Source organism: Stenella coeruleoalba (genome assembly GCF_951394435.1).
Source record: "Stenella coeruleoalba genome assembly, chromosome: 6".
NCBI classification, from domain to species: domain Eukaryota; kingdom Metazoa; phylum Chordata; class Mammalia; order Artiodactyla; family Delphinidae; genus Stenella; species Stenella coeruleoalba.
The window spans coordinates 113,773,088-114,061,445 of NC_137151.1; the positions used below are offsets into that span (position 1 = coordinate 113,773,088).

At 42.9% G+C, this 288,358-nt stretch overlaps 3 protein-coding genes across 6 annotated transcripts; 1 reads left to right on the top strand and 2 right to left on the bottom strand.

Moving 5' to 3' along the window:
• Window positions 1-36,634: 36,634 nt before the first annotated feature.
• On the bottom strand, window positions 36,635-83,714 carry WDFY1 (WD repeat and FYVE domain containing 1). 3 transcript variants are annotated; one of them, XM_079924079.1, is made up of 13 exons: window positions 81,364-82,805; window positions 80,958-81,012; window positions 66,885-66,952; window positions 62,164-62,237; window positions 55,353-55,407; window positions 53,704-53,854; window positions 52,005-52,117; window positions 50,053-50,179; window positions 47,798-47,903; window positions 42,247-42,348; window positions 40,572-40,702; window positions 38,934-39,042; window positions 36,635-38,148 (listed from the first exon to the last, which is right to left on the bottom strand). In XM_079924079.1, the coding sequence occupies exons 3-13, from the start codon at window positions 66,889-66,891 to the stop codon at window positions 38,089-38,091; spliced, it is 1,035 nt and encodes a 344-aa protein (XP_079780205.1). In that variant the 5' UTR covers window positions 66,892-66,952; window positions 80,958-81,012; window positions 81,364-82,805; the 3' UTR covers window positions 36,635-38,088. The 3 variants fall into 3 exon arrangements, with proteins under 3 accessions (XP_079780205.1, XP_079780203.1, XP_079780204.1); XM_079924077.1 differs by lacking the exons at window positions 80,958-81,012; window positions 81,364-82,805 and adding an exon at window positions 83,544-83,714; XM_079924078.1 differs by lacking the exons at window positions 80,958-81,012; window positions 81,364-82,805 and adding an exon at window positions 67,605-67,977.
• A 3,270-nt stretch (window positions 83,715-86,984) lies between these two features.
• Window positions 86,985-93,415, top strand: MRPL44 (mitochondrial ribosomal protein L44). The gene is made up of 4 exons (XM_079924080.1): window positions 86,985-87,176; window positions 88,773-89,241; window positions 91,830-92,008; window positions 92,812-93,415. The coding sequence occupies exons 1-4, from the start codon at window positions 86,998-87,000 to the stop codon at window positions 92,981-92,983; spliced, it is 999 nt and encodes a 332-aa protein (XP_079780206.1). The 5' UTR covers window positions 86,985-86,997; the 3' UTR covers window positions 92,984-93,415.
• Window positions 93,416-101,061: 7,646 nt separating this feature from the next.
• SERPINE2 (serpin family E member 2) lies at window positions 101,062-173,466 on the bottom strand. 2 transcript variants are annotated; one of them, XM_079924088.1, is made up of 9 exons: window positions 173,453-173,466; window positions 126,839-127,119; window positions 123,573-123,800; window positions 117,771-117,968; window positions 108,416-108,614; window positions 105,898-105,998; window positions 104,910-104,996; window positions 102,624-102,707; window positions 101,062-101,690 (listed from the first exon to the last, which is right to left on the bottom strand). In XM_079924088.1, exons 2-9 carry the CDS (start codon window positions 127,095-127,097, stop codon window positions 101,653-101,655), a joined length of 1,194 nt encoding a protein of 397 aa, XP_079780214.1. In that variant the 5' UTR covers window positions 127,098-127,119; window positions 173,453-173,466; the 3' UTR covers window positions 101,062-101,652. The 2 variants fall into 2 exon arrangements, with proteins under 2 accessions (XP_079780214.1, XP_079780215.1); XM_079924089.1 differs by lacking the exon at window positions 173,453-173,466 and adding an exon at window positions 172,809-173,011.
• Between the last annotated feature and the right edge of the window lie 114,892 nt (window positions 173,467-288,358).

Below are 288,358 nucleotides of genomic sequence, written 5' to 3' on the forward strand. Positions count from 1 at the left end.
CAATCCTGAAGGTGCCTTTGATTCCAAATCTACTGCCATAAGCAGAAGCCAGGGAGCACAGTGGGGGATGTGGTTCAGATCAGGTGGATCTCTGAGCAGATCGGTGTGATTCTGTGCACAGAGCCCTGGTATGAGGTCAACTCGGATTTATGAGTTTCACTTCTCAGATCACTCTGTAACTACATAGTGACAGAAAGTACAGAGAATTCAGTAAAAGCCACCGTGGAGTCCATAGAGGGGAAGTGGGGTGGGTGAGGTTACAAATCAGGGACATGGGAATAAAGCAAAATGACGACAGTCCATAAACCAGAATATCTAGAAACTGATATTCTAGAAATTGAGGAAAGTAAAGCTACAAGTTTAATAAAATAAAAGAAGCAAAGGCGAAGCCAACTTCAAAGCCAGCCTGTGCAATTCCTCCACGGCAGCACACGTTTGATTGAAGCCCGGCCCTGCTGTTCTTCAGTGCCTTCCTATTAGTGTCTTAGGCAATCAGCATCTCCAGTAATCCCCTCTGCAGTGTTCAGGAATTCACCTCGTCATGGGGAAACTTGTGGTTTGAGGACTTATGTTTTTAGAAAACTTCTTTTCTTTTCAAAACTGGACATTTTTATTCCAAATAAAAGAACCCTATCCAATATGTTTCTAAAGAATATTTTTAGAAAATTTTCAGTTAAAAAATATTATAGGTTCACTGTAGAGTTGGAAAATACAGAAAAGTGTTGTTTTAAAGCCCCACTCTTAATCTTACCATGAAGAAATAACCACTGTTACATTTGGTATATTTCCTTTCAGATTTTCATTCTACAGCACAGAGGAGAGGAGGAAGATTTAGTTTTTAAAACAAAAACTGGAATCCTACCATATGTACTGTTTTATATCTTACTGATTGTTTTTTTGGGGGGGGGCTTTTTTTTTTTGGTAACTGAACAAATATTAATTGAGCGTCTGCTTTGTGCCAAGAACTGTGTTGGCTACTGGGCATAGAACAATGAGAAAAAAAAAAGCATGGTTCCTCTCAAGATGAGTATGCAGTGCTATAGGGAAGATAATTTTTTCTGTAACTAACATACATAAATGTGTAATTATCACAAAGGAGAAAGTGCTATGCAAACATGTAGTAAAAAAATTCCTAGCAAACATCTGTTGTTTGCCTCTCCAGGATCCAGTCTCCCTGCCTCCTGAAATCCCAGTTTAGGTTTGGGGACCCAACACACACATAACGCTTAGCCTTAGGAGTAGCACATGGCCTGACAGTGTCCTGATGGATCAAAGCATTGCTTTCCCATGGTGACGATGACTGGTTCTAAAATAGGCATATGCTTGGAGTCAAGTAACCTAAGCCAACAAGACTAAATTCTGGGACACTTATTGGAATCTCCTTGGAGAAGTACATCCACTCTTCCTCCTAGGTTTGAAGGTGAAGAGGGAAGCTGGAGCCACTGCAGCCGTCTTAGCATGAAAGACGAGCTTCTCTTTGGAACCAGCACCAAAGAAATGTGGCCAAGAGACGAGAAGATAATCAGGTCCTGGTGACACTTTTTGAGTCCTGGATCAAGCCAGAAACTAACTCTGGATTTTGCAGTGACCTGAACTAATTTGGTTGTCACAGTTTGGGTGATTAAGATGATTTGAGGCATAAATGAGACAGGTAAGGTTTCTCTGAGAAAGGGAGGTATAAGGTGAGATCTGAGCAATGAGTAGGAGTTAAGCAGGCCTGAAGCGGGCGGGAGGTGAGGAGACCAGTTGAAGGCAAGAAACACATGCTCGTGCTCAGGAGCCTGGAGCAGATGAAGCTGCAGAACATGGGTCCCAAAACGCTTGAGCGCAGGGACGGGGCAAATCACGCGGGGCCCTGGAGGTTGGATTAAGCATTCAGAATATGAAATCAAGAAGTGGGACACCATTTAAGGCTTACAAGTAAAGAAGTGTCAAATTTGTGTTTTAAAGGTGTTTATTAACAATTTGCTGTGGTGCGGAGAATAGAACTGGTGGCAGACAGGAGAGGATACAGGGTGTCTAAGTGGTCTTTGCGATATTTCAAGTGAAAGATGATACAGTGACTTTGACCAGGATTCTTGTAATGGATTTTTTAAAAATATGTTTATTTATTTATTTGGCTGCATCGGGTTTTAGTTGCGGGATCTTTGTTGCAGCATCTTTGTTGCGGCATGCGGGATCTTTAGTTGCGGCACTCGGACTCCTCTCTAGTTGTGGTGCACAGGCTTAGTTGCCCCGTGGCATGTGGGATCTTAGTTCCCCTGACCAGTATCGAACCTGTGTCCCCTGCATTGGAAGGCAAATTCTTAACCACTGGTTCACCAGGGAAGTCCCTGGATTTTTTTACTTAATGCTATTTTGTGAGAATCTCTCAGTATCAATTTCTAGTTAAAAACAACAACAACAACAACACAGGGACTTCCCCGGTGGCGCAGTGGTTAAGAATCCGCCTGCCAAGGCAGGGGACACGGGTTCGAGCCCTGGTCTGGGAAGATCCCACGAGCCACGGAGCAACTAAGCCCATGCACCACAACTACTGAGCCTGCGCTCTAGAGATGTGGGAATCAATAAGAAACCAGTTTGGGCTTCCCTAGTGGCGCAGTGGTTGAGAGTCCACCTGCCAATGCAGGGGACACGGGTTCGTGCCCCGGTCTGGGAAGATCCCACATGCCGTGGAGCGGCTGGGCCCGTGAGCCATGGCCGCTGAGCCTGCGCGTCCGGAGCCTGTGCTCTGCAACGGAAGAGGCTACAATAGTGAGAGGCCCGCGTACCACAAAAATAAATAAATAAATAAGAAACCAGTTTGGACTTTCCTGGTGGCGCAGTGCTTAAGGATCCACCTGCCAATACAGGGTACACGGGTTCGATCCCTGGTCCGTGCACCACAACTACTGAGCCCGTGTGCCACAACTACTGAAGCCCACGTGCCTAGAGCCCGTGCTCCGCAACAAGAGAAGCCACTGCTCGCCACAACTAGAGAAAGCCCGCGCACAGCAGCGAAGACCCAATGCAGCCAAAAACAACGACAACAACAACAAATACTTAAAGGACATATAAATAGCCTATTCTTGGGCTATGCATATTCTACTTCCTTATAACTGACATATAATGAAATTCCAGGAATCTAAGTCCTTATGACTAAATACTAAGATTGTTTCCACTTGTTATCTTATGAATATTATTCAATACAATGGAAATCTTGTACATAAAATTTTTCTCCAAGCTTCTGGTTACATCAGGATAAATTCATAAAATTCAAATTACTAGTTGAAAGAATAAACCTTTTTGAAGCATCTCTCTCTATATATATATCCAGTTTACACTGGTCTATATTCCCACCAGTAATAAACAACCCACGTAACTCTTGAATTAAGAATAAATTTCGGTATAAACAAAGTTCCAGCTGAATTCAGTTGGAGAAAACTCACAACTCTGCTGGCCTGTCTCAGTTTACATTCCTGCCCACACATTTAAATAGCGTTTAGGGCCAACTGGCAGTCTCCCCACATACCCCAGCCAACTTGCTCCCCTCTGCTGAAGGACTGTTGAAGACCTTCTCTTCGCTCCTCAGACTTCAGCACCTCCTCCCCTTTCCTCCCTCTCAGCTTTTTATTCCACTGAGAAAAGAGAAGCAATCAAAAGACACACTGCTATATTTAAAACAGATAACCAACAAGAACTTGCTGTATAACACAGGGAACTCTGCTCAATATAATAACCTAAATGGGAAAAGAATTTGAAAAAGAAGAGATATATGTATATCTATCACTGAATCAGTTTGCTGTACACCTGAAATTAACACAAAATTGTTAATCAACTATATTCCCATATAAAATAAAAATTAAAAAAACAAAAAAGATCACTTCCCCAGCCTTAAAACACCAGTGTTCCAGCCTTCCCGAATTCTCTTATGTCTCCCCCTTGCTCGTCCCTCCATTACTACCACGGATGGCCTGTCTGGACCTGTCCACTTGGGCACGAAGTACCCCCTGCCCCTCACAGAGGCAAGGAGCCTGTTCTGGAACTGCCCCACTTTTTTTCATCATCACTTCCTCCCATTCTACAAGCCCATCCCCATGCAACATTTAAACATGCGTTAATATCCTCCATCCTTTAAAAACAAGACAAAACTTCCTTTGGCCTCGTGTTCCCTTCTAGCTGCCACCCTATATCTCTTCTCTCCTTTATAATAATGTTAGGGGAACCACTGACTGAAACCGCGCACCCGGGCCAGGCACCATGGTAACCATTTGCATGAGTTATCTTGCGACAGGAGGTCCTGGTAAGGAACGCAGAAGTAACAAGCCACCACCAACCAGAAGAATTCGGAAAAGGTCAAAAGGAGAGAGGAGATCCCATCCAAATGTCCTACCAACTTCCCAGAATCCTTCTCACAGGAATCCATCTTGGCTGAGTGATGCGTACGCCACCAGGAAGGACCCAGAGTCAAAGCGATTGGTCAGAGACAACCCGGAAACTAACCCCATCACCATAAAACCCGAGACTGCGAGCCGCATGGCAGAGCAGTTCTCCTGGGTTCCCTCACCCTCCTGCTCTCCGCCCTGGTGCCCCTTCCCAGTAAAGTCTCTTGCTTTGTCAACACGTGTGTCTCCTCGGACAATTCGTTTCAGAGTGTTAAACAAGAGCCCACTCTCGGGCCCTGGAAGGGGTCCCCCTTCCTACAACAATAAAGACTCAGTTAGCTGTTACTCCCTGTCTTTGCATCCTCTGATCCCACATTCTTTTGAACCCACTCCCATTAGGCTTCTGCCTCCACCACACTGCTTTTATCCAGATCGCCAATGAGCTCACGTTGCCCAACCCCGTGGGTAGCACTCAATCTTCATCTCAGTCCACCCATCAGCCAGGTCTGACCAAACTGCAGGCAACCTCCTCCGGGAAACACTGTCTCCTTGGCCTCCAGAACACCACTCTCTCGGCTCTCCTTCTGCTTCACTGGCCCCGTCCTTCTGCCTTTGCTAACCACCCCTCATCTTCCAATCCTCTAAGCATTGGCCTACCCAGACTCAGTGGACCTCTGTCATCTTCACTCTCACTCCCTAGTTTAGCTGAGATGCGGCATGAGTTAAGATAGTGTTTCAAAGCCACTACTGTGTATTTGGACCAATTTTTTTTTTTTTTTTTGCGGTACGCGGGCCTCTCACTGCTGTGGCCTCTCCCTCCGCGGAGCACAGGCTCCGGACGCGCAGTCTCAGCGGCCATGGCTCACGGGCCCAGCCGCTCTGCGGCATGTGGTATCTTCCCGGACTGCGGCACGAACCCGCGTCCCCTGCATAAGCAGGCGGACTCTCAACCACTGCGCCACCCAGAAAGCCCTAAGTGTACTTTTTGAGATTTGAGAAGAAACTAGTAACCTGGCCAAGAAATTCAGTGTGTGTATGTGACTTAATTCACTGACATGCATGTATGCACAAGCACACATGTGCACACACACACACACACACATCCCCAATAAAGGCAAAATTTCCACAAGAATTCAGTTCCTTTGTGTTAGGGCTTTCATTGATTATTGAAACCAATCACCAGGGAAGGCAATCCACAAACTCTCAAGCTGTTTCCATTTCTATATAAGCTTGTTTCCAACATGATTTTCACGCAGTAGGGATTCATGGAAAGAGGGGTGCAAGCCCTAGAGCCGGAGTTGGGGGGTGCTGGGAAACATCCTTGAGGAAGGTGGGAAAGCCAGATGCTGCAGGTTTACTGTTGAAACCAAGCGGGGCCCTGTGGGGTTCCCAGGCACAGAGGCACTTTTGTTCCCTCTTCCTTGTAGGCAAGACTCCAGCCTCCATGACCTTCCCTGAGTTCCAGAGTTGAACATTTGCTAATCAAGGGAGAAGCAGCTGAGAAACCACCTGAGGCAAGACTAAAGGGAACAGAGAAGCTCATCAAGATTAGGAGACCAACCACCTGAGATGAGATAAAGGGAGTGCAAGCCTGCTCACGCCCTAATCTTGCCGGAGGCCCCACCTTTGAACCATTGTTATAAAAGCCCTCATCAAATCCTCCCGGGTTGCTACGCAGTTTTTCGAGGCCGAAGTCCAGTGTGTCCCCCTTTGCCCAGCAAAGTAATAAAGCTATCCTTTTCTACTTCACCCAAAACTGTCTCTGAGATTTGATTCAGCCCCGGTGTTACCAAAAGAGAGGCCAAGCTTTTGGTAACACTGTCACCCCTACAAGTTCTCAGTGGTGGATACTTTGAGTGGGCTCCTCCCTCTTAGGGGAAAGTCCTAGACTGCCAGGCCCCACTGGTGCCTCCACAAGTTAAGTATGCCGCAAATTGGCTTTAAAAACATAGCTACATGCATATCACCAAGAGTGGGCTGGTCTAACGTCTCTTCTGGACATACTGAAGGATTCGTGCAGACATTGCAAATCCCTGAGAAGGTGAAATTATTAAAGCAAGAGACAAATATCCCTGCAGTTACCTGCATTTCTGCCTTAGAGGTTTAATGGTATCTAACCAGATGTATGTACTAATTAATACTATTCAAATGTTAATTTATCACACTGTAAATGCCAGATTGTCTTTAGAAAAGAAAAAAGGAACAAAGTGTGCCTTTGTGTGTGTGGAGGGTGGGGGGGGGAGTGATTATGCAAAACACTTCCTGATTGAATTCTTAACAGTAATCTCTGGAATCTGCAAATAAATGAGACTTACTGATGTCATCAAACAAGATTTGTCAGGAAATGTACAAGGTCATTCTTTTTTCCTAATCATAATGGTAATCTGGTTAAAGGCTAACTAAAATAAAAATAAATGGAAGGGGAGGAGTCGTCCCTGGGTTTCTCATTTTGTTAATCTGGTCAAATACAAGATACTTCCACAAAGCAGGCGATTGTTATCACTGCCACACCAAAGGAGAAAAGAAAATGGAATGCAGATACACCTTGATATTGGCTGGCAGCTACAATTACCATTAACAATGCAGAATATGTCAGAATAATGGATGCCATGGAAACTGGAGAGCCTTAGAAACAGTTTATTGTGTGAGAGCTGGCCTTTGATTTGATCCTCAGTCATGTTCAGAGACTTGCCTTCCCCATTCTGGGTCTTGGTTTCAAAGGACTGGCATCAGTCCCGCGTGCTGCGCTTTTGTCTGACTTCTGCCACCATGTTCTCACTACTTATATCCACCCCACTTTGAATTCTGAATGCCCAAACAATCAGCATGGTCCGGGAAGTTCTTGTGGCCACTCACAGTACCCAGCGGCGACGCTGATGAGTTACCCAAGACATAGATGTGACGTTTGGGGCCAGATTTATAGCTGGGTAGGAGGGGGCTTCCGTTTGTTCTGAAGCTTCATGCCACTTTGGTTTCATACACTGGCAGTCTCCTGTGAAATATACTGAGCTCCATGGTTGATATTTAAATTTCCCATCAACCAGAGAATCCTTTGCCTTGGTGTTCCTGAGAAGCAACAACTTTTGGTTTTGTAGCATTTAGTCGAACTCCCCATGTAATCCTATGGTCATGTGTAGGCTAAGCACGTGTACAGAGTCACTAGATAAATGTATATGTTGGGCAAGAGACTGAACGTCAAAGCCAGTGATTTCAAAATCCAGGGCAGGGAGTGGGGAGGGCAATGGAAAACAACCAGAATCACCTAGTCCTCAAGTGAGTTGGGACAGGGAAAGAGTGGAGAGCTAACATCGCCCCAAGGTAATGTGTTGGGATTGTCTTATGGGAGGAGAGGAGCTTCTGCAATCAGACGCCCTGAGTGCAAGTCTGGTCTCTCTTCTTACCCGCCATATGAATTTGGGCACCATGTTTAACCTCGCTGTGCCTCAATTTCCTTATCTCATTCTTATGCTTCCTAAGGATGTTAGCAGTATTAAAAAGTCCACACTCAATAATTATAGCTGTTACTACCACTAGTAGTAAATTTGATAAGTATTAACTTTATTTAAAAGCTGCCTCACTGGGCTTCCCTGGTGGCGCAGTGGTTGAGAGTCCGCCTGCCGATGCAGGGGACACGGGTTCGTGCCCTGGTCCAGGAAGATCCCACGTGCCACGGAGCGGCTGGGCCCGTGAGCCATGGCCACTGAGCCTGCGCGTCCGGAACGTGTGCTCCGCAACGGGAGGGGCCACAACAGTGAGAGGCCCGCGTACCGCAAAAAAAAAAAAAGCTGCCTCACTGACCAAAACACCGTTTCCAAAGCATGATGTGCCTTCTTAAAAGCATGTTTCAAAGCACTGGAGAGAGCTACGGGGGATGGCATGGTAGCTCCGTGGGTCCAGCCAGCTCGTCCCCAGCAGTGCAAACCACACTTGACTTTCACATGAAACCCAGGTAATAAGCAGAATAATAATCTGCACACACAAGCAAGACTTTAGCGATCACATGGTCTCAAGGATCTTTAGGGTAAGTGATGTGAATGCCTAGGGGAGACGGCCACCCAAGAAAATGTCAGCTCACTGTCTCCTACATTCAGGAATTTATGAGAGAGTATTTTTCCTCCTTCTGTTGCAAGAGATCAGGTTCTCTGCCTTCTAATTTCCATCCTTATAATATTATGCCATCATAAATACCTGATTACATGTTGGCTTTTTTCTTTTTCTTTTTTTAAAATAATAATAATGAACATTTATTAACTGCTTACTGTGATTCCAGTAGAGAGTTTTAAATGTATTACCTTATTTAATACAATTATCCATTGATATAGGTTGTATGTACTATTTGCATTTTTTTAAACTGAAGTATAGTTGATTTACAATGTTGAGTTAGTTTCTGGTGTACAGAAAAGTGATTCAGTTGTATATATATCTACATAGATATATTCTTTTTCATATTCTTTTCCATTATGGTTTGTTACAGGATAGTGAGTATAGTTCCCTGTGCTCTACAGTAGGACCTTTTTGTTTATCTATTTTATATAGAGTAGTGTGTATCTGTTAATTCCAAACTCCTAATTTATCTCTCCCCCCTTTCCCCTTTGGTAACTGTAAGTTTGTTTTCTATGTCTGTGAGTCTATTTCTGTTCTATAAATAAGTTCATTTGCATCATATTTTACATTCCACATATAAGTGATATCGTGTGATACTTGTCTTTGTCTGACTTACTTCACTTAGTATGATAATCTCTAGGTCCATCCATGTTGCTGCAAATGGCATTATTTCGTTCTTTTTTATGGCTGAGTAGTATTCCATTGTATATATGTACCACATCTTCTTTATCCATTCATCTGTCAATGGACATTTAGGTTGCTTCCATGTCTTGGCTATTGTAAGGAGTGCTTACAATAGGGGTGCATATATCTTTTCGATTTAGAGTTTTCTCCAGATATATGCCCAGCTGTGGGATTGTAGGATCACATGGCAACTCTCTTTTTAGTTTTTTAAGGAACCTCCATTCTCTTTTCCATAGTGGCTGCACCAATTTACGTTCCCACCAACAATATAGGAGGGTTCCTTTTTCTCCACACCTTCTCCAACATTTATTATTTGTAGACTTTTTTTAAAAATAAATTTATTTATTTATTTGTTTTTGGCTGTGGTGGGTCTCCATTGCTGCGCACGGGCTTTCCCTAGTTGCAGCGAGCAGGGGCTACACTTCATTGCAGTGCACAGGCTTCTCACTGCAGTGGCTTCTCTTGTTATGGAGCACAGGCTCTGGGCACGTGGGCTCAGTAGTTGTGGCACACGGGCTTAGTTGCTCCACGGCATGTGGGATCTTCCCAGACCAGAGATCGAACCCGTGTCCCCTGCATGGGCAGGCAGATTCTTAACCACTGTGCCACCAGGGAAGTCCCTATTTGTAGACTTTTTAATGATCACCATTCTGACTGGTATGAGGTGATACCTCATTGTAGTTTCGATTTGCATTTCTCTAATAATTAGCAAAGTTGAGCATCTTTTCATGTGCCTATTGGCCAACTGTATATCTTCTTTGGAGAAGTGTCTATTTAGGTCTTTTGCCTATTTTTTGATTGGGAGGTTTTGCTGTTGTTATTATTGAGTTTTATGAGCTGTTTGTATATTTGTAAATTAAGCCTTTGTCAGTTGCTTGGCTTTTTTCTAATATGGGTCAGTATTCTAAAAACAGTGTTAGGAGGTAACAGATACTGGCTGTTAATTTTATCTTTATTTCAAATATTCTGCCCTTTTGATATAGTATTTTAAGACTTCGGTGAAGCAAATAATTAGCAGGAATTCATTCAACCATGAGGTTTTCTATGCAGGCTCAGCCCCCTCTTTATTTTCTTAAACCACAGACTTTTCCTCTCTGGCTACTCCTTTCCGCTCTTGTCACACTTTTTCCCCTCCTGTTTCCTCCCTAGTCACACATTTTGGAAAGTACTGAGATTGTTCCAGATATTCTGTGTTAAGTTATTATCTCTCTTTTGTAGATAAGAAAACTGAGGCTCAGAATGGTGAAAAACCTGTTAAGATCACCTCACTAGTAAAGCGCAGAGCTGGGGTTCAGATTGGGCAACCTTGGCTCCAAAGTCTAGTATCTTTCCACTAAGTAATCTTTCAGCCCCCAGCCTGTGTTTTATCCAGACCTTGAGCTTTCCTTTATTCTTGTCCTCTTTATTCCCAACTCCAAAACTTCCAGCATTTTTGAGCACAATCCTGAAGAAGGTTTCCTGTTCTGCACACACCGTTCACATCTCCTTCTCAAGCCTGATGTATGGGAGTCCCCACCCTGGACACAGGTCAGGGTCCCACGGATGGGAAGGGCGAACTCAAACACCCATGAGAAAATTCCCGCCATGGGAAGCCATGAGAACTCTGGCCCCGCTCACTAGAGCCAGTGGACCCCAAACGTTGGTGTGCACAGAAATACTGAGGAGGGAACGTGCTAAAGATATATATGCCAGTCCCTCCTGAGAAATGCAGACTCAGGAGATCTGTTCCAGGGCACAGAGTGAGGTAGCTATGGGCTCACATTCTACTACAAGGTTTTGATTTTAGTCCTGGCCTCACCACTTACTAGCTCTGCCACCTTGGACTGACTGCCTAGCTTCTCTGTGCCTCAGTTTCCTCATCTGTAAATGGAGATAACACCAGCATGCAATTCAGTTTTGTTGTGAGAATGAAGCACAATAATAATACCTGAAAAGGGTCTAGCGTGGTACCCGGTACATAGTAAGTGCTTAATAAAAGTTACCTGTTCTTGTTGATACTAAATTTTTGTGAATTTTTTCTTAGGCCAAAACAAAGATCTCACTCGGACTGTGTGCCCCCAAGGCTAGTAGAGGAGCTGGAGTTCTGAGCTTGCCCTCCCTGCCCCTGACACCCACAAGCATTCTTCATCCCCACAGGCAGTTCTTATTCAGTTCAGTTCTGTCTGGAACGCTCTGTCATAAGACATTCTCCCCGAGAGCTGCCTGGGTGGAGAAGCCGGAAGTCAAGGCGGAGACTACCCCGCACTTTCCAGCATAAATGATTAGAGGACTCACAACTTGTGAAGACCCCATAGCCACTTTCCTTATTCACAAGCACTGCTCCATTCACCACCATTTCTTTCTTTTCTAAGCCCAATTCAGAAATTCTGTATTTTGTCCCTACTATGTGCTGGGCACTGAGCTAGCTGTATAAGCACCAGTGGATGCAACAGGCAGTACCCAGTGAATTATAATCTAGTGGAGGGATGGAAAGTAACCAGTACACCAACAAAAACACTGTAATTGGAAATCGTGGTGAATTCTATGATGGATGAAACCAGTGGCCAGGGTATAATGGGGAATCTACTTAGAAGGGGAATAAAGGGAGAGAATGTCTGATGAAGAGACATTTAACCTGAGGGCTGAAAGGGGACCAGCCAGGTAAAGGGGATGGGAGAAGACAGGTGAGGGCTTGGAGGAGCTGGAGGAGGGCAGGTGGGGCTGGAGCACAATGGGGGGCAGAGCAGTTGAAGAAGATCTTGGTCCCAGGTGAAGCAGGCCTCGAGGGCTCTGATAGAGCTAGAATTTTGCTCTTAAAACATCTCTTTCTTTTAGCTTTCTAAACAAAATGGCACCCTAATCTCATTCGTTCCCGTGATTAACAAATTCACGAACAGAATGCTTGCTTCCCACTCCTCTCTCCTCTCTCTGAATCCTTTAAATGGCATCACCTATCTCAACCCTTGGCTATGGGGGTATTTGCTTACCTGAGCTCCCCTAAACAGCACAGGAGATCATTTTTCTTGGAATGTGGTGATTGGGAGTGATCCACATTTTTCACTGCTCCCGATTAGTAATCATTGAGCATTTGCCTAGATAGTTCTCTTGCATTAAACCTACACTCCCAGGCAAAAGGAGAGTGTGAATATTAGCTCAGAGTTTGACTACTGGTAAAATGAAGTTCCCAGAGCAATAAATAACTTTTTCTGTTCCTGCTGGATTTAAAGACTAGATTCTAACAGTCTTATGAGAGTTAGGTGTTAGTACAGCTTTCAAGGAAGACCAGAAGAGTGAGCTAATTTCAAGTCAAGACATGGCAGTAGAGACCCCCTGTGTTCATTTTGAGTAATAGCTGCTACATGAACCTGTTTTTCTCCTGACTTAAGAAAATTAGAGGAGGGAGGGATAAATCAGGAACTTGGGATGAACACACACACACTACTATATATAAGGTAGATGAACGACGGGGACCTACTGTATAGCACAGGGAATTATACCCAATATTCCGTGTTAAACTATATGAGAAAAGAATCTAAAAAAGAATGAATATATGTATATTCTGAATGAATGAATACATATTCATATACAATGAATTCATATACAATGAATACAATACATATACAATGAATATATGTATATAACTGAATCACTTTGCTGTACACCTGAAACTAACACAACATAAATAAAATTAAATTTTTTTTAAAAAGTGAATGGATTCCAATTGCATGCCTTACAGACAGTAAGAATGTAATCAATGTTTACTAAATTGAAATGAATTGATTTGAATACTTGGATAATAAAAAAAAATCACAAAAAAATACCAAAGAGATTTCTCCCTAAATTGTATTAATAAAAATAAGTGACACTTCACATAAAAAAAGAGAAAATTAGAGGAGTTAAGTGGAAAAATGTCCTTTATGTACCAGGGCCATTCTTAGGAACTTTATTTTTTCTATAATTAGTTGCCACCTTTCCAAATAAACAAGTCAGCTCAGATTCAGTGGCACTAAGAAGTAGGGCCACTAATAAACTGTCTTTCAGCCATACTGAGCCGTAAGCGTTACCGTCTGTGAAAATAGTAAGTTTGGTCCATGTACTGTGCAGCGGCCGTTTCAACTCCAAACTCCCGTACGTATATACTGTATGTGATGGGGATTGGAGATGTGGATTCTAGTCTTGCCTTTGCCTTGGGATGGTCAAGTCACTGAGCCTCACCAGGTCTCAGGGTCATGGAGGAACTGGGGGATTGCATCAGTGCTCTCCTAGGCACTTCTCAGCTACTTTAAACTTGTAACCTTCAAAAGTTCCACGCAACTTCCAAGGCTTAAAAGAGTCACCATTGCAACTTGTCCAAATCTATGGCATTCCCCAAGCTTGACTCTCAGACTGGGCGGCTCCCATTACACTGTGGTCTCTGTCCCCAAACGAGAGGACATGATTACAAAAGGCCAGTCAGGAACCAGAGAAGAAAGACTCAGACGTGAAACCCTGGGATGCAACTTGGGCTTTTCAAACACACCCTCATCAAGCAGGGCTGGGAACTGGGTCTGGGATCTGCCCGACACTGTCTTCACCTTGATGATAGTACCCAGCCTCCACCTGCCAGGCAGGAGGGCCCTCTAAGTGCCTAGCACCTAGCAGGCCTCTGAGATGCATTAGTATTCTTTGAATTTCTAATCTTCTGGCCCACTCTGGTGCATCAAAGAAGTTCAAATTGGGCTTCCCTGGTGGCGCAGTGGTTGAGAGTCCACCTGCCGATGCAGGGGACGCGGGTTCGTGCCCTGGTCCGGGAGGATCCCACATGCCACGGAGCGCCTGGGCCCGTGAGCCGTGGCCGCTGAGCCTGTGCATCTGGAGCCTGTGCTCTGCAGTGGGAGAGGCCACAGCGGTGAGGGGCCCGCATACCACAAAAAAAAAAAAAAAAGTTCAAATTTATATCTATAGAATGGAATACTACTCAGCAATAAAATAAGTAAACGAAAGGTTCACTCACTCAGCAGCATAGGTGAATCTCCAAGTCATTATGCTGAGTAAAAGAAGGCATACAGAAAACAGTACACATGGTACAATTCCATTCATATAAAATTCTAGAAAATGAAAACTAATGTATAGTGATGACAGAAAGCAGATCAGCGTTTGGAGACGGAGATGCAAGGGGGATGGATAACAGAGGGGCATGAGGAAGATTTGAGGGTGAGGGCGAGATCCATTACCTTGCCTGTGGTGATAGTTTCATGGGTGTGTACACATGTCAAAACTCACCAAACTGTACACTTCAAAGATGGGCAATTTATTGTATACCAGTCGTACATCAATTAAGTTGTAAAAAAAATGCATTTATTATATAATTTAAAAGCTACTGAAAAATATAAAAAAACAAAAAAAGTTCAGGTTTACTGAGCATTGAATATGTGGCAGGCAGTGTGCAAAACACGTTATATATATTAGCTAATTTAATCTTTGCTACTAGACTCTCTGCAGGTAATTACTCTCCCCCACCTTATAGATAAAGAAATCTTAAGCCAGAGGTTAAATAACTGGTCTGAGACCACACAGCTCCTAAGGGAACTTCCAGTCCAGGCATTCGACTCCACAGTCCATGGTCATGGCCACCGCCCTAACCAAACCCTAACAGCTTTGCAGAGTGGGTGCTCAATGAATACATGTTGAATAAATCAATTTTTTAATTTATAACTCCAAATTCTCTATATTTATTTATTTAAATATTTATTTATTTGGTTGCACTGGGGGCAGGCGGGCTCATTAGTTGAATGAATCAATGTTGAATGACTGTTTGAATGAATCAAAATGGAACTCACTTCAAGATTCAAGATCCCACTGAGGAGTGTTCCTGGACTCCAGATTCTCCTAGTCCCTTCCCTTCCTTTCTGGCCCCTAAGGAACTCTTGGCCAGCAGGTCTATTCCGGGCCCATGGAGAATGTTTCCCCTCCATGAGTACAGAGCACTCTTTGTTACCCTTGGAGAGGCGGCCTCACTCATATCTCTCAATCCTGCTCAATCAGATTCTATGGGTTTTTTTCTTTGATTGGTAATAAGCACCCCTGGGGCTGGGTCAGGGAACAGTTGTGTGAACTGCCCAGTATTGGCATTTTGTTAAAGCACGCTGTGTTCTTTTTAGGCCATGAACCAGGAACTCAGGATGCAATCAGACCACACACCTCAACTGTCCAACCCAAAGTAGGTTTTGCCTCAAGGGGCATAGCCCACGCACGACTCTCCTCTTCTCCATCGACTTCCCCAAAATATATTCAATCTCCACTTCAACACCATCATTTCTAATGAAAGGGAGGGAGAGGAAAGAAACTAATATCTATTATGGATACTAAGCTAGCTACTTTAAACACCTTGTGCTTTACATACGCCATATTATTGTACTCATGCTACAGGTAATGAAAGCAATGAGTGGCCAGGATGTTTGCGTAACTTGTCAGTGTTAACATATCCAATGAGCAACAGCGCTGGAACTCAACCCCAGATAAATCTGGGAGCAAAGTCCATGCACTTTCTACCTCATGCTGTCTTGAAATTCTTTATTAGCACTTCCTGTAGGCTTCCTCTAGGAAGTCAGAATCAACGCTTGGGCAGAAAAACCAGAATTTGAGGAGCATTTCTTCATCTGTAAAATAGGAGTAAAAATAGTTCCTACCACAGAGGGTTTTAAAAAGGATTAAATCAAATAACCCAGATGAAGAATTTAGCACCACATTTGAAAAAGAATAAGCACCACCACTCCACCTCCACCTCCTCTGGACCGCAGGGAACCCACACTGGGCCTCACACAGGAGAAGCAGTAATGCCAGGCCATTTGGAAGATGAAGCAGCAGCATGGTCGTAAAAAATAAAAGGGGGGCAGGGGAGGGGGGGAGTAGAGATGTAACTTTACATCCAGACAGGCTTGGCCTCGAATGAACACAATTTAAAATCAAATGCTGGCAGCAAATATGTTTTGAATAGAGAAATTAGTTAAGCTCTAATTCAGATTTTTAAATGAACTGCCAAAAATCCAACAGAGAAAATGTACAAATGCAAAGAGAAAGCAATGAATAACAAGAACACAGCGTACTGAAGATGTTATGTGCCGTAGGAATTGGGCCTGACCCCGGTGCTAAAATGTAAGCATTGGATTCAAGAACAAAATGCAATACAATATATATTCTGTGCCTTTTTTTTCCGGCATGGAAGAGGCTATTCTTTGAAGGTGGACATTTTCAATTTTATTTATTTGTTTATTTTTTGCGGTACGCGGGCCTTTCACTGTTGTGGCCTCTTCTGTTGTGAAGCAACAGGCTCCGGACGCGCAGGCTCAGCGGTCATGGCTCATGGGCCCAGACGCTCTGCGGCATGTAGGATCTTCCTGGACCGGGGCACGAAGCCGTGTCCCCTGAATCGGCAGGCAGATTCTCAACCACTGCGCCACCAGGGAAGCCCTCAATTTTATTTTTATAAAAATATGGTAAATGGAAAGAAACAGGCTTATTAAATTTTTTTTAAGATTACAGTTAGGGACTTCCCTGATGGTGCAGTGGTTAAGAATCCACTTGCCAATGCAGGGGACACGGGTTCTATCCCTGGTCCGTGTGCCACAACTACTGAGTCCCTGCACCACAACTACTGAGCCTGTTCCCTAGAACCCGTGAGCCACAACTGCTGAAGCCTGCACGCCTAGAGCCCGTGCTCCACAACAACAGAAGCCATCACAATGAGAAGCTCGTGCACCGCAATGAAGAGTAGCCCCAGCTCGCCGCAACTAGAGAAAGCCCACGTGCAGCAACGAAGACCCAACGGAGCCAAAAATAAATAAATAAATAAATTTATAAGATTGCAGTTAGAGGGAACCAGTGTGGGAAAAGCTGTAAATTAAAGCTAAAGAGGTGAGACTACATGGACCTATGCATGTTTTAAAAATCTTTAGTATGCAGTAGCTTCTGCATAACTTCCTACTCACAGTTTTCCCTCTTTTCCCCAGGGAAACACTTTAATAAAGTTGTGTATCTAGATCTGTATCTATATGTCTATCCCCTAGGGATTCTTCACCAACCAATATAACTAGTCCTTCACTAACCATCTTCACGTCCTACTCAATGCTCCCCTCTCAACACAACTAAGGAGTCATCTCCAATTAATTGAAGCTTCCCAGGAAGATGGACTTTTCCTTCTTATTAAACTCTGTGTATCGCCCAAAAGACCCTGGAATTTTAATTAAGGTCCAGATAGATTATAAATAGTCCCTGGACACCAAAATTTCAGCTAACCCTTTCTGTTTTATTCCATCATCGTGTAATATAAAATCCAGCACTCAGAGATTCATGTGTTTTATTTATTGCTATATCCCTAGTGTTTTGCTTCAACCGGTGCCAGAAACCAAATATGTGAAGAGGATATTTGAATGAATGAATGAATGAACAAATACATGAATCAATATTTACCCTCTTTGAAACATTGGTTCTTCGATGCTCTACTTTTTAATTTGACTTTGTTGAAACCACCAGTCGGCTGTAAGTAATAACCCAATATTCTTTCATTTCACCAGATAGATCTAGAAGAATATATTGGACATATTTTTTGTCATTGAATTAACTCTGAGCCCTGTGATGTCAGAAAGAAAAGGCAACTAGGTTTCAAGACTTAAAGCACACACACTTCCTTTTATGTTCCTTTGAATATTTGCTTTCTAGACACTAAGCACAAACACTGAGGCAAACTCTGTAATGGTATTTTATTTTCTGAGCTGTAAATGCTCCTCTGGATCCTGCTGTGACTTGGTTTTGAGACTTAGGCAATAGGTGGAAATAAATCCAGCACTCTGCATTTAATTAGAAGCTTTCACTGCATTCATTAGAACGCAGATAAATAGTTTAAATAGGGAGATTAAAGAGCAATTGAAGGGCTTCCCTGGTGGCCCAGTGGTTGAGAGTCTGCCTGCCGATGCAGGGGACACGGGTTCGTACCCCGGTCCGGGAAGATCCCACGTGCCGCGGAGCGGCTGGGCCCGTGAGCCATGGCCGCTGAGCCTGCGCGTCCGGAGCCTGTGCTCCGCAACGGGAGAGGCCACAACAGTGAGAGGACCGCGTACCGCAAAAACAAACAAACAAACAAACAAAAAAACAAAGCAATTGAAATGATTATAGGAGTACAGAAACAACTTTACTGCTAGGGAGAATTTTCCTAAATGTGCAATTGCATTTTCAACACCATTAGGTACTTAATTGTGTACTATCCTTAATTAATACATTTTAACACATAAGCCATTAGATTGAAAAGCAAAAACTACCCTTGTCTACTGCCTGCTGGAAATCTGAAATCTGAAAACTATTTGGAGGTTTCTCCCTACCCTTTACCAATAAGTTTTGAAAGGTTCAAATTCACATAAGTATAACCTGCTTAATATTTGTAAACAAGGCTTAAAGTTTTTCTAAAGAATCTGTAAAGAATAAAATAGATAAACAACAACAAGGACCTACTATATGGCACACGGAGCCATATTCAGTATCTTGTAATAACTTATAATGGAAAAGAATCTGAAAAAGAATACGTAAATATATATGTATATATACATATATATATATACATATACATATAGATAGATAAAACCAAATCACTTTGCTGTACACCAGAAACTAACACAACATTGTAAATCAACTATACTTTAATAAAAAGTTGTCTGTTTTGAAAAATAAACTTCATATAATATTCAAAAATAAATAAATAAAAATAAAACGAATTTCTAAGGAGCCATGTGAAAGAAATATATATCACATTCCCAGACACCAGCTACAATTTTAACTCTGTTGTATAATTAGGACTTTGACATTTTTTACCTTAATTAAATATGAAGGTTTGAGATAACACTATATTAAAATGTACATTTCTTAATTTTCATTTTACTACTTTTACAAGTTGTGGTTGAAATGAAAAAAAAATCTTCAAGTAATTCATTATAACTCTATCACTGATGTCCAGGTTTTATGAAGACTAACAGGTTTTTTTTGGTGTGAGGAGAGGGAAACACAAAATTGTTTAAAAACCCTCAGCACTCAACCAATAAAAGAATTCATTCAAGAAGCAGTATATATATATATATATATATATATATATATAAAAATGGTTCCGAAGAACCTAGGGGCAGGACAGGAATAAAGACGCAGATGTAGAGAATGGACTTGAGGACACGGGGAGGGGGAAGGGTAATCTGGGACGAAGTGAGAGAGTGGCATGGACATATATACACTACCAAATGTAAAATAGATAGCTAGTGGGAAGCAGCCTCGTAGCACAGGGAGATCAGCTCGGTGCTTTGTGACCACCTAGAGGGGTGGGATAGGGAGGGTGGGAGGGAGATGCAAGAGGGAGGGGATATGGGGATATATGTATATGTATAGCTGATTCACTTTGTTATACAGCAGAAACTAACACAACATTGTAAAGCAATTTTACTCCAATAAAGATGTTAAAAAAAGAAAGAAGCAGGATATAATTTCAAAAGACAAAAACAAATCAATAACCTTCATATACACAATTACCAGTTAGAGGATACAATCGCTGAGAAACCTGCATTTACCCTATCAACAAAAATGAAAGGAAAAAAAAAAAAAAACACTTGGGAATAAATTTAACACAAAATGTGCAAAACCTTAGAGGAGACCAAAATTTTCCTGAAAGGCACAAAGTAGATTTGAACACAAGGAGCACATTCTCTTTTGCACAAGATGACTCAACATCATAAAGATGTCAGTTCTCCCTAACTTAATTCATAAATAACCTATCTCAATAAAAGTACCAAGGCATTGTTTACAGAGCTAGACAAGTAGAAATAAAGTTTATATGGAAAAATAAACATTCAAGGGCAATCAGGAAATATTTTAAAGGAGCTACAAAATAGACTAGCTCTGCTAGACGCTAACACACACTACGAAGCCTTCAGAACTAAAGCACTTTGTGGCAGGAGCAAACAGACCAGTGGAATGGCTTACAAAGTCGAGAGAGAGACCCAAGTCTATTCGGAACTTTATGACAAAGCTTATCTCGAATCACTGACACAAAGATGGATTTTTTAATAAATGGTACTGGTACACTGATTTACCAGAAAAAAATAAAGTCAGGTCCATATGTCACGCCACATGAGAGGAAACTCCACAGGAACCAGGAATCTAACTGTAAAAACAAAAGAAAGGGAGAAAGAGATAGAGAGAGAGAGAGAAAGAGGGAGGAGGGAGGGAGGGAGGAAGGAAGGGGAAGAGAGAGAGCAAGAGATAAAGGAAGAATGAAAGAGAAAAGGAAATCACACAGGACTAAAGAAAACATATGAATTCCTCTTTAACCTGTGTATATGGAAGAGTTTTTCTAACAAGAGACAAAATCAATAAAAGATTGATAACTTTGGCTACATAAATCTTTTAAAAAATTTTATGGCAGGAAAAAAACACCATAAGTCAAAAGACACATGAAAAACTGTGGAGGGACTTCCCTGGGGGTCCAGTGACTGAGTTAGGACTCCATACTTCCACTGCAGGGGCCACATGTTCGATCCCTAGTTGGGGAACTAAGATCCAGCAGGCCACGTACAGGGCCAAAAAAGACAAAAAAAGAAAAACTGGGGAAACATTTCTTGCAACATAGCCACACATAAAGGGCTACTTCCCTAACATAGAAAGAACTTCTCAGAATTGAGAACAAAATGATCAAAATACCTGACTGAAAAATCTCTCTCTCTGTCTGTCTCTCTCTGTGTCTCTCTCTCTCTCTGTGTCTCTCTGTGTCTCTCTCCGTCTCTCTCTCTCTCTCTCTGTCTCTCTCTCTCTCTCTCACACACACACACACACACACACACACACACGCACAAGTTGTTTTTGTTTGCTTTTTGTTTTTTATTGAGGTATAACTGACATCACATAATGTTTTAAATGACCATTAAACATATGTAATGATGTTCAACTTGAGAAATGCAAATTAAAACTGGAGATTCCTCAACTTTTTCGTTAAGGATCGATCATTAAACAGTATGACAACAAACTCTGTTGGCAGGCTGTGGGGAACAGGCTCTCTCATCCATTGTTGTGGGAATGCAAACTGGTTCAACCCTTATGCAGGGTAACTTGGCAACACCTAACAAAACTATATATGTGTTTACCTTTTGATCCAGCAATTCCACTTCTAAGAACTCACATGAAGATACACCTCCAACAATACAAAAATACAGTGCACAAAATAAATCTCTGTGACATTACTGGTAATTGCAACATATTGGAAACCACATGTAATCCGTGCATGGGAGGCATCTAGATAAACTATGGTACAGCTATACTCTGCAGCAGCACAGATGAATGAGAACTTCCGTGAACTGATGTGGGTGGTTCCCAGGATATATTGTTAAATGAAGAAAGCAAAGTGCAAGGGTATGTATAGTACTCTACCTTCATACAACAAAAAAGAGCAAACAAAACACACGTGCATCTGCCTATCGTGCAGAAGGAGCCTAAACCAGGCACTGTCCGATTATTTACCCAGAGATAGTGGGTGGGATGGGAGTGGAGAAGCTAGGAAGGGGCTAGGGGAATGTCACTTCTCTACGTATAGCTCTGGGCACAGTTCTAACATTTGGATCCAGGTTAATGTTTCACATCTGTATTAGTCAGGGTTTCCTAGAGAAACAGAACCAATAGGATGTGTAAATATAGATGGCCCCCAACCTATGATGGTTCGACTTACGATTTTTCAACCTTACCATGCTGTGAAAGTGATACGCATTCAGTAGAAACCATACTTCGAATTTTGAATTTCACTCTTTCCAGGGCTAGCGATACTCAGTTCCATATTCTCTTGTGATGCTGGACAGTGGCAGTGAGATGCGACTCCCAGTCAGGCGATCATGAGAGTGAACAACCCATACATTTAGAACCATTCTGAATCCAACAACCATTCTGTTCTTCATTGTCAGTACAGTATTCAATAAATTACAGGAGATATTCAACACTTTATTATAAAATAGGCTTTGTGTTAGATGATTTTGCCCAACTGTAGGCTAAGGTAAGTGATCTGAGCACGTTTAAGGTAGGCTAGGCTAAGCTATGATGTTTGGTAGGTTAGGTGTATCAAACGCGGTTTTGACTTAGGATTTTTTTTTTTTTTTTTTTTTTTGCGGTATGCGGGCCTCTCACTGTTGTGGGCTCTCCCGTTGCGGAGCACAGGCTCCGGACGCGCAGGCTCAGCGGCCATGGCTCACGGGCCCAGCGGCTCCGTGGCATGTGGGATCTTCCAGGACCGGGGCACAAACCCGCATCCCTTGTATGGGCAGGCGGACTCAACCACTGCGCCACCAGGGAAGCCCGACTTAAGATATTCTTAAGATGGGTTAATTGGGTTGTAACACCATTAAGAGTTGAGGGAGATCTATACAGAGAAAGACATTTATTTTAATAAATTGGCACATACAGTTATGCAGGCTGACAAGTCCCAAACCTCCAGGGTACAGTTTTTGGACCCTATTCCCTCTGGTTAAAGATAAAGAACTGTTAAATACTGGACCAGAATTTAGGAAACAAATTCTTCCTCTTCTCTCTCCTCCCCCCAAGTCCTCCTCCTTTCCCTTCTTCTTTGGAGATATAGATTAGGAATTCTAAAACTATTTCCTGTATGTTCTAGGATTCAACAAGTAAGTAAATATATTATGGGTCATGGGAGACAGGTTTCTCACTGTTGTAGAAGGGAGTCATAAATGCAGAAAGAGTGGGTGGTAGAATGAACCCTGTAGTGTTGGCTTGAAGTTGGAATTATCATTAAGAATGCATGATAGGGAATTCCCTAGTGGACCAGCGATTAGGACTCCATCCTTCTACTGCAGGGAGCACAGGTTCAATCCCTGATTGGGGACCTCAGATCCCGCATGCTGTGTGGCACGGCCAAAAAAAAAAGAAAAGAAAAAGAATGCACGATAGAGGTATAGAATAGATATAGGTGTGTGTAGGTATATATGTATATGTATATGTGTGTGTGTGTGTGTGTGTGTGTGTGTGTGTGTGTGTGTAGACATGTATCTATTTCCTAAACTCTCTCCTTTGAAAAGGCCTAAAATCGGTGATACCCCAGAAGCAGTGAGCCCACCTAAAACCCAGATCTTGCTTCTATATACCATGAAATAAAACAAACTTTGAAGAAATGACAGGCACCAGGGCTGACACAGGGAAAGTGTAAGAAAAGCCTGGAATGTCTTGTGCCAGAAAGTAAGCAAAGAATGACAGTGACATGTTAGGAGGACACAAGAGCCAGCTTGAAAGGACTCCCACGGGAAAAATTAAACGAATTCAAGCAATAAAATAATAATAGTAAAGGATTATAACCTATTGGATAAAATAAGAATCCACTAGTCTACATGGATTGATTGATTTATAAACAAACAAGCAAACAGATGAAGGGAAAGGCAAAGCTTTTTTAAAAAATTTATTTATTTTTTATAGAGCAGGTTCTTATTAGTTATCTATTTTATACATATTACTGTATACATGTCAATCCCAATCTCCCAATTCATCCCACCACCGCCACCACCACCCCTGCCACTTTCCCCCCTTTGTGTCCATACATTTGTTCTCTACATCTGTGTCTCTATTTCTGCCTTGCAAACCGGTTCATCTGTACCATTTTTCTAGATTCCACATATATGCGTTAATATATGATATTTGGTTTTTTTCTTTCTGACTTACTTCACTCTGTATGACAGTCTCTAGGTCCATCCATATCTCTACAAATGACCCAATTTCATTCCTTTTTATGGCTGAGTAATACTCCATTGTATACATGTACCACATCTTCTTTATCCATTCGTCTGTCGATGGGCATTTAGGTTGCTTCCATGACCTGGTTATTGTAAACAGTGCTGCAATGAACATTGGGGTGCATGTGTCTTTTTGAATTACGGTTTTCTCTGGGTAGATGCCCAGTAGTGGGATTGCTGGGTCAAGACAAAGCTTTTCTTAGTAGAAAGCAACTAATAAATGTAGAATAAATGCTGGAATTAAAAAAATCATCAAGCAGTCTTGGTGAGTACCAAGAAAATCATCAAGCAAGAATCACCAATGGATGCTAAACTAGTGGGTGAAAATTTGAAGAGTAATAGGGTGTTCATAGAGTCTCAAAGTATTCATTACATGTGTTACTGAACCAGGTTGGTTTGTCCAAAGCGCCCCGAGCCAAACACTGAGATGCCGAGGGTTGTAGCAGAGAAGGGGTTTCTTCACAAGGCAGCCAAGTGAGGAGATGGGAGAACAATTCTCAAATCGGCCTCCCTGAAGGCGAGGGGCTTGGGACATTTATGGGTAGAGTATAGGGTGGTGGGAGGTGCAGGGGAAGGTGATTTGAGGCAGGAAATAGGTGAGGTAATTGCTGCTCTGCACAGACGTATCTGAGTTACGTGCTCTTCATGGGACGCATGTTCAGAAAATGGTGGCATTAGCTTGATCTGAGGGTGGAGATTTTGACCCTCTGACGTCAAGAGATCAGACTGGACAGCTGCACAGGCCCAGTTTGAGGGTCGGTGGTCCCAACCAGTCTTAGCCAGCTCCAACTGTTACGATAGCAACCCATAGGTCAGAGGTATTATCTATGGCGGTGGGGGGAGTTAGGGAGTCTTGGGATATATTACCGAGACTGTGTGAAGCTTGGAGGGTATACAACTTGCAAAAATAATTAAAGCGAGCTTAGTCAGTGAAGGCAGTTTACAGGATATTATTTATTAAGCGAATTATAGTTTAAGGGATCTAACCGATGACTGCCTTCAGTTTCACATATAGTAAAATATTAAAATTTGGAGAATTTGGGAGGGTCCATGGGAATTCTTGCAACTTTTTGTAAGTCTGAAGTTGTGTCAAAATAAAAAGTTAAGAAAAAAACCGTTGACAGCATTCTCAATTATTGATAATTGAGGACCAAGATAAATTCAACAGTCTTATGCACGTCCTAGATGATTGGAATTTTTAAAAATAATGTTTAAATGCTCACAAATACACCAAGACCATTTGTCTTCTAAAAAAAATTTTATTGAAATATAGTTGATTTGCAATATTGTGTTAGTTTCAGGACTACAGGAAAGTGAATCTTTTTTAGACTCTTTTCCATTATAGGTTATTACAAGATATTGAACTTGGAACTAGGAGCTACTGTATGGTTCCCTGTGCTATACTGTAGGTTGTTGTTGGCTATTGGTTTTGAAGGACTTATTTCTGTAATATATTTTCTATTTTTAAAAAAGATGATTATTGTAAAGACAAACGGCCATTGAAATCTTTTTTACCTGGGGTGAAAGCCACTGTGAAATCATTGAAAACTAGAATTACATTGCTCTTTTCTCTAGTAATCAATTAGCAATACTGTGTCAAAGTAAAGAAAGCTGGGTGTTTTGGGGGGCGGGGGGCAGTGGTCAGTGAGAAGGAAGGAAGGAAGCTTTCATATCTTGAGAGATGTGGTGGTTATGCTTTAGCTTTTAATTCATGAAATTAAAATGGAAACTTTAAACATTTTAGATTAAAATTACATTTTGAGTAAAATGATGTCATAATAGTTTTAAGTCCTGGAGGTAAACTGGAAACCTAATTAAAATCAACATATATATCACTCATAATTATGACTATTAAACAATGTGAATTAATTTCAAAATCAAAATAGAAATTAAAAATGGAAAAATGCATCAAACATACTCTGTAGACATAATAATTCAAAATCTTCTTTTCAAAATTTAATTCTAATGAAAATTGATCCTGTTTTAACTGGGTCTCTTGTAGAGTCTGATAGAAACTTTGACCTTGACTAATTTGGGGGAATATAACAAAGAAACAGAAGGAATTTGAGTATGACAACGTTTATATTTTATGAGAACCTGAGTGTTGGTATTAATCTAAAATTTGCCTCCTGAGTAATATAAATCCTGTCTGTTTATAAACAAAGAGGTGTTTATTTTATTTTGTTTTTTTTTTGTTTTGCGGTACGCGGGCCTCTCACTGTTGTGGCCTCTCCCGTTGCGGAGCACAGGCTCCAGACAAGCAGGCTCAGCGGCCATGGCTCACGGGCCCAGCCGCTCCGCGGCATGTGGGATCTTCCCGGACCGGGGCACGAACCCGTGTCCCCTGCATCGGCAGGCGGACTCTCAACCACTGCGCCACCAGGGAAGCCCGGTGTTTATTTTAATTTACTAAGGCTTAATAAGCTGAATTTTGAATCTGCATAACATATCCTGAGCACACGTCCTATGTGCCAGGAACCATTCTAAACACTTTTACATGAATTAATTGATTTGGCCATAACAACCTCCCAATGATGTAGGCACCATCACAACCTTCTCTTTAGAGATAAGGAAACTAAGGCACAGAGAGGCTAAGTAACTCACCCAAGATCACACAGCCAGTAAGTGATAGCTGGGATTCAAGCCCAGGCATGAAGTCATCAGGGGATGCACTCCTAACCATTGTCCCACACTGCCTCCCCTTCCCAAACAAAGTTAGATGATGCTTGTAAAAGAAAGGGCTATCACCATTAACAATACAAACTAAATTTTTTGAATTTATCAACGGTATTTATCATCAGTCCCAAAGAGGTTATTCTGTATACTCTTTGAAATAAACTATGTGAATTTTCTACTACTGGGACTTGAAATATGAAACACTGTGATCCATTTAACCTTTGCGCATGGTGCCCTAGAGTTCACTGAGATTCACCAATGTTTCCTGACATGTATAAATAAAGTGTTTAAATTAAAACTTGGGGAACTTATGAAGAGAAGACACTAGGCAACTTTTTAGATAAATGAAAGGCCAGCGAAGGGAGAACAATAACCATTTTTCACCAAAAGCAAAAAAACAAAAAAACTTCCATTTCAGCAAGAATGCTGAAGAATGCTGGGCTGGGCTGTTAAGAATGTCCTCACATTCTTTGTAAATCACACAGACAGGTGGTTTTGTAGAGTCCATATGGGAGCGTGTATGGATTAGAGAGTCCTTGGGCATTTGTTTCAATCTAGATTAAAACTTGAAATGAGAAGCAATAGTTCTTAGAAATGGAAGACTCCAGGGACAAAACTCTTTGTTCAATATCTCCTGACTCGAATCCAAATCTCTATTTTGGTTGAATGCTCCCTTCACTAACTCATTCTCATGACAGAGATTTCCTGAGCACCTGCCATGTGCCAGACACAGTCCCAGGTGCTGTGACCAGGGCTGCGTTATGACTTCTGTGGGCCCCAGGCCACTCTTGCCATCATGGCCCCCCGTCCCCATAAAAATATCTTAAATAGTATATTTTATGACTATGTTGGTATAAAGACAAATATAATCCAAGCTAGACTCGTTATTATATATTCATTCTTCTTATCTTCATTTTCTCTTCTGATTTGAGAAGGAATTAAAATAAAACTGCTTTTGTGAGCCTGTAGGCATGATGCTTCCTAAACCTACTGGACAAGCAGGCTGTTTGTGACAAAGAGTTTATATTTTCATTGAGCTTATAGTCTAAGGAGGGAGAGAAATATTAGTCACATTATTCACATTAGTAAATGAACGAAGAGGACAGCTTCACATGATGATAATTGCTAAGAAGATGAGGGTAATGTGACTCAGGTCAGGACTAGGGCGCAGCATGTGAGGCTCCCGGGGCGTAACATTTAAGGAGTCAAAGCCACGCAAGTTATTAATCCTGAGCTTGTAGGACCCTGAGGGTGAGGGTGATTGTGCACCATTTAATGGAACCAGAAAGCGAATGAAGGTGAACAAGCTTCCATTTAATTTCACTTATAAATAAAAGTAAGAAACCAAGATTTAAAAGCCCTGAGGCAGTCTGGAGTGGTTGTCATTCTGCACGCACCCTGCATACCAGATCGCGTGCCACCGTCTATCAATGATAAAGGTATCAGTGGACACTTCACCCTTTTAAAATGGTATATATAAAATAATTAACTACAATGGAAAAGAAAACAAATAAAATGGTATAACTGCGATGACTATTCCACGCTGGGATAATAAGATGTCTGCAGATCCCCTTCTCAAATGGACAAGCTAGGCACCTAACGAAAAGTATCCTGGACTAGTTCCCCAAACCCACACCTCCTGAGGAGCTGAATAGTCCAGCAGGCATGGTATTTATGCAGCAGTAATTCCCCTGCAAGCATTGCCACCGTTCATCAATTCCCTCCTATTAAATATCTCCAAGGAATTACCCGGCGGTCCAGTGGTTAGGACTCTGTGCTTCCACTGCAGGGCGCACGGGTTCCATCCCTGTTCCGGGAACCAAGATCCCACATGCCACCTGGCACGGCCCCAAAATACCCAAACCAAACAAAAAACCATCTCCAAATAACAGAAGTCTAGAAAGAAGTAAAAATGTAGTTTATCAGGCATTCCTAATTCACAGATCATCTGGTACCAAAGTGAATCTAGATGTCAAAAATAAAATGGTGCCAAAGTCAGCATAGCAAAGACACAGAAACTACAGGTAGCTCATGTACCTTCTCTTAGAAACCTTACATACTTAGATACCTATGATTAGGAATTATGTGTTTATTATGAGAAAACTATAGGTAAGACGCAGACCAACCTGGCCTCAACAGTCTTTGGCAGCAATGTGTCCAAGCGATATGAGACAATAAACAGTAAGGACAGGGGCTTCTCTTCGTTGCGGTGCGCAGGCTTCTCATTGCGGTGGCTTCTCTTGTTGTGGAGCACGGGCTCTAGGTGCAAGGGCTTCAGTAGTTGCAGCATGCAGGCTCAGTAGCTGTGGTGCACGGGCTTAGTTTCTCCACGGCGTGTGGGATCTTCCCAAACCAGGGCTCGAACCCGTGTCCCCTGCATTGGCAGGCGGACTCTTAACCACTGAACCAGCAGGGAAGCCCTATCACAATATTGTTAATTGGCTAGACCCCAACATTAAATAAAAAGTTAAAAAAAAAAAGTTTAATGTGGCCAAAAGGGAAATCTCAAAGAAAAATTTGGAGTGGAGGTAGGGCGATGGGCTTGGTGGGTAGGAATGCGGAGGAAATCTGAAGAAAGATAATGAGGATTATGACCCATTAGCTATAGGTAACTAGAGTACTCTTACGAAAAAGAATCCCAATTGTTTCTGAAGAAGCTCGTTGGTACTGTGTTGCCTTGGGTCCACTTCTCTTGCTTGGGTTGGCGGGTGGGGAGGGACGGTGCTCTGTCCTATGGCTCCCAGATGAGGAATTAATGGCTTGTTGTTCGGGTTACTACTGCTGTGTAACAAATCACTCCACAACTTAACAGCTTAAAACAAGCATTTTATTTTGTTCAGTTTGGTGGGTCACGAACTGGGGAAGGGCTCACCTCGGCAGCCCTCACTGGCTCCTCTCCTGCGTGGCAGTTGTCAGCTGGATCTGCAGACATCTGAGAGCTCAGATAGGCTGCCTCCAAGATGCCGCACCCACATGGCTCGCAGATAATGCTGGCTGTCAGACGGAGCTCAGCTCTGCGGCCGACCACAACACCTGGCGGTCTCAGGTGGCTGCTTCCCCGCAGAGAACCAGGTGGAAGCTGTGTGGTATTTCCTTATCTAGCCTCAGACACTGCACGGTGTCACTTCTGGCATAATCTATTGGTGAGTCACTAAGGTTGGCCCAGATTCAAGGGGAGGGTACCTAAATCCCACCACTCAATAGGAGGAGGGTCTAAGCGTTTGCAGAAATATTTTTAAACCATCATACCCATCAAACATGAAGCTGCAGGGCTTCCCTGCTGGCGCAGTGGTTGAGAGTCCGCCTGCCAATGCAGGGGACGCGGGTTCGTGCCCCGGTCCGGGAAGATCCCACATGCCGCGGAGCGGCTGGGCCCGTGAGCCATGGCCGCTGAGCCTGCGCGTCCGGAACCTGTGCTCCGCAACGGGAGAGGCCACAGCAGTGAGAGGCCGGCGAACCGCAAAAAAATACAAAACAAAACATGAAGCTGCAGAGTGTTGTCTTCTGATTAGGTCTTAATGATGATCAGACTCCCAGAACTAGTCCTTGATGTTTTAGAAACATCTCATGTCCCCCGTGTACTTACCTTCTATAACCTCTCTACACTTTTCTCTAACTGCTCCTTCCAGCCTCTGGAAACTGTAAGAGTAGCTTGGAAGGTGAGATAGGATGGGTAGGAATGATGGTGGTGGAGGAACAGGAATTTCACACTGCGGACTCACTCCCTAAGAAAATTCACCTAAGTTCCTTGGCATTTATGCACACAGCACCCAAGCTGTACACATACAGGCGTCATCATTTAAGTGTCTGTGACGTGCCTGATCCCCTGCTCCATGCTGTGTTTGCACAAATTCTCTGTCCCATAGAAGTCAGAGAGAGGAAAACAAGAACTGCATGGTTAGACAGGAGCAAGCAACGAGAACACCGAAGTCAGGGAGATAATGACGGGACAGGTTAGAACTTGGGCTTCTACTGTGAGTGGGGTGGAGTCGTGAGGGTTTTGTGTACGGGAATGACATGATCCGAGCCGTGTTTTTTGTATTTTGTTTTTTTGCGGTACGCGGGCCTCTCACTGTTGTGGCCTCTCCCGTCGCGGAGCACAGGCTCCAGACATGCAGGCCCAGCGCCCACGGCCCACGGGCCCAGCCGCTCCGTGGCATGTGGGATCCTCCTGGACCGGGGCACGAACCCGTGTCCCCTGCATCGGCAGGCGGACTCTCAACCACTGCGCCACCAGGGAAGCCCCCGAGCTGTGTTTTAACAGGTGTGTTGAGAAAAGGCTGTTAGGGGCAGGAGGTGGGAGACTGGTTAGGAGGCCACTGGAACAATGCAGATGACAGGGAACTGGATCACGGTAATAGCAGCTGAATGGTGAAGAGTGGCCGTACTGGGATACATTTTGAAGGTACAGCCAATAGGCTTGTACTGAGGTTTGTGCCTGCAAGCTTGCCTGTCTTTTCAGCACACATTTGCAACCTGGGATTCATCTGATAGATTACAGCTGACATGACTCCTGCAGCAAAAGACATCTGATGCCATGTCAATAAAATACAAGAAATAGGCAAGTACAATAACAACGCAGAAATAAAGTCCCAAGTCACTTGAGCAAAGAATTATTTTTACACAAGTAAATCCAGAAATAAAACAAATTTCTGTTTGACCGTATGCTTTCTCCTCTCCCTTCCTCTTTTTGACACTACACTGGGTTAATTCAACCAGATGTTCCTACTTAATTTTAGAAGTTGCTCTTCAATTAGTTCCTCTAACTACAGGTAACAGCTCAAGGAAGAGCACATGAAACCTTCAACGTATTCAGCCTAATGTGGCATTTTCAAAGGATGAGAAGAAACAAATGTATGACGGGCAATGAGGATACAGATAGAAAGGCTGGTCCCTGCCTTTCAGAGGCTCTCAGGCAAGAACCAGGGCACATGTTAGCAGGCCATCACAATGTATGTATCAAGTCTCCCGTCATGAGTTAAAGCATGTGGTGGGTCCGGAAGAAGAGTTTAACTAAGCCTGCAATTGTTCGAAGATGATTTTCCTTCCTGTGACTTCAGGTATATTGAATTCAACAAATTGTGCAATCATGCAAATTTTGATATCACAGCATTAACTAGAACAATCTACAGCTATTGAAATATCTGGTTACCATTATCTTGTCAAAAGAATATCATATTTATTTAATAAGGGAATGATACTTTGAATTCTGAAATAGTAAAGTCATGTAACTGTTTTGTGACTTTATTAGTTGGGTTTGATTTTGGTGGAGTCTACGGGCTATTGGCTATTCTTAAATGTTGCGGGAATAGATGAAAATCCCCGTTACGAGAGCAGGTTTAAATAAAAGTCCCTTACCAGTGTCCCAGGCTTAACAGCCATACTTTAGAAGAGTGATTCCCAAGTTCTTTCAAATGTATTAGCTTGATCTGGGGACACTGCTACATTCTTTTGCTGTGCATTAATGTTAATCTATTTCAGATAAAAATACAATTTACTTTCTGGAAGGAATTTTTTTTAATAGTTTCAAAATGATGTATAAATAGTAGAGCATCATAAATATCATAAAACACAGATTAAGAATCATTGCTCTTTGGAGTATACGGGAAATGATTGGTTTGTAAGAAACTTGGCGTTATAAATGTCACCACAGAAGCCACCTATCAGTGACACCACTGATTCATGAGTCCAGGGTGAAGGTGAGGGGGTGACAAATAGAATTCTAATGCCCCTCTTGACCTTAAACTCTAGGGTGTGGGAAAACATACCACACATCCCTTGCTAATGGTGTAACAAAATTTCTATTACTTTATCTTTCTCCAGGATCTAAAGTTTCTTCAAATATGAAAGACCCAGATGGGGTACTAGAAAAAGAAGCAGGAGTTTTGAGGTCAGACGGACCAGAGCTTGAATCTTCAGTTTTCCACGTGGGTTTGACCTGGGAAGCTATCTCACAGACTCCATTTCTATGCCACAGATGACAAGACTAAAGTCAAAAAGGTGGTCTCATAGTGTGTTACTCAACTTTTATGGGAAACTATATGTATCAATATGTAATAAACTCCCTAAGGGATGGTTTGTGTGTGCAGTGAAAAGATTTAGAAAGAGATCTAACTATAGTCAAGGAAACTTAGGGACTAAAGAGTGATGGATGGGAAAGGAAGCTATAACTCAAGTACCAGCATTAGCCTCCTGAGGATGTTTTTATAAGTGAGGCAGGTGAAACCTAAAAAGGGAAGGCAGGAAACAACTTGCTGGTCTGTTACCACTTTCCGAGTGAAAAGCGACCAGCTGACTCTCCAGCACCCTCGGCAACAAGCACGTCAGACTGTCGTAACAGCACTGAGGTCACCCAGCCAACCTTTTATCCCCCGCATCCTTGTCCATTGCACAGTCTGCCAGAGGTGACCTGGGTTCTATCTAGACTGTCTTACAGAAACCCGTAAGTCAACAAGCTGGAATTCCATAGATTAAGACACTAAGCTACGCCTGTTTATTGCCTATTCAAAGGAACAAATTCAAGTGTTGAAGTAAGTCACGTGGACTTACGTAACCTCACAGAGTTGGAGACTGGCAGTCCCAGTACACGTTCAGACAGCACAGAGCTAGTGTCCACTGCGACTTTGCAGCAACTAATGATGCTAACAGCGTGCACAATGTTTTGACATGGGCGAACTATCCGTACTACGTCAGGTGGGGAAAAAAGGTAGTCATCCATTAACACTATAAGTGTGTGTTCTATATGTACATGTGCATTTAAAAAAAAACCCTGGAAAGATACACAGCATAAGTTTAACAGTGGTTTCTCTGGGTGGTTGGACTAAGGGGTTTTTTAAAAATCTTTTAAATACTTTTTGGTATTATCTTTTTATTTCCCTTTTCTTTTTATTATAATAAACATATTATTATTATTTTTTTTTCTTTGGCCATGCTACGCACCTTTTGGGATCTTAGTTCCCCAACTAGGAATCGGGCCTGGGCCCCTGGCAGTGAGAGCACCGAGTCTTAACCACTGGACCGCTAGGGAATTCCCAATAAACATATTATCTTGATGATGCGAGAAAATAAAGCTTTAGTGCTTAAAAAAATAAATAAATAAACTGCCATTCTGATCTATAAACCAACCCCTTATCAGTTAAGCTGAGGACTCAGCTGTCCTGGGTCTGAACCACCCTGTGTTTCTTCATAAGACTGAGCTGTTGGCAAGGGACCTAGCACAGGGATCATGGTGTTTCCACGTGGCTCAGGGCACTCAGGGGGCCTGTATATCCTGAGTGATCCGACTCCAGGGCTTCACAAACTTCAAAACAGATCATACCTACTTCCTTTATATAAAACTCTCATTACACGCTAGCACGTTAAGGCAGGCGGTATGAAGAAGGCATGTGCTTTCAAGTCAGACAGACAGTATGTCCTTGGTTTTCTCATTTGTAAGACGGGGAAAACAATGCCTTGCAGAAGTGTTGCCGGGACTGAATAATGCAAAGTCCGCAGAGCACCCCGCACACAGACAGTGCTAAACCACGGTAGCTACTACTGCTGCCCTATGTCCAGATCAAACATAACAAAAGCCAAATTAAGCAACAGAGTAACAAGCAAGGAACACTTTATTGTACGCACATTCTCAAAAAACCCACAAAAACAGAACCCGCAAATAGAAGCAAAGAACAAAGTTTTCTAGCTGTCTGGGACACGCAGGGCACCCTATCTTATAGAAACATAGCTAGTACAAGACAAAATGCACTAATCAACATTGCCCTTTGCTTCCCCGGTCAAAAAAGCCTCTAGAGAAAAACACTTTAAATTGTATTCTAATATAAATTTGTTGCACAATTAAACTTCAGCTTACTCAAAGAGTTACTGTATAGTAAATAGCAGAAAATAGAGTAGGCATTCAATAATCTGCTCACAATTAACAATTAAGCAATAGACACTTGAATAAATATAGCATGTATTACTTGTTAAACGCCACATTTATAATGAGGAGATGGTTAATCATTAATAGTAACGGGTTTCTTACATTTAAGGAGATATCAGGTCCAGTAACGGAAGTAGGACGCAATGTAATGAAAACTGATTTTAGGGCTTCCCTGGTGGCGCAGTGGTTGAGAGTCCGCCTGCCGATGCAGGGGACACGGGTTCGTGCCCCGGTCCGGGAAGATCCCACATGCCGCGGAGCGGCTGGGCCCGTGAGCCATGGCCGCTGAGCCTGTGCGTCCGGAGCCTGTGCTCCGCAACGGGAGAGGCCACACAGTGAGAGGCCCGCGTACCGCAAAAAAAAAAAAAAGAAAACTGATTTTAGAAAATATCTCCTTGGGTCTGAGCCACTATGGTATTTATTCCATACTTAGGCCTGTTTCAACAGTTTAAAAATGTAGGTATTAACAAACTGAATGCTTCAGGGGGAGAACAAAGTGACACCATCTTCTAGAGCAATATGTTTTGTTTATATCCTCTAGGCAGCAGGATAGAACTAGGGCATAGTAAACAGAGATTTACAATGTAATGAATAATCTGTTTCCATCTCATGCTGTAAGGGTACATTCCTATCACCTGCACTAATAAAAAGCAATTTTAGAACATGTTTAGAAAGAAGAGTTGGCAAGTCCTGATCACAAACATACTAGATCTAAACAGAAGGATATTCTCTAACGTTCTGTACTTTGTGATCCCTAATTGCAACTCAGCGTGAGTGTTCAGGAATGGAAAAACCGGTAAACCCTTACTCAAAGAACTGTGTTAAGTGACCCGTTTAAAGAGTAACGCAGTCAAAATAAGGCAATAACTAGAAGTCTAGCTGTACTCTATGTGCCCAGTCGCTAAAATTGTGAAAATAATTGTCACCCACCTTTATAAAAAATATCACCCCATTTGCTACCTAGTGTGTGATAGAGACAAGACAAGCCTGCCATGTGCATTTCAAAAAAAAACTGGTAATAAGCTCTGGTGGAGAAAAAGTACATTGAAACATTCTCCTTTCCCTTTCTGGATACCCTGCTCCAATTCTTCCTCACACAGACCTTTCCTCCTTGACTTAGGTTAACCCCTTAGGAAGCGCTATATCAGCCTTATATTCTCTATGAAACACTGAGTTTTTCATTAAGGATTTTTTAAAATAAAAAAAGTCTCAAAGCTAAGGCATATTCTCAGCAGCTGCGAAACTCTGCTCAGTCTACCACAGGCATCATAAAATCACATTTTACAGAGGTTAAAGGAAAGCAAAACCGCAGTTCGGCACCCTTCAACATGGCAAGGGATCGATCATATTCTATTTTCCTTGCAGGACTTCATAAAATCCCCAGGATGGCACCTTTGAATGAGCTGAACCATTGACTAAACCAAGCTAACATTCAACACTGCCATTCAAGTTACCATCACTCAAACTTTCTTCTGGATTATGTTAGTAACAGACATTAGGCAAAGGGTCTAGTAAAAAGTTTTAAAGAAAACATCTTTTTCAGGTGATATAACACAAAGATTACAAGGAGCAACAAAGTCGACTTCTACTGCAGATCATTCTAGAACATGATGTGCCTGCCTGACCCCCTCTCCTTATTTGTGCCACTTGGCCATTAAGACATCTTAGTTTAACTGCCTGTCTTAAACTATTATTAAAAAAAACTCATACAGAGTGAAGTAAGTCAGAAAGAGAAACACAAATACCGTATGCTAACACATATATATGGAGGAATCTAAAAAAAAAAAAAATGGTTCTGATGAACCTAGGGGCAGGACAGGAATAAAGACGCAGACGTAGAGAATGGACTTGAGGACACGGGGAGGGGGAAGGGTAAGCTGGGACAAAGTGAGAGAGTCGCACTGACATATATACACTATCAAATGTAAAACAGATAGCTAGTGGGAAGCAGCCTCATAGCACAGGGAGATCAGCTCGGTGCTTTGTGACCACCTAGAGGGGTGGGATAGGGAGGGTGGGAGGGAGGCTCAAGAGGGAGGGGATACACGTATATGTACAGCTGATTCACTTTATTATACAGCAGAAACTAACACACCATTGTAAAGCAATTATACTCCAATAAAGATGTTAAAAAAACCATTTTAATTAACAGCTGTTATTTTAAAATATTTAGTCCCTTAGTTATATCATACACAACGATGTTGTCTTGATATGATCCCCCAAAAGCGATGCAGTAGTTTTTTTCAATATCCATTAGTAAGACTAACAAAAATACTTTTGCTATCTATTTTAAAATCTGTCCTTAAAAAAAGTTGACTTCTCTCCACTCACTTCCATAGCCCTAAAGTAACAGATACATGTTTTGCTGTTAAAAACAAATAGATATTTGAATATTAAAAGACAGGCTCCCCATTCCCTACCTCTGCCCCATCCTGGTACTAAGTCGCCAAAAACTTTTAAGATGCCGTTTGATACAACAGATTTTGCTAATTGTTATGAAAGTAATTTACAAGTTAGGAATTACTGTGCAGGACCTGGTTAACAGTTACTGCTCTGGATTACCGATTTCCTTCTATGAAATAAGTTATAACTAAAAGTCAACCTAGTTTAAAAAGCTTTGGAGTCCTTTTCTGAGGTGTCTGTTAAATTGCCACAGTATCACAGGGGCTCATCTTGGAACTGCAAATAGATTGTGTCTTTTAGGAGGACTGGGCTGTTCCATGGAATGGGCTGATCATATCCCACCAGAGTCATGCTGGTAGCTGGGTTTTCCATTAGTCATCACTGACTGCAATCAGAAAAAGTCAGGCGGCTTGTGTGAGTCCCGTGTTAACAGCACCATAGAAACGTCTCGTCCTCAGAGCACATTTGGGGGAAAGGGAAGAGTGCGGGCTGCCTTGGTTAGTATAGAAACTGTACAGCTCACTTAGTGACAATCTGAGAGTTCGCCCACGGCATGCTGGCTGGGACGAGAAACAACTGAAGTGGGCCACACACTAAGAGCAGACGTGGCACTACCTGGAGAGGACAGATATTGTTAAGAGGTTTCTCAGTGACGAGGCGTAGAGAATATTCACAGACTGCCAGCAGATGAGGAGAATCTCTGGGCTCCTAAGTCCCACTGCAGCCCCCAAGGGAGAGAACAAGCCCTCCTCCCCTGACCCCTGCTCTGCCTGCAGAGAAGCATGGGAGCCCCTGCGGGCCCAGCAGGTCTGGGGGGAAGTGTGTTTGTAGTTGGAACTGCCTGAAGAAAGTTCTAGGCTTTAACTCTTCCGTTCAGTATTCTTCCTCCGAAACTCTCGCGTGCTAGATTACTGCTTCAGCACACGTCAGCTCACCACGCCCGAGGACGTCTCGCTGGAGTAACTCCATTCCTTGGGGACCCGCTACATCCCACGGGTAGTTCCACAAAGGCCCCAAAACACACCTTTACATTTTTTTTTTCTTTTTAAAAACGTTGATTTGGTTTTTAGTGGCTGCTGTCCATCCACGTGACAGTGACTGTGGAGCTACAGGGAAGCATCCTGTTTGGTGAAGGCTGCTGCTGGGAAGGTGCAGACCCCGCCCGGCTCCTGGATCAATGTGGAGAAAACCCAGTCGCCAGGCTGCAGCCCACCACGGGCGTCATGTCCCAAATCTGCAAGAGAAGGGGGAGGTCTGGAGACGCGGCACCGGTCACGTGGCCCCCCAGGAGGCGCTGCTGGCGCTGGGAACAGACAGCGGTTACACTCTCAAAGGGGCCAACGTAACTCAGGCTCTTCTTCCCCTACAAAACCTTCTCGAGATTTACACAGCGACGAAACAACGCGGTCAGCTAAAATGTGAAAAAAGCTTATAAGCAGTATCTCTCTCGACACCTGCAAGTTACATCATAATGATGTTTTACTATAAATTTACTTTTATTTTTAATAAAAAGCCCACTGGGGAAAAGCCCTTCTTTTTTTATTATGAAATAAACTATGTCATAGTTTTACAACTCAAGAGTGGTACTAAGGATAAAACACTTACTTTCAGTTTCTGCGTTAGCCACCCAGGGATTTAATAAAAAAGCGTGTGGTTATTTCTTATACGTGGGAAGCCTTCTGCCCAGGATGAAGGGATCAATAGCCAGGGAAGGAGTGATCAGAGAAAGGGGTCAGCTAAGGCCAGGCAGTGGGAGGGAGGACCCTGGGGCTGGCTCAGTGCAGACAGTGACAGAGGTGTGCCAGGCCCTCACTGGCTCACCTGGAGAGACCGACGTGGCCGAGGGACACACCACCAAGGGCGTGGAAACTCACAAACATGCAGTTCGTTTCCAGGTTTCCACGTGGCTATAGGTTGTTCATCAAAAGGCAAGGCGAGCTTGCCAATCAGAAGCGCCTTACGCACATTCATAGCATGACGGTGGAGCAATCTACACTGAGGTGCTAATTGGCAGGTTACCTTCACCACGCGATCGGTCCCACAGGTCACCATCAGGCCCCTAGCAACATCCATGGACATGTGGGAGATGTTATGCTTTCCTTCGTGAAAGGTTGCTAGAGAAGTCCGACTAACAGAGAGAAAAGAGACCATTTAAACTCACCCCACTGTTTCTAGAGCCAAGGGATGAATTTTCTTAGCAACAGAGAGGAAATACGGTAACAGCGTCAAAATTCGCTCCTAAAAATGTGGCTGCAGTTTTGAAAACTATAATTAAAGGATGATGGAAAGCATGATAAGTTGCAAGACTCTTTTATAAAAGATTATCTAAAACTCCCAAAATAACTAAATATTTTTTTCTTCTTTTTTTTTTTAGCGGAAAGGCTGGTACTTTCCTAGACATAAGGACAAGGTACTTTCCTAGACATAAGGACAAGATACATACATGATCTCATACACTGCATGAGATCCCAGGCTGCAGGCTCCCCCGGAACTCTGGTGTGAGAAGCAGCGCTCCTGCGCACGCTGACCCTCACCCTGCTCCAAAGCCCGCAGCAGCCCAGGCCCCATCTCCAGCTCCCTGACCGACACCAGTGGTGCCGCACTAGCGTTCCTACTTGGGCTTCCCCCAAGGTGTGTCCGTCTGCTACTTTCAAAGATGATTCACCGGCTTCCCCGGTGGCACAGTGGTTAAGAATCCGCCTGCCGATGCAGGGGACACGGGTTCGAGCCCTGGTCCGGAAAGATCCCACATGCCACGGAGCAACTAAGCCCGTGCGTCACAACTACTGAGCTGCGTGCTGCAACTACCGAAGCCCGCGCACCTAGAGCCCGTGCTCCGCAACAAGAGAAGCCACCGCAATGAGAAGCCTGCCCACCGCAACGAACAGTAGCCCCCGCTAGCCGCAACTAGCGAAAGCCCGCGCGCAGCAACGAAGACCCAATGCGGCCAAAAATTAATAAAAATGAAAGAAAGGAGCAAAATAAAATGCTGGTTCTGTCCAAATGGATCTGCCTGAGTCAGGACAGAATGGAGGACAGACAGATTTGTCTTACACACAAATAGTTATTTAAGAACAGATTGCTAGGTCAGATTGTTGTGGAAGAGAGAACAGGGGTCTCCGGAGTTTTCCCACAAGTAAAATTTCCATGCGTGTGTGCGCACAGGTGGAAGCCAGGGTGCTTCTGTAGGGTGCCAGTTCAGCCACCCATCAGTGTGCTCACGGCCTTGACCCTCACAGCATCCCGAGTGGTGCGGGGGCTCCCGGCCAGACTGGTCTTAGCAGCATCATTTCTCACAGTGTTTGGGAGAAACTTGTCTTAAGTCATAAAGTTAGGGCAGAATCCTCTCTTTAGAAACTGTTTATGAAAGGGATAAACGAGTGGGCAGGAATACAGGTGATCCTGAACAACACGCTTCCAACGGCGTGGGTCCGCTTATACCCAGAGTTTTTTCAACGGTAAATACCACAGCACTACGTGATCCGCAGAACCGTGGATAGGAAGGGCCAACTCTTTTTATACCCAAGTTACCCACTACGCGGAGGGCTGCACCTCTGACCCTCGCGTTGTTCAAGGGTCAACCATGTATCTGTATCATTTCTCGGGCTCTCCCACTGCAGATGGACACACAAAAAGATAAAGATAAGCAACACTCACTCCTCGTCCTTGATGGAGTCATAGCAGGAATCGCAGACGCGGACCTGGAACTCAAAGCCCATGACAGGGTAGCTGGAGCGCTTGGTGCTGCACTTCCCACAGACAGCCTGCCCACACTTCCTGCAGTGATGCTTCGGGGACCAGGAGGAGGAAAAGGAGGAGTTTACCTTTTGCTTTAATGCCCGTGGCCTCACTTCAGAGTAGGGGAAATGGGATTGGGACAATGTGCCTCGAATTATAATCACCCCCAATTCAATGTATCAATAAACACGCCGAAGGCAGACAATATCAACAGCCGTTGAGGATTTCCAAATATCTTTGCTTTGTTATTGGTTAAATACTAGTTTTTATTCATTCATATTATCTGCCTAGGCGACCATAAACAACATTGCCAAGACCAAGTCCAAGCTCATTCAGGAACCCAAATGGCTAGAGACTTCAGGAGGGAAAAATGTATTCCTATTACAGAGAAAAGTTTTGATATAAAGTTTTACATGTAATTTGCCCTCAATAAGAAACAGATAACCATAATCATGTTGTACTATTTCTTTTAATCTTTCAAACTGTGATTCTGGAAATAAGCACCAAGAACATTCCAAAATAGCCCAGTTATTATTACTAACTTTAACATATATATTTTTTTAAACCACTAAAAGCCTTGCGATCCACACCTTTCCTCTCTCTACCACTAGTTGTTAACTCATAAGATTAAAATTAATTCTTCATGTTTCCTTTGAAGTAGAGACTACTTCACACATCAGTTACCACCAGACATGCGTCACGAAAACTAGGCCAAGGCTGCAATGTGGGTGCTACTTCCGAGCATTAGAATGTTACGAATGCTAAAACAATTCCTGCACTGCCTGCCAGTCTCATACCTGACCTTGCTGTAGAGTAGCTTCATAAGTAAAGTCAAAGAAAGTTTATTAACACACACAAACTTTCCGTCAATCCCTTAGAGAGGTGCAACCAGTAATAAAAGGAATAAAATTGGCATTCTTTTTTCCTTCACCTGCACAAATTCATATTCAATCTGAATGAGCGGCTACCTTCAAGGCTACTGTAGAACTGTTTTTTGTAGAACTTTAGTGTTACGTGACTACCCAGTGGTAACCGCTTCCTTGAAATCTGTAGGCTATTTGGGACATATATCGACAAATTAAAAAAAATAAAAAACAGTACGTACTTGAAACATGCTTAACAGAAATGCTCCAGGTACACTTACGTGGAACAATTTATGAATAATCTAAAATTCCTGGTGTCAGAGTATTCCAGTGGGGGCTAATCTGTTACTTGTTGTCTGTTTGTGCAAGCATTAGGCTTAGACGCCCTAGTTCATTCTGATTTTGTGCTGGGCTAGTACAAACACTGACTTTAACAAGTAATAGTCCTAAACTCAAAACTCTTTCATCTGTTGACGAATGGGCTCCCAGGGTTTTCTGTGCGTCCCGGCTTTTCCAGTGCAGGACAAGCAGTGGCATAGTCTGCTAACAGTCTCACTATTACCCGGGAAGGGCCCTGCTCATGGTCAGTCACACAATGATGGTGACACCACAAGGGTAGGAATCAACAGCATTTACAGGGAAAAGTGCGATTCCAAACAAAATGACAGATTAATCATATAAATAACAAAACACAGAATTAACCCAGTGATGACTCGATGTTGGCTACTCACCTGTCTCAACCCCAGTGTCTTCGTGTCCCACATCTGCTTTATATTCCAGAAAAAGGGCTGCTCACATTTCTGACAAGAATCACTTTCTAACCACTGAGGAGCCTGGGGGAGGAGAAAGTGAAACCCAACATGTGAGCATCTGCCTGTTTACCCTGAGTTGTCAGAAATTAATACAACAGTTCCAGACCTTGGTGGGGTTATCCTTTTTTCAAACTCTTCAATATATTATAGCTGTTGCCACATTCAGTATTATGTTTGTGTTTTGAATCATCTTTATCATTTTTGCCATGTTTTCAGGATTGTTCATTTTTAATCTATCGATAGGAGGGAGTAGTTCATTTTGCATTATGAACTCTTAAGAGTTGTCTTCATACACTTCTGTTTTATGCCCAAAGTTTTTAAAGTTGTTTGATAACTATATCCAGTTGAGCAAAAACCTTTCTTGCAGAACCTGACGAACTACCACTTGGGAAGGCTTGTGGGGTCACAAGGTGACCAACAGGAGATCTTCAGGGCGCGGCATCGTGTCAGACAGATGAGCTGCCCCGCCCCCATTCCCAGCTCCCGGGAGTGGTGCCCGCACAGCCAGCCTGTGGACCCCCATTCGAGCAGTGATCTCTCTGCACTGCTTTTTTTTTTTTTTTTTTTTTTTTTTTTGCGGTACACGGGTCTCTCACTGTTGTGGCCTCTCCCGTCGTGGAGCACAGGCTCCGGACGCGCAGGCTCAGCGCCCATGGCTCGCGGGCCTAGCCGTTCCGTGGCATGTGGGATCTTCCCGGACTGGGGCACGAACCCGCGTCCCCTGCATCGGCAGGCGGACTCCCAACCACTGCGCCACCAGGGAAGCCCTGCACTGCAATTCTTTATGCACATTTCCTCCCCCCAGCCCGTTCGACTAACCTATGAATTATTCACTGGTCTTTTCATCTTTAAATACCTTCAGCCTGTCACAGGGTAGGCGCTCAATGAATTTTTGTTGAAACAGGGCAATTAGGCCTCAAAATGACTTCACTGAGAACTTAGAAAATATTTCTCTAAACAAAACATTACAAGTTGTATTCGATTACAAGATGAACCTGCTAAAAGCCTGTTTAACCTCATCATGTATCGTCATATATGTGCAGTAAAAATAGAAAATACTACTTCCATAAAATTAAACCAAAGGTCACGAAGTAAGAAATAATCTGTTCTTGATCTTGAAAGTTAACACTCAAGAAAAATGTATCTGATAAGAGGAGAGGATGGGAGAACCACAGGAAATGACCTACACTGATCCTTATAAAATATGCAGTGAAGATGGTCAGCTTCACAGAGATTCGAAAGGGGACTTTTGGTGGTTTAAAGAATGCGTTTCCCAACTTCTTTTTTTGTTTCCTATTTCATCAAAACTTTTGGCTTTCCTATTCCTTATTTTAGATAAGGCACTAGAAATATTTCTATATAGGACAGACATTACGAAGGTCTTTCTTTCAGGGGTTGGGGGGTAAGGCACTCACAAACAGAAAGAAGTGGGCTGAGACAGAGGAGAGGTTTCTTTAAATAACTGCGCTAATGTTGGAAATGGGAAGGGAGGACAGAAAGGGTGATAAAGAGATGCACACCTCCGTGAGGAAGAATACTACTTGATGTAGAATTAGTTGTTTCTGTGACCAGGGAAGAGAGAAGGTGGTTTGAAAACACTGCCTGTGAACAATGTTCCTGAAGGAGAAACGGTGATTACAACGACACGACGGGCCCTGCTGCCAACAACGTGGGGACATTAAATCGCAGGGGGAAGGAAAGCAGGGGCCACTGTCTAGTCTTATGTTTGTGACACACGCCAGTGTAACTCCTGCAATACCACCCACGTGAGGAACAGTCACGTGGGACAAGATGAACGCGAAAACGTATTCACGGCAGTGATATTCAAGTATGAGTATACACCGCATAGGGCTGTGAGCATTAAACGAGGCAACATTGGCGAAGTGTTTTGCATAATGCCTGGTATATACAAAGGGTCTTATAAGTCCAGCAGTGTGTGCCCAGGGTTTTATATGCCTTACTTTGCTTAATTTTCAATACAACCTTAGGAGATACAGAGCAACGTTCTCCCCATTTTACAGGCAAAGAAACTGTGGCTCAGAGATTGAAGCGACTGTCCATGGTTGGTTAGTGGGTAGAGCTCCCAGTAGACCCAAGAGTCCAGCCCACAGCCCTGCACTCGTCCACTGCGCTCCACACAGCCTCTGGACATGGTCCTTTTCACCTCTGGACATGGTCCTTTTCACTTCAACATGTCAGGGTCTCCAAACATGTTTCTGGAGTATGACAACCAATGGGGACTGAGTTCCTGCCCTCAGGAAGCATGCTTCTGCCTAAGGGTTAGGAAAGAATATTACTCTGCTGAGCTGGAGGGCAGAGGGGCATGAGCGAAGAAAAAATATGCTTAAAATAATTTGAGATAACAAATGAAAAAATGAACTCAGAAATAAACAGACTTTTTGAAACATATTTTGATATAAGAAATACGCATAACTTTGTTTCTTTTAATAGAATTGTGTTATGGCGTAAGCTATCATGAACCATCCTATTAAATGCTTATTCTCTAAGGAGACAAAGTTTTCTTTTATGCTGAGAAGAGCTGAAGAGAACATTAATCAAGTTTTCTGTTTCACTCTCTTTTCTCCATCTTGTTCCATCTGCTTAATCTGGACAAAGATGATGTAACAAGAATAACCCCAATGCACTGCTGCTGCTAATGGGTGCGCTCATCTACTCTGCACTGATGTATAAAATAGTATCCATTCTGTGATCGACTAGCTCCAAATAAAGTTCTCATTTCAAGAGGATTCATTCTAATTCTTGTTACTTGCTCATTTATGTTTCATGCCTACTTCCAGAAAGGAGTCCCTTTGATTACAATCCGGCAGGGAGGTAGATCTGCTTCCAACCAGCCAGTGTGGTGGCCGACAGCCACTGTAGGCTGCGGACACTCCACAGTCAGTGTTTCCAGGTGACTCAGAAAGAAACTCCAGCAAACACTGTGGGGCTAGAGAATCTGGGATTAATCCTCTAGGCCTGTGCCTAAAGAAGTCCTACAAATTGTCCCAAACCCTAACTCAAGTTCAGAATCTAACGGATCGGAGGCGGCTTACTTTTGCACTAATATTTACTCAGCTGGTAGAAACAAAACAAAACAACAAAAAAACCCTAAAAAATCTACTAAAAATGCTGCATCTTTTTGACATAACTTTCTTTCCCACCAATACTGCCAACCATTGAGACAGAAAAGCTCATAGAGCAAAACGTATTACCAGCTGTGTGCTCGTGATTTGGGGTACTCTTCCATAAGTGACTACAAGGAAAAGAGTGACCCCCACAGGAATGACAGGACTGTCTTTTCTTTCCCTAGAGGCACAAATAAACTCCACACTCACATAACCTTGAAGGTAAGAACTCTGCTTCTACTTTCTACATCTGAAAGAACTTACCAAGGATGAGAATAGTGGATTGAAATCCAAGCGGTTAAACCCTTACAAGAGCCACTAGTAGCATCAGGCCCCAGTGGTCTCCTCCCTCACGATCCAGGGAACACAGAATAAGACTGAAAAACAACAGGCCGAGTCTAGGAAATAGAACAGTATACTAGCTGCCACTGTTGCATGTAACTAGCAGATGATAAATATAAAACGCAGTTCAAATAAATCTTTGCAAAGAAAGTATTACACATTCTGTAATATCGAGCCAATGTTACATATGTTTAATAACAAGTTACTCTAAGCCTTACCAAAAGATCTTTAGAAAATTCTAAAAGGGAAATTAACCAGCAGACATACAATCAAGACTTCCTCTATGACTTGTCTTACAAGGTCACTAAAAAAGTAGCAATCGGTACTTCTCCAGATGACGGACCGCACTTTATCATTTATACGGTAGTCTGTTTCCTTCACTAGATTACAAGCTTCTTGCAGGTATGGATCTATGTGTATAAAGCATGGTAATCATAAAGTCTGGAAGTGAGTAATACTGCTATTTCTTTTTTTTTTTATAAATTTGTTTTTATTTATTTATTATTTTTGGCTGTGTTGGGTCTTCATTGCTATGTGCAGGCTTTCTCTAGTTGCGGCGAGTGGGGTCTACTCTTCGTTGTGGTGCGCGGGTTTCTCATTGCGGTGGCTTCTCTTGTTGTGGAGCACGGGTTCTAGAGCACACGGGCTTCAGTAAATGCGGCGCGTGGGCTCAGTAGTTGTGGCACATGGGCTTAGTTGCTCCACAGCATGTGGGATCTTCCCAGAGCAGGGCTCAAACCCGTGTCCCCTGCATTGGCAGGCAGATTCTTAACCACTGTGCCACCAGGGAAGCCCGCTATTTCTTTTAAATAGACTGAACCCCTTTGATTACGTCCCTAGGGTATACTAAAGATGCGAGTTTATTCAGTGAGAATCAGACTCACAAGTAATTAGAGGCAACACAAAGCAGATGCATGCAGGGGTGGGTGGGAATGCTGCATTCATGCCTGGCGTCCACCACAGAGGTGTGCAGCATACTGACCTACACGCTGCGTAAAGGACGGCACCTGGAACACATCATGTGACATCATGCAATACAGTATGTACTGCAATGCAGTATCATTTATGATGCATATGCACCTAAGTTTCCAGACTTTAGGACCACCCTTTAGATGCTCAATAAATGTTTCTGAAGTTAAACCATAAGTTTTTAACACCCCTCACACTAAAATCTTCTCTGGAATCCAACTCCACTATCTATGTCACAGGTTTTAAACGCCACTTGGAAAAGACAGATAAATACCTGTGCTGGCAGAGATGAGAATGGAAATCCTGCCTGGAAATCATCTGACATCTATAAAAAGCATTCAGAATGCACATATCCTTGACCCAAAGGGTCTATTTTCAGAAATTTGTCTGAAATAAATAATTGAACAATCACACAATGACAAGGTGAAAAATGTTCACTGCAGCATTCTTTAAAATAGAAAAAAAGACAGAGAGATTGCTTAGAGTGTCTGTCTAAAGAATTGGAAGAGACCTTAGAAGTCATCTCATTCAACTATTTCACTTTATGGAAGAAGGAATGGAGACTCAGGGAAATTAAGGCACTTAGAACTCAGGTCTCCTGAAAAGAACACTGTTGACATGGACTCAGTGGAACAGAAGTCAGTGGAAAATAAAAGCAAAGAACAGAGATATATTTTCCCAGAGGAGCTATGCCCCTGGTGCGCGTCTCGGGGACCCCAGGGCAGGTGTGCAACCTCGGAGCGCTTCCCCACAGTCACTCCCCTGCGCATGCCAGACCGTCTCCCGGGTCCTCTCCTTGCCCTTCTCTGTGAAAATCAGCCTAAATGCCCTGGCTGCGTATATCGCTTGTCCCTGTGGAAACTCTCCAATGAGTAGTGAATGCAGTGCAAAGTGACATGCAGGACCCTGTCAGCTGATAACCAGTAAGAGCTGGGACTGCCTGCACCTTGGCTGGCATCTCCGGTCACCGGGTAGAAAACCAAGAGGCAGGCTGTGGGAGCTCTCCTGGTCAGCCCTGCCTTGCCCTCTCTTACCTCCTCTCTGCTAACATCCATGTTCCACACTGCAATTCCGCCGTCTGAGGAACAGGAGACCAGCTGCCTCGTGAGCTGAAGGTAACACAGCGACTGCACCCTGTCACTGCAAACAGCACACACAACAGTTACGTGTCTCAATGTGGAAAACACAGACATCATCTTCATGCAGGCTCAAATCTCTCCCCTCGTTGGAATCAGCCACTGACATTTTATCATTGATGATCTGGATCCCAGTATAAACTTTAATTGGCATTCTATAACTTATTATACAGAATAATAGTTTCTATGAAATAAACACTACTAATCAGTCATTAAGAACTGCAGGTCAGAGTCTCCCACCAGCGGCCGGCAGGCGCCCTATTTGTGGGGAGATGCTAACTCCACGTTTTCCCACACTGCCATCTTGTTTATAGCAATACAATCTCACCTCAAGAAACAAGAAAAATCTCAAATAAACAATCTAACCCTACACTTAAAACAACTAGACAAAGAAGAACAAAGAAAACTCGAAGTCAGTAGAAGGAAAGAAATCATAAAGATCAGAGCAGAAATAAATGAAATAGAAAGGAAGAAAGCAATAGCAAAGATCAATAAAACTAAAAGCTGGTTCTTTGAGAAGATAAGCAAAACTGATAAACCCTTAGCCAGACTCATCAAGAAAAAAAGGGAGAGGACGAAAGCAATAAAATTAGAAATGAAAAAGGAGAAATCACAACTGACACTGCAGAAATGCAAAAGGATAATAAGAGACTACTATAAACAACTATATGCCTATAAAATGACAACCATGAAGAAATGGACAAATTCTTGGAAAGGTACAATTTTCCAAGACTGAACCAGGAAGAATTAGGAAATTTAAACAGACCTATCACAAGTAATGAAATTGAAACTGTAATTAAAAATCTTCCAACAAACAGAAGTCCAGGACCAGATAGCTTCACAGGTGAATTCTATCAAACATTTAGAGACGAGCTAATACCGATCCTTCTCAAACTCTTCCAAAAAACTGCAGAGGCAGAAACACTCCCAAATTCATTCTACGAAGCCACCATCACCCTGATACCAAAACCAGAAAAAGATATCACACACACAAAAATTATAGACCAATATCACTGATGAACACAGATGCAAAAATCCTCAACAAAATACTAGCAAACAGAATCCAACAGCACATTAAAAGGATCATACGCCATGATCAAGTGGGATTTATCCCAGGGATGCAAGGATTCTTTAATATACAGAAATCAATCAATATGATACACCATATGAACAAATTGAAGAAGAAAAACCGTATGATCATCTCAATAGATGCAGAAAAAGCTTCTGACAAAATTCAACACCCATTTATGATAAAAACTCTCCAGAAAATGGGCAGAGAGGGAACCTACCTCAACATAATAAAGGCCATATATGATAAACCCACAGCAAGCATCATTCTCAATGGTGAAAAACTGAAAGCATTTCCACTACGATCAGGAACAAGACAAGGTTGCCCACTCCCACCACTCTTACTCAACATAGTTTTGGAAGTCCTAGCCACAGCAATCAGAGAAGAAAAAGACATAAAAGAAATACAAATTGGAAAAGAAGAAGTAAAACTGTCACTGCTTGCAGATCACATGATACTATACATAGAAAACCCTAAAGATGCCACCAGAAAACTACTAGAACTAATCAGTGAATTTGGTAAGGTTGCAGGATACAAAATTAATGCACAGAAATCTCTTGCATTCCTATAAACCAACAAGGAAAAATCAGAAAGAGAAATTAAGGAAACATTCCGATTTACCATTGCAACAAAACAAAATACCCAGGAATAAACCTGCCTAAGGAGGCGAAAGACTTGTACTCAGAAAACTATAAAACACTGAGGAAAGAAATCAAAGATGACATAAACAGATGGAGAAATATACCATGTCCTTGGATTGGAAGAATCAACATTGTGAAAATGACTATACTACCCAAAGCAATCTACAGATTCAATGCAATTCCCTATCAAACTACCAATGGCACAGTAGTTACTACCAATGGACTAAGGAAGAAGAAAACCCTGGCCTCTATTTTTGCTACAGAACACCAGACACTCAGGCCTCACGGAAAAGCAGTTAGAAGCAGACTGAGAGAGCCCTATCAAACAGGGCTCACTGTCTGCTAAAAGACGGGGTTTGGAGAAAGTAGTCTCAGAATACGAACGCCTCCCCCGACCTGCCCCAGCTCAGATTCTTTCCCCACCCTCACAAACAGTCACGCACTGGTGGCCCTGGAGCAAGAGTGTGCGGCCTTTCCTTCCTCCGATGTCCCACATGATGATGCTGTTGTCAGAGGCTCCTGAGAAGAGTAACCGTTGAATAGGGTCCCACCAGAGGCAGGCGACACTACCTAGGCGTGAGAGAGGGAGGCTAAATGTAATTCTACATCAGGACATACACATCTGAGGCAGAAGACTGAACGAGGACCAGCTGAATCTTTAAGTAAAAATGTATTTTCATTGCACAAAAGGGCGTTCAACACTTTATCACGAGTCACAGAGAAGGCACAGCACATCCGCTGTCCCAAGCTACAAGATTAGGATTTTCAGTTGTATATCAAACTGCTTTGAACACAAATGTGTTTAAAGAAGATTTTCCCCGTCTATACCAAAAAATTATAAAATAGCTGTATATGAGGGTTAGTTCAGAAAAAGCTTTTGAAGAAAAAAAAATAGCTACCAATATCTAATGAGGAAAGGCAGTGAAGTTTTCTGTGGTTACCATATATAAGATTAAAATCTAGATTATTCTAGGGCTCTGGGACCTTGCAGGTGTCTTATCACAGGATGCCTATGTTTAAGAAAACTGAATTAAGTATCTCAGAGAAAAAAAAAAGAGATGCATGTGTACCATACAATTATGCCAGAGAACTTAGGTAAAAAAATCCAAACCCTACATTTCACACTCTATATTGGCTAAACTTATTAAATTTGATATCCTTGGGAAAATCTTTCTTTCTACAGATTTCTCTTTCAACAGATCTCTTCATTGTTCCATTGACTGCTGCTTGCCTAGAAAAAAACTATTAATAAACTTAATAAAATTGAACCAGTCACACAAGCTAATAATATTTTTGGTGGGTATACAGAAAACTGATAAAGCCACATTCAAAACCAACCAACAGAGACTAGTTTCTCACAGAAGCTTAACGAAAGTGAAAAAAGAAGTATTGTGCAAAACTGGCTTCAGGGATCAACTTTGCAGAAATCCTGACCCTGTTTGATCCTATGCCCCATGCACTTCAGCTAGAGGCCTAATAGCAGACAAGCAAGGTCCTTCTACATGAACACTGCTAAGTAGTTATCAGAACACGCTCTGCCCTTAGCAACCCAGAGAATACTTAACAGCATGGGGATCATGAGACCATTAGTCATAAACAGAAAGTGGTTTCTGCCTGTGCTTTCCTGCCTAAATCTATTCAAACTTACTGTCCTTCTCTCTCCCTTTTCCCCTTCAAGGTCCCTGATCTGATAGACTCGGTTTTCCATAAATAGATTAGCTATGGAGGACATTTAACTTGTTACACTTAAAAACACTATTTTCATAAATAAGTCCATCATTAATTCCTTCAACAAACCCCCAATTCTTCGATGTGAACCAGATGGCCTCGGAGCTTCTAATTTGTGACTCAATATAGCCGATTGAGTTTTAAAGCCTTTCCACAAAGCCCGGCCAACTCACCACCCTACAGAAATAATAAAATTCCACCCAGTCATTCTTTTCCCGCCGTCCCTCCCCCGGGGATGTTTCCCAAGTAGAGACAGAACCAGCTCATACATTTCTTCTAATTGTACTCACCTACTACATCTTGCTTGGTGTCCTAGAAAGTGACAAATTTAAAACAGTAATAACAACATTCTTCCAAAGGTCTCACCATTTATAAGACATTTGAAAAGGTCTTCAAAAATAATTTAATTTCAAAGGTAAACAAAATAGAAAGTATTATCCACACAAGGAATCTAGAAGGGATTTGGACAACACGAAACTCTCCCCAACACCCTGCCTTCACTTAGTTTTCACTCTTTGAGACCTTTTGAGATTTAATCCCCCTATCTGGCCGATCGGATTGAAATCTGACAGATCATAAGGAGGTGATCATTCGTGAAACCACAGAGCTGAGAACTAAATCTGGATGCCCGAATTAGGTGAAAAACGGCGGTGATTATACAGCCTACCTTCATGTCCTTTAAGGGTGGTAATAACTGAACAGGAGCTCTGTTCAAGCTTCAGCAGGCTGATCTGTCCAGAACAGTCGCCGACAAAAGCATACTGAGTATCAAAGTCGTATCTGTGGAGACGCAGTCAAGGACGTATGACACAATCCACCTCAAAGTTATAAAGAAGAAAACGTGCATTCTAAAGAGAATACGCGACACACCTAAAACTACGAGAAAAAAAAGAAGTACCCAGCTGAAAATCACACAACGTGTAAATATTGAAGAAAAAGAACGTTTTAAGCTAGAATTATCAGGAAAATTAATATTCATTCATTCAACAAGAATTCACTGAGTCGCTGTTACTATTCCAACCAGTATCCTGGGAATTGGCAACAAAAAAGTTAAGAGCTGATGGAGAAGACAGACATAAAAACAAGTGACTATAAGCAAAGTATAACTAAGTGTTAAAAAGTAAAATGCTCAATAATGAAAACAGCCAAAAAGAACTGGAAGAAAACTGCTTTTCATGAAATATCTCTGGAAATGGTGTAAAACTGACAGCAAATATGGACATGAACCCATCCTTTTGGGGGGCCTAGATGATTTAGCGTTAAGTGAAGAGGATGGTTTAAATTGCTGTGAAGTTTTAATTTTAATCATCCAAACGGCAGTCATTTGGGGTAGTACTAAACTTTAAATTTAAACATATATTAACTATTGGCAACAACTCATTACTTTCTTGGTCGCTTTATGGCCATAGACATTTGTGGCAAATCAGTAGTTTACCCACAATAAGATAACTACTATTTTAATTCCAAAACATAGATCAAAAGGAGGACCACAGGCTGGGCCATGATTATGTGATTCGGTGCCATTTTCTATCAATCCAAACGAAAGCCAAACACATAACAGAAAAACTTATTTAGCACTTGATGCACCCGAGGAGTCTTCCCTTGCTTGATTCGAAAGCATGTGGTACTATTTTAAATATCTCGTGCTGTGCATTCATTTGTAGCACTCATTTTTTTATAAAGGCTTTCAATGGAAGAAAAGAGTTTTACTACACCAGACGTCCAACTCTCAAAGAGAAACTACTGCGGGGCATTTGTCTGTTGCTGACAGCCTTGACCTTGCCATCACTAAGATACACAGCTACCACAGGCAGCCTTAGGCAAGAGGGAGCGCTACGTGCAACAAATCCCATAGAGCAGTAGAAAAATTTGAGAGCGGCAATTCTGTAACATTTGGGGCATCCTGAGGCAACTTTGCGAGTGTTATAAGGATTATGAACCCTCTCCAAACACACTGTAGTCCATTTATGAACTCCAGGGTCACAGACCCTTCTTATGTTCTCCTGTGGGGTCTGCGAAGAAACCATCACCAGAAGAGTCGTTCCTTTCTTTCTTTCTTTCTACAACAGAAAGTCTTTTCTTTCACTTTGAAAAGCAAAGGAGTGAAGGGAGGGGTCTGCGCTAATGAGGTTTAGGTTTTCCGAGATTTTGTATTAAAACACCTAGAGCACATCCCAGCAGAGAAGAGCAATTCATTTAGCTATTATCTTTAATAAACCGACTTTATAGCAAAAAAGCAGAGATAGAAATTCTTAGATTTTATGTGAAATATGTAGGAATCGTTCAGTCTTTGGATCTCAAGCAGCAATTTCCAAGCAGATTCAGAACTAGCTGCTGAGACCGGGAGGCGCTGCAGGGAAGGATACTGCAGACACGAAGTCCAGGAGGTGGAGAAGTGCCTCCCGAGCATGTTCCCGCTGCGCGTGCACATCCAGCTGACGCACTTGTCGTGGCCCGTGCTGATCACCCACTCTGTGGCCAGGCTGAAGATGATCGCGGTCACCCGGTTCTGATGGGCTGTGGGGACAGAACGGGAAAGTCTGCGCCCTTCAGGAAGAAACGTGACCTTTGGAGTCCAGTCTCCGCGGGTGTGAACTGAGGCTCCCCTTCTCCACTTGGTCGGCCTGCAGACTCACAGGCTCAGCAGTCCTATCCCGGAGAGGCCCACACTCCAAACAGGCTGCGGAGCATCCGCCCGCCCCAACCCAAGATCTATCGCAGGCTCTCCGTGGCCCTGCCCTCTGCCTCCCTACGGGGAAGACCATCAAAAGCTACCAATCATTACAGAGTAAGGCTCAAGAGGGATTCAAATAATATATTAGAGAACTGATTAAAAAACACACATACAACTCTCAATGAATTCCATATGGAAAACAGCAGTCTTATCTCCACAGACTAGGTTTGTTTGTTTTTTATTGTCTATACCTTTAGTGTTTTGACTCTTTAGAAAACACTGGCATTGTAAAAAAGGGCAACTGAGATTTTCTGAAATTAACTTTTTATTATTTTTAAGATGAAGCATTTGTAAAGTTCTGCACCCCAAAGCAATAGCTGAGAATGAGGAAGGTGTTCTATTACCTAACTTCTAGAATATTTGTATTTCCAGGTCAATTGCAAGCCACACCAGGGCAGTGACCTGTCTACTTTATCTGGAACAGGATCTTGCATGCAGCTGGTGTTTAATAAATGCCCCGTTTGATGAATGAAGTCAGAGGCTAGACAGAGACACTTCTGACCTTGCTCTCAGCTGTGTAGGCTGCTTCAGAAAAACGGAGGGGCTCTCATAAATTAATCAGAAAAATCAGAAAATACGACAACTCCCAGGAAATATGGGCAAAATCATGAACAGATATTCATAAAACATGACAAATGGCCAACATTAAATAAAGCCTAAATAATTTTAAAACTGAGAACAATTTTTGACTATCAAACTGGCAATAAACATTTATAAAGATCAATATAGACTTAATGAACAGGCACTCTCAATCACCACTCATTAAAAATTTACACTATTGCTGGAAAGAGTTTTGCAAAATAAATCCAGAGTATTAAAAAAAGTTTTAAAGTTTGACCCAGTTATTCTACTTTTAGTAATCTGTCTTAAATAGAAGTAATGAGTTACAGAATTAGAGTAAGAGTAACCATCAAGGACACACACACACACACACACACACACACACACACACGTGTATATACATATATATGAAATATACACACTCACAGATATGTATACACACATATACACACCATCATATATGTTAGTATGTGTCATCAAAAAATGGAGCAGTATACATTTTCAAAAACAGAGGAATGGCTAAATTAAATCTGCACCCAATGGAATACTATACAAAATTTCAAATGTTAATGAGCAGGAAAAGGACGGTAAATAACTCTGAAGAGCTAATAGCCTCCCACATAACTGGGGTAACAACACTTTTAAAAAGTTAATGTGAAAACCTAATTTTGATCATAAGACATGGTATTCTAGTTGTGTGTGTGTGTGTATTATAATTACCTGGGTAGGTCTTGATAAAGTTCATTTTATTAAAATCTTCAGAAACGTGAAATTCCTAAAAGTAAACACATGCAATAAGAAAACAGTTATGGTTTTAAAAACGACAGGACCTTAACTTTCAAAAGGAAGTAAAATCCAAAAATGGCCACCACCAGCCTTGGGACTCAAGATTAGCTACGTAAGAACAATAGGGAATTGCTTCTTGGTCCTGTCCTCGGGTTACCATTTCTTTTGGAACCAGACAAGTAAAGAAAGTGCTGCTGACCAGCACAGCATTTTTGTCCAATTCTTCCTCTACAAATGAGTGCTCTGTATTTCCTCTCCCTCTAATTGCAAAGGAGGTATCTTGTTAATTTTGCTCTCTTGGCTTCACTAGAACTTCCTCAAGATGACACATACAAAGTAAAACTACAAAGACCCATTACTAACAGAATTCTCAGCACTAATGAAAATAAGGCATTGGGTATCTGAGGCAATAGAAGAGGAAAATTACATATACTTAATATATAAACACACACTAAAAAGGAAATTTAGACACTGTGGGTGGTTTTTTTTTTAATACTCCTGTATCTTCCAAAATTTATATAGACTATGTAATACCTTATAACTAGGAAAAAATTAAAAGTACATATTTCTTAATGAGAAAATGAGCCTCAGCATAAAACTGAGAAGATAAAACTCTAAAGAAAAAGCACTAATTAAAAATTCTATTGATCAGCGCTAAATTGATAAGTCCTTAAGGGTCCATAACATGGACATTATGAATTGCTGATTGGTCAGGAAGAAAAAAAAACAACAACCCACAAAGGAATACTGATTCCTTGTCCTCCATCTTGGTTTTTCACAAAGTACAAAAAGGTATCAGCATTTTATACGTACTAATTTCTACTTGGGGGAAATCAATAGATTAATACTAACTAATAATAAATTGAATTTACATTGCTCCTTTCCACTGAGGAGCTATAAGGGTTTTTATATGCCATCCTATAACTGCAGAGAGTACCCTTGAACCACGAGCCACAAGAATGGTCCCTAGAGAAATAAATGCATGACCACTACCGCCACTGGAGAAGGCATTTGAGGTTTGCACTCGTGGCTTCTCGTTGTGTGCACACATCGCCACGATATTCCTATAAAATCTTCAGAGGGAGAAAAACAAGACCGCTGGCATTTATCACTACACAACGTATACACAGCAGCCCCAAGCAGGTGGGCGCTGACCCCCAAGCCCGCAGCTCCCCAGCCCTCCCCGGCTGCCCACTGTTGCGTGAACTGCTTAAGCGGAGAGCCTGTCCTTTCTCTTGGCTTTCTTTCTTGGCCCTTAAACACACTCAAGGCTTCTTCTCCTTTACTTTAAAAAGCAAAACAAGTAAACAAAAAACAACAAAATTCTCTTAACGATACCCAAACTTTCTTCATCCCCTACTCAGCCAAAACCTTCTCTACAGATGAGCCCACACTCACCGCGTTCAGGGTCTCTAGCTGCTCACCCCGGTCACTCGTGAATCCACCGCACCGCAGGGCACCACCCCCGCTGCATGGGAAGGGTTCTCCCTGCAACCACCAGCTGCTGTCTAGCTGCCATCCCCAAGGTCGTGTCCCTGCTCTCATCTTAGGCCCTCTTCCCACATAGCCCATTCCGTCTCTGTCTCCCCTGTGGGTTCCCAACCCCCTGACTTTCTCTTAAATGTTGATATTCCCCAGGGAACATGACCTTGGCCCTCTGCTCTTCTCGTCGTACCCACTATCCCTAATTGACGCCAGCCACAGGCGTGGTCTCCACTGAGACCTAAATTGGGAGGACTCCCAACCCCAGCCCAGGCCAACCCCTTGGGCACATGAACCCAACTGTCAAAACTGAACCTGTCACCTTTCCCCTCAATATCAGCGTGTCTTCTGTCTCAGGGAGCAGCTAACCGTTCACCATCATCTTGGCTAGAAACCGGATGCCATCTTATCAGCACTGCTCTCTATTAAACACCTACATCTAATCAAACATCTTCCACATATTGGCACACTAAGCAAACAGACAGACACCTGACCGTTCCATCCTCCCCGACTTGATGCTCCTCAATGGCTCTCCATCATGCAGTGATTCCCTAATGCACTCGATCCTAAGGGTCACCGAAAGGACTTGCTAAAATACAGATTCCCAGGCCCCTCCCTAGTGCTTCTGAAGCTGTGGGTCTGGCATGGAGCCAGGCAACGCGAATTTCAGGAGGTCCCCTAAATGATAAATATGACTGACTGCAAGCCTGGGAAGCTCGGCTTACACGATGTAGTCCAGGCTCCTTAATGCACACGCAGGATCACCATTTCCCCTTCCTTCCTGGCTGCCTTCCTCATCAACCCCGCTCCTAAATCAGTCATTCAGGACTCAGGCCTGGGGCCTGTCTTTTCTCATTCTCTCCCCAGGAGATCACAGCTATTCTTTTTTTTTTTTTTGCGGTACGCGGGCCTCTCACTGCTGTGGCCTCTCCCGTTGCGGAGCACAGGCTCCGGACGCGCAGGCTCAGCGGCCATGGCTCACGGGCCCAGCCGCTCCACGGCATGTGGGATCCTCCCGGACCGGGGTACGAACCCGCGTCCCCTGCATCGGCAGGCGAACTCTCAACCACTGCGCCACCAGGGAAGCCCGATCACAGCTATTCTTATGGCTTGAAAGATGCCCTATGTGCAGATGACTCCCCAGCCCGGGCTCCCACTGGGCTCCAGGCCTGCAAATCCAATGCCAATTCCACATCGCCATTGGTTGTCTCACTGGTATCTCAACTGTACAGCTGGTTCCTCACTGTCTTCTTTCCCTCTAAATGCCCCCTCTCCCCACATACCCCTAAGCCTTTCTCTTCTCAATAAATGATACCTCTGTCTAGCAGTTACTCAAGCCAGAAACCTGGCCGTCACCTGAGTTGCTGCCCTTCCTCCCCTCCCCACACCCAACCTGCCACAGATGTATGTCCGTCATCTGCTTCTGTCCATCATCACTGCCACTGCCCTCTCACCCAGAAAGCGACAACACCTGACGTTCCCGCCTCCACTCTTGTGGCCCCTCGATCCACTCTCCACTCCGCAGCCAGAGTGATCTTTTAAAAATGTAAATTAAATCACGCCATTCTTCCGCTGAAAACCCTGTAAGCGCTTCCCACAGATTTACAAAACTTAAAACTTCACCCAGACCCACAAGGCCCTGCGTGACCTGGCCTCAGCCCACTTGTCCCATCGCCCCTCGTCCTGCCCCGTCGCTCAGCACCATCCAGCCAAGACGACCCCCTTCACGTCCTCAGACACAGATCTTCCTGCCTCGAGTCTTTACCTGGACCTTCACTTCCGGAAAACTTACTCTGGCTCTGCCTGGCTGTCTCCTACCTGCCCTTCAGGCCTCAGCTAAATGTCACACCCTTGGATTCTGTTTGCTACGAGCGGGGCCACACATCTCTCTGGATTCCCTCTTTCACTGCGCCCGTTCACTTCTTCACAGCACCTACCACAACCTGTAATTTCATGTTTACTTGTATATTACCTGTCCCTCCCATGAGACCGTAAGGCTCCTGAGAGCAGGGACCATGTCTACCTTCTTCTTAACTAGCACTCTGCATGACACCTAGTGCTGAATGCAAGGCTCTCTGTGACCCGCTCCAGCCATCTCTTCAGTCTTACGTGCTTCACGCTGCCAAGCTGCTTCATTCTTGCTCCCTGCGCACACCCTGACTTTGAAAACCCCTCTGTCTTTGCTCATGCTGTCCTCTGCGTCTGGAAGTCCTCCTCCCTCTTTCCTGGTTAACTCCTAGCCATCCTCTATGACTCAGCACAGTAACAGGCTGGCCTTGCCGCTCTCTGGCCAGGTGCAGGCACCGGTCTGTGCTCTCACTGCTCTGTGTGCAGTTCTATAAAGCAGTGGTACTCAAAGCGCGGTCTGCGGACCACTGGTCCTGATGAAAGAAGCAGAGAAATAGGGAATGTGTGTTCAGAAGCCTTTCCAGCAATTTAATATTATTATGACATCCAAGCAGACAAAACCAGCAAATTTTCTCAATCAACAATGTAATACCCAAAATACCAATCCAGCAAACTAAACTCAAAGCAAACCGAAGGAAAAATAATAGAGTTGAAATACATTATCAGAGAATCGAAAAAAACAATAGAGAATCAATTAAATCAAAACTGGTTCTTTGAAAAAAATCAACAAAATTAACACACATTTAGCCAGAGTGGGAAAGAAAAAGAGAGAGACGACTCAAACTACTAAATTCAGTAATGAAAGGGGGAGCGTTACTATAAACCTTACAGAAAGAAAAAGGACTGTAAAGGCTGCTATGAACAATTACATGCCAACAAATTAGATAAGCTAGATAAAATGGACAAACTCTTAAAAAGACATAAACAACAAACACTGGCTGAAGAAGAAATAGAAAACCCATAACAAGTAAACAGATTAAATTAGCACTCAAAAAACTTCCCAGGACGAAAAGCCCAGGACCAGGCGGTTTCACTGGTGAAACTCTTCCAAGCTGAAGGTCCAAGTATTTTACAACTCAACAATTAAAAAAAAAAAAAAAAAAAAACGCAAAGGACTTGAATAGATATTTCTCCAAAGAAGATATACAAATGACTAACAAGCGCGTGAGAAGATGCTCAGGATCACTAGCTATTAGGGCAATGCAAATCAAAACCGTAATGAGATACCGCTTCACACCGACTAGGATGTCCATAATAAAACAAAAACAAACCCAGAAAATAACAAGTGTTGGTAAATATGTAAAAAACTTAGAACCTTTATATATTGCTGTTGGGAATGTAAAATGGTATAGCAACTTTGGAAAACAGTTTGGCAGTTCTGTAAAAAGTTAAGTACAGAGTTACCATATGACCCAGCAATTCCATTCCTAGGTGTACATACCCAATAAAATTGAAAACTTAGGTTCACACGCAAACTGTTATGCGACTATTCATAGTAGTATTATTCATAATAGCCAAAAGGTAGAAACAACCCAACTATCCATCAACTAATGAATGGATAAACAAAGTGTGGTATAATCTATGTAACAGAATATTATTCTACCACAAAAAGGAATGAAGTATTAATTCAAGCTACAACATAGTGAACCTTGAAAATATTATGCTAAGTGAAAGAAGCCAGGCATAAAAGGATATACACCTTATATGATTCTATTTACATAAAATGTTTATAATAAGCAAATCTCTGAATTCAGAAAGTAGATTAGTTACTGCCAGGAGCTGAAGGAAAGGGGACTGTAGTGTGACTGCTAATGGGTGCGGGATTTCTTTTTTTCGGGGGTTGGAGGAGCTGATAAAAATGTTGTAGAATTAGAGTATTAACGGTTGCATGATCTTGTAACTATACTATAAGACCAATGAATTGCACACTTTAAACTGGTGACTTTTATGGTATATGAATTACATCTCCATTAAATATATGCATACACACACAGTTAGACCCACAAAAATACTAATCTATAATAAACTGAAAATTTAACTATCTGGTCCTTCACCAAAGACAGTTTGAGATGTAGAGACTCAAAGAGTTATATGAGCTGTTGGCTGAATGACTAGTCCCTAGTCTTATTTTCCTTCCTTCTCACCTTATACACACACACACACACACACACACACACGCGCGCGCGTGCGCTCTCTCCCACACTTTCCTTGCCCCAGCCTCCTCCTTCATGGGTTCAGGGATCAGGGCTGCTACAGGACTCACGTCCCCTGTACGAAGGTTGTACTTTGTGGGCTAGACTGAGCACCAAACCATCAATCATGACAGCATCCAGAGCTCCATGGAACTCCAGATGGTCCCTGACTTACGATGGTTCAACTTATGATTTTTCAGTTTTACGATGGTGCTAAAGCAACGCACCTTCAGTAGAAACCACGCTTCGATTAATGTTGATCTTTTCCCAGGTGACTGAGATGCCATACGATCCTCTCTCATGATGCTGGGGAGGGGCAGCCGCAGCCCTGCTCAGCCATGTGACCATGAAGGTTAACAACCAACACACGTACCATCATTCTGGACTCACACAATCATTCTGTTCTTCACTCTCAGTATGGTATTCAATAATTACATGAGATATTCAATACTTTATTATAAAATAGGCTTTGTGTTAGGTGATTTTGCCCAACTGTAGGCTAATGTAAGTGTTCTGAGCACGTTTAAGGTAAGCTAGGCTAAGCTGTGATATTCAGTAGATTAAGTGTATTAAATACATTTTCTTTTTTTTATTAATTAATTAATTTTTTTTTTTTTAAGTTTTGGCTGCGTTGGGTCTTCGTCGCTGCGCGCGGGCTTTCTCTAGTTGTGGCGAGCAGGGGCTACTCTTCGTTGCGGTGCACGGGCTTCTCATTACTGTGGGCTCTCTTGTTGCGAAGCACGAGCTCTAGGCACGCAGGCTTCAGTAGTTGTTGCTCGCGGGCTCAGTAGTTGTGGCGCACGGGCTTAGCTCCTCTGCAGCACGTGGGATCTTCCCGGACCAGGGATTGAACCCGTGTCCCCTGAATTGGCAGGAGGATTCCTAACCACGGCTCCACAAGGGAAGTCCCAAATGTATTTTCAACTTATGATATTTTCAACTTACAATGGATTTATCAGGGTTTATCAGTAAGTTGAGGAAGATCTGTAGTTTACAATTAAGCACTAACTAAAATTAATCCATTTTTAGGCCTAACGTCTGTACTGGATGAAACATTTTCTAATGCCAAACAAGCAGGCGTTCATTGTTAGCTTTATGTACACTGTCCAACAGGAGTGAACACAGGAGGTCAGTATAATGAATACAGCCTGGAGGCTACCTACCATCACGGCTCCGTTATCCTGGCCCACAAATATTCGTCTGCTGTCATGATGGTAAGCCATGGCCGAGCAAGGAGCTGCCAGAAAGACAAAAACCACGTTACGCGCAAAGCTAAGCATGGTGAGTCATTGTTCCAGGGACATTATTAAAAAGAGCCATAAAACTTAGGTTCAAAGGAAGAGGGCAGAAACACTTTATAAAAAGAAATATTACTAAAATTCTGTTGTCTTAGTGTAAAGTTTTAACAATCTTCCAAGTTACTTTTATAACTTTGGGTGAAGCGAGCTCCATGAAGTTTCATCTGCTTGAAACTCCCACCTGTTTCTGGAAAGGTCTGGGGTCCAGTGCTTAGAGTAGGTGATCTGCTACCCAAATTCCGCAGGTCATCCTGCCCCTCCCGCTTCCCCATCACAGGTAAAACAGCACCTGGCATCTGTGGAAAGAAGGGTTCCCGGCACCACAATTCCCTTTCCGTGGCATGTGAGCAAGCTGGGAAAGCCACTTTGGGATTACTTGGGTTTTTTTCCCAATGATGAAAAAAATGTTCCGTTTTGCGATGACTCATACAACCCCAGTTTGTGGTAACGCGTTGTGAGGGGTACACATGTCTCTTTGCCCACAGCATGTCACGTGACTAGGACAGCCCCGACTCTTCCCAGGTATGCACCCCTCTTCCAGCTTCTACATAGTCTTCTGCCAGAAAGCATGGGCCAGAGAATGAGTTTCACGAAGGAGAAACTCTAAATCGTCTCCTCTGCTAAAAATCAGAATTAAAGTGATTTAGAATATGGAACATTTGGAAAAAGAAATGTTTGGGTTCACTTCAGGCTTAAGAATTTTAATTGACTGTGGAAAGAAATGCATGCTAGGAAATAAACAAACAAACGAGTTTATTTTGAAATAAAACTTCTTAAAAAAAGTAAAAGAGAAAAATCTTATAAATGAAGTTACCATTTGCAAACAGTTTAAAGTTCTCTAACTACAATGGCTGATATTCTCCACCAAAGGAAGAAAATAAACTACAACACTGAGTCGTACGCAAAGGCAGAAACACAGCTGTGTGATCAGACCATTTCAGGTGCGTTCAAAAAACTATCTCGTTGAAATGTAGAGACCAAAACTGTCTACACACAAAACAATCAGAGCTGACTACAAGTCTGTACACCCTTATCCACCATACTGATGTTTCAAGCTGCAAAGAACGATCATGTTTAAGAATTATAACCACAAAGATATATGTATCTTCATAAAAAGTGCTTTTTAATAACCGCACATAAAATTATCTTTGAGAAATCAAATCTCTTTGATGATTTTAAAGATTCACTGTCATCATTTTTGCTTGCTTTTCAGTTGGTACTAAATCTTAATGCTTTAGTTTTAAGCTTCTTTTCAATTCTTTTTATGCCCAATCCTATAACTAACTGTACATAAACATGTTAAAATCTTTTGCGTAAAAATTACAATGTGCTGAGTAATTTTATAAGACTAGAGAATTCTCACATATTTTTTTAAAAAAGCCTCGCTAGTTTGCTGTGTATCTAAAAATGTCCTGGCTTTTTTCCTAGAAGGGAAGCTTCTACTGAGATAAACTATATATATATATTTTTTAATGTGAATGTTCACATAGTTTTCTTTTGTTTGTTTGTTTGTTTGTTTTTGCGGTACGCGGGCCTCTCACCGTTGTGGCCTCTCCCGCTGCGGAGCACAGGCTCCGGACGCGCAGGCTCAGCGGCCATGGCTCACGGGCCCAGCCGCTCCGCGGCACGTGGGATCCTCCCGGACCGGGGCACGAACCCGTGTCCCCTGCATCGGCAGGCGGACTCTCAACCACTGCGCCACCAGGGAAGCCCCACATAGTTTTATAAATAAGCAAAACACAAATCATCTTTCAACTCAGTGACCTTTTAAAAAGGCACCATTGCAGTCCAAAATCATATGCTTAAAACTTTAGTTTTGTAAACAAAGGGTTTTCTGGAATATCGTCAGGCTCTTTCATTTCTGTATTCCTTATGGCTGCTTTCACATTACGATGGCAGAGTTGAGAAGTTGCCACAGAGATTGTTTGGCCCATAAAGCCTATATTTATGTCTGGCCCTTTGCAGAAAAAGTTTGTGGACCCACCCCATATTGCGGTGAGCAGCACAGTTTTGGAGTCAGGTGGGCATGAACTGGAATTCCAACCTCTGGCCTCAGTTTCCTTGTCTACTAAATGGTGCAAATATCATCTACCTTATATAGCTGTTGTGATGATTTCATAACATAGTACCAAAAGACAAAAATGCATGAGGCACATAGTAGATACAGAAACTAAGAGTTACATTTTTCTTCAGCTAAAGCAGATTCTGAAAGTTAGTTTTGTTATGTGAGGTAATGTTCTGAATCCTAATTGGTCCACGTACAGCAACATTCTAAGGTTTGCTTACTGATCACCTCTGTTAGGTCACAGGAAACAAACTGGTGGATGACCACTAAAATGGCCTCAGCTGGGGAATCTGCAGACAGTTTTTAAAACCAACATGGCCCTTCTCTTCTCAGACTTCACATTTAATTTTAAAATAAAACAGACAAGCAGTTATTTCTCAAAATTCATTCATTCCGTTTTCTTCTGGCAATGTTCTTGCAATTTCATCAGTAGACATTGTTCCAGATGGAGGTGATAAAGAGGCATCTGGAAGCAACAGGCTGCATACATGTAGATACAAACATGAAAGTGTCAGTCACCCACAGCAGAGGTGTGTTTTTACTAGTCTTTCCAGCCACAGCGCCGGAAGCTGCTTCTGGAGGGCACAGTTAGGCCAAGGTAGCAAGGGATGGCAACAGAGAAAGCAAAGCCATGTGCCCAAGACCCAAAAGCCAAGGAAGAGTGTGCACTGCTACTGCTAGGTTCTGGTGCCCTGGGGGAGAAATCAATTACAAAGTGAACTAAATATCTGGGGGAAATACAAGCCAAGGAGTCACTGAACTGAACACTGGACAAAAATCTACCTCAGTCTCTCTCTGTTCTTAAGAGCATGAACTCCAAGGTTGAGGTCTCAGGAGATTGAGCTGTGGCCAGATTATGAAGTGCGGGGTAATGGAGAGGAGGGAGAGATAACAGCAAGAGCATTAGCAGGACTGTCCACAAAGACAGCAAAACATCCCCCAGCACAGGTAGCAGGTCCCCACCCAGGCTGTTGCTATTCCCAGCTATCAGATCTATCACTGGGTCACTGGAAGTAAGGAGTTAACTGTCTAAGAGAAGCCTTTTATTTTTCAGTTGGGTAAAGGATAGGCTCAGAGGCCCAGAATATCCCACCTACCTCTGCCCTGCTCCCTCAAAATCCCAAAGTAAATTTATCACATGGGCTCCATAAGCACCTTCACAAGACATCAGCCGCTTCCTATTTCACACTGAGTAACCAAGGTGACAAATCCACAGACACACACGGACACAGGACAGGAGGTACTACTGCCTGGCATAGTAAATCATGATTAGGGTTTCAGGTAGTCTTAACACACTGCATATGGTAAAGTTTTCTGGTTCCTTTTATAATAGTTAGCTTTATACCAGTATTCCAAAAAGTCCACTTCATTTTCACTGAATGGTTATCAAGATAGAGAAGATAACCAGCCTGCCCAAGCTGTCGGTAGAAGGCAGAACAAATGAAAATCCTGATAAACTACTAATTATTTGTGGTAATGCTTATAGGATCTAAACCCTGCACGTACCCTGCGATAAATGTGCAAATGAGAAAGTGCTAGCCAAGAAAGGAGGTGCTTGGAAGGATGACTCAAGCTGATATAAGGAATTTGCTGAATAACTGGCAGCTCTGTGTTTGTAAGAAACTCCACGGCCCCTGGAATAACTCTTAAGGGAGCTATGAACAGTGTCCACAGCGTCTGGAACTAGCAAACACTTTTCTTTGGAGAACTTCGTAACAGTCGTCACTAGCAAACCGTCAAGCCTGCTCCAGAGCCTTTTGTCTTTTCCTAGGGGATCCTCTGATTATTGAAACCTTAACTGAGGAAAAGCCCTCATTAAGGACCAAAACCACCAGGAAATAAGCAGCTACGGATGCCTTCCGTGTGGCCACTGGGGGGGGTGGGCAGGACACAACCCCAGCTTGGACCTGGGTGGTTTCCAGGCACTTTTTTCAAGAAAGGATGGAGAAGTGGGAAAGAAGGATGCAAAGCTGCTTAGATCTGCAGGAAGGGCTGGATTTAAATGTAATTTTATATCACTACATCTCAGGGCTGTTCTAAAATCTCAATGCAAAAGCTTTATGGTCAGGGTTTATTTTTAGAACATATTTGACTACTGAGAAAAATCTCCATTTAGAATGCGTTGTGCCCTGGACCAAATCTCTCAACAGTACCCAGAGTTTATGAAAAAGTTGGACAAAAGGCCAGTTAAGAAGGCAGAGTGTTCAGAGCCCTGTTTTAGTGTCAATATCAGCTATTACTAAGAAGAAAGTTACTACTAATATAAGTTGGCAAAAGGAAGACAAAGGAAAATGGAGGAGGTGGGAGGCTTTCCTCTTCCTTTTATTCTTTCCACTTCTGTTCAAGTCCACTTCACTTAAGCCGGCAGACCCAGCTTCATTCGCAAGAGAAAGGGAGTCTCCCTGTGGTTTAACACAGCCTACCAGAGGTATTAGGCAACTAAGAAGCTCATTTTGAAATCTAGCGGCATTTTTTTTAATCAGGAATTTTGAAATTTAAATCCTCAAAGACCGCTACTCACAGGCCATTGTGTGGTAAATGCTGGGCCAGTACTGACCGCTGTCTCTTTTCAGCCATACGCGGATAGTTCTGTGGAGAAAAGCAAAGAAAAAAACGAGTAGTCTTTAGTAATTTTACCTTCTTTTCTGCTCCAGGCAAATTTTTTATTTTATTTTCAGTATTGTTTCCCATTGACCTTATAACATTAATCAACTGGAAAAATTAGACAAATACACACACAGAGCATCATGGTATACTTTACACTAGTATATATGTGTATATACACGCACACATATTATATAGTTACCGACAGTACGTCCATACATGGCGAGTTATGCAGTAACTAGGAGTCAGGATTCTAAATAACTTTAACAATATGGAAAATGTTCATTATATATATAGTGATATACAAAGAAAGCTGAGAACTATTAACTACTTTTCTTGGCAACAAACTGCAAACTGGGTCGCCTGGCTGTCTCAGCCAAATGAGAGTCGTAGACGTAAGTGGAAAGAAAACGTTCCTGGAGAACTGGGAGAGACGTGCGTACAAAGCAGAGCCCACACCACTGCTCGTTCGCAGATAATTCCCAGTCGTCTCGGCCCCGGGAGGAAATCCTTCCACACCCGTCTCTGAGCCTCCCCTTTCACCAGAACGCACACAGAGAGATGAGGAAATCCTGGACACAGGCAGGAAAATGACACACGACCAAAACAGCCAAAGTTTAATCCTTTGGCTTATCACCTCAGAAGAACACTATGGAATATTTCTCCAGCACTCATGGAACCTCCAGGAAGCTCCGGGCCCCTTCCTCTTCAGAGTAGGACACTCACTGCCTTTTCCGGCACAGCTGTGCTCTGCCTTCGCCATGACTCCTGTCTCAGTCCCTTATCGTCAGCTCTGTCACACTCTTGTATTTCTAACGGCAACACAGATTCTGGCCCACAGCCAGCACTGAATTAATGGTTGCAGCCTTGAACTAAAATACAGTGAGGCTAAATGTGGACACTGTGCTTCCATTCTGCTTGAAGTTCAAGACAAGTAAGACAGGTCCATGGGATAAAAAGCAGAATAGTGGTTACTTCTGGGGGTGAGGACAGAATGCAGTGAAGGGATGTGAAGGAACCTTCTAGGGCCACGGTAAGGCTCTGGGGAGTAGGTGACGTGGGTGTATGCATCTTTCAGAACCTGCCCAGCTGTACTTAAGATCTTACAGATTACTGTAAATGATGAGAGCTAAATAAAAGAAAATAAAGGCTAGATGTTGACTTTCACTCATCCAAATAAATAAGACGACCTGGCAGCACAGCGGGAATCATGCTATTCTAAAGGTGAACTGGCCATACAGGCCTTCGTGTAGGAACAGTCATTTGTAAAACACGACCCATCTTCCAGCCACTGCTAACTGGTCATGATGGAACCTTCGGCCAAGTTGAATCCCTCAGAATTTTTCTCTACATCCCACCTCTGATCGCGACTGGCCAGACCAGAAATGGGATCAGTCAGTTCCTTCCCCGGGAACTCAGAAACCAGGAGAGACAGAAATAGATCAGTATGTCTCCAGTAGTTGAAATGACTGCTTCTCGTCACACATTTTGCAAGTTGGACTGGAGAATTTTGTACGTTAATAAAAGGGAAAGAATGAAGCCGACCGAAGAGGAGAAGCAGTAGCGAGCTGGAGACAGTCCAGGTGGAGAGTCCCCCATGCCAGCTGCTCCTGAGGCCGCTATTTCCCTAGACTTGGGTTCCATGAGGCAGATGCCCCAGCATCCTCACCATAAACACCCTCAGCGGCTTAAGCGAATCTGAGTAACCTTTGCTATTTGCAAGCAAACAGGTACTCATACACTGTGTCTGCGTGGGACACCATGAAGACTCTCAGACACTGTCTCTTCGTTCAAGCACCATTAAACAAGATCCTACGTGACGAAGTTCACAAGGCAAGGCACTCAGGCAGACTCCTTCAGGAGTACCTATATTGTGATAGGAAGTCCTAGAAAGTTCAAGTTCACAACCAAAATTAAAAGGGAAAGAGAGAGAAAGATCAGACTAAACCATCTGTGAACAGACCTATACTTTTTACTGTTTGTAGTCGACATCTTAAATCAAAATTTGACACTCTCTGAGGTAATGTTTTAAACCACTGTTATTATTTGTGGGTTCTTGGTTACTGTTCATGATTATTTAGTTTTCTTCTTCCACAAACCTCAGAGGTTAAGACTTTTTCATGGAACAGATCTTTCTAGTTTGAAACCATTTAAATGAAGCGATGAAAAATATTTAATGGGGATTTCCCTGGTGGCGCACTGGTTAAGACTCTGCCTGCTAATGCAGGTGACACAGGTTCAAGCCCTGGCCCGGGAAGATCCCACATGCTGCGGAGCAACTAAGCCTGTGCGCCACAACTACTGAGCCCATGCGCCGCAACTACTGAAGCCTGTACACCTAGAGCCCATGCTCCGCAACAAGAGAAGCCACCGCAATGAGAAGCCGCAACGAAGAGTAGCCTCCGCTCACAGCAACTAGAGAAAGCCTGCGCGCAGCAACTAAGACCCAACAACGAAGACCCAGTGCAGCCATAAATAAATAAATAAATATATTAAAAGAAAATACTGCTTATTTCTTTAGGTGTGATAACGGTGTTGCAGGTTTTTGCTTGTTTTTTAAAGAAGTAAGCAGTAATGCCTACCTGGGACACTGGCCCTTGTCTCTGTTCTCAGCATGCTCACCACCGTCCAGCCCTCATCACTCATGCCTCAGTGCAGCCTCCTTTCAGGTTATGTGGTGGGCTCATCCCCCTGGTCCACCTCGGGCATGTCGACGACTGGCTACATCTCCCAAGGAACCATGCATCCCACTGCCCCTGTGTTCAGAGCCCACCAATTGTTGTCTCAAATCAGGGGTTCAACTGACGTAATTATGATTCCCAGACCCAGATCCTACATCCCAGCAAGCTTTCAACCTCAGATGCCCCAAATATGCTGAGCTCAGGTTATGTCCTAATCCCTCCTCCCTCACCACTCCACCAAGGACTTTTCTCGCTAGGCAGTAGTTCATCTGGGCAGTACCCGCAGGATGGGTACCATTTCAGCATGACCTCCCTCACCTAAATTAATCAATAAAAGCTTATAATGATGATCCTTAGGCCTGAACTACTAACACAATATTACATTCTGTTTACTATATTTTATGTTACTTAGTACAGAATGTTTATGGATACGTTTCATTACTTATGTTCAACATAGGGGATGAAACAGGAGTTATAAGAAGTCAAAGGCCAACTCACCTCTAAGCATTAAATCTGTTCAAGGATTCTACTCCACTTGCAAAGACAGGACAGCAAAGGCCAAGGTACTTGAAGATGAGAGCACCATACAGCGCCTTCATTCACTCAAAGGGATTAAACCTATCTGTCTGGTTTTTTAAGGGTCTAAAGATCAGAATGCTGATGTAGCCTAAAAGCCCCCAGATCACCCCCAAAAGTTGTGGGTCATGAATGCACTGGTAGCTCAATGGAGGCCTCAGAGGCACATGCTTTTCCCTGTGTCCTCTTGAAAGAAGAGTGATTTCAGACAGCACAGAAGTCACTGTGAGTGGGAAACCTTAAAGGTTGTCTCTTCCAGCCAATCATCTAACCTGGAAAAGTCAAATTTTAACTTCATGCAGCTTAGTCCAAGGTCAAAACGGGACCTACCTAGACCCCAGCATCTTTGAAACAGTATTATTTCCTTTGGAGGACAAACATCAGTTACTACCATTTGGTCTGCACCCAGCTGACACACTAGGAAATTGGCAAGACAAATGATCTCTTGGGGTGTTTCATTTGGAAATTATTTATCACATCCAGGCTGAGAGAAGACCATCATCCTTGCTTGGGAATCAGGCAACTGACCTTGAGAGTTGGCTCTACCTCTGTACTCACACTTTCCATCTGGAATTCCCTTCCTTCTCTTTTCGAGCCAAACTCTTTCCCTTCCTTGGGGGACGCATTAAAATCTCCCACTTCTGAGATAAAAATCAAAATGATATTAAATTTAACTCCTAATACTCCAGTACTCTCAAGAAACTATGATATTAAACAAAGGTGTATAATTTCTACTAGGTAATATAGAAATTTGTTTTGTATTGTAGTCAGACATGCCTCATTGGTTTAAAAAAATGGTTAAAAAACAGGCTTAAGTTGGGCTGTTTATTTAAAAAAATCAACAAATTCCACAAACTAAAAAAATTTACTATTCAGAAAACTGGAAACAAAATCTACTAGTCACAATTAAACAGTTTAGTAACATTTTACAGAAGCAAACTATTAAAAACTCTAGGATGGGCTTCCCTGGTGGCGCAGTGGTAGAGAGTCCGCCTGCCGATGCAGGGGACGCGGGTTCGTGCCCCGGTCCGGGAAGATCCCACATGCCGCGGAGCGGCTGGGCCCGTGAGCCATGGCCACTGAGCCTGCGCGTCTGGAGTCTGTGCTCCGCAACGGGAGAGGCCACGGTGGTGAGAGGCCCGCGTACTGCAAAAAAACCAAAAAAACAACAAAAAAAACCCTCTAGGATGATACTAATGAACGATATAATCACCAAAGTGTCAGGATCAGATGGCTTTATTTTTCCAAAAAGCACAGTATTTTCTGCCTAGATGAATGTCTAAGTCCCTCTCTGACTGAAGTAAAACAGCTTAACTTTTCCTTCACTATTCTGACAACCTACACCCGCTCACCTAAACTCATTTTATGTTTTGCCTGCTGCTTATTCTACCCATTTTTCTAGTAGAGGGATCTTGTTTGATGTTCCAAGACTGCGTCAATCTGGAAAAAAAATCTTTTCTTTACACCAGAACCTTAGAAACATGTTCATCTTTGCCAAGATCTATTTTTAAGTTCTTTTGAAAACAACAGTCTGATATTTTTCCAAAAGGTACTTAGAAAGGAAATGTGTCATTTCTTTCAGAGCCTACACTACTGTAAGTGCTTTTCAATCTTCCCCACGCTCCTGCTGTCCCTGTGGAGGGCTGCACCATTAGTCTCCTTTGCCCTCCTCGTTTGAGAAGCATGAACTCATGTAGGGCTGCAGCGATTTCCATAGAGACATGAGAGGAAGTCTCTCTGTAAGACTATAGCCCCACTGTATGCACATCAAACCATCATCTTATTGGTCTCGTTGTTCAGCGCGGTGGATCATCATCTATTTATTCTCTAAATAAATGAAATGCCAAAGTTGGATTGTATTTCTTTATTTTAAATATTTCAGACTGAAATGTGTTTAAAATGTATTGCCGGGCAGGGCCAAGCAAAGGAACAGCTGAAAACAATAACAACATGCTGTTTCTAGGGCTCTCATGATTTTCTGTCAGCACTGCGCACTAGAGCTAATTCTTTGGCCAAAGAATTTTGCTCCATATAGTGAGAGACACGTTTCCTGCCTAATCATAATGATAACAATAATAACAATGATGATGATGATAACGACAACAATAAACTGATTTAGGAATTCCAGGCTCGGCAATTGATCCTGAAGAAATTTTTTAATAGATGCAAAAAAGAACTACATATTTTAAAAAGTTCATATGAGCATTATTCAAAGGAGTAAAGTTAGGGGAAAATGTTAAATAATGAAATGGATTAATGACACATGAATTTAATTGCCTATATAGTCAGTAAAATTAGTTATGAAGACCATAGAACCATGAAAAAATGTTTATAATATATTAAGGTTTTTTGGTGTTTTTTTTTGCAGTACGTGGGCCTCTCACCGCTGTGGCCTCTCGCGTTGCGGAGCACAGGCTCCGGACGCGCAGGCTCAGCAGCCATGGCTCACGGGCCCAGCCGCTCCCCGGCATGCGGGATCTTCCCGGACCGGGGCACGAACCCATGTCCCCTGCATCGGCAGGCGGACTCTCAACCACTGCGCCACCAGGGAAGCCCGTTTTTGGTTTGTTTTTTTTTTAAGCTTAATATAAGATGATAGAACTAAATTCCATAACTATGCTGAGTCAGGCTGGGCAGGGAGGACAAGGCGGCTGATGAAGGGCAGAAAGAAGGAGAGAAGGGAACACGCCCCCGGGGCAGACAAGGACTCTGGTTCCTGGGGGGCGGGGGGGGGGGTTCCCAGAGAAAAGATGTAGAGCAGCTGAGAAGCAGGGAAACAGCGGGGCCACCAACAATTGAACACCTCCTCATAAGCCTTGAGGCACATAAGGACTTACCTTGTCTGATTTTCAAGTGTACCTATCTCAAATTCTAAATGTAAAAACCGTCCACCCCCTGGGAGTGTGCCCGTTAAATCATTAACCACTGAGAGCAAGGGAGGCTGAGTAGTAAAGCAGGGGTCAGACTGAAGCTCCGGCGCGGCTGCGGGCACTAGAATCAGAGGCAGTTTCAAATAGGGCTCGGCCACTTTCCTTTTTTCAGTGCAGCAGAGTCTAAGAGGCCCTGTGCCCCCATGGAGTCTGTCAGGGGATCCGCTGCACCCACGGAGGTCAGTGCAGAGGAGTGACGAGGGCCTGGACACAAGGGCTAGAGGTGCTGGGTGGACGGGGCCTCGAGAGCATCAATTACGCCCCGGGAGCAGTGAGCCGAGAGGCAGAATGGGCAGAGCTGGGCAAAGAAGTCCAGTGCAGAAAGGCAGGAAAGAGCAGACACCAAAAGGCCCAGGACTCGATGGCCTGAAAGATACAGGGCAATAAACCGTGCCTCTTCACAAACGTGTCCCCGCTTAACTTCTCAAAGTTCCCAGAGAAGAGCTCCAGTGGCACAGACGCTACCTCCTGCCTTCTACATATGCACTGCGAATCTAGAAAAGTCTGTTGAGAACATGATGCCACACCCTCAAGGCAAAGATGACAGCCAAGACCTCCATTTTATACTTAGGGAGGCAGAGGTCAGGAGGGAGAAAGTCCTAAAATCAAACAAACCAACAGCAGCCTGGATCAGATTTTCCAACTCTGTCTACTTATTCTGCCAGAAGGTGATGAAAATCCACATTTCAAAACAATACCAAAGTAAATCATTCAAAGCAAAGAAGCTTTATATGGTAATTAATTAATATAGAGAACAATTTTTTAAAGGCCATTCAGAAAACTCTACATTTTATCCTCCAAAGCAGTAACTCCTAAACAATAAGGAAACATGAAGCATTAAATTCCTTTTTTTCTCCAAATAAATGCAGAATGTGGAAAAGTCCAGGTCTAACTCCAAAATTCTCACTTAGCTCAAAAAAATCCTGACTTCTGTGCTCAATACGTACAGTGATTCTAACAAAATCTCTCACTACCTCAAGATCAACTACAGTATACGATTCAATATGTAAGTGCTTGAGGTAGCAAGTTGCAAAACTGGGCCCAATTCTTTACCCCTCCCTGCATCCATGCCCTTTACAATGTGACTCTGTAGCTCTTCCCATCAGGAGGTGGAAACTACTTCTCTGATCTTGAAAATGGGCTACCTTGTGACTTGCTTTGGCCAGAAGAACGTGGTTGTAGCAATGCAGTGCCAGCTCTAAGTAAAGAGGCCCTCTCTTGGAAGCCTACCATGGTTACATGAACAAGAGGGCCTAGCCTGCTGGAGGATGAGAGATCGCACAGAAGAGAGCCCCACTGTGCCAGGTGAAGCCGTCCTCCACAGGGCTGCGGCTAAGATGAGCAGGGCCAACACGTGTATAAGTGAGCCTAGCCGTGACTAGATGGACTGTCTAGGTAACCCACAGGCTCATGATCAATGATAACACTTGTTGTTTTAAGCCACTGAATTTTCGGTTGGTTTGCGACATAGCAATAGCTAACTGATACAATGCCATCTGTCCCAAGCAGTGTATCTTTAAGAATAGTTAGGAATCTGACCTTAAAACTGGAAATAAAAACAGCATTTGGCGTTGACAAAGTGTCAAGAATTTCAAAGTACTTAGTGAACACATAAGTCCACTTTAACTTTTAACTGAGCTGTAGGATCCTCACTTTGCTCAGATGCTAATTTGATTCCCAAGAAACTGAAGACATTACTGTAAAAGCATGAATGAAGTCATTACTCTTAATTAAATATTATTCAATATTTTCATCCTGTCTATCAAGGATAGTAGTTCTGTATGTTCTTTTACCTTACTACAGTAGCTACATAAAAAGCAGACTAAAAACCAAAAGTTTGATTAAGAAAAGAAGTACTTATTCCAGGGAGATTAATCTGATCTGCTCAAAGACATTCCTGATGAGGAGCAGAGAGGCCCCTTTTATTTCTTCTAGTCCCTTTGTTTGACTCTTTCAAAGAGCTGATTGAAAGCAAGTTAAAAATATACTTCAGGAAATCACCAAGTCTATAAAGCCTCATCTGCTTAAGCTACAACATACTAGAGCAAAGACAGATTCAAAGCATGATTTTTCTTCTAAAAATCACTGGCTCTCAAAACAGGAGGCATCTCGTGTTAAGTCATGATTAATACCATTTTCAAACCTGTCACTCCATGAGAGCATACATTTGGTTCAATACATATTATTTTCTGGTATGCTTACCTTGAAAGTCATGCCCACACTTTGATAAACAGATGCAAATAGCACACAAGTGTTTCTGTAAAATCACAAGGCCAAGTTCCACCTCGCCCCGACACATCAGCATTTCTAAAACCAGCCCTTTTTTTTTTTTTATTGGTATGACTTTCTTTTTTTAGCATCTTTATTGGAGTAGAATTGCTTTACAATGGTGTGTTAGTTTCTGCTTTATAACATAGTGAATCAGCTATACATATACATATATCCCCATATCTCCTCCCTCTTGCCTCTCCCTCCCACCCTCCCTATCCCACCCCTCTAGGTGGTCACAAAGCACCGAGCTGATCTCCCTGTGCTATGCGGCTGCTTCCCACTAGCTAGCTATTTTACATTTGGTAGTGTATATATGTCCATGCCACTCTCTCACTTCGTCCCAGCTTACCCTTCCCCCTCCCCGTGCCCTCAAGTCCATTCTCTACGTCTGCGTCTTTACTCCTGTCCTGCCCCTAGGTTCTTCAGAACCATTTTTTTTTTGGATTCCATACATATGTGTTAGCATAAAGTATTTGTTTTTCTCTTTCTGACTTACTTCACTCTGTATGACAGACTCTAGGTCCGTCCACCTCACTACAAATAACTCAATCTCGTTTCTTTTTATGGCTGAGTAATATTCCATTGTATATATGTGCCACATCTTCTTTATTCATTCATCTGTCGATGGACACTTAGGTTGCTTCCATGTCCTGGCTATTGTAAATAGAGCTGCAATGAACATTGTGGTACATGACTCTTTTTGAATTATGGTTTTCTCAGGGTATATGCCCAGTAGTGCGATTGCTGGGTCATATGGTAGTTCTATTTTTAGTTTTTCAAGGAACTGCCATACTGTTCTCCGTAGTGGCTGCATCAATGTATATTCCCACCAACAGTGCAAGAGGGTTCCCTCTTCTCCACACCCTCTCCAGCATTTATTGTTTGTAGATTTTTTGATGATTAAAACCAGCTCTTTTAAAAAAGTTCTCAGGGGACTTCCCTGGTGGTCCAGTGGGTAAGACTCCACACTCCCAGTGCAGGGGGCCCAGGTTCGATCCCTGTTCAGGGAACTAGGTCCCACATGCATGCCACAACTAAAGATCCCATGTGCTGCAACTAAGACCCGGCACAGCCTAAATAACTAAATATTTTTTTAAACTTAAAAAAAAAAGTTCTCAAAAAAACACCCTAATCATTCCAAAATAGCTAAATTAAAGCAATTTAACCATCTTTAAATTGTAAACTGATATACAGGGGTTATTCAACAAAATGATTTAAAAGAATACAGAGTATAGCATATGCTACAAATTAATTAAGCCCCAGGCCTGATTTCTTTTAAACTCTGAACAAATAGTAAGTTTGGGGAAATCTGATTTTCCAGTCACTCTTAGGATCACTGATGCTATTTTATATCTTGGTAAATCACCAAACATTTGTGTTACCTACTACAAAGGATATTTTTTCCTAGTGTGACAGTACCTCCAGGGTTACCTACAAAAATGTGTAATTCTGGTAGCCTGGCTGGTTTCTATAACATTAAAATGTTAGCCTAAGAGGGAGAGGAAAGGATATGGTACAATCTGCTTTTATCAAATAAACAGCAGTTTCCTTCCAGCCAAGTCTCCTGAACTCTGCCCTCTTCATTACTGCGGCAGAAAGCAGCCTTTCTCCTTTGATAACAAAGGGGGGAAACACTAGATTTTTATTGAATTGATTATCTAAACTGAAAGGCAGGCAAACTAGCCTCTTTCTACAGAGGAGAATCAGACTGGTTTAAAAAAATTAAAATTTCCACCCCCTTCTACAGTCCAGGGAAGGAATCCGGGGCAGCTTCAAGGGTCCACGACAATGGTGACTCTCAGACTGCAGCCCGTGTCACAGGCAGACTTTTATCCTGGAGGGAAGGCCACTTGACTTGTGCGGTGCTTGCGCCAGCCCCTAAATGAATAGCGCTGCTCCAGAAGCCTGATGGCTGGGTTTTCCACCTGCAGATGTTTTCTTTTTTACTTGAGGAACCACTCTTGCTGTTATCTTTTCCTGCTGTTAGGCTTTTGTTAGCATCAAAATTATTTTTTGCGACCTCTGCGCCACCCAGGAGGGTAAAAGCTATCACAACCTTTGAGGAGCCGGGGCAGGAGGATAGGATGGAGTCAGTCAATGTAGGGTCCACGCAACACTGTTTCTTGAATTAAAAATAAAAAGTTTCAAACTCTGTTCACAGCCTAGAAGTCTTGAAATGCAAGGTTAAACTAACCTAAAAGAAGCACCGTTGGGGGCCGTAAGGGAGAAGCCTGGTTTTCAATTCTGGTCCATGCTTCTTCATTCCTACCAGGTTTATTTGTTTATTGATTCACTCAGACTAACATTTGAGAGACCGCTGACCACATGCTTTCCTTCTGGGAGTCTGGAATTGCAGCACGTGTGAGGCAGAGGCTGCCTTCATGACCAACCCCTAGTGAAAGCCTTGGGTATTGAGTCTCCAGCCACCTTGCTGGTAGAAGGTATTTCACACATGTGATGTAACTCTCTGCTGGAGGAAGAGAGCACCTCCTGAGCTGCCTCCACAGGGCCAGGACTCTTGGAAGCTCATGCCTGCTTTCCTCTAGACTTCACCCCACGCCTTTCCCTTCATGGATTTTGTCGTGGGTTGTCCCACCGTAATAATAAATCAGGACCGTAAGCATGACTGTATAATGACAGTCCTAGTGAGTCAAGGAAATTGGCGGTGGCCTTGGCGCCCCCTAACACAGCAGGGCAAAGATTTTTATAAGGGAAAACTTATGACTGACGTGACTTGTAAGTGACCAAATATGGAAATGATGAAAAGGCATAACTCGAAGACAGTTATAAGAACTTAGGTGTGTAAGTGACCCCCCAAACGGTATTATTCTATTCAGACAGGAGAAATTTCATTTTATTTACACACACACACATACATACCCACAGACACAGTAAGCAGAGACATCTTTAGCTTCTGATGAGATTAAAGCAATTAAATGGAAAATAAATGGGAACGAAAACAGTAACAGCCAACACACAAAAAGCGCTTTTATCTGTGCCAGGCACAGTTCAAAGTGCTTTGCATATGAATTCATCTAATTCCCACAAAACCCTATGAGGTAGGTGCCTTTATTATCTCCATTTTGCAGATGAGAAAACTATGATACAGAGAGAATAAGTAACCTGCCCAGGGCCACACGGCTGGGATTCAAACTCTGGCATTCTGGACCCAGAATCTGTTCTAAACTATGCTATAAAAAGAAAATGATCTAACTAAAAGAAAATGATCTATCTAAAACGATAGCTCGTCTTTAGATGAGCTAGCTAAAGAAAACTACTCTAACGACAGAGGAATAAATGCTCTCCCACCCAGGCTTCCCCTTTCTCACTTCTTCACTTTATTTTATAACACAAACGAAAGAGTCTACTTTTAGGCACTGCATGACAACAAAAATACAGCAGTTAACATTCTGGTTTTCTATGTAAACTAAAAACTTCCAGCTATGCCAGGTTTCCTCCTAAGCATAACACTTAAAAATCAAGTTGTTTATTTAAGATTGTTTCCATGTGAACAGTACTAAATACCTAATTTTTCCTTTAAACCGTCTTAATATACTTAGAAATGTCTAAAAGGAAACGAAAAATTAAATAGCTGGTGTAACAAAAAAAAAAGGAAGATGCCACCAAAAATACTTTAAAAGTTGATTTTCTATAATTTCTGTTATTTACCAGCCTAACAGCAACATCCTAAAATATCTTAAAACATATGAGATATCTCTTTGTTTGACTTGGGCCAGACAAAATTGAGTTTCTTGCAGAAATCAACCTTGGCCTACAGGCCCCTGAAGCAATAGTATTAGCACGCTTTTCTCCAAACTCTATTTTCCAAAAAATGAAGACAGCAGGCCCACAGCCTTAACTTATTGATAAGGCTTTTAATAAAGTTTTTATCTTTAAAAAATGCTATCTATCCTTTTCAACCAACTGACTGTCTAATTTTTTGGTGCAGTTCACAGCAAAGAAGTTCAAAAAGCAAACGCGTCTAGGGAATCAATTCCTGCTGCCTCACCACATTTCAGTTCTGTCCTGAAAGCAGAGTCTCATTTTCTGTTTCCCTTACCAGGAAAATGACTGCTGCGGTTCAAATTCTGAAACGTAATACTGAGGTTATTACTTTTATGTTCACGGTCTCCTGACCAGAAAGACAGTCATACTCCAGTGACTCAAGAATATTTTTTTTCACTTTACAAATGTATCATGCTACTTTGCATGCTCAAATATTCTAGTTCCAAAGTGCAAGCAACTGAAAACTAAAATTTAAAAATACTAATGAAGGTTTCATGAAGAATGAAGTTTAAGCAAAAGAGCGTAGGGTACTTACTACTTCAACAAAATAGAAATGAATGCATGTGAGAGTGGTGCCATTCTCTGTTAACCCTTCATGGCACAGTAACCCCTGAAGGTTTCTGATTAGACCCCTAAGCTCACCGCCCAAACCATTACCAGTGACACCAGGTCCGATGGAATTAAGCTGAATACCCCACAATGGTTTATTACTCCCTGGGGGGGGGGGATTCTCTGTATGTAGCTCTATCATATATATAGTTTGGTTTTACTGGGAAATAGGTGGGTATATCTAAATGACTCCAGGCAAATACATCCCAGAAGCTGACAAAAAAGAGGACAAAATATAAAGAGTATTCTCTCCCCGTGGGTTTCCACAGGCAAGCGTCATGACAAGTAAACTCTCCACAAACTCTCAGGCCCCGCCCCAGACTTACTGAACCAGAATCTCTGTGTTTTAACAAGATTTATCTCCATGCGACTCTGACGCACACTCAAGTTTGAGAACCACTGTCTAGAGAGACCAGATGAACAAGTACATTAAGCCTGGAGCAGGGTTTCTCAACCTGGGCATTACTGACATTTGGGGCTGCATAATCCTTTTCATGAGGGTCTGTCCTGTGCGTCAAAGGATGTTGAGCGCCCTCTACTCACTAGATGCCAGGAGTACCCTCCCCCAGTTATGACAACCAAAATGTCTCCAGATATTGCCAAATGTCCCCAGGGGGAGCGGGGAGCGGGTGGAAGGCAGAATCCTAGCATTTTACACTTGCTGTCAGAGCAGACAATCACTGACGCTGCCTGGACTCAGGTCTCCCAAGTGTGTAGAATAGGGCCATGGCACGAAGAACTGGGGCCTCAGAGTCAGACCTGGGTTCAAATCGCAGTCCTATCATTTACTAGCTACGTGACCTTGGGTACTTACTCAATGTCCTTTGTGCCCCAGTTTTCTGCGTGATCAAATGCCCGTTACAATAAGATGCTTACACCAAATGTTCCATAAAACTCCCAGCGGGGCCTGGGGCAGCGCCTGCAATTAAATGCATTGCTATTTCTGCAGTGAAACAAATGAATATTCACACCACATGGGACAAATAAAGATTACAAATAGTCTCAACTATATAGGTCAAGTTTTAGCACGATGAGTTTTCAGGCCTAACTCACACAAAAAAACAAACAAAAGCACATCTGACTTTTTAAATACTTTGAATTTTGGAACTGCTGATAAGACTAGGTGACCGAACTCACCTCACAGGGAGATGTGAGGATCGGATGCAGTCTCGTACATTGGTCCACTTCTGTACTGAGAGAGGAAAGGGACTTTTAAAAGGTTAACTATTGTTATTTCTCAAGTACAAATTCTGATCATGTCATTTGCTTGCTTTGAACTCTTTGATGGTCCCCCACTGCTTGCAAACTAAAGTCCAAATTCTCCTGTCCTTTCCCTCTGCCTGGACGAGGGTCACAGAGACCACTCCTCTCTCCAGTGATTTCTCCTCGGGGAGGCTTTCCTTGAAACCCAGCCCTCACCCAAGGATACTCCTTCCTCGGTGTCTCCCCAGCACCCAGGAAGCTGAGAGCACATGGCCATCTCTTCACCACACCACCCAGCCCTTTGGAAAAAACAATTTCAGCATCAGTTTTTTCTACCCACCGGTCTAGCATGGGCCCAGCACACAGTAAGTGTCCAATAAATGCTTGTTTGATGAATTAGGGTGGTCAGTGTTCTATTTCCTCAACAGGCTGGTTCTATCAGGTCAGAGGCCATAAAATCAATGATTCCAAAGTTATATAAGGGCAGGTGCTATGACTTTTGATCCTTGTTCTATCTCTAGGGCCTGGCACTCAGTAAGTACAGTATTGCTAAATATAGAAATGAGTGAATAAGTAAATGACTGAAGAATATGACACATTTATGACAATGTAAAAACAAACCACCACATCCAACAACAACAAAAACCCCATAGCCATGTGCTTTCGTAAATCTCATGAAGTGTAGCACCTCCTGAAAAGAGTGTCCTACCTTCCAGGACGGTCCATGGGCCTGAAACACAAATTAGAAACCTGAGGCCCCTACCCTCGCCTGGTCCAGTCATCTGCCAGGACCCTGCTGTGCCCCAGTGACAAAATGAGCTGATCTAAGGCTCCCCCAGAACACTTCAGTCCCAGAGCAGCTAAGTAATCACTTTCCATAAAACATTAATCAGCACTGCTCCTGGCCAATAATCTCAAATATTCGGCGACTGACCCAACACACGAATCATGAATAAAATATTTTACCGAATAAAGACAGATAACTTGTATAAAGCGTTGCCTGCATCTATGTTCATATCATGCAAATATCATTATTCTGTCCTTTGCCTGTTTTTACATTCCCCTCTTCTCCCTGTGGCTCACGCATCCCTCTCTCTCCCATTCCCATCCTGGTGACGCACCCACACCCAGGTCCCACCAAGGTCAGCTACATGTAAATTGCCAGGTCACAATAAACTCAGTCAAAAGCAAAATGCAAAGGTCAAAGAGGCCCTGAGAGCTTCAGGTTTCCTCTTTCCATTTGGGACAGGCCCCCCAAACGTACTTACTTCAAATGTAGATTACAAAAGGCCTCCAGCTTTAAGAGAACAGCAGTACCTTCCTTCTTCCAGAAAGCCTTTCCACTTTTGCAATATCACCATTTAAGACCACTCCTTGCAGCAAGGAAACGCAGTTTCTCTCAATAACATCAGTCGTTTCCTCCAAATTCCCACAGTAAAGCCACTAACCTTTTAAACTTTTAGGGTTTAAAAGAATGCCAAAGTTTTAAAACAAATAAACCTCTCTCCAATCCAATCACACAGCCCTGGGAAGACCAGAGAGCTTCTGGGGAAGCTGGGGAATCCTGGGGTGCATTTGTGGCATCACCAGTATTTCTGTGCCTCTCCATGGGCCTCAGTTTCCTCTTGGATAGAATGAGAAAATCGCATCAGATCAGTGTTTCCCAAAATACGGTGGGCAAGACGTCTTGTTACAAGATACATTTGACTTTAGGTGACACAGATGAACATGTTTTAGCTTTTAGTTTAATTTCTTATGGCAAGTGATAACCGGTTTTCCATTAATAGTGCAAATATCAAGTTATCTTAAAAATAAAAGTATCTTTCATTATTCTTATTAAGTTTTTTCTTAAGAGAGTCACTTTTAGAAAAAAAAGAAACTATTTTGTAAATAACAATTCAGGTGGTCCGAGCTGCTGTGATAAAATAACTGATCTAGGGACCTGGTGTGCGCGACACAGAGGTGTAAACTCCGGCGTAAAGCAGAAGGAAGACCGTTGAAGCCCCGGGAGGTTTGTTGCAAGAAGGGAATCACTGGCACCGGGTCGCGCGGTAACCGGCCACCAGTCCCGGCTCCCAGAGAAAGCGGCTCGGAACTGACCGAGGAGGGGACGCATCCAGCTCTGGGAGAAATCCCACAAAGGAGAGTGCGAGGCGGGGCGGGAGTCCCAGACTGGAGGGACGTGGCGGAGATGCGGGTCTCGGGCTGGCAGAGCGCAGTGGACGCGGGAGGGACAGGTGTCCCGGACTGAAGGTACGAACCAGGTACGGCATACCGGGCGGGAGGGGCGCGGTGGGGGTCGAGACTAGGGAACCCAAAAGCGGGAACCCTGGACGGGGGTGGGGCCCAGAGGCCAGAAAGGTTGGCGGGGGCGACAGGCCGCGGGACCCGGGGGCCGTGGACGTCCCCACGAGAAAAGCGACGAGGCCGCCGACCCCACGGTCCCTACACCCAGTCGCCGGTGGGAGTCCGGGCCGCCCCCGTCGCGCCTCGGCCCCGCGCTCGACCCGCCGGCCCTACCTGTCCTCGCTGGCTGTGATCACGCCGTCCTCCTTGGGGATGAGCAGCGCGGCCGTGACGGCGTCCTGGTGCCCCTCGATCTTGCTCAGCAGCACCGGGCGGCTGCTCTGCGGCCTGGAGTGGATCTCGGCCGCCATGTTCGCACAGCGGCGGCGGCGGCGGCGGCGGCGGCAGCGGTCTTCGCGGCGGGCGGCCCATCAGCTGATGGCCGGGCGGGGACCTGCAGGTTTCGCTTTGGCTCCTCGGCGGTGAGGCTGCCGCACCGCCGTAAGCTCCCGAGTGCTGCCGCCAACGATCGTATTGTCTGGGGAAGACGCGCAACTAAAATTACTTGGCGGAGAGAGGGAGGCCCTTAGGGATTTGCCAGAGACGTGGTGAAACTCACAAAGGTTGAAAAGTAAAGTCATTCACCCAGGAGTGGATTGAGCAGTTGGCGGCGAAGAGGAATTGTCCCCCAAACCAGAGCCTTGGGAAAATAATACTACTACATTGTATCCATTCTAAGAAGCCTTTGTTTGGACCACAGCTCCATTTCAGACATGATAAAGTGTGAAAAAAATGAGTGCAATTTAGAATCTTTGAAAGGCACTCATTGAGGGGTGACTATATACCAAGCACTATCCCAAAATCTTTACACGGGTTATCTCAATACTGATAACAACCATAAGAGGTGGAGAGGTAAGTGCTCTTTTAATCTCATTTTGGAGATGAGAAAACTGAACCATGGAGAAGTTAAATCACTTGCTTAAGGTCACAAAGCTATGAGAAAGAGAAAAGCAGCCCTAGACCTCTAGGAGCTGGCCTGGTACTGTCAGCCAGACTTGGGTGTTGCTAAGAGCTGGCTGGGTGCTCACAGCTGGTTCCTGTGGAACATAAATGTCACTGAACCGAACTTGGGTCCATTAGGCCGCAGCGCAGCAAAGCCAACCTACTGACACAAGGTGGTGAAGGAAAGTACAGCGTTTATTTTCAGGGCATCAAGCAAGGAGAACAGGCAGCGTGCTCAAAAGACCCAACTCCCTGATGGCTTTCAGGGAAGGGTTTTTAAAGGCAACATTTGGGGTGCGGGTTGCAGTTTGTGGACTTTCTTCTGGTTGGTTAGTGGTGAGGTTACGAGTTATGTTTCAGAATCTTAAACATCAACCTCTGGTTCCAACTGGTCTGAAGTCTATGTGCTTTTTTGGTCAGCCTGTAGTCACCATCCTCCACCTGGATGGGGGGAGGGGTGTCTTAGTTTCTGCAGAATAGCTCAGAGATATGCATCAGACTGCTAGTCTCTTCCTTGAGGAGGAACAAGGACTCTGTTTTATGGCTAAACTATTGTTTAAGCTATCATTACTTTCCTTGCTTGACTGCTATTCCTTTGTTTCTATGTTCCTTCACTCCCCTAATCAGTAGCTGAGTCTGCTCTTTGGAACTCAGAGAACACCTAGTGACTAAAGCCTTTTTCTACCAACAAGAAACTGGGGACATGGAAGGGCTTTTTTGTCCTGCTTGGTTTCAATCCCCCCCTTTTCTTTAATACTCCTCAATGAGAAACTTTCAATACAGAGACACTTCATTTAACATTATTGTGCTCCAACTAGATTATTAGATCATTTATTAGATTATTTCTCTCAAGTAATGGGATATTGCAAAAATACAGTTCCCTGTGCTTTCTTCCATTCCATTTATTTGATTGATATTCCATGAATTTTCAATACTTCACATTGCAGTGTAATAAAAAGACCAATCACAATCCCCTCTCACCTTTTCTTAGAGAACTTGCTTCATCCAGAAATTCATCAGCTTGTTTTGTGATATGTACCAAATCCCTCTTTTCTTCTCTCCCTCCCTATAGGGAACCTTTTTACAAGCTGGAATGAACAGTTCAGATTCTTCCTCTTGAAAAGTTAAGCTAAGAGACCTAAACTGTTGTATGACCTGTCAAAGAAAAATAACAGCTAGACAGTAGTTAATAACAGATTTTATTTAGGAACTATTGTAATGAGGGAAAAGGGACCCCAGCGTACAACTGGGATCAATTCCCCATATAGCATGGACAAGTGGGGATTTGAAGCCAAGGAGCAGGGTGGGTGGTCAGTGGGTGGAAAAGTACTAAGAGGAAACATCAGGGGTAAAGGAGGAGCCTGGCTAAACCAAGTTGACAGAACTCTTGCAGAAGGCAGGCCAGCGTGATCAGACATGACTGGAGGATAGAGAGGCTTATAAATTTGATTGGATATCAAGGGTGATGAGATAATGAAGATGGGGGAGCCTCTCTAGACTGACTTAACAGGATTCTTGCTGAAACTGGGTGATGCAGGCCTGTCAAGGGGGGGGACACTGGAACCTAAGATCAAAGCCTTGTTGAGGAGAGGGCTTACAGCAGCCTGACTGAACTTTGGTCAAGGGAGAATCTTTGCCAGATCCTAACATCAGAGATTCTTGAGCTAAGTAGTAACATGTTTGGGTCTGTGTTTCAGGGAGATGAATGTAGGTGAGATGTGTAGGTGAGATGTGCAAGGGAAGAGAGGAAGGTAAAAGACGGATTACAATGAAGGCTGATTACAATAACCTGGGAGAGAGGTAGCCTAAGCCATCAGGTAGCTGCTTTCAGTCTAAACTGAAAAAAGACTTGGCAACTAGACAAAAGAGGGTGTTTGTGGAAAAAGGAACAACTGAAGACATAGGAGCCCAATCTGGGTGAGGAGGGATTTTAACGCCATTAACAAGTAGAGAGACCACAGAAAGAGGTGCCCCTTTCAACATCTAGATGTTCTGCACCCAACTCAAAATTTGATAATTCAGACAAGATTTCCCTTGTGATTTAATATTAAATTTAAAATATATATTTACAGTTTGGTAAGAAAGCAATATGATGATATTGCTAAAAAGTGAAAGATTAAAAAAAGACGTAAGTCCACTGTTCCCATCTTGATGTAGTTTTTTCCATTCTTTCCCTTTTTTTTTTTTGCTGTAAAAAAGTTTGTACTTAGTTTTTAAATAAAAATGTTTATTTTGGATAAATCAATATGTTTTAGTATAGGGGTCCTAAAACGAAGGCTTCTGGAGACATGCCAGGTAAATATTTTCTCATAAATAGTGGCTAAGACAGGTTGGTAAGAAGTGTTTTCTTTTTTTGAGAATTTAAGTGTTTTCTTTAAACGGGAACAACTTTTTTGTTTTACTTTAATTAGAACGGAAGGAACGAGAGCAACTGACAGGATGAAGAAACTTTTCCAGAAATTCCTGCACCCAAATACCCAGCAGGCCCTGCTCCCCCAAGATAAATTCTCAGGCGCGCAAACACACAAACGTTTGCGCATGCGCACTAAAGCAGCCCAGTCGCCCCACCCGCCGCGCGCTGGCTCCGCCCCGACCTCGCTCTCCGACCCCGGTTCCCGGGGAACTGTGTTACCGCGACGCTGGGCCGGCCTTCTTCCTTCCGCCGTCCATTGCTTTCTTCTGCGCGATGGCGTCCGGGCTTGTGAGGCTGCTGTTGTGGAGGCCTCGCTGCCTCCTGGCACCGGCCGTACCTGTTCTCGCCCCGCCGATTCGGGGAGTGAAGAAGGCATTCCGCGCCGCCTTCCGCTTCCAGAAGGAGTTAGAGCGGTGGCGCCTGCTTCGGTGCCCGCCGCCGCCCGTGCGCCGGTAGGAGCCGCCTCAGGACGGGGTAGGGGTGGCGGTTGGGTACCTTGGCCTCCCCTCCCCGCAGCTTCGGCCAGGCGGCGGGAAGGATTGCTCACTGCTGTTGCGCTCCTGGCTTGACCCTAGTTGTGCGATAGGGACACCCGCGGGACGTGGACGCGTGGCCGAGGCAAAGGGAATGGTGGATTTCTGCTAAGGGGTTGGGCGCGTGGCTGCCCCCGACGCTTTCGGAACTCCCATTTAGAATCCGAAAGTTGTGGAAAAGTTGTGAGAAATGAGGCCGGCTGGAGGGTAATCTTTATCTGGGCTTGGATGTTGTAGCCCCTGCTTTGTGATGATGCTCTGCGAATTCTTTGGGTACGGACAAGAGGGAAGAAAGCACTCTACAGTATTGCGATTTAGGGCAAGAAAAAATTACACAATCACAAGTCCACTGTCCAGAGAAAAAGGAAAACGGTTTGGCTTTAGGTTTCTGCCGAAATTAACCTTGTTCCAGTAGTAGAAAATCTGGTAGGAATAGACGCAGATCTTTATAGCTTCAAAAAAGACCCTACTATGCATGAGGTTTTGCACCTTTTTCTCTTTAATAATGTGTCTTTGACATGTAGTTGTGGCTGTACAGGTTGATGCACCGCACTCTTATATGACTCCATTTATGGTTGTTTGATTTCCATACTGTTGCTATTACAACCGATGAAACAGTGTACATCTGTTAGTTACATCGATGTAACAGCTTTGAAGTTATTACTGTTTTGGAAATTTAGTATGAAAATTTGATAGGTACTTTAATGTTGCCCTCCAAAAAAAAAGGTTGATCCGGTTTATACACCTACTAGGAGGTGTATACGTGTTCATAGTCCTGTATACTTTCCACACAGAATATTAAGTTCTTTCTAAAAAGAAAAATAAAATGTTTCTTCTTAATTCACATTTGATTATTGTGAGGTTAGTCACTTTAGGCTTTTATAGTTGGAAGAAACTTTATGGATTGTATAGATTATATACATCGTATGACTTACAGTCCATATCTTTATACTTTGCTGCACTTTTTTACTTAAAAGAGTTTTATTTTCGATTTAGTCTTTATTTTTAAAAAGACCTATTAATAATTCTTGAGAATGATTATGAACTTTTAACCTATTTGTAATATTGATACTAGATTATTTAATTGCTAATTTAAATGGTTGTTTTCAAAACTTAAAATAATAAAATACAAGATAAATATAATATACTTACTGTTTATGGGTTGACCCTATGAAATTATAATTTGTATTTCATATCTAAGTATGAAGCGTAGTCCCATTTAGAGCAGAAGTAAAGAACCTAAAAGTTAGGATAATGGCTTAGTCTCTGATGTTGAAGAACCACTTTGATGTGGCATTTGACTCAAAGGGAAAATTAATCTGGCAAAGAACCACAAGTAATCACGTGACATAAGTTTTAATTTTCAGAAAATCAGAGTCTGGAATTTGAATGAAACTCAGTATTTTTAAATCTCCTTTATATAATTAATAAAATTGCATCACAATGAAAAATGTTTGCATCATAGTAACATCTTGTTGTTCTCTTTACCATCTATCTTCTGTTTTACATTTTCAGTTCAGAGAAGCCCAACTGGGATTACCATGCTGAAATGCAAGCATTTGGCCATCGGTTACAGGAAACCTTTTCCTTAGATCTTCTCAAAACTGCATTTGTTAATAGCTGCTATATTAAAAGTGAGGAGGCCAAACGCCAAAAACTTGGAATAGAGAAAGAAGCTGTTCTTCTGAACCTTAAAGATAATCAAGAACTATCTGAACAAGGGACATCTTTTTCACAAACTTGCCTCACACAATTTTTTGAGGACGCATTCTCAGACTTACCCACTGAAGGCGTTAAAAGTCTAGTTGACTTTCTCACCAGTGAGGAAGTTGTGTGTCATGTAGCTAGAAACTTGGCAGTGGAGCAGTTAACGTTGAGTGCAGAATTCCCAGTCCCCCCAGCTGTGTTAAGGCAGACTTTCTTTGCAGTGATTGGAGTCCTGTTACAGAGCAGCGGACCTGAGAGGACTGCACTTTTCATCAGGGTAGGTGATTGTTAATTGCACACTCTGGGACATGCTTGAGGTAGACAGAAAGAAAAGTTTCTTTTTATACTTAATGTCCTTGCTCTGTGACCTTGGCAGGTTACGTGTGAGTTTTTCTCCCTGCCCAAACTGAGAAAGACCTAAAGCTTTTTTATGGTAGTGTCTTAATTATTCCAGTTGTCTCTTACTGAGGACAGCATCAGAGGTGAATACTAAATTCTGGGTTGTGAGTTCGTAAGCACTGCAAGCCATGTCTTTAGCTTTACATCCTCAGGTACAAGGGTAGTGCCTACATGGTAGATGCTCAGTAGATGTTTAGTGAATGAATGAGTCCAAAGAACACTATTGGAGGGGCTAGTATGGTTAGGGAGCTCCATGCTTAAGTACTAGCTGCTGTTCTGTTCTTCTAAAGTGATAAAATCTTGGATTTCTGAGTCCCTATGATGTATACCTAACTCCTTGTTAGCCAGTAGCTTGGCTAATTAAAATAATTAATAATTGGTATGACTTAACTCCACTGTCCTTTTAGAATTGTTAACTGGGAGAAGTTTCATCCTTTGCTTTTGGATGAAAACATGAGTTTTTGGTCTTTCTTACATAATGCATAGTCCAGGCAGTCACTTCAATTCACAAAAACAGTCTTGATTCAGACCTTTGAACCTCACGTGTTTTAAACCAGCATCCCTTACTGTTGGAATCTATTTATTTAGTTTTGACACTGATCATTTTGATCAAGAAGGATACCTGTGTTGACCAACACTCAGACTTCATTCATAGATGAGACCTGTCTTCCTCCTTCCCCAACCAGGGCTTATAATAGGTAGGCTACCTGTTTGCCTTTGGGAAGCAGGTATGTTAAGTGACCCCTCTGGAGTGGGAGCTGAGGGAAAGAAGGAAAGCAGAAGATATTTACTTGATGTCTGTAAACTGGTTTAGTGCTTTCTGAGCCTGATCAGTGTTTAAAACAGACTCTAGTGAGCATTTTGTTCCCTGCTGGAACCTCGTAACCAGGTTCCTTTACATGGGTGTTGGCTGTCAGCTTCTAGTTTCCTGGGTGGGATTCCTCCCAAAATGACATCCCTTCTGTGAGTTCCACGTCAGGCCTTAAGGATTTGTGTCCCTCTGAGATCAGGTGCAGACTTCACCCCACCACGGCAGGCAGCTTCTGCCCCCCTGTTGAGCAGGCATGTGTGTTGGCTGCCCGTTGATTGAACATCACTTGCCTCAGATTCAGAAGCCAGTGGACCCTTTGAAGCCCTCTAGGCTTAAGGTGAAAAGGGGAGCCTCTCCTGCCCCTTCCTCCCCCTGCAATTAAATAGCTTTTCCTAAAGAAATTCTGACAAAATCTTCCCTTGATTTCCATTCTCTCCCTATCACTATAGCTTATGTAGAGGCTAGAACTGCCTAGTTTTCAGTCACCTTTTTGAAATTTTCACAGGGTAGTCATGAGACCATTTTGGAAATACTTGTTTACCATATTTTAGTGCCTCTGTTGACAGTTCCAATTGTAGATCCTAGTAGAGTCAGATAATTCAGATAGCCATGTCTAAGTCAAGAGCTTTGATATCTCCCATAGGAGAACTGACTGCATTGGTGATACAGTGGTGAGTGTAGCTGCCTTCCATAGTAGAACTGACAGGTTTGAGTTGTCTTATTTCATTCATGTGTCCACCTAATATTTATTGTCTGCTGTGTGCCGGGCACTGTGCTGAGCACTGAAGCCCGAGCTTAGTAGCATTCGATCCTTGCCTTCAGGGTCCGACTCACAGCTCATTAGAGGTAGAGTGGAATGTGGGCGGTGCTCCCACTTATTGTAAGGAGGAGAGGGAGCTCAGGAGGCAACAGCTAACTCTAGCAGGGCTGGGGAAGCTTTACGGAACTGACACCTGCCCCAAGAAGGTCATTCCAGGAAGAAACCTTGAGGATGAGCTTCTGCTCTAGGACCTGCAAGTAATTTTGTGTGGTCAGATCATTTTGTATCTGGGGAAATGGGAGATGGGTCTGGACCTTTTAGAGCCAGTGTGGGGAAGATCTTTTGAAACTGTGCATCAGTATTACCATCACTGAGAACGTGCTCGAAATGCAGACTCTCAGGCAACACCTCGGACTGCTAATGCGTATCCCTGGGAGTGTGGCCTAGGAATCTGCTTTAACTAGGTCTCCAGCTGATCCTTAAGCACCCCAGAATTTGAATTTGAGCAGCACTATTTTTAGCCATGCTGAGGAGTCTGTATTTGATGGTCTAGTAAAGGCTAATGTGGAGACAGCTGGAGAAGCTCTAGGTAGGAGATCTTCATGATCAAATGTGCATTTACTTGTTTATTTTGATTTACAGTATTAATTTCAGGTGTGCAATATGGTGATTCAATATTTTTATAGATTATACTCCACTTAAAGTTATTATAAAATATTGACTATATTCCCTGTGCCATACAATATATCCTTGTGGTTTATTTATTTTATACATAGTAGTTCTTATCTCTTAATCCTGTTAAATTTTTAAATTTCTATAAAAAATGTACTTTGAATTATGGTCCTTATTTTCTTTATACTAATTTAAATGTATCAATTGTATTTTTTATATGCAGGACTTCTTAATTACTCAAATGACTGGAAAAGAACTCTTTGAGATTTGGAAGATAATAAACCCCATGGGGCTACTGGTAGAAGAATTGAAGAAAAGGAATATTTCAGCTCCCGAATCTAGACTTACTCGGCAGTCTGGAAGCACCACAGCTTTGCCTGTGTATTTTGTTGGCTTATACTGGTTAGTAAACTTTTAATCTTACCTTCATAATATTGATCAGAAGCCTTAAAAACTGGCTTTTCACAATTTCTTATTATAACCTCTAATTGCATTAAAAGATTTTTTAAAAATCTCATTCCCATGGTTATCTAGTCACTACTTCCTTTCCTGCATAGTAGCTTTTGTTAACCAACTATTCACTGTAGAATTTCATGGAGTATCTGCTAATATAAATGTTTCTGTAAAAAAATGTTGACTCATAAGTATTACAGATTTAACCGCAATCCACACTTGTAACAGCTTCAATTGAGCCTAGAACTGGGAAAGAAAAGAAACTAAACGTTGTCCACCAAAAATGTATAATTCACCCATGCTGAGAACATTTTTGGTTTCTTAGTAACAGTTGACCTGCCTCAAATTGATTTCAGGTGGATTGAAGTGTTAAATGTAAACTGTGAATATCTAAGGTAACTAAAATTTAGGTAAATATTTTTCTGATCTTTATGTGATGTAGGACTTTATAGGTAGAAAGCAATGGAAGACATCACAAAGGAGAAAACTGATAATGTTTTAAGAAGTTTCTTCTTTAGTTTTAATTGAAGTGCAAAGCAAAATGAGATACTCTTGCTTATCAGATTGGCGAGCTTTAAACACATCCTTTATCAGCAGTTCATACACTGATGGTAGAAAGAAAAAAAAGCGCAGTATTTCTGTTACTTCTGGTGAATATTGTTGCCAAAATTAGATCAGGCAAAACTGATTTGTGCACTTTGTTTTATGATGCACCATGTAATTTTAGGCTACTGTTGGGTTTTTTTTCCTAGTGATAAAAAGTTGATCGCAGAAGGACCTGGGGAGACAGTAATAGTTGCAGAAGAAGAAGCTGCTCGAGTGGCACTTAGGAAGCTCTACGGGTTCACCGAGAATCGCCGGCCCTGGGACTATTCCAAGCCCAAAGAACATGTGAGAGCAGAAAAGACCATCACTGCCAGCTAGCCAGCCAGAGATGTGGCAGCCTGAAATTTGTAAGCAAAACAGCGAGACAAATGTCAAAAGACATCCAAAGCTGGACATTTTTTAAATTGTAAAGAAATATATCTTATTCCTCATACTGAGTTCCTAAAATTAAACAAGTATTGATATTTATCAGGTCACTTTTCTTTTCTTTTTAATCACTTTTGTTTTGTCAAAGGTCTTTTTTGTTATTTTTCTGATAAATTTTAACTAAAGTTCTTGATTTTATTATTGTAAATATTTAACTTGTACAGTTAGGTGTATTTTATTCCCTTCTAGCTTTGAAGTATCATAATTTGAATATATGTTTTATGTGAAGTTTGCTGTAATGTCAATAAAAAAGTTACTCTTTAAGTGTTTCATTGTAGCTTAATTTGCTATACCCAGGTTAGTGAACTTTGCCTCCCTAGTATGACTTTAGCTAAAAAGTAATGTTACAACTCTTAACCTTTAGAAATGTAAGGGGCTGATTATAATAATTAGGCATTTACATGAACTGTAGATTCTGTCTAGGTTTAAAATTCTGTATACTAATTAATTTCATAGTTATTCAATAGCTATAAAACGAATGGCAGGGAACATACGTTTTATGCTTTTAAAATAAAACAGAAATCAAAAGCAGCTTAAAATGTTGAAGCTAATGGAAAAATAGGGTATGTATTTATCAATTAGTATTCCATAATCATCATCATACCTACCATGTACCAAGCACTCTTCTAAGTATTTTATTATAACACGTTTAATTCAGTAGAGGACAAATCTTAAGAGTGTGTCCTTCTGGTTCTTTAATCCTTTGTGTTCAATTCAGTAATCCTGCAAATTCCCTTTGATTTATTTCTTTTCAACTTTTTGGCAACAGTAATAATTTTTAGTTTCAGTCTGCCAGTAGTCACTCCCAGAGGTTAACAAGAAAAGTGGGAGTTGAGAATAGAAAAGTGGTAAAATGTTTAAACTGACAGCACTTTTGCCATGAAATCTTTTTTATAAGGGAAGATGAAGGATCTTTGCAACTCCTTTCCTGAGACTGGTTAGGAAAGTGGACTTAATATTATATGTAAGAAGGCTCACAGCTATGACAGTTAACACAGAGACTGCATTTGGAGGGACGTTTGAGAATGACCTAGTTGGCAGAATTAGTAGGCTAAATGTAAACTATTTCACCTTTCTTTTGAGAGTAACTGCAACTCCTAATAATTCAACACAGGGATAGAGGACCAAATCCAGTAGTAAAATGCTACTCTTATGCGTATCATCCATGACAAGTAAACCTGACTTGATAAGCATCTCATTGACACCATAGGAGGAAAGAGATTATAGAAAGTTTCTGGGACGCAAAAGATGGTACATGTCCTCCAACCACTTAGTCATCCAGCATGTGCAAAATGTCAGATTCCAGCTAGAGCAGTGTTCTAATTTTATTTTAGTTGAATATTTTTTTGAAAAGTCTGGAGAACTCAGTAGCAAACTCAGTAAAATCCTTTTTTTTCCCCCATAAATTTGTGCTGATATTTCTCCTGTTGAGGGTAGTTTGTAGGACCTTAATCTACAAGGTTGGAGGTTTTCAAGCTTCTAAACTTGAATGCTTTTAGATTAACATGTGGAGCAAATCTAGCTCTAGTTCATGAAAACTGCTTCGCAAGAGATCCAAATGCCTTGAAAAAGAATGATTTCAACACAATTCTAAAGTCTTAGAACCTAAATTAAGTTACACCTCTTAAAAAGCACCCATTAAAACATGAGGGACTAGAACACAGAAAACACATAATACGCTTTTGAAACACTTCTGTGTGAAATAGCTTGAAACTTGGAACCAACCTGGACAATTACTTAATTTGCTGTATGAGAATAAATACTGCATAAGTTTGATGTGTGGGCAAGAGGAACACGTGGGTCTGAGGGTGTTGCCAAAGGGGGTTTGTACCCCAGAGCATTCAGTGACCATTCGGAGAACTCCTGTTTGACTAAAGTCTAATCCATGTTGAGAAGACAGTCGTTATGACCATAGGAAGTTGGTGGGATATAAAAGCACTGATGCTTAACCTTGGCAGCAGAGACAGACATTTAAAGTCATTTGCTTTGAAATTCTGACACTTTCCCACCCTCCAGTTTCCTAAGCCCAAAATACAATTGCTCCAAAAAGCTTCCTTAGCCAAAAATGTTAAGATTGATATCTACAGACTCAATTATACAAGGCTTATTCTTTTTAGTTCATATTATGTTTTTATTATATACATATGTAAAATAGGGCATATTATTCTCAAAAGTGTTTTATATGGCCATGAGAAAGTATTACTAGAAACTAGTAAACTATTATCCCAAGTAAGAATGGAACAAATGCAGCTTTTTGTGTTCAGCATGTGTTAGATGTTGGCCACAAGGTGGTGCTCTAACCCTACTTTCAGTGAAGTAATATATAAAGCGCTATTATGGGGAACACCATTTTCTCCCTATACAGGAAAGACTGATTACATTTGATTACAGTGAAACATGACTTTTCTAGGCCCCTTATGGCTATAATATTTTATGACTATTTCTGCAGAAGCTAGTTTACCTCTCCCCTCAGGACGTAAAGTTAAGAGTTTCATGTATGAACAATTCATTTCTGATGCCAAGGTATGGATGTTTGAGCTCTTTTATCTTTACTGGAAAGGGAGAATTGCAGGGCTGCCATGGATAAAACTTTGAAAAGACTTTTTTCCCCCTCTTTTTATGATGGCAGAAAATGCACTGCAGAGGCAAGGGAATCTCACTGTCCATCTTGACACTTCATAAAACCAGATGTGGACATTCTTCTCATGGGGGGGTGGTCCAGCTCACAACTTTCCCCAGCTGAGGGTGGCCCCATGCTGCCCACGTCTGCATCCTTAAGCCCGCTTTTTCTCTTCCCCTCAGCAGACCCCTGAGTCTTCTCTCAGTTGGTAAAGCCCTCCACCATTGTTGCTAGGCCCTAGAGCTATGGTTCGCAACTTTGGTTGACTATCAGAGCACTTGAAAGCCACAGTTCTCTCTGTAGGATACCAAGACTGATGGCTAGATTGAATCGCATCTTGCAAACACAGAACAATTTTTCCAGGAGAAAATTCATGCAGTCAAAAATCATAATCACAAGCACACACGCTCCTGAAAAAAGAAAGCTGTCTGTGCTTTCCACTCAACGCTCATTTGCTCCTGTTCAATGGTCCGGCTGCCTGTTAGTGCTCACCGATACCAGAAGACTAAGGGTTTTAAGAAAATTTTCTGAGAGAAAAATGATTGAGAAAATTAAATACATTAGCTTATTCCCCCTTCAACTGAGGAAGAACCCCATTAATTTGATGATTCACAGAACACCGTTTTACCATATCTGTTGTACATTAAAATTGCACAGTGAACTAGTGAGTTTGTTTTAATGAGTTTTGCAGGAGAGATGAGTAATCAGGTCATTGTCAGCTAGAGAAGGACATTTCTAGTCAGAGGAAGGGTTTACTTGACTTTCTGATAACACTTCCTCTACATAAATTATTGATATCAGCGCCTCCACAGCAAGAAAACATGTCAGCAAGGGCCAGGAGAAACTTACCAGCAGACGTTACAGTTAACAAGACACATACAGTCAAAAATTAGCTGACCATCCACAGATAAACTTGGCAATGGTGACCATTAGTTAGGCCCCAGACAACCTGCCACTAGGACTCAGGTTTTGGTCCTGGGATTGTTTTTTGTCTAGAAAGGACAAGCACAAAAGTCTGCCACCCTTCCCTTTACCTTTGGTAGCTGGGATTTTAAACTGCAGACGGTAGAGGTATAACGTTAAGGGATTAAACAACTCATTTCCATTTTACTACCTCGTATACAACAATTTAATCTGCAAACAACATACCTGATATCGTGTAGAGCAGTGGTTTCTCATTTAGCAAATTTCTCCTTTAAATCACAACATCTGCATCCTTTTTTCTTCAAGGTTTGGAAGAGGGTCAAAGGGGCAGTTTGGGGACTCTTGAAAGAAACAGGGCTTTGGAGCCAGTGGTGTTGTCCACTCTTTGGCCGCCCGAAGTGGACTCTTGGTAGGACACAGTGTGTTTCAGCATTCACGGGAGGTCAAGGACATAGAGGTCGTCCAGCAGCTCACCCAAACCTCACCTCTACCGGGCAGTCACCGCCGACCACATTTACTCTGCCGGCTCTGAGCAAATCCCTGCCCTTCCTCCTTCAGTTTCTTAAGTCCCTTAATGTGGAGCACATGTGTCCTTCAGTTTTTTATTTTCAGGAAAACAAAGAGCTGCGGGTACAAAAGCCACTCCCTTGTGTCTTTCTGTAAAGTTCTCTTATGATTGGCATTTTTTTCAGGTCACCCGTCATCATTTCCTTTTTAGAACAAAGACTAGAAGGCCAACAAGACATAGCGCTTTCAACTTATTTGGGTCAGTGCCTACTCTTTGTTTTCATTGTGTCTCAGGCAGAATTGAAAGTCCCAGCACTTCCCTGGTGGTCCAGTGGGTAAGACTCTGCACTCCCGATGCAGGGGGCCCAGTGTTCGATCCCTGGTCGGGAAACTAGATCCCAAATGCATGCCGCAACTAAAAGTTCGCATGCTGCAACTTAAGAAGCCTGTGTGCCACAACTAAGACCTGGTGCAGCCCAAATAAGTAAGTAAATAAAAATAAATTTTAAAAAAAGAACTGAAAGTCCCCATCTCATTAAGTGTCAGAGGAGTGAGTTTACTGGCCGATGTCTTCAGCTTTTCCAGAAGTCTACCATTTCGTTACTTTAGGGAAATTGCAGCCTGTCTCCTGTCCGAACTCAGTATGACATCTAATCCACGTGTAGATTGTTTGCTCAAGTATCTACATAGCAAATAAAGATTCTGACACCCAATTCCAGTGTGTGTGGGTTTTCCCTACACCAGCTGGGTGTCCTACAATTCAACTCGATTCCGACACTATCTACCCGGAGAGAGTATCATCAGATTCCATAGGTTAAGGGCTCAGGCCGGTAGGACTGCCTCCCACCTCGGATGCCAATTGCAAGCCCAGGTGGTTACCTGGGCTTCTGACCCACTGGCTATAAATCAGAGGTTTCCATGACCCCCTCCTTGGGTTCGATGAATTGGCTAGAGCAGCTCATACAATGCAGAGGAACATCTTGTTTACTAGATTACTGGTTTCTTACAAAAGGATATAACTCAGGAACAGCCAAATGGAAGAGCCAAATAGGGCAAGGTCTGGGGGAAGGGCAAGGGCAAGGAGCTCTCAATGAGCATGCCGCTTTCCCTGTATCTCCATGTGTTCAGTTCACCAACCCAGAAGCTCTGCAAATCGTCATTTTGGATTTTCTCAAAGCCTTCATTTCATAAATACGACTGATTAGACCTTTGGCCATTGGTGTGAACCCCTAGCCCCTCCCCCTGTCCCAGGAGGTCAGGGGGGTGGGACTAAAAGTTCCAACCCCCTCCAATCACGTGGTTGGGTCTCCTGGCGACCAACCCCCATCCTTAGGAGCAGGAAAAGTTACCTTATTAACATAACAAAAGACCCCTTTTTTGTGTTCCTCGCTTAAGAACTTCCAAAGGTTTTGGGAGTTCTGTGCCAGAAATGAGGATGAAGACCAAAGATATATTTCTTACTATAGATCGCAGCAGCACAGCAAACATGGTCTTTTACCCCAGGTATGTCATTTCTGTGGCAGTCTCCATATTGTAAATGTATTCGTTTCCCTCAAGTAAAGGAGTTTTCATAAAATTTATCATTTTGAAGACAAGGCCGACAGACCCACTAAGTATATCAAAAGATAAAAGTTGAATTTTAGAAAAATAATAATTTGAGAGGAAATTTTTCCCCAAGTCCAGAGATTATAAACAGGGTCTAAGAGTCAGCCAGGGTCAGAATCTGGGTGTTGACTGGTAAGTGTAAAAAGTTAATAAACAGAAACTGCTATAGAGTCTGGAGACCAGAAGGGAGAGCGCTCACGCCCTGTGTCCAACAGGGAAAAGACAGACTCCTCTTCTTTCCCCGCAAGGACTCAGCCAATGGGAAGCCATGAACCCTTTGTTTATCACAGCCGCTCAACTTTCTTTTCTCCTCTATAAAAGCATTTCCTTCTCTTGCCATGGGGGTGGATTGTACGAGGCTCCCCAAAGTTGCAGACCCCGAATTGTAATTCTCTGCTGATCCCAAATAAACCCATCTTTGCTGGAGAAACACCTGGCATTCTACGTGTTTTAGGTCAACATGAGGAAAGGCTAAAGATGAGTAGGTTGGGAGGATCAAATGAAAAATAGGGCATATATATATATATATATATATATATATATATATATACACACATATAGTCTGAGAACCTTCATATTATGAATTTTCCATGAGATGTTTCCAAGTTTTGTATATCATAAATTTGAAATGCTATAATCTATTGAAGAGGCATTCAGAAATGGGACCAGATACCTCAAAATTTAATGTGGCCAGTAAAATTTGACTAATTATTTTACTGGGGAGCAGACTACCTGTATCATGTAACAGGGCCACTATATTGAAAGGCAAACTCTTCCGGTCCTTTCTGGAATGAGCAGTGCTGGAGTCAAGAGCCCAGGGATCTAGTCTTGACCCTGCAGCCACTTTTATATCCTCTCTCCTGGACTAATGACCGCTTGATCCCACTTCCACATCTTATAAATACACTTGCAATAGTTAGATACTTTGCTGGGCTAGGATTCTCTCTTTCCCTTCCAAAATCAAGTCACTTAAGGAAAGGACATATTTGTCTTTGTACCGCCTGGTACTTGGTACCCCAATAGGTATATAAACGAATGAATGAATGTATAATTCTCAAATTACCGCTAACGCTATGCCTTTTTTAAACTATTCAAAATAATATAACTGAATGGGATCAGAAAACTGGAAAAACCAGTAAAACTACTTTGGAGGCATTAATAACTATACTAGCATGTTTGCTAGAATGCAAGTGGCCTCAGGTAACCCTTCAAAATAATTTTTTGGCATTTACTCTTAAATCAGGAAAATAATTGCCCCCTTTCTCCATTCTCTCTTGGTTAACCAAGGTATCCACACTTAAATAGTTGCAAACAGCAAAACTCAGTCCACTTGATGAATAAAACTTACAAATGGCAAACTGGTGGAGAGTTGAACGTGAGGTTTAAATGTATAAAGAGAGACGAACAGAGCTCGAAGGTTAAAAAAAAAAAGTTCAAAGTTTTGATAAGAAATATTTTTAAAAGCATTCTGATTTAGATAAGACTACCCCAATCTTTAGGAAATTAGTAAAAAAACAAACAAAAAAAACCAGGCAAATAAAAAATGGTAACATTAGAATTGTGATGAGTTCTCCAAAAACACAAAAGACCAAAAGCTTGTCATTTCAAAAAACAAAAGCTCCGGCCTATCATCAAAAATGAAACAGTCAGGGCTTCCCTGGTGGCGCGGTGGTTGAGGGTCCGCCTGCCGATGCAGGGGACACGGGTTTGTGCCCCTGTCCGGGAGGATCCCATGTGCCGCAGAGCGGCTGGGCCCGTGAGCCATGGCCGCTGAGCCTGCGTGTCCGGAGCCTGTGCTCCGCAACGGGAGAGGCCACAACAGTGAGAGGCCCGCGTACCGCAAAAAAAAAAAAAAAAAAAAAAAAGAAACAATCACTGTTCACTAGGTAACTTCTTTCTACTCTTGCTACAAAATCCCTACCTCTGCTGAGAAGCCTCAGCCCGCACCTGAGGAACCGCAGCTGACATCAGAGATGCATTTACTGGGACAGTGGCTCTCCGGAGTGATCTGTAACCTGGCGAGTGCGGGGGCAGGGAACAGTGTCTGATTGCTAGGTTTAGAGGGAAGGGAAGGGAAGGCCAGGGGTTTCTTGCTGTTTGCCTAAGTGCAAAGGTTTACTAGAAGAGGCTGAGGTGCTTTTAAAGGCTATTTCTTCTGTTGTATTTTCAAATAGCAGAGAAATGGCTTTTTTTTTTCTTCTACTACTCATAACACTTTATTTTTACTTTGTACAAAATACAAAAATGCAAATCCAGAGTACAGAACAGTAGTGACAGGCACACTGCACAACAGCAAACCTTGTCTAGCAAGACATTAGTTTTTTAAATTTTATTTTAGTGAATACATGCATTATATAAAACAACAACAACAACAAGAACACACAGAGAGCCTAGAGATTTCGCTATTTCTATCCCCAAAGTAATTCTTACTATCAAGACTTTGGATGAGACAAAAAAAAAAATTTAAAAGGCCAATAATATTTTTTCATATAAAAGTAAGAGCTACCATAAAATGTCCTTTTTTCCCTCCCATCACACTGATTAATTTTTTTTTCTGAAAAGCCACACATATAAACAAAACAAAACAAAGATCCTGAACTGGACAGTAAATACTCAAGAGGGTTGTTGACCTAGGTAACCACTCAGTAGTTTAAAGACTCTTTTAGACATTTTGAAGCCTTCTGTTCATTTCTCAGTACAGTGTTCCAGCCGTCTTGCCCTTTTTTCCCTTAACGCCTCCCAGAACAGAAACACTGCATCATTGAGTCTCTGTTCCTAAGAACTAGTTTTTAAAAAGAAAGTAATGTACAAAAATATTTAACAGAACTATGAAAGATGTAGGAAAGGAGTCTTTTCTTCATAGCAAAGTAGTCTTTGCTTTGCATGGTTCCTTTTGTATAACTCTTCAGGGTTTGTTTATCTGTCCCATGAATAAAACAGCACCTAGAGAATTAAAAGGAAACAACACAGAACTCTATAAAAAACGATCCTTCAAATAAGATGGAAGGTATATTTAAGGGGAGGTTTCTGGGCTGTGTTTAACCCACTGCTCGTAAGCAGTGCTGTCCAATAGAACTTTCTGCAGTGATGGGAATGTGTGTATCTTCATCGTCCAATATGGTGGTCACATGTGCCTACTGAGCCCTTGGAATGTGGCTAGTGTGATTAAGACACTGAATTTTTAATTACATTTCATTTTAATTAATTAAAGTTAAAGAGCTAAGTATCCACATGTGGCTAGAGGCTCCCATATTGGACTGTTTGGCTCGGGAGCACACGAATTATAACAATGAAGATGCAATGAGATAAAAGGATAAGGAATTAGCTTACGTTATTGATTAAAAGCAGAGTAAAAGTTAGACTGTGTTAGTTTCTACTCTGTACCAACATGACGACAACGTCTCCACAAAGACAGTCTTAAGTATTCTTCCTAACTGTATTAAGAGGTAGGACTTATTGTTATTCTAATTTTAAAGATGAAGCTAAAGGACAGAGCCAACTTTGAACCCATGACTCATGGAGCTAAGATAGACTGAATGAACAAATCTCAGGTCATAACCGCAGGGTGCCCTTATAAAGGTTGAAGACAGGTAGCTTCCTGCAAAATTTACCTACTGCATTTATAAAAAAAATCAGTAGACGTCTCGAGGGCTGCAGAGCTCTCGAGATGTTAACAAAACAAAACAAAACCTAAAATCCTGTGTTTGAAAAATGCCATCACACTCTGTAAAAACAGCCTGATTTTCCTCTCTCTGCGAGGGGCGTGGGTACATTACTGAAAGCGCTGGCACTTGTTGACACATGGGACAAGGATTAAAAGCAGCGCTGCTGGAGTTAACTAACAGCTAGCGAAAAACGAGGAGGAGAATCACTTACCTGTAGGATTATGTCGGATGAAAAATAGAAAAGGTCTGTCTACTATGAACCAGGGAGGCGATGACCTTGCAATCAGAATCGCAGCTGTGGGAGGAAAAGGAAAATACATTGTACGCCCAGCATGAGGCCAGCAAGGCAGCACGTAATTCAAGGCAGGACATGATTCCTGTCCCACAGGCTAGCCATGTAATAACAGGTCCAGTGGTCACCACTGATTGCACACCTGCCATTGGCCAGGCCCTTTCCATCCTTCCACATTGAGTCCACACAAGCCCCATCTCCTTTAATAAACGTACTTACTCCTTGTAGGGTTTTTATTAGGATTAAATGAAACATATTACAGCTCTTAGAACAGTGTTTGTCACTTAATAAACACCCAATGCATATTCACCATTATTATTAGCTGTTTTTCATTCATACCATCTTCCTAGCTGATGCCTGGTCCCTGGACCTTTTAGCTTATCCAAATCCTGTATCAAGGACCCACTGACTTCTCATCCATTTTGTCTGTGCCTTCTTTGAGCACATCATCTAGACTGTCCTCTCACTGGCAGTGTAGACTGCTCATCTGGGACCTACTACCTTATACTGCTGTTCAACTCATCTGGTGTAGACATGGGACTTAGAAAGCAAACTTATTTCGGCTTACGGTCTTACACATGTTTACTCTGCTGTTTACCAATGGTAGCTTTGATGTATAAGCCAGTGATAAGGCCTTGCAGGAGGGTAGTTATGGACTGAATAGTACCCCCTCAAAACCTGTATACTGAATCCCTAACCCCAAATGTGACTGTATTTGGAGACAGGGCCTTTAAGGAACTGTTTAAGCTTAAATGAGGCCATGAAGGTAGGGACCTAATCCAATAGGACTGGTGTCCTTATAAGAAGAGAGGGAGATGCCAGGGATGTGAGCACACAGAGAGAAGGCCATGTGAGGACACAGTGAGAAGGTGGCCGTCTGCAAGCCAAGGAGAGAGGCCTCAGGAGAAAGGAACCCTGCCAACACCTTGATCTTGGACTTCTATTCTCCAGAACTGTGAGAAATAAATTTCTGTTGCTTAGGCCTTCTAGTCTGTGGTACCTTGCTGTGGCAGCCCTAGCAGACTAATACAGCAGGGCTGGCTTCAAGCGCATGTGACCTGGGCAGTCACAAGAGCCCCATGCTCACAATGGCCCTGCACTTGGTTTAGTGCTCTGCTATTGCTGTGTTGAAATTCTTAATAAGTTTTGAACAAAGGGCTCCATATTTTCATTTTGCATAGGGTCCTGCATCTTAAGTAGTCAGTTCCGATAGTTATGCCAATTGGCAAAATTGCTCAACAACTTTGGCAAAATTTAGATATCACTTTCTAGGTCTTTGTTTTAAACCCTATTTTAAAGGAATAAAAAATAAATGTTTATTCTAGAAAGGCAATAAAATGTCTATTTTGAGTATAAATGATGCCTCTTAATGACCAGAAATATTTGACCTAGTTACAGGTATAGCTAAAACCTTCACTTTATGAATTGACAGAGTTTGGCCAGATCTATTCATCCAATCTCATGTGGATAATTAGGGGGTACAAAAACCAACCTAAAATTGTTCTATTTTCTCTAGCTTAATTATATAAGCTATTGAGGAGAAAGCAAATGTGGATGTTCTAATTATCGAGGAAGGCTGCAGAGCAATCTTGTATAGCAACAATAGCTGCTTGTTAATTCTTCACTTCGTCCTTCGTCCAGACCCAACTGGCTATTTTCCTATTAGTAGTTGCTATTATTTTATGTTTTAATGTGAAGATGGGTCTTTTCTGTCGATAAGAACCCACAATATGTTTCATCCTTCTGAGAGCGGGATCAGTAAACTGCCATCCTTAGGCCAAGTCTGAGGGGCCCTGCTTTTGTGAAGAAAGACTTATTGGAACACAGCCACGCCCATTTGCCTGTACAGTCTATTGCTGCTTTCACACTGCAGGGGTAGAGTTGAGAAGTTGTGAGCGACCCTGTATAGCTCACAAAGCAGAAACTATATACTATCCAGCTCTTTATAGAAGAAGTTTGCCAACTCCTGTCCTAGAGGAATTTCTACTGAAGTGCTTTCCTTAATGTAACAGACTCTGAGCTTCGTGGATGCAGACCCTCCTAAAGTCACCACTGTCTCCCGAGGGTCAATCCACAGTGCTTGGCTAGAAATAGGGCTCAGGACACATTCGTTAAGTTGATGAGTGGACCAGGGTACACTTGCTCCCTTCACCAGGACCTGTCCTGCCCAGGGCTTACTTACTTGCGGACCCAGGGCTTACTTACTTGTTGCTGCTGAAGCTTTGGTTCCATCTTCACTGACTTCAATTTTCGCTTTTTGCAAGATGTGAGAAACATGAAGGTTTTCGGACCCTGTTTCCAGAAAATAAAACAAAAACAGCACTTATTTGATATGCAGGCCATCGGGTTAGTGGCGGAAGTAACCTCAACGCCATGGCAAGCTCCAATTCTTAAAAGGTGTCAGAAGAAGTGACCTCTTACAGTCCTAGTGACTGAAGGCTGCATGTAGGGTGAGGGTCACCCATGGTTAATTTCAGTCTCTGCTAAGTGAACTGTGACATCACTTCAGAGGAGGGAGTCCCGGATCCCAAATGTGTTAGTGACTCTATCAATTCAACTCTGATCACTAAGAATTTTATTAAAAAATGAAAAGAGCAGGGCTTTAAAAAGGTAGCCTAGTTTTCCAGAAGAAGCAAGCCAACAGTATTATTTTTCAATCACAGAATGTCAGATCCAGAAAAAAAAGGCACTTACAGATGGGGAAAGCGAGGACCAGAGTGTTAAGAAATCTGCCCCAATCACATGGCTAATTAGTGGCGTGGTAAGTGCTGTCTTTTCATAACAAAAGTCACTCATCTTACGGGCATATTAGTGAAGAGGAGGAGCAGAGGGCTTCCCTGGTGGCGCAGTGGTTGAGGGTCTGCCTGCCGATGCAGGGGACACGGGTTCATGCCCCGGTCTGGGAAGATCCCACATGCCGCAGCGGCTGGGCCCGTGAGCCACTGAAATGCTTCTTTAAATGTGTGGGATCGTGTGGGCTTCACTTGAAATGTACATGTGAAATGTAGGGATGGATGACATGCTGATTTAAGTGATGAAGGTTCAACAGCATCATTGGGTGATATATCAGATTAAGCCTTGGAGAGTTTTATGGCAGTAATTCCTAATTTTGACCTTTTCTTTCTAAACAAATCAGAGACTCAATTAGTAACATATTCCACAAGTTTAAGAGCAAGTTTTAAATTGAACATACTTGTTATTTTTGCAAAATTTGCCTTTGATGGATCAAACATATCGGTGATGCCAAGGACCTTCAGCGGCTCCTTCAAATCTGTTTGTGCTACAGCTGTGAACCTAGCACGAAAGCAGAAAATAGGGGGAAAATCAATACACTATACATGATATAAAATGATATAGTCAGTGCCAGTGGAAAAAAGGTGTACAAACAGATCCTCTTTAAAGTACACTCTGAACACCTATAACTTTAATTTTAATCCCAAGATTTAAGTACCAGGTAAGTAGAGAACAACTCATCTCTCAAACACATACCTGGCAAAATGGCACAGTATCAGCAAGTAGGGGTGTCCTTACCCTCATGGGCAACAGGCTCCCCATTCCAGTCCTAGGAAGATCTACAGAAGCACTTTCTCTTATGCTGATGAGGAGATGCAGCGTTGCAATAGGGAAGAAACTTTGTATGCTATTGCAAGTTAATCATTAAAGGGATGTTGCCTATAAGCTTAAATTACACATAAATTGCCCATCTCTGGGAACCCTGCCTCCCAGGTAATAAGCATTAAGCTAAAATACTTCTGTTTAGCTCACAGTAACTATCTTGACCAGGCCCACTTGTGAATGACTGCAGGAAGGAAGAAATGAACACATCCCCTCTGGAGGCTGATGGGAACCAGGAAATGTTTGACTTTACTCCCTCCCCTTTTAGTATAAAAGAAGCCTGAATTCTAACTCAGGCAAGATGGTTCTTTGGGACACTAGTCCACCATCTTCTCAGTCTGCTGGCTTTCTGAATAAAGTTGCTATTCCTTGATATTTCTTGATTTCCTGGTCTGTCATGTGGCGAGAAATACAAGCTTGGATTCGGTAACAGGGTGTTGATGAGTGTCTGGTATTCTGGAATATCTACTGTTCTTCCCCATACCCAACAACAGAGCCATGATCTTGGCTGCTGTAAGAGCCACCATACTTACTGGGATTGGGGATGGTCAAAAGAGAGGAAATACATTGCTGCTAGTTCGTGTTGGGATTCTGGAAGCATTTTACCATTAAAACAGGGGCAAACATTAGGAATGGTATTCATTTGGGTGTGATATGGATTTCTTGGACATTTGTGGACTATCTGGCGTTATAGCTATAGATATGTAAATGTCAGTTATTGAATCTAGCATCAGAGGACGTTTTACCAGATTTTATCACATCCTGTGGGAAAGCAGCAAGGCTAAGTGAGCAGATTCTCATCACAGATGGGCTATTATGGTAATTTATATGGTAATTTACCATTATAACTATAATTTATTTACATCACCAGCTTCTTCATTTATGGCAAGCACTGCCTATGTGAAGGCTTATTTTACAACAAAAAGAAATACTCGGGCTTCCCTGGTGGCGCAGTGGTTGAGAATCTGCCTGCTAATGCAGGGGACACGGGTTCGAGCCCTGGTCTGGGAAGATCCCACGTGCCGCGGAGCAACTAAGCCCGTGAGCCACAACTACTGAGCCTGCACGTCTGGAGCCTGTGCTCCGCAACAAGAGAGGCCGCGATAGTGAGAGGCCCGCGCACCGCGATGAAGAGTGGCCCCCGCTTGCCACAACTAGAGAAAGCCCTCGCACAGAAATGAAGACCCAACACAGCCAAAAATAAATAAATTAATTAAAAAAAAAGAAATATTCTTGGGAGAATTACTAATACTAATAAGAATTACTAATACTTATTATGCATGTACTCTTCTGATTACTTAACTCAGTGGCTAGAGAATTAAAAGCTATTAGAACTGGAAAGTATTGCCACTACCACTGAGGCCTGGGTGGTTTAAAGCCCTGGGTACTGACAAAACAGTAATGTTGAAAAGTTTGTAAAAAGGGGACATTCACTGCCTGCTTCACAGATCTGGGCAAAGTATTCTCTGACCTGTTAGAAATTTAGGAATCAGACAGAATTTGGGATTCCTTTCCCCTTGGTTTCAAGTCCTAACAGTTCAGGTTTCATTTATATTATACTTTTAGGGTATAATAGAAAAACTGCCCTAGATACTAATGTAAGAACTCTGCCTGGGTGGCTTCAAAATATTTCCTTATTACCTATCTTTTGGACCTTGGCCTTTAGCAACTTGCAGCTAAAACTTAAGTACCTAAGATGAAACTCCTTATCAAAACACACGGAGCACTACTAAACTTCACTGTATTTTCAGCATACTATCAGATGATGATATGCATCTGCTTTTCAGTCTTTTGAACAGTGACCTATATTAAAAGGCCTTGTAGTGGCACAAGAGCTGTAGTCTTGTGGAGGCTTAGAGACCAGGCTGCCTTCTTTCCTTCCCCATCATCACTATCCTGCCATATAAGAGGCACAGGGATTGAAAACCAACTTTTACAAAAGCACAGCCTTGTAGTCCCACCATGCAATTTCTGCAAAATACGGCAGGTTTCATGATATGTCTATTTCAGCCTTCAGTTGTCCAGGAACTGACACAATCACTCCCAGGGATCGAGTAGTCCTGCTGTTTTCTCTTTTAGGGAAAGGGGCTACTTACTTGGGCAGGATGACCTGCACCCTCTTGGGCACCATGGTGCTCATCCAGCTGTCTATGGTCTTGGTGCTGATGTGCGGGATGATGGCCGAGAGTGGGGTGGAGCTCTCTGTCGGCAGCGCGATCAGCATGCTGATGCTTTCCCCGTGGTAGGGCAGCTCGATAAAGTTGTACCATAAGTCACTGGGGGTGCTTGTAGACCCTAAAGAAATCAGAGGCAGGTTCAGTGCATCCTTGGTGACTTCCAGAAGGGGCATGAATGGTTGCTGATCACCAGGGTAGCTTCAGAGGGAAGAGAGCAATTTGGGTTGAGAACTTCCCTATTCTAAAAATAGCTTGCTTAAAAAATCCTCAACAAAATACTAGCAAACAACACATTAAAAGGATCATACACCATGATCAAGTGGGATTTACCCAGGGATGCAAGGATTCTTCAATATACACAAGTCAATCAATGTGATAAACCATATTAACAAATTGAAGAATAAAAACCATATGATCATCTCAATAGATGCAGAAAAAGCTTTTGAAAAAATTCAACACCCATTTATGATAAAAACTCTCCAGAAAGTGGGCATAGAATGAACCTACCTCAACATAATAAAGGCCATATACGACAAACTCACAGCAAGCATTGTTCTCAATGGTGAAAAACTGAAAGCATTTCCTCTAAGATCAGGAACAAGACAAGGATGTCCACTCTCACCACTATTATTTGACATAGTTTTGGAAGTCCTAGCCAAGGCAATCAGAGAAGAAAATGAAATAAAAGGAATACAAATTGGAAAAGAAGAAGTAAAAGTGTCACTGTTTGCAGATGGTATGATACTATACATAGAGAATCCTAAAGATGCCACCAGAAAACTACTAGAGCTAATCAATGAATCTGGTAAAGTTGCAGGATACAAAATTAATGCACAGAAATCTCTTGCATTCCTATAGAGTAACAATGAAAGATCAGAAAGAGAAATTAAGGAAACACTCCCATTTAGCATTGCAACAAAAAGAATAAAATACCTAGGAATAAACCTACCTAGGGAGACAAAAGACCTGTATGCAGAACACTATAATACACTGATGAAAGAAATTAAAGATGATACAAACAGATGGAGAGATACACCATGTTCTTGGATTGGAAGAATCAATACTGTGAAAATGCTACCCAAAGCAATCTACAGATTCAATGCAATCTCTATCAAATTACCAATGGCATTTTTTACAGAACTAGAACAAAAAATCTTAAAATTTGTATGGAGACACAAAAGACCCCAAGTAGCCAACACAATCTTGAGGGAAAAAAAACAGAGCTGGAGGAATCAGAGTCCCTGACTTCAGACTATACTACAAAGCTACAGTAATCAAGACAATATGGTACTGGCACAAAAACAGAAATATAGATCAATGGAACAGGATAGAAAGCCCAGAGATAAACCCACACACCTATGGTCAACTAGTCTATGACAAAGGAGGCAAGGATATACAATGGAGAAAAGACAGTCTCTTCAATAAGTGGTGGTGGGAAAAATGGACAGCTACATGTAAAAGAATGAAATTAGAACACTCCCTAACACCATACACAAAAACAAACTCAAAATGGATTAAAGACCTAATGTAAGACCAGACACTATAAAACTCTTAGAGGAAAACACAGGAAGAACACTCTTTGACATAAATCACAGCAAGATCTTTTTTGATCCACCTCCTAGAGTAATGGAAACGAAAACAAAAATAAACAAATGGGACCTAATGAAACTTAAAAGCTTTTGCACAGCAAAGGAAACTACAAACAAGATGAAAAAGACAACCCTCAGAATGGGAGAAAATATCTGCAAATGAATCAACGGACAAAGGATTAATCTCCAAAATATATAAACAGCTCATGCACCTCAATATTAAAAAAACAAACAACTGGATCCAAAAATGGGCAGAAGACCTAAATAGACATTTCTCCAGAGAAGACATACAGATGGCCAAGAAGCACATGAAAATCTGCTCAACATCACTAATTATTAGAGAAATGCAAATCAAAACTACAATGAGGTATCACGTCACACCAGTTAGAATGGGCATCATCAGAAAATCTACAAACAACAAATGCTGGAGAGGGTGTGGCTAAAAAGGAACCTTTTTGCACTGTTGGTGGGAATGTAAATTGATACAGCCACTTTGGAGAACAGCATGGAGGTTCCTTAAAAAAAATAAAGATAGAATTACCATATGACCCAGCAATCCCACTACTGAGCATATACCCAGGGAAAACCATAATTCAAAAAGACACATGCACCCCAATGTTCATTGCAGCACTATTTACAAGAGCCAGGTCATGGAAGCGACCTAAATGCCCATCAACAGACGAATGGATAAAGAAGATGTCGTACATATATACAATGGAATATTACTCAGCCATAAAGAGGAACGAAATTGGGTCATTTGTAGAGACATGGATGAATCTAGAGACTGTCATACAGAGTGAAGTAAGTCAGAAAGAGAAAAACAAATATCGTATATTAACGCATATATGTGGAACCTAGAAAAATGGTACAGATGAACTGGTTTGCAGGGCAGAAATAGAGACACAGATGTAGAGAACAAAGGTATGGACACCAAGGGGGGAAAGCAGTGGGGGGTGGGGGTGGGGGTGTGATGAATTGGGCGATTGGGATTGACATGTATACACTGATGTGTATAAAATGGATGACTAATAAGAACCTGCTGTATAAAAAAAATAAAATTCAAAAATTCAAAGAAAATAAATAAAAATAGCTTGCTTACAAAGTCAAAGATAAGGGCAATTATTTCTTCCTTCCCTGGTAAAGAATTCTTTAGTCTATACATGTCTTAACAGAATACCTTTGGCTATCACTAAAGTCATACTAATTCTGTTGAGTAGAATTTAACTAGATCACAAGGCACTTAGCATACAGTGTTTTGCAAGTTGACCCTTATCATGTGGATGAAGGAATGAATCTGAGCTGCCTAAGAATGATTCTTTTGGTGGTGTCTCTGAATGCACGTGAAGAGGAGGGAGGAAGGGTGGGGGTAAACAGCTTCCACTGTTTAGGGCCCACTCTGTGCCGGGCCCACACCAACCACCCCAACGCAATTAGCCTCTATAGCGCCCCACGAGGTAGGTATACGCAGTCCTATTTTACAGCTGGGGAGGCTACAATTAGAGAAATTAAGTAACTTACCAAGGGACACATGGCTAAAAGGTGGACCAGGATTCAGTACGTCTAATGGCAAAGATGATTCTCCTTCACTGCCTACTCACTTCCTACTTCCTACTTCCTACTCACTCTTCATTCATTCCAGTAACTACCATTAGGGCTTTTTGATACTTTATGGTACTTGTGCTTACTGATGAAAACACAAGAAGGATTTAAACCAGCATTTCTCAGAATGTCGTCTAGAGAACACACATCCCTGCAAGACGTCCGGTAGACAAAACAGATTCCACATCCCAGGAAGTTGAGGAAGCCCCAGACACTCGATTCTTCCTGCAGATTCAAAATATACACCAATGCTAGAAAGGCTCTGAGATATCCCGAAGAAAACTGTTTAACTCTAGTTATTCTCAGGTTTCCAAAACTAATTTGATCTTAGAACCCTTTTATCCCCACGTAAAATGTTCAAAACATTTAGCAACTGAGCAGCACAGCTGAGCACTGCCCATCCGAGTGGACGCAAGTACAGACATGAGAGGCGCTGGAGAGAAGCCCAGGGCATGAGCATGGGGCCCAGAGGGGCCATGAACTCCCGGGAGAAAAAGCCTTCCACAGAGCATGCCTTAGGAGCCCACAGAACCTTTACATTAGACATGCGATGGGAAAGTTGTAAGAATTAACCGGGTGAATGGAAAACCAGCATTTCTAGATGACGGTGGATGTCTGAAATGTTTTCTGAAACACTTCCAACTTTTGAAGAAGACCTCGGTGATCTTGCTGAGGTTACTTAACCTCTGTGTGCCTCCTGGTTTGGAGCATGGAGAGACCAGGGATATTGCAGTGTGTAGCTCACAGGATTGTTGTGATGATGAGATTAGAAGACATATGCATATAAGGTACTCAGCAGGGCCTGGCCCACGGTGGGTGCCCAGTGAACACTGGCTCCCTCTCCCTCCTCCCCTGAATGACCCAGAAGGACAACATATTTAAGAACGAGAGAAAAGAGAAAGTGAGTTTCTCTCATGATTGTCACTTGTCTTTTCTTTGGGGATGACTTTGCTAATCACTGCAACTGAGACAAGGAACTTCAGTAAGCCAGTTGTCCATAGACAGGGGTTGGGACAGAGGCACCGATGGAGAGAGAGAGAGACAGCGTACTGTGTCTTCGTTATGCAACAAACACTTTTAGCTGTAAAATATGGTAAGAATGGTGAAGCTCTTAGAATACACGACACTACAGGATGACATGACAGCTTCTCCTTGAGGAAGAAATATGCGGGCAATTCATGGGGGTGCTCGGTGACTCAGGTCCCCATGTGCCGCCCTCGCCTGCAGGGCTGCTCAGGTACCCAGGGTGACTGGCCCCAGCTCCGGACACACGTGGACTCTCCTTCTTGCCCGGGTCCCGTCTTGGGGCTGCCTGAGAGTCCAAGATGGGAGTCTTCACCTTTACTATTACCCTGCGTGATAAAACGGTCTCAGCAGGAACTGAAAAATTGATTGGAAAGTGAGGAAAAAACCCACTTCCTAATAAGCCCTTTAATCTTCAAAGAAAACATTAGGTTCCTACACTGGTAGAGCTCATTTTTAGAAACTGCGAAAAAGGGACTTCCTTGGTGGCGCAATGGTTAAGAATCCACCTGCCGGGCTTCCCTGGTGGCGCAGCGGTTGAGAATCTGCCTGCTAATGCAGGGGACACGGGTTCGAGCCTTGGTCTGGGAGGATCCCACATGCCGCGGAGCAACCAGGCCCGTGAGCCACAGCTACTGAGCCTGCGCGTCTGGAGCCTGTGCTCCGCAACAAGAGAGGCCGCGATAGTGAGAGGCCCGTGCACCGCGATGAAGAGCGGCCCCCGCTTGCCATAACTAGAGAAAGCCCTCGCACAGAAACCAAGACCCAACACAGCAAAAATAAATTAATTAAGAATCCACCTGCAAATGCAGGGGACACAGGTTCGAGCCCTGGTCTGGGAAGATCCCACATGCCACGGAGGAGCTAAGCCTGTGCACCACAACCACTGAACCTGCGCTCCAGAGCCCGCGCTCCACAACAAGAGAAGCCACCACAATGAGAAGCCCGCGCACCACAACGAAGACCCAATGCAGCCAAAATAAATTAATTAATTAAAAAAAAAAACTGCGAAATGTGGGAAGTTGTTAATAAATGACTGCTCCGGGGCATGACAGCATGAAAGTCCCTTTAATTACCTTCTACTACAAGCAGTTTTGTGGATGTCTGAGTCTTAAGGAACTGTTCAGGCTATACTTAAGTAGAAATTGAAATATACATTTGAAAAAAAGAACCACAACAAGTAGACCCACTGTATATAGTAGTCTGTATTCAGGCTTCAGTGGAAAGGGAGTTTGGGGAGAGTTGATGGGGAAGGAGGAGTGATTTAAGCAACTGGGTGAGTGTTGGTGCCATTTGCTGGGTGAAGGAACACTGCGGGGAGAACTAGATGGCAAGGGCAAGAGTATATTTATCTGTGGAACCAGAACTTAATAGACAACTAATTAGAGACATAATATGGATGTGTAGGTATGAGTTGGAAACTCAGAGAAGAGCGGAAGCTAGAAACATACTGTATATTCACAGACACACATGTGTATACACATACGTATGTATGTTTGGAATTCTTTGTGGTCTTTGTCAAAGCAGAAAAGTCTCTTAAATCTAAATCCATAACCATAAAAACAGAAAATTTGTAACAACTTTGATTCAGCAATTCCTACCCAAGGACATTACCTTTAGAAGTTCTGACGCAAATATCTAAAGATTTATGTACAAGAACGCTCACTGTAGTGTTGTTATAGGAAAAAAAGTAAATGGCAATCCCTAAGGTATTATGATACGTTTATAACATTATGGAGTGTTATGCAGCTGATAAAGGATCGAGTAGTTCCACGAGGATTGACAATAAAAGGTTTTCCAAGATAGACTAATGAATACACAGATTACAGAATAGAAATTATGGTGTAATCCTATGTATGCAAAAAAGTTGGACAGACAAATTTTACATATCCATAGAAAAAGCCTCAAATGATATGCATAGAAAAAGCCTCAAAACGCCTAGCACTTAATAGGGCTTTTTATGATGGGAAATGGGAATATAGAGTAACATTTACTTTCTGCCTTATATACTGTTGTATTTGAGGACTTTGCAATGAATATGAAATACATTTCTACTAATCTTTAAGGCTTTTTTTTTTAATGGAAAATGTCTCTGCCCTCAAAGTGCTTACACTTTATGGGGCTTAAGTCAGAAGAGTTTTCCCCTCCTATTTTCTACCCTCTCCCTAATGTTATTAAGGAAATCCTCTCAGAGACCTTGATGATATGTTGAAGGAAAAGTCAGGAAGGCTGAAAAACAGTAAATGGAAGGATAGTGTTTCAGCAAAGTGACCAAAGGTGGCGAGGCTTGGCTGGGGCCCCACGCGGCGCTGGGCAGGTGGCACCAGAGGCTGAGTGAGTGAGTTCAGGCAGCCTGGCCTGGCTCAGCTATCAGGACCACCTGCCTCCCATCCCTGGCTGGTCGAGTGGGCCAGACTGCGATGAGACAGGACGAAAATGGGTGACCGGCTGTGTGGTCTATGGTCATGAAAACAAATGACTGGGGGCCACCACAGACGGCTGAGCTTTCTCCACAAGACAAACCTGCCTCGTCTTTCCATGAAAAACTGCTCTGCCGGCCAAAGAGGGAAACCTGGGAGCAGATGACACCACTGGACTCTGTCTCCTGGCCCACGAAGGAGCTGGGTTCCAATCCCAAGTTACTCAGTAAAAACCCATGACACCATAGAAAGTGGGGGCAGGAAGGATGGTCCCAGACCACTTACAGCGTTTACTTGGCAGGGAATGAGAGCAAGGGGACTTTCATGTTCTGTTCTGAATTCAGTAGAGATCAATCAAGGTCTGACAGCTAACAGACAGGACACCAAACTGGGTCAATTCAGCAGAGTTTAATGAAGGGACCACTTATAAGGCAAGGATAGGGTACAGAGGAGCCAATAAGGATGGTACCCTGGGCTACAAACAGTGGGGCACCATTACCAGCCTTAGCCTTGGAGGGCCAAGGGTAGGGGCTGGTGGCCCAGAGAGAATGAGCCCTTGGGCAGGTCCTGATGGCAGGAGACCTTGGGTGGAGGGATGCTGCGGCCCTGGCGATGCAAGGAGAGGGCTGGGAAGCCAATGTCCAAGCCCGCTCTCCTCCCTTACCCATCACCTGCTGGTTCACACCACTAGCCAACCAACAGGAAGCCAGGGGAAAAGGGAGCCCACTGATGCAGTCTCCTGGGGGCTCAGAAGAGGGTGGAGAAGGGAGGGCATGAATCAGGGAAGGTGGGGGAAGAGATCTCCCACACTGTGGAGCTGTGGAGTTTGAATCTTGGACCATAAGAATGTATTTGTGTCTTACTTTCCATAAGGCACACCACAAATTCTTAGACAAACCAGTTCTTAATAGAAAAGCCACCTGGATATGTAACTCCCTCTCTGGGAACATCCTATATACTCAAGAAAAACATCTTCCATTCCTACAAATACAAACATTTTAATCTTTCGTGGGAATGCCTATAGAAGCCTTGCTGATTTATTCTTTACTGACTTATTCATTATTTTTCAGCAACAGAAACATACAGTAAATGAGGCCTTCTCGCATTTTGTTTTATTAGAATGTGTACAAAGATTGACCCAAAATAAAATAACTGTGCTTCGGATAGGAGCTGGTGGCCATGATAGCATTCCATGACGTCTTCCTGGGCAACATAACCTGAGAATGAGTTCTGGACAAAAAGAGCCTTTCATTGGTCTCAGTTGTTTAGCATGCTACCTTTCTACAGGACTTTTTTTTTTTTTTTTAATATTTATTTATTTATTTGGCTGTGCTGGGTCTTAGTTGCAGCATGCGGGATCTAGTTCCCTGACCAGGGATCAAACCAGGGCCCCCTGCATCGGGAGTGCAGAGTCTTAACCACTGGACTGTCAGGGAAGTCCCTCTGCAGGGCTTTTAAATACATATTATCTTGAAAAAATTTATTGAGTGAATGACAAAATTCTACCTGGAAGTTTGATGAAAGACATGGGGGAAGGAAAGTGACTTTATTGTGTCTCTAGCATGAGTCATTTCTTAATTTAAAGAATTAGGCAGCTGGAGAAACGTTGAGCAATGCTTGATCTAACATATACTGTATATGCAAAGGGCATACTTGGGATCCACAGGTCCACATATAGATTGGAGACATAAAGGCTAACTTATAGAGGAAAAAGAAGTTTAACTTAAACTGGACCACTGATACTTCAACGAAAGTAGGTTTAAAAAACAGTCACCAGCCTTAGTTACCTATGTGTGGTAATGACTACAGAGATGGGTCATTTTCTTTCTCCCCCAACTGTAAAACTGACACATGTTCCTTAAAAAAAATTTCAAACTCAAAGAAAAATAATCATTTGAAGTACTACCACTTAACATTTTATTGAACATCCTCCAAGACATGTCTGCATGAATATATAGAAAGTATTTTACATAAATGAGATGAAACAGCATCTGCTGTTCTGTAACTTGTTTTCTGAAATCAACCACATATTATATAACTTTCTGCTTATATAAATCTAATTATCATGTGTGTTCCACTACATGTACATATATGGCTTCTATTTATTTGCTAGTGTATGATTATCTTCATATTATAAATTCCTTGGCGTGAGACTGCTGAGGCGGGGCTGCTAGAAAGTCCTCCAGACCACGGTTCCCCACCACCAACAGCACCCAAGGGTGCCCACGTGGCCCCCACGCCAGAGCCACGACTGGGCTTTGTCAATCTTCGTAATTTTTGCTAATCTGATCAGTGAAAAAGAAATCTAAGTTTTACTTTTAGTTTTGATTTGGTAATGTAAGATTGCTCATGATGACTTGATAACGCATGCAGTATGTTTCATGTCCATTTATACTTCTCATTTTGTGAATTGTCCTGTGTCATCTTTAAATTTCAAAAGCGTTACATGTATTATACATTAATACATAACCTTTGTAAGTAATGCAGAGACTTACCATGAGCTTTTAAAAAATCCTGCCGTCTCCTCCCTGCCCTTTATAGAACATAAAAAGGCAGGTTTGCTCTTGAGCTAAGTGACAGCACCCGAGGGCCTTTCTGCGGCTGGCACATTCTAGGACAGAGCCCCACTGAGTGTGAACTTACCACACCGGAACACGGAGAGCTGGGCCAGCATCGGCACTTGGTAGGATTTCCCATCAGCTGCCACAAACGTGCGCTTCTTTGTGTTCTCAGGCTGAAACCGTGATTTCCATAAACCCTTAAAATACACTGCATTGACCAGGACCAGTCTGGTGAGGACACCGTCGAGAAGATCCGGGGACAGCAGATTGTCGATCATACCTGTGCAGTCAGAGAACAGACACAGAGGACACTCAGGACGGGCAGTCCGTTTGGGGGCAAAAGGCAGCTGCAGGATCGGGAGGAATGAAAAATCTGAGAAATTTTAAGATTCAAAGATTTGTAAAATTTAAAAATTCAAAGATTTGTAAAATTTAAAATTTCAAAGATTTATAAAAGAACTTTTACAATATCCTGTTGTCCCTTCTAATTTTTTTCCTCACTAAAAATTAAAAGCTGAAAACAAGCTAAAAATCAGAGAACCAGAAAAGACTTCAGAGACCCTCTATTTAGGGTTACCAAACTTTTCATCCAGAATTTCTTTTATAGGGGCTTCCCTGGTGGCGCAGTGGTTGAGAGTCCGCCTGCCGATGCAGGGAACACGGGTTCGTGCCCCGGTCCGGGAAGATCCCACATGCCGCGGAGTGGCTGCGCCCGTGAGCCATGGCCGCTGAGCCTACGCGTCCGGAGCCTGTGCTCCGCAACGGGAGAGGCCACAGCAGTGAGAGGCCCGCGTACAGCAAAAAAAAAAAAAAATTCTTTTATAACTAATTCCCCATAAACCCCATATTTTAAGAACATTTTGCTCATCTGCATAAGCTATACTTAATTCATAATTAATTTCTCTGTTTTTGATAATAACTGACACATATGACTGCCAGTGAGGGCTTTTGGTCGACACAAGATAGACAGTTGTCGTGTTGCTTTGTTGTAACCACTGGGTTGATTTAATCCCAGTTAAAAATAAAGGAACACTTCAGTCTGTGTAATGTTATCAAAGGCAAATGCTTCATTTCTCTTAAGATTTTAGGAATGTTGAGCATTAGTTTGGAATCCCTGATTATTATATAGCTACTTAAAGAAGAGTTGAGACTAAAATTGGTATCTATATTTATGGGTCAGGGGTCCATTTAGGCTCATATTATAGAGATAAAAAGAAACGGGGTCTCTCTTAGAATAATTATTTGTTAAGGAAGATGCTCTTCACAAGATATCAGGATGGTCCAGCTTGTTTGTGCAGGAATGTAGCACACACAACAGTTGCAATTTCAGGCTGTTCTTGTGAAGTCACAAAGGTCCTTCTAAAGTGCCACCTGTGCTTGAAGCTTTGAATTTTCATTTAGGTTCCTTTTGCTTGGTTTTTGAAGATTCAACTGTGTGTGTGTGTGTGTGTGTGTGTGTGTGTGTGTGTGTGTGTGTGTGTGTATGGGTTTAAGAGAGATCACTAACACTAAAGCTATTAAAAATTAGTTCAGTGTAGCTTTTAGTCCAACTTTTAAAAAATGTTCATAATGTAAATGCAAGTTACAATACATTAAATGGTGAGAATAAAACCAACAGCTTCTGAAGAAGCAAGAATATCTGATTCAGCAGAGAGAGCTTTAAGTTCTTTGAAATGAAACTCAAGAAGATTTGGAGGTACAATAAACAGAGGTTTACGTCAGTCACGGGAAAGAAGCACACTTGGAGGATTCCCTGACCCACAGGGCGCCGGGCAAGTCAGTGTCGTCATTGCTCATTACTTACACAAGGGGGCACCAAAGCCACCTTACATCAGGATCTGGAAGGAAAATACATGTGATATAAATAGCCATCGCTCAAAGCAAAGCGGCATCTGTGAACAGACTCTGTCCTGTGGGAAGGAAGTGAGAACTCTGTGCTCCAGTGATAGCAAGCTCTTGAGAGTTGCTTTCCCAATAGCGAAGGCTGTGTTTTGCCTTTGCTGGGACCATTACCCAGTCCAATTCCTACTTGCCTTTGAGACATAGCTCAGTGGTCCCCTCTTCTTATATCTCTTCTCTGTCACTCCTCCCTATCTCCTGGAGTTTCCATAAAGCCCAATGCTCAGCACCACCGTTAGTTACACTGCGGTATTTTATTCTAGCCAAATGTAGCATCTGTCTCCCTCAACTAAACTGTGAGCTGCACAAGAGCAAGAACGCTGTCATTCATTTTTTAAAAATCACACCTAAGATTCTGTGTTCACTATTCTGTTGTTGCACACCGAGAGTCTGAAGGAATCTCTTCTGCCCTTTTTTCCTAAGGTAAATAAAGCCTCTTATTGCCACTGGTAGAACTAAGATATAATAAGGGGCACAAAGAAATGAAAAGAAAGGCTAAAAGAGAAGTGTAAGAAATGCATGGTTCAGAGGCAAGGAGGCACATGGGGGACCTGCCATCAATAACTACCATAAACATGCATCTATCACCCATCCACCCATCCATCCATCCACCATCCATCCATCCAGGTATCCAGTCTTTGATGTCTACCTGAGAAAACAAAACAAAATAAAAATAAAACCCACCCTTCCGAAAGCTATAGATTAGAGGCAAGTGGAGGCTGATATAAGTGACTTAGAAATGCAATTGTAATAAATATCTTCAAGTGAAAGTACTTAAGGATGTGAAGGCAAATAAGAGGGGGATCTGATCTGGTGGATGAGGTCAGGGATGGATGGATTCCTTGAGGAATTATTACTTGAGTCAATGGCTATAAAAATAGCTCACATTCGTTGAACCTTTGCAAAGTGCCAACCACCTTGCTAAATGACTTATGCTTATTATTTAGAGTCCCATAACAACCTTAATGTTATTACAACAATTCTAGTAGGTACCACTACTATAGCTCCATTTTACAGAGGAGAATGCTGAGGCACAGGGAGGTTAAGTAACCTGCCTAATGGTACACAGCCAGCAGGTGGCAGAACTGAGGTTCAAACTGGGCACTCATGCTTGTAACTATTATTCCATTCATGAGATAGTGTGAAATGAATAGGCAAAGGGCAACAGGGAAGGAAAGCATTCCAGGTAGCAGGATGCACCGGGGTGGGGGCGGGGGGCGGGTTCTGTGGAGAGAGGATGGCGAGTATGCGAGTTGGGAGGAAGCCCGCATGGTTGGGGCTGAGGCCACAGAGAGGTGGCAGGGCAGCCCCAGCCAGGCCATCACCACATCCCTAGCACACTGGAAAGGCTCCCCCACTCTCTGCGGGGCAGGATATGTCATCACGCAGCAGTCTTCCACACGTGGACAGTTTGATCACCAGGATCCTTCTGACACCTCACATATACACAAGCGCCTCTGAGCGGGCAGTTTGGAAATTTGTGGGAGTGTTTCTGGTTGCAAAGACAGTGGCCAGAGATGCTACACATCCTGCAGTGTTCAAAACAGCCCAAACGATGAACTATCCTGCTTTCAAACACGCCGCTGCACAGTCACGTTCTTGAGAAACCTGCTCCTTGTCATCTGAGCCCAGAACCTTATTCTTTTTCCGGTGTAAACACAAAGTATCTTTTCTTTTGCATACTTTTAATGTATGCTGAATTTGTCAGGAATGTGACTACCACGCAAACCAAATAGAGTCTGTACTTGTTTTGCTCGGAAATTTACCAAGAGTTTTGCAGCGTTTTATAAAAAACTGCCTCAACGATGGTAACACAGCCCGTGGTTTTTGTGTCGCCAGTGCAGTGTGCTTGTCTTGGTCTGCTTTTGTGGCTGTCAATTCACAGTCAATGTGAATGTCAATTCTTATTCTAAGAATCTGACTGTTACGTATTCAGGGGTGGCTGTACCCAAGGGTTTACCTACTGAACTACATCTATAAATAACTTTTGTTTTTCCTGGTATTACAGTTTGGCATTATATTAATTTTTTTAAAAATTTGTGTACATGTGCATAGGTTATATGAGCTACGAGTTTCATTTCAAGAGAGTAAACAGAGTGAAAATCTTTGTTTAACAGAGGGAGTTAGGTCTGCAGGGTTGAAAATCACTTTTCTAGCCTCATCGCTTTCCCTTCCCCGGTTACTGTGAGAAATGCATTGAGTCAGTGTGTGTTCAAGTGGTTTGAAATGGTCGGGTGGCATCCTGAGGGACTTACTGCTCCCAGGACACAGCAAAGAAGAAGGCTGGGTGGGCGCTGACACGTCACATCATACAGCTACCAGCATCTGAGGGCCATCAGCTTCCTACCTCTGTTCTTAGCCCTACAGGCTCAGAAGAGCCCACCAACCCCCTCCCATTTGCTGGTCTCCTGCATTTCTGTTGTGAAAGGCCTGGACCCACTGACTGCTCCACCCTTTCTCTCTCAGAGCCCCACGGCTCAGTCCGCCTGATCATTTCGTGGTTTCAGGAAGGGAGCCCAGGTTGCACCGTGCAGGATCCTGTTGAAAAGGGATGTCACAGGTTTACCAAAACCACACGCTGGCTCTCCTCCACCCTCCAGAGCATTCCCCATCTGGCTCTTCTCTAGCCCCTCACATGGTTTGCAAATATTCACATCTACAAGTCTGGAGGGAGACCGGGGGAGGACTTACTTTAGTGCAGAATGCTAGGTCCCTGCCTCAGTAGATTGGGGTCCAGAGATCTGCATTCCTTTTTTTTTTTTTTTCTGCTTGGGATCTTAGTTCCCTGACCAGGGATTGAACGTGGGGCCTCAGCAGTGAAAGTGCCTAGACATAACCACTGGACCACCAAGGAATTCCTCAGAGATTTGCATTCTAAACACACGCCCCAGGAACCACGCTTTGAGAGACATGACCCGAAAGGCCAGAGTTCCCCCAAGTTTTGTCTTTGGGCTTACTCTCCGTATTGAGTCTCTTTTGCTTCCACTCCTGTGACTTTAACTCTCCCCTTCGGTGAAAAACGGTTCCCAAATCTCTATTTCTAGCCTTAACTTTCCTCTGATGTTCTGGACCTACCTCTCCCTCTGAATGTTTCCGCCTGAACCTGAAGTTTACAAATGAACAGGCTAAAAACACCGATGTTAGACATTTCTTCAGTTTCGTGGAGGGAGAGATGCACGTACACAAGTAATCACATCGTGTGGATGTGCTCTAACGAAGGGTGCAGTCGTGGATAAGCATATGCCCATCATAACCGGGGGAGCCACCTACTTCCTGGGAGGACAGAAGCAAGAGGTGAGGAAGGGGAGGGGAGAGGGAAGGGGGAGGGGCATCACAAGGGCAGGGGGTTAAGAGGAACAAACGATTAGGTATAAAACAAGCTACAAGAATGTATTGTACGACACAGGGAATAGAGCCAGCATTCTATAATAACTATAAATGGAGTATAACCTTTAAAAATTGTGAATCACTGCACTGTACACCTGTACCTTATATAATATTGTACATCAATTATACTTCAATGTAAAAAGAAAGAGGCAAGGAAGGCGTGGGGAGAGCTCAATCCCGAATCTTAAAGGCTGAGAAGCACATTCTGGGCAAAGGGAATGTGGATACAGAAGTAGGAAGGAATGAGCACTAAAACCTTCAAAACAGACAAGGGCCTGTGGGCAGGGGCTCTGGAGATGAGATGCTGCGAAGAAAGAAGAGAGTCTGCAGAGCGGTATTCCGCCCTGCTGCCCGAGAATCACAGGGAGACAAGTCCCCAGGGGGCACAGGTGATGGCGGCAGGAAAAGGGTAGGAAGGCGGACTGAGCCGTGGGGCTCTGAGAGAGAAAGGGCGGAGCAGTCAGTGGGTCCAGGCCTTTCACAACAGAAGGGCCACCGGAAACGCTGGCCCCACTGAGGGTCTCAGAGCCCAACTCACGCTTTCATTCACAAAGTGGAAAACCATGCCCGCTCATTCCTGGGAACCGTGGCCACTCACCCCTGGTCTCGTTCCTAACCCACACGTTGATGGAGTCGCAGGCGGAGGCGGGGTCTTCGAAGTTCGCGTTCCGGACTTCACACTGAAACACGTCTTTGTTCCTCGTGACGAAAGGCACTTCCATCTTAAAGCCATTCTTCACAAACACGGCATTGGCCACCGTCACAATATCTTTATTCTTCTTGGAGACGATGGCTTTGTTGATCTTCTTTAATACTTTACCCACTCCTGAAGGAGAAAGGAGAAAATGCAGCAATATTTCCGCAAGAATGTAGGAAGGTTATTATTTTTTTTAATATCTTCTATATTATGGCAAATAAGAACAGTAGAAACAAAACTAGTACGAGTAGCAAGAGACTAAGTCATCTGCTTTCTCAGTGGCCTTCTGTTAAGAAAAGGGAGGGCGTAGAATGAAGTATAACTATTAATAGCCCCTAAAGATCAATTGCGCTTCTGGCCTCAAAGCAGGCATCTTCCAGGCCTTCTCCACAGCTTCCCCAAGTAGACCTGGCTCTCCTGGAAGACTTTCCTGGCACCAGGTCAATAGGGAGACTGGAAAGCTCTTCAGTTATGCAGCCGTGGGGGAATAAACCAAAGGACTCTTCCTAATGCCGTCTCTCTTTCTTAACAATCTTAAGCGCTATTTCCTATGCCGTCTCTCTTTCTTAACAATCTTAAGCGCTATTTCCTTTCTTGCCAAGGATTTAACAACACGATTTTTCTCTATTTTGGGGAAAAAAAGGTATAAAGTTGAGCATCAGAAAGACTATAAAAAATGGCCATGTGCCACCAACCAAGAACAAGGTGATTTTTACTGATGCGAAGCTCACAAAGTAAGGGAATCCGTTCTATGGCAACGTAAGCTTTATTTTCCACAGGCCATTCATACACGCTCCATTTAGTTTCAGAGCATGGAAAAGAGGGAAATAAGTTGCAAAGGATGAAATGTGTTCCTACTGAGAGCTCGAATTACAGACCTGTCTTACTCGCTTGGGGTCCTTTCAAAATGACACTGTCCTAAAACAACCGGCAGAGTCACCTTGACGGTCCCCTGGAGAGCTGACCTGTCCTTCTTAAATGATGGCAGGTAAGAGCCCCACGGTTTGGCCCTTTGTGAGGCCTCTGGAGACTGCGCCCCTCACGGGTTCTGTGGGGGCAGGCCCAGCAGGAGTGGGCAGGCACGTTATACAACGAAGGGACCAGCAGACTTCACAGCCCCATCCCGGCACTTGTCCCTTTCAGCTCCTCCACGCTCCCCAGTCTCCTGCCCAGAAAAGATCAGGGCAGATCCTCCCCCTGTGCCCCAGACTGTCCTGCCTCTGCCCTCAACCAGAGTGCCGCTGTCTTGAGTTCTCAGAGGCTGAGCCCAAACCAGGGCCTGAAAACCCACCCGGGCTCCCCCGATGAGTCTGTCATGTGAACTGAAGTCATTCCACAACTCGACTGCTAGTGATTTGGGAGGAAGAAGAGATGGGAGTTGAGGGGAGTGGCCAACAGACCAATATTGTCAAAACTTTAGAAACACTAGTGAAAATGAATGTGGTTCAGCGGGAAGACAAACGACGACAATCCAGTTGCTCTTTGGGAATGGTGCTGGCCGACAGGGCCCGGATGGCGCTGGGAGAGGCCAGGAGCCCCGTGGGTGATTCACTATGAAGTTATAAATCACCAAGAGTTCTGTGGGCTTCCAAGCAAGGGCATAACGGTGTGTTCCAAATATTTAGTCCCCCAGTGCTTCCAACAGGTAAGCAAACTGCAAACTCATGCAAAAGTTTAATGCCGTGTAAACAGAGTGGGGCGGGTGGGCATCTCGTGTTTGCAGCCCCCGGGGGTGACTCTGAGAAGGATCGAACTGGGGCGCAGAGGGGAGCCCTGAAGTACGCACACTCCCATCTCTCCTCCTCTCCCAGCAAAGGCGTCAATGTGGTCAAGATTCCTAGAACTTTATGGCCAGTGGGACTGGAGGAACGTGGGTGGGAGAACGTCCTTGCTTCCCCAATAGAGCAACTAAAACCTGGACGTCAGATGTGACTTGTCAAGGTCACGGCACAGGCTGGTGCCAAGGAAGGGCTCCAAGGCTGGCGCTGGCCCGTGCCCAGCACTGTGGAGGGGGCAGTGGAAGGGGACTCGGGTGAGAAACCGGAGCTAAAGCTGAGTGACAGAACTAGGAGATGTAAGCTCTTAAGCTTAAACAGGTAATTAAAATGGGGCTTTCTTTCAAGAAAACAAAACCATTCCTATTGGACCTTACTTTTTTTTTTAAATTTAATTAATTAATTAATTATTTTTGGCTGTGTCGGGGCTTCCTTGCTGTGCGCGGGCTTTCTCTAGTTGTGGCGAGCGGGGGCTTCTCTTGTTGCGGAGCGCGGGCGCCAGGCACGTGGGCTTCAGTAGTTGTGGCTCATGGGCTCTAGAGCGCAGGCTCAGTACTTGTGGCACACGGGCTCAGTAGTTGTGGCTCACGGGCTTAGTTGCTCCGCAGCATGTGAGAGCTTCCCAGACCAGGGCTCGAACCCGTGTCCCCTGCATTGGCAGGAGGATTCTTAACCACTGAGCCACCAGGGAAGCCCTGGGCCTTACTTTTAAACAAACTTCCTTTATAGCTTTTTATTTTGAAATAATGATAGAATCACGGGAAGTTGCAAAACAATATACAAGGTGGTCCCGTGTATTTCCACTTTTCACCCAGTTTCCTGCATGATGGTAGTACAGATCCACAATGAGAAAACTGCCACTGGTACAGTCCCCAGAGCTCATTCACTTGTTTTACATATGTATGTGTGTGTGTGTGCGTGCGTGTGTGTGTGGCTCTACGCAATTTTACCCCCCACGGAGATTCGTGTGTCTGCCACCTCAACTGAGATGCAGAAGGCTGCCCTGGGCTGCCCTCCGTGGTCACACCCACCCACCTCCCCAGATTACGGATTTAAAAGTACGTTCACAGCCATGATGCATTCTGAGCCCTGTGCAACATAGAGGCGGGGCAGACGGGAAGTTTTCTTGTTAGAGATGAGAAAACAGGGGCATTCAAGGGGTCAAGTGACTGCCCAAAGCCCCACAGCTGCCGAACGGAGACCAGAACCCAGCTCTCCTAACTCCTAGCATTGCCACTGTGCCTTAGAGGAGACTGGCCCTCAAGCCCAGGGGGCACCAGCAAGACCCCTCCCAGCTGCTCTGCTCCTCTGTGTGGTAAGCAAAGACCAAGCCAGGGGCCCTCCAGACTGGGACTCCTGCAAGTCCCGCCAGCCAGGCCCAGGCGCACGCACCATTCACGCCGTATCTCATCACTGTGGTGAGCTGCTTCTTGGTCCTGCCGTCGGCTCCCAGCTGAAGCATCCCCAGGACGGACGCAATCCCGTGGGGGGAAATGACGATGTTGTCATGAGGCCGGGACTTGACAATCTGATTGAACACCTGGATTCCTGTGTCCGAGCCTAGTTCCTCCAGAGACAGGGGGTTGAACTGGGAGCACACAGAGGGCAATGTCACGGTGGCCACGAGGAAAAAGGGAAAATGCCAATTCATGGTTCCTTCTGGCAAGGACAACCTGAAAAATGAAATCAAGAAAATATTTACATTCTACATTTAATGAATACTCAGCTAGATATGATTTACTATACTCAGTGTAACTGAATATCTTTAATATATTCAAGACACAACAGTGTAGATTAGATTGTTTTCCTTTATATATATTTTGTTAGGGGGATGCGGAGCGAGAGGAAGGAAACTTCCACTTGCTGGTCCCAACTCTGTGCCAGACACAATTCTAATCATTCCATCCTTGTTACCGCCCTTCATCCAATCACACCAATATTTACTGAGAGCCTACTGTGTGCCAGGCACTTGTCTAAGTGCTGAGCATAGAAATGTAAGTAAGATGGCCAAGACCCCTGCCCTCCTGGAGTTTATATTCTAGAGGGGACACAGAAAATAAACCAGGAGGCAATAAAGTCATTTCAGAGAGGGATCAGGCCACAGCAATAAGACACGGTGATGTGAGTGAATGGAGTGGGGGAGCATGGGACAGGACAGGCAGGGAGGCCACCTCTGCAGAGGGACACGTGTGCTGAGAGCTGAGTGACGAGAAAGGGGGGAAGGATGTGCCAGGCAGAAGGACGGCAGGGCGAAGCCCCTGAGGTGGGAACAAAGGTGGATTGTTGGAGCGATGTAAGGGACATGAAGGGGAGAGGTTGGGGAGGAGGTGAAGAAGAAAAAGGGGCCAGATCCTGAAGGGCCTGTCACACCAGGTATGGCTCTTGCATTTCATTCTAGGGGTCACGAGAAACCACTGGAGGGAGCTCCCCTCCGGCACAGTGGTTAATACTCCACGCTCCCAATGCAGGGGGCCAGGGTTCGATCCCTGGTCAGGGAACTAGATCCCAGATGCATGCCCCAACTAAGAGTTCACATGCCACAACTCAGGAGGCTGCATGCCGCAATTAAGGAGCTGGTGAGCCGCAACTAAGGAGCCCGCGAATGAAAACTAAGGAGTCCATGTGCCGCAACTGAGGAGCTGGTGAGCTGCAACTAAGACCCAGTGCGATCAAATAAATTAAGAAAAAAAAAAAAAGAAAGAAGGCACTGGAGAGTTTGAAATAAGGGAGTGAATCCCTTGGGTTGCTGTGATTATCTTATAACTACACACTTTCTTTTTCTTACCATATATATAACTTTCTTAATTAATGAATTGTTAATGAAAATAAATTTAAGTGACACCCTTAAATCTACAAGATGGCAGAACAATTGGCAAATTCATCAGCTGTGAAGATGGCGTTGTTTACACTGATATTCTCAATTACAGTGATTTTTTTGAAATATGCTTTCTTCCTTGATTACCACTTACTGAGCTTTCTTTGGTTGTGAGAAGCAAGAGGTAGGAAATTTACATGTGTTTATGGAAAAGCAAATACTTTCATTAAATAAGAACTTAGAAGTGGCAGCTGGTAAAACAAAAGCAGAATTTGAGATGTGGCTAATTTGGTTCCTCCCTTATAGACCCAAGCTTCTGATCAGCACAAGTTTCCCCAGGAAACAATTTGTCCTCCTGTTATGTGCATTTACATGGGGGAAGTTGGGGGTGTCTGCAGAGAACAAGAAAGAGGGGAGCCTTTTAGAGAGGAGACCTGGAGCGAGGGGAAATAACGTCCATGTGCTCCAGGGAAAGAAAGGGCACCAGGACAGCATCGGGCAAAACGGGCACGTGTGTTCCCTTGTCTTCCTCTCTATGTACTTGTCCTTCTTCCCACCCAAGTAGATGTTCAGTAAATATGTGTGGGATCAAACCTGATGGCTGATACACTTTCTATTTTTGTTCATTCTTTTTCATTGCATCAAAATAATGTTTACTGAGCGTGACTAATTTAGCCCTGAGCCTCAGGCACTCTTAGCTCCAAACACTTCTCAAGCAAGTGAAATTCACTGGGGTGGGAAGAGGCCTGTCAGCAGAGGCAGAGTTCCCCGCCAGCACCCTACAGAACACTCAGGGCCCCAAGGTGAACCATTAAGGCCATCGTTCAAGGTGATGGTGCAATTTTCTTATATGTTGGGAAAAAAGCACATTATAAAAAATTTAGAACATTCAGAACTTATCCAGTGCTTAACTGTAAAATGGTTGTATAAACGCAGCCTGTCTCAATTCAAAACATGTAAGTGACCTACATACACTCCCCCTTGGGGCTTTCCTATGGCCAGAGTGGCCTGTTTTGACTTTGGCACCTTGGACTGTCTCTAATACCACGACAATCCCCTGAGTTACTTTCAGCCTGTTGGATAATGGAGCGCTTCCAAATCCTGAATGGAAGTTCTACTCATTTGGTCTAAAAATTAGACATTGTGTCCGCTCCCCTGCTTCTTTCTTTCTGGAACTAAACTTCCTCTTTAACATTTAATATACTACCAAGGCATCATAAGTATAAAACAATTTGTACCTTCTTTGTTACAAATGGCCAAATTCGGTGACTGGCACCAACTTCATCACTCTGAACTGTTGACTCTTGCATTACGATGGCTTCTGGCATCTGCCTTCAGTATGCCATTAGCTATTCTCCCCAAGCTTCCCAAAGAAATCCTCCTGGATCAGTAAATGTTTGAATAAATATTTGAATCTGCATACTCATAATGGACATCATATTGGTTTTGCCTCTGACAGCTTAAAGTTGATTCACCCACATACTATAGACTTATGTAGAAGATTGTAAAACGGGTAGAAAACAACAGTAACGAGAGAAAGCTAAGTTCCAAGGTCTTGGAAATCAGCAAAGACGGTCTCCCAAATAAATACCCACCTTATTTAGCAGAATTTTTCTTGGTTGTGAATTTTTTGCTAAAAGAACAGTTTCATTATAAAGTGGGGGAAGGCTGCCAGGGGTATTTTTCTTAGCTCCTTGAATTTAGGAAGTTTTTGTGAGATGTCTGTGTGTAGTTTCATAACAGTGCATTGGGACAGTGTCAGGGGCTGTGCAGAACCCGGAATCAGAGCAGTTTTTCTTTCTTTAAATTTTTTTGAATTTTATTTATTTAGTTAGTTATACAGCAGGTTCTTATTAGTTGTCTATTTTATACATATTAGTGTATACATGTCAATCCCAATCTCCCAGTTCATCCCACCCCCCCACCCCCCCGTGGCTTTCCCCCCTTGGTGTCCATATGTTTGTTCTCTACATCTGTGTCTCAACTTCTGCCCTGCAAAACGGTTAGTCTGTACCATTTTTCTAGACTCCACATATATGTGTTAATATACGATATTTCTTTTTCTCTTTCTGAATTACGTCACTCTGTATAACAGTCTCTAGGTCCATCCACATCTCTGCAAATGACCTAATTTTGTTCTTTTTATGACTGAGTAATATTCCATTGTATATATGTACCATATCTTCTTTATCCATTCATCTGTCGATGGGCATTTAGGTTGTTTCCATGACCTGGCTATTGTAAATAGTGCTGCAATGAACATCGGGGTGCATGTGTCTTTTTGAATTATGGCTTTCTCTGGGTATATGCCCAGTAGTGGGATTGCTGGGTCATATGGTAATTCTATTTTTATCTTATTTATTTACTTTTAAAAATTATTTATTTATTTATTTTTGGCTCCATTGGGTCTTCGTTGCTGCACACGGGCTTTCTCTAGTTGTGGTGAGTGGGGGCTACTTCTCATTGCGGTGCACGGGCTTCTCATTGCAGTGGCTTCTCTTGTTGCAGAGCAAGGGCTCTAGGCACACAGGCTTCAGTAGTTGTGGCACATGGGCTCAGTAGTTGTGGCTCGTGGGCTCTAGAGCGCAGGCTCAGTAGTTGTGGTTACGTGTCCCCTGCATTGGCAGGCGGATTCTTAACCACTGCATCACCAGGGAAGTCTGGTAATTCTATTTTTAGTTTTTTAAGGAACCTGCATACTGTGCTCCATAGTGGCTGTATCAATTTACATTCCCACCAACAGTGCAAGAGGGTTCCCTTTTCTCCACACCCTCTCCAGGATTTATTGTTTGTAGATTTTCTGATGATGCCCATTCTAATCGGTGTGAGGTGATACCTCGTAGTTTTGATTTGCATTTCTCTAATAATTAGTGATGTTGAACAGCTTTTCATGTGCCTCTTGGCCATTTGTATGTCTTCTTTGGAGAAATATCTATTTAGGTCTTCTGCCCATTTTTTGATTGGGTTGTTTGTTTTTTTTTTACATTGAGCTGCATGAGCTGTTTATATATTTTGGAGATTAATCCTTTGTCCTTGATTTGTTTGCAAATATTTTCTGAGGGTTGTCTTTTCATCTTGTTTATAGTTTCCTTTGTTTGTCATATATAACCTTTATTATGTTAAGGTAGGTTCCCTCTATGCCCACTTTCTGGAGAGTTTTTATCATAAATGGGTGTTGAATGTTGTCCAAAGCTTTTTCTGCATCTATTGAGATGATCATATGGTTTTTATTCTTCAATTTGTTAATGTGGTGTATCACATTGATTGATTTGCATATATTGAAGAATCCTCGCATCCCTGGGATAAACCCCACTTGATCATGGTGTATGATCCTTTTAATGTGTTGTTGGATTCTGTTTGCTAGTATTTTGTTGAGGAATTTTGCAACTATATTCATCAGTGATAATGGTCTATAATTTTCTTTTTTGGCAGTGTCTTTTTCTGGTTTTGGTATCAGGGTGATGGTGGCCTTGTAGAATGAGTTTGGGAGTGTTCCTTCCTCTGTAATTTTTTGGAAGAGTTTGAGAAGGATGGGTGTTAGCTTTTCTCTAAATGTTTGACAGTATTCACCTGTGAAGCCATCTGGTCCTGGACTTTTGTTTGTGGGAAGATTTTTAATCACAGTTTCAATTTCATTACTTGTGATTGGTCTGTTCATGTTTTCTGTTTCTTCCTGGTTCAGTCTTGGAAGGTAATACCATTCTAAGAATTTGTCCATTTCTTTCAGGTTGCCCATTTTATTGGCATAGAGTTGCTTGCTGTAGTCTCTTAGGATGCTTTGTATTTCTGCAGTGTCCGTTGTAACTTCTCCCTTTTCATTTCTCATTTTATTGATTTTAGTCCTCTCCCTCTTTTTTGTGATGAGTCTGGTTTTAAAGGTTTATCAATTTTGTTTACCTTCTCAAAGAACGAGCTTTTAGTTATATTGATTTTTATTGTTTTCTTTGTTTCTATTTCATTTATTTCTGCTCTGATATTTATGATTTATTTCCTTCTACTAACTTTGGGTTTTGTTTGTTCTTCTTTCTCTAGTTCCTTTAGGTGTAAGGTTAGATTGTTTATTTGAGATTTTTCTTGTTTCTTGAGGTAGGATTGTATTGCTATAAAGTTGCCTCTTAGAACTGCTTTTGCTGCATCCTATAGGTTTTGGATTGTCATATTTTCGTTGTCATTCGTCTCCAGGTAGTTTTTGATTTCCTGTTTGATTTCTTCAGTGATCTTTTGGTTATTTAGTAATGTATTGTTTAGTCTCCATGTATTTGTGTTTTATACATTTTTTTCCCTGTAACTTATTTCTAATCTCATAGTGTTGTGGTCTGAAAAGATGCTTGATATGATTTCAATTTTCTTAAATTTACCAAGGCTTGATTTGTGACCCAAGATGTGGTCTATCCTGGAGAATGTTCCATGTGCACTTGAGAAGAAAGTGTAATCTGTTGTTTTCAGATGGAATGTCCTATAAATATCAATTGAATCTATCTGGTCTATTGTGTCATTTAAAGCTTGTGTTTCCTTATTAATTTTCTGTCTGAATGATCTGTCCATTGGTGTAAGTGAGGTGTTACAGTCCCCCAGTATTACTGTCTTACTGTTTATTTCCTCTTTTATAGCTGTTAGCATTTGCCTTATGTATTGAGGTGCTCCTATGTTGGGTGCATATATACATATACATTTATAATTGTTATTTCTTCTTCTTGGATTGTTCCCTTGATCATTATGTAGTGTCCTTCCTTCTGTTGTAACCTTCTTTATTTTAAAGTCTATTTTATTGATATGAGTATTGCTACTCCAGCTTTCTTTTGATTTCTGTTTGCATGGAATATCTTTTTCCATCCCCTCACTTTCAGTCTGTATTTGTCCCTTGGTCTGAAGTGGGTCTCCTGTAGACAGCATATATATGGGTCTTGTTTTCGTATCCATTCGGTGAGCCTGAGTCTTTTGGTTGGAGCATTTAATCCATTCACATTTAAGGTAATTATTGATATGTATGTTCCTACTACCATTTTCTTAATTGTTTGGGGCTTGTTTCTGTAGGTCCTTTTCTTCTCTTGTGTTTCCCACTTAGAGAAGTTCCTTTAGCATTTGTTGTAGAGCTGGTTTGGTGGTACTGAATTCTGTTAGATTCTGCTTGTCTATAAAGCTTTTGATTTCTATGTCAAATCTGAATGACATCCTTGCTGGGTAATCTCAGTTGTAGTTTCTTCCCTTTCATCACTCTAAGTATATCATGCCACTCCCTTCTGGCTTGTAGAGTTTCTGCTGAGAAATCAGCTGTTAACCTTACAGGAGTTCCCTTGTATGTTATATGTCATTTTTCCTTTACTGCTTTCAATATTTTTTCTTTGTCTTTAATTTTTGTCAATTTGATTACTACATGTCTCAGCATATTTCTCCTTGGGTTTATCCTGCCTGGGACTCTGCACTTCCTGGACTTTGGTGGCTACTTCCTTTCCGATGTTAAGGAAGTTTTCGACTATAATCTCTTCAAATATTTTCTCGGGTCCTTTCTCTCTCTTCTTCTGGGACCCCTATAATGCAAATGGTGGTGTGTTTAATGTTGTCCCAGACATCTCTTAGGTTGTCTTCTTTTCTTTTCATTCTTTTTTCTTTATTCTGTTCCATGGCAGTGAATTCCACCATTCTGTCTTCCAGGTCACTTATCTGTTCTTCTGCCTCAGTTACTCTGCTATTGATTTCTTCTCATGTATTTTTCATTTCAGTTATTGTATGGTTCACCTCTGTTTCTTTGTTCTTTTATTATTCTAGGTATTTGTTCTTTAATTCTTCTAGGTCTTTGTTAAACATTTCTTGCATCTTCTCGATCTTTGCCTCCATTCTTTTTCTGAGGTCCTGGATCATCTTCACTATCATTATTCTAAATTCTTTTTCTGGAAGGTTGCCTATCTCCACTTCATTTAGTTGTTTTTCTGGGGTTTTATCTTGTTCCTTTATCTGGTACATAGTCCTCTGCCTTTTTATTTTGTCTATCTTTCTGTAAATGTTGTTTTCATTCCACAGCCTGCAGGACTGTATTTCTTCTTGTTTCTGCTGTCTGCCCTCTGGTGGATGAGGCTATCTTGTGCAAGCTTCCTGATGGGAGGGAATGGCGTTGGGCAGAGCTGGGTATTGCTCTGGTGGGCATAGCTCAGTAAAATTTTAATCTGCTTCTCTGCTGATAGGTGGAGCTGAGTTCCCTCCCTGTTGGTTGTTTGGCCTGAGGCAACCCGACACTGGAGGCTACAGGCTCTTTGGTGGGGCTAATGGTGGACTCTGGGAGGGCTCATGCCAAGGAGTACTTCCCAGAACTTCTGCTGCCCATGTCCTTGTCCCTGCGGTGAGCCACAGCTGCCCCCCACCTCTGCAGGAGACCCTCCAACACTGGTAGGTAGGTCTCATTCAGTCTTCTATGGGGTCACTGCTCCTTCCCCTGGGTCCTGATGTGCACACTACTTTTTGTGTGCCCTCCAGGAGTGTCGTCTCTGTTTCCCCCAGTCCTATCAAAGTCCTGCAATCAAATCCCGCTAGCCTTCAAGTCTGATTCTCTGGGAATTCCTCCTCCCGTGGCCGGACCCCCAGGTGGGGCTCACAACCTTCACTCCAGTGCGTGAACTTCTGTGGTATAACTGTTCTGCAGTTTGTGAGTCACCCGCCCAGCAGTTATGGGATTTGATTTTATTGTGCTTGTGCCCCTCCTACCGTCTCATTGCAGCTTCTCCTTTGTCTTCGGATGTGGGGAATCTTTTTTGCTGAGTTCCAGTGTCTTCCTGTCAATGATTGTTCAGCAGTTAGTTGTGATTCTGGTGCTCTCGCAAGAGGGAGTGAGTGCACGTACTTACACTCCACCATCTTGAACCAATCTCCAAATGAATCATCAGAGCTATTTTTGATTTATGTTCTGGGCATAACTTCTTCTTGGTCTCAGTTTCCTAGGCTAAATGCTCAGTGGTCTAAACTCACCTGGCTTGCGTACATGTCCAAGACTAAGCTTTCACTTCTCTCCAAAGTTCAGTAGCCAGGAAAGTGGGTATTAATCCATACATTATTATAGGCTGATAACATTCCTAATATTAACACATATTCATGTCCAAATAGATAGTCTTTTACATGATATAACTGTTGGAGTTATCAGGCTTTGAAATGCTTATTCTCTAGAACGAAGAGATTCTCATTATGGGAAGAACAGGATAACATCCTGTTTTATTTTTTAAGAGAAATTACACTTTAAACTTTCAAATAAGGGAAGGAATAAAGATGTTGCTCAAATGTATTATATAGCATTAATATGGACAATCATAATCTATATAATATTTCAATTTCTTGAATAATCTTTTCTTAACAGTGAAAAAGTCTCTACTTTAGGCCATCCTTGGAGGGAGATCATATACCTTTAAATAAAGCCATTACCACAGGCATATCCTTCCATATGTGGGCTTCTCTTTCCCCATGGACTTCTAGTTTCTCTTACTCCAAACCTTTCCTTTCCAGTGTGGGGAATGTTTTTGAAGTATTTGGGTGCTGCTTTGAGCTTTAAGTAAGATTTAGTGTTATAAACAATGGGTTGGTAGTTTTGAAATGCCAGACTCAGAGAGCATCCCTACCACCTATATAAATGTACCACCTGCCAATGGCAAGCATTAAAGAAACACACTCTCTACAGGCCCCATGACTTCAACCATCACTTCTAGACAGATGATACTCTGATCTGCTGCTCAGATCCTCAGCTGAGTTTCAGTGCCATGCTTTCCACTGTTTGCTGCCTATTTTCACCTGATTGTACAGAACACAATCTTGTCTTGAAACATCCTTCATGGGTGGGCTGTGGAGGGCCACTGACTCTCTTCCCAAAGGGTTGGTTTCCTGTTGCTGGGCCTTGCTCTTGCCCATGTCCATGACATTGCTTCTCTCCCTGGCTCTCCACCTAGAACACCAGGGCTTCCCCCAACTCCTTCTGTGGCCTATGGGAAGCTTTCCCTAATTTCTCCAGATGGGGTTAGCCACCCCCTTCTCTGAATTCCCATAGCATTTCCTATCTACACCTCTCATTTTGTTTTTCAAGTATGTTTTTTTTCCTCCCAACTAGACTGGAAGCTCACAGAAAGCAGGGCCAGGGCACTTTAGAATCCTGGTGCCCACAGGCTCTCATTTAGGGCCCTGCCATTGGGCAGACGCTAAATCAGAGGTCTAATCCAGCTGTGCAAGTGTTTGGTTTGGAAGACAAGGCATTGTAGAAATATTTTAAGCAACTAAAAGTTAGACAATGTCACATACAATCTAGATTTAGAGTTCTTCTCAGGAAAAAGGAAAATGAATGGGTGTTCTGGTAACACAGGGCCCTCACTCCCACGGCAGACATCCTGCATAGCAACTGCCCCAGGAGGTGGGCACCTGCTTTCCTACATGCCCCCTCTGCTCCCCACCAGTTGCCATCACTCACATTACCTCCCCAGGCTGTGAAAAGCACCTGTGGCCAGACTCCTGCACTGAACAAACGCTCATCGATTAAACAATGGGAGCCTAGTATAGTTGGTCACAAAAGATGAAGCTTATTTTCAACCTTATAAATTCTTTTTTTACAAAACAAAATGTCTGTTACATAGAACACATGAGCAAATGATAAATAATGTGATATCTGTCAGCTCAAATGATAAATAATATGATATCTGTCGAGTCTATTTAGAATGACAAATAAGATGTATGAAAACAGTTTTGGGGGGAAAAAACACCGGAAAGACTCTTCTGGCGCCAACTCTTAGCCAGATAATTCCCACCAGTTTTAGGAGGACCCAGGGGTGCCTAACAGAAAATACTCCATCCCTTCTTCTTCTCTAAAAAATGTTTAGGGCTTCCCTGGTGGCGCAGTGGTTGAGAGTCTGCCTGCCGATGCAGGAGACACGGGTTCGCGTCCCGGTCTGGGAAGATCCCACATGCCGTGGAGCGGCTGGGCCCGTGAGCCGTGGCCGCTGGGCCTGCGCGTCCGGAGCCTATGCTCCGCAACGGGAGAGGCCACAGCAGTGAGAGGCCCGCGTACCGCAAAAAAAAAAAAAAAAAAAAAAGTTTAAAGTGATATATTTTGTAAAATGTACATATTAAAAAAAATTTTATGTCATAAAAGATTTCAAATATATGCAAGAAAAACCCTCAATACCCAACATCCAGAAAAAATAATTATCAACTTGTGGCTTATTTTATTTCTTTCAGAATCAAAGATTATTTTGAAGCAAATTCTAGATAGCATATAATTCAAAATATTTTCAGTATATACTCTAAACCTAAGGAATACACACACACATACTATCATTATCCCATTCAAAAATTAATAACTCTTTATTATGTTAAATATCTAGTCAGTGTCCAACTTTTCCTGATTGCCTTCTATTTTACAGTTTATTTGAATCAGGATCTAAATAAGCTCCAAACATTGTAACTGGTTGATATGTCTCTTGTCTTTTAAAAAATCTTCCCCTAGTTGCTTTATTTTTAACTGAAGAAACCAGCTTATTTGTCCTACAGAGTTTCCCAGTCTAGATTTTGCTAATTGCACTCATGTGATGCTGTTTAACAAGCTCATCTGTCTTCCTTACTTCCTGTAAACTGGTAGTTAGACCTAGAACAGCAGTCTGCAAACTCCTGGGCCAGATCTGGCCACACTTTTTGTTTTGTCTCTGGCTGCATTCAGGCTCCTACAGCGAGTTGAACAGACAGCTGCCCAGTTGGCTGCAAAGCCAGGAAACATTTACTACCTGGCCCTTCACAGGAAGTTTGCCAACTTCTGCTCTAGAGGCTGATCAGATTCAAATTTCTTTTTTTGCAAGAGTATTTCACAGAGGTACTGCCCAGGGGTCTGGAATCAGGAAACAGCGGCTGTCTGTCTCTTTTTTGTGATGTTAGCAGTTACTCATGATCATTGCCTAAGTGTATTGTTTTATTATGGCTTGCCAAATGGTGCTTTTGTAATCCTTTCTTTCTCCATTTACTGGCTGGAATATTTCTATAAAAAGAAATTTCCCATAACCAACGATTTGGTTGTCTTGAGGTTCAGTTTGTATAGCAAAGGCAAGATCCATTCCCTGTATCATTCTCCAAATAATGACTTGGTTACCCAGAATTCTTAGTGTTGACCAGAGGGGGTTTCTTTGTTTGTTTGCTTAGTATAATTACAAACTCATGTTTTTCAACATATTTTAAGGGTTTTGATCTACTAAAAATGTTACTACTTTTATTGATGTTCAGAACGAGCCTCTTCAGGTTGGCTCCTGAACCTTTCATGTGACCCTGTAGTCTCAATAGCTTCCTTGTTTCTGGTTTGGCAAGATGTTCCAGGCTCATTTTGCATACCCCGTTGGAATCAGACACTTCTCTAGGGAACTCTGGTTCCTTTCAGTGGGAGACAGTATTTAGAGACCACAATCTGAGTATCATGACCAAATAAACCCTAAGTTAACTGTGGGGATACTGGGCAACAGACATGTAGAAAAATCCAAAATCCACTTAACATCCCTCTCTGGACTATAGTCGAACACTGAAATTCAAGTTATGGAAGATAGACTGCTACCCTGTGAATTGGTTTGCCTCCCAGGGCTGTATGGCACAGGGGAGGCACACTAGATAATGATAATATGGGGGAGTGAGCTGGGCATTAAAAGTTGGGCTAGGATAATCACAATGAATCACCTTCATGTGAAGGTACTGAGTCTCCTGGATCAACCCCATCCTGAGTGAGGTCCTAACAATGCAAGCTCCTGGAATGAACAACTGGCCCACAGCATGACAAGGAGAGGACCCCAGTTTATCTTGGTGGGGGGCAAGGTGTGACAACCAGTTCCCTCCCGTCAATGAAAGCTGACATGTTCTCAGGCCCTGGGAAACTGTTGATATCCTTCTGGTCTCTGTGTTCCTAGGATCCTGGTTCTTGGAAACTAAGATCCTTTATTAATCTACCTCTGGATTAACCAGTTCTTCGGGGGGGGGGGCTACAGGAGGAGGAGAAAAATAGCACATCAGATTATATTAGAATCATGGCCTCTCCCAACAGCTTTCTTGACAGAGCTTCCCAAAAAAGTATATGTGAAGGAAAGGCTGCCAAACTGAGACTTCTAGGTGGCCTTAAGCAGGACTGTGCTGCCCAGCAGTCAGGCCAAATGTTTCTCACCGACACTCTGCCAACAGGCAAAGGCCTAACTGTTAAGGGTGTTTGGCAATAGGCATTCTGGAGACCTTCAGGAGTTGACCTATGGAAGTGAAGGCTGTATCTGCAAAGTGACTGCAGTTGCTAATGAACAAATAACTGTGATTAAGCCTCAGGTCTGGTCCTATAATGGAGAGAGAAGGACTCTAGTCCCTCTAGCCTCTGCAGACATTACTGAACTACATCCACCAGAACCTGTCCTCATTTCCAAATATCTACCACATTCTCTTAAGCCAGAAAATAAGATGAACAAGCAAAACTAAAGGGCCTCTTGATACCCTTGGGAAGTGTACAGAGTATTATCTGAATGACTTAGCATTCCTAAGACTTAAGAGAACAAACAGGAAATGCCAACTGATCAAAGTGACAGTAGCTTGGTGGTTCTAAAATGTCTTCTTTCAGGTTACTGGAGAGAGACTTAGAGACCTCTTTGGACTTTTTTCTTACACTTTTATCAGACTTCAAAGTATATGCTTGATCTATGACACTAATTAATTTTGCCAGAAAGGAACCTAAAAATACCCAGGAAAGAAATGTTCAGCTACTGAAATATATAGCAACAATGTCTAAAAGGTTCCTTCAACAAAGAGATATAAGTACACTCTAACTAACATCCAAGTGTCTTTCATCCACATACCATTCATTCTGAAATCTTTTTTTTTTTTTTTTGCTGTACGTGGGCCTCTCACTGTTGTGGCCTCTCCCGTTGCGGAGCACAGGCTCCGGACGCGCAGGCTCAGCGGCCATGGCTCACGGGCCCAGCCGCTGCGCGGCATGTGGGATCTTCCCAGACTGGGGCACGAACCCGTGTCCCCTGCATCGGCAGGCGGACTCTCAACCATTGCGCCACCAGGGAAGCCCTGAAACCTCTTTTGAGGTGAAAGGGGAAGGTTAGGAGGAAGAAGGCAACTGGGGCTTTGTTAGTTGTCCATCTTTTTTTTTTATGGTCTTTTTTAAATTGAGAGTTGTCCATCTTTTAAAATACAAGATTATGGGTCATTTATTCTATTTTCCTCTAAGTGTCAGGGGAAATTCATGTGAGGTTCAAATCCCAATTTTCCCACCTACTAACCAAGGCAAGTCACGCCCTTTATCAACCTCAGCTTTCTCCTTTACTGTATTAGAAATCAAATTTCAAGGGTGGTCATGGGAATTCCATATTCACAACAGAAAGGCAGACAGGAACTAGCACAGTATCTGGCTCAGCGTAGGGGCTCAGTAAGTGTCACCCTTGTCTTCCTCGATGCTCAAGACCCAAAACAGTCTCTGATTTTTACTTCAACAGCTGTTTAGAAAGCCTCAAGGATCGAGCTAAGAAAACAGGTCAAACAATACTTCCACCTTGATACAGCCCTGTCTGTGTCTTTCTAATTTCTTTAGACTATTTAAAACACAGAATAAGACAATGCTGGTGTGTTCCCTTACCCCTATAAGAGAAAGAAGGGGTTCTATTATGGCGGGGGTGGAGGTAGGTAGGTATGTTCCAAAAAACCTTTAAAGGTTCTGAGATGTGCTTTTTAGTCTGTTGACTTGGTCATTAAATCTGCTTTATATGTATGGTGCCAAGTCGTATAGACTTTCTTACTGACAAATCTTTAAGACAAAACAGTTTAGATGGGTGATTTTCTAATCAATAGTCAAGACATGTCCTAAGACATCTTAGTGATATTGGCTCGTAGTTCTCAATCTTTAAAACAAGGTAGCACATTTTTGAGACCTAAAAAAATGTACTACAGATGCTTCATGACTAGTTATATTTTTAGTACTGGTGAAAATACATGATGAAATGCTACCGTGAATTCATAAACACTAATAAAATGCAAATGCTTTTTATCTATACATAACAGCATCTTGATACATTTCAAAACAATCATATTTTGAGATATCATTTATTCAGTCTCTACTCAAAGCTAGACCAGGAACATGACTTTTCTGATCCCTGAGAATAACTCTGATGTTGTCTACAGGTCTTCAGTTCATAGGTGAGAAATCAATGCTCTCTAGACCGTTGCTAAAAAAGAAAATGAACAGTAAGTGCTGGAAGTGTAAATTGATAAAAATATTTCTGGAAGGCAATTTTTCATATGCATGTTCTTTAAAATGTATATACCTATTGGAAAAGTAATGCTCCTTCTATCTCTCAATTCTAAGGTAATAATAAAAAGAAAGATTTGAGTCTAAAAATGTTCACTGTGGAGTTATTTCTAGCAGCAAAATCACTGCAATATTCTTTGCAATAGATAAATCGCAGTAACAATGATCCCTGCAACCTAAATTTCCAATGAAGGGACACTGTGGGTGACCTCTCATCAGCTTTGTGCACTTCTCTAGCGTCTGTGTGCTTTGTTGCTAATCATTTGCACCTGCTATTTTCAGAGGCTTGCTACTGTGAGTTGGAGCCCACGATCTTAGTGGGTTCTAAGTGGCTGGGAGTTTACATACAGCATTCTGCCATCCGGGAGGTCACCAGCCACTGACTACTGGTCAGGAGTACAAAAGCCCAGCTTCTTTGCCTCAAGGTGGTACAGACCACCTGAAGGTGCAATCGACTCTCTAGAGCTCCCCGTGGGATTGGGCTGAGGTAGGACTTCCCCTGATATTGCCCCTTGATAGGCTGCTTCCCTTTCTAATTCCCACTTCTTCCATTCCCTTACTGTTTCACTGGGAGCACTTCCTTAATGAATCAATTACACTTTATCCTTGACTCAGGGACTACATCTGGGAGGGCACAACTTACGACACCCAACAGTAAAGGACAGTTCATGACATCCATCCAACACAGTATCGTTCAGAAGCTAGGAAATTATCCTTGAAGAAAGCTTAAAGATATGGTAATATATTCCAGATAGCTCAGCTGAGATGTGTACTAAGAGGGAGCAGAGAAGGTTACAGAACACAATTAAATCACCGTGGTTGAATCACAGGATCATAAAACTTGAATAAAAATTGGTACTTATTGGAAAATGAGAGAGTTGAGAAATATGGTGGGATCCTTTTATCTACACTTAAACGAATGCTACACCCCATTACAACCCATGGACCATTTCGTGTTGAGTTTTTTCAGTAAGCGATGGCTTTATTTTGATGAACATGATTTGACCCATTTATGTGGCTAAATCTACATATTAGATATTTAATGGCAGGGATTACAGTTAATTTTTTTATTCCCTGCATATAGCATAGTACCTACTATATAGTTGGAACTCCATAATGTTATTGAAATAAGCTGTAATTCTATGGAAATTAACTGTTCCCATTACTATTTTAGGTAGAAGCAGCAACTGCTATTGCTAACTCAAAAACAAATCCGATTTGTTTAAAACTTGTAAAATACATTCTTAAGTGCACAAGAATACTAGCCATCACTTACGGAATGCCTACCATATGCCAGACACTGTACCTGGAGCTTTATATAGTCAATGTCTAGCTGAATCCTCAAGTTAAGAAGTAGGCATTAGTACTTTTATTTTACAGATAATGAAAACTGAGGCCCAATTAAATGACCTGCCCAGATCATACAAGGTGAAGAGATGTCTGAAAACCAACACTTTTAGTCAATATATCATGCTGACTCTTGTGCGGGAGTTTAAAGGGTCAACCAAGGAAAAAGTAAAGAAACACTGCCTTCTTTCTACCTCTCTGTCCTGTGCTTAAATCACCAAATACTTGGAGTAAACAAGTGACCACAGCTCTACAGGGCACAGGAATTGAACAGAAAGCTTGTTACTCTACTGCAGTGGTTCCAGCTGGAAGGGGGAGCGGCACTGCCCCCCAAGAGACATTTGGCAACATCCGGAGGTGTTTTGGGTTGTCACACCTGGGATGGAGTGCTACCGGCTTCTCATGGGTTGAGGCCAGGGATGCTGCCAGACATCCTACAGCGCAGGAGACCGTCACCACCTCAAGGAATTATCCAGCCCCAAACGTTAGTTGTGCTGAGGATAAGGAAGGCTCTTCTAGAGCACAAAAAAGCACACATTTCCACTCTTCCCCAGTGCGTCATAACTGACTTTCCTTAACTTAGAATCGAGCATTCAGTCTGAAGTCACAGACCGTTTCTTGTCAAAGCAACAACTGTGCTGACACCGTCACAGTGTTTTTTTTGCGGTACGCGGGCTTCTCACTGCTGTGGCCTCTCCCGTTGCGGAGCACAGGCTCCAGACGCGCAGGCTCAGCGGCCATGGCTCACGGGCCCAGCCTCTTCGCGGCATGTGGGATCCTCCCGGACCGGGGCACGAACCCGCGTCCCCTGCATCGGCAGGCGGACTCTCAACCACTGAGCCACCAGGGAAGCCCCCTCCCTGGAACTTTTGACCCACGAGAGAGGAAGGGATCCAGCCCATCCCTTTTGTGAATCCCAGGAGGGAAGGTTTGTGGTACCAGTAGTTAAAGCTTTGGCCCGTCAGCCCACCTTATCAAATCAGGCTCTTCTACAGCCCGCGGACGTTCTGCGGCTGGAGTGGAGGATGCCTGCGTCATGCAGAGCCTCCTGCAAGGATCGGCAGGGAAGGAGTTTACAGCAGGCCCAGCTGTTCCTCCACGGCGTGGGGAGGACCAGCCCCCGCCTCCCTCTACTGCGGCACCTCTGAGCGCCAGTGAGACCCCTCCCATAAAGCAGCAGTAGGGAGCCGAGGCTGGCATACCCAGCCATTACCCCCATCGGGCTCTCCTCCCCACCCACTGCCTGCTCCCCCATGCCCAGCAGCCCTTTTTTTTCCCCCTAAAGCAAAGCCAGCTCTATCATTCAGGGAACAAAACTGCCAGGTACAGAGAAAAACCTAAAATGCTCACACATCCCTAAGTTATTCTTAACGACTACTGTACTTACTCCCTGGGAACTTTCTGAACTAATTATATTCAGTTACATGCTTAGTTAAGCAAAACCGAGCCCAAATCTCTCTTTTCCTCCCTTTCCTCATGAAAAGGGAGCAGAGGCCAGAGAGGGAAGGAGACTCAGCAGACGAATGCTGAATTGCGTCTCCAGCAGAGCCAAATTACCTGCCAAAAGCCACCTGCAGGAGGTTCCCTTTCTGCCGGCAGGGATGTTCAGAGATCGTGGGAGGCCTCCCAGCCCTGTGAATGATGGAGGTGCGCTGGCAGTGTTAACAGAGGATGTGGGCTTTCATCAGGCAGGAACTCGAAGACTCCTGCATCTTTATTTCAGGCAGCACGGGAAGAGGGAAAGGAAACTGTACTCAACTCTGAAGAGAGGAAATTTGGGGCTCAGATTCACAATGAAACCCGCTTGATTCTTTTGAAAGAATCAGGTGGTCTTTCCAAGGTTGCCATGTAAAGAACTGTGGGATAACAGGTACTGTTCGTCCATTCATTTATTTCACAAGTATTAATGAAGCACTAGTGTGTCAGGCACAGGGCTGGGGAGAGAACATGGACAAAGGGGCTGGTGCCTACTCTCCCAGAGCTCAGAGTCTAGGGCCATGGTTCTCCACCTGGGCAGTTTGTCCCTCAGGGAACATCCGGCAACATCTGGAGACGTTTTCTGTTGTCGCAACTGGGCATAGGGGGAGGGTGCTCCTGGCATATAGTGGATGGAGGCCAAGGATGCCACTCAACACCCTACGAGGCTCAGGACAGCCGTGCACAACAAGGACCTGTCACCTCCAAAAGGTCAATAGGGTTGAGGCTGAGAAACCTTGGTCTAGAGGGAAACAGACTTTAATGAAATCATCACAAATACTGAATGGATATTTACATTCATTTTGACACATTTGCTTGCAAGTGGTAGGACAGCAAGTGGAATTTACAACAAAGGGAGCCGAGACACACCTGGGGGGATGGGGGCAGGCAGGGGTTGATGAGGTGCTCTGAGGAAGGGCCTGGTAGGCCAGCTTTGGAGGAAGAACTTTATATGACAAAGCAGGAGGGGGCTGGGGGCAAGGGAGAGTGCTCCAGACAGATGATCTCATGTGCAAAAAGGCCTTGCGTTAGAAGGTACCACGTATGGCTCTGGAAACTGAGATTTTGAAAGTTTTGCTTTACACCATCATCATCTTACAGTCTTTGTAGGACCAGGTCTACCCTGGGGCCATAACCTGGAGCAACAACTCAACAGGACACACACCAGAGTCCAAACTAGATAGAGGCTGGAAGAACAACCCTTCACACTCCAGTGTCCATCCTGCCCCACTGCCTTTTTCTCATGATCAGACACTGCACATTAGACGAGGCAGGAATCAAAACCCTACTTTGTCTTAGACTTGATACTAAAAGTCTGACCCCCAAAAAGGTAAAACTGATAAATCAACCTCCTCAAAATTAAAAATATTTGCTCTACAAAGGACTCTGCAAAGAGGATGAGAAGACAAGCTACAGATTAGGAAAAAATATTTGCAAACCACATATCTGACACAAGGCTAATACACTATCTAGAATATACAGACAATTCTCACAACATAAAGTAAAAAACACCAAACAAGTCGATCAGAAAATGGGCCAAAGACACAGACTGACATTTCATTGAAGAGAACATACGGAAGGCAAATATGCCCATGAAAAGACGTCCAACATCATTAGCCATTAGGGAGATGCAAATTAAAACCACAACTGGCTGTCAATACACACCTACTGGAATGGCTCAGATAAAAACTAGTGATAATACCAAATGCTGGAGAAGATGCAGAGAAACTGGATCACTCACACATTGCTGGTGGGAATGTAAAATGGTACAGCCACTCCAGGATACAGTTTGGCAGTCTCTTCCATGCATTTAACCATACGATCCAGCAATCTTAGACATTTATTTCAGAGACATGGAAACTCATCTTCACACGAAAACCTGCACCAATGTTGGTAGCAGCTTTATTTGTAATAGCCCCAAACTGGAAACAACCCAGACATCCTTCAACAAGTGACTGGTTAAATAAACCGTAGCACATCCATACACGGAACACACTCAGCAAGAAGAAGGGATGAGCTGTTCATATATGTATCAACTGGGATGGGTCTCAAGGGAATTATGCTGAGTGAAAAAGGTCAGTTCCCAAAGGTAACATACTGGGGAATTCCCTGGTGTTCCAGCGGTTAGGACTTGGCGATTTCACTGCCGGGGCCCAGGTTCCATCCCTGGTCAGGGAACTAAGATCCCCGCAAGCCTTGTTGCACCGCCAAACAAAACAAAACACAACAACAACAAACCCTCCCCCCAAAAACCCAAAAGGTTACATACTGTATGATTCCATTTATAAAGTATTTTTAAAATGACAAAATTATAGAGATGGAGAACATATTAGTGGCAACCAGGAATTAGGGGGCCTGAGAGGGAGGTGGATGGATGTGACTATAGAAAGCTTGCATGAGGGGGTCCTGGTGATGAAACTGTTCTGTGTCTTGACTGTGGTGGTGACACAAATCTACAGTATGATAAAATTGCATAGACATAAGTACACACACAGACACACACACACACACACACACACGCGCGAGTACATGTCAAACTGTTGACATCTGAACGAGGTGTATTATACAATATCAATGTCCTAGTTGCGGTATTTATTGCTGCGTACTGGTTGCGCAAGATGACACCTTTGGGGGAACGAGGTGAAGGATTATATGGGATCTCCCTCTACCGTTTTTTATTACTGCATATCAATCTACAACTACCTTCCCACTAGCCATCCATTTTACATTTGGTAGCGTATATGTCAATGGTACTCTTCCACTTCATCCCAGCTTCCCCTTTTCCCCCTGTGCCCTCAAGTCTGTTCTCTACGTCTGCGTCTTTATTCCTGCCCTGCCACTAGGTTCATCAGAACCTTTTTTTTTTTTTTTTTAGATTCCATATATGTGTGTTAGCATACGGTATTTGTTTTCCTCTTTCTGACTTACTTCACTCTGTATGACAGACTCTAGGTCCACCCACCTCACTATAAATAACTCAATTTCATTTCTTTTCATGGCTGAGTAATATTCCATTGTACATATGTGCCACATCTTCTTTATCCATTCATCTGTTGTGGACACTTAGGTTGCTTCCACGTCCTGGCTATTGTGAATAGAGCTGCAATGAACATTGTGGTACATGTATCTTTTTGAATTATAGTTTTCTCAGGGTATATGCCCAGGAGTTGGATTGCTGGGTCCTATGCATAGCACAAGGAGATCAACTCGATGCTTTGTGATGACCTAGAAGGATGGGATAGGGAGGATGGGAGGGAGGGGATATGGGGATATATGTATACATATAGCTGATTCACTTTGTTGTACAGCAGAAACTAACACAACACTGTAAAGCATTTATACTCCAATAAAGATGTGAAAAAAAAATCTACAACTACCTTCAAATAAAAAGTAAAAAATAAAACCCCTTATTTAAAACTTTTAGTCAGCAAACAAATACACCTTAAGACAGATCTTTTTATTATTTACTTTCTTTTCCCAATGACTGCAGGCACATTAAAAATGTCAATATTCTAAAAAAGATACCAAAAATATTTTTTTGCATAATTGTGCCTTTTAATAACTCTTTGAGAGAGCACAAACTCTTAGGCATCTTGGCCTCTGTAAGCCTCCTGAGACAAACTCCTCAAGTTCAGACGAGGTCCCGCACCAACTCACTGCGTGACTTTCGACAAGCACTACACTTCACTGTGCCCACTGTACAACAGTAGTCCCTGCCTCAGGGGCTGATGTGAGGAATAAAAATGGGTGATACATCTCAGGTTCTTTTTTTTTTTTTTTTGCGGTACGCGGGCCTCTCACTGTTGTGGCCTCTCCCGTTGTGGAGCACAGGCTCCAGACGTGCAGGCTCAGTGGCCATGGCTCACGGGCCCAGCCGCTCCGCGGCATGTGGGATCCTCCCGGACCGGGGCACGAACCCGTGTCCCCTGCATCAGCAGGCGGACTCTCAACCACTGCGCCACCAGGGAAGCCCCATCTCAGGTTCTTTGGACAGCTCTCGAACACCAAGGGTTCAACCAAGATGGCTCTGCCCTGACTGCCGTTATCACAGAGGGTCGAGGAGTCCTGGGGTCTCTCTCCTCAGCCTCTGAAGGTGGACTCGCCAGCCCATCCTAACAGCTTCCTCAGAGGCAAAATTTCCCCAAATTCCAATTTCTGAAAGTCAAAGGGAATTTTTAAGCTGCCTTTTCTATTTACTTGTGGTCTTTTTTCAACTGTGGCCCATTTCCTTCATGTTTCTGCTGCAGGTGGGCTTCAAGGGTCTACCATGTGACTTTATCAGAGTTTCACCTCTGGTCACAAGTCCTCAGGGAAGGTGACCTGAGTGGCCTTGTCCTCCCGAGGCAGCAGCTGGGCCCCATGCAGCCTCCTTGAATGGCCCCGGCGTTGGCGTCAGGAAAGGACCAATGGTTACTGAGGAACCCAGGAAACGGGCATCAGGCTCTGATGATTTCCTGGTGCTTCTTCCGAGACTGCCAGACTCATGAACAAGGAAAAGTGTTTCCTACCAGCTGAAAATGGAATAGGGCAGGATTAGACTATCACAATTTTTAAAAAGTTTTAGTGTGGCAAAGCCAGACAAGCTATATCTCAGAAGCCTGGATGGTGTGCAGAGTCTCATTACTGTTTAATTTGCTTAGATGGAGAGGATATCTCACAGAGAAAATGCCTGATGATTGCCCAAGGAAGCCATTTAGAAATAACTCTGAGCTACATTGGAAAGCCAATTATGATGGGAACTGGAGAGAAGAGGTAATCCAGGAGAAATATCTTAGATTTTAGCTAACAGAGCTGACTCTAAAGCCCAATGCTTCTTTTCAAAAGAAACATTGGGTAGAAAGATGGAGAAGGGCCCTTATCGGTTTTCATAGAAATTCTGTAATGGGAGGAAAGAGTATTCCTCCTCCCTAAACTTGCTGTTCCTCCAGGACCTACCTCCCCGTAAGTGCGGCTCCCCACCCACTCAAGAATCTAAGCAGAAAGTCTGGGAGTCATCCTCCAGCCTCTCCCCGACCCCACTGAACCATCAACAAGCTCTATCTCTCCACCCCTGAGACGGTTCCTGAATGGTCTACTCTCTCTACCTTCTTTATGCTAAGCAAGCCACCGACATTCCTGGAAGAAGACATCAGTCTCCTGCACTGAACCCACCGTCTGCACTGCCCAGTGACCTTGCTGATACGGAAGGCTGACCTTGACTTCTGGCACCAAGACCTGCATCAAACCTGCAGTGGCTTCCCTGAACTCTTACCCTCCCACAGCCTACGACCTGGCCAGCCTGCTCGGATTTGGCTTCCTTTGACAGATACACTCTCCCCCTGGCCGTTTGTAGAAGCTGCCAGGCTCTTTCCCACCTCCAGCCTCCATAATCCTGCTCCTTCTGACTGGGGATGGGGCGGGACATTTTCTGTTCTGTTCACCAAGCTTCCCCAGTGTCCAGCGTGGCACAAGGGATACCAAGGGATTCTCTATGTAACCAGGGCATCGATGAAGAAGCCAGCCCTTTGGCGAGCACCTGAATTCACCTCACGTACTAATGTCGATTGCAGAAGCCACCATCTTACAGGCAGGTTGGATCGAAAAGTCTTTGGGGAAGATATTTCTTTTTTTCTAGAGCAAGCTTTCACAGCTTGGCACTATTGACATTTGGGACTGGATAGCTCTGTGTTGTAGCGGCTGCCCTGTGTATTGCGAGATGTTTAGCTGTATCTCTGGCCTCCCCATTACATGCCAGTAGCACCACTCACCCAGTGTGACAACCAAATGTCTGCAGGCATTGACAAACGTTCCTGGGAAAGAGGGGGATAGCCCCTGGCTAAGAACTGTTGACCCAGAGAAAAATTAAAAATTGGTGGTTAGGATTTGAATTCTGCCCACAGAATGCCTAAGTAACCCATGCTTTGACTGAATCACACGAGCAAGAATGCATTTTAATACAGCGTTACCTAACTACCATTTACAACATCCTTTCAGCGGGAACACGTATCCCAAATCCTTGGTAATGTTTATGAACCACCACGGAGGGGCTGGTTGGTCCATCCTGAGAGTCTCAAGCTAACTTTCTGCCTTGGTGAGTTGGGTGACAGCTGATGTGAAACAGGGGGCAAAAGCATGGTAGGGAAGAAACAGGTAGTCGGCGAAGAATCAGGGGAAGGATGGGGCTCCTCACATATGATCGGACCTTCCATCTGTGTCTGGTACGTGAAAACAGGAGAGAGAGACAAGAGAACACCTTAGTGCTTTGGGTCCTTGCTGAGAACACCCTCTCACAGCATCCTTAGGCCAGGCGGTCTCTTTCTTTCCATGGTGTAGCCCGGGAATGAAATGGGAAGGATCGAATCTCAACACTGCTCTCACCCGCTGTCCACTGCCCGCCCCTTGGACTAACATAAGCCTATTGAGCTTGGAGGAATGCAAAATGACTTCCTACTTTTATCTGCCACACTGCAATAATATTTTCAATTATTGGTTAAACTGCAAATGCCCCGTGAGTCATTTAAATAAATCTCACATGTATGAAATAGTTGTGTTTTCAGGGCAATTCCCAGCTGTAAAAATAGACCCACACCGAAGGTACTTTTTTCTGCAGCTAATTGAAAATACTGCACATATAATGCATGAGTTAAAGCACCCAGGAGGAAGTTCAACGTGCATCCCCTGCTGTACAATGTACAGTCAAGCGTTGTCACCAAGTGCTCTGCACACTTAGGTCAACATTGCTTGGTGAGCCTCAACCATGCCTAAGTTTTCACACTAGGAACTGAGGTTTTCAATGCTCCAAGTGACTTTTAAAGCAATGGATTTAAAAGGAATACAAACACTCCTAGACTTGACCCATTCAAACTTCTGTGGCCCAGAGAATATCTCCCAAAAGGACAGCGAGATGAGTTTGTAAACAAATAAAATCCCAAAGGAATATTTAAGATGACCACTCTCTACTTCCATGTTTTTGTTGTTGTTGTTTTTGGTTTTTCTTTTCCCAGCAAGCAACCATCTAACCAGCAAAGTTCTGCAAAGCTTAGAAACCACCTGAAGTTATGGGAAGCACAATTCCAAATTTGGCTTTAGTTACTCAAATACCAAGGTTCTTCCTTTAGCCTGACTTGATTTTTCTCACTGAGGTCTCCGCTGGTGCCTTCCGAAGGGATCTGGTAGGGGGAGGGGAGTTGCTCTAACTTGTGTCCACTTTGAAACGATGGTGGAATAGGATTGTCTAGCCCTAGGCCTGCCTGTGTAGCATAAATCCCTGCTCTGTGTCTCAGCTTCCTCATCTGTCAAATCAGTGATTACCCCTCTCCCCCATTCTGCACCTCAGAAGGTACACACATGAAACACTGTCCTGAGAAGCGATATGACAACTCTCAGGTCCCACAGAACTCTTCCTCATAGGAACGGCCTTTATACAAAGCTCAGGTAGAAAAAGGATTTCAGGAATTAAAAATCAATGACTTACAACGTTGCGTTAGTTTTTAGTTTCAGGTGTACAGCACTGTAAATCAACTATACTCCAATAAAATTAAAGGAAAAGAAGAATCAATACCAGATATACAAAAAAAAAAAAAAAAACAATGACAATGAAAGTTCTCACCGTTGCCTAACCTCTGCTATAAGGCACTGCACTGAGGAATCCTTCGGGATAGGAGGCTGAGCTTCTCTTTGTCATGAAGCCACAGTTTGCAGGGGGAGAATGCCTCCCCCTTTTCTCAGGGCCAGTTATGGAGACAATGCTCACCAACAGTGGAGCCGGAGAGTCTCTGCACAGGAGACGGGAGGCTGTTTCTAAAACTCTTCCTGTGTGTACAGCCCTGTGAGCACAGCGTCTTACTAAATCTCACGTGAGCCGCTCGGGATACCGTTGAGGTAACAGAAATGCAGAGAGGTTGAGGCATCTGCCTCACACAGCAAGAAAGAGGCGAGGACCACGTGGATATGCCCACCTCGGCGCGACGGATGTTGCCAGAGGCTTCTTCCAGAGAGAGGGCAGAGATGCGCCCGTCACGCTGTCAACTGCCTCCCCCTTTGTCCTATCCTTCCGGGTCTTCTTTCACCTACCTCACCCCGCCACCCCCCGTCAGAGCTCAGGATTGGCGTTGATCCCATCCCCCAGCTTTGCCTCGCCTTCTGCTCCCGGTTGCAGAATGGTGCTCTGAGCACACCTGACGACCCTCTCCCAAGCTGCAAGAGGCGCCCCTTCTTCCATCATGAAAGTCTTTATTTTTTACGTTCTAATATGTGCTTGAATATATGGTATCTCCCCAAAACGACAGCCCTCTTCCCAAAAAGAAGATCCTGACACCTCCTCCCCAGCCCACCCAAGGTTTGGTCCACAGGACTAAGTAAACTTTATGACTAACACGTGAAAGCACGTATATTATGTGACTCTAGAAATAGAACCTTTCTTTCCATTGCCACCTTCTGTGAAGCAATTTAGTTCAGCATTTTCCCCAGACATCTTCTACATGCCTGTCATCGCTTTTTGTGTTGTCTAACGATTTCCCCGAGCACATTATCCACTTTTCTTCCAAGTTGCCTGTGACACCGCGCTTTCCAAATCTACGTGTGGCAGTGCCATGGAAAAGTCTATCCTAAGCCATAAGAAGCCCTTCACAGAGCATCAGCACAGTGGCTCTCATAGGTAAAAAATATATCTGCGATCCCCACAGCGTATTACTGTGTTCCATTTTAAAATGACCCTTTGTGGTTTTGATAAAATTTCATCTGACAGAATAGCTACCTACTCAGCAAACCCATTTCCTCTTCTTCTAAAGATAGGACTGTAGCCTGTGCTATATGACTGTATGACTGAAATGCCGTCAGTGAAACGGGAGTGGAAGTGATGTATGCTGCCCTCAGGCCTGGCCCATCAAGACCTGCCATGCGCATTCTGCCATGACCTTTCTGCTTCCACCAGCTTCTTGCTGACAAGCATCATGCCCTGGGAACCCACACGTTAAATGAAGTGGAGCCACACGACGGAAGGAGGCTGGGTCACTGAACCACCAGGTCCGCACCAGGAAAGTGACACACCCATGTGGGGCTTTATGCAAATGGAGAATAACCTTCCATCATGTTTGAACCACGGTACACGTTTGCGTTTATTTGTTACGGCAACTAGCATGACCTTAACTAATACAACATTCAACATTTGGCGACTGTGAAGTCATGACCTGTGCAGTAATGACTAAGTCTGTATTCGATTTCTCTGCCTTTTTTTTTTTTTAACATCTTTATTGGAGTATAATTGCTTTAAAATGGTGTGCACGGGCCTCTCACTATCGCGGCCTCTCTTGTTGCGGAGCACAGGCTCCAGACGCGCGCGCTCAGTAGTTGTGGCTCACAGGCCTAGTTGCTCCGCAGCATGTGGGATCCTCCCAGACCAGGGCTCGAACCCATGTCCCCTGCATTAGCAGGCAGATTCTCAACCACTGTGCCACCAGGGAAGCCCTATTTTTACTTTTTTAAAGAACCTCCATACTGTGCTCCATAGTGGCTGTATCAATTGACATTCCCACCAACAGTGCAAGAGGGTTCCCTTTTATCCACACCCTCTCCAGCATTTATTGTTTGTAGATTTTTTCATGATGGCCATTCTGACTGGTGTGAGGTGATACCTCATTGTAGTTTTGATTGGCATTTCTCTAATGATTAGTGATGCGAGCATCCTTTCATGTGTTTGTTAGCAATCTGTATATCTTCTTTGGAGAAATGTCTATTTAGGTCTTCTGCCCATTTTTGGATTGGGTTGTTTATTTTTTTGATATTGAGCTGCACAAGCTGCTTGTAGATTTTGGAGATTAATCCTTTGTCAGTTGCTTGGTTTGCAAATATTTTCTCCATTCTGAGGGTTGTATTTTTGTCTTGTTTATGGTTTCCTTTGCTGTGCAAAAGCTTTGAAGTTTCATTAGGTCCCATTTGTTTATTTTTGTTTTTATTTCCATTTCTCTAGGAGGTGGGTCAAAAAGGATCTTGCTGTGATTTACGTCATAGAGTGTGCTGCCTATGTTTTCCTCTAAGAGTTTTATAGTGTCTGGCCTTATATTTAGGTCTTTAATCCATTTTGAGTTTATTTTTGTGTATGGTGTTAGGGAGTGTCCTAATTTCATTCTTTTACATGTAGCTGTCCAGTTTTCCCAGCACCACTTATTGAAGAGGCAGTCTTTTCTCCATTGTATATTCTTGCCTCCTTCATCAAAAATAAGGTGACCATATGTGTGTGGGTTTATCTCTGGGCTTTCTAATCTGCTCCATTGATCTATACTTCGTTTTTTGTGCCAGTACCATACTCTCTTGATTACTGTAGCTTTGTAGTATGGTCTGAAGTCAGGGAGCCTGATTCCTCCAGCTCTGTTTTTCTTTCTCAAGATTGCTTTGGATATTCGGGGTCTTTTGTGTTTCCATACAAATTGTGAAATTTTTTGTTCTAGTTCTATGAAAAATGCCAGTGGTAGTTTGAAAGGGATTACACTGAATCTGTAGATTGCTTTAGGTAATATAGTCATTTTCACAATGTTGATTCCTCCAATTCAGGAACACAGTATATCTCTCCATCTGTTTGTATCATTTTTAATTTCTTTCATCAGTGTCTTATAGTTTTCTGCATACAGGTCTTTTACCTCCTTAGGTAGGTTTATTCCTAGGTATTTTATTCTTTTTGTTGCAATGGTAAATGGGTGTGTTTCCCTAATTTCACTTTCAGATTTTTCATCATTCGTGTATAGGAATGCAAGAGATTTCTGTGCATTAACTTTGTATCCTGCTACTTTACGAGATTCATTGATTAGCTCTAGCAGTTTTCTGGTAGCATCGTTAGGATTCTCTATGTATAGTATCATGTCATCTGCAAACAGTGACAGCTTTACTTCTTCTTTTCCAATTTGGATTCCTTTTTCTTCTTTGATTGCTGTGGCTAAAACTTCCAAAACTATGTTGAATAACAGTGGCGAGAGCGGGCAACCTTGTGTTGCTCCTGATCTAAGTGGAAATGGTTTCAGTTTTTCACCATTGAGGACGATGTTGGCTGTGGATTTGTCATATATGGCCTTTATTATGTTGAGGTAAGTTCCCTCTATGCCTACTTTCTGGAGGGTTTTTATCATAAATGAGTGTTGAATTTTGTCAAAAGCTTTTTCTGCATCTATTGAGATGATCATATGGTTTTTACTCTTCAATTTGTTAATGTGGTGTATTACATTGATTGATTTTCGTATATTGAAGAATCCTTGCATTCCTGGGATAAACCCCACTTGATCATGGTGTTATAATCCTTTTAATGTGCTGTTGGATTCTGTTTGCTAGTATTTTGTTGAGGATTTTTGCATCTATGTTCATCAGTGATATTGGCCTGTAGTTTTCTTTCTTTGTGACATCTTTGTCTCTTTTTGGTATCAGGGTTATGGTGGCCTCGGAGAATGAGTTTGGGAGTGTTTCAGTCATCCAGTCTGCATTTCAGTCATACAGTCACTCCCATCTATAGCACAGGCTACAGTCCTCTGCTATATTTTGGAAGAGTTTGAGAAGGATAGGTGTTAGCTCTGTTCTAAATGTTTGATAGAATTCTCCTGTGAAGCCATCTGGTCCTGGGCTTTTGTTTGTTGGAAGGTTTTTAATCACAGTTTCCATTTCAGTACTTGTGATTGGTCTGTTTATATTTTCTATTTCTTCCTGGTTCAGTCTCAGAAGGTTGTGCTTTTCTAAGAATTTGTCCATTTCTTCTAGGTTGTCCATTTCATTGGCATATAGTTGCTTCTAGTAATCTCTCATGATCCTTCATATTTCTGCAGTGTCAGTTGTTACTTCTTTTTCATTTCTAATTCTACTGATTTGAGTCTTCTCTCTTTTTTTCTTGATGAGTCTGGCTAATGGTTTATCAATTTTGTTTATCTTCTCAAAAAAACAGCTTTTAGTTTTATTGATCTTTGCTATTGTTTCCTTCATTCCTTTTTCATTTATTTCTGATCTGATCTTTATGATTTCTTTCATTCTGCTAACTTTGGGGTTTTTTTGTTCTTCTTTCTCTAATTGCTTTGGGTGTAAGGTTAGGTTGTTTGAGATGTTTCTTGTTTCTTATTTTTTGGTGGGGGGTACGCAGGCCTCTCACTGTTGTGGCCTCTCCCGTTGCAGAGCACAAATCCATGTCCCCTGCAACGGCAGGCGGACTCTCAACCACTGCGCCACCAGGGAAGCCTGTTTCTTGTTTCTTAATGTAGGATTGTGTTGCTATAAACTTCCCTCTTAGAACTGCTTTTGCTGCATTCCATAGGTTTTGGGTCATCGTGTTTTCACTGTCATTTGTTTCTAGGTATTTTTAGATTTCCTCTTTGATTTCTTCAGTGATCTCTTGGTTATTAAGTAGTGTATTGTTTAGCCTCCATGTGTTTGTATTTTTTACAGATCTTTTCCTGTAATTGATATCTAGTCTCATAGCGTTGTGGTCGGAAAAGATACTTGATACAATTTCAATTTTCTTAAATTTACCAAGGCTTGATTTGTGACCCAAGATATGATCTATCCTGGAGAATGTTCCATGAGCACTTGAGAAGAAAGTGTATTCTGTTGTTTTTGGATGGAATGTCCTATAAATATCAATTAAGTACATCTTGTATAATGTATCATTTAAAGCTTGTGTTTCCTTATTTATTTTCATTTTGGATGATCTGTCCATTGGTGAAGGTGGGGTGTTAAAGTCCCCTAGTATGATTGTTTTACTGTCGATTTCCCCTCTTATGGCTGTTAGCATTTGCCATATGTATTGAGGTGCTCCTATGTTGGGTGCATAAATATTTACAATTGTTATATCTTCTTCTTGGATTTGATCCCTTTATCATTATATAGTGCCCTTCTTTGGTTCCTGTAATAGTCTTTGTTTTAAAGTCTATTTTGTCTGATATGAGTATTGCTACTCCAGCTTTCTTTTTTTTTTTTTTTTTTTTGAGGTACACAGGCCTCTCACTGTTGTGGCCTCTCCCATTGTGGAGCACAGGCTCCAGATGCGCAGGCTCAGCAGCCATGGCTCATGGGCCTAGCTGCTCCACAGCATGTGGGATCTTCCTGGACCAGGGCACGAACCCATGTCCCCTGCATTGGCAGGTGGACTCTCAACCACTGCGCCACCAGGGAAGCCCTCCAGCATTCTTTTGATTTCCATTTGCATGGAATATCTTTTTCCATCCACTCATTTTCAGTCTGTATGTGTCCCTAGGTCTGAAGTGGGTCTCTTGTAGACAGCATATATACGGGTTTTGTTTTTGTATCCATTCAGCCAGTCTATGTCTTTTGGTTGCAGCATTTAATCCATTTACATTTAAGGTAATTATCGATGTGTATGTTCAAAGTACCATTTTCTTAATTGTTTTGGGTTTGTTATCATAGGTCTTTTTCTTCTCTTGTGTTTCTTGCCTAGAGAAGTTCCTTTAGCATTTGTTGTAAAGCTGGTTTGGTGGCGCTGAATTCTCTTAGCTTTTGCTTATCTGTAAAGGTTTTAATTTGTCTATAGAATCTGAATGAGATCCTTGCTGGGTAGAGTAATCTTGGTTGTAGATTTTTCCCTTTCATCACTTCAAATATGTCTTGCCACTCCCTTCTGGCTTGCAGAGTTTCTGCTGAAAGATCAGCTATTAACCTAATGGGGTTTCTGTTGTATGTTATTTCTCCCTTGCTGCTTTTAATATCTTTTCTTTGTATTTAATTTTTGATAGTTTGATCAATATGTGCCTTGGCGTGTTTCTCCTTGGATTTATTCTGTATGGGGCTCTCTGCACTTCCTGGACTTGATTAACTATTTCCTTTCCCATATTAGGGAAGTTTTCAACTACAATATCTTCTAATATTTTCTCAGTCCCTTTTTTTTTCTCTTCTGCTTCTGGGACCCCTATAATTCTAAGGTTGGTGCGTTTAATATTGTCCCAGAGGTTTCTGAGACTGTCCTCAATTCTTTTCATTCTTTTTTCTTTATTCTGCTCTATGGTAGTTATTTCCATTATTTTATCTTCCAGGTCACTTATCCGTTCTTCTCCCTCCGTTATTCTGCTACTGATTCCTTCTAGAGAATTTTTAATTTCATTTATTGTGTTGTTCATCATTGTTTCTTTGCTCTTTAGTTCTTCTAGGTCCTAGTTTAATGTTTCTTGTATTTTCTCCATTCTATTTCCAAGATTTTGGATCATCTTTACTATCATTATTCTGAAATCTTTTTCAGGTAGACTGCCTATTTCTTCTTAATTTGTTTGGTCTGGTGGGTTTTTACCTTGCTCCTTCATCTGCTGTGCTTCTGTGTCTTCTCATTTTGCTTAACTTACTGTGTTTGGGGTCTCCTTTTTGCAGGCTGCAGATTCATAGTTCCTGTTGTTTTTGGTGTCTGTCTCCAGTGGCTAAGGTTGGTTCTGTGGGTTGTGTAGGCTTCCTGGTGGAGGGGACTAGTGCCTGTGTTCTGGTGGATGAGGCTGGATCTTGTCTTTCTGGTGGGCAGGTCCACGTCTGGTGGTGTGTTTTCAGGTGTCTGTGGCCTTATTATGATTTTAGGCAGCCTCTCTGCTAATGGGTGGGGTTGTGTTCCTGTCTTCCTAGTTGTTTGGCATAGGGTGTCCAGCACTGTAGCTTGCTGGTAGTTGAGTGGAGCTGGGTCTTGGCGTTGAGATGGAGATCTCTGGGAGATTTACACCATTTCATATTACATGGAGCTGGGAGGTCTGTGGTCGACCAATGTACTGAACTTGGCTCTTCCACCTCAGAGGCAGAGGCCTGATGCCCAGTCAGAACACCAAGACCCTGTCATCCACATGGCTCAGAATAAAAGGGAGAAAAAAAAGAAAGAAAGAAAGAAAAAATAAAATAAAATAAAGTTATTAAAGTAAAAATAATTGTTAAAAATTTAAAAAGTAATTTAAAAAACGGAAAGGAAGAGAGCAACCAAACCAAAAGACAAATCCACCAATAACAAGCGCTAAAACTATACCAAAACAAAACAAAACAAAACAAACAAACAAAAATAACGGACAGACAGAACCCTAGGACAAATGGTAAAAGCAAAGCTATACAGACAAAATCACACACAGAAGCATACACATACACACTCACAAAAAGAGGAAAAGGGAAAAAAATATATATAGTTGCTCCCAAAGTCTACTTCCTCAATTTGGGATGATTCGTTGTCTATTCAGGTATTCCACAGATGCAGGTACATCAAGTTGATTGTGGAGATTTAATCCGCTGCTTCTGAGGCTGCTGGGAGAGATTTCCCTTTCTCTTCTTTGTTCTCACAGCTCCCAGGGGCTCAGCTTTGGATTTGGCCCCGCATCTGCGTGTAGGTTGCCTGAGGGCGTCTGTTCTTCGCTCAGACAGGACGGGGTTAAAGGAGCAGCTGCTTCGGGGGCTCTGGTTCACTCAGGCCGGGGGGAGGGAGGGGCACGGAGTGCGGGGCGAGCCTACGGCGGCAGAGGCCGGCGTGACATTGCACCAGCCTAAGGCGCACCGTGCGTTCTCCCGGGGAAGTTGTCCCTGGATCCTGGGACCCTGGCAGTGGCGGGCTGCACAGGCTCCCCAGTAGAGGGGTGTGGATAGTGACCTGTGCTCGCACACAGGCTTCTTGGTGGCAGCAGCAGCAGCCTTAGCGTCTCATGCCCGTGTCTGGGGTCTGCGCTGATGGTCGTGGGTCGCGTCTGTCTCTGGAGCTCCTTTAAGCGGCGGTCTGAATCCCCTCTCCTCGCGCACCAAGAAACAAAGAGGCAAGAAAATGTTTCTTGCCTCTTCGGCACCTCCAGAGTTTTCCCAGACTTCTTCCCGGCTAGCCGTGGCACACTAACCCCTTCAGGCTGTGTTCACGCCGCCAACCCCAGTCCTCTCCCTGCGCTCCGACTGAAGCCCGAGCCTCAGCTCCCAGCCCTGCCCGCCCTGGCGGGTGAGCAGACAAGCCTCTCGGGCTGGTGAGTGCCGGTCGGCACTGATCCTCCGTGCGGGAATCTCTCCGCCTTGCCCTCCGCACCCCTGTGGCTGCGCTCTCCTCCGCGGCTCCGAAGCTTTCCCTCTCCGCCACCCGCAGTCTCCGCCCGCGAAAGGGCTTCCTAGTGTGTGGAAACCTTTCCTCCTTCACAGCTCCCTCCCACTGGTGCAGGATCCGTCCGTTTTCTTTTCTCTGTTTATTCTTTTTTCTTTTGCCCTACCCAGGTACGTAGGGAGTTTCTTGCCTTTTGGGAGGTCTGAGATCTTCTGCCAGCGTTCAGTAGGTGTTCTATAGGAGCAGTTCCACGTGTAAATGTATTTCTGATGTATTTGTGGGCAGGAAGGTGATCTCCACTTATTCTTCTGCCATCTTCTCTGCCTTTTTTTTAAAAAACCCTTTTTCATCATGCAGTCGCTAAAAGCATTCACAATAAGAATTGATACAGGGGATTTCAGGCTAATACGCCTTCCCCATGTGTTCTCATGCGTCTCGTCCATCCAGTGCTTTTGGTGAACTCTGACCAAAAACATATCAGGATCTTTGTAAAATGGACCCTAATATCTAGCAAATCTCTCTTTCTCTGAGGGACAATTTCAGATAAATTTTTCACTTCATATTCATGTACACGGTTTTTAAACTAGGACACTCTCATTTTCACAGACAAAATTCCACCATTTTAGTGCTTTTCAGTGACTCATTAAGGCATCTCTCAGGCACCAATTCAGTGTGCGTGCCTGACTCGGAAGAGAGCGGGCCTTACTGCAGCTCTGGACACTCCGTGTCTTGTAGTCTTGAGTATTTAATGAAAGTAGAAGTTCCATGCAAGTAATGTTTCACACTTTCCAAAGCTGTCATATTTTTTATGAGATCTGATTTCTCCCCCATGGAGAAGTTATCTCCACATCTTTAGTCATAGAGACCACATGAGAGACTAACCGGCCAATTCATTATTATTGATACAAATCAGTAAATAGCAATTCTACACAATTTAGATCAAAACGGTTTTCATGGAGAGTAACATGAAAGAAAAAGAAAGGACTGCATTACCCCCGAGGGCTGTCTGGACATTTGTGCTTATTAGCTACGAGCCAACGCTTCACATTGTGCACAGACTTACCTCTGCACACACACACACACACACACACACACACACCCCTGCGCGCGAACACGAACACACGTGATTAGTAGCGACTGACATTTAAGAAACTCCTGTGTGCAAAGGGCTTTAGCATCAGCAAGGCTGAGCTTCCCAGGCTCCTAGAAAGTGGGCATCACAGCCCTCATTTCACGCGGGAGGAAATCAAGAACTGGACACCGTCCATCACTTGCCTGCATTCCTGACCCTCACGGAGGCTCCGGGTCCCTCACCCATAGAACGACCTTGGGCCTCCAGCCTTTCAGGGCTGCCAAGTGGATTTAGGGAGGCAGTGCACGGCCGTGGCTTTGGGCTGGCACCAGTGGCCGCTCCGGTCACCAGGGCCACACACGGCGCTCCTAGAGTCCCTTCACACCAACAACTCAGCACACACCGACCAGTCCAGTGGGACATCCTGAGCATCTCATCCATGGCACTCATTACACAGCAGTGGATAAGTGACCCAGAACAGTAGTGAGGGGCAGGGTGATGGTCTGGTCCAGGGGAGAAATAGTTTATCACCATGGCACACAGTGATAATAAAAAGCAAACCAAGCCTGAGGTAACTTCACTATTACATTTAAATCCTCTACAGACAGTGCTTCCCCCGAATGCCCCTGCTGCCACCCCACTACGGTGCACCACTGTTCTAGACTATCTTCAATTGCTAAAGTCTCATGGATATGCCTTTTCTACCTACATAGAGAAGATCCTCAAAGGTCAACCTATTTTGTGGCTACTTCTTGTCTCGCAGAGCACCTATCACCGAGTAAGCGCTCAAAAAGTAGCTCTCACACTGCATGCCACCCAAATACACCAGATCTGCCACCTCGTGCTCCTTTGAAGTCCTGTGCGGGGCAGATTCATCAAGAGTAAGCGTTGGGAAACCCTTTTTCTCTCGGGGAATAATCCTCTTTGAGAACATGGGTGTGAACAACAAAGAGAAAGGGAGACATGAACCAGCCAGTGGCCCTAAGGAATGAGTGGTAACAGTCCCCAGGTCAGTGGGGGTACTCTGGGGGCTAACCAGGGGTGAGTGACAGGTCATGGCGGTCTGTTACCAAACTGTACCTAGACTTGCGTCTGGAGAGGTGACAAGTGATAGGAACAGAGAGGTGAATCCTCACTCGGCCACAGCCCTGACCTTGCCAAGTGACCGAAGTCACAGCCCTGACCCAGTGACTGACATTTAAGAAACTCCTATGTGTAAAGGGCTTTCGCATCCGCATGGCTGATGCTCTCGGGCTCCTGGCAAGCCAGGCATCAAAGCCCTCAATTCACATGGGAGGAAATTGAGACCTGGACACAGTCCATCACTTGCCCATGTTCCTGACCCTCATGGAGCCTCCGAGTTCCTCATCTACAGAATGACCTCAGGCTTGTCAAGTGACCTAATTCATGATACTTCCTATTTCCCTGTGTGTAAGACAGGAACAATACTATCTCTCTCTGCAAGGAAGCTGCATCCTCAACACCTCCATTCTCTAGCTTTGGAAATGGAGCACACTGGGGGCGGGTAGTATTTTGCAGACACAAAACTACTAAGCATAGAATAGTCATTTAAACCCAGGTCCATCTGACTCCCCAAGTCATTCTCCAACCAGCAATGGTCTGTGGTTCCCTGCACTGTTGCTCCATCACCACTGTTTGGCCTCAGTCATTCCCTGAAAAAAATGTTTCAGAATCAAAACTCTCCTCTGCAAGACACCCAGCCCTGGAGAGAACATCCCCATGGGTGGGAATCTCAGAAGGGTACTCCACACACCTGAATCTCAGTTTTCTCACCTGTAAACTAGGACTAATTTCTACCTTACAAGGGCTGTTTAGATTCAACAAGATCATGTATAAAATGTGCCTCACAGCCCTTGACACCCTGATGATCCAATGATCTTGCGCTTCATTCTCCCCTTTCAGGCGTCTTTTGGGCTCCTCTGTGTCAGGTACTGTGAAAGGAGCCCAGAGGAGTAAGAGAGACCACAAAGTCCTGGCGGTTTCCTAGTGGGGTGGATAAGACACACACATAACGAGAACACACGGTAGAGAGTAAGAGAAAAGCACATTTTTGCCATTGTATACATAAAAACTATATTGTTCTCAAAGAAATTTGACACCAATAAGTGATACACAGGCATGGAACAACTCTGTTTTCAGTAATTGCTGAATTCATTCACCTTAGTATGATTAGCACTTTGACAGTCATGATTTACCACCTTGCTGCGCAAGAACAGGTTCACTACGGATACTTGGGCATCTCTGGCCAATCCTCCAAGTTGCTAGAAATGAACGCAGGTTTGGCAAGAGATGATATGAGTCTATCAAGTAAATTAATTTCAAAAAGAAAATCCACACCTTTAGAAAGAAAGCTCTCTTTATAATTAAGCCATCACATAGACTCTCCCTGTCATCTCCCATCCCATTGTCTGAGCAATAATTCACGTGTGGGCATACACTGAGTGCTGTATAAAGTCCCATATGGATATCTGCCAGTAAAAGCCTAAAAAAATCATACTAATGGCAGCAGAAAATACATTTCCTATCTAACGATGTTGGCAGTGGTTAATCCATAATTCATAGAACTCTTCTGTATATTGAAGGAATAATTAAATGTGTTTTAAATACATTCAGTGTGTGGTTAAAATGGTTATTTCTAGGTATATGGACATCACTGGATACAGCAGAATGACTTTTTCTCAATCGGAAAAATGAGAACAAAAAGAGAAGACTCTGGATGCTACATCTGCAAAAACCTAAATAGATTATTTTTCCTACTGCACAGACAATTTAGTCATTCTTCATAACTACCAAAAAAACAAAACAAACAAACACAGCGCCCAGCCTGACAGGGCTAGCCTGCAATGTGCCTCTAGAAGGAACTTCTGGTAACACTGCTGCTTACATTTCCTCATGAGGTGGAGTAAAAGGGAGTTTACTTCTGGCATCAGCCATCCTTTGCTCCATGGCCAGTACTGGAGGAGCTGGAAGCCTGTGGAAAGGACAGATGACCAGCTGATCCCTGGGAGTGCTACCCACTGAGAGTTTTACAGAAAAGGGGTCTGGCAACTAGGTATGCAAACACAGAGAGCAAGCCGCTCATTCTTCAGGTCAAAGGCGCAATGAAAACACCAGTCCCAGAGGAGTTAAATGTTTGCCTGGAACCCCACTGCCACCTCGTGCCCTGGAAGTCAGCTCCATTCTAGTCCCTGTGCTCAGCACCTAAAGCATACTCTCCACGGCACCCTCACAACACTTAAGATGTGGTTCCCTTCACGCCCAACTCACAGATGGTGAAACTGAGGCTTGGAGAAGTCTAGGCAATTGGCTATGGCCTTCTGGCCTCCAACTAGTAACCGATATAATCTAGATTCAGGCCAAAGCCCGTCGGTCTCTACATCCTCCATACTCTTAATTACTACACTAGACTAAGGAAGAGGGGGAGGAAGAGAGCACGTACCATTTGATGTGACAAACTTTGAAATAAAGTTAAATGTAAAAAAAACTATAGGGGCTTCCCTGGTGGTGCAGTGGTTGAGAGTCCGCCTGCCGATGCAGGGGACACGGGTTCGTGCCCCGGTCTGGGAGGATCCCACATGCCGCGGAGCGGCTGGGCCCGTGAGCCATGGCTGCTGAGCCCGCGCGTCCGGAGCCTGTGCTCCGCAACGGGGGAGGCCACAACAGTGAGAGGCCCGCATACTGCAAAAAATAACAAATTAAAAAAACAATAAAAAGAAAAGTTAAACCTCCATGTTTTATGCTAAGTCTCCACACATTTGTGGAGTTCAATTAGACATCTTTTAAAAATCATGTCACACTTGTTCTTCGGTTGAGTTTTATCCAGCTCAGCCTAAGTTATTCCCCTGGACTCTGGGTATATGTACTCTACCTTTTCAATCCAAAGGTCAGTACTAATTTTAGCATCTGAGACCCAGGAAAAAAACAAGTATCTAAGGAACAACTGGGCCCAGGGGCCAAAAGGCATAAAAACATTACTTCAATCATAACACACAAATATTAGTCTGTTTCCATCTCTGTTTTGGTTGTCTTACTGAAGCAGATCATACAGCAAAGTGAGAAGCTGGTCTCTTGAAAGGAGGCCCGTTGTTTGACAGGAATTTCCTTTCGAGAGGTTATAAATATTGACGAGTCGTAAATCTCTGACAGCTCATGGTACCAGCTCACAGCGCACACATTTACAGACCTGGGTGCAGGCTCTGGCATTGACACGTACAGGCTGTATGAATAACCATGGACACCTGGGCAGCTCCACATTCTTCTTCACAACTGTCCGAGTGGGAATATTAGCATCTGTCCAACAAGCAAACATGAGGCTGGAGGAGATAGCACAGTGCCTCTGTCAACTGCAAACAAATACTAATGACAGTTGAGCTAACTTGCCTGTCCAGCACACCCTCTCAGTACTCCCTCCTCCCCTGACGGAAGGCTTGAACCTGTGACTCCGAATCTGGCCAGTCATAGCAACCCATTCCCCTGACCACAGCCATTGGTCCAGGGAAAGACACATGACCCAACCTGAGCCAATCAGAGCGCCTCCATACGATTTTTCCCACTGGAACTGACAGGAAGCTCATCTTTCCTCTTTGATCCTAAGGCTGTAGGGAGATAAGCCTGAAGGTGCCTGCAGTCATGTCATGGTCCGGAGACAAGAGACATGGAGGGAGAGAAAAGAGGCCCAAGGCCCCGAGTCTCTAGTTCCAGTCACCTCCAAGGCCAAAGCACCTCCGCCATGGCTCGGGCGCGGCAGCATAAGCCAGTAGTTCCCCCCATGCTCTCCGTGTTTCTGAGTCAGTTATTTTGATTGGGGTTTCTGCCCTTATAACCAAAAGATAAGACGGTAGTTAAAGCTCATATAATCCAATCAATGACCAAATCCTCAATAAAAATAATTTCTTCTTAAGTGGATTCCCCAGTTAAAAAAAGAAAAAACCTCTTTAGTAGAGGATGCGAACACTGCCATTATCTATATAGCATTTTCTCAAAAGAAAGAAAGAAAAATCTATTTTCATTTGCAGTCACCACATACATTTTCCAGTGGGCTTCGTATTTGGGGTTAAACTCTCCCGCATACCCACACCCACTTTCAAGATTTGGTCCATAAAAACTTAGCCCCAAAACAAGTAGTTAATTTTTCTATAGCTGTATTAGTTGGCACTAAATGGAGCGGGGAAGGGAAGGGGGAGAAAGTACTGATGCTGTTTTTAGTATGTTCTTAGAAATTCCCCAGGTTACCGGACTTCTCACTGCTGCAAGGTGCGGGAAGGCATCACAAAAACGAAACAAAGTACATTCACCAAGATTTGCAGTCCCTAGAAGAAATCCTTTCTGCCTTTTCATCAGAGTTTTTCTGTTTTATATGAAGACCCCTCCACATTATCTTTCTCCCAAGAATTAACTGATAAAAATAGAAAGGCACAGTGGATTCCAATTCTCCAATTATCTTCTGAGACAAAGGGCAAAGTCTGAGGTCAGACTGAAGCAGGAGCATGGGGTATTCCTCATCTGATCTTGAATTAGGGTGTCCACCCCAACCTTTGAAGGAATTCAAGGGTGAAGTGGAGATGAAATGTTTGTCCAGACGCATGAATGGAATGACAAATAGAGGATTGCTTGGGCTCCGTGGCCATCCCCATGCACAAAAAGAGTCGCAGAAGGAACGCCAACTTCTCTGGGCTGGGCTTCCATCCAGCCCTAGAAACCTAACAGCAGAATAAGGGGAGAATCATTTACTGTGTAAATTGACTTGTCCCATTGGGTGAAAGGTAGCATTTCTCAAAAGAGAAATAAAATTGGCCTAGTCTTTCAGTGTTCTTAGACAAACTGTGAACTTATAGAAAAGAAATAACCTAAAGATGTAGTTTATTGCATTTCACTCCATTTCATACCTAAGGGTATTTTTTTAAAACCCAATATTGATTTTTAGATCAGGCGTGCGATCTACTCATGAGGAAAGATGGTTTTGGAAAGAGAAGACGGGCACATTTATGGTTGGAAACAGTGGTTTGCAAAGAAGATCCAAGTATATGGGACCCAATCTATTTAACATTTTTATAAATGCCTCCAAGTGGGAATACAAACTAAATAAATCTTCATGTTGGGCCTCAATGCTATTTATAAGTCCTGAAGAACCAAACTGAATATATATTTCTTAGGTTTAAAAGAGAGGGAAAATGAAAGAGAAGAATTTCATGTAGATAAACATAAAACAATGCATTTAAGAAAAAATTTCCCCTAGGCCTGATATTTATGAGAAAGCCGGATCAGAAAGGAAAATAAGCCAAGAAGTTAAATTGTTTCTTTAAATAAGGCAGCTTTGAGATCACTATTTCAACACGCCCATTGTACAGGCAAGGAAATTAAGTTCTAGATAGTCAACTATGTAAATCGTTTGTGGCATAGCCCAGACCCTCTCCCAACCCAGGGCTCTTTCCACCAAACCCGGCTTAAGACAGCCAAAAAACTGCCCCGGTAAAAACTGAAAAACAAAACAAAACGAAAAACAAGGGTCAGCAAGAGGGCCTGTATCACCCTTACCGAGAAGGTTAATGGAAATAAATCAGAAGGTATTCTCCTACCTTGTATAAACTGTGAAATACGAAGTACAGCCGGTGGACTTCAAGGAAGACAGAATGAAGCCAAAGAGGGTTCGGATGAGGGTAACTGAAGTGAACACAGACACAGAAGCACTTCTGTATTAGACTTCTGCTTTTTTCTAGGTAATGTTCTGTCTTTTAGAAGACATGGTTGATCAAAGATTTTTTTTTTTAATGTGAAGATATATATTAAATGCAGAAGTATCCGGCACCAGGGGTAGAGGTCTGGGAGGAGAGCTCCTCTTTAAGCCCCAAAGACAAGCTCTCTTTCATAAAGTGTGCAGCAAACTTATGAAAACTATGAATATGGTCTAGTTCAACAGCCATTAATGCCTTTGGGTCACGCACCACTGCTGGTACGAATGAAACCAGAACACAGGCACGGCTTCACGGCACTAAGAATCTGGTGGGTAGAGTATGTTGCTATGACACAGTAACCGCCGTCAGAGAGGCATCCACTTGGTAGGATGTACATGTGTGTGCACACACCACACGTGTGCCACAGGGGACTGGGAGATACTGGTCTTCAGGAAAGGCTTTTTGGAACAGGTGATACTAGACATGAGTCTTGAAAAAGGGGAAGTTGGCCAGACAATGAATGCAGAAGATGGAGAAAGAGAATTCCAGGCAGAGGTCCCGTAGGAGCCAAGGCGGGGAGTAAGGGCACCGCCATGGTGTGAGGAGTCTGCAGGGAGTTCAGTTTTGCAAGAGAACAAAGTTTGCGGGAGGGTACAAGGCAGGGAGGCGGGAGAGGGTTGAAGAAAGCTTGGACTCTGTCATTACAAATGGCCGGCAGTCTGGGGAGTTGCTAGGGAGGAGAGCAGGGCACTGTGGAAAGTTCCCTGGCTGAGCGCTGAGGACTTCTGGGACAGGACTGCCCAAAGGCAGCTGAGTGACCTTGGGGACATACTGTATGACTCTGGGCACCATGTGAAATGGGCTCCGCCATGTTCCAAGGGCTGAGGTCTTCTGGGGCAGCCCGTGCCTTGGGATGTGGAATCAACCCTGCCCCGTCTCCTTCCAGAGTGGTTATGAGGCAGTGGGAAGGTGGTGAGGCCTGTGGAAACGGTTTATAAACAGCAGAGACTGCATCTCAGTAAGGGTGAGATAACACTGGAATTACATATTAGCGACCCTCCTTATAGAGGTTCAAAAGCATTTTGAGAAATGCAGGTACATCACCTTAAAAAGTCAATAGAAAGCTCACCTTTCTATCTGAGATACCTAGCTTGTGACACAACACAGCTACTCCTTCAGAGTCGGGGTCTGTCCCCAAGGCAAGAGGGAGGCACTGAGTTTTTATCAGGAGGGACACAAGCAGATTCGGATTTGAGGGCCCTGAGGTAAGTAGCCCCAGAAGCAATGTGGATGATGGTTTGAAAGGGGTGCAAAGCTAGTGCAACAGACCAGGCAGGAAACGGTGCAGTCAGCCACTCAGCATTCCCGGGCTGTTGACGGTCCCCCAGCCTATGGTTGGAAGCCCACGGGAGCTAGGAAGCTGCTGTAAATGGGGACCACGGGTGCAAGAGGAAGCGGAGAGCAAGCAGCCTCCAGCATGGCCAGGCACTGGGAGCTCCGTGCCAGCCAAGCGCTGCCACGTGGGAACGTAGGCCTCCTGTTCCAGGCCTCCTGGTTTTTAAGAGGAGCTATAAATCCAAGTGATATCGTAACATTTCCAAATATTCACACGATCTTTGTATACTTGTGTTCAAGCCAGCAACACATCTGCCAGCTGGAATTGGCACACCGGCCACCATTTTGCCACTTCTGGGCTCTAAAGCAGGGCAGGGCCATGGTGACTAGAGCAGAGGTTTATGGGATTTCACAGCACGAGAAGGACTCGGTGACTGGATGCGGGCGGCAGGCGGTTGCTGGAGGAGCCCAGCGTCCCTGGGAGGGAGGTTCCTGCTTTAGCACCTTGGTAAACAGCCGAGTCACCAGCAAAAAAAAAAAAAAAAAAAAAAAAAAAAGGATAAATTTTGGTCAAGGCTGAAACAGGTACGGAGTGGGTGATGGGAACTAAAATCAGTTTTCGACTTACTGTGGGTTTTTCTGCCTAAAGGGCATAGACTTTAGGTAACTAGCTGCAGGTACCAATCTGGGACTCACTTCGTACTGGTGAAAGTGGAAGCTGTGGGAATGTGGTATCCCAAACATTCTGCATGAAGCTGAAGAGGGGTAAGAACAGAGCCCTGGGTCACCCCAGGAGGTAGTGGAGGTGCCAGGGTGGCAGAAGGCAAACCAGGAGGAGGTGGCAACTAGGGAAGGAGAAAAGCATCCATCAGAAAAAGAGGAAAGATCCGTATCCGATGCTGCAGAGAGGTCTAGGACGCGTGCGCAGGACCACTCATGCAGGAGTTGTGGGGTCTTCTCCTACTTTGGGGAGTCTCTGGCCAGCTTGCAGAGAGTTAGGAAAAAAGGGAAGCCTGGGGAAGTGTTAACTCATTTAAGAAGCCTGGGAGACAGGTGGCGGCTGTAGGTGAGCTGGGGATGCATTGACAAGGGAGGTTATGGCATTTTAAAAACTGTTAAAAAAGAAAAGAGTTCACTGGGAGACATGAGGCACTGCCACAGGAAAGTCTTCTCTCTAACCTTCTCTAAGCCCCTGCCCCAACTTGATTTCTCTTCTATTATTCTGCCTTATTCTTATTTTATTAGAGCATAGTTAGGTTTCTTTGTGTCTGTTTGCTGCCACAGGAAAGACTGTTTCAAGAGAACAGCGACCGGCTATATTTACCATACACCAGGGCCTAGCAAAGTGCCTGGACACAACAGATGCTTAAGAAGATTTCTTGGATGTGGGTAAATCTGGAAAAATCTGTAGGAAGGAAATGGGGTAGGACGTGGGGAGACTTCAAACTGGTGACCCCTACTTTCTCATTAGAGTGGGCCATGAAAGGCACCTGCCAAACTGGAAGGAGGGAAGGGAACAGATCTCTTGTGTTCAAGAAGAGTTGCCATGGGAGTACCAGTTTGCAACCTGGAAGGAAGGAGCCTGTGGTGCAGAGACACTGAGGTGCTGATTTCAGAAGCTGAGCGTCTCTGGGTGAGGGCAAGACTTGGATGTAGAGGACCCAGTAGCTGGAGTGGGTGGGGGTCACTGGAGTCGAGATGGTTAAGGAAGCAGGAATCGGAAGCAGCCCCTACATGGACTGTGGGACTAGGGGAGGAGAGAAAGCCCACGGGCCAAAGTCTCCCATGCTGTGGGAGAGTGACTAGCTGGCCGAGAACGGCCACAGAGAAGTGTAGCTGGGACCCGGCTAGGTCACCACTCATTTCCCACTCTGCCACCTCAAACAATCTCTGACTAGTATTTAATCACTCATGTGGAACTGAAAATTACTGTCCTTTGGAGATTGAATCATTTCTGTCCTTTTCAAATTACACTACTATGTGAATTCATGGGAGGCAGAAATTTTCTGCATAGATTCATTTTTTTTAAAGAATAAGAGATAGGCGACATCTTGATGACCTTCAGTAATTGCCCTGCACTGTACAATATTTTTGAACATGATTTTAAGAAAGTATCAAAACTTGGGGTTGAGAGAAGCCTTCGATGATTTAGGCTAACACCTTCATTTGCACAGCTGAAGAAAATTTTTTGCTGAAATACGGCAAACAGTACATAATTACTGATTTAGATATGCAGTCAGCATTGAAAGTATCTTCAATTTTTGAAGTGTGCTTTAGATATACAAATTAGCAATGCTTACATTTTTTCCCCAGTTATCTGTGTTCAACTTTCCGATATAAAATCTCCGAAGCATAAAATTATCACGTAAATTGTTCCTGAACAGTTCAGAGGAGCAAACTGCTTCCTGGCTTGAAAGAGGAAGTCAAACCTTCAAACAGCTTTTTATGTTGATGCTAAATATAAATAATATAAATATAAAAACGTTCCCTGCGAAGTAGTCAAAGCAAGACACAGCAGCATTCGAGATTTCTCAAGAGAGACACACACGAAGACTATTTTTCGCTCATTAAAACACTAAAACCTTCAATAGCATCTTCCATAATACCTGAAGGTGGAGTGCTGTCTTATGTAATAGAAGTCTTCCCTCCGCACTCAGTTTGTAGGCAAATTAAACACCTAATTCCGCCCAGAATTTCTGAGTACTTTCACCTTACCTGTAGGCACTGATCAGCATTGCAATTCCCATTTCTACAGACGATGAAAATGGCAAAGATCAGCTCCATGGGCTTACATCGGTTGCCAGAAGCCAATTTAAAGGCTCTCCCCCAAATCACCGGTTACCCCCAGCCCGCTCAGGCAGCGGTAACAAGTAGGAGTCCGTTTGTCTTTCGCGAACAGGCGGCGCACACGCAAAGTACGGGGTAGGGGACGCCCGCGAGTACCTGGGTATCCCAGGTTCAGGGTCACGGGCGCCCGCTAGGCTGGACCGGCGGCAGCAGCAGACACGCTGGCCCCAGGACTCCCGGCCGCGCGGACACCTGGCCCGCCGGCGCGGCCCCTCCGTGCCCCGCCCGGGTCCTATTCGGGCTCCCCGCGGGCCGGGCACGGGTGCGGGGCGCGCACGCAGCTTTGACCGAGGCAGCCTGGCCGGGGGAGGCTGAGAAAGTTCCTCCTCCTCGACACCGGCGCCCCCGGCCCCGCTGGCCCCGCAGCCTCCCGGCCCGGCGCAAGATCGCCGCGCGGAGCCGGCGGCGCGCCGAGCCCCGGGACCGTCCCCGGCGCGGCGGGCAGCGCCTGCTGCGCCCCTCCCGCCCCGGGCGCCCGGGATCGGCCGCGGGGAGCGCAGCCCGTACTCACCGCCCCTCGCTCGGGATCCCCAGGTGGCGGCCGCGGAGCGCGGCGCGGCCCGAGCCGGAGCCGGGTGTCGGTGGGGCGGGGGAGTCGGAGGAGGAAGAGCGGCGGCGGCGGCGGCGGCGAGGAGGGGCAGCGGAGGAAAGAGGCGGCGACGCCTGCACACGCCTCGCAACCCGAGCAGCCCGGCAGCCCCACTGAGCCAGCGGGCCGGCCCCGGCGGCGGGGGCTTTATCGCGGCGCGCGCGGCCCCCGCCCCTTCCTGCCGCCCCCGCCCCCGCCCCGCCCCGCCCCGCCTTCCCGCCGCCTCCTTTGTGTGCCAGCGGCTGCCGCGTCCCCGCGCCCGCACTCCGGGGCGCCCCCGCTCCCGCCGCCGTCCCGCCGAGGCCGCCCCCCGCGGGTCCCCGTCCCGGGGCTGCGCCTAGAAGAGCCGGGAGACGCGCCGACCCCGAGTTGCGGCACCAGCCCGGCCTGAGCTGCACGTGGGTCGCCGGGCTCGGAGGCGGGGGGGGGGGGGGGGGGCGGGGGGGGGAGGTTTGGGAGGGGGAGGGACCCAAGGGCTCGCGGCGCCTCCCTGGGACGCAGGGCTGGTCGTCTGGGCTGCCCCCCTCCCCGGGAGAAACAGGGGGACGCCCCGGGACAGTGCCTACCGGTCCGGGTGATGGGGATAACGGTGCCAGGTCGCGACCGGGGAGGGACAGATCACCCCTCGAACCTCTTCGCCGGGTGCCCCAGAGCCGACTTCTCCCGGCCTCGCGAACAGAGGAGCCGCAGCTGGTCGCCTTAGGCAAAAGGCAGACCAGGGGATCCAGAAAACTGGATTCCTGGTTGCGGTGACAGCGTGAGGTACCCCGCAGAGACCTGGGAATCCGGCCCTTCCCAACCGGTTACTACAGCCGATGGGACCTCGTGCGCCGCAGAGAAGCACAGACCCCAGAGGCCGGCGGCAAATTACCGTCCTGCTCCCAGCTGTATGACCCAGATCTCCCGCATGCGGCCCGCCTTTGCATCAGCTTAGTTTTGTAGGTACCCAACTTTAATGGCATAATTTATGTTGCCCTTAGACAGTGCAGAACCCTCACCAGCAGGCCCACGGCCCCGACTGTGAGAAAGAAATATGGTAAATCTCCTAAGACACAGCCTTGAATTAAGCTTGCATCTACTCATTAGAGCAACTTGGAATCTTGGAAGGGTATTCACAGCCTCTCATATAGGGAAACATGCTATGGGAGTTTTGGCCCTAAAATTAAAAGGAAGCACAGTCCACAAAAAGAAAACCCACTTCATTGCTTTACACTCATGCCCAGTATTCATATTCAGTTACAGGCAGGATAAAAATCCTTTTTCCTGTTGTTGCCTCTGCCTGAAATGCTTTGTTTCTCCCCACCATCTTCCTGATGACTGCTTCCTTTTACTTCAGGTCAACAACTCAAAGGTCACCCTCTCTAGAAACCCTTTCCTGGTCACTTGAGCTAAAGTCACCCGCCTTTCTCCAACCCATGACGTTCTTCATGGTCCTCAGCATGATTTGGTTTTTTTTTTTAACTTGTTTCTTGACTAGTTTTTTCCACACTTCCTCATTAGAATGTATGCTCCCAGAAAGGAAGGAATAGAAACCAGTTGAATGTGGTTTCTAACTCACCCGGTTCCTGGTGCCTGGAGCCAACACTCCACCTATAGTCTTTGCTCAAGAAATATTTGTGGACAAGTGCCAAGTGACTGTTAACATGGTAAGGACTGCTCCAGGGACAGTGTTATCATTTGGTCTCATCTGGGAAGGCAAGCTGGAGCTGGGAAGAATGAGGTGGGGATGGGAGAAGCTACAGGAGAAAGCCCAGAGGTGGGATTGAGCTTGGTGTGTTTGAGAAGCTAGGACCAGCGTCTTTCAGCTGGAAGGGAGTCATTCAGGGGACTAGTGGAGAAACAAACTATTATAGAACCAAGAAGTGGGTGAAGCCAGGTTATGAAAGCCTGCCCGATTCCCTGCATCCACTTCTATCTTTGTCACTTTTTAAAATTGAACATTTTTATTGAGATAATTGTAGGTTCACATGCAGGTGTAGGAAATAACACAGAGAGGTCTCTTGTATGCTTTGTCCCGTTTGCCCCAAGGGTAGCATTTTGCAAGACTACTGTGTAATATCACAATCAGTATATCAACATGTATACATTGATTCATGTCTCAAACACCTTGGGTAATTATTTGCCATTTCAAATTTTTAGTAAAGTTACTCTAAAATTTTGAAAGAAATGAACAAATATTATTTTTATAAATTTATTTATTTTATTTATTTATTTTTGGCTGCATTGGGTCTTTGTTGCTGCGCTCAGGCTTTCTCTAGCTATGGAGAGCGGGGGCTACTCTTCGTTGCCTTGCACGGCCTTCTCGTTGCAGTGGCTTCTCTTGTTGTGGAGCACGGGCTCTAGGGCACATGGGCTTCAGTAGTTGTAGCACGTGGGCTCAGTTGCTCTGCGACATGTGGGATCTTCCCGGACCAGGGCTCGAACCCATGTTCCCTGCATGGGCAGGTGGATTCTTAACCACTGCGCCACCAGGGAAGCCCAGAAATGAACAAAGATTATGTTAAAGGGTTTTGGTCTCTTGTTTTATTGGAACCAACTTTTTTTTAAAGGGGAAGAATGTTTTATTTTCCCAGTTAGAGCATAATGAGGGTCCAGATTCTTCATCTGTAAAAGACAGTCAGAAATCTTTGGGACTTACCTCTGACTGTTCACTTCCCTGCCCTACCCAGTACTGTTGAAGGAACATTTTGAGCAATGCTGTACATGACTTGTCAATTCTGAAATCAGACAGGATGCAGTGTTAACTAATATGCTAAACTATGCCTAACCACTAATGGGCCTTTCTCTCTCCTTGGACATTGGATGGGACTGCCACTGAGTGTCTCCCAGAGGGAAGTGTTTCAAGACAAAGACCCATTCTGCCAGTGGGCTATGCTGGGAATACCAACTATGCTTGTTACAGAATGTGCACGGCGACTGCTGACCGGCCTTCCCGATGCCAGCAAGAGGGTACAGAAGCAATCTCCCAAGCTTTCCACAACATTCAAGTGACCAGGCACTTTGACCCCCATCTTAGGGGCTGCCCCAAAGAAGCTGTGTTCCTACCTCACTTGGTGCCCCTAAGCGGCAGTTCAGACACCAGAGGGTGTATGACCCTTGTTGAAATGGATTTGTCATAGGTGTGTGCTTTCAATTGGCGTTTCCCTCCTGTCTTGTTTGAGAAATCCAAATCGTTTAATGCTCCTACCTGCTTCTTTTTGTACAACTTCACATTCACAGCAGAATTTCATTTTGTCCTTCAATTGTGTGGCTTGCCTTAATCCTCTGATAGAGCTTCAAATGGTTTATTCCTTAATTTTTTTTTTTTTAAGTGACCTGGAGTTTAGCCAGCTCCAGCCAGTCTCTGAGTTTGGCTTTGTGTCCATAAGCCGCAGTTGGGAGAAACGCAAGAAATGCCCAAACAGAATAAAACAAATGATCTATTTAGTCTCATTTCCTCTCTTGGAAGAGGTCCAGCTTTGAGTGCTTTGGAAGAAGATGAAAATCCCCCCACCCCACCCCCACTGCTCCCTCATACACCCAAACAGTATGACCTTGTATTTAAGTAAAAGCTATCCTTAGCTCCCAATGGGTGATGGTGTTTTGTCTGGAAGAGCTACTGATGTTTCTATAATAAGATAATAATAGTTGCTCCTCTCCTATCTAACCCCTATTTAAAATGCATTTCACCACAAGACGACTTGTTACACAACTTTATAGATGCAAATGCTGTTTCGTAAGGTTGTTTCAACCAGGGGAAAGGAGACTGGTTATAACAGTTCACTTAGACAATTAGTTTCTGGGACTGTTGCATTGGTATGAACTCTTTTTTAAAGCTTATAATAGGTATTTTTTGTCTTTTTATTTCCCTTTCAAGTTGGCTTTCAAATAATTCCAGTTTCCTCTTTCTGTAACTTCTGAAACAGACTCAACCAGAGCATCAGTTCACACTTTCCCACTCTCGTCGCTACTTTTCACCAAGGGCTTCAGAGAAGAGACGTCAGTAAGTGCTGGGCTGAGGATTATTTTCTACTTATATTTGACCAAAGAAGATGGGAAGCCCTAGGTGCTGAGGCTCACTGTGATGCTGACCCCTTCAAACAACAACCTAGCTCTTCTTCTCTTCTTCCTTTACCACCAAACAAGGATGCCGCCTCCCTTTTTTTTTTTTGGCGGTACGCGGGCCTCTCACTGTTGTGGCTTCTCCCGTTGAGGAGCACAGGCTCTGGACGCGCAGGCTCAGCGGCCATGGCTCACGGGCCCAGCCGCTCTGCGGCACATGGGATCCTCCCGGACAGGGGCACGAACCCGGGTCCTCCGCATCGGCAGGCGGACTCTCAACCACTGCGCCACCAGGGAAGCCCGCCTCCCTTTCTTTTATACTCTCTCTGCCCTCGCTTCTTACCTGCATCACTGTCTCCTCCCTCTCTCTCTTCCTCCACCCCGCCCCCGCCTCTCTCAAAGGTTACTAATAACTTCCCATGCCAACCCCAGTGGTTTTTCATCATTCTTTATCACCCTTGATCTCTTGGCAGCATATAACTCTGGTGTTTTGCCCATTTTTGAAATTCCTTTGCCTGTTTTCTCTCTTCTCCAATTCCTTAGCCAGCCTTTGTCTTTCCCTCATCAAATCCTTCTCCTCCCGTATGTGGGTGCTATATTCTTGTCTGCCCTCAGCTCTCTCCTCTCCTTCACACACTCTCTCCCAGTGGAGTGACCATTGATTGGTTTGTGGCCACCCAGCCTCTATTCCCTGTCTTTTGATTGCCAAATCTGTTTTCCTTTGGAGAATCACTTCTTCTGCTTTATGTCACCCTGTTGGGAATGGATGACAAGGTGTCTTTACTTCTTCTAGCCAAGGGGTGGGCATATGACCAAGCTCACTGGATCCCCTCCCAGGACTTTGAATACTTGAAGGGAATGGGGAAAGTAGTTGGAGCTGACTCATCCTAGCTTGATAAGGTTGTTTATGAATCCTTCCCATCTGGATCCCCAGAACCACCATGGTCCCTGCCTCTTCTGAGTAGAAGTCCACACTGGACTCTTTTCTAGCCAGATTTGGTTTCTGTTGCTTGTAATCAAGAATCTTTCACAGATACATCCTAGATGCCTGTAACTTTGCTTAGTTCTGGGTGAGTTCCAAGCCTGTATTTACAGATGGCCTTGACCTCTGTTCAAGTTCCTACTCACATATCTCCAAATGCTTGGCAGATAACTTCTACGTAATATCCCACTGTCAGGGACCTCCCTTGTGGTCCAGCGCGTAAGACTCCATGCTCCCAATGCAGGGGGCCCAGGTTCAATCCCTGGTCAGGGAACTAGATCCCGCATGCATGCCGCAACTAAGAGTCTGCATGCCGCAACTAAGACGTCAGCATGCAGCAACTAAAAGAACCTGTGTGCGCAACGAAGATCCCGCGCGATAAAACTAAGACCCAGCGCAGCGCAAATAAATAAATGAACGACTAAATAAATAAATAAATATTCCACCATCACCTCCTACCTAACAAGTCTAAAGCAATTTATTATCTCCCTCCTGAAGCAGTTCTTCCTCCTGAACTCCATAAGGATTTTAGAGGGATGAGTGCTGCCTCAGTCACTGAAACCAGAAGGATGGGAATGAGTTCTGATGACTCCTCTTCCCTTTATCCTATATCCAGCCATTGCCTGGTGCTATTAGTAGTTCCTTCCCTAAGTCCCTCTTATTCATCCCTTTCCTATTTTTTTTTTTTCAGATTAGTTCAGACCCTTATCACTTCATCCCTGGACCACTGCAGTATACCCTAACTATTCTTTCAGCTTCCAGATTCTATCCACCACTGCCAGCTTAATCTTTCTAAGGCACTGCTTCAGTTATGCCCCTCCAACGCTTAAAATAATTTCATGTTTATCACTAAGGTCTGAATTCATTGGCTTAGGCAGTCTTTTGTAGAGGTTGGGGTCACAGGTTCTGGAGTTAGATTGCCTGTGTTCAAATACCAGCCTCATCACTACATAATTTTTTTTCAATTAACTAAACCTCTGAGCCTCAGTTTCCTTATCAGTAAAATGGGGGATACTAATCGTATAACCTACACATACAGTTATGTGACAATTAGTTAATCTGTGAAAAGGGTTTAGCTGAATGTAAATAGTAGGTGCTCAATAAAAAATTATTACAGTGAAAGCTCTCCACAGTCTAACTCTAACTTACCTTGTTAGCCTTGTCCTCTCATTTTCTCTAATATGTTCATAAAGGCTTTACCAACCAGAATTCCTCATCAAAATTTCTATTGTAGTTTTCTACTATTGTGCCATTGTTTAAACCATTCTGCCCCAAATATCCCTTCTTTCACTCCACCTGTATCGATACCTAGTCTTGCATTATAAACTATCCCAATTTTAATGGCTTAACGTGACCATTTTATTTGTTCATGATTTTATGGGTTGGCTGGGCAGGGTTCAGCTGGGATGGTTCATCTCTGATTCACCCAGTGTTGTCTGACCTGCACAGCTGCAGGATTCCAGATGGCTCCAATCACATGTGTGGACCCTGTGCAGGCATGGCTGGAACTCTGTCTTCTCTTTGCTCCAGTTTTTTCACCTTTATGGGCCTTCCCCCCCCCCCCCTTGTCATATTTCAAACTGAGAGGCTTCTCTCTGCATTGGTTTTCCAACAATACACAGACTGCCTTTTTGTTTGTTTGTTTGAAAATTTTTGTGGAAGTATAATTTACATAGCCACTGTTTTATTTATTTATTTATATTTCAGCCACACTGTGCAGCAACCCCAACTAGGGATCAAACCCATGCCGCCTTCATTGGGAGCACAAAGTCTTAACCACTGGACCACCAGGGAAGTCCCTACACAGACTTCTTTACAGGATAGCTCAAGACTCCGAGACGGTAAAACCAGAACTTGCAAGACCTCTTAAGGACTAGCCTTGGATTTAGTATAACGTCATTTCTGTTGGATTCAAAGTAGGTCACAGAACCATCTCAAATGAGGAAGGAGATGTAGTAGTCACCTAGGGCTGCCATAATAAGACACCACAGACTCGGTAGCTTAAACAACAGACATTTATTCTCTCACAGTTCTGAAGGCTAGAAATCTGAGATCCAGGTACCCTTAGGGTTGGTTTCTGGTGAGACCTCTCTTCCGGTCTTCTAAGCGGCTGCCTTCTCACTATGTCCTCATGCAGTCTTTCCACGCGCACATAGAGAGAGAGATCTCTGGTGTCGTTTCTTTTTATAAGGACACTAGTCCTACTGGAGGAGAGCCCCACACATTTGTCCTCATTTAACCTTAATTACCTCCTTGAAAGCCCTGTCTTCAAATACAGTCACATTGGGGGTTGGGGCTTCAACATATGAATTTTGGAGGAACACAGTTTATAACAAGAGGAGTAGAAAAATCGCATTGCAGAAGGGGCTGCAGGAAAGGAGGGATCATTGCACCAATTTTTGGACTTAATTCACCACCCTTCTCTGCCACTGAAATAATAATTTTCATGCTTCACAATTTTCCCCTCTCAGCCTCGCCAGTGTTGATATCTCCTCACTCAGCACTCCTGTAACTCTAAGTACGGGTTGTTTATTTCACATGACCACATCCTTCCCTGGATGTAAGCATTTGGTTTAGGCTCTAAGCTCAAGGCAGTAGCCTTTTTTTTTTTTATATCTTTAAGTTTTCATGTGGTGCCTTGCACAGAGGGGCCATAATAAATGTTTATTAAATGAAGAAAAATACAATTAATTTTACCGTTCCCTAAAGTGACAGCCACTCACAGATCAACTAGGTTTGACACCTGGGCAGTTTGCACACTTCACTGCTTCTTCTGTGTCCTCAGTCCTCTACCTCTTCCGGTACCCTAGACAACTGCACGTGGAAGAACTAGAAGACGGGACACTGGGAGCCAAAATGCCTAGGTTACTGTCCCATTCTGTCACCTCTTAATTGTGTTTGTGAGCAAGTCATTTGATTTCTCCAAGGCTCAGTCTAATAGAAGAAGAATAATACCTTTTTAAGACTGTCATGAGAAAGGAGCATGATATTTAGGTGAAAGCACTTTGTGAAATCCGAAGAGCTTCACAGATATTATTACCTGCATTAGTCTAGTGGGGCTGTCGTTAACAAAGTACCATAGCCTGGATGGCTTAAAGAATAGAAAGTTAGGGCTTCCCCGGTGGCGCAGTGGTTGAGAGTCCGCCTGCCGATGCAGGGGACACGGGTTCGTGCCCCGGTCCGGGAAGATCCCACATGCCGTGGAGCAGCTGGGCCCGTGAGCCATGAGGCCTGTGCGTCCAGAGCCTGTGCTCCGCAACAGGAGAGGCCACAATGGTGAGAGGCCCACGTACCACAAAAAAAAAAAAAAAAAGAAAATTATTTTCTCCCAGTTCTGGAGGCTGGAAATCCAAGATCAGGGTGCCAGCATGGTCAGTTTCTGGAGAGACTCTCCCCTCCTCTGGTTCTGGATGGCCTCCTCCTCACTGTGTACTCACATGACCTCTTCTTTGTGCATATGAATGGGAGAGAGAAAGAGAGAACTCTGATGTCTCTTCTTATAAGGAAACTAATCCTGTTGGATCAGGGCCCCACCTGAATGTACTTAACCTTAATTTCTTCCATAAAGACCCTGTTTCCAAATTTTGTCACATTGGGGGATAGGGCTACAATACAACAGATAAAATTTGCAGGGACAAATATTCATTCCATAACTTTACTGTTGTTAATTCTGAGGGAACATAAACCTTCAGCCATAACACTACTATTGTTACTTCTGAAGCACACAATTGATCTTCATTGGTCTATCTTGGTTCCTTGCAGATTCTGCTCTATACCAACCCTTCCGGTGTGCCTTCTGTAGTGCTTGGCACATTATAGAAATCAATAGGTAATAGCATTTATTATTGTTTTCCCAGTCCCTATGGACAGATGTTGGGGGAGTGGAAAGTAAAGACAAGTGTTCTGAGATTTCCAGTTCTAAATAGAAGGAATGAATTTGTCTGTTTAGGTTCCCAACTTCACACCAGGTTAGAAAGCTGTCTTCAAATGCTCAGGAAGACCCCTGAATTATCAAAGGCGACTCAGATTGCAGAGTGAGAATAACCAGGCTTTGAAATCTCAAGAATGGCTTCTGAGTGAAAAAGAAAAACAAAAAAATTTTTTAATCACAGGTTGCTTAATCTTTTTTTTTTTTTTTTGCCACATGGCACGGCGTGCAGGATCCAGGAATTGAACCCATGCCCTCTGTGGTGGAAGTACAGCATCCTAACCACTGGACTGCCAGGGAAGTCCCTGCTTAATCATCTTTGTGGTGGTTACAGGACAGGAGCTGATATGCTCTGCATCTTGCCTCCCCTTAGAGCGGTTCTCGCTGTTCCAGGCCCCCAACATCTCCATTGTGGGAAGGATCCTGTGTTCCACCCTCTCTCAACTTCCCCTTATCACCTCTTCTTACACACCATTTTAGATTTAAGGAAGATAACCATGCCCCATCCTTATGAAACCTTGAGAAAAGACTGGTTATTATTAAAGAAAAAACCAAAGCCCAGACATAGAGATCCATTATCACTTTTTAAGCAATAAAGGGCCACTGGAGAACACTCTTTAGTCCCTCCAGTCTACACTTTGTACATTTCTACCCTAAACGATCTAGGAACAAGTGACTGAACCTCGAAGGAATCTGTAAGTGTGAGCTTTGGCTAACTGTATCTATTAACACACGCTGTTGATGCCTGTGTCATTTTAGCATTGAACATCTCTTCAAAGATTTCTAAAGTGAGGAAGGAACCTTATAGATCAACAGCCCAGCATTTCTTAAAGTGTAGTCCGAAGATGGCCTGCAAGGTTATCTTTGAGATTCTTGTTAAAAATGCACCTGGGAATCCATCTCGAGATCTACTCATTAGGCAGCCATTTATTTCCCACGGTTCTGGAGGCTGGAAGTCCGAGATCAGGGTGCCAGCATGGTTAGGCAAGGGCCGTCTTCCAGACTGCAGATGTCTTGCTGTGTCTTCACATGGTGGGAGAGGGTAGGGAGCTCTGTGGGTGCTCTTTCATAAGGGTACGAATCCCATTCATGAAGTTTCTACACTCATGACTTAATCACCTCTAATACCATCATCTTGGTCATTAGGATTTCAACATACAAATATTGTTTTAAATTTCTATTGAAGTATAGTTGATTTACAACGTTGTGTTAGTTTCAGGTGTACAGCAAAGTGATTCAGTTATACATAAACACACACACAGATATATGTGTGTGTGTCCTTTTCTAGGTTCTTTTCCATTATATTATAAGATATTGAGTATTGTTCCCTGTGCTATAGAGTAGGTCCTTGTTGGTTATCTATTTTATATACAGTAGTGTGTATATGTTGATCACAGACTCCTAATTTATCCCTCCCCCACCCCCGCCTTTGCCCTTTGGTAACCATAAGTTTGTTTTCTATGTCTGTGAGTCTATTTCTGTTTTGTAAATAGTTCATTTGTATCATTTTTTTTTTTTTTAGATTCCACATATAATGTGGAATATCATGTGATACTTGTTTTTCTCTGTCTGGCTTATTTCACTTAATATGCTAATTTCTAGGTCCATCCATGTTGCTGCAAATGGCATTATTTCATGATTTTTTTAATGGCTGAGTAATATTCCATTATATATATATAGGTATACATGTGCCACATCCATGGACATTTACATAGCTTCCATGTCTTGGCTATTGTAAATAGTGCTGCTATGAACATTGGGGCAAATGTATCTTTTTGAATTATAGCTTTCTCCACACATGTGCCCAGAAATGGGATCACTGGATCATACAGTAGTTCTATTTTTAGTTTTTTAAGGAACCTCCATACTGTTCTCCATAGCAGCTGCACCAATTTACATTCCCACCAACAGTGTAGGAGGGTTTCCTTTTCTCCACACTCTCTCCAGCATTTATTATTTGTAGAGATTTTGATGTTGACCACCCTGACTGGTGTGAGGTGATACCTCATTGTAGTTTTTTTTTTTTTTGCGGTACACGGGCCTCTCACTGTTGTGGCCTCTCCCGTTGCGGAGCACAGGCTCCGGACGCTCAGGCTCAGCGGCCATGGCTCACGGGCCCAGCCGCTCTGCAGCATGTGGGATCTTCCCGGACCGGGGCACGAACCCGCGTCCCCTGCGTCGGCAGGCGGACTCTCAACCACTGCGCCACCAGGGAAGCCCCCTCATTGTAGTTTTGATTTGCATTTCTCTAATAAGTAGCAATCAACATACGAATTTTGAGGGGCACAAACATTCAGACAACAGCAATACCCTTTAATATGAGTTTTCTGATGGTAATGACCGTCAGAAAATTTTGTAACGGAGAGAGTGAAGGCAGAGTAGCAGCACCATTTGCTTCAGGAACCCAGGCAATCCAGTTCTTTGATATTGTTGCCTAATCCAAGCATAGATTTTAGAGCAATTGTTCTCAACCTGTTTCTTTAATTACACTTAAAAAAATTAATTTTGAACTTTGGAATAATTTTAGGTTTACAGAAAAGTTGCAGAGATAATATGGAAAGTCCATCTTACCTTTGTGGAGACATAGAAATTAACACGGGCACATTATCATTAACTAAACTCCGGACTTTATTTGGACTTCACGCGTCCCGCCACCTCCTCTTTCTGTCCCAGGACCCCGTGCAGGGTATCCATTGCATTTAGTTATCATGTTTCCTTAGTCTCTTCTGGTCTGTGACAGATCCCAGTTTTTCCTTACTTTTCATGACTTTGACAGTTTTGAGGAGCCCTGGTCAGGTGTTTTGTAGAATATACTTCTTCTTGTGTTTGTTTGATGTTTTCCTCATGATTAGATTGGAATTATGGGTTTGGAGGAAGAGGACCACATAGGCCAAGTGCCCTTCTCATCACATTAGATCAGGGCTGCATTCTTCAATATCATCAGTGAAGTTAACCTTGATTATGTGGTTAAGGTGTTATTTGCCTTTTCTCCACTGAAAAGTTACTATTTTCCCCCTTTCCATGTACTATTAGGGTGCAATTCACTAAGTCCAGCTCGCACTCAAGGAGGTCAAAGTCCACCTTCTGGAGGTGGGAATGTCTCCTTATATTAAATGGGATTCTTCTGAAGGGAAGGTTTATCTCTTCTTCCCCAGGTATTTATTTAATTCATTTATTTATTTATATCAAGATGAACTTATGTATGTTTATTTTACATTTTGGATCCTAATGCAATACCACACTAGTCATTTTGTTGCTCCAGATTTAGCTCCTGGGAGCTTTTCCTGTGTCCCTTTGATATGCCTCCATCTTTTGTCTTTTGATTACTTCTTTGCTTTCTGGAACTACAGGATGCTGTAGACTCATCTTATATTTTCTCTCCTCAGCCCTAGAATCAGTCATTTCTTGAAGGAGCCCTGATTCCTTTTATTAGGGAACAGCATTTATTGTAGAAACCAAGATCTGGTTAATGTGTATGTTTGTTGCTACTGAGGCATGGGACACTCCCAGAGCCCCTATGCTGAAGTTTTAGTGCATAAGTTATATCCATGTGTATGATCAGGCCACCCAGATAGCCGTTCTGTTGCTCAATGTACATCCCCTGCTCAACCAGCCCCTGCTTCACCTACACTCTACTCTCTACTCACTTGACTGAACTTCCCTCTTACTCATAGAGCCTAATCAGTGAATGCCAACATACTTGCCCTTGACCTCAGCTAGTGATTGTTCTAATCTTTAGATCAGAACTATCTCCACCAGGATAGTTTATCAAAGGGGCGTGCCTCTCTGTTGGTTTCCCTGGCATCAGTTCTCTCTATAACTGGTACCTTCTCTCTCCCCCTTCTCCCACTCCCCAGCAAAGACTACTGCCATGTCCTGCCCACCATTTGCTGCACGTGGGTGGAGTGTCACTCCGAGACCTTGCTTCCGATGTGTAAGATCCTCCTTATCCATTAAAGTGTCGCTGACTCTGACTCTTTGTTCGGGCTTGAGGCTGGGCAAGTAGAGCTTGCAGGCCTGTGGGGTGCAGCCCAGCACCATAGATATGAAATAATCCACTTGGTGCCTCTTTAGACCTATGTCTCCATTGTCCTGGACATGTACTCTGATTTACTTGTGAGAAAAGGTTTTCATGTGTTCCAGCACACATATCTTTGTAACATTTGATGCCTCCTGACTCTTATTCATGTGAAAATATACCCTGTACCGTACCACAGCAATACAATTAGCTCAACATAGCATTTTTATCTGACACCTATTAATATATCAAGATAAAGTATTCATATAATACATTCTATATTCAGATCAAAATTTGGCAATACATCTGTAAAGTTGCCAACCAATGTGTAGCAGATATGGTTGTTTATCTGTTAATGCCATCCCTCTTTCTTGCTAGCAGAATCTGGATTTTGGTCAGACACCCATCCATCTATCTGATACCTGTTTTAGGAGTAAATCCTCATTAATCTTGACCAGTAATAATCATTTTATTCTCTTTGCCAATGCTTGGTTTAGAAGTAGAAATGATCTGTAGAGAAGTCAGTTGGCAGAGAAGCATCTGAAAAAGGTTGTCTTGATGATAAAAGAGGTTCATACTGAAAGAGGAGATCACTTCTTCTACTTGTTTCCCAGAACTACAGCAGCCACCTTGTGACTATGGGAGGAAATAAGCTACATGCTGAGGGTGGAAGAGACAAAATATGGAAAGAACCTGGGTCTTTGATGATGTCACTGAGCTGCTGAATTAACCAACCCAGGAGGTCCCCTATCTAAGAAACCCTCATTATATAAGAGAGTAAATAGCCCATATTGTCTTGGGAATTTTGAATTGTTATTTCTTTTACTTGCAGCCAAAAGCATCATAATGAATACATCTTTTAGAATACTTTAAAGCAATTAACTTTGGGGGGAATCCAAAGTCTTTTTCAGAATTTACCCATTCATTCATTCATTTTTAATAAATAAAATATTACTGAGAAATGGAAGCAAAAAAGAGAGATTGATTAAATAATCACATGCACATAGAATGACAAACTACGATAAGTAATAAGAAGGGAAAGTATAAGAAACTATGTGAGAATAACTGAAGGATACAATTTAGACTGGGAAGGAGTGGTATTAAGGTTAAGACTTTACTTAGCAAGTGGTGTGTGTGAACTGAGGTCTGAAAGCAGTTGTAGGAGGAGGAAGGTATGGGGATGGAGTACTGTGTGTGCCCTGGAGGAAACTGAAGAAGATCTATGGGATGGGGAAGAGAGACTGGGGGAGAAAGTGTCACATCTAAGACCAAAGAGGTCGGCACGGTCCAGATGACATAGACTAGATCTTGGAGAGCATAATGATTTCTCTCTTTCTCCTAAGAGAAAAAAAGAAAGAAAATAAAGGGCTCTAATCTGGGAATCATGTGATTATATAACCTAACCAGTCCCTTCTGCGCACCCTAGGGCTCAGTCTTGCCACAGCACCTCATTTAGATGCAAAACACTGTCAATGAAATGCAACCAAAGGTCCTTCTAGTCATTCCTTGTGCCTTTAAGGGGGATCTTTGGCAGAGCGTTAGAGGTCAGTGGGTATCTATATGCTCTCCTCCATTTTCCAGCCTGCCTTGCAGCTTGGTTGGGACCATGAGACTGGGTTTGGCAGTAATGATGGAAGTCATTTTCAGGTCTGGTTTTCAAAAACATTTTGTGTGATCTTTCAGTCCTCACTTTACCAGCAACAATGATCTTGGAGGTCATCTTTCTGGAATGGAAGATGGAAGAGGGCTGGGGACCTACCTCAGACTTTGGGTGAGTGAGAAATCACCCCCTTTTAAGGCCCTGAGGCTTCAGGGTTTGTTTCTTGCCACAGTGTAATACGACTGTGTATTAGCTTTCTAGGGCTGCTGTAACAAAGTACCACAAACCCAGGGGCAGCAGGAATTTATACTCTCAGCTCTGGAGGCTAGAAGTATGCAATCAAGGTGTCAGCTGGGCCAGGCTACCTCTGAAGGGTCTAGGGACAAATTCTCTCTTGCCTCTTCCCAGCTTCTGGTAGCTGTTGGTAATCTTTGGTGCTCCTTGGCTTGTAGTTCGTCACTCCAAATTCTGCCTCCATCTTCACATGGCCTCTTTCCCTGTGTGTATCTGCATCTTTCTGTGTCTTCAGATGGCCTTCTTACAAGGATTCCAGTGCTTAGAGCCCACACTAATCCAGCATGACCCCATCCTAACTAATCACATCTTCCAAGACCCTATTTCCTAATGAGGTCATATTCTGAGCTTCTGGGTTGACATGCATTTTGGGGGGACATTGTTCAACCCACCACAATGACTAATACACCGTGTAATTTATAACACATAGCAGCCCTTCTTAAAACCACCATGTCTATCCTCCACAGTTCCAGAGCAGCTCTGGAACCCCTCACCTCTTCATTCCCCCTTTTTCCTCTTTCACCCTTACTCCTTCCCAGCTTTCAGCCCACAAGGCCGTGGCTTTACCATGACCTCACCTTTCTCTCCTACTCTCTATGTACCATCTCTCCAAATAGTCATCCTTTTTCAGGATCACAATAATCACGGGAATTGGGCTGGCAGAAGCAGAACACCCATAGAGGGTAGAGCAAAGGGGAAGAAATAAAGCAGCAAAAGCAAAATATTTTAGTGGATGACTGGGAGTGGAAGGATAGAACCCTCTAAGTTAACAGGCTGCTCCCATCAACTCTGCCTTTTAAAACATCATTCTGGCCCTAGTTTGAGTCTGATGGTTGAGCGTGGGCAAGACCATAGGTCAGGAGGCCACTGGGAAGTTATTGCAGCAGTTTGTTTGTCTTTTTGACCATGCCACGTGGCAGGCGTGATCCCCGATCAGGGATCAAATCCATGCCCCCTGCAGTGGAAGCACAGAGTCTTAACCAATGGACCACCAGGGAAGTCCCTATTGCAGCAGTTCTGATAGCTTGGACTAGGGTGATGGAGAAGGAATGCAGGTGCAGGTGTAGTCTAGGAACAATATTGATAGGACGTAGGAAGGATAGGTGAGGGGTAGAATCTGATCAAAGCTGTGGACCCTATTTTCAGGAAAATGCACATTCAAAACATTTTATATAAATACAGTTATTCCTGTTGCAGACTCCTGAAACCCACTCTCATTTCTGAGGTTAACAGTTCTGGCTCAAGGGGAAGAGTTACAGACCTCTGGAAAAACTACTTCCTTCGTCTGAGCTTCTGATAAGCAACAGCCAAGCTGACGTTATTCTTTGTGAGGTTTGCCTGGAGTGGTTCAATGTTGCCTGACATGAGTGAAGCCATCAGCTTCAATAGCCCCGTGCCTGAAGTACCAGGGCCCCACCTGCGTGGAGACCCTGTCTAAGGGGACAGCCACAGAAAGGGCTTTCGTAACTATTTGTTTTTCCAGAAACAATACTCATTGAAGAAATGCAGTTTCAAAATGCGAAAAGCCAGTGGGTATCTAGGGGACTTCTGGGCAAGGGTAAGAGAAGGCAGGTCCCCAATAAGAGAACATCCAGTACAGATGCCGAGAAGTGGGAGGGCATGCAAGAGGGAGTGAGGTCACGTGAGGCCCCGTGACTCCCAGCCCTGCTTCTGTGGAGCCAGCTAGCTCACCATGGCCCTTATCCTGGTGACCTGTGCTGCAGGAGAGGGCATCAAACCAGGCTTCTGTTTTGCAACCTGTGCTATGATGACGTGTTCCAGCCGGGTTCCCAAGTATGTGGGGACCCCATCCATAGGCTGGTAGGGAAGGGGAGTAAGCAGACTCAGACTGGGCTAGAGCTGCAGGGACTGATACAATTGGGAGTGACCATTTGGGAGCTCCTGCCCAAGAACGTAGCCAGCCATCTTAATTACCAGAAAGACTGGGTTTAATCACGCCTGGCATCAGCAGCCAACTGGCCCCGTTTGGGGACCGAGAGTACAGTAATAAGATCTCTGAGTAGTCGTGGTAACCAGCATCAATGGTCAGTAGTATGTTGAATCTGGGGGCATGTATTTGGAATGAAACAGTGTTACTGAAAAATAGATGCTGGGTTAAGGAACAGGGTTCAGCTCACTGGAGAGAAAAAAGGACAGGAAGGGGCTGAGCAGGTTTTTAGGGTTCTGGTCAGCAGGGAATGGATCGGGACCTGGCTGGATACAGTGACTGGGCACACACGGTACCGGCTGTGAGCAGGGCTGGAGGGAGTACATAGGTTCTGGTTCTGGCTCTGGTCTCTTAGGTGACTGTTTATCTAGGCTCGGGGCCAGATACTGAGCATGGCCCTAATGGTTTGCAACTGGATATGTTGCCAGGCTCGTCTCTCATTGGCTTGTGAGCTTGGCTTGAACAACACCCATCAGGTAACAAGTCTCTGGTCTTCAACCTGGACTTGCCTGAGGCAGTCAGACATGGACCCTGGCATATGGATTTTTGCTGAGACTTAACACCAGGCCCCCAGCCATTTGACCCTCCTCCCTGCAGGATTTCCCATAGCCTGCCCAGTCCAGAAATACTCCTCTTGTGGTGCTGGCCTTTCACCTGCTTCCCCCAGAACCCTCAGGCAGCTGCGCGCCACAGTGGGCACTCCATCTCCACCTCCAACCTTGGGTACCACCCTTGTGGGGACAGCCATTTCTAATCTGGGTCCTGGAGCCAGATTATCTGGTCTGAATTCTGGCTCTGATACTTCCTACGAAGTGTAATCTTGAATATATTTCTTCACCCTCTGAGCCCTAGTTTCTTCATCTGTAGGTGAGAAAAATAACCTGAAAGCCAGGGTGGATAAGAGAATTAAATGAAACCATGCATGTAAATCACTTGACCTGAGGTCCAGCACATGTGAATACTACCTGATATTATTATTATGTTTCATGATTGGCTGATTTGGTTGGGGCTGCCTGCTGCCCTCGCCCCGGCTCCTTCTTATTATGGCTTCTGTCCTTTCTCCACCAAACTAGGATGCTGAGATGCTAACATATCTCAGGCTGAGATGTCTTAATGTGCTCTAGAGAAGCTCTGCCATTGCACTCGTGTGAGAGGATATTCACATGCATATATCTAACAGGAAGGATGGGGATCAAATTCCATCCGTTCAGTATGATTCTTCCTTTTTGAAAAATCATTTCCGGGGCTTCCCTTGTGGTGCAGTGGATAAGACTCCACGCTGCCAATGCAGGGGACCTGGGTCTGATCCCTGGCCAGGGAACTAGAGCCCATGTGCATGCTGCAACTAAGAGTTCACATGCCACAACTAAGGAGCCGGTGCAACCAAATAAATAAATATTAAAAAAGCAATCATTTCCACTCTGAATGGAGGACAGATAGGCCTCCGCCTCTTCTGAGAACCCAGTGAAGGCGGCACCTCTTCTTTCAGAAAAGCTTGTTTAGGGCTGAGTACATAGGACTGATGGGAGAATGTCGTTTGATCATTTGGCTTGTTTCACAGCAGGGTTGGGATTGGTTTAAGAATGGTAAGCATATGAGGAGATGTTTATAGGAAGGGTAGTACCATATTATTCTCTACCATCACTAATAATAGTACAAGATTAAGTTAAATTAATTATAAGAGGAAAAAGTCAGTTTAGGTACAAAGAAGAGAGGACAGAGATAGTTCTAGGAGAATCAGTTTAGAAAATACAAAACTCGTAGTTGTTCTAGGTGTCTTTGAAGTCACATTTAAGCAGCAGAATACAGCGATGTTACCACAGGCAAGCACCCATTCTGGATCTGCTTAGTCTATATGGTCTCATAGGGAAGGAGTAACTATCATGGCATTTTTTTCCCTCATAACGGATTTATTTCCTTCCCCTCCACTTTTTAAAAATTAAATTATTTTTAAATTTAAGTATAGTTTCTGTACAATATTATATAAGTTACAGGTGTACAATATAGTGATTCACAGGTTTTAAAGGTTATACTCCATTTATAGTTATTGCAAAATATTGGCTATCTTCCCTGTGTTGTACAATATATCCTTGTAGCTTATTTTATACCTTATAATTTGTATCTCTTAATGCCCTACCCCAATGGTAACCCCACTTGCCTCTCCCCACTGGTAGCCACTAGTTTGTTCTTTATATCTATGAGTCTGCTTCTTTTTTGTTATCTCCTTCACTTTTCATTGTTTATGTGTGTTTTTGCTTCCCCATATTCTCTACTCCCTTTTTCACTTTGCCTTAGTGACTAAAGCAAGATCTTTTTTATGCCCAATTAAGCTGAAAGCTAATACCCTCTCTCCTTTCAAATTGCCCTTAAAATATTATATCTCCCACCTTCACCCCAGGCCTTGTCTATGGAGTGTTTGTTTTTTTTTTTTTTTTATGGAGTGTTTTTAACAATATTTGTAAGCCTCCACATAGAGCTGAAGAGGACAGAGCAATGGGGAGGGATCTTTAGGTTTTATTCAGCTTCCCAAAGTGTTTTAAGCATGGACGTCTGTGTAGACGTCTGTTGTTTGATCTCTCAGCATCCATTTTTTTATTCTTCAGATTATGGAAACCCTGATGTTGCTTTGGGGACCTACCTCCTTTCCTTCTACGCATACTCTGTCCCATTGGATGCAGTCCTGATGGGACTGTCAATTGACGTGGCCTAGCCCTCCCTTGGGCAAAATTGAGTAGGTGACACAAGTTAGGCCAAGTAGATACTCTTTTCCTGGAAATGAAATCATAAAGAAAATGGCACAAAAAGACGAAAACAGCCAGAGGTTGTTCATCATGACAATGGCAATTTGAACAGGTGACTCATTAAATGGTGCCTGACACCTCGTACCGGGAGCCTACTCTGTTCCCTGTCCTTTCAGGTGTCTGTGGGGTTTTTCTGTTTGTTTGTTTTAGCTTTACTTTTGATTGTGAGAGTCATCCCATATTCTTCTCAACAAGTTCCTTTTTGCTTAATTTAGTTACAGCTGATTTCTGTGTTGTAAGCAAAGAACTCCCAAAGACACTCCGATACACTGTTCTTTAATAGATTATCAAATATTACAAAACAATTCCCATATGTCTTGTTAAAAAATCATCTTTTCTTGCTTTAAGGCACTAATAAATTGTTGATTATTGGCATGGAGATAGTTGTAACATTTTGGGGAAGTCACCAGATGGTGACATTACATACTATTGTCTAATCCAATTTATCTTGGAATGTGTGTCTGTTAAATCTTGAGGAAATGCCTTATCATCATTAGTATGTTATAGCTCTGCTTTTTTTAAAAAAAGAAAAACAGCTATAGAATATCTCATGGGGATAGAATTTGGATGTGATGGAAGCAGTCCTTTGGCAATATCTCAGAGGTATGTGCCCTAACTTCAAAACAATTTATGTCCAAAATGTCTGAAAGCAAACAAATATCCTTAGAAGGGGAATATTTCCTAAGTGGATGCAGCCAACATGTAGATTTTATTACAGCTCTGCCAGGAACCAATGACTTATACATTGCTGTTGCTCACACATAAACCTTTCACAGATTATGATAAATGCTTCTTTGATATGTAGGCACTACTCTCAGCAAAACCCTCAAGCAGTGGACTCTGACCAGAAGCCATGTGTGTGATAGAAAAAGACTTTTGCTTTGGATTATAAGGAAAATTGCAGATTAAATGATTACGATCAAGTGGAGGCTAGAGAAGAGTTTTACATTTGTAATAGGAAGTCCATGGATACCTTTTTTTTTGACCAGAGTTATTTTGGTAGATTGGACCAAAAGAAGAAGAAAATGATAACACTGAAGCCAGTATCGCTGACTGTTAGAAACTCTCACAAATTTTGTTTCCTTCTGCCAGAAGGAAACAAAATTTATTTATGAGTATTTTCTATTTCCCTTCTGCTTCCAGCTTTGATTTCCCTCTTTCGCTAATGCATCAGTTAGCTATTGCTGTGTAACAAACCACTCCAAAAGGTAGTGGCTTAAAGCAGCAAACATTAATTAGCTCATGAATTTGAGTGTTCGTTGGGTGGCTCTTCTGGTCTTGGCTGGGCTTGCTCGTGCATAGGTGATGGGTTGGTGGGCTGGCTGCTGGCTGGCTTTGCTGATATTGACTATACTGTCACATGTTTGGTGGTTGGTTGGCTGTATATTTGTCTAGGATGTTCTCAGATGGAACAACAAGGCTCTCCTCCAGTCATCTTCCAGAAGGCTAGCCTGTGCTTCTTCACATAGTCATGTCAGGGCTGAGAGAGAGAGAGATGGAGAGAGAGAGAGGGAATGGACAAGGTAATTTTTGAAGTCTAAACTCGGAATCGGCACACAGTCACTTCTACCTCAACAAGAGGAGCTACAAAATCACATTGCAACAGATACAGATATAGAGAGGCATAAAACGTTGTGGCCAGGACTTCCCTGGTGGTCCAGTGGTTAATACTCCATGCTCCCAATGCAGGGGGCCCGGGTTCAATCTCTGGTCAGGGAACTAGATCCCACATGCCACAACTAAGAGTTTGCATGCTGCAACTAAAGATCCCACATGCGGCATAAAAGATCCCTCATGCCACAACTAAGACCCGGCGCAGCCAAATAAATAAATAAAATATTTTTTTAAAAAGTTGTGGCTATTTTTAATTTCCCACACTTAGGAATGTTGCAACTCTGCTTTTGGTAAATGAGAGGCTTCAAAACAGCTTCAGAGTAGAAGAGAAATAGGTGTAAGAGGAAATAGGATTTGGATATGTGAATTTGCTCTCTTTTGATATTCTATAAGAGATGCAAGTAAAGAATGAAATTTCCATTAAGTGATTTTTTTGCCTATTGAGCCATGCATTTTTTAAATGCAACTGTGTAAGATGAAGCTCTGCGGGGTCCCAGGACTTATTTTGATTAAGCATTTAAACTTCTAAAGGAAGATCTTTAAAAAAAAAAAGGCTCTAACAAACTAGAGGAAAAGTAAAACATTACTCCCTCCCCCCTCCCCCCCAGAGAAGACAATCAATCATATTTAGATGTTGAATATCTCCTGAGCACTCTTAGGTTCAGCAAGCCAAAATTTTGAGTGAATGTGGTGTTCTCTGAAAACTGTGTGATTTGAGTTTTTTCCAACATCCATGGGAATGTAAAGAAATAATGTATTGACTAATTCCTAGGTGTATGATGCTGCCAGTCTGTTTGAACATTTGACAGTCAGCTCCTCTGAGCCCACGCCCTTTTGTTCACCCATGTCTATAATAATGGTGTTGGTGCTTACGATCTCTAATACCTACAAAATGAATTGGAGATGCTTTGAAAGTTAGCCCAGCCTGTAATTCAAATCCTGACTAACTACATGAACTTGGGCACATTTCTTACCTGACTAAGCTCTTCTACACTCTTAACATGAGGATAACATGAGGATAACTCTACACTCTTAACATGAGGATAACAATCCTTTTGCATAAGTTTGTAGTAAGGATTAAAGATAATGTATAATCAGTGTTAAACACATACATGTTTATTTTTGACTCCTCAAAAAGAGGCTACAAACCAGCCCTTACTGAGCCAGTGTCAAGATACTACAGATTTCCCAACTTTGGTCAAATAAACTTGTCTAAAGCCCAGTGTCAGGAAGTCACTGAACCAACAAAGACCCCTCTTCTTCTAGTTGCTTATAAGAGAGAACCAAAGGTATAGCTATGAACTTAGGAGTTAGTGTTAAGTGTTATGCCACTGGGGCCATTTACAAATAAATCATCAGGTATAGTTTTCATTTTTCCATACAAGTGTTCAAGATCTCAAGGCACTTACAATTTACTTGGGAAAAAAAGACAACAGAAAAGTTTAAACTGCAGTAAGTATATAATGAAATGATAAATTTGGAATTTGGGGGCCTTTAAGGAAAGATCAATAAAGGCTTAAGAGGATCTTGAAGGTGAGGCGAGCTTCAGGGTATAGACATGGCAAAAGGAGCATCTAAAAGAATGCCTGGAGGGGGATGTAGACCAGGAAGGAAGGTAGAGATTAGAGAGATGGGTGGATGGAGGCTGATCTGGTGGGGAAAAAGTAGATGATGGAAGGTTTTGAAAGCCAGGCAGAAGACCCTTGATGGGGCCAACGCTACATTATCACTACGATTTCTGAACAAGTGAAAGAAATCGTGAAGATTAGTGTCTGGCAGGGACCTCCAGATTCCTGAGGCAGAGCCTGGAATCAAGTGTCAGTTGGCAGGGAGTCAGGTACATGATGATGGAACCCTGCCTAATGTAGTGGTGGTAGGGGCAGAAGAAAGTCACAGAGACTCTTCACTATTGGACTGTTGGAGAGCTTTGGAGTTTTGGGCTCTTCTGAGCCCCATTTAGTCAACTGACCACCAGTGTGATCCTGGCTCGAATATCTGCTTTGGGTAAAGATTCAGAAGGTAAAAGCTATCCTGTTGGGTACTAGAAAGAAGAACTGAGATTCTCGTTCCTTGTTGTCAACTTTGCAGAACCCAGGGTACCTGCCTATTAGATGTTTCCAAACAATGCCTCATCCTTCAAGTACTAGACAAATAGGAATTAGAACAGTAGGCCTTAGCCAGCAGCTGGTATAACAGCTACAATTTTCATTCTACCTGAACTCTATAATAAAACAAAAGACGATTCTCTCCCTATCCCCAGGCGAGGGACAAATAGAAAAGTGGAACATGGGATGAAATAACATGGGTCATCCCCTTAATTACTAGTGTTCGTTTTTGTCTTCTACAGATTGTCAATTACAGATAAATTGGTCCACAGGACATCTCAAGAAAACTCAAGGTCAAACAAGTCCTCTAATTCAAGTATCAGTGGGACTTGACTGTCAGACAGAGAAAGACAAATATAGTATGATCTCGCTCATATGCAGTATCTAAAAAACAAAACAAAACAAAATGAAAAGAGACTCATAGATACAGAGAACAAATAGGTGGTTGCCAGAGAGGAGGGGTATGGGGTGGGCAAAACATTAAAAGGGATTAAGGGGTACAAACCTCCAGTTATAAAATAAATAAGCCACAGGGATGTAATACACAGCATAAGGAATACTGTCAAAAATGTTGTAACAACTTTGTATGGGGACAGATGGCTACTAGACTTACTGTGGTGATCATTCCATAACATATACAAATGTTGAATCCCTACGTAGTACACCTGAAAGTAACATAATATTGTATATCAACTATATTTAAAAAAAAAAACTTCCATGTTTCTAAGTTGGCATTCAGCATGGAACAAAGAAGGGAAAAGATTCAAGTGAAGAAGCCCAAGAATCAAGGTAAATCCCCTTCTTGCTTGAGATATTTTCATATTGAGAGGGTCTGTCATGATGGGTGAAGGGGAGGCAAGAGGGAGTATTATTCTTGAAGGAGAACAATATTAAAATTTAAAACTTAAATTCTTACCTGCAAATCGTCTCTATAGAAATCAACAATTTAAAGCAAATTATAAGCTATTAAAATTTATTTATTTAACAAGTAGTTACTAAGGGCCTATCCTGCACCAGACTCTGCCCCTGGAATGAGAAAAATGTCAGTAAATGAAACAAGTTCCCACTTATATGGGGTGGATGTGCAAGGTGGGGAAGATGGACAATAGCCTATAAAAATACTCTCTGTCAGGTTGTCATAAGTACTAAGAAGAAGAATTAGGCTGGGAATGGGGGTCGAGAGGGATGGAGTTGATGGTGATGTGCCCTTTTAGACAGAGTGCCAAGAGTGGGCCTCTTTAATGGGGTGATATCTGAGGGACGTGAGGGACTGAGCCATGTAGATGCCCTGGGAAAGCGCGGTCTGTGAAGAGGAATCACCACATAGGGTAGCCAGAGAAAATACAGGATGCCCAGTTCAAGTGGAACTTCAGATAAAAAAAATATTTTTAGTATAAGTGTATCCCCAATATTGCATGGGACATACTTATATACTAAAAAAAAATTCTAAAATTAAACTTGAGCTAAGCATGCTGTATCTTATTTGCTAAATCTGGGAAGCCATGTTAGGGCTTGAAGAAAGAGTATGCTTGGTGTGTTCAAGGAAACAGAAGACCAGAGATATGAGCAAGGGGAAGACTGATAGGAGATGAGGTCCTACAGGTGGCAGATGGCTGGGTCACAGGGGGCCTTTGGGCTACTGTAATGACCTTGGCTTTGGCCTTTGAACGTGATAGGAAGTCAGCAGGAGGCTTTGAGCAGAAGTGTCAAGATTCATTCATTTTTTTCCAATTGTCTAATGAATTTCATTCAATACTCATTCAAACAAATTATTGAATATCTATTAGATTTCCTGGGCTAGGACAATGTTAGGATCCTGTCCCTGCTTCCCAAGGAGATAACACTTAACAAGGTGGTAAGTAACAATATAGACATTTGGGTTGGCATGGGTTGACCAGCCCAGAGTATCATAGGTGGATGGATTACTTGGGCCAGAAAAGTCTGGGAAGCATTTTGGAGGAGGTAGACTAAATGATCCAGGAAGGATGGGTGGGAAGGATCATATTTTCTTTTCTTTATTATTATTATTTAAAATTTTATTTATTTTTGGCTGTGTTGGATCTTCGTTGCTGCCCGCAGGCTTTTTCTAGTTGCGGTGAGCGGGGGCCACTTTGCGTTGCGGTGCACGGGCTTCTCATTGCGGGGGCTTCTCTTGTTGCACAGCATAGGCTCTAGGCGCATGGGCTCAGTAGTTGTGGCTCATGGTCTCCAGAGCGCAGGTTCAGTAGTTGTGGCCCACGGGCTTAGTTGGTCCGCGGCATGTGGGATCTTCCTGGCCCAGGGCTCGAACCCGTGTCCCCTGCATTGACAGGCGGTTTTTTAACCACTGCTCCACAGGGGAAGTCCCAGATCATATTCTCCTGTTTCAAACCTGTGATGTTGTTCTCTAGAATGTGAAAGGAGCTTTGGGGGGCATTGTAGCCTCTGCATCCAGTGTCCCCTAGGGACAGTTCTCCCCCACTACATCATGCCAAGACAGCACATTCAGAACAAAATGGATCACAGGAGGAGCATCAATCCCCAGCTAACAGGTCGGAGGACCAGAACTCTGAACACAGTCAAAAACGGATCTTTGCCACGCTGACACACCACATGCACAGACCTTGTCTGGAGTGGGAATATGGACTTCAATAAATGTGCAATTTATAAAGCCATCATTGCTTTTCCCTAAGGATTCCTATCTCTGTTAGCATCCAGAAAAATTCCTGGTACACCAGAAAAACTGATAAATGTTTGTGGAATAAATATCCAACTTGGGCATCAACTTGCAGAACACATTTTGAAGTGCTTCTAATAGAGTAATCAGCTTCCTCCATTAGCTTTCATTTAATTTAGCTTTCATTTTTTTCAGACTGCCTAAGAGAGTACAGAAGAGATCTTATGCCCTGTGGCTTCTCTGAAACAGCCAGAGAACCTCAGAGAAGTGTTATGCTTGTAGCCTGGAGCCAGGGAACCAGAGGGGACCAGAGGTGAGAACCTCCTGGCTCCCGAGGCCTGGAGCGCATCTGCCAATCTGGGAAATGCAGTCAGCATAGGTCCTCCAAGTGAGAGGCCGGTTTGGGCTGGAGAACTGGTCTGCGTTCAAGCCTCTTTCTTCTTTAATGAAAAGCTAAGTTAAGACCGTGGTTGCTGACATTCTCTGAAGAATGCCAAACACATCCAGAAACAAATTTATGGAACACGCCCTGTTTTCATTTCCTGCTACGACAAATTACTATAAACTGGGAGGCTTAAAACATCGGAACTTGATTCTTTGCAGAGTTGTGGAGGCCAGAGGTCCAAAACTAAGGTGTCGGCAGGGCTGTGACCCCTCTAGTCTTTAGGGGGAAAATCCTTCCCTGCCTCTTCCATCTTCTGGTGGCTCCAGGTGTCCCTTGGCTGTGACAGCATCACTCCAATCTCTGACCCCATGGTCACACTGCCTCTTCCTCCTCTGTCTCAAAACTCTCTGCCTCTCTTATAAGGACATGTATCCTTGAATTTAGGGCCCACCCAGATGATCCATATCTCAAGATCCTTATCTTACTTACATCTGCAAAGACCCTTTCTCCAAATAAATTCACATTCACGGGTCCCAGAGGTTACGATGTGGACACATCTTTTGGGGGGACACCATACAATCCACTATACTCTCCAAAACACAAAACAGTGAGAGGATCAAGAGAACATAGAAGTGTACGAATAAAGTGAAAATGTGCAAGGAGATTGCTGTTAGTGTATAATATGTGCAAACACAGCCGGCAGCAAATGTTATCAGCGCCCTGGCCGCATCCCCACAGCGCTGCCATTCCCAGACAACAAATTGCTCCTACCTGAAGGCATCTCTCAGTCTCTGCCTAAGAGTTTTCTCTCATTGCTGGATTGGGTTTGCCCCAGAGCAGGTGAGGCAGAACTAAAATGATCAAGGAATTAATCCTCTGGGGAAAAGCATTCAACAGACGATGGATAGGATTTGGGGGCAAATACCCCAATTTCCTTACCCATCTTGAGGAGAGCAAGTTCTACCCAATCTTTCAGAGGTCCCTGGCGAGACTGAGTCCGAATTGCCCACATTGTTAACTTTCTCATTAACATACCCAGGATCGACTTCCTTCCTTTCTCCATCTCACATCCTTTTCCCCCTGTGAGTGCTTCCTGTGGACCACCTCCCCAGTAAACTACCTGCTTTCAAATACTAGGCTCAGGGTCTGCTTCAGGAGGAACCCAGCAGAAGACTCACTTAAGTATATTTGCTTTCATTTGAGTGCTTATTATGTGAAACACCAGGCTAAGAACTTCATCATATCTAATTTACACATCAACCATAGCCATTTGAGGGCCATATTATTATTATCACTTTACAGATGCAGAAACAGAAGCTTAGAGAATGTAAGCCTTTGCTTACAAGTTCACAGGTAGTAGTACATGGAAAGCTGGGATTGGAACTAGTTCTGTGGAACTTCGAAATCCATACTCTCCTTAAACCCAGTGTGATACCTTCTTCCTATATTCAAGCTTCTGTCTTAGGTTTCCCAGCAGACAGACTCTGAGTTGGAGACTGGTCTGTAGAAAGTTCATTGGGGAGTGTTGCCAATATCAGTTCTCCTGGGGATTGACAAAAGCAGTGTTGGTCAGAGGGAGAAGTTGGATTGCAATACGGTCACAAAGACCTCATCCTGTTTCGTGGGGAGCTCAGAGACTGAGGTGGTCCTCCAGGGTCATCTTGCCTTGAGGCAAAGGGGGTGGTCCTTTATACCCTCCCAGAACTGTCCAGTCACTGGACATGAGCTGCCAGTGAGAAGGCATGGTCTTGTGTGAGGTGGCTTTACCTAATAGAGGGCAATTTCTGGAGGACAACTCATCTGAAAGTATTGTGCTGTCAACACTCGCAGCAACTGGAAGAAAGGTTACCAGAATCTTGAGGTGGAGGGTCTGCGAGGTGCGCTAAAATGTGCACTGCTGTTTACCCTTGACACTGCTTGGATCCAGTTTTTTTCATATAAGACATTCTGGGACCAACTGTCCCAGGATTATAAGAAAATGGATAGTGGGATGAACTATGGGACCCATCACTGTAGCTCATCTCAAAGCTGCAAACGATCTGCCCATTCGAGATTTCTCTCTCCCTCAGCTGTTACTTCTGCTGGTTCAGGTGGTTTACTTGGTGGGATGACCAAGAACCTCAACACTGAGAAGCCTGAACATTGGTCAATCTGCCCTTCTCAGGCTATGGCTGCTACGTTTAACCATTCAGTATCAAAACTGGGCAGGGGAGTATCAAGAGAGGCTCAGGTGGTTCACCTGGGTACCAAACATAATCTTCCCTCTCCCCACTGTGTAACAGGAGCCTCACCTCCTCTGAGTAACAGAATCCATCACTCCTGCCAGGGTGGACAACTTGCTGTATTACTTTCTTGTTTCTTGGCACTAGAAGAATGAAGTGACTGGGTGCAACCCAGTAGCTTGCATTTTAATGGGACCCTTGCTTTGTCCCTTGGTGCAAATGTTTCTACCCTGGGAACTAGGACCTTTAAATCCATAGGAACTAGAGTTTTGAAGACCAAGAGCAAGTCGCCGGGCATGATGGTGGATGGGACCACTCCTACTTACCCCCATTGGTTATGGATACTTGTGTTCTACCTTCTGTGGGCCGACACCATGTAATGGTGACCGATTTAGAGTATATGCTGAATCCTGGGAGGTGGGGTGGGGAGGGAAGGCAGCACCCTTTCAGGGTATCATCTTCAAGACAGTGCCTTAATTGCACCTTCGAAATCCATCCTATTGCTCTATCAGGCCAGCAGCTTCTGAGTGGGACCAGTAAAGCCCATGGTCATGTGACCACTGCAACATCTCTTTGCTCTAAAGTGGGTTCTGGGCTACCCTGGTGGCACAGTGGTTAAGAATCTGCCTGCCAATGCAGGGGACACGGGTTCAAGCCCTGGTCCGGGAAGATCCCACATGCGGCGGAGCAACTAAGCCCATGTGCCACGACTACTGAGCCTGCGTTCTAGAGCCCATGAGCCACAACTACTGAAGCCTTGCGCCACAACTACTGAAGCCCACACGCTTAGAGCCTGTGCTCCACAACAAGAGAAGCCACTGCAATGAGAAGCCTGTACACCACAATGAAGAATAGCCCTGGCTCGCCACAACTAGAGAAAACCCGCATGCAGCAGTGAAGACCCAATGCAGCCAAAAATTAAATAAATGAATAAATAAATTTATAAAAATAAAATAAAATAAAATAAAGTGGGTTCTTTGGTCCAGTATGATGTTATGTAGGACCCATGTCATTGGATCAGATGCTCAGACAGCGTTGCTGGCTGAGGTCCTGTGGGAAGAAAGGGCAAACCCAGACCCCACAAAATATGTTTATATGTCTGTCAGAATCAATCTCTGTCCCTTCTATGGTGGAGGGTCCAATGTAGTTCTCATCAAGAGAGGGTGTCACGTCACGGCATTTGTAACAAAGGCTTCAGTCAATCCCACAGGGAGCTTGGGAGAAGGATGGCCCCTTAGGGTTGTCTTAATTTAAGGCAAGAGGGCTGACACTTTGTACTCAACCCCCCACCAACCAGTCATTGCATGCTGGCTGTCCCCAGAAAGGTAAAGACTTTGGGTCAGACAGCTGCTTTCAGCTGATGCAGATTCCCAAAGAGCAATCCAGCTGAAGGCCTTCAGCCCCCAACCGTGCCAGCAGCTGGAGAAGGATCTGGCAGCAGAGCATCCACTAGGGCTCATTTGTCTTCCAGGAGTAAGACTATGTTTGCCACTGTTTTTCCTCCCTGGAGAAATGGATTGGCTCTGAATGGTCCTCACTCAGAGCAGTTAGCAGATTGTTGGTGGTTTCAGCAGGAATTATTTCAATGGATTGTTGGGAGGAGGAAGGAATCCAGACATTGAAGGAGTAACTGAAAAAAGGAGGCTGAGCTAATGAGTCTAAACATCTCTTGCAAGAAACTTTGTTGAGAAGAAGAGGGAATCTGGAGATTTGGAGAGAGTGAGTTAGAATGTCCTTCCTTCCCCACTGAGTGCACTTCCAAAATAGATGGCTGGGATTATGAGGGAAGTTTGGAAGAATTTTTTCTCTGTGTGAAACTAATTAGTCCTCAGGAGAGCCGAATCTGTAGCCCCAGCTTCATGACTTCCATTCCAGCTGAATCAACTGGCTGGAGAGCAACTGGGCTTTGGGCAGGCTTCAGCAGTCAAATCCAAGATTATCTGGGAGGTCAAGCTATTGACTGAGTCAGACAGACAGGGTGGGTTCACATTCTTGTTATCTACAAAACTTTTATATCATAGTGTGTGAGGTCGGACACTAGGGAGTCTAGTGGGGTTTGAATGAAACTTTGAGGAAGTAATCCTACTTATGCCCAAATGGGAGAATAGATTTTTTTTTAAATGAACATAAGTGACTGGGATATTTTAATGGGACAAATTGGAAGAAGGTCAACGGATTCAGATGCAATCAGAAACTCCCATGTTATCAAGTGAGCAAGTCCAATGCAACTGTACTTTCTAGGCATCATTTTTGTTACACATCTGTTTAGTGCGTAAAATATGGAAAACCAAGCTCATTATGTGATAAATATAACTGTTGGGCTGCACCCTGCAGGCCTGCAAGCCTTGCAGTTGCCCAGTCTCGAGACTGAAGAAAGAGCCTTGAGACAGCGACAGAGACACAAATGATTTAACAGATGGGGATCTTATACAGCTGAGGCAAGTCTGGGAGCAACACCCCACACTGTGTGCAGCAGACAGCGGGCAGGACACAGCAGAAGTCTTCGCTACCTGGGGGAGAAGGAGGCTACCATTTATAGGGGGAATTGACATCGGATTGGCTCATCAACTACCAGGGAAATCAGCAGCAGGGGCACGTCCCTCACAGCCCCTCAGGTTAATGACCACCACGAGGCCAGATGTTTCCCTTTAACAAACTAGCAGGTAGAGCTATTCTGGTCTAAGGGACAAGGGGCAAACATGTCCATGTGAGTAGGGTGCAGGTGAAGCAGGGACTGGTCGAGCAGGGATGTACAAAGAGCAAGAAAACAGCCATCTTGAGTGGCCTGAGCATACAGCAACTGATGAGAGCGGGTGGGATTCTCATCTGCTCATGAACTATGTGAATAACTTCCTAAGTCCTATATTTGATTATTTTTGCCCCTGCCAGGAAGATCTGCTCTCAGTCTAATCAGGAGGAAATCTAGCTTGTTTGAGCAGGGCTAGGAGTAGGAATCTGAGCAACCTCGGCCTCTTTCCTTCTGTTGTTTGTGGCAGATGGTTGGGGTGGGGGAGATGGTGGATAAGTGTGTGAGTCTCATTCTAGATAATAAGAGGAGACCCCTTCTTATGAATACGAGAAGCATTGTGTTGAGTTGAATGAAGAGTTGAACCAGGTATGTATGGGGATCAGGCATGGTTCATCCTTGGACATCATAAATATGTCCTTTATCAGAGAACAGTCTAGACTAGCCTCATGCTCAGCAACATTGAAAGCACCTCTGTATGCCTGGAATCTTCTTCTCATGCCCCTCCAAACTCTTCTCTTTGTTATCTCCTTTTCTTCCTTTAGATGTCTGAGCTCAAATGCCTCTTCTGTCCAAAGATGGGAGCTATTATTTGGTAGGTAAGTTGATACCTCCCTGTTATTCTCTTTCATCCCCTTAAGTGTTTTTGTTTAGAGTTTATGTCCTAATTTTGTAATCATCTTATTTATCTGTTCATCTATTTTGACCACTTGAATGTAAGCTCTATGAGGGCAGTGACCAACTCTGCACTATTTCACAGTCAAATCCCAGTGCCTGGTACCTCGTGATCAGCCAATAAACTTACATCGATTGAATAAATCATAATGAACAGGTTTGGCTTGAAAAGGATCCTAAGGCAAAGGCAGTGCTTCATTTTAGTGCCAGGGTATAGAGTCGGTCTTGGCTCTGCCATTAATCAGCTCCCTGACTTTGGATACAACTTTCAATCTCTCTGGGCCTTGTCTGTAAACTGAAAGGTTAGAAGAGGTTCATTCTGACTCCACAGTGATGTGACTAGAACTGAAACTGATTGGGTACATTTTGGAGTTTTATGAGTGTGTTAGTTTACACTGTAGCTTCACCTCAGGAGTTTCTCTTTCTAACTGATTTATATACCTTATTTTTCATAGAGCAGCTTGTTTTGACCCAAGGCATATCTACATCCAAAACTGAACAAGCCCTTATTGGAAAAAATGTCCATGTAATTAAATTCCAGTACTCACGATTTCTAAAACCACTTTACAGAGAGAATGTGGTCAGTCAGTGTAGAAATTCCCACTACAAATTAAATTAAGCAATAGGGTCCATTCAAAATGGTTACAAATAATATACAGGAAACTCAAAGCTTTTGTGGTCTGTTCAAAATATTTCAAATGCTTGAGGCAATGGCAGTATTTACTAAGGTATCAACAACTTGTTCTTCAATGTTAAAAACAAAGGTATTGAAAAGTTAAGAAATCCCCCTGACAGACTTGCTGGTGAGGACACAGGCATACAATTACCACTATATTTATACTTTGACCACAGAGAAGTGCTCATCAGGGTTCACGGAAACACATGACCCAGACGTGAGTTGCCAGTTGAGAATCAGGTTCAGGTTCCTTTGTCATTTTCATCAGTACCACAAGCAGGAGGAAATCATGTCTGGTTCTCTTGGTGTCTGTGGTAACAACAAGTCTTTTCTGGCATCGAGATGTTTTCTAGGACCCAGCTACTCATTTCATCACCATTAAAACTCTAGTGGGGGCTTCCAGAAGGAAAAAGTGAAAAGCAAGTCCCAACATCTATAATGGTTAGTAGCATTATTTACATTTTCCTCAGGAAGTTGGAATCAAGCTTTTAGTTGACTTACTGACATGAATGTACTCAGAGCACTGAACTGCTGAGTTGGAGAGGTAGGTAACAGGGTGGAAGAGAGCTCAGCTGCAAGGACTCAAAAGACCACATTAGCTGAGAATGGCTGTCTGGAAATGCGATTCGCGACACCAGCGGCCAGGCTACTATGTAAAGACTTCATCCACGTGAACATGGATGACTTAGTGCCTTTATTAATAGCGCACTATGATAGGGCCTTCAGTTTGGACTCACACCCAGAGAGAGATTCAATATATATCTGCATTTGAAGAGGGATTAAAAAAACCTATAAACCAATAGGGCGTGTCCCGGAAGGAGCAGACTTTTTCAGAAACCTGAATTCCATTGATACTGGCTAAACAATTCTTTGAGCCAGTGGTTAAGGATGGATTTATTCAGACTTCAGATTCAAGTCTCCATAAGATCAAAGGAAAAAAATGTTCCAGCATGTAAGTAAATACATTTTAAACTCTGGTTAATCTGCTCCAGGCAAAAATATCTCCTTCCAGCCTTCCATTTAGAACTCATCAAGATTAAGAGGGTTTGGGGGCTTCCCTGGTGGCACAGTGGTGGAGAGTCCGCCTGCCGATGCAGGGGACGCGGGTTCGTGCCCCGGTCCGGGAGGATCTCACATGCCGCGGAGCGGCTGGGTCCGTGGGCCATGGCCGCTGAGCCTGTGCGTCCGGAGCCTGTGCTCCGCAACGGGAGAGGCCACAGCAGTGAGAGGCCCGCGTACCGCAAAAAAAAAAAAATAATAATACTAATAAAAAAAGAGGGCTTCCCTGGTGGCGCAGTGGTTGAGAGTCCCCCTGCCGAGGCAAGGGACACGGGTTCGTGCCCCGGTCCGGGAAGTTGCCACATGCCGCGGAGCGGCTGGGCCTGTGAGCCATGGCCACTGAGCCTGCGCGTCCGGAGCCTGTGCTCCGCAATGGGAGAGGCCACAACAGTGAGAGGCCCGCGTACTGCAAAAACAAAAACAAAACAAAACAAAACAAAGAGGGCTTTGTCCTCCTCCTCTTTCCCCTTTGTCTTGTGTTTTCGCACTTTGCTCACTCCCTTAACCCATAGACTTTTATGAAAATTTCTGCAGGTGCTAGACTATTTTCCTTGCTTCTTCTTGAATTTTAGTAAAGAAGAATCTATCTTCTCTCAGCCCCAGAACCGTCTAAAACTGTGAGCTTTAAAGATGCCCTGCCCTTCATATACATATTATAGGAAATATGTATATAGATAGGAAATACAGGATGTCCATTACGTAAAGAAACATAGATAATATTATGTTATTTCTTTATAAATTGAGGATCTCATAGAGAACATTTTGCATATTTGCCTTTTTTCCCCCAGACTCTAAGGACACCCCATGGATTTTTTTTTAACATCTTTATTGGAGTATAATTGCTTTACATTGTTATGTTAGTTTCTGCTGTATAACAAAGTGAATCAGCTATACATATACTTATATCCCCATATCCCCTCCCTCTTGCGTCTCCCTCCCACCCCTCTACAGTGGTCACAAAACACGGAGCTGATCTCCCTGTGCTATGCAGCTGCTTCCCACTAGCTATCTATTTTACATTTGGTAGTGTATACATGTCAATGTCACTCTCTCACCTCGTCCCAGCTTGCCTTTCCCCCTCCCCACGTCCTCAAGTCCATTCTCTATGTCTGCGCCTTTATTCCTGTCCTGTCCCTAGGTTCTTCAGAACCATTTTTATTTTTAGATTCCATACATATGCATTAGCATACGGTATTTGTTATTCTCTTTCTGACATACGTCACTCTGTATGACAGTTTCTAGGTCCATCCATCTCACTACAAATAACTCAATTTCGTTCTTTTTATGGCTGAGTAATATTCCACTGTATATATGTGCCGCATCTTCTTTATCCATTCATCTATCGATTGACACTTAGGTTGTTTCCATGTCCTGGCTATTGTAAATAATGCTGCAATGAACATTGTGGTACATGACTATTTTTGAATTACAGTTTTCTCAGTGTATATGCTCAGTAGTGAGATTGCTGGGTCATATGGTATTACTATTTTTAGATTTTTAAGGAATGTCCATACTGTTCTCCATAGTGGCTGTATCAATTTACAATCCCACCAACAGTGCAAGAGGGTTCCCTTTTCTCCACACCCTCTCCAGCATTTATTGATTGTAGATTTCTTGATGATGGCCATTCTAACTGGTGTGAGGTGGTACCTCATGGTAGTTTTGATTTGTATTTCTTTAATAATTAGTGATGTTGAGCATCCTTTCATGTGTTTGTTGGCAATCTGTCTATTTTCTTTGGAGAAATGTCTACTTAGGTCTTCTGCCCATTTGGGGATTGAGTTGTTGCTTTTTTGATACTGAGCTGCATGAGCTGCTTGTAAATTTTGGAGATTAATCCTTTTTCAGTTGCTTGGTTTGCAAATATTTTTTCCCATTCTGAGGGTTTTCTTTTCATCTTGTTTATGGTTTCCTTTGCTGTGCAAAAGCCTTTAAGTTTCATTAGGTCTATTTGTTTATTTTTGTTTTTATTTCCATTTCTCTAGGATGTGGGTCAAAAAGGATCTTGCTGTGGTTTATGTCATAGAGTGACATAACCTACAGAAAGGAAAACATAGCCTATGTTTTCCTTTAAGAGTTTTATAGTGTCTGGCCTTACATTTAGGTCTTTAATCTATTTTAAATTTATTTTTGTGTATGGTGTTAGGGAGGGTTCTAATTTCATTCTTTTACATGTAGCTGTCCAGTTTCCCCAGCACCACTTATTGAAGAGGCTGTCTTTTCTTCATTGTATATTCTTGCCTCCTTTATCAAAAATAACGTGACCATATGTGCGTGGCTTTATCTCTGGGCTTTCAATCCTGTTCCATTGATCTATACTTCTGTTTTTGTGCCAGCACCTTACTGTCTTTATTACTGTACCTTTGTAGTATAGTCTGAAGTCAGGGAGCCTGATTCCTCCAACTCCGTTTTTCTTTCTCAAGATTGCTTTGGCTATTCGGGGTCTTTTGTGTCTCCATACAAATTTTAAGATTTTTTGTTCTAGTTCTGTGAAAAAAGCCAGTGGTAGGTTGATAGGGATTGCATTGCATCTGTAGATTGCTTTGGGTAGCATAGTCATTTTCACAATATTGATTCTTCCAATCCAAGAACATGGTATATCTCTCCATCTGTTTGTATCATCTTTAATTTCTTTCATCAGTGTCTTATAGTTTTCTGCATACAGGTCTTTTGTCCCCTTAGTTAGGTTTATTCCTAGGTATTTTATTCTTTCTGTTGCAGTGGTAAATGGGAGTGTTTCCTTAATTTCTCTTTCAGATTTTTCATCATTAGTGTATATGAAGGCAAGAGATTTCTGTGCATTAACTTTGTATCCTGCTACTTTACCAAATTCATTGATTAGCTCTAGTAGTTTTCTGGTGGCATCTTTAGGATTCTCTATGTATAGTATCATGTCATCTGCAAACAGTGACAGCTTTACTTCTTCTTTTCCAATTTGGATTCCTTTATTTCTTTTTCTTCCCTGATTGCTGTGGCTAAAAATTCCAAAACTATGTTGAATAATAGTGGTGAGAGTGGGCAACCTTTTCTTGTTCCTGATCTTAGTGGAAATGGTTTCAATTTTTCACCATTGAGAACGATGCTGGCTGTGGGTTTGTCATATATGGCCTTTATTATGTTGAGGTAAGTTCTCTCTCTGCCTACTTCTGGAGGGCTTTTATCATAAATGGGTGTTGAATTTTGTCGAAAGCTTTTTCTGCATATATTAAGATGATCATATGGTTTTTCTCCTTCAGTTTGTTAATATGGTTTATCACATTGATTGATTTGTGTATATTGAAGAATCCTTGCATTCCTGGGGTAAACCCCACTTGATCATGGTGCATGATCCTTTTAATGGGCTGTTGGATTCTGTTTGCTAGTATTTTGTTGAGGATTTTTGCAACTATGTTCATCAGTGATATTGGCCTGTAGTTTTCTTTCTTTGTGACATCTTTGTCTCGTTTTGGTATCAGGGTTATGGTGGCCTCATAGGATGAGTTCGGGAGTGTTCCTCTCTCTGTTATATTTTGGAAGAGTATGAGAAGGATAGGTGTTAGCGCTTCTCTAAATGTTTGATAGATTTCACCTGTGAAGCCATCTGATCCTGGGCTTTTGTTTGTTGGAAGATTTTTAATCACAGTTTCCATTTCAGTGCTTGTGATTCGTCTGTTTATATTTTCTATTTCTTCCTGATTCAGTCTTGGCAGGTTGTGCTTTTCTAAGTGTTTGTTGACTTCTTCCAGGTTGTCCAGTTTTTTGAAATATAGTTGCTTGTAGTAATCTCTCATGATCCTTTGTATTTCTGCAGTGCAGTTGTTACTTCTCCTTTTTCATTTCTAATTCTATTGATGTGAGTCTTCTCCCTTCTTTTCTTGATGAGTCTGGCTAATGGTTTATCAATTTTGTTTGTCTTCTAAAAGAACCAGGCTTTAGTTTTATTGATCTTTGCTATCATTTCCTTCATTTCTTTTTCATTTATTTCTGATCTGATCTTTATGATTTCTTCCCTCTGCTAACTTTGTTTTTTTTTTGTTCTTCTTTCTCTTATTGCTTTAGGTGTAAGGTTGGGTTGTTTATTTGAGATGTTTCTTGTTTCTGAGATAGGATTGTATTGCTCTAAACTTCCCTCTTAGAACTGCTTTTGCTGCATCCCAGAGGTTTGGGGTCATCGTGTTTTCATTGTCATTTGTTTCTAGGTATTTTTTGCTTTCCTCTTTGACTTCTTCAGTGATCTCTTGGTGATTTCGTAGCGTATTGTTTAGGTGCTCCTATGTTGGGTGCATAAATTTTTACAATTGTTAGATCTTCTTCTTAGATTGATCCCTGGATCATTATGTAGTGTCCTTCTTTGTCTCTTGTAATAGTCTTTACTTTAAAGTCTATTTTGTCTGATATGAGTATTGCTACTCCAGCTTCTTTTTTATTTTGATTTGTATGAAATATCTTTTTCCATTCCCTCACTTTCAGTCTGTATGTGTCCCTAGGTCTGAAGTGGGTCTCTTGTAGACAGCATATATATGGGTCTTGTTTTTGTATCCATTCAGGCAGTCTATGTCTTTTGGTTGGAGCATTTAATAATCCATTTACATTTAAGGTAATTATCGATATGTATGCTCCTATTACCATTTTCTTAATTATTTTGCATTTGTTATTGTAAGTCTTTTCCTTCTCCTGTGTTTCCTGCCTAGAGAAGTTCCTTTAGCATTTGTTGTAAAGCTGGTTTGGTGGTGCTGAATTCTCTTAGCTTTTGCTTGTCTGTAAAGGTTTTAATTTCTCCGTCATATCTGAATGAGATCCTTGCTGTGTAGAGTAATCTTGGTTGTAGGTTTTTCCCTTTCGTCACTTCAAATATGTCCTGCCACTCCCTTCTGGCTTGCAGAGCTTCTGTTGAAAGATCAGCTGTTAACCTTTTGGGGATTCCCTTATTTGTTATTTGTTGCTTTTCTCTTGCTGCTGTCAATATTTTTCTTTGTTTCTAATTTTTGATAGTTTGATTAATATGTGTTTTGGCATGTTTCTCCTTGGATTTATCCTGTACGGGACTCTCTATGCTTCCTGGACTTGATTGACTATTTCCTTTCCCATATTAGGGAAGTTTTCAACTATAATCTCTTCAAATATTTCTCAGTCCCTTTTTTTTCTCTTCTTCTTCTGGGACCCCTATAATTCAAATGTTGGTGCATTTAATGTTGTCCCTGAAGTCTCTGAGACTGTCCTCAATTCTTTTCATTCTTTTTTCTTTATTCTGGTCTGTGGTAGTTATTTCCACTATTTTATCTTCCAGATCACTATCCGTCCTTCTGCCTCAGTTATTCTGCTATTGATTCCTTGTGGAGAATTTTTAATTTCATTTATTGTGTTGTTCATCCTTGTTTGTTTGCTCTTTAGTTCTTCTAGGTCCTTATTAAATGTTTCTTGTATTTTCTCCATTCTATTTCCAAGATTTTGGATCATCTTTACTATCATTACTCTGAATTCTTTTTCAGGTAGACTGCCTATTTCCTCTTCATTTGTTTGGTCTGGTGGTTTTCTACCTTGCTCCTTCTTCTGCTGCGTATTTCTCTGTTGTCTCATTTTGCTTAACTTACTGTGTTTGGGGTCTCCTTTTTTCAGGCTGCAGGTTGGTAGTTCCCGTTGTTTTTGGTGTCTGTCCCCAGTGGGTAAGGTTGTTTCAGTGGGTTGTGTAGGCTTCCTGCTGGAGGGCACTGGTGCCTGTGTTCTGGTGGATGAGTCTGGATCTTGTCTTTTTGGTGGACAGGACTGTGTCCGGTGGTGTGTTTTGGGGTATTTGTGAACTTATTATGACTTTAGGCAGCCTCTCTACTAATGGGTGGGGTTGTGTTCCTGTCTTGCTAGTTACTTGGCATGGGGTGTCCAGCTCTGGGGCTTGCTGGTTGTTGTGTGGAGCTGGGCCTTAGCTTTGAGACGGAGATCTCTGGAAGAGCTCTCGCCAATTGATATTATGTGGGGCTGGGAGGTCTCTGGCGGTACAATGTCCTGACCTCGTCTTTCCCACCTTAGAGCCTCAGGCCTAACACACAGACACAGCACAAAGACCCTGTCAGCCACACAGCTCTAGTGTTGGAGGGTCTCCTGCAGAGGTGGGGTTTTCTGTGGCTCACCATGGGGACAAGGACACTGGCAGCAGAAATTCTGGGAAGTACTTCTTGGCCTGAGCTCCCCCCAAGAGCCCACCGTTAGCCCCAAGAAAGAGCCTGTAGCCTCCAGTTCTGGATTGCCTCAGGCCAAACAACCCAAAATTTATATTTTTAAAGTTTATCATAAATTTATCTCAATGTTGCTATAACCTATAAAGCTCCAGTAACAATTGCAATGAGCAGAAAGAGCTTTTCCAAAATAAAAAATTGCCAGGAGTGACTAATGCTGCTTTCAGTTATGTCGATTGGCGTATACATTTTGTTGACCTCCTGGGAATGATGCCGTTTTCCAAGCTTGTGGTCTGGCTCCAAAGCCAGCGGCACTGTTAACTGCTGGAGGAGGATGTAGAGGAGCTTGGAGATGGGAAAGCTGTGATCAGAAGCCTGCTCAGGGAGGCTTTCAATTCAATGCTAACCCGGCCCTCAACTTTTCCGCTTCTCAAAGGGCAAGGGAGGCTCATCTTAGGAGCAATTCAGAGTCGGAATCAAGGACACCTCATGTATTGCCTACCTTCCCCAGCCTCCATGGCTGAAATCTATAGATAAGAGTTTGAGGCTTAATTTGTATTAAAAAGTTCTCACGTTAAGCTGTTCTTAGTCACCCAATACAGTGAAGGAGTTTAGTTACTCCTTCCTAAGAGCAAGTTTTGCTGGTGCAGAGAGTGGAGATTATATACTGAAATGGGAAATGGGAGATGGGAGGAATCATACACAATGGATAAGGCAGAGCCTCCAGTCCCCTCCCTATTCTCCATCTCATCACCTTCTCAATTTCTGCCAGAAGGAAATGATTGGTGCCTTCTAGGTTAACCTCCCCCTACTTTTCTCAGCCTGGACAACAACCAAGAAGTCCTAAGTTACTTCTTTCTTCTGGTTTACTTTATTCAGTTATTTTTCTACAATGTGCCAGGCATTGTGCTAGTTGCTGGATGGGTGTTAGCAAATAAAGCATGCCCCTGCCTTCATGGGTCTTACAATCTAGGACCAACAGGAAACAGGCAAATAAATAAAACTGTAATCAGGTGTGATTAGCTCCATGAGGGAAGCAAATGAAGCTCTGTGATAGAGAATAACTGATGAGTGATCTATTATTATATGTCAGACAGGAGAGCTTCTTTGTGGAGGTGAAAAGGAAAGGGAGAAGGGAGATGGATGTTCCAGGCAGGGAAATAGGAAGTGTGAAAACCATGACTCAGAGGGCAAGTTGGAACTTTAAGAAGAATGTTAAACCATGAATCATTGACACTATCTAAAATCTTCAGCACATGTTTTCAGGCATTGAGTGTTCACTCTCAAGTGATTTATAGTTCTCATACCAGTTGACTATTTCCTGGGCTAGGGGACATTGGAGTAGGACAGGAGGATAGTGTTTTTAAAATATTTTCTTTAACCTTATTTTAAGCAATCAAAAACTAGAGGGTGGGGGGATAAAGGAAATTCCTGAAGTCTAAATGAAACATAATTTTTCAATAAGTATATCTAAAAAATGCTTTCTTTCAATTCTAGGCACTTTGTCTCATTAAACTTCTTTTCATTCTTATCACATTTTTGAGTGTCTGGGTCTCAAGTCTCCTATCAGCAGGCATCTCAGGGGGGGGATAGTGCGGGAAGAGGTTTTACAAATGTAAATCCTATAGGTTATTACATAGCTATAGGATATCCCAACTGCTAGGAGTCCTTAGCAGTGTCTTGTGTAGGAAGAGGAAGCTAGCTGAGCTCCCTTCAGCTCTCCAGTGCTATGGTTTTCAGGAAGTGAGTGTCTTTTGTACTAGCCATCCTTGGGTGCCTGCCAGCCTCTCTTCTTTTGGAAAACTGTCCCTCCAACCATGGTGGTAGGACATCAGCTCTGTTTGCCTTGACTTTAGTGTGGGCACATGACCTAAGATTGGCCAATCTGAGTAGCTTTTTACTCCGGTCATGGTGATTGGTTCAGCTATGAGCACATGACTCAACCAAGTCCCACCAGAGCATTTCCATGAGGTTTGATACTGGGAAAACTGGAAGAGAGTCTCTTTCTTCTTCCAGAATCAGGAGATAGAAGGACAAACTGTGCTTGGGGCTATGAACAGATGTCTTGCTGTCCGATGGAGAAAGAACCTGAGATTAAAACCCAGCAGAGGGCTTCCCTGGTGGCACAGTGGTTGGGAGTCCGCCTGCCAATGCAGGGGATGCGGGTTCGTGCCCCGGTCCGGGAGGATCCCACGTGCCGCGGAGCGGCTGGGCCCGTGAACCATGGCCGCTGGGCCTGCGCGTCCAGAGCCTGTGCTCCACAGCTGGAGAGGCCACAGCAGTGAGAGGCCCGCATACCGCAATAATAATAATAATAATAATAAAACCCAGCAGAGATGAGTGGAGAGATGAAGAGGGAGAGAGTTCAGGTGTGACAAACTGAGTCCCAGACCTCACTATACTTGAAGCAAGATGCACATCTCAGACTTCCCAGCCAACACATTGTCTTTTTGGCTGAAGTGCTAGTTTGAGTTGGATTTCCATCTCCTGCAGCCAAAATATAGGGATTAATAGGACTTCCGAAATTTGTTTTTTTCATTTTCAAATGAAACCCTGATAGAAAAATTAGGTGTACATTCATGCGTGTGTTCCATCCACCACCAAACATGGGCAATTCCTCATGTAGGACAGTTAGGTAGCTTTCCTGGACTCATTCAAAGTTGTAACAGAAGACTTTCAACTCTTCAAGTACAGATTATCATCCAGTAGAAAAATCAAAGCATGTGTTTGCATCTGTTATAAGAACAAACAGTGCTAAGAATGAGTTGCATAATGGGAATTAATTTCCCTTTTGAATGTACTTTATTACAACCTTATTACCTAATTGGACATTAGGCAAAAGCTCTGTTCTCATCCGTAACCAGAAACCAATTTTTTTTCTTAGGTTGGGAAACAAGCAGAAATAGTTGTTTCTATTTCTTGGATTTAGAAAGAAGAGTCATAAATTGGAGAGGTTGGTGGCCTGTATTTGTGATTTGCACAAACTGCTTCTACTTCTTCCTGAACCATCAAAAGACAAATCAATGTTGAAAATAGTGTGGTTGTTGCCAGGCCACTTAAAACAATCCTGAAGATGAGTCATTAGATCTAAACCCCAGGAAGTGAAGACTCAGAGGGAGAGGAGATGGGCCTATGACCTCCTTTTCCGTCCCTGTTCACTGTACTGAAGAAAGAAAACCCAACACATGGGTAAACTGGAAACACTGGAGGGGTCCTAACTTCAGACCTACTTCTATCACATTTAAGAAACTGAATAATAAAGTCTTTTAGCCTCTCTCATTTTCCTTACTCAAATGAGTAAGAGTTCTAGTGATAATTCCATAAAAAATCTTGGACTGTTGAAGCAGCCATCAGCAGACATTTTGGGTGTTCTTAACACTCAAAGGTTTGAAATGCCACTTAAGGAACAGTGCAGTGGGTCTCTGGGAAAATAAAACCTGTTTAACCTCGGAATCCTAACTGTATTTCTGCAAAGTCAGGTGGGTCTGGGAAGTCCCAGAACTCTGTTTTATAGAATAGCTTTCCTTTTTTTCATCCCCTTTAGTCATTTAGTGAAAATGACCAAATACAACATCATAAAGTTCTGGGGCAAATCAGAAACTATTCGAGCTGGAAGAGAAGTTAAACTATTCACTTTCCAGATGAAGAAAGAGTGACTCACAGGCGTTTTGAGACTTGCTCAAGGTCTCATAAAGGTCTTATAATTTTGGGGGGTGGCTCAGTCACAGGGATGATGCTGAAGTATTAAGTATTTGTAACAAATTCTGCCCACTAGCCTGCACTGGCCTTTTTAAAATGATGTGCCTTGCAATACTGGTGAACAGATGTTCTGTGCATAGATTTTGCTAGACAAATAAATTTAGGAAATAACATGTACTGTAACTTTTCTTGGAACATACTAACAACACAGGTCCTACAGTAAAAAAAAAAAATTAGTTGCTTATATTTATGAGACAGTTTGTCCAGTATGTTTGACCAAGGAACCCTTGCTCTGTAGAACACCCACCAACTTGAGATCAAGTTTCCCACGTGGGAAAGACTGATCTATTGGTTTAGTGTTTGCTCTGCCACAAGAACTCAAGCTCCTTGGTGCATTTTTCACTTTGTCCTGGGATTTATTGGGCCTGCTTAGATTTTGTTTAAAATGTTAAATTAAAAAATAAATATTCTACTGAGGGAAAATTTCAAACATGTTCTTTCTGGTGTTTTTATGGCACAACTTAGGAAATACCAAATGTGCCATAACTCAATGCAATTTAGCGTCTGGTTCTTGGAGTCAAACAATCTGTCAATTAACTGAGTAAACTTGAAATATGAATCCATGAGTCAGGATGACCAAGCCAGCTCTGCATGGGTGTGCCTAGCAGACTAGGAGTTGTTAAGAACCCTCAGTGGATCTATTAGCCAACACTACTGAACATCTTCCAGTGAAATTGCTACATCTCTCCAGGGCTCAACAATTCAGATGGCTCAGGCAGTGGCATAAGTGGATAAAAATGAAAAGGAGAGTGGTAGGAACCATGTTGATTTGGGGAACACTTGATCACTTAAAAGCAAAAAAAAAAAAAAAAAAGTTTTTATACTTTTTTATACTATGTCTTCCAAACAAAACTTACGGGGGAGATAGGGAGCTGCATTAGTTACATGAGATATCAATGTGCAGCCCCTGTCTTGACCTTAAACTGAGAGGCAAGATTTAAGTAATAGCAGCTAGAATGATCCTAGAAAATAGTGACATTCGTCTATCTAGGAGGACTAGGGAACAGAGCAAATGAGCCTATCAACATCATGATTTATGATTCATGGTTACAATCCATGAGCTTTATCTTACCAACAACATGCAGACTTGCCATTTCCGTGAAATTGGCAGAGGGGGGAAATGTATTTAGCATCTAAACTTGACTGATCATTATTGATTCTCTTAATGATTCAGAAGACACTAGAAGAGCCTGGCGATGCTTTGAGCAGCAGTCTTATTGTATCAGGGAAACTCAAAGGGGGACACAAGGAGGGATTTCTCATTCGATAGTACAAGTGCTCACAGGGAATTTGCTATGATTAGATTAGACCTTTAGAATTTGTTGGCCGAATCAAAACACCACAACTCAAAAATGACTGAAAAAAAGTGACTGAAAGGTTGAAAAGGAGTAATAAAAGTGACTGAAAAGTTGTAAAGGAGTAATAACATGGAAGAGGAGGAGATGGGCTATCTAGTTTGTAAGAATTTCCAAGCACAAAAACAGAAATATAGAACAATGGAACAGTGTAGAAAGCCCAGAGATAAACTCACACACATATGGTCACCTTATCTTTGATAAAGGATCTTATCTTTGATAAAGAAGGCAAGAATATACAATGGAGAAAGGACAGTGTCTTCAATAGGTGTTGCTGGGAAAACTGGACAGCTACATATAAAAGAATGAAATTAGAACACTCCCTAACACCATACACAAAAATAAACTCAAAATGGATTAAAGACCTAAATGTAAGACCAGACACTATAAAACTCTTAGAGGAAAACATAGGTAGAACATTCTATGACATAAATCACAGCAAAATCCTTTTTGCTCCACCTCCTAGAGAAATGGAAATAAAAACAAAAATAAACAAATGGGACCTAATGAAACTTCAAAGCTTTTGCACAGCAAAGGAAACGATAAACAAGATGAAAAGACAACCCTCAGAATGGGAGAAAATATTTGCAAATGAAGCAACTGACAAAGGATTAATCTCCAAAATTTACAAGAAGCTCATGCAGCTCAATATGAAAGAAACAAACAACCCAATCCAAAAATGGGCAGAAGACCTAAATAGACATTTCTCCAAAGAAGACATACAGACTGCCAACAAACACATGAAAGGATGCTCAACATCACTAATCATTAGAGAAATGCAAATCAAAACTACAGTGGGGTATCACCTCACACCGGTCAGAATGGCCATCATCAAAAAATCTACGAACAATAAATGCTGGAGAAGGTGTGGCTAAAAGGAAACCCTCTTGCACTGTTGGTGGGAATGTAAATTGCTACAGCCACTATGGAGAACAGTATGGAGGTTCCTTAAAAACCTAGAACTACCATATGACCCAGCAATCCCACTACTGGGCATATACCCTGAGAAAACCATAATTCAAAAAGAGTCATGTACCACAAGGTTCATTGCAGCTCTATTTACAATAGCCAGGACATGGAAGCAACCTAAGTGTCCATCGATAGATGAATGGATAAAGAAGATGTGGCGCATATATACAATGGAATATGAAGAAAAAGTAGTGCAGGGTTGGTGGTCACAGGTTGTTGGTTGGTATCTTCTTCAGTTTGTGCTGCCATATGAAATACCATAGGATGAGTGGCTTAAACAACAGAAATTGATTTCTCACAGTTCTAGAGGTTGGAAGTCCAAGGTCAGGGCACTGGCTGATTCAGTTCCCAGTGAGGGCTCTCCTCCTGGCTGGCAGATAGCCACCTTCTCAATGTGTTCTCACATGCAGAGAAAGAGAGAGTGCTTATAAGGACACAAATCAGATTCAGTCTCATCCTTATGACCTCATTTAACATTATATCCTTGGGGGTTTCCCTGGTGGTGCAGTGGTTGAGAGTCCGCCTGCCGATGCAGGGGACGCAGGTTTGTGCCCCGGTCCGGGAAGATCCCACATGCCGTGGAGCGGCTGGGCCCGTGAGCCATGGCCGCTGAGTCTGCGCGTCCGGAGCCTGTGCTCCGCAACGCGAGAAGCCACAACAGTGAGAGGCCCACGTACAGCAAAAAACAAAACAAAACAAAACATCATATCCTTTTCCAGATATAGTCATATTTGGGGTTAGGGGTTCAACATATGAATATGGATGGGACACAATTCAGTCATAGTGGTGGGATGATGGAGGTTGCTATTTTATGTGGGATGGTAGTGACAACCTTCCCTGACATTTGATCTGAGAGATAAAAGTGAGGGAAGGAAACTTGTGGATAACTGGAGAACGCTTTCCAGACAGACAAAGAGCAAAGGCAAAGTCTCTAAGGTAAGAATGTGCTTAAGGAGTCTGAGAAACAGCTGGGATACCAGTGTGTCTGGAGTGCAATGAGCCAGGGAGACAGTAAAAGAAGTCAGATGCAGAAGAGGCTCAAGGGTTGGAGCAGGTCGTGTATCACTTTGTAAACGACTGTAAGACCCTGAGTGGTGGAGTGGCATGATCTGACTTAAGTTTTTGGAAGATCCCTGTGGTGGTGGTGGTGCTGTGTGTACTTCTCTCTTGCTTCCTGCGGGAGTGAGTCTCCAAAGATGTCTCACAAAAATCCTTCCCCAACGTGTACACATACATCTCTTCTCATATCAAGAAGTAGAGCCTATTTCCTCTCCTCTTGACTCTGAGCTCTTCTTATGATTGGCTCTGACAAGAATGCAGGGGATGTGACATCACTGGACTGCTGCCCCCAGACCTAAACAAGATGGATCATTTCTGCTTCCAGCCCCTCGAAACTCAGCAGCCATGCTATGAGGAGCCCAACGCACATGGAGACAGTACAAGGAGGAAAACCATGAGGCTGCGGTCTACAGCCCCAGCTGAGCTCCCAGACAGCAGTTGGCATGGAGACGCGTCAGCGCCATCTTGGACTTTCCAGCCCGGCCAAGTCCCTAGATGTCTGCAACCCTAGCCAGTATCATACGTAGCTGAAGAGCCACCTACCAGAGCCAGTCAATCCACAGAATCATGAGACAATAATACAATAACTGTTGTTTTAAGCCGCAAGTTTTAGAGTGATTTGTTATGCAGCTAGAGATAACCAGAATATTCCCTCTTTCATTTTTTCCCCCTTCCTTCCTTCCTTCCCTCCCTTCTCTTTCTTCTTCCTTCCTTCCTTTCCTACTAACTTTTACTCTTTCTCTTTTCTCTTTCTTTCCTCTTCTCTGCCGTACAACATCACTGTTTATTCTGTCCTCCTATATTGAGCCCACGTAGAAGGAATACAGGCTAGATTCTTATGTCTAAGGAAATATTTAATAAGTGAGGGAAATATCTAATTAGACCATGAGAGAGATACCTACCTACATATCAGAGAATAGAAGGAAAAAAATTTGAGAAAAATATAAACATTTAAATAATGCATTTGTTTCTTTTTTTAAAAAAACCTGAGATATAATTGACATATAACAGCACCCATTTATTAGCCCACAGTGCTATATAGGTCAGAAGGCACGGTGCGGCTGGGGTTTCTGCTAAGAGTCTCAGGGCTGAAATCGATGCATCAGTCAGGTTGAGCTCTAATCTGTGGGCTCCAGGGAAGAATCCATTTCCAAGCTCATTCAGATTATTGGCAGAATTCAGGTCCTTACAGTTGTGGGACTGAGGTCCCCATTTCCCTGCTGGGCTTTTTCAGCCAAAGGCTTCTCACAGTTCCTACAAGCTGCCCACATTCCTTGCCTCATGATCTCCGCCATCTGCCATCAGCAAGGGTGCATGGAATCCTTTTCCAGTTTCCAACCTCTTACTTTCTCTTCCGTGATGAGCTGGAGAAACTCTCTGCTTTCAAAGGGCTCATGTGATTAGGTCAAGCCCACTCAGATAATCTCCCTACCTTAAGGTCAACTATGCCATATAATGTAATCTAATCATGAGGGTAAAATCCATCATATTCACAGTCCCAGGAACTAGGCAAAGGGTGCACACAGGGCTTGGTGGAGAGGACCTTGGGGACTGTCTTAGAATTGTGGTGGGCAGTACCACAACTTTGTAAGTATTAGAGTTTTTAAAGACTTTGCTCTTTGTGGAACAGGAAGGCTAGACAATTAAGCAGTCTACTTGGACTATGCTTGAGAACTACTTGACTACAAGCTGATATGCACAGAGACTTGTTTTTTTGACTGAAGGAGGAAAGAGGAGAGCTTTTGTTTTCATTTGTCTTTGTGAGTGGGTGTCCAAGAGTGGAGGAAGAGACTAAAAGAACAATTCAGCCTGTGCTTCCCGTCACCACCACTGTGAATCCTGGTCATAGCTCCACATCCGGGAGATAAGTTTGAGTGGCTTTTTAAAAATCTTCTTTTTAAATAAAAATTTTATTTTTAAGGACTTATCAATGACATTTTATAATCCCAGCTAAGAATAGGAATTGTGAAATTAATTTTTATTTTACCACCTTTTACTCCTGGAAATATTTTTATCAGTTTCCTTCCTAGAAGTTGCAATGAAATGTTCACCAGCTTATTTTGCTTTATTGCTGATAAATTGCATCCCAAGAAACACATTTCTTTGTCTTGTTCATCCAGTTGTTTAAAGGCATCCTGATGACGTTACTGAGCTGCAGACGGCTGCTTCCCATGTACCAGGGACCTTTCTGAAGACTTCAGTTAGTTTCTTTATTTTAAAGAACGTCCAGACATCAACAGAGGATAATTACTCCAGTGTAGTCTTTCCAGTAGTAGACATATTACCTAAAAGTAGACAAGAATAATTTTTGCATTAGTGATATCTAAGGGTCCAAGTGTTAATGATGTGTTTATGTCAAACTTGCTTCTTGGTCATTCTTTCTAAGAACAGCTTCACTGAACATCGCCTACCCCCTGTCTTTATTATTGGGAGAAGCAATGCCATGGGCTCTTGTTGAAAAGAAAATTGTGTCATTGGGTAGAAGACTAAGGATGGAGGTGTAGTCCTGCCCAATCCAGGCAAAATTCATATTGTAAAGCACATTGGCTTTCTCTTTGTTTCTCAAAATAGTTAAGCTTACTCCCACCGCAGAGTCTTGGCACATGCTCCTTCCTTTGCCTGAAATCATCTTTTCTCATATCTCCAAAGGGCTCAGTGATTTCCATTATTCTGGTGGGTATTTGGGTACCACCTTCTCAAAGAGGCTGTCCTTGACCTTCATATCTAAAGTGATTCCCTGTCGCTGTTTATCATGTTGCCTTATTTCATTTTCTTCATGGCACTTATAACCATCCAAAATCATTGTTATATGTTTCCTTTGTAACCTGTCGTTGAGTGAGACCTTTTTTATTATTTTTAAATAGCTGACTAAGGTTCAAAGCTGAGGACAAATCATTTGTTATATACCCCTGAATTCTAAAAATTGCCATAAAAAATCAGGGCCGGTCCCTCCCCTGGGTCTAACCAAATAGCTGCAGATATGGCCCTGTTACCCTCAGGAGATGGTGGGAGGAGGTTCTGGAAAAGGAAGGGAAGGGGGAGAGAGACAGGTAGAGAGTCAGGGACCACTGGTCTTGTGTTAATGATGGGCGGTTACTTCGTCCACTCCCACCACCATCCTGCCTGAACAAGTGACCCTGGAATCTCCAAGAGACTTATTTCTAGATTTGGGGGTTTTAACTGAGGGGAGACTGGCTCCCTGGAGAGATGACTGACAGAGCTACAGAGTGGTTCACCCTAGTGCAGCTGTCTGAGTGGAGTGGAGTGTGGTGAGGGAGATACTGTACACATTTAATAAGTGTTCTGGGGAGCCTGGGGTCATCAAAAAACATGGAGAGTATTAACTACTTCTCACTTGAAATTATATGAAGGTAGGATGCTTAATGGAGCAGATTGGGCCCAAGGGGTGAGTTTGGGCTGTGGTCTGGTGTACCTGGGAGAAGTCGTATTTCCCATGGCTCTTAAAGGACCCAGAAGAGGATCGCGGGTTCTTGTTGCTCCAGGTCAAGGAGCACAGAGGTTGGAGGAAAGAACAGAGTTTCATTCCTGACCAGGTGACAAGGGAGGTGATGCCCACTTGGAGAATGTTGGAAGGGCCTGAGTGTCTCAAAACACATGCCCACAGTTCATGTTGAGACCCCATCACTTACAGACTATTTGGTCTAGCAGATGTTTTCCTAACAAAGATTTACGAAACCAGCTCAGCTCAAAGTAAGATATGATAGTGACAGTAGGTTTTAGTACTACACCATCAGCTAGAAGCTTTGTTTGCCTAAAGCAGGATATCTGGTCAATTTCTGGCATTTCTTGATGACTACTTACTTCATTATTTGGAAGGAATTATAGACATAGTAAGACATGTGTCCAAGATTTTACTGTAGCAGATATTTTTTAAATATGAAGAAAAGATTCTAAGCAGGAGTATGACTCAAGAGGGAAGGGCATTTCTAAAAGTGCAGGAGGCAGAAAAGGAAGTCTTTAAAACAACCCAAACAGTCCCCCAGGGAACTCTCCAGTGAGTGTACATTTTTAAAGGTCATGTACAAAAAATGAATGAGCAAGAGATAACCAAGACTGAAAGTGAAGAGTGTGTTGTGAAAGTGAATGACTGGCCTCGATGAACACTTGTGAAAAGTAAAGGAAACAAAAGGCATAATATCTATTCCCAGAACAGAATATGAGGAAAATGGCCCAGAACAATGTTTTGGCAAGACAGTGATCATTAGCAGGTAAAAGAGAGGTCAGAATTTCCTTGCCCCTCTCTTCTTTCCATCTCTTTGACCAGGGCCAATGGACAAAAAACTAGGTGAGTGTAGAAGAAGCATTACTGAAAGAGACTTGAATTTTTAATAAGTGGATAGATCTATCAAGTTCCTGGATCAAGCAAAGTAAGTATTCAATTCTTGCTGAAGTTATGTATGGAGTTTATAAAAATTCTAATTAAAATCCTCATGGCTATATGTTCTCCAAAACATGTCTTCAAGAATGACTATAGCCGCACAACTCACTACAACTAAAATCTGGAAATGATCTAGCAGAATGTATAAATAAATTGTGGATTCGCACAATGGAATACCATACAGCAATGAGAATCAGCAACTGCAAATTACAACACGGACAAATTTTGAAAACATAATGCTATATAAAATAAGCCAGACATAAAATAGTACATACTGTATGGCTCCATATGTATAAAGTTTGAAATCAGGCAAAACCAATCTATGCTTTTAGAAGTCAAGATGGTGGCTACCCTTGGGAGGATAAAGACTGGAAGGAGTATTAGGGGCTCTTGATTGGGGAACTGGTTGGGGAAGTACGAATTTTGTGAAAATTTTAGTGTACACCTGTGATTTGTATACTTTTCTGTGTGAATGGTATACACTAATAAGATGTTTACACCATCTGCAAGTAAAGAAACATTTCCAGGGGATTTTGCTTTAGAGCTTAACCAAACTCTTCTGAAGTTTATTTGGAAAATTACAATGATAAGTTTGTCTATTAATAATTACAATGATAAGTATACTTAAGTATTATGATATAGAGTCAATACATCTTATGTTACATGATAAGAGAATAAGAGAGGGAAGAAAACAAAGAAATATTAGTACATACACACAAACATATTCCTAACAAAGTCAGGAGAAAATACTCATGACAATGATGTACTCGTTTCTGTAACTGGTCATGTGATCGTAGCTGGTATTTGTACTCCCTTCTTCCACTATCCATTCTGTATTCCTTTTGCCATCAGCAAACACCTCAGCTGGTCATGGCTCTTTACCTGGAGGGGTGACCCAGCTCTTCATTCCTGAAGGATCTGAGCCAATGGTAGTCCTACCTAGAGTAGATTGTTGTAGTTTCCCATTGACTTTAATCGCTGGGCATGGTAATCCTAAGAGGCTTCAGAGAGCTCCTATATTCCAGACATACTCTTCCTTACCTCCATTGTGGAGTTTCAGTCCAACTTCCCCTTGGCATTCAGGATCAGTCTCCCCAGCCAACAGTAACTCCCTTCTTTGCTTGATGATTCAGAAGTACGAGGAGCCCAAAGTGACCAGGTGGCAGTCTTAACTTCCAGTTCAATGAAATAATTGTTTTGTCTACTGGTGGAAGCACTCCTCTCTGTGGAACTAAGGCCTCTAGGCCAGCAGAGCATAACGTCACAGGGACAGGGAACAAAAATTTTGCTAGTGTGTCACGAAGGGTAATAGTGAGTTGTGCCACTCCCATTTCCACCTCTTAATTCCTGGACTCTTGAACCCTGATTATGGGAGAAACAGCACCATATATTGAGTGTTGGTTCAGAGCATACACAGCCTTCTGGATAACTAGGTGGCTAGGGATTGCCACCTAGCTAGTGCTGTAACTGCATCTTCAAAAACCTTACAACATTTCCATCAAGTCAGCTGTTTCAGGATGGTGAGGAACATGGTTAAACCAATTAATTCTATGAGCCTGGGCCCACTGATGCACTGCAGTTGCTGTGAAGTGTGTTCTTTGATCAGAAGCAATGTTGTGTGGGGTACCATGACAGTAGAAAAGGCATTCTATAAGTTCACAGATGGTAGTTTGGCAGAAGTATTGCATGTAGGGAACCTATATCCAGAGTAAAAGTCTATTCCATTAAGAACACAAAAAATGTCCCTTCTGTGATGGAAGTAGTCCAATATAATCAACCCGTCACCAGGTAGCTGGCTGAACATCTCAGGGAATGGTACCATATTGGGTAAAGAGCTGGTCTCCGCTGCTGGCAGATTGGGCAGTCAGCAGTGGCCAAAGCCAGATCAGCTGTGGTGAGTGGAAGCCCATATCCTCTTTCCTTGTTAACATGGCCACTTTTCCATTAGGTTATGACAGGGGTAGCTGGGGAATGAGGCTGACTTGTATTCACAGGATGGGTCATCCTTTCCACTGCATTATTAAAATCCTCCTCTGCTGAGGTACCCTTTGGTGAGCATTCACATGGGACACAAACATCTTCACATTTTTTGCTCATTCAGAGAAGACTATCCACAAACATCTTCTCCAAATTTCCTTGTCATCAGTTTTCCCACCATGTTCCTTCTGTGTCCCTGACCATCCAGCCAAACCAATGCCTACAGCCCATGAATTGGAATACAGTCTCACATCTGGCCATTTCTCCTTCCAAGCAAAGTGAACAACCAGGTGCACTGCTCAAAGTTCTGCCCACTGGGAGGGTTTCCCTTTACTACCTTCCTTCCTGGATGTCCCAGAGAGGGGCTGTAATGCTGCAGATGTCCACTTTGGGGTGGTGCCTGGATACTATGCAGAACCATCTGTAAAACAGGCCCGAATCTCCTCTTCCTCTGCCAACCGATAGTGAAGACTCACCATGAGGTGCACGCTGGGAGAGAGAAGACAGCATAGCAAGAGTGGGGACCATGGGAATTTTGGCCACTTCTTCATGTAACTTACTTATGCCTTTAGGGCATGCTCGGGCCCCATCACATCTATGCCACTTCCATTTGATGATGGACTGTTGCTGTGTACACCCAACTTTATGGCTTAGTGGGTCACATAAAACCCAGTTCATGATGGGGAGGGCAGGTCACATGGTAACTTGGTGGCCCATGGTTAAGCGTTCGGTCTCTGCTAAGGACCAATAGCAGGGCACAAGATGCTTCTCAAAAGGGGAGTAGTTATTTGCAGAGGATGGCAGGACTTTGCTCCAAAATTTTGAGGGCTTGAGCTGTGATTCACCTATAGAGGTCTGCTTAAGTAAGCTTTCTGCCACTGATGCTTCAAGCACCATTGGATCTGCTGGATCCTATAGCTCAAGTGGCAACATAGCTTGCATAAAAGCCTAAACCTGGTGCAGAGTCTTCTCTGGTTCTGGGCCCTTCCCCAAACCAGCAGCTTTTGGGTCACTCAGTAAATGAGCCTGAGTATCATGGTAATATGCTGCCTCCAAAATCTAAAGGGGCCCACTAAGTGTTGTGCTACATTTTTGGATGTAAGAGGGGCCAGAGGAAACAAATTATTCTTTACCTTAGAAGGGATATCTTGACATACTCCTCACCACGGGACCCCTAGAAATTTCACTGAGCTAGAAGCCTCCCAAATTTTCTTTGGATTTATTTCCCACCCTTTGACATGCAAATGTCTTACCAACGTGTCTAGAGTAGTTGCTAATTCTTGTTCACTAGATCCAATCAGCATAATGTCATCAATGTAATGGACCACTGTGATGTCTTGTGGAAGAAAAAGGTGATTGGAGTAAATTATAATATAGGGCTGGAGAGTTGATATACCCCTGAGGTAGGACAATGACTGTGTATTGCTGGCCTTGACAGCTGAAAGCAAACTTATGGAGAGGGAAGGGAGAAAAAGCATTTTGGCCTTGACAGCTGAAAGCAAACTTATGGAGAGGGATGGGAGAAAAAGCATTTGCCAGATCAATAGCTGCATACCAGATACTACCAGAGGGTGTGTTAATTTGCTTAAGCGATGAAATTATGTCTGGTATAGCAGTTGCAATTGGAGTCACCACCTGGTTAAGCTTACAGTAATCCACTGTCATCTCTAAGATCTATCTGTCTTCTGCACAAACCAAATAGGTGAGTTGAACAAGGATGTGGTGGGAATCAACTCCTCTGCATCTTTCACGTCCTTGTTGGTGGCACAGATCTCTGTAATCCCTCTAGGGATGTGGTATTGCTATTGGTTTATTATTTTCCTAAGTAAAGGCAGTTCTAGTGGCTTCTTCTTGGCCTTTCCCACCATAATGGCCCTCACTCCACAGGTCAGGGAACCAATGCGGAGATTCTGCCAGCTGCTGATTGTGTCTACTGTAATTATGCATTCTGGAACTGGGGAATAACCACAGAACGGGTTCAGGAATGCCCTGGTCCCCACTGTGAAACATACCTGAACTTAAACCTCCATTGATCATGTGACATCCTTAAGCCCTTACTCTAACTTGTGGACCACAGTGCCATTTTGGGTCTCCTGGGATCAGTGTTAGTTCAGAGCCAGTGTCCAGCAGTCCTCCAAAAGATCCGATTATTTCTATTTCCCCAATTTACCATTACCTTGGTAAAAAACCATTGGACCCTTTCAAGTAGGCTGGAGAAAAGTTAACAGTATAAATTTTTGGCAGTGTACCAGGGTCTTTCCCCAGGGGGATGCAGCCTCTCCTTCGTTCAAGGGGCTCTGGGTCTGTAAACTGGATCAAGTCTGGGAACTGACTGAGGGGCTATAACTCTATATTTTTATGATTCAGGTTAGACTTTTGTTCTCCTAACCTAGAACTTTTCTGCTTATACAGATCAAATAAGAATTGAAAAGACTTCTTATCTATTTTATTTCTAGAAATGCCATGATTAACTAGCCAACACCATGGATCTGTATGAGTCAGACTATTCTGAATGCTGCTTTCACTCTGTGGTCAATACAGCAACCACTTCCACCTTGCCCTTGTCCGTCGAGTGCTGACACTTGACCCCTGCCATACAATTACTCCCACTGCATTCAGATTTCCCAACGAAGTGATCACAGTTCCCATTGTAACTGAGAAGTGTGATCACAGAGCTCTTCAAGGATGCTCCCCTGGGAACCCTCCTACACTGTTGGAGGGAATGTAAATTGGCACAGCCACTATGGAGAACAGTATGGAGGTTCCTCAAAAAACTAAAAATAGAGCTACCATATGATCCTGCAATCCCATTCCTGGGCATATATCTGGAGAAAACCATAATTCAAAAAGACACATGCATCCCAATATTCATTGCAGCATTTTTTACAATAGCCAAGACATGGAGGCAACCTAGACATCAATGGGCAGATGAATGGATAAAGACGACATGGTATATATATATATATATATATATATATGTGTGTGTGTGTGTATGTATATATATGTGTGTGTGTATATATATATGTGTGTGTATATATATATATATATGTGTGTATACACACACACACACACACAATGGAATACTACTCAACTATAAAAAAGAATTAAATAATTCCATTTGCAGCAATATGGATGGACCTAGAGATTATCATACTAAGTGAAGTAAGTCAGGAAGAGAAAGACAAATATCATACGATATCACTTATATGTGGAATCTAAAAAAAAATGATGCAAATGAACTATTTACAAAACAGAAACAGACTCACAGACATAGAAAACAAACTTATGGTTACCAAAGGGGAGAGGTCGGGGGGAGGGATAAATTAGGAATTTGGGAGTAACAGATACACACTACTATATATAAAATAGAGAAACAACAAGGACCTACTGTAGAGCACAGTCTTATATATATATATAAAAAATATATATTTAAAAATACATTAAAATATATATATATAATATATATAAAATAACTATATATAGCTAAATCAATTTGCTGTATACCTGAAACACAAACACAACTTTGTAAATCAATTATACATCAATTAAAAAAAAAAAGGATGCTCCCCTCATGAATACTCCTTACAGTAGTGGTGAAAGGTATGTCTTCTGGATCCTCCCAGTGTGGTTGAGTGGGTTTTAAATAACACTAAAACCTCATCATTTTAAATCTCATCCCTGCAGCTGCAGGTTGGGGTCTCCTTCAGGGCACATACAGAAGCTTTCAGGTCATTTACGTGGCACTAGAGCTGGGAATTCAAATCACTGAGCTTATGCTTTTCTTTCCTCACTTTGTCCCTGAAAATTAGGAGCAACCAGCCAATCTCATTAGTTTGCCCAAAATGTTCTAAAGTATTTGAAAATGTTCAAATGTTTGAAAGGGCAAAAATGTCTGGGTGACTGACTCTCCACAGTCACTCAGATCCTTGCTTCTAATAAGTCGTTGATTAGGAGTATCAGATGGTGATATTTTGCAGATCTGCATTGCCAGAGCACATCATGGATGATTAGTGCTCAATTTACAGCTGGATATAGAGTCGTACAACCACAAGGAATTCAATTCTGTAACAGCCAGTGAACTTGGAAGAGGATTCCAAGCCTCAGATGAGACTCACATCCCAACTGACACTTTGAAACCCACTCAGCTTTGTGAAAGGCTGACACACAAAAACTGTAAGATAGTACGTTTGTGTTGTTTTAAGACATTAAGGTTGTGTTCATTTGTTATGCAGCCATAGAAAATGAAGACAGTAAGAAGAAAATTTTGAAAGAGTATTAAGAAAGGACTTATTATATGAGATATTAAAATTCACTTTAAAAGTTTGATCATCAAAACTGTGTCATTCTTAGCAACAAAAGTTGATGAAAAGATCACAAGAAAAGAATAAGTAGCTCTGGGGCTTCCCTGGTGGGGCAGTGGTTGAGAGTCTGCCTGCCGATGCAGGGGACACGGGTTCGTGCCCCGGTCCGGGAAGATCCCACATGCCACGGAGCGGCTGGGCCCATGAGCCATGGCCGCTGGGCCTGCGTGTCCGGAGCCTGTGCTCCGCAACGGGAGAGGCCACAACAGTGAGAGGCCCGCGTACCGCAAAAAAAAGAATAAGTAGTTCTGTAACCAACTGAGCATGTACGTATAAAGATATGGCACCTAACATAAGGAAATGGTTTTTAACAACACTTGGGAAAATTGACTAAATATCTGGGGGTAAAATTAAATTTATAATCTTACCTTACAGCTATGACAAAAATGTTAAAGAGTTAAATCTAAGAAGTGAAATTATAGGGAAAAAAACAGCTGCAGAAAGATTTGCAAGTGTAAAATATGGTGACATATACCATGTGCCCTAGTAAAATTCATATTCCTAGATCTAGTAATTCTATTTCTAGGAAACCATTCTCAGGAAACTCAGAAGTTAAAGATTTTCAAATAAGAATTTTTCTTTTAGCATTTTTTATAATTCCAAAAATATCAAACAATAGAGAAATGTTTAAATAAATTTTGATATAGTAATATAGTAGTATGTACACATACTACATTTTTTTAAAAAAAAGAGTCTGAGTACATTAGGCAAAACATTTTTACTAAAAGCACTGACTAATTTATACTATGATGTTAAATGGAAAAACAAGAGAAAACTGTTAAGTTACTTAAATATAACATGTTTATATAGAAAATTTAGAAAACCTATTAAAAAAAAAAAGAAAAAACTATGCCTAATCTCACCACCCAGGGCCAAACACTGTTACCATTTTGTTAAATACCTTTTTAGACTTTTTTCAATGTATGTACCCATATTTAACAATAACTTTTAAATAAAAACTATAATAATGACTTATACTATATTTTGTAACTTATTTTCATTCAATAATATATGATAAACATATTTTTATGAAAAAAAGTTTTATTCTAGGGCTTCCCTGGTGGCGCAGTGGTTGAGAATCCGCCTGCTGATGCAGGGGACACGGGTTCGTGTCCCGGTCCGGGAAGATCCTACATGCCGCAGAGCGGCTGGGCCCGTGAGCCATGGCTGCTGGGCCTGCACATCCGGAGCCTGTGCTCCGCAACGGGAGAGGCCACAACAGTGAGAGGCCCGCGAACCGCAAAAAAAAAAAAAAAAAAAAAAATTTATTCTAAAAATTTGACTAGCTGCAGAGCATTTCATTTTATGCAAGTGATTTATTTAGTCATTTGCATATTGTCTTCTTTTTAAACTTTTTCTTTTTCTCTAATATTTAATGCTGTGAATATCAACCTGATAACTAACTCACATTCTTAAAAAGTTACTTTAGGGTATTTTTTTGAGGCCAGGAAAATATAAAATGTTATGATTTATAATTAATATGAAATTGTAAACATAAATGGGAAAAGAACTCTAAGATGATAGAGAATTTAGTAAGAAAGTCACTTTAGTTTTTAACTTCTAAATTTATGAAACCAACTTTCAAAAATGTTAAAGAAATAACTATATAGTTAAAAAGTCAAATAGCCCAGAGGGGTTTCTAACCAGCTCTATGAAAAGGGTGAAGCTTGTTTGCTGTCTAAGTTAGGGTAAAAGAGTGGTGGTCCAGCTCTTTTGCTTTGGAAACCCTAATGTTAGAATGTACAGAACATTTCTCTAGGGTACCATCTTCCACATAAAGGTCTCAGTTCTTTTGACTCTTCCATTCAATCTTTAAGAAAAGAACACCTTACTGGAAGGGTAGGTAAATGCCTGTCTACTGGGCACCTGCTCCTGGGGTGAAGGTTGGCTTGACCTGTTAGTCTATAGACTTCAATTGTTCTGCTGTCATGACCCACCCTGACCCTCTATTGTACCTTGAATCCCAAAATTCAAGCTTTCCTGTGCTTCTTGAAATCAGGGCCAATCATTTCCCTTTTCAGATGCGCACCCATCTCTACCCGTTATTGACTACAAGTTCCTCCACTTGGATCATCCACAACTCCTGCATCTGCTTTCCATTTTTCTAGAAATGTATTCAAATCTTAAATCTACTGATGGTCTCCCCTTTCTCTTCTTTGTTGTGAGAAGAACACACAAATCCCTGTTATTATACTGTTACACCTGTTGTTTCTGTTGCTATTATTCCATTGCAATACATTTAGTGTAGGCACAGATGAGAAACGGGACAGATGCGCCTAATACACCACCTTGAACTGGTAGTCACCTACTTGTTTTATTTATTTTTAAATTGTATTTTATTTTTAAATTTTTTTATTGAAATATAGTTGATGTACAATGTCGTGTTAGTTTCAGGTGTACAGCAAAGTGATTCAATTGTACATATATATATATACATGCATATATATTATTTTTTATTTATTTTTTAGGCTGCGCCATGCGGCATGAAGGATCTTAGCTCCCCGACCAGGGATCGAACCCATGCCCACTGCAGTGGAAGCGTGGAGTCTTAACCACTGGGCCACCAGGGAAGTCCCTATGTATCCTTTTTTAGATTCTTTTCCATTATAGGTTCCTACGAGATATTGAGTATAGTTCCCTGTTCTATATAATAGGTCCTTGTTGGTTATCCATTTTATATATAGGAATGTGTATATTTTAGCCTACTTGTTTTAAATATGCTTGGTTATTTGTTGTAGCGTGCGTACTTAGCAAGGTAATATCAATTTATTCATCTGTACAATGGATGTGATAAAACACGCCCTATCTACTTTTTAGATGGGATCAAAGGAAATTATCATATGCATGTAAAAGGACTCTACAAAGCCAAAAGTTACACACAGCCAGGGTTTCTTTTATTTCCTCAGTCTTCTTCCACTTGAAATATAGTTATTTCAGCTCATAACCTGGCTCATAAAGGAGGTTTCTCAAAGAATATAGACTCTTTCTCTTCTAAACCTATTTTATGCTAAACAAAACATAATATGATTTTTTAATGGTTAAGCAAATTTGTTTTAAAGGGGATTACTTTTTGGATCACCTCTATGGTGCTATTTTCTTTTTATTATTTCAAAATGTCACTGGTCTTAGTGAAATATTGTAATAGGCAAGACTACGCCAGGCTGCCTTTTTCTCCAATAAGCAAACCTATTAGTAGACAAAAGGAGAATAAAAGCATGCGTGAAATCTTTAATCCACGTGCTAATTGAAAAAGTAGTGCTATTTCCTTGTTGTTGTCAGGTTGTTAGGATCATGTTGTAGCTCATTCATCAGCTTCCAAAGAAGAAGGAAATGTGGGCTGGCTCAGGCAACTCTATTCCTGGTATCCTCACTAGATATAACTTACTCATAATGCCTTGCCCTACGCGTTCTAGCTGACCTAAAGGTAAATTAAAAATGATCAGTATAACTAAGCCTTTATTCTTTCTCATTTGCTGCTGTGACTCAGTGCAGTTCACTTTTTGATGATTAATAACAAACTAAGGCAACTCTCCTGTCGACATGCACAGGATTTCCCATCCGGTTATCAAGCCATTAAGCTGCGTACACCACAATAAGCATTCATCATTATCCTAATACACAGTGTTGTTATTAGGCCAGGGATCAGGAGTGCGGAATGTGTCCATTGCTAGAAAACAAAGAATTCAGTACCTATTTCCAGACGCTCAAATTCTGCACTTGAAAAATCACGATTGCACCATAGCCTGTTACTCTAGGATTAACACAATTAAGAACAATTACTTGCTTTGATATCAATTCTGCCCTTCATTTCTGGTCAGGGGATGGAGAAACTGAAAGATATATTTTTTAGAGAGTTTGTGATGATCATAGATCTTACACCTGAATACTAGGGGTTATTTCCATAACCTAACCCTGAGCCTCCCCAGGAGGTCATAATTCTTGGCTATTTTTTTGACAACTTTCAGTGGATTGTTTTATACTATTTAAAGTTAATGTAGGTTTTTCCTAATTATATTTTCATTTGTGTTCAATTCATGGGCAAATACCAAGGGATTTACAGAGGTTGGCATTCAGACTTATCTCTTTATTCCAAGAAAGCTGCAGATCTTGCAGACTAACATTTCCAAGATTGCTTGATTGTAAGAAGCAGAGATGTGCATAGGTTAGCTACAATCAAACTCAGTTGCTTAAACCAGTCATCCCTTACTTCCTGCAAATCTGTGGGCTGATGGGTGGTTCCGCCAGTCAGCTCAGCTGGGCTGATCTTGGGGAGGCCCACTTGTGCCCGTGCAGTCAGCTCTCAGGTAGACTGCATGTTCTCACTCCCATGTCTGACGGTTGGTGGTTGTCAACTGGGGTGACAGGGGCCACGTGTCTCTAATAACCCAGCTGACCAGACTGGGCTTGCACACATGGTAGCAGCAAACAAGAGAATGAGTGGAAACAAGCAAGACCTCTGGAGGCTTAGGCTCAGAACTGGCCCAGTGTTCCTTCTGCCACAAGGGAAAAGCAAGTCAAAGCAAGTCAAACGAGTAGCCCAAATTCAGGGTGGGGAAATAGACTTCATGTCTTCGTGGGAGGAGCTTCAGTACCACTTTGCAAGATGGCAAGTGGCATGGTTACAGGGAAGGGTGGAGAATTTTGGCCACCTGTGCAAATTAAAAAAAAAAAAAAATCCATCTCAGGAAACTTGTTTAAAAATGTAGATTCCTAGGTCCCTCCCCCAGGTATCATTGTCCCTCTTAAGACCAAGTGAGCTTGTCAGTCCTATTTAATACCACTCCCATCCAGTGCTTTCAGAAAACCTAGGGAACTTTCTAGTCTACTCCAGCTCACCCACAACCTCTTCCCTCTCTAAGATGTTGAAGTAGGCAAAGACTTATAACCCATTTTCTGCAAAATAAGATAAATTAGGCCGATCTTTTTAGTCCTTTTTTGAAATATGGGGTGCTTCAGGGACAGATTGTATTTCCATGGTGTTTGTATGCCAATGTTAATTTAGCCTTCAAAAGATGATACTTTTAACCCTATGGCAAAGTATTACTAAAGTCATTCCCTTAACAAACATTTATTGAGTATCTATTATGTACCAGGTTCTATAAACATAAAGATATTAAACACAACATTTTTGGTAAACATCAGCTTTACTAGAAGAAAGAAGAGAACTTTATTGCCAGAAAACTTTCCAGGAGTGACTTGGAATTAGTGACATTAAGCAAATAACATTTTATTATGTATACACCTGACCTAATCATTGACAAAAGCCTTCATCTTGAAAACTCAGGTAACTTTTGCACTATAAGAGTATGTATATAATAAGAATTTAATGTTCAGATTCATAATTAGCACCTTAAAATTTGTATTCTTGTGGGTTTTTTCTTTGTTGGGGCATCTTGGTTGGAATTCAGTCCAATAAGGAGTGGGATAGATCTTAAAATAACCAAAATTCACAGTGTGACGACAGGTTGGAGAGAAAATTCTATTTTTTTGGCAAGGACTTTGGTATAGATTATACCATTTCAGTATTTATACTTAATGAGCTATATCAGTGGGTCTCTCATATATTTCCTAGTCTATATTAATGGCTCTTAAATAACGAGCTCTTTCCTCCCTTCGGGAAACTTCTTCCTGAGTGTCTATTAACTGTGAAGCGCTTGGGATATATCAGTAGAAAGCAGAGGGCCCTGCTTTTGTGGTACTTCATTCCAGCATACCGAAATCCAGAGGATTTCCCCATTGTTAAGGATTTTAGTGCTGTTAACAGTACCTTGTCCTTAAAGGAAAAAATAAATTTTAGGGGGAAGTACCGTATTATAGGAGTGCTCATTTTATAGACTTCCCCCAGAAGGTTTTGATTTTGGAGGATATCAATTGCACCTCCCCTGAAAAACGACCTCTTTAAATTATGAAGTGCTGGAAAATAAAGATAGGAAACACTCTCCGAGGAGGCTGGGGAACTGAGCGTGGCTGGGGGGGAGCATGGGAATTTGGGTATTCAAGGTTCCCAGAGAGGCCTGCAGAGCAGGAGGCGGTCAGGCCAGACAGCTCTGCTCCAGCTGCGTGTCTCCGGCCAGGCCAGGGCCCACAGGAAGCCGAGGGCGTGGCTGGCCAGGGCTGAAGGAAAATTCCAGAGCCCAGAGGCAGGGCCTGGGGGACACCACAGTGTCTTCAGCCTAGGCTTCCTTAAACAAACAGTAACCAAAACCTCCTCTGAAAACACCAACAAAAACCACCGCTAAAGTGGGAGTATTCAGAAACAAAATAAAATAAATAACATGGAAGGAGTTTCTTTGATTAAAAAAGAACCCCCCCAAAATCGTTCCAGCCTCCAGGCCTTGTTAATAAAGGAGCCGTCAGAAAAAAGATATTGCAGAAGAAGCAGGAAGGAGGCAGTGAACCCAAGGGAGCTGCTGTTCGTGGGGGGAAAAATCCAAGCTTGGATGAAGCACAGGCTATGGAAGATGGTCTGGGAGGAACTGGCCTGAAACGAGGGCCAGGAAATGGAGCAGAGAAAGAAGGTTCTGAGAGGAATCTGAGAAGCTTGACTTAGTGTGTGGTTTGGGCCCGAGCTCAGTCTTGGCCAAGGAGCCTGTGAGGTTTAGGAGCTTGTCTCCCTGCGACAGCTACATCCATCCTGCCCCAGGTCCTTCACAGCCACCGCCTCGTGCAACAAGCCATGGCTCATTTCCACCCAATGGCTGCCAGTGTCTGTAGCTTAGTTTTTCTGCTCCTTTAGGACCCTCAGAGTTTGAACAGATGAATAAATATTTGATATATATGTGTGTATATATGTATGTGTGTGTATATATACCCCTGCTAATAGACATATAACGTGTGGCTGATGCAATGTGTTACACTGAAATTCATTATTTATAGTATAGTATGGACGTGTAGGTACAATGTGCACGTCCATAAGGTGAGAAAAACTTGTGAGGCCAGAACCGAACCAGGTAATCAAACAGAAGTGAGATTACGAAATTGGAAACGTTCTAAAGAGATAGCGTATTTGGCCAGTCTTAAAGGCGGGGTAGATCGGAAGTCAGGTACTGTGATTCCAGAGTCAACCGTCTTTGGCTTTTCTTGGATTTCTGCCACTTACAGCTGTGTGACCTCCGGCAAATCACTGAACTTCCCTTGCCTCAGTTTCCCCTTCTGTAATCTGTGGAGAGTGACAAGGTACACCTCTTGGAGTTGGTGGAGGGTTCAATGAGGTCATATAGGAAAAGAGCTCAGAAAAGCCCATGGTGAGCACTCGATAAATGATGGCTGTCATTCTCTGCTTCGGACCAGTTGTCAAGATGGTCAGAGCAGCTTGTCAGCAATTTAAGCGCTTTCAAGGGTGAGGCAGGTAAGCCTTGTGAGTGAAATCAGGGAGAGAAATGGAGAGTGCATGAATGGCTCATACAGGCAACCACTCCTCACATCCACCCCCTTCTTGTCAGTATTGCCAGATCTTCTGATTTATCGAGTAGTTGGATATCAAGACTTTTAGACAAAACCTCCAAGTTTTCAAATGCAAACTATCTCAAAAAAATTTTGTTTTAATTCACTGCAGCCCCAACAAAATATATCTGTGGCTCACGACCTGCCCATGGACCAGAAGACTGTCAGTGCTGATGGACACAGTCAGACACAGTCCCAGAGGTTTGAGAAGGAGACGCATCTAGGAAGATCTCCCCAGGGGAGGAGAAGCAGTTCTCACCTTCACGGAGGGGTGGGGTTGGTTAGCCTCCAAGCAAGCCTGCTGCAAATAGTGCCTCTTTATTCTCGCTAGTGAAGGAGCTGGGCAGTTATCAGACACACAGTCCTACTCTGTACCACAGCTCAAAAATGAAAAGCTGGAGGACCACAGTTGGTGTTCATCTGCATTTTAAACCAAGTTGGTTTTCACCAGGCCACCCTACTAAGCACTCCCTTGGTAACGAGAGCACATCTCAGCTCGTTCCTACCAGGCAACTTGCTGCTCTGCCCAAGGCCTTCTCTGGGACCTTGAGTTGGTTGCAAAGAGGAAACAGATGCCTGTTTGGACATGAAGGACCTCCACGCAAGGCAATGAAAAGGTAGATATGGTTCAGATGCTTGAGAACTGATTCAAGCCCAGCCACGTGGGTCAGCGAACACTTCCATTAAACTCTGTTCCTGGGGTTTTGGTTTTGGTTTGGACAAATTTCCTGAAGTATGGCCTTTGTCCCAGGATTTATTTATGATATGGACCCTTAACTTTTGAGATTTTGCAGATGGGCAATAGGACATAAGAAAGTGATAAGTCTAAATATGAGAAGCACTGTTGTATGTTAAATGTATATAATAAAAAGCATTCCACATTTGAGAATTTAGTATCTTGGTTGTTTCCTGGCTAAGGGCCAGCTTTTGTCTAGCCTTGTGAACCTACTCAAGTTATGTCTGCTGCTTGTGGTGAAAGGAATCAATATTAAAACCATGGAGAGGAATTGGGAGACTGGGATTGACATATATACACTAATATGTATAAAATGGATAACTAATAAGAACCTGCTGTATAAAAAATAAAATAAAATTCAAAAAAAAAACAACCATGGAGAGGAACTTCTCTGGTGGTGCAGGGATTAAGAATCTATCTGCCAATGCAGGGGATATGGGTTCGAGCCCTGGTCCGGGAAGATCCCACATGCCACGGAGCAACTAAGCCTGTGCTCCACAACTACTGAGTCTGCGCTCTAGAGCCCACAAGCCACAACTACTGAGCCCATGCACCTCAACCACTGAAGCCCGGGCGCTTAGAGCCCGTGCTCCGCAGCAAGAGAAGCCAGCACAATGAGAAGCCCGCGCAAGGCAAGGAAGAGTAGTGCCTGCTCGCTGCAACAGAGAAAACCCTCACGCAGCAACGAAGACCCAAAGCAGCCAAAAATAAATAAACAAATTAATTAATTAAAAAAAAAACACGGAGATTCCCACAGCAAGTCAGGGGCTTATCTCATAACCTCAGCCTCACTCTCCCCATTTTCTAATTTGTTCTTGAAATTACATGTACCTGCTGGTTCACAAAAGAGTGTGTGCCAGCCTTTCTTGCAGCCTCCTTCTTGCAGAATGTGTCTGGGAGGTTCAGTCTATAGTTTCCCCCTGACTACTGCCAGGGACTCTGTCACCCTGACCACAACAGACTGGTTCACTGGTCTTTGTCATGACAGAATGGAACCATAAGGAAATTCAACAATGAGGTAGCTTGGGATGATGCTGCCTAAGAGTAGAGTTCCGTAGTGAAAGGTGCCTTATTGGCCCCAATAGGTCTTCTCTCTTGGGGACAGTGAGTGGGAAATTCACCCGGGAGAGAAGTAGGGAGAAAGAGGTATGTATGCTTGCTCTGGGGGACAAGATGCCCAAACCCCTTGGAAGGCAGTAGGGATTCAGTTTGTTAGAGAAATGAGTTAACATGTTAAGCCATGATTTCTCAGAGGAGAGTGTTTCATTTATTCATCATTCATTCATTCATCAAACTAGCTTGGGCATGTAAATGTCTGTGGGGGACACGTCTGAGCTCATTCTCAAAGGATTTAAGTCTACTTGGCCAGTGAGATGTACAGTCAAATTTCAATTTAGGAATTTAATAACGGAAAAAGAGTTGTGATTTTTTTTTAGCTTTCCTGGAACCCTTTTGGGTTTTTCAAAGATCAGAGGGTTTTTCCTTTTAGTACAAAACTTTCTTTGAGGCCTCCCTGACTAGTCTACTTAAAATTGTAACCTGTTCCTCTCCTCCCCAACGTCTCCCAACTTCCATCGCCTGTGCCCTTTTATTCTTTCACCGCTCTTAGCACCTTTGAACATAGTATATGTTTACTTCCCTGCTGTATTCATTGGTTATTGCTTGTTTCTCTCTGCAAAAATTTAAGCTGCCCAAGGACAGAGATTTCTGTCTGTTTTGTTTTCTGATGTATTCCAAAGTACTGAACAGTGCCTGGAATGTGGTAGGAGCTCAGTAAAGATTTGGAAGACAGTAAATGAATGAAACTTGAAACATCATGGATGAAAATGTTTCCAAAATCTTTCTTGCTTCCTGTCTTCTTTTTTTTTTTTTAAATGTTGAGCCTTCTTTTAGTTTATTTATTTTTATTTTTGGCTGTGTTGGGTCTTCATTTCTGTGCGAGGGCTTTCTCTAGTTGTGGCAAGTGGGGGCCACTCTTCATCACGGTGCACAAGCCTCTCACTGTCGCGGCCTCTCTTGTTGTGGAGCACAGGCTCCAGACGCGCAGGCTCAGTAGTTGTGGCTCACGGGCCTAGTTGCTCCGTGGCATGTGGGATCTTCCCAGACCAGAGCTCGAAACCGTGTCCCCTGCATTAGCAGGCAGATTCTCAACCACTGCGCCACCAGGGAAGCCCACTTCCTGTCTTCTTAACTACAATATTCTGAATAGAATGTAAACTTTTATGTGGGGTGTGGACGTGTTGTCATGCTAAACCATTCTTACTTTACCGAGTTTTTATAGGAGAATAGGACTATTTTCTCTTACTTTGGGCCCTATAAGACTGCAGATAGATGTACTATTTGAGTTCTGGTATCAGTTTTTCCTTTGGTATCAGATGACCCCAGGTCCTTTCTCACCACCATCTAGGGGAGTGTCTTCCTGCTTCGAATTATTGGGCTACTCAATGGTGGACTTGGGAAAATCCAGAGAAGGAAACTGGCCGTATTTGTGTTAGAAAGAAGGTAAGAGTTACCTTTGCTAACTTATTTTCTAATTTCGGATCATAACAATCTTTTAAGCTAAATTTCATGTTACCCCTTTATGGATGGAGAAGATGAAGACCAGGGGGTGACCTCTTAACCAAAACAGATCCGGGTTCACATGGTTGATCAGTGAAAGGGGTGGGACTTGACCGAGGTCTGCCTGGCTTCAGAGTTAATACTCTTTCCTTACCATCATTTTGCTTCTGTGAAGATCTAGAAATGTATTCCGTCAAGTAGCGTGTATAAAATTCCATTCATGAAACTTTCACTACGGCTCCTGGCTGCCTGTGTTACTTTTACTTCCTGGTTCTCCTTTCTTCCTTTTTCTCTTTTTTTTTTTTTTTTTAACCTTCTTTATAACATTGAGGTGTCAGTGGCTGGGTTCTAGTCAAAGACATTTCATAGCACGTGCCGATGATATGTCCTTGTTTCTGGAAGGTGTTAGTTGAGGGGGGAGGGGCGGGGGGAGGGTCTCTTTTGAAAACCAAATGTGGATTTGCAGATTAGCACTTGCATCCAGAGCAGCATGAAAGAGCAGGTATTTGGACAAATGGTTCCACTCAATGTGGGGCAACCACCTATGATTACGCCAGTGACAATGGCTTTGACCAAAAATCAACACAGACCAGCTCTTTCATGTTTTTCTAGATTGGAAAGTGACACTCCTTCCCGAGAGGAACGGTTATGTATCTGTTCCTGGCAATACTTTAGAGGTTTAAGAGAAAAAGAAAATTAATTACTAAGCTCCCTGTATAGTGAATTAGGAAAATGAAAGAGAAAATCACTTAAGGAGATCAGGGTAACAATAGCGCCATTTTTATTACGAAAAATATAAACAAACGTTCCCTAAGTTTCCCTCTGACGAGAGACTCTTCACACAGAACTGATCCCAGCTTGACTTCTGGTATTGAGACCTATTCTCCATGGAAACTCCTCCTTCAGACCCGGGGGGTCTAACAGCGACAAATAGCCCTATGGCTGGAGAGCAAACACACACTTGGGACAGAGAAAACAAACAAACTTTTACTTATGCAGAGCCCAAGGGTTCAGATTTCCTCTCACCATTTCTAGAATAGGATTTTGTTCTTAATAATTATGCCTGGCTTCTGACCAAACTAAAGAATTCAGCTGCTGCCTTTTCTGTGGCCAGAGCTATCTTTGCATGAGTCCTACTCTCCTCTTTCATCTGCACTTCCTCTCCTCTTTCCCAACATTGCCCTTATTTTTCAGATAATTTGGCCCCAGACTTTTGGTCTCCACTTCTGAGAGGCTGTTTTCTTTCTGACTTCCTGTTGACCATCCTTTGGTATCAGGTGGTCCTTGAGGATTGACCGTTGAATCAACTTTCCTTATCCTAGAGCAGTGGGAAGAGGGTGTGTGACATCAGACTCATCGGACAGATCCAGTGACTTTCAGATTAAGTTCTTCGGTGGATAACATGGAGACATGAGGTGATTCTCAGAGCTCCAGTGTCTCTGGTATCATTCATTCATTAAATCCCTCCTTCATTCATGCCTTCAACCTCCCAACAAACATGTTTCACCACTCTGTGCCTTAGGTCTTAGAGATAAAGACAGGACTTCCTGTCCTGTTTGCAATGTTTCCTCCTCTCTTCTCTTATTCACTCTTTAGATTTCAGCCCAGTTATCACCTCCTCAAAGATTCCTTCCCCAGCCTATAATTTTATGCACTCCCAGAATCCTTTTTCTTTTCCTTAATAGCACTTAACACAGTAGATGCTTTTATTTTTATACGTGATTATTTGTTGGTTTTCCCCACTAGGACATAAGCTGGATGTTCCTTTTGCTCCATAAAATATTCAATATCTAGCAAACACTCAAAAAATGAGTGTGTAATAAACGTAGACAAGTCAGAAGATGGTTACGATATTTAGTGTGATGGCAGAGTAAACCCATGCAGATAGGGCTGTTGCGTGGATAAGATAAAGGAAAAACTTCTGGAAATGACACTTGAACTGAGATTGTGAGGAGGTGGTCCAGCAAAGAGCACAGGGGTGGGAACTTGTGGTGACAGCCTTCCAGGTTGGGGTGAGATCCTGAGCCAAACATTGGAAGTGGGGTGAGATCGTGGCTGACCAGTTTGTGTAAAGGCACAAATCTCAGGGAGTCTGAGGTACAAGGTGTAAGTTGGAGACTGGAAACTAGCCAGTTGAGACTAGACATGTAGATTGAGGACACACGATGAAGGCCTTGCATGCCGTGCTAAAAAGTCCTGACTTTATCCAGCAGGCGATGGGGCAGCCAGCGAAGTGCTTTACATAGAACACAGGCATGAACACACATGCTCCATGCTCAGACGGGTGTGTAGACCCTGCCTTGCATCACAGGCCACTGGAGGATGGTCAGGAAATTTCTAGGTCTGCTAGTCCTGAAAGCAAGCTGCCAGGAGACGTGGGGCCCCAGAAAAGATAGGGGAGCTGTCGCCTTAGCGCTCCATAGAGGTGAAGGAAGAAATCTGGTTAAGATTAATGTAGGGAAAATTGTATTTCTACTTCAAAAGCCAGCATGTTAGGAACTCCTCTTTCATTTTTCCAGGAAAAAAAAAAGTACTTAGGGGGTTTGGATGGTACATAGGAGACAGGAGCCCAGAAAGATAGGCATCATTACTCTTTTCTCCTTCATGGTAAAGTTCAGTGATTATGCTTCATTTCATGTAATCGTCAATGGGACCAGCCACTTTTTAATCTCACCACAATGCTTGGTATTTTAGGAAAATACATACCAAAGAAATTCTAAGAAAATGATTCATGAGAGAAGGAAATACATTGTATTTCACTGGAAATAATTTATGACTCAATCATCATGATTTAATTAGGACTCCCTTGAAGTTCTCCTTCTGGGATGTCTAAACACTTGGTGTTCATTCTTGTAAAGAATTCTTACCGTTTTACATACCGACTTTTTTTTTAAAGATGTATGTATGTATTTATTTATTTTTGGCTGCATTGGGTCCTTGTTGCTGCACTAGGGCTTTTTTCTAGTTGCGGAGAGCAGGGGCTACTCTTTGTTGCAGTGCGCAGACTTCTCATTGCAGTGGCTTCTCTTGTTGTGGAGCACGGGCTCTAGGCAACACAGGCTCAGTAGTTGTGGCACACGGGCTCAGTAGTTGTGGCACACGGGTTCAGTAGTTGTGGCACATGGGCTTAGTTGCTCCGCAGCATGTGGGATCTTCCCAGACCAGGGCTTGAACCTGTGTCCCCTGCATTGACAGGCGGATTCTTAACCACCAGGGAAGTCCTACATACTGACTTTTAATTTTACCACTCGCCAAGCTGTCTCTTTCCTCTTAGCTCAGGATTTCCTCAAGTCCTCCCACTTCTGAACCCAGGAAACCTAACCATGTCTTGACTCACCAGCCTGTTCTATTTCTCCTATGCTCCCGTGTCCACTTTGTGGGAAGGAATACCAACCCATGAAAATCTTCGCTCCAAACTATTTAATTCTTAACCTTCCCAAATGTCTCACCAGCTGAGGCAACACCTCTAAGGGGCAGAGCTGAAAAGTGTGCTTCCTGGGTTGGAAGAGGGTGCCTGCTCTTAGGGTGGGGCTCCCTAAATGGACTGACCATGGGCGGCCACTTCCAGGGTAAATTGTGAAATGAATGGCCTTTGACTTTTTCTCGCATCTTAATCTGTCCCCAGGTTTTATTCCCTGTCCACTGCAGGCTCATCCCTCATCAATCACACAGCATTGGCCTGGAAAGACCCTGGATTAAAATAAGATTTGGGTTCAACTCCAAACTAGAGTACAAACTGGACAGACGTTGGGTGGGTTCTGGATGCTTCCCTCATTCATAAAAGCAGAAGCCCCACACCTAGCAGCCATGTTGGTTCTGAGAATCAAATTATATGGCACATTTATAGGTGCTTTGCAAACTATAGAGTGCTATGTAAATGTGAAGGATGTTGTTAACGGTGATGCCCAAGGCCTGGAAACTGCTGGGCTGCTTCCTCAACCTTCCCGTATTTACGCTAAGTCACTCAGCCTGGACATGATCCCCCTCAGTCCTGCGTGTGTGTCTCTAGTCTCCTTTCCAAAATGGTCCTATATATTTTCCTCTTAGGCTCACATTTTCTCCCTTCAGTATTCTACCTAAATATTCAGATACATTTATAAATATCAATGAACTAGTAAAAAGAAAGAAGGCAGCTGTGATATACTTATGTATATTGTGGCAAACATGCATATTATGAAAAACATACATATTAATGAACTAGTAAAAGACGGTATACCATGTGGTAGGCTGGGTAAGAGTCAAAGGCCGCAGACTCACATCTCTGTCCTCTTTCTTATTCCCTCTTACTGGTTCTGTGATTTAAGCCAGTATTTTCAAAGGTGCTACATAGGAACAGAGAGATCAAAGTGTGGGAAATGCTGGGTTAAAATAAGGTAAATAAGTTTCTTTACTGTGGGATTCATGTGCACTGGGAATATACAGGAAGGGGATTTATGCATCTTTTTTCAAACATGTTGCACCATAAAATACTTTTTTTCAAACCGAAGCATCTGGATGGCTGATGTTTTACGGAATACACTTTGGGAGAGTCTGCCTTTAGCAAATTCCGAGAAATGGGATAATGATAGTGATCACAGGAATTTAAAAAAGTCATATGTGAAAATGTCAGCAAGGATTCTGGGCGTGGAAGCCTTAAATAGTAATGTCTAGTGGCTCTCGTCCAAAACATGTTCAGTGCTGATTCTCAGGGGATGTCGTGATGTTGACAAATAGGGAGTGCAATCTCTGATGGGCTCTGAGCAGGAAGTGATGCAATCTCTGATGGGTTCTGAGCAGGAAGTGATTCCCCCTGCCTCCACGAAAAGGGGCTCAGAAACCTTTCCCACCATCTGGAGCCCCATTAGGCATCCCCCGGACCAGGCTGTGGGTGGCATAGAAAGTGCAGACAGGATTTCAGGGCAAAGAGTGCAGGTTCAAAAAAGACTCATGACTCTCTGTGATCATGCCAAGGGCTCATGCACAAGAAGGGAAGCTTGGAAGACAAAAGCAACATGGAAGGGAATTCCCTGGTGGTCCAGTGGTTAGGACTCTGCACTTCCAAGGTTCGATCCCTGGTCGGGGAACTAAGATCCCACAGGGTGAGGCTAAAAAAAAAAAAAAAGCAACATGGAACCCTCAAGAAAGGAAGCAGATGGGACCCATACAGAGACTTTAGCTATCCCGGTCAAGTTGGACACCAGCTTTTCAGTGAAGAGGAACTAAAAACCAATAAAGAACCCATTGTCTCTCCTTCATGGTTTCTCATGTATGACTGTGTTTAAGACACTGGAACTTGCTCTCATTAGGGGTGTGGGATTGGTCATCCTCAATCCTTATCAATGGCTTTTATCTCTGTCATAAATCTTAAATTAAGAACCCCTCAGGTATGCTCACGAGGGGATATCTGGTGTGGGTGGACCAGACAGAGTCATATTCTGGCATCCAGAGGGGGCAAAAGTAGGTCAGCAGTGCCCTTCACAGAATGTTGTCTTACAAGGAATAGCATCGGTCACAGAAGGTGTACACTAGACGGTATACACTAGGGGCTCAAGCATTATCTCATTCATTCATTTGTTTGTTCCATATTCACTGAGTCCACACTATTCCTTGAGGATCTTTTCTTTTTGACAGGCACTGTGACAAGATCTGGGAACTCAAGGTGAACATGACAGACGAGGTCCTGACTCTCATGGGCCTGTGTTCCAATGATAGAAAATATTTCTTTACTTAATCCGGAAGGAAGGATGGAACGAAAATCCTCCATGCCATCCAGCAGCTTATGTCAATTAGTGTCATGACCTATGAAAGGTATAGCACTCCCCTGCCCCGTCCAAAGGAGAAACCCTAACTTAGGATGTCCAGGTAGCTCCAGGTCAGTAGAGAGTATCCTCATATCACGCTTCTGAAGAAGTTGTCTGGAAAGGCAGGGCTTATCTGGGGCATTCAGTTCTTTGCATATAAGTACTGTTTTGCCAGTAAATGGCCTGGGTGCTGTGAAAGATCACATTTATTTTTCATTCTCTGGATCGGAGTCATTACTCTAGAAGACAAGGCCTTTTCTGCCCTGATTCGAGATGGAAGCTTGGTCCAGATCTACCCAAGATGACTGGCCATTCCCAGGCAAGTGGGCAGGTTGGTTCTCAAGTCAGATTCCCACTGACGAATGTTCCTGGCACATAATCTTCTCCCTCGCTTTACTCCCCCTCTTCTGGTTTTAAACATAAAAGGCTATTTGAACTACCTTGGAAGAATCTACAGATTACTATTGTGTGAATAAAAAGCCTAATTTCCCACTCTGTACTACTTTCCTTTGTTTCTAGTAATTTTGATTGTACTAAAAGTGAAGTCAAGTTTTTCATCAGCTATAATTCTGATTAGGAAAATGACTGTTGCAAATGGATGAATGGTGATGCCAACAGTCAACTAAAAGTTCAAATATCACAGAAAAAAACATTGTACTTTCCTGGGTGGGAGTGCAAAACAGACATAAAAGAAAAAAGAGAAATGAAAAAGAATAGTTGCAGGAAAAGGCATCTTGACAAATGGCGGACATTTGCCTTAAACTTGGTTTTCATAAGATTCAATGATAAGCACAGAGAGATTTAATACAATTGTGAAAAGTTAAAGAGGCTGGGAAAATAATAAGAGATGGCTTACAGTCCACAGGGATGCATCTCAGTTTGAATGTGTTTTTTCCTTAAACTATTTTGACACCATTTGCTACCTTATTGTCAGTTTTCTTTTTATGAATATGTGAAATGTTACATCTGCACAGATGGCTTCAAAATCTTTCTGCCTGGTCCTGATGGCTCTTTCTAGCTTTTTATTCATTCATTCATTCATTCACTCACTCACTAGATAGGAGAGTACCTCTTATGTCCAAGGCACTGAGAATTTAAGATTTTCAGAGGTTGCTTTCAGAGAGTTTATAATCTAGAAGGGGAAATGAAACGTCACTCAAATATAAGATACAATAAAAAAATATATAAGAAAACTGTGACTGGAAAGTAGAGGAGCGAGAAACTAGTTTTTGCTCCATATTCTTACTTTTGCTCAAGCTTTAATCTGATGTCTCAGCCAGCGTAGGGCTTAAGAGCATGGCCTTGAATCAGACAGCTAGGTTCAGCTCACAACTCTGTCATTGAAAGGCTGGGTCACTTTGGGCAGATTACACTTTTTTTTTTTTTTTTGCGGTACGCGGGCCACTCACTGTTGTGGCCTCTCCCGTTGCGGAGCACAGGCTCCGGACGCGGACGCGCAGGCTCAGTGGCCATGGCTCACGGGCCCAGCCGCTCCACGGCATGTGGGATCTTCCCGGACCGGGGCACAAACCCGTGTCCCCTGCACCGGCAGGCGGACTCTCAACCACTGCGCCACCAGGGAAGCCCAGATTACACTCTTTAAGTCTCAGCTTTCCCATGTGTAAAATGGGGATAATAATGATAATAATAATATCCACTTTTATCTTCCAGAATATTTATATATTCACTTATTTATTTATTTATATTGAAGTATAGTTGATTTACAATGTTGTGTTAGTTTCTGGTATACAGCAAAGTGATTCAGTTATACATATATATATTCTTTTCATATTCTTTTTCATTATGGTTTATTACAAGATACTGAATATAGTTCCCTGTGCTGTACCGTAGGACCTTGTTGTTTATCTGTTTTATAAATAGTAGTTTGTATCTGCTAATCCCAAACTCCTACTTTATCCCTCCCACACTGCCTTTCCTCTTTGGTAACTGTAAGTTTGTTTTCTAGGTCTGTGAGTCTATTTCTGTTTTGTAAATAAGCTCCTTTGAGTCATATTTTTAGATTCCACATATAAGTGATATCATATGGTATTTTTCTTTGCCTGGCTTACTTAGTATGATAATCTCTAGGTCCATCCATGTTGCTGCAAATGGTATTATTTCATTCTTTTTTGTGGCTGAGTAATATCCAATTGTATATAAGTACCGCATCTTCTTTATCCATTCATCTGTCAATGCACAGTTAGGTTGCTTCCATGTCTTGGCTATTGAAAACAGTGCTGCAATGAACATTGCGGTACATGTATCTTTTTTTTTTTTTTGCGATACGCGGGCCTCTCACTGTTGTGGCCTCTCCCGTTGCGGAGCACAGGCTCCGGACGCGCAGGCTCAGCGGCCATGGCTCACGGGCCCAGCCGCTCCGCAGCATGTGGGATCTTCCCGGACCGAGGCACAAACCCGCGTCCCCTGCATCGGCAGACGGACTCCCAACCACTGCACCACCAGGGAAGCCCTATGTATCTTTTTGAATTAGAGTTTTCTCTGGAATAATATCCACTTCCAGTTTGAGGACTGAATAAGGTAGTAGCTATAAAGCACCTAGCAGAGAGAGTGGAACATAGTAAATGCTAAATAAGTGAAATGTGTTCTGTCATAACTTACCCTTCCTTCTGACATCCCTGCATACATAAATGGTACCCCATTCTCCTGGTCAGGAGGCCTGAACCTCAGGAATTTTCCTTTTTTCTTCTCTTTGGCCCCTTACATCTAGCCACTAAGCTGTGCATGGATTGTCCCTGCATGAGGCCTCTGCATTCCCTCATTCTTTTCCATGCTGCCACCTGAATTTTGTCTGTCACTTCACCACCAGTTAACGTTTCAGAGGATTTACTCTGCAACTGTGTTCTTTTATTTACCTATAATAACCCGTATGAGGTGGGTACTATTATTTTCATTCCCTTTTACAGAAGGGAAACTAAGGTTTAAAGAGGTTGAATACCCAACTCAAGATCACACAGCCAAGAAGTGCTGGCACCAGGGCTGGACCAGACCTGTCCACTCAGTGTGTCCCATGCCATCTCCATGCCCTCAGCCCTGGAAGGAAAACATAGCACCTTTGCTCACATGCCCAGTTGTTCTCAGCCCCAGCTCCACTTGTCACAATCCCTCCCAAGAACTATGTAGATCTACAGTTGTCCCCATGAGACATATACACGGTGGAACATACTCTTTGAAAACCCAAATACCAAACCTTGACTTTCTGCATTCAAGTCTTGACACACCATTTACTAGCTATCTGACCTTGAACAATCAACTTGTCCCCAGTTTCTTTCATTTCCCCCCCCACCCTAGCTTTACTGAGGTATAATTGACAAGTGAAATTGTAAGATATTTAAAGTGTACATTGTGGTGGTTTGACATTATGAAAGGATTTCCATCATTGAGTTAATTAACAGATCCTTTATCTCAGATAATTACCGTGTGTGTGTGTGTGTGTGTGTGTGTGTGTGTGTGTGTGAAGAGTTAAGTTCTACTCTCTTAGCAATTTTCAATTATACAACACATTATTACCATCTGGAGTCACCATGTTACACATTGGATCCTCAGACCCTATTTATCTTATAACTGAAAGTTTGTTCCCTTCTACCAGCATCTCCCTGTTTTCCCCATCCCCCAGCTCCTGGTAACCACCATTCTACTCTCTGTTTCTATGAGTTTGACCTTTGTTCTAGATTCCACATCTGAGTGGTACCATGCAGTATTTGTATTTCTCTCACTGGTTTATTTCAGTTGGCATAATGTCCTCCAGGTTCATCCAAGTTGGTTGGTGCAAATGGCAGAATTTCCATCTTTTTAAATGCTGAAGTATATCTCACATTTTCTTGATCCATATACCTATCAACAGACATTGAGGTTGTTTCCATACTTTGGCTATTGTGAATTATGCTGCAATGAACGTGGGAGTACAGATAATCTTTTCAAGATAGTGATTTTGTTTCCTTCAGATATATACCCAGAAGTGGGATTTCTGGGTCATATGTTAGTTATCTTTTTAATTTCTTGAGGAACCTCCATACTATCTTCTATAGTGGCTGCACCAATTTACATTCCCATCAATACTGTACCAGAGTTCCATTTTCTCCACATTCTCACCAGCATTTTTTATCTCTTGACCAACTTTTAATTAGGTTATTTGTTGTGTGTGTGTGTGTGTGTGTGTGTGTGTGTGTGTGTGTGTGTGGTGTGTGTGTGTGTGTTTTTTGATATTGAGTTACATGAATTCTTTTTATATTTTAGGTATTAACTCCTTATCAGATACGTAGTTTGCAAATATTTTCTCCCATCCCATAGGTTGTCTTTTCGTTTTGTTGATGGTTTCCTTTGCTCTGCAGAAGCTTTTTAAGTGAGATATGTCTTTGTCTTTAAAATGGGGATTGTGATAATAACCAGCCCAGAGTGTTATTGCAAACATTTAAAGAGATAAAATATATAAAGTGTCAAGAAAAAAGCTTGGCACATTGTAGACCTTCAAAGTCTGCCTGTGTTTGAGGAAAAGAATAACATTTTCTGCTTTTTGCTTCATCATTGACCCACTACAGCGACTTTGGGATAATAGGCACTCAGAGTATGAAGATACGATAGCCTTCACAGTCTTCTGAATAAATTAAGGAGATGATGCAATTAGTAGTGAGGGAATCTTGGAATATCAATAGGAAAACTATAAAGTTCTAATAAGTAAAGCCATTTCAATTATTAGTGCTGTCTTTTTCCCCCAGCTGATTTTTTTAGATAAAGATTTTTTTTTAAGTAGTAAATAAGTGTAGTGAGTGTACTGTTAGCTACTCAGGGATTATGAGATTTAATCTACTCCAGAACTAATTTAGAGGAATTGAAATTGGCCTTTGAGCTACATGCTGGATTTGCCAAGTGAGCAATTTCAACTGGAAGTATGAAAAAGATAACATAGAGCAGAAACTTTCATGGCTAGCCCTCAGTGATTTGACTGTATCGCATGCCTTACTGGCATGACTGGTGTCTTGTCCACCCTGAATGGGTGAGGAGTTGCCCAGTGAATGCTATGGTTTAGCCTTGCTATTCTGCGTGGTCACAGTCCAGCTGCAGCAGCGTCTCCCCAAATCTTGTTATAAACATAGTATCTGGCCCACACCCCAAACTAAACAACAATTTGCATCTTTTTTTTTTTTACATCTTTATTGGAGTATAATTGCTTTACAATGGTGTGTCAGTTTCTGCTTTATAACAAAGTGAGTCAGTTATACATATACATATGTTCCCATATCTCTTCCCTCTTGCGTCTCCCTCCTTCCCACCCTCCCTATCCCACCCCTCCAGGCGGTCACAAAGCACCCAGCTGATCTCCCTGTGCTATGCGGCTGCTTCCCACTAGCTATCTACCTTACGTTTGGTAGTGTATATATGTCCATGCCTCTCTCTCGCTTTGTCACATCTCACCCTTCCCCCTCCCCATATCCTCAAGTCCGTTCTCTAGTAGCTCTGTGTCTTTATTCCTGTCTTAACAAAATCCCCAGATACTTGGTATGCACATCAAAGTTTGAAAAGCAGTGGTCTAGAGGCTGAAAGGATAACAGGATTTGAAGTAGTGTTTCAGTTATATTATATCTTGTTGGCTTCCCTGCTCCACAAAGGGAAAACGGAGCTCTGATTTGTAAGACGAGACTGATGAGGTTCTATACCTAAATCCTCTTTTGAAGATGAACCAATTTCTTGGCATTCAAAAACAACTGGACTGCGGAAAGCAATCTCATTGTTCAAAACGTATATACGCTACTACAAACTGTAATCGTTGGCCGATTGGAAAGAACGCTCTAAGCCTCCTTGTTAATTTTAAGGAGAAACTTACTGACTAGGAAGCATACCTGCCTGGCCAAGTTGTCCACAGAGCACAGCTAATTGCCCGGCCACTAAGACTGCAGAGTGAGTGAGGCTGCTGAGTGGGTGTAGCTCAGAGAAGCCTCCTGTACTAAAGCAGCGCGCATTCAAGGATTTTAAATAACTATAAGAAAGACCAGTTCTGGGCTCCAAGACTATTAGAGACTACACGTCCTTCCCTGAGGACGTGCATTTCTGGCAAGAGGATTACACAGCTTATGTTTTTGAATCAACCTCAGAGATCCTCAACTTTGTTTTCCTGGGTTTCACAAAGATTAAGTGACTTGCCCAGGGCAACAGGGCTGATTATTTCTGGATCTACTTTTCCTCATATGAGTCATCTTTAATCATGTAACCTCTAACCTCAAGGTACTAAATTTGATGTAGAAACTGTTCTTATAAATGGTCCAAAAGTAATAAGAAGGGGGGGGGGGGCGGGAAATGACAAGCAAAACAAAGGAAGGGAAGTAATAAAACTAGGCATTGACTATGGAGACAAATGTACTAAAATACTTCAAATATGAGTTAAATTAAGGTTGTCATAATCGTTGAAGCATGTAAATTTTTTCTGTTGAATTGAAGTTATGGGACATGGTTGGAATTTTGTTGACTGTTTTTAAAAGTGTCATGTTAATCAAATTACTCCAAATGTGTCATTAACTCATGTGTAAAAGACACAAATATTTTTGTAATTAGAAAGAAATATTGCTGAACCATAAAAATCTGTGTTGCCTAAAAGCAAATACTGTTATCTTGGGAAATGTATAAAAGAGAGAAAAACTTCAGCTAAAATGAGACCCAAGATCCCAGGAAATAATTTACAAAAACAATTCTTAATATATACAAATCAGTTCAAGCGAAAGAAAATAACAGGCGTTGCCTATTGAATCCCAAACACTTTTGAGCCCTCTTCTGGCCAGTAGCTGGCGACAGAAAATTCAAGACTAAATAAACATCTGGAGAGTAACAAAGGTGAGAAAGCAAATCGTAAATGTATTGGGGCTTTAAAAGAAAAATTAAAATGAAACTGTTTCACTGAATCAGATGAAAAGTTTCTGTAATTTAAGGAGTTCATTTTCTCCTCTCTCGTGTGCTATATGTAAACATGAAGGGAAAACATGTAAGAATCTTGACAGATACTTCAAAGCAACAAGTAAACCTGTTTTTCTTCTGTGCAGAAGGAGACAAAGAAATGTATTCCTTTCTAAATATCAAGAAAATTGGATTACATGAATCCCAGAATATTTTCATACATATTTGTACTTTATCAGGGCATCATACTGGTACTCTCCCATCAGGGTCCCCTTCTGTGCTCGTTTTAAGACTAACGTTGGGGATTATGGTTTCCAGTGAACAATTTAACCGATGGAACCAAAACCAAAGCCAAAACGTTGTCAATAAATGAAGCCAAACTGCCTGGAAATACAGTCTTGTACTGCTGTTCCTTAAGCCATCCTAGGAATCACCAGCCTAGAAACCATACCACAAATAACTTCCATTTCTTCTGGGGACAACCTCACGTGGATGTTTCTGGAACTGCCCAGCATTTAAAGAGTCCTCCAAATAGGCAATGGTGTGTCCTAGCACTAACCCCCAATCTTGTGACCAGACCAGGATGTTGACACTTGGGGTGGGGTGGGGAGTTCAACAAAGACTGATGTACGTTTCGGTTAAGAAATGTGTTCAGAATATCCTGCTGAGTAAACTTTATGTTAGAACAATTGCCACAATTACTTTGAGATTTTATGGCTCTGAATTTGAAAACATTAAAATCTTAACAAAATATTCTGAAGGTAGTGAGATTGCGGCAAAGCAACTCCATTGTAAGTGCCCCAGTGATGAAATTTTTAGAGGTTAAGTTCAAGGAGTTACTGAATGCCTTGCTTATTGCCTTGAAAGAGGGCTGCCTCATGGAAGTAAATTCAGATGGAGCATATAAGAAAGACCCAGAGTCAAGGCTTTGAATAATTGCTTTGTAGGAAACGCTCCTAATAAAAAAGTGGAAAACATCAGAAATTATCAGGAACCTTCTACAATTCTACAGAGTGAAAAAAAAAGAAGATGAGTCTTGCTCTTGACTACTGAGGATAAACAATGCTTAAAAGGCATACACTTTGCAGGAAAAACAAATTTGGGGTATTACATCAAGGCTCTTGTAACCAGAATAAGTTTAAATAGAACAGATCTTCCTTTGAAAGACACTTGCCAACAAGAGTCCATTGAAAATGAATAGTTAAAGCCATGGGGATACTGTCTGCATGGATGATACTACCTCTCTCTGAAAACTGTCAATTTAAAAAAATAAAAGAGAAAACTTTCTAAAACCTAGGTATAAATTCAATTGCAAATGTGATATTGAATGAACTTCACTGGAGAATGTTGTTCTCTCCCCCTAATTTATTTATGCTGCAGTGACACCAGTTCTCACTGGGATTACAATGGTGGACAATCCATTATCTACTAAATCATGTAATAAGGCATATATGCAAATGAGAGTGGATTTGAGCTTGGCTGTATCTAGACTCTCAAAACTGAGCTGTAAAAGGGAGAAAATACGGTTGAATCCAACTAAATATTTTTATAAAAATGCCCTGCTATCGGGCTTCCCTGGTGGCGCAGTGGTTGAGAGTCTGCCTGCCGATGCAGGGGACACGGGTTCGTTCCCCGGTCCGGGAAGATCCCACATGCCGCGGAGGCTGGGCCCGTGAGCCATGGCCACTGAGCCTGCACGTCTGGAGCCTGTGCTCCGCAACGGGAGAGGCCACAACAGTGAGAGGCCCGTGTACCGAAAAAAAAAAAAAGAAAAAAAAATGCCCTGCTATCGACATTAGTACGTCGGTTGTGTGTGCTTAGGTGTGCATGTGTTTTTCGGGGTAGAGGTATGTCAGCAGAAAGTGAGATGTAGGACAAGCAGCCCCATTCAAACAATCTGCATTATCTAAAATAACTTCATATCACATAGAAAGATGAGAACACGTACATAGGAACAGAGCCTTTAAGGTCCTGCAAGACACAATGACGTGGTTTTTAAGAAGTGATTATGTAATTGACAAATTACATAAATCTCCAGATGAGCACTTAGATTTCTCTTTTTATTTAATTTCTTCCCTAAAATATAGTACAAAGCCCAAGAAAGCCCCAAGTTTTCCAGTGAGTTTCATTAAAAGCTGATTTTCTTTTTTTCAAAGTCATCAGGCCCGAGACGTTAGGTCTTTAACCATTAACTTTACAAGGCCCATATGACTTCCTTTGTATTTATGAACTATATTCTCTCTCCATATTAAAGAAACACTTAATTCTTTTTTTTAATACTAATGGACATTGTATTTCTGCTAAAGTGACAGTGACACAGATAAGGCAAAGAGCTGAGGGGCAGGACACGTCAGGTGGGAAAGGGGTAGACCGTGCAAAATGGCAACTTAAGATTAAAAGGTAGATGTAACACCTTCCCCCTGGAGTTAGGTGAGCCCTTGGGCCAGTGTATAGCAGTAAAGCAGATTTTGTCCTTCAGAAGGGAGATTTTAAAAGATAAAAGCTCCAGGTGAAGTGCAGGGTTGGGGTAGGTTAGGAACAGGGGAGGTGTCTTGGGGCTAGGGGTGATCTGGGCACAGGGAGGGGCAGGCCTGAGAAGGTCCAGTGGAAACATAGGGTTGGAGGCACTGGGCACAGGTTTGAGGGCTCCTTCCAGCCCAGGCCATGCTACCCCCTGCCCTAAAGCCATTGGATGGGGGCAGAAGCACCTTCCCCAAGGCCCACTGTGTTCCAGGCACTATGGTAAATGGTATGGGGTTTTTGTTTGGCAGAGTTGATGATTCCTGGAAAGCCCTCTTCTTGAATTCTGGCAATTTTCTACTTTACTCACCAATTTTCTTTTTTAATTGTCACCTTGTAGGGGTTACTAGCATGTTGTAAGAAATGTAAAGTCCCACACAGATGTAGAGAACAAACACATGAACACCAAGGGGGGAAAGCGGCGGAGGTGGGGGTGATGGTGGGATGAATTTGGAGATTGGGATTGACATATATACATTAATATGTATAAAATAGATAACTAATAAGAACCTGCTATATTAAAAAAATAAATAAAATAAAATTCAAAGAAAAAAGAGAAATGTAAAGTCCCAGATAAACATCTCCATCCCCACCCAGCTTACCCCCAAGCACCCGTAGCATTGCAACCTGCTGTGAATTCAAGAAGTAGAAGCTAATTTCATCATCGACATAACCATGTGAAGGTAGAGGGCAACGTCTCTGCCTGACATCATAGGGCACATTCCATGGAAAGTATTCTCTTTGTGTGGTTGCTTGCCGTTTGTTGTATCTGGCCCAAGCTCTTCTTTATTGGGGTGTATAACTGAGAGGTCTCCTCCTTGGGAATGAATCACATCCTGCTTTGGTTAACATGGTAGGATGTTTTCAAAAGCACGTAGCCGATGAGAACTTGGTTTGGCCAGAAATTCACTTGCTCTTTATTGGAATATGCTCTTTCATTTTGATCTTCAGGGAGTTACAAGAGGCTGTATTAGAGCTCTGTGGGTAAGTGTCAAAGATATGAGGGAGAATGGGTGAGTCGAGGTCTCCGTGAAGGGTAGGATGGAATTCTGGAAGGCCAGTGGGAGTGGGTGGAAGAGAGAAGTATTGACCACAGCCAGAATGAGCTGGGTTGGAGCGAAGAGGGCACCAAGAGGTGGTTGAGGGGAAGTTGAAAGAGGCTGTCCTTAAAAAAGAGAGGTTTCAGAATGGAGGAGCTATAGGTAACATTTAAATATATTTTTAGAATAAAGTAGAGAAAGTTACTTTGTAAAATAAATAAATATATATTAGTGATAATTGAAGACACTCTTCTAAATTAAAACCAGTTCTCTTAACTTTCTGTTTTCTTCTTGGGTCACGTTATGAACTCTTCCCGTGGCCACATGGCATGTGTACTTTTAGTTTCAGGGACTGCTGACATTCCAGGATACGGCCGTAGATTTCTCTCAAGAGGAGTGAGAATGCCTGGACCAAGATCAATGGGAATTGTTACAGGGATGTGATGTTAGAGAAGTATAGGAACCTGCTCTCCGTGGGTGAGGATACTTTCCTTCCACCCACAGCGTTTAGAGTCCTTCATTTGTAGAATGTCTCCTGGAATCTTCTGCTTCCTACAATAGGGTTTCAGATTGCAACGTTTCAGGAAAGATTGGGAGTTTGTGGGTATAATTTATCTTATTCTTTTAAAATTGCAGCCTCCCTTTCAATATACTTGGTAACTACTTGAGATGTGTCTATATGAATTGTGTACTATATGCTTCTGTTATAGTCCTTACAATATTTTATTGTCTTATCTTCTGTAACAATTTTCCATGGATTCTTTTGGCTTAAGGTACATTAAAAGGGAGACTGCAATTCTGGGACTTCCCTGGTGATGCAGTGGTTAAGAATTTGCCTGCCAATGCAGGGAACACAGGTTCGATCCCCGGTCCGGGAAGATCCCACATGCCACGGAGCAACTAAGCCAGTGGGCCACAATTACTGAGCCTGCAAGCCACAACTACTGAAGCCAGTGCACCTTGAGCCTGTGTGCCATTTATTTTTTGGAGGATGAAACCACCTCTCAGTGATTAAAATTTAGACCAGCTGGTCAAAATGCTTTATCACCTGTTCTTCTAAAACACTGATAAATGGAACAAGTTTTACTAGGGGTAACAGTGTAATTGTATTCTGGAGTTCATATCGGCAATATGATTTATGACCTTGATGCTGGATCACGACATGTCCATTGTATAACTGCTATTAATTGTCTGTTTGTTCAACGATTACAGTTTCATGTGATCTGAGTTCAAAATAAATAAATATATTTTTAGGCTTAACAGTTATAACTGTGGTCCAACTCAAGACTGTTTTGAATCAGTGCATTTACTTCCCAAATTACCATTAAAATGACTATCAGAACCAGGGAAGGAGGCATCTGCATTCCCAAAAAGGTCAAGGAATTTTATGCAGATACAGCAGAGTAGGACCCTGATTGAGCAAGCCTTCCTTGAGAAACTGACTTTCAAATTCCTTCTAGGAAGTAGCAGAATGCCCCTAACCCTAAGGCTTCCAACTTCAAGTATCTAAAGTAGGACAAGAGAAGGGGTTTCAGGACTGGAAATGTGGCCATGGTGTGCCTGTTGATCACATCTTTGGCATCCAGAGTAAGCTAAGGAACCCCAAGCACAGGCTCTAATTCATAGGAACTCACCCAGCTGGAAAGTAAGATACATTGTAAAATTATAAAAGCAATGTGACACGTTAAGGAAAAAACAAACAATACAAAATCCCAAAGTCAACTGAAGTGTGTATTAAAAATTAGACAGGCAGCTTGAGGTAGTACTTAAAGAATTTGGGCTCTGGAGCTAGCCTGATTGAGTTTGATTCCTGGCTTGCCACTTCTTAACTGTGTGATCACCAGACCCTCTGTGACTATCTTCTTCTCAGTGAAAAGAAGATAATGATAGCAACTCATGGGGTGAGGATGGAATGGGTTAATACATGAAAGCACTTAGCATAGTTCCTGGAATACAGTTCTCATTCAATAGGGGTTTGTTATCATTATTGCATGGGAAAAGTATCATTTTAAACAAGAGAACATTATGATTTATTTGACAAAAAGTGTTGTGACAACCAGCTAGATATGAGAATAAACATTCAACTCTTTCTTTATATTCTACTTTAAAATAAAGTCCAGCTGAATTAAGGAGCATAACTATGCTAGAAGAACATATATGTGAATATTTAAATATTCTTGTGGTAGAGAGGGTCTTTCTAAAAAAGTGGGAGAAAACTGGAAGGAAAAGGAGAATGGATAGATTTGATTATATTAAAATTGAAAACCTCCGGGCTTCTAAGCAAAGCAAAACAAAACCAATCAACCCTAAGCAAAATTAGAAGATAAATTATAAACTAAGGAAAAAATATTTGCAACATCTAAGGCAGACCAAGGGTAATGTTTTCCCTGTATAAAGAGTATATGATTCTCTCTATACTCTTATTATACAGTAAAAAAATCTCATATATGTCGATAAATATAAATCAATCAATAAAAGTTTAACACCTCTGCCAGAAAAATAGACATAGGACGTTATGTAATTCAAAAAGAAAAGCTATAAATGGACAAAAAACATAAAAAGATGATGAATTTAATGGGTAATCAAAGGAATATAATCTAAAATGAAACAGCGTTTTTCACTTCTCAAATTGGCAGTGCTGTTTAAATGACCATATCCAGTATTGGTGAGTCTGCAGGAAACAGACTCTCTCCCATCCTTCTGTCAAAAGTGTAAATTGACTTGATTTCTCTGTAGAGCAAATTTTTAATACCTATCTAATGTATATAACCTTTGACCTAGCTTTTATACTTCTAGGAATGTAATTTTAAAAGATATTCTGAAATGTGAAAAGAAAATACATTTAAATGCAAACATATTTTTGCAGCATTTTTTAAAATAGCAAACAATTGGACCACCTTAATATCTTGTAACCCACTCTTGGTTAAATAAATGTTAGTACATCTTTGGTGACCTTGAGAATGAACCTCACAGTTCTCAAGGGAGGTTAGTTGACTAAGGCCCCCAGGGGTTGCTCCGAAATGCATCGCCTCCTTATGGAGAACTGGAGAAATACAATAGCCATTCAATATATAGGCATTCAAATAATGTGGCAGGCACCCTCTCACCATACACAAAAATAAACTCAAAATGACTTAAAGACTTAAACATAAGACATGACACCATAAAACTCCTAGAAGAGAACACAGGCAAAATATTCTCTGACATAAATCTTACCAATGTTTTCTTAGGTCAGTCTCCCAAGGCAATAGAAATAAAAATAAAAATAAACAAATGGGACCTAATCAAACATACAAGCTTTTGCACGGCAAAGGAAACCATAAACAAAACGAAAAGACAACCTACAGTTTGGGAGAAAATATTTGCAAATGATGTGACCGACAAGGGCTTAATTTCCAAAATATACAAACAGCTCATACAACTTGACAACAAAAAAACAAGCAACCCAGTTGAAAAATGAGCAGAAGACCTAAATAGACATTTCTCCAAAGAAGAAATACAGATGCTCAACAGACACATGAAAAGATGCTCAACAACGCTAATTATTAGAGAAATGCAAATCAAAACTACGATGAGGTATCACCTCACACCAGTCAGAATGGCCATCATTAAACTGTCTACAAATAACGAATGCTGGAGAGGGTGTGGAGAAACGGGAACCCTCTTACACTGTTGGTGGGATTGTAATTTGGTGCAGTCACTGTGGAAAACAGTATGGAGGTTTCTCAGAAAACTAAAAATAGAATTACCATATGATCCAGCAATCCCACTACTGGGCATATATCCAGACAAAACTATAATTCAAAAAGCTACATGCACCCCTATGTTCACAGCAACATTATTCACAATAGCCAGGACATGGAAAAAACCTAAATGTCCATCAACAGATGAATGGATAAAGAAGATGTGGTACATATATACAATGGAATATTACTCAGCCATAAAATAATGCCTTTTGCAGCAACGTGGATAGACCTGGAGATTATCATACTAAGTGAAATAAGTCAGAAAGAGAAAGGCAAATACCATATGATATCACTTATATGTGGAATCTAAAATATGACACAAATGAACCTATCTATGCCACAGAAATAAAGTCAGGGACATAGAGAACAGACTGGTGGTTGCCAAGGAAGGGGCGGGGGGAGGGATGGAGTGGGAGTTTGGGCTTAGCAGATGCAAACTGGTATATATAGAATGGATAAACAACTAGGTCCTACTGTATAGCACAGGGAACTATATTCAATATCCTGTGATAAACCATAATGGAAAAGAATATGAAAAAGAATGTATAACTGAGTCACTTTGCTATACAGCAGTAACACAACATCAGAATTCAACTATATTTCAATAAGAAATATACAAGTAATGTGGCAGGAAAATAACATAATGACATAGAAAGATGTTCCAGCTGTATGAAGTGATGTGTGTGTGTGTGTATATACAGATAATATGCACAGTGTGATCTCATTATGAGGGAAGGTAAGTGTAAATATATGCATAGACACAAAATACTAATGTAATTTCAGAGGTGAAATTATGAGTTATTTTTATTTTCTGTTTTTCATCTGTCCAAATTTAATTATTTCCCTAAGAGACATGTGTTACTTTATAAAGAGAAAAGAAAATAGTTAAGGATATTTGAAAATGAAACTGTTTCTTTGTACTATTGGTTTTTTTTTGTTTTTTGTTTTTTTTTTTTGCTGTACGCGGGCCTCTCACTGCGGTGGCCTCTCCCGTTGTGGAGCACAGGCTTTGGACGCGCAGGCTCAGCGGCCATGGCTCACGGGCCCAGCCGCTCCGCGGCATGTGGGATCTTCCCGGACCGGGGCACGAACCCGCGTCTCCTGCATCAGCAGGCGGACTCTCAACCACTGCGCCACCAGGGAAGCCCTCTTTGTACTATTTGATTCAACTTTTTTTTTGCATTTTTCTCCATGATCTAATACTCATTTATTTGCTGGCAACTTAACATTCAAAGTGGAAAGTGAGATATTTTAAAGAAATAACTAATTTCTGGATCAGAGTAAGAGTTTGATGTCATAAGCATGAAAGTTGTTCCTCAAAAAGAGGTATTCTTGAAGACTTCATTAAGCTGTTAGATAGGTAAATGGTGTTATGGGTGAATATTTTCTTTAAAAATTGGTACAGATGAACATTTGCAGACGCAGATGTAGAGAACAGACGTGTGGACACGGTGGGGGGGAAGGAGGGGCGGGATGAATTGGGAGATGGGGACTGACATATATATGCTACCATGAGTAAAATAGAAGCTAGTGGGAACCTGCTGTAAAGCGCAGGGAGCTCAGCTCGGTGCTCTGTGGTGACCTAGATGGGGGGGATGGGGAGGTGGGAGGGAGTGCCAAGAGGGAGAGGATATATGTATACATATAGCTGATTCACTTCATTGTACAGCAGAAACTAACATGACATTGTAAGGTGACTATACTCCGATGAAAAAAAATTTGTTTAATGTTGCTGTAAAGTTATCTTGACAAACAACATGGCATTCACCATGCAGCCATTGGGAAGACATCCACCAGACCCCCAGATTTTCCTGCCTGGCTCAGTAGATTTGGGCCAAAGCATAGTTTGCCCTCCCTTCCAGGACAGTGCTCTGGCCTTTGGCTTCCTCTTGGTACCTGGAATCAAGTCTCTTTCCATTGGTGGCCTCCAATGGATTTTGCATTTGATCAAGGCTCACCCACCGTTGCCTCTCTCCCAGGGCGGGTATCCTCCCAACTTTGCCTTTGCGTTAATTCTTACTTTCTCCCTCTTACTCCGCCTCTTACCCTAATGTGCTTCTGGGAGGTGATTTTACTCTTCCTGGCGGTAAATAGACTCTCCATCTTCTTATTTTCTGTCAAAATAGTTTTCTAAAATTCCTTTCCTAGGTCTTTACAGCCTTGACAGTTATAACTAGCCCATCTGGACAGCCTCACCTGACACATCTCTCTTTAACCTTCTGAAGATAAATTCCATCTGGCCTTGAAATACCCCATGGATGGTCCTTAAACTGAATACTGAAGAGTCCACACTCACCAGTGATGCATACATCTCCAAAGTTTGGCCTTGTGCCCCTAGACACCCCACTTCCTAGTGGAAATGAGGGGTTATTTTCTCTGTGCTACCCCTCCTTACCATCCCCAGGTCTTGGAGGATAGGAACCTCTCTCTGGCTTCCTGTGAACCCACACTCTGACCTTTCTCTTTTCTAGCCTGTCAAACATAACTTCCTGTATCCTATCCCCTCCAGGTACCAATCTGTGGACTATGATGCTGCAAGCAGGCAAACCCAAGGTTTTATGTACGTCAGGATCATACAAGGAGGATTTTCAACAGACAGTGGTCTCTATCCCACCCACACAAGTTCTAATTCAGTAGTCCAGGGTAGTGCCAGGTGTGAGGCCTTCAGTGGTCCTTATGTTTCAGTGCACATCAAAAGAACTCGGGGAGTTTTAGAAAACACATGCCCAGACACCAGTCTAGGCCTGCTGCAGGTGTTCAATGAACCAGGGCGAGGATTTGTCATCTTGTTTGCCACGATATCTCAATGTCTAACATGCATCAGTGGAGTGGTCTAGTACAGCTGTACAGACGGAACAGTGTCAGGGGGATTGTAATTTACCAGAGATTATTGATTTGTGCAATGAGGTGGTGAAATAAGCATTTAATAAATAGTGAGTAACAAATGATTGGGAAAGAAAGTTTTTCTAGAGCTCTTACTCTCCCTCTCAAGTAGCAAAAAATATTAATGATTAAAAACAGACCAGGGACTTCCCTGGTGGTCCCGTGGTAAATAATCCCCCTTCCAATGCAGGGGACTCAGGTTCGATCCCTGGTCGGGGAACTAAGATTCCACATGCTGCAGGCAACTAAGCCCGGGCACCTCAACTAGAGAGCCCGAGTGCCACGAACTACAGAGTCCACGTGCTCTGGAGCCCACGCCACAACTAGAGAGAGAAAACCTGCATGCTACAACTAGAGAGAAGCCCATGCGCCGCAACTAAGACCCGACGCAGCCAAAAATAAAATAAAATAAAATATTAAAATAAAAACAGACCAAATTTAGGGAAACCTCTTATGATAGGCTGAAGAATGGACCCCAAATCTGTTCATATCTGGGGGAGTTCCCTAGTGATCCAGTGGTTAGGACTTGGTGCTTTCACTGCCAGGCCTGGGTTCAAAACCTAGTGGGGGAACTAAGATCCCTGTACGGTGTGGCCAAAAAAAAAAAAAAACGTTCACATCCCAAACCTGAAAACTGTGCATGCCTTACATGGCAAAAGGAACAGATATAAAGATTTTTTTAAGTTTCAACTTGATTGAGGTATAATTGACATATAAAACTGCAAGATATTTAAGTGTACATCATAGTAATTTGATATACATATACATTGTGAAAGGATTCCCGCCATCTTGTGAAAGGATTCCTGCCATCTATTTAACACATCTATCACCTCACACATATATATATGTGTGTGTGTGTGTATATATATATATATATATATATGAGAATACTTAAATTCTACTCTCTTAGTAAATTTCAATTACATGATACAGTGTTGTCAGCTATAATCATCATGTTTTCTTTAGGACATCGGGCCTTATTCATCTTAGAGTTGAAAGTTTGTACCCTTTACTACCCTCTCTCTATTTCCCCCACACCCAGCCCTTTCTCCTCTGTTTCTGTGAGTTTGACTTTTTCTTTAGATTAAGGATCTTGATATGAGGAGATTATCCTAGATTATCAGGGTGGGCATGATATAATCATATGAGTCCTTATAAGTAAGACAGGGAGGCAGGAGGGTCAAGGTCAGAGAAGAGATGTGATGATGGAAGCAGAGGTCAAAACAACGTGATTGCTGGAAGGATGCTGTGAGTCAAGAAATGTGGGCAGCCTCTGGAAGCTGGAAAAGGCAGGAAACAAATTCTCAACTACAGCCTCCAGAAGGGATGCTGCCCTATCGACACCTTGACTGTATCCCAGTGAGACCCATCTTGAATTTCAGGCAGAGAGGTATATTCATTTACTATTGCTGCGTGACAAATAGCCACGCACATGGCAGCCTAAAACAACACCCATTTATTATCTCGCAGTCCTGGTTCTTTGCTTAGGAGTGCACAAAGCTGAAATCAAGGTGCTGCCCAGGCTGAGCTTTTGTCCAGAAGCTCTAGGGAAGGGTCACTTCCAAGTTCATTCAAGTTGTTGGATGGATTCAGTTCTTTGGCAATTGAGGTCCCTTTTTCTTTGCTGGTTCTGAGCCAGGGGCTACTCTTAGCTCCTAGAAGCCACCATATTTCTTACCACACGGCCCCCTCCATCTTCAAGCCAGCAATGGTACATCAAATTCTTTTTATGCTTCAAAATTCTAACTTTCCCTTCGGTGACCAGATGGAGAAAGCTCTGCTTTTACAGGGCTCATGGGATTGGGTCAGTCTCACTGGACAATCTTCCTTGGCAATATAATGTAAGTCATGGGGTGATATCCATCATAATTATAGGTCTGCCTACACTCAAAGGGAAGGGGACAATACAAGGACAAGGGTCTTTAGGGGTCATTCTTAGAATCCGGCTGCCGCAGGAGCTTCAAGGATAGCCCTGGTAAGCATTAGAAGGGACTCTCTTCCTGACCCAGGCAGAAGGCTGGCACTGGGTGCCTGTCCTGAGGACCACAGCAAGCAAGCAGGGCAGTTCCATGCCAGAATGGGGCTTCTCCTACGTTAGCTGTGGATGAACTGATAAGGGGCCGTTAGGTTTGACTGTGGATGGGGAATGGGAGGTTGAAATAAAAGGGGAAAATAAAATTATTCACTGATTTTAATCATTAGGGCTTTCTCTTTTGCACACTTTTAATTTTTAGATGACTAATTCCACTAGTATTCACTTGGTCTTACATAAATGTCTGCAGTTTTTCATAGGGGCTTGAGTCAAACCCTAAGGTTCCTCCCTTCATGCTTTTCTGCCTTCTCCCAGGCCCCACCACTCTCTTATCAGCAGACTAAAGGGATTCACATTTTGGCAACAAATATAATCAAAGTCCCATCTTGACATCAGATTCCCATGCAAATCAAAGTACTGTAAAGAAAACAGGAAGAAGACCACAGAAATATGAAATCTTTCTTAAGCAAGTTCTTTATTTTCTTTAAACAGTGGCTTCCTACTCATTTGACCAGTCTGATTCATTTTTGGTTTTGAAAAAAAATCACTGAACTTTAAAAATCCCGTCCATTTTCACGTGACTTAGAAATCTTTTGAGAGCCACCTATTTCTTCAATCACTCTCCCTTAAGTAATTCTTATTCTGTTTCTAATCGACAGGGTTTTCTGACTTTCTGCCTTCAAAGTGATTTGGCAGACAGGGATCACAGAAGCCTCTTCCCACTTCATTTTATCCTGAAGTTCCGCCACCCACCCAGAGTGTTTGCAGGAATTTAGGGTTATTTTTGTCCTATCTGGTTAATGCCAAAGAACAATGCTCTGGTCCCATTGCTGAAGTTCTCGGGAGCATCTGCTAAGTTACTTTTGTATTCATGTCCTGTTATTTCCTGTCATTTCTTGCATCTTCACAAAGTTATTCAGTTTGGAATTCTTGACTTGTGTCCTGATATTTGCCTATTCCTTGAACAGGAGAATTTTGGCCCTTCTCTCCTAAAAGCAAATTAATAGCTGATTGGATCTTTAATACCCCTCCCCACCTCCACCTTCCCCATGAAAATCTGAAGAGTTTTATGAATGGGGATGGTCACATCATGTCTTATCAATAGCCTCTCACTATACATTTTATGAAGGAGCATTCTGGAAATTTTTATATTTGTAAACATGAAAAGCAAGCTGTTAAGAATGTAATGCCCATGTATAAACGCAGAATGCAAGCCCAGGGAGTTTCTTCACGACACGCTGGAGGTGGGAATTAGGTCATACTCTTCTTCTGTTGCCCCTTTATGCCCCTTGTTCTAAGCTTATGTCCTTCATTTTGATACAAACATTTTCTCAGTCATTTTCTGGCTTCACATAGCAGGCACTGATATCTGACAGAGTTTGAAGAATTTAGAAATAGCTGATTCTTTCTGCTCCTCAAGCATGCTTTGTTCCATGGGGTTCTCAAGGGAACAAGAAAGATGAGAACCCATCTATCATTTTACTACAAATTGTCCCAGGGCCCAATTTGTCCATAGTGAAGCACTCTGAAAAAGCTCAGAAGTGGTCCCCTTCACATCTCAGACCTGAGTGTGCCTGTGAGGAGGAGAGGAGAGAGCCAGAGGACACAATGGCATAGTTTGTTCAAGGACTCAGGCTCTGCCTCGACTGACCCAGCCAGCCGCAAGAAGAAAGGAAATGAGGGGTGCACAGTTTTGTGATATATCTCCCCCTAACCTCCTGCTTTTTCATTACTGGCCTTCTTTCCATCCTTGAAATACACCAAGCTCTTTTCTCTCTCTGGACCTTGCATTTGTTAGTAATGCTCTTCCCCGAGAAAGTCACTTCCCCCTCAATGTCCGGTCCTAACTCAGATGTCACCTCCCCTGAGAAGTCTTCCTCACCCATCCTAACCAAGAATCATTCCTGGCTCTCTGCGCACGTGAGCCTGTTTCATACTCTTGATGGCACTTACTGACAAAGTGTGCGTGTTCGTTACTTGCCTCCCTCCCTTAGAATGTCAGGGGTACTGTCTTGCTCACTGTCATATCTCCAGCACCTAAAACAACACTTGGCTCATGGTAGAAACTCAGCAAGTACTGGTTGACCGGTTGCCAGAGACCCCATTCACCAGTATACATAATCCACTCCATGTCTTGAAACCTGGCCAATCAGATCAGCATTACTTCTTCTAGGAGACAAGCGAGGAAGATGTATTGGTTACTTATTGCTGCATAGCGAATTATGCCCAAAAATAATGGCATAAAAAAATGATCATTGATTGTCTCAGTTTTGGTAGTCAAGAATTCAGAACTGGCTCAGATGGATGGTTCTTGTTCTGGGTCTCTCATGAGGTTGCAGTCAGGATGTCAGCTGGAGCTGCAGCCATGTGAAGGCTGAATGGATCTGGACAGTCTGCTTCCAGGAAGGCTCGCTCACAACGTCGTTGGCCAGAGGCCTCAGTTCTTCCCCACACAGACCCTGCCATAGGGCTATATAAGTGTTTTAACAACATGGCAGCTGGCTGCCCTTGAGTATATGATACAGAGAGAAAGGCAGAAGCCATAGTCTTTAATGACCTAGTCTTGAAAGTGACATAGCATCACTTCTGCCATATTCTGTGGTCACACATTCCAACCCAGGTATAATATGGGAGGGAACTACACAAAGGTGTGAATACAAGTGGTAAGGATTATTGGGGGTCTTCTTGGAAACTACCTACCACAACTTTTTTCACGACTACATTGCTTAGATTTTTTTTCTTCTGTAGAACTGATTTGCTGTGAAGGATTAGGTTGAAGCAGACCAGGGGACACAACGACTAGGAACTTAACCACTGACTGTTGGGCTGAGGGTGGAGTAAACCTGTGTGCAGAATGCAGAGAAAAATCCAGTTTGGCAGGTGGAACAAAGTATCTGGGGAAAATGACAATAGGTAACAGTATCAGTAGTAGAAAATTGTTGAGAAGACATGGAGGAGGGCCCACGCTGTACAAAAGGGTGCCAAAAAGTGAATAGGGCCCAGTGATGGGGGTGAGCAGACTAGGGATGAGCAGACTATGTTTGAAGATTAAGGCAGAAAGACATGGAAATCCAGAAAGTCTATAATGGAGTATCGGGCTCCAGATCCATCCTTAAGGTATCAACACAGGACTGCTTCTGGAAGGGTTTCACTGAGTCCTTTACTGGTTCTTGGTCATCCTCCATTCTGTTCCCCTCAAAAATGGTTCCAAAGGTCACTGTTCATTTCCATTTCCTGAGTCGCAGAAGATTCCTTACCTCCTCTTTTATTGAGAAATTTGACATCAATGTTCTTTCTTTACTGGCTCCTTTCTACAGCCAAGAGAAGCGTGCAAATCTCTCCGATACTAAACAAAACAATAAAACCTTCATTTACATTCTAAAACAGCTAGGAACTGTCCAACATCTTTACTCCCTTTGTCATGCAAACTCCACACAGAAGTCCAAACCATCATTTCTCTTTCTTTACATCCCATTGACTCTAAAATCTAGTTCATTTCCTGCTATTTTGATACAATTCCCAGGTCACTAAGTAGGGTCAAGACATCCATATTTTACTACAATAGCTGTTTGCAACCCTTATCATCTAGGGCCTCTCTTTTACACCCAACAAGGACAACATGGACCACACTTTCTTTACTGAGCTCTCTCAGCCTTTGGCTTTCTTGACGTCCCTCCATCATGGCTCTCCTCCTTCCTGTAACTGCTCCTTCTGAAAGACCCTAATGTTTTGCTTTTGGATCACTGCTTTTTTCTCCTACAATCTCCATGTGACTGATCCACTCTCATGACTTAAACTGTGACTTATATGCCTATCATGGCCACCTAGATCTCCCAGGTCAGACCTTTCCTGGGAGATTCAGATTCCTATAGTCAACAGTCTATCTGTCTTCTCCACCTGGATATCCCCAGACACAGCACCGTCAATTGTTTACGATATAACACATCACCCTCCTCCCTATATCTGCTTCTCATACACATTTGCTCTCATCGGTTAGCAGCACCACCTACCCCGGCCCATACTAGGAAGCAAGGTATCATGCTTGATGGCTTTCTTATCCTCATCCTCCCATTCAGTCAAACAACGGACCTGCTGGTTTGACTTCTTTGTTATTTAGTGATCTCTTTCTCTCCATTTCCCTTACCCTACTCTAGTTCAGTCTATCATTAGTTCTCTCTTGATTACTTTAGTAGCCTACTATCTGGTCTCCCCTCTTCTCTTTACACCTCCTTAGAATTTTCTTTCACAGAGTTCCAGAGTGCTCTGTCTACAAATACAAATTTGACTGTGTCATGGACTGAAACCATGGCTTTCCCATTGTCTTCAATCTAAAGTAAAACTTGCATCACATTGCGTACAAGATGGTCTGGGAGTTAGAGCCTTCTTGCTGCCTCTTTTATTTCATCTTCTTGCATTTCCAGTAATGCTGCATAGCACATGCTTGCATGCATACAACACTCTCTTTTCTTTCTCCTTGCTTTTGGAAATGCTAAACCTTCTTTGTGGAATACACATTTCCATTTTGCCTGACTAATCCTGGCTCCTCCTCTCAAGTTCATCTCAGGCTAACCTCTTGCAAGTTGACTTACCCGACCACCTCCACCTGCCCTGACAGTCCAGACACCCTCATCCAGAGTGCCCTGATAACCTTCCACTTGTCCCTGACAATGCACTCACCCCATCTCTTCAGAGGCCTCCCAGCTCCGTAAAGGCAGAGACTGTGCCTCTTGTCACTGTATCCTCAACTCCTCGCCCAGTACTTGGAATATCAGAGGCTTCATTAACATTTTTGTTGATTAATGCAATGAACTGCCTGAGAGGCTTTTTCTCACTTTCCATTTTAGTGTCAGAATGTAGAATGTCCTCTGTGATGCCTTCGGAGAACTGATAAAAAATGAATGTTCTCAAGGACTCAATCCCAGATCAGCACCCAGGACCACGCGGGACATGATCTCACAGGTGCTATAACAACTGCAGAGGCAGGAAAGAAGCATTATGCCTCAGGAGGTGGCATCTCCAGGCAGTGACACGCACATGGATGCTGCCAGGGCTAAGGTACAATGAAGCCGGGAGGGCTGGGGAGAACCCACAGTAACCTAGAAGTGAAAACACACCTGGATAAAAACCTGTACTTTACACCCTTCCTTGCAGAAAAGTCTGGTCATGTGACTAGATTCTGGTCAGCGCAACTCCAGTGAAAATTTTGTGTTAAATGCACGTAAAGTGTCCTTAAATGGAGCATGTGCTCTTCCCTTCTCCTTTCTGCCAGCAGGAACGTGGACACACTGATTGGGTCTAGGCTGCCATCTTGGATTCATGTCTGACGACCTCACTATATCCCTGGACTTGAAGGCATAACGCTTTCACTTATTCAAGATTTTACTCAAGATTTGTGGAAGAGGAGACATCTATATAGGCAGCGTGAGCTTACGAATAGACGATGGTTGCCGATGAATACCACAGGAACATTCTTTGGCATTTTGAAGAAAAATAATGCTCACGAATGCTCTCCTGGCTCCTGATGGGGTCATTCTGATGGGGTCTTCAGGCCCCTCCTAGGGATGTCTGTGTATTTAACTCAGTCTTGTGTGGTGTAGAGCTACAGTCAAAACTGACTAATGAAAGGGGTGGGATGGCAATTATGAGTTGGACAGATGAGTTTTGGGGTGATGAGTTTCCTGGAATAGTTGAGAAGCCCAGAAGGCCCCCCAGACCATAAAGACCCACCTCCTGAATCCATTTTAAGACACGGAGGGGGATTTGAATGAGCAAACACCCTTTGAAAGTTGCCAGTGCATAAGTCATCCATACTTTAGTGATACTTGCTTTAATCGCACCAATCATTTGCAGTAAGCAACTTCAAAGGAATGGAGTTTGCATGAAGGCAATGGTGAAGAGAAAAAAGATGGTGGTTCATTTGGGAGAAGACAGGCTTGGGTGGGCCTTGGTGCTTTAGCATCTACCGGGCTGGAAGGAGAGCAGTAGGAGAAAGGCTGGGAAAAAACTTGGTCCACGTCCCAGTTTGACTCAGGGCTCCATCAAGGCCTCTGTGCACTGGAAATCACCTCCATGCTGTCCTGGTACTTCGATGCCTGGGAATGCCAGAGCTGCCATGTCAGGATTTGTCCAGAGGCTGTAAATCATGACCTAGTCTGAGATGACCTGGGCCTTTGAGGGTGGCAACCATTTAGTGAGTGTTATTGATAAGGAAACTGAAGATCAGTGAATTTAGGTAACTCACACCGGTCACAAATAGCCAAGCAGTCTGACCCCACTGGGTCTGACTCCAAAACACAGATGTCCATCCAGCTCCCCCTCACTCTTTCCAGTAGTTAGTGGAAAGATGAGAGAAAGCAGAGGCTGAGAAGTACCAGTTTCCTGCTGCAGAAAGACACAGAGAGACAGCCAGGCCCTTCCACCCACTTGACCTCTGTTCCCTGGTCTCTCACCTCTTCCCCCTTCACTTTTTCTGTCATTCTTGGGAATTTTCAGTGCTTTCCAAATCTGGCTGCTTAGGGAAATTTTGAAAATATGAATTCAGGCTCCAAGCCCAGGAGACTCTATTCTGATGGCTTTGGTGACTGTGATATGCAGACCAGGCTGAAGCTAGGAAGGGATTAGGGTAGGGAGAAGCCTCAGACATCTCCTTCTAAGATGCAAAGGCCTCCAGTGTGCGTAAATCCTTTATGACCCCCCCCCCCCAAAACACCACTCCTGTGGAAAGCCAGTGGGATAGGTCGAGAGAAACCCCATCCTGTTTGGTGGCTGACTATGAAAATTTAATTATTTCAACAGATCTGGAAACCAAACATTCCTTAAAATGCATCCTGGGTATCCTTAAAAACCATGATGACTTAGGAAAACATAGAAAAGTAGGTGAAGTTTGCCTTAGTCTGTTTTCTTCTTTGCTTTCCTTTGAACAGGTGCCCAGGACTCTAATTCGGTCCCACAGATGCTCTGAACACGGATTCCTGCACATTTTCCCAACCCTGTGCTTTACAGGCAATGCATCTTCCTCTTCTCTCCACCTTCTTCACCCCTAGATTCACCTTAAATTCAAACATCCTCATGTTTGCTTAGGCCAAGAGAGTAGTCATTCTCAAAGCAAACTAATAAGTGGATGCCCTTTGAGGTACTGGTGACTTCATACTTTCGTGGAGGGTACCATATTTCTTGACCTTTCTTTCACCCTTTCTGTTTCCTTATAGGGTTGGTTGTACGATCTTAGGAAGAGACCATATGCTAAGAAAATCAATAATTCCCTTGAGGAGAATCAAGAATTGAAACAACTATAACACAGGAAGTTTGGTATTTTTGAAGTCTAGCTATTGATGACCAAAGATGAAAGTGTAGACTAGACAACAAGCCAATTTTTCAGTGTCAATCTGAATCCATTGCCTTGAAGTATTTTTGAATAAGATAATTGCATATCATGCTCTGTTCAAGCAACGTGGCAGTCATTTGTTAATACGTGTGCATTTGAGGATGGTGGAAAGATGGGCAGAATGCATTCCCGATTATTCCTATTCAGAGAGGGAGTTGTGAGATGGGTCATTCAAAGTCAAACTCTACTTAATTTAAGGACGCACACTATTTTTAGGGGTATCAGGAGGTTTGCTTTATGATCACAGAATGTTAGATGCAGAAGAGACTTTTCAGAGTGTATCTTTCTTTGGCTGATAGCAAAATTGGTTTGCCATCTCTGAGCACTCCTGCCAGCTCACAGGAGAAAAAGGTAGCTCCGATGATTGCTATGCATTGAGGGCTGGGGAGAGGGTGAATCATTTTCAAAACAAATGGAGAAGAGCTGATACTGGGTGTCCTCCAGAGTTTTTTTTCCCATACCCTTCAATAATCAGCAAAATGGGATCAATTTCTTATGGCCAAGGATCCTACTGGTATTCTCGACAGGAGATGTTTAGTGCTTCATTTATGGAAAATGTATTCAGATCTCAGGGGACCAGTTGTTTACCACAGTCATTCTTTGTTTAAGATACACCACCCTAGATGGTGAGAAAGGCCAAGTAAATGTTCCCGGAATACTCATCCTGCTAAAAGAGAGACAACTGCAGGAGTCACAACAAGTTCATACACACTGTTGGGTAAGACCTGTTTGTGAATATTAGGCAACAGTAAGATGCTCTTTCAATTTTCGCCAGCTGGGCTCTCCAATCTCTGTATGTTCACAACCTCTTTTTCTACTTGGCTATTATATCTTGGACATCATATAATAGCTCAAGGTCCTCTGGCAACACATTTCCTCCCTAACTCAACTTTCACTGCCAACATGTACTCGCTGTGACACTCATTCTTTGAAAGGTTGGCCCTGCCGTGCAGGTTTTTATTTTCAATCCAAACATTTCTTTAAATCATGAGGTCCTAGATTTTCCCCTGCCATACCCCACCGTTTTATTGGGATTCTGTGTTTATAATAAAGCTGTGATTAAGGAGCATATTGAAAATGGGCCCAAAGCACCAAACCTATAGAGTTTAACTCCCCGATCATAAGACAGGAGCTCAGTCTGTTCTTGGACCTTCTTGATGTTGGCCGGACAGAGATGTGGGTTTTGAAAGACAATGTATTAACTTGTCTTTGGGTCAGGGCCCAGCCTGCAGTGGGAGTTGCTGGAGGCCTGACAGCCTTTGTAGGGTCCTGGGGTGGTGGTGCTGTGAAAATGAACTAGGACAAGAGATATTTTTCCCTCATGCAGTGTTTTTTGTTTTTTGTTTTAGCTGTATTTATTATTTATTTATTTAATTTATTTTTGGCTGCGTCGGGTCTTAGTTGGGGCATGCGGGATCTTTGTTGAGGCAGGCAGGATCTTTTGTTGCAGCGTGCGGGCTCTTCGTTGTGGTGCACGGGCTTCTCTCTAGTTGTGGCGTGTGTGTTCCAGAGCACGCGGGCTCTGTAGTTTGCAGCACGTGGGCTCTAGTTGAGGCGCGTGAGCTCACCAGTTGTGGCGCGTGAGCTCACCAGTTGTGGCGCACGAGCTCACTAGTTGTGGCACGTGGGCTTAGTTGCCCTGCCGCATGTGAGATCTTAGTTCCCTGACCAGGGATGGAACCCTCGTACCCTGCATTGGAAGGCAGATTCTTTACCACTGGACCACCAGGGGAGTCCCTCATGCATTGCTTTGTATCAGATGAACTTGTAATCAAAACTTTTCCCTTTATATCATGCTTTGTCCTTCTCAAAGTACGTTTACATTCAGCAACCCCCCGCTGCTGCTGCCATGAGTTGGCATGAAGAGGGTGAAAGCATGAAGAGCTTTCTTGGGTGCCTATTAGATGATGACCCCACCCACCTCCCAATCCTCACAAACTCTTTACCATCATCTGCCAGGAGGCCACTGGGCTGAATCTCCTCATCAGCCACCATTAGGAAACTAGGACCTCCCCAGCGGCCCCAGGGCCACCCATCTTCCAGACTCTACCCACATACAGCACTGTAGATCGCCTATCATGGCCTCACCACCACTCTGCCCCCAAAGCAAAACCTTTCCATGGGACCCTCTCAACCTTAGTCATCAGCAAAATTTCCTGTATCCTTTTACCAGAATATTCCCTCACCTTCTCACCCTTTCTGAATCCTGGATCCACCCCCAAGGGCACTACTTTCATTGCAGCTCTCTTCAGTGGTGATGGTTCTATCCACTGACGTGTTGTACTTGTCTGAAAACTTCCAATTTGGTTAAATGCAACTTTCTGAATTTTGAAAGCCTGCACCAGAGAGCTGGATGTGGCTAGAGAAAAGCACACATCTATGTTGACGGCTGCCTTTTAAATTCCTGACCACTAACGTCATAAGACACAAGCCAGCCCACAGACTACCCTGGTCTGTCCACTTAGCCTCACTCCTAGGTGATTACTATACTCCCACTGCCCCCACTTGGGGCTGATGTCCTTGATTCTTATTTCACCGAAAGATGGGAGCCATCAGGAATCTCCCATAAGTCAGTGGCCAGCTGGCCTCTTTCTGTATATCTCTTGCTTGTGTTTGGACATAGCCCTTGGACATAGCTGACACTTCTAATTGGAATATAGGTGCTATCTTGACCTTAACATGTCCCAAACCAAACTCATACATCACCCCATGACAAAAGCCTGTAACAGAAACAACTAAAAGAACCTGTTCTTCTTGAAATGTTCCTCTTTCAAGAAATGACGACTTCAGTTTTTAAGGCTAAAAACCTCAAAATCACCCCTGAGCTCTTTCTTTTTTCATTCCCCATATTCAATCCATAAGCAAATCCTATCAGTTCTACCTTCAGAATATATCCAGAATCTAACTATTTCTCCCCCTGGACCCAAGCCGCCACCACCTTAGCCTGGATTACTACACTTGACTTCTAAAATTCTTCCTGCTTCTGCTGTTGCCTCTCTATGCTCTCCTTCCCACATAGTAACCAGAGTTAGCCTTTTCATAAGTACATCACATCTACTCAAGGCCTGCAATAGCTTTCTACTCAGAGGAAAAGCCAAAATCCTTGCAAAGGTCTCCATGGTCTAGACCTCTGTAACCTCACTGCTGACCCTCTGTCTCCCCGGTTCCCTCTGCTCCAGTCTTACTGGCCCTTGTGCCGCTCCCAAATCCTCCAGCTGAGAACTTTCTCCAGGATCTTTAATCCTGCTGACCTCCCTGCCTAATTTGTTCTCTAACTTCAGGTGTTTGCTCAAAAGTTAACCTCTTCCTCACATTCTGTTCCTCACCTTGCTTTTCCTTTGGTTATCGTCACCATTGGACACATAGCATCTTGTTTGTCTGGTTTGTATCTTCCAACCATCCCCCTGCCTGGTCTTCCTCCATAAGGGTAGAGGGTTATAGGTTTTGTTCGTCGACGTGTCCCTAGTGATTTAGCAGAGTAGGTGCTTGATAAATATGTTGCATAAGTAAATACATTTTATTTATTTTTTCATTTTTTACAGATTTTTATGACAGTGCCTGTCACATTTTAGTCACTGGAATAGATGCTCTTAAGGATACAAAGACTAATAACTTTTTGAAACAAAAATCCTAAATATTCTGCCCTTGCAGGATAAATGATCTGAGTATTACACTTTATGTAAAAGTGCTCATGCATCTGGAAGTAAATACATTTTAATCTTAACACTACTTTTTGAAATCATGCAAGTAATGAAATCAATCATTTCTAAGAGGCCAGGCATTGCATTTGACATTGGAATAGGTTTGTTGGATTATTCTAACAAAAATACTAGATGTAAATGATTTACCAGGTAAATATTATTGATTTTTATTATCAGGTAAATTATCATTTATATTGTGGAACGTTTAATGATGACATTCTGCATTACATTCTTTTTCTTACCAAGTAAGTAAAAGTATTTAAAAAACCTTCAACAAACCACAAAGTCTGGTTTTTACTGATTCAAGAATGGCTCTGTTATAGCCATTAAAACAAGATTACTCATTGCACAAAAATTATTTTCAACCTGGTGTTTGGTACAGAAGTTAGAGCAATTATCAAACTAGTTTTTACATACAGCGGCAGGTTCCCTGTGGAAAACATATTTCCACTTATCAAAAATGACGTTTTCTCGAAAGATTTGAACATTATGTCTCCAATACCAACTCTCTTCTTGAAGAGAATTTGGAGGGAGCCCCTTTTTTCATGTTGACAACCTCCAGATTTGAATTACTCACCAAAAGATTGATCATCATTAGACAAATGCATAATATCGTGAATTCCAACTACTCTTTCTAGAATTTGAGACTCCTTAAATTCACATTTCTGCCTTGGCAGTCAATTTATGATCTGCATAAACAAGAAACTCATTTTTTCTGCAATTTGAATATGGCCTTCAGGCCAAAAAATTGTAGCATCAATTTTTGAAAGGCTCTTTGGAGCTAAATTAAATCTTTAAGATTCTTGATTCAAGCTGGATGAAGTTACCAAAAGTACCTTGCCTTTAAAAAGGTGTGCAATAAATAATTTAAAATTTTGCAGGTACTATGATTTACAATTCCCACTTCTAGAACTTTATCCTAAGGAAATAAGTCCTATAAATCAAACTTAAATAGAAAGTGTGCAGGCTTTGGAAATAGACAAAACTGGCTTCTGACCCCAGCTCCAGCATTAATACCATGTGCACTTATATAGCCCTTTCTGTTTCAGTTTTTTCATCTTAAAATGGGAATAACATTACACAGACCTGCTAGAGAACGGACTTGAGGATATGGGGAGGGGGAAGGGTGAGCTGTGACAAAGCGAGAGAGAGGCATGGACATATATACACTACCAAACGTAAGGTAGATAGCTAGTGGGAAGCAGCCGCATAGCACAGGGATATCGGCTCGGTGCTTTGTGACCGCCTGGAGGGGTGGGATAGGGAGGGTGGGAGGGAGGGAGATGCAAGAGGGAAGAGATACGGGAACATATATATATGTATAACTGATTCACTTTGTTATAAAGCAGAAACTAACACACCATTGTAAAGCAATTATACCCCAATAAAGATGTTAAAAAAAATGGGAATAACATTATACATTTTTCAGGACTGTTGTAAGATTCAGGTCTGTGTGTGATATATACATGAATGGAATATTATTCAGCCCTAAAAAGAATGAAGTACTGATACATTGCTGCAATGTTGGATGAACCTTGAAAACATTGCGCTAAGTGAAAGATGCCAGATACAGAATCACATATACGTGATTTCATTTATATGAAACATCCAGAATAGATAAATCCCCAGAGACGGAAAATCGATTAATGGCTGCCATAGACTGGAAAGAGTGAAGAATGGGGAGTGACTGCTTGACGGGTATGGGGTTTCCTTTTGGGGTTTTAAAAAAGTTCTGGATCTAGATAGGGGAAATGGTTACACAACATTGTGAATGTGTTTCATGCCACTGAATTGTACACTTTAAAATGTTAAGATGGCAAATTTCATGTTATATATATATATAGATAGATATATTACTATTATAAAAATGTTACTTAAAAAATAAATTGCAAGATTGTGTTTACAGTATAATTGTATGTACAGTCATCTATATCTATACACACACATGCTGGAATTCATACATCAAAATATTAGTGGTGGTTATTTCTAAGTATGATATCACAGGTCTTTTTTTTAACATCTTTATTAGAGTATAATTGCTTTACAATGTTGTGTTAGTTTCTGCTGTATAACAAAGTGAATCAGCTATACGTATACATGTATCCCCATATCTCCTCCCTCTTGCGTCTCCCTCCCACCTTCCCTATCCCACCCCTCTAGGTGGACACAAAGCACCGAGCTGATCTCCCTGTGCTATGCGGCTGCTTCCCACTAGCTACCTGTTTTACATGTGGTAGTGTATATATGTCAATGCTATTCTCTCACTTCGTCCCAGCTTACCCTTCCCCCTCCTCTTGTCCTCAAGTCCATTCTCTATGTCTGTGTCTTTATTCCTGTCCTGCCCCTAGGTTCATCAGAACTATTTTTCTTCTTTTTTTAGATTCCATATATATGTGTTAACATATGGTATTTGTTTTTCCCTTTCTGACTTACTTCACTCCGTATGACAGCTGTTTTTTTAAACCACCTATGTTTTCTTCATTTTTTTCAATAAATATGTATTATTTTTATAATAAGAAATGAAGTTTAAGAACAAAGAATCAAGCAAACAAAAGTGCTGAATAAATGAAAAAGATGAAATTAGACCCAAGACTGACTTGTTCTGTAAGTTTATAACATAAAAGCGTTCAGCATTATCTCATAATTGCTACCTGCATGCTCACAGTTCTGAACTGTGCTTTGCTGGGTAGAACCATTCTGCCTCGTGCACCACAATTTATGAAGAATCAAGTCCCATACTTAACATCTAATTTGCAAATCAGCATCGTAAAGCATAAGCCTAGAGAGTAAGCAGGAATAATTGCACCTAAATCATGACATGACAAGATAACTCTAATGCTTACCATTACCATATTATATATATATATATATATATATATATATATATTACCATATATATAGCTATAAATGCTCCATTAAAAATAATTCCCCTGCCCCTCTCCTCCCCGTGAAAGCCTCAAATACCAGTGAATTTAAAAACAAGATATTTGGCAACTCTATTTGTAATTGCCTTTATTTCTCTCAATAACCCTGTGAGGAAGATATCATTATTTGTATTTTACACACAACAAAATTTGGACTCAGGGTGAGTAACTTCTTAGGGTTCAAAACGCTAGTAAATGGTGGACTCAAAGTTCAGACCCCAGGCTTGCCTTTCAGGTGGAAGCCTGATACTCACGTTCTGCCCATGGTGACATACTGCCTCTTATCATCTGATGGATGGGGAAGCAGATGTTCAGAGAGGTAACCTGACTGGGCCAAAGTCCCAGCAAATGTGTGATTTGACTTGGGATTTGATCCTAGGTTTCCCAATTGAGTGAATTTTCAGAAAACTCAGGGACCTCTCAGGCTTTTCTTAAGGGTATTAACTACACAAATACCAGTGCTTCAAGAAGGACACAAAAAGACCACAATACAACACAACCTCAAAGAATGAGTAAAAAGATAACTGGCACTTTAGAATCAATGTATTCAGAGGCCAAGAGAATAATGATTCAAATAAGAATAAAGTTCTGACATGAGGTTGTAAAATGTTCCAAGTTCAAGCAGATGCAAATGCTTTATTTTAAATGGTATGATGATGTAGGGATAACACTGAAATGAGGTTACATTAAAACTTGAGCTGCCATGCAAAGTGAATGAGCCCTCTTAAAGACAGAACTTGGTATGAGCCTTGCAGGCATTGCCCGCTGCCAGCCTGGTGTACCATCCAGGGTCTTTGTTCGGAGAACATGATCCATGTGCTATAGCAGATTTTGATATTTGAGCCACCCCCTTGTCTCTAAGGATAGCCTAAAGGAGAAGCTTATCTGGACCAAGTTCTCTAGCTACGTTTGTACGAGTGTGTTCAGTGTGGAACTTTTTAGCCTAAAGAGAACTCGTAAATCATTTTTGTTCATTTGCAACCATTTCTAACATAGCAGATTATTCACCCAGACGAATCTATGCTGGGATCTATTTTGCAGGCTCCTCCATGCTTCTGAGTACCTTGCAAACCCTGCTCCGAGCCCATCTGGGGACTCTCTAAGCTACGTGTCAGCCAGGTGGCCCTTAGTTCCCTCGTTGCGTCATTGCAGGCACTGGTGCTAAAATTACATTTCTTCCCTGAGTCTCTGCGCACCTCACCCCTTCTTCAAATATCTGACCTACTCTTTTTCTCCAATAAATAAGTTCAAACTCCGTGACATGACCTCCCGGTTCTTCCGTGTCTCACTTTGTTGCTTCTGCCAGCCTGCGCCTCCTCTTCTTGTCCCATCTCACACCCTCTTCCCTATTGTTCAGCCTCTCCCTCTGCTTGGTCTCAGCTGCCCTTGTATTTTCGTTCTCAGGATTTCTCATGTGCTTCCAGTCATGACAGCCCTTCTGCCAGGAACACTTTCCGACTGAGATGCCAGCCTCTCTCTCAATCTTACATTTTCAATCTCTGTAACGTTCACTTCCTTGGAGAGGCCTTCTTATGCTCCTACCTCATGGTACCACCATCATCTCAGAACCCCACATGGGTCCGTCCCTTGGTCCCCAGACAAACCAATGAAAGGCTAGAATTAAACTAACTAAGGAGTCTCCTCACTGAGATGAGTAACTTGGACACACTTCCAAGCATGAGAAGGTAAACCAGAGAAGCACTGCTTCCTCATTCATTCATTCATTTCTTTTTAATCTATTCCTCAGTATATTTGCTGAGAAGTCATTATGCATCAGACAGTGTGCTGGGTAACGTGTGTGTGTGTGTGTGTGTGTGTGTGTGTGTGTGTAATCATGTTTATGTGTGGGTCATAAAGACTCATGGCAGAGTTTCCCAAACTTTCTTGGTCACAGCACCCTTGGTGTCGCAATAATATCTTCATGACACTCCTAGGCTGAATGTAATAACTAACAGTTCTTTTTTTTAATAGTTAGGTTAGAAACAGCTTAAGAAATACTTATGGATCACCAACTCAGTAGACGTTTGAGCTATACATAAATTGAAAGAAAAATAATATTTTTATTTCATTTCTAAATAACCACAATTATTTACCAATGGGATGTTGAGCACGGCACAGGTTCTCAATCCTTTGCCTCAGATTGGACACAGCATCCCTTTCCCTTGACAGAGCCAGACAAAGGCAAAACAGAAACGGGATTCGTAGAGACACAGCTCCAGCTTCACAAAGCAGAGGAGAGAAGAGTGTGTTCAGAGCTGGGACAAAAGGCTAATGGCTAAGACACACTGGCAGGCGTGGCCTTGAGGGTCCAGGGGACTTTCCAGCTCATGGCTTGCTTTCTCCATAACAACACTGTTGACATTTGGGGCCAGATAATCTTTGATGTGGGGGCCCCTATGCTTTGTAGGATGTTCATCAGCATCTCTGGCTTAGACGCCAGGAACATCTGCCCAGCTGTGACAACCAAAAACATCTCTAGACATCATCAAATGTCCCCTGGAAGGCCAAATTACTCCCAGTTGAGAGCCACTGAGCTAAGCTCTTTCCTTGTGTTCCGTGAGGAATTCTTGGACTTTTAATAATCCCCCCTTTTCCTCTTAAGCTATTTCAATTTAGTTCATATTACCTGCAACACACAGAGTCCTAAAAGCTCTCCTAACATTTACTGAGATGCTAAATATGTCTCAGGCCCTGTGCTAAGCACTTACAGGCATCACGTACTTGAAGTCTCCCCAACTTGCACCTGTGAGTCAGGTGCAAGTTTTTGTCCTCATTTTACAGAAGAGGAAACTGAGGGCCTGAGAGGAAAGTCACCCCCGTCACTGAATGAAGCAGGCATTTCGGAACAATGAGACGCTACTGCAAAGTCACCACTGAGCCATGTGACCGGCAGCTATGCTCTTGTCCCAGCCCCTCTGCTTATATTGGGTTGAATCATATGAAATTGCCATTTTGATAGGCCAGAGGAGGACATATATCAGCCACTTCATGTGGTTCAAACAAATAACTCCTGCCCTTTGCCAGGAATGCCTGCCCCATCCACAGATCCTAGCCATCCTTCAGGCCAATTTCTATTCCTCCATCTTCTGCAAGGTCTTCCTACACCATGCCGGCTCACAGAGATGCATTCGTTTGTTAGGTCTGCCACAACAGAGAACCACTGACTGGGCTGCTTAAACAGTAGACATCTGTTTGCTCACAGTTCTGGAGGCTTGAAGTCTGGGATCAAGGAATTGGCAGGGTTGGTTCTTCTGAGGCTTCCTTCTCTCCTTTGCTTGTAGATGCTTGTCTTCTCCCTGTGTCTCCACATGGCCTTTTCTCTACGCCGGTGTATGTGTCCTAATTTCCTCTTCTTATGAGATCAGTCAGTTGGATTAGGGCACACCTTAATAACCTCATTTTAATTTACTCACCCCTTTAAAGACCGTATCTCAAATGCAAATCAAGACTACAATGAGCTACCACCTCACACAAGTCAGAATGGCCACCAAAAAATCTACAAACAGTAAATGCTGGAGAGGGTGGAGAAAAGGGAACCCTCTTGCACTGTTGCTGGGAATGGAAATTCATTAAAGCTACTATGGAGAACAGTATGGAGGTTCCTTAAAAAACTAAAAATAGAACTACCATATGACCCAGCAATCCCACTACTGGGCATATACCCTGAGAAAACCATAATTCAAAAAGAATCATGCACCACAATGTTCATTGCAGCTCTATTTACAATAGGCAGGACATGGAAGCAACCTAAGTGTCCATCGATAGATGAATGGATAAAGAAGATGTGGCACATATATACAATGGAATATTACTCAGCCATAGAAAGAAACGAAATTGAGTTATTTGTAGTGAGGTGGATGGACCTAGAGTCTGTCATACAGAGTGAAGTAAGTCAGAAAGAGAAAAACAAATACCGTATGCTAACACATATATATGGAATCTAAAAAAGAAAAAAGAAGGTTCTGAAGAATCTAGGGGCAGGACAGGAATAAAGATGCAGACATAGAGAATGGACCTCAGGACACGGGAGGGGGAAGGGTAAGCTGGGACGAAGTGCGAGAGTGGCATGGACATATATACACTACCAAATGTAAAATAGATAGCTAGTGGGAAGCAGCTGCATAGCACAGGGAGATCAGCTCGGTGCTTTGTGTCCATCTAGAAGGGTGGGATAGGGAGGGTGGGAGGGAGATGCAAGAAGGAGGAGATATGAGGATGTATGTATATGTATAGCTGATTCACTTTGTTATAAAGCAGAAACTAACATACCACTGTGAAGCAATTATACTCCAATAAAGATGTTAAAAAAAAAAAAAGACCATATCTCAAATACAGTCACATTCTAAGTACGTGGATTTGAGACAGCAACATATGAACTGGGGGGGAGGAGGGGACACAATTCAGCGCATAACAACTTTTCCACGGATGGGGGTGGGGGGATGTTTCAGGCAGTGATGGTGAGCAATGGGGAGCAGCAGATGAAGCTTCGCTGGCCCATGCTCAGTTCTTGCTGTGAGGCGGGGTTCCTAACAGGCCAGCGGTACTGGTCAGCAGCCTGGGGGTTGGGGACCCCTGGTCTAGAAGATTCACTTGTCTCTCAGTCATATCTGTCTTATCTGGATCTTGAAGTGTTTTGCTTTACACAAGTGTGGCTATCTTGCCCCTTCCAGAAGTCCATATGCTTACTAAAAGCACTCCCTTCCCCAGACATAGCACATTGCTAGGTGCACATCAAAAAGATATTATAAAGTTAGGGTATCTTGAATACTCTTGCCATATTAAAGCAGGAAGATTGATTTTTTTAAAAAATCCAAGGATTTCTTCTGGCTGAAGCTTCCATGGCCCATTGCTCTTTAAAACCAGTTTTTATGCCATTAAAACATTCTTTGAGGTCTCTTGAAAATGTTTATTATTGCCTTAATTTTCCTCATGATGAACCAGCACCAATGCTATCAAGAACTGAACTTTAAAAACACTCGAAACTGATTTTCCCTGCTGGAGATTTTCAGTTCTAACTGCTGATGAAGTAAACATGGGCTCTAAGACTCCGGGAAGAGAAAGAAAAATATTAGGACCAAAACAGATAAGTAAACGTCTACGAGCCCAACCCACAGGCCAACTGAAAATAGAGCTCAAGCATGACCACTTTCTTAGCCCAACAAGAGTGACTTTGAAGAGTGGCTGATGGATGTCCTTGCTTGGGAAGGAAGTGTAAGTTTACAGAGTAAATGTAAATATATTCATTCTAGGGAGTTCTTTTCAAATTCATGTTGTCTTTTGGCTCTGGTCCACAGCGTGTCTGGACTGAAGGATTTAGAGCTCTGTGCTCCGAACGGTCATTGTGTCTTCCAGAACATGCAAAAATGTCCAACTGATAACATTTTTATTTGACGGGAGAATATGGCGAGCAGCCCCTGCCCCCAAGTTTCCCTGATGAGTTGCCTCTGTGTGAGATTTTATTAACCATATTGCTGCAGTTGTTTGTTTGTCTTCTTGCAGCAAATACTGATTGGGTAGCCGCTCTGTGCTGGTTTGTGATGCGATTCTACCCTGCTACATTGTCATTAACTACTTTGGGTCTAGGACCAGCCACAAGATATAGGGAGGCAATAGGAGTGGTGATTAAAAAGTGGATTCTGGGACCAGACCGCCTGGGTTCCAAACAGACTCCAACACCTGCTGCCTCCTCGGCTGTAGGCAACTTTGCCTGTGCCTCATTTGTAACACACGGAGAATCGTTTATTATTATTATTATTATCCTCATGATTTGTTGTGATAATGAATGTATTTGAGGTACATGATTTACTTATTGTAGCTCCTGGAGCTTTATAAGAGCTGAGAAGTAATTAGCGGCTATTGCCATTCCTGTTCTTCAGTAATATATTTGAAATTTATTTTCTTGGTATTTTCTGCTACTCTCCCTCTTTTACTTGGGCCATTACCATCACAAACCACTGCTTTGGGGAAAACTTGCTGCAGCAGAAGGAAGTGAGAAAAGGCTTTTGACATTCAGATGCAAAAGAAGAGGCAGAAAGAATTTATGGTGAGTTGGAACCGCCTTCCACCTGCTGAGATAAAACTTTTCCCTCAGTGAGGGGAAGGTGTGGCAAAGACATTCTAGGAGCCTAAGAAAGGGGGACCCTCGTGCCTTGGGGTGGAGGAAGGGGATAATCCAGAGGGTCTGGTGCATGACGTGAACTCTCAATAGATTTAGGGAGACTTAAGAGCAGATACTAGGTGCCCTATAGAGGCTGGAAGTAGACAAGTCTTGGCCAGTCTCTCAGAGCTCCCTGTGGCCAGTGCAGGTGGGTGAGGTGGGGAGGGACGAATGAGTCTTTGTGTGAGGCACTAGCTTTAAATATACACAAAGTTTGACTCCAAGGGGACTTACGGACAAGACCCCCAGAAGCAATGTGCTGGGGTCCTACGTGGACCATATCGGAAGATGAGAACCCCCTGCCCAGCAGCCCTATCTCAGCATGACATAGGACCCCAAGAACTTAGATGTAATCATGGTGGGGACGCGGAGGATGGGTTGGGGGAACTTGCAACAGTTATTATTACTGAAAGTTTTTGAGGGCAGAGACCATTACTTAATATCCTTACAGAACCTGGTATGTAGTAGGTGCTGAATAAACTTTGTATTTGAATGACAGGCGCTGAATTAGATGCTCCGGCTATACAGATAAGAAGGCAGGATCCTTGCTCTGTAGGAGCTCAGAACCTAATGTGGACACACACACACACACACACACACACACACACACACACACACACACACACAGTGGGGTAAAGATAACAGAGGGGCAATGAAAGCGCTGTGGAAAAAGCCCCCAAATCTTATTGCAAAGCTTTAGAGAGGGAGAGACGTTGGCACTAACTCACGCCAAGGGCATCTCCAGCAGAAGGAGTAACATGTACACAAATACAAAAGCAAGGAACAGCACGTTATGTTTGAGGAGTGACTGAGGATCAGACAGCACCAAACCCAGCCGACATTTCACTTCCTGCTAGAATGAAACAGAAACTGACAAAGGACACACGTGCCCCAGAAGGCTCTCCGGGCAGGTTCTTTTTTTTAAAAATTCTTTTAATTTTACTTTTTATACAGCAGGTTCTTATTAGTTGTCTATTTTATACATATTGGTGTATATATGTAAATCCCAATCTCCTAATTCATCCCAACACCACCACCTCCGCCCCTGCTTTCCCCCCTTGGTGTCCATACGTTTGTTCTCTACATCTCTATTTTTGCCTTGCAAACTGTTCATCTGTACCATTTTTCTAGATTCCACATATATGTGTTAATATACGATATTTGTTTTTTTCTTTCTGACTTACTTCACTCTGTATGACAGTCTCTAGGTCCATCCACATCTCTGCAAATGACCCAGCTTCATTCCTTTTATGACTGAGTAATATTCCATTATATATATGTACCACATCTTCTTTATCCATTTGTCTGTTGATGGACATTCAGGTTGCTTCCATGACCTGGCTATTGTAAATATTGCTGCAGTGAACATTGGGGTGCATGTGTCTTTTTGAATTATGGTTTTCTCTGGATATATGATTAGTAGTGGGATTGCTGGGTCATATGGTAGTTCTACTTTTAGTTTTTTAAGGAACTTCCATACTGTTCTCCAAAGTGGCTGTATCAATTTACATTCCCACCAACAGTGCAAGAGGGTTCCCTTTTATCGACACCCTCTCTAGCATTTATTGTTTGTGGATTTTTTGATGATGGCCATTCTGAATGGTGTGTGGTGATACCTCATTGTAGTTTTGATTGGCATTTCTCTAATGATTAGTGATGTTGAGCATCCTTCCATGTGTTTGTTGGCAATCTGTATATCTTCTTTGGAGAAATGTCTATTTAGGTCTTCTGCCCATTTTTGGATTGGGTTGTTTGTTTTTTTGATATTGAGCTGTATGAGTTGCTTGTATATTTTGGAGATTAATCCTTTGTCAGTTGCTTCATTTGCAAATATTTTCCCCCATTCTGAGGGTTGTCTTTTCATCTTATTTATGGTTTCCTTTGCTGTG

What these genes read in the sequence shown, in the direction of transcription:
- WDFY1 (XM_079924077.1), bottom strand. Translation starts at nt 83,680, where the DNA reads ATGGCGGCCGAGATCCACTCCAGGCCGCAGAGCAGCCGCCCGGTGCTG. An exon ending in AGGATAACGGAGCCGTGATG is followed by an intron (nt 55,408 to 62,163) that starts GTAGGTAGCCTC and finishes GTTTACTTTTAG; the next exon opens with GAATTTCACGTTTCTGAAGA. An exon ending in CACCCTTAAAGGACATGAAG is followed by an intron (nt 50,180 to 52,004) that starts GTAGGCTGTATA and finishes TCTCACGCCTAG; the next exon opens with GTAGTGTCGCCTGCCTCTGG.
- MRPL44 (XM_079924080.1), top strand. Translation starts at nt 86,998, where the DNA reads ATGGCGTCCGGGCTTGTGAGGCTGCTGTTGTGGAGGCCTCGCTGCCTC. An exon ending in CCGCCGCCGCCCGTGCGCCG is followed by an intron (nt 87,177 to 88,772) that starts GTAGGAGCCGCC and finishes TTACATTTTCAG; the next exon opens with TTCAGAGAAGCCCAACTGGG. An exon ending in GGACTGCACTTTTCATCAGG is followed by an intron (nt 89,242 to 91,829) that starts GTAGGTGATTGT and finishes TTTTATATGCAG; the next exon opens with GACTTCTTAATTACTCAAAT.
- SERPINE2 (XM_079924088.1), bottom strand. Translation starts at nt 127,097, where the DNA reads ATGAATTGGCATTTTCCCTTTTTCCTCGTGGCCACCGTGACATTGCCC. An exon ending in GATGAGATACGGCGTGAATG is followed by an intron (nt 123,801 to 126,838) that starts GTGCGTGCGCCT and finishes TTTCTCCTTCAG; the next exon opens with GAGTGGGTAAAGTATTAAAG. An exon ending in GGTTAGGAACGAGACCAGGG is followed by an intron (nt 117,969 to 123,572) that starts GTGAGTGGCCAC and finishes CTGACTGCACAG; the next exon opens with GTATGATCGACAATCTGCTG.